The following is a 288358-nucleotide window of genomic DNA, read 5'->3' on the forward strand; positions in this document are numbered from 1 at the left end:
AAAATACCACACGGTCGAATTTGACCGGTATCATCCATCCTCCCAAGTCAGGGTTCTGAGTCCACCCTAGCTCCCTCAAACCCATGACATCACTCATTCATATTTAGCGGGTTCTTTAACGTGCGAGGAACGTGGCATCTTTCCCAACACGGTGCACCACTATGGTTTGCGGTCAGGTTTTCCGTATTATAGCCCGACAACCCCAGCATGTAACACGCCAGGGATACCCCATTCCACAACCTGGGGCACACATCCCAGTTGCTCTGAGGGCAGAGCGCCCTAACCCCCGGCTAGGGTTCTGAGCACTATTTAGTCGCCTTTTACGACAAGCTTAGCGCTGCTGCAGGCCTATTCTTTTATCACCCGGACCTGCACGGGGGCGAATGGATCAGAATGTGATGTATTGTGTGCATGCATAGAACTGATTTCACAGTGACTAATTTAGCCCCATTTGAAAAATCAAAGTACTCATGAACTGAATCAATTTATATCGATCATTTGATTTTTTACGCCTCAAATAATCGTCAAATAGTCCGTTTATATATTCCCGACTTTGGTTTCGCTTTTTTTTTTTTTTTTAAGATTTCAAGCTAAGGGAGTAACTCTCTACAAATCTGTCATCCAACAGACTGGTTTAGTGTAAAATTGGAGCCATGGACAGCAGTAGATTTCAAATTCAAATATTCAATTTATTAGAGCCGCAGTAAGTACCTTGATACTTTTAAATATTTTATTTCAAACCATTAAGGTACTTACCGAAGTTAAAATAATTCAGTTTCCAAGAAAAATGTTTATTGTTGCCCCTTTCCCCAATGAGACCGGCAACCAGGTTGTCGGGTGTTTGTTGGTGATGTCCCTTTGAAAAAAAACTTGCTACAATGGCTTGCATTCCGTGTATAAATATAAAAAGAGACTATTGCAAAAATGGGAATAAAAGGAAAATACAGGAACTGAATTCAAGTGTATCTAGACATAAGCTTATTGATGTAAAGGGTCGGTATTGAACTTTTCCATTTATTTTTAAATTCACCATTCTGATTACGAAGGTCTTTACAAAAACACACCAAAGTCATGATGCATCGTAGCAGTACACCAGTTTGCGTAATAATTAGGTTCGATGTCGGTTTACGTGGGACACCTAGATGAATGAACAAAAAACTCACCGACATACTGCGTAATTGAACAACAAAATACTAGTTCATTCATTAATTCATATCTTTATTTCCTCTTTACAGAGATTCAGTGAACAATATTATTATAACGGAATAACTGACATTATATTACATGCACAATGAACAATATTTGTATGCATAGCATGGTATAAACCATATATATACACACATATATATACAAGTCACATCATGATTTCAAAGACATGTATACCTTCTATACTATCTTAGTGTGTATTAGATCATCTTGTCGCTCTAGAATATTGGAGAGTACAATGAACAACGTGCGCATGGCACAGTTTGGTAAAGTTTACCAACTCGTCACTATCCAGGATTGTATTTGGTACCCTTCACAGCAAAATTTGATATTTCGTCTCATCATTATAATTGTCAAGTTCTATGAACAACTGCAGAGGATAATTGTCAATTACAATATCCCACCAAACATCTTGTAGAATCCAAGTCGACGAACAATTCAAGCATGCATGGATATAAATATCTTGGAACGGTATGTTGCAGTAAGTACATACACCCCAAGATGAATATGGAATTTCTGCCCAAAGTTTTGTAATAAAATAAGATCACTTAATTTCCGAAAACGTTTTTGAATTCTTCCAGAAAAGGACTAATTGAATACTATAGTGATGTTTGCTTCTCATCAATTGCATTATTAACTACAGATTTCCATACAGATTTAGGAGAAAAGTCACCATCTAGGATGTAGTCTAATAGGTACCCAAGTAGACCATATTTACCAAGAATATCAACAATACTTGGAATGAATCCATAATGTTCATGCCTGTTGTCTATCATAAACGAAAAAAGTCTTATCATAAATATCTTCTTCGACAGATAGCACTCGTTCATTTCACACAGTTTATGCAGAAATAACAGATTCTTCTTATTGAAACAAGTGTGGACACAGATTGGTATTGCCCGAGGGGCAAGTATGGACGCAGAATGGTATTGCTCAAAGAGCAAATTTGAACATACATACGTTTTGTCTGAAAGGGGTAACCAATGGAACAAAGATTCTATATTATAAACTATATCAAGAGGCGCTGTCAGTACCATTTGGTTTCAGAACCAACATAACGTGTATGCATGTACATTCAGCACTTCACAACACTGTCATTAACTTTTCTTTAGAATCGTTATTTATATGTATAAAAAGGTCTGAAAAATTCCGAGCGATGTTAGAACTGTCAAATTTGCGATGCAAATTTTTGGTCGTTCCCTCCGTGGGACTCCCAACTCGTACCGCTGTGACATCTAAGGCAACACCGCCTGCACAAACTTCAGCGCCCTAGACCACTCGGCCATATAAAAATATAGCTTTCGCTGGCCGGGTCATTCCTATTCGTAGGATTAATCTAGGGCTATAACTTAGTACACGATGTATGGTAGTACGGGACAGTTCACTTTAGATGTTATTATGTAGGATAGAGGATCAAATTAATGATGCATGTCACAATAAATCAATATTATACAAACGTCATCTATGGCAACACCTCTTGCACAAAGTGTACTAAGTACAGCCCTAGATTAATCCTACGATTATATAGCCTAGCTGGCCGAGTGGTCTAGGACGCCGGATTTTGTGCAGGCGGTGTTGCCATAGATGTCACAGCAGTTCGAGTCCCGCGGAGGGAACGACCAAAAATTTGCATCGCAAAATTTGACAGTTCTAACATCGTTGGGAATTTTTCAGACCCTTCTTTACGTTTATATATCTTCCCTGTATCAATTTGATCCGATGGAGCAGTGTAGCGAATGGAGTCGTCACATTCTGAGACGTTTATATATATTGTAACGGTTTAGACGCCTTTCAGTCCGCCCCTGTTCAGGTCCGGGTGTGAAAAGAATAGGCCTGCAGCAGCGCTAAGGTTGTCGTAAAAGGCGACTAAATAGTGCTCAGAACCCTAGCCGGGGGTTAGGGCGCTCTGCCCTCAGAGCAACTGGGATGTGTGCCCCAGGTGGTAGAATGGGGTATCCCTGGCGTGTTACATGCTGGGGTTGTCGGGCTATAATACGGAAAACCTGACCGCAAACCATAGTGGTGCACCGTGTTGGGAAAGATGCCACGTTCCTCGCACGTTAAAGAACCCTACTGTGGTATTCTCCCGGAGTAGGAACCATTTGGCTCCGCCACAGGAGGCTAAATTGCCCGACCCTACCCATCTCTTCCTATTTCCAGTGACAATAAAAATTTGTCGACCCCATTGTCCTTGTGTCCCATCCCTTATAATGATCTCAACATCTGGTAAGGATACTTTCCTAAGGAACCATAATCATAAATAGCGTCAACTAACCGTATCATTTCAACAGGACGTAAAATTAAGCGTTACGACTTGTAAATCTCAATGTAAACAGACCGAAATAGATCGATAAATATTACTAATCAAGTCAAAATTAAGGTAATATCACTTTCCATGACTAATACGACAATCGTAATCGAAATAAATGCATGAGGGGGTTACCAATTTGTAACAATATATAGACAATTGATGTAAGAAGTTGGAATTCCGTTCTTTCATACCACAAGCCAAGTCAGAAAAAAAGCTTGCCAGACAATCTCTAGCACTACTTTAGTAATAAATAGACCTAGGCCTAAAAAATAATGATTCCGGTCACCCTACCGACCCTCCTTCAGACCCCCTACTCATAAGTTTTTATTTGAAATGTTGAAGAAGAAAAAAATAACGTAAAAATGTCTTTCAGAAAAAAAAGAAGAAACTTGAAAACACACATGCCATGAGTATGCTCTTGGTCGTGGATAATCCCTTTTTGGAATTCGGCACTTAAACTTTTTTTTTGTTGGTTTTTGTTTTTACCACCTCCGCCAAAACAAAAAAACTACACATGCGCCGAATCCCAAAAGGGATTAGGTTGTGGACTAAGTCTATTTCATGTTTAGTCTTTGAATATATGGTTTTCACTGTATCTTTATGACTAATTTCATTTAAAAAATATCAAATGAAAATTAAAAAAAAACCATACCTACCGACCCTACAATATTTTAGAATAAGCGCCAAAGTATTAGGATATAATTTCAACAATTATTCCTGGTGCAGACAATGGTAGCAATGCACTTTTAACGTCCTAGAGCACCTGCAGCTCTATTATCTTAGCACATAACCAAAAATGGACCAACAGTATAATTATTACAAAAAGCAATATCAATAGACCACTGACTGATACCGCTGTAACCGGTAACCGTACTAAAAATACACGATACATTGAGTGATACATCGGGAGGGTTTCAGGGGTTATGTACCCTTATGTACAACGTTTGCCCCAAAAATGTGTGGTAAATGATAGCTTAGAACCCCTTTCTCTATGTAAGTTTCTTGATCGGATCCAGTGTCCCCTTTTTTGTACATATTTGGATCCGCTAGAACCTACATGAAATATCTGAAGACAGCTTCAGCATTCCTCTTTATACAAATGTATTTCATTTTCTATGATCAATGAATATTTATAGCCTCGCTGGGTTTTCACTTCTAGCTAAACATTAAATGGTTTATTATGCGTCTAAAAATAAATAAACAACTTCAACATATCGACAGTGAACGACTAAACAGGTATTGATAAGAGTTTAGAGGTCAACTATTTTTCCGACGCAGTCGGTATAGTTTCGCTTTTTATCAATTTAGATCGAAGATCAGAATTGATATAGCAGTCACCAGAGCTTTTAGAATTTTAAATCCTGATAGCATCAGCAATTAACTAACACTACCGCAGGAAAATAGTCCCGTTGGCATTCCCCATTAAGGTTCAAATGCAGATTGTTAGGTCCACTTCGTAGGTATTTCTTATATATCAAATTTAATTCTATGTTATATACTCCAATAAACAAACCAAATATCAACTTTTACTGCGAACTAAATCTGCTGATTAATTAGATTTGTATTAACAACGATCCAATTAAAAGTAGTTGACCTCTAACCTCTTATCAGTACTGCATCTGTTTATTTTTATACGTTTACCCGATTAAGCCAGTTGCCCATCTATGTTCAGACGCATAATAAACCATTTGATGTTTAGCTAGAAATGAAAACCCTGCAAGATTATAAATAGCTATCAATCATAGAATTGAAATATGAAGAGGAATGCTGAGTACCAATTGAAATACCAGATATTCTATGCACACTCTGGCGGATAAAAGGGGAAGTGGTTCCGATCAAGAAACTTGTATAAAGAAAGGGGTTTCAGGCTATTACTTGCCCTCATCGTTTGGTCATTTTTTAAGAATCCATCCTGACGTATCACCTACTGTATCGTGTAGTTTTATTACAGTTATCGCCTCGTGACATCTGAAGCCCGTAGATGACAAATTCATGAAACTTTGCGTAGACGATGACATAGGAATTTCGATAATGCATTTCTCTGAAATTGTGTCATTTTTGGGGTCATGTGTTATTGCTTTTTCTTGGCTACTATATTATAAATGTAGGTGGTCCATGTCTTAAAAGTGCATGGCTAATGTTTCCTGCACCAGACATGAATGATGAAATTATATTATAAGACATTATCGTTAATGTTTATTTTCGTGTCTGTGGAGCTATAGCTAGGCGCGCAGAAACTAAGCGCTTTTACATGACACATAGACGTCTATGGAATAACTTGTAGCACTTGAGCTATTAAGCTTATCAACTGAGAAATGTATCTTGTTGATAGAAACATTTAAGGATATGATTTATTTCAATTTTTGCGGATTAAGTGTAAATGATTTAACAGACAGTTTCGGCCTGGAGGTCGATAAATTGAATTTCGACCTGAAAATTAAAAAGAAAACTGGGAATGGCCAACTAGTAGTTTGAAGTTCAGTTATGCACTATGTCCGAGGCATTTGTATTCATTCATCTAAGTGTTCTATGTAAACCGATATCGAACCTGAATACATGTATTACCTAAACTGGCGCACTGGTACGATGCATTTTGGTGTGTTTCGTAATCAGAATAATGAATTTAAAAAATAAAACAAATAGATTGATATTACACATGTATAGTAATATCAAGCTTGTGTTAAGTTACGTTTGATTTCGATCCCCGTGCTTTTCTTTTATCCCAAATTTTTGCAATTTACGATTATTTGAGGCATAAAAATTCAAGCGAGCGATATAAATTGATTCAGTACATGAGTACTTTGATTACCATTTGACCTTAAAGATGCTCTTCTATGGAAACGGAAGAAGTCACCTGGTCGCAATTCCCGATTGGCCAAATGCTGGTAACTTAGTGGCATTCGAAAAAAACAGTATCGAAAATTGAAATTGCGTGCCATGTGTTATTTTCTAGAATGAATTTTAGAAATTTTTAAGTAAAAAGAACAAAATTTTACCGCGTCAACTATCTTTTTTAAAGATAGTACTTGTTAAAGACTGGATCGTTGTTAATACAAATGTATTGTCACTTGTGTGTGCAGTCCTGTCTGTATTTTAAACTAAATAGAGTACGCCAATTGGACTATTTTACTGCGGTAGTGTAAGATAATTGCCGAGATGCTATTAGGCTTTACAAATCTCAAGGCTCTGGCGACTGCGTTCTAAATTGATAAGAAATCTTGTTAGTAAAAAGCATTCAAACTGTTCATTCAGATATCCCATGTCGCACAGCTCTATGGTGCAAGTACTATTTCATTGCTCATATCTTTGATAAAGTACAGAGATCGGAAGAGCAAGTCCTCTGGCGCCGGTTTGCCCGGTGGCGTTTGTCATCTCGCTTGATTCCCTATTGTGCTCAGGCATTTTTATTTCTGTTTTTCTTCTAAAAACATCAAATTATCCCACTACTGGTGCTTCTGCATTTTTGCCGATATTTAACTTGTTTTGCATTGTGTCTTAACGGAAGTGGTTTTCTGTTCATGATAGTCCCTGATCTATATTTCATTGGGTCCGAAATGATTTAGGGACGAGTTGAACACTCATCAAACGTTTTACAGGTGCCCGGTTATCACACAACTATACTGGTTCCTAAAAAATATTACATGATAATATTTTTTTTCTAAATTGAGTTTGACGATTTCAAGAGTCCCCAGTCATATCATATGTACAGTTGTCTAATTTCTTTGGCTATGTATGTGATTGCAGTGTGTATTCTTACACAATACACAACTAACGGCATTATTATCAGATTGTACTTGTATACTTACAATTTGTCTTCTGTTCTGTGTAGCTGTATCAGGAAGAAACATTTCTGCAGTTTATTTTATATTTTAGGGTTTATTAGTATTAAGAGATTGAGATTGTCCATTTAGACAGATCCTATGATGTGTAGGTGGCACAATGTAGTTTTTATCCCACCACATTTTGTTTGTTTCTTTTTAACATGTTGAGAACAACATTCAAAATATGAATTTAGGGTTAACACCCCATTTGCCTTTTGGGTACTGCCACTCATGTGATGGCTTTTTTTATTGATTATAAAATTTGAAAGTTAGAAATTGTCATAAGTCATTTAAAAATGGAAATGTTTATTGTATTCGAAGTATATTTTCTGAAGAATTTTTTTTTCATCATATAGTTGCGCTTGTGGGCCTCAAAATATTGCATTTTACTTGGGTCTGTAACTTTTGAAATAATAAAAATAAAAATATATTTCCTTTGCAAAAGTTACTTAAATTACACAAATATTCCCACCTTTTAATAATATTTCATATTTAGAATACTCTAATTTTTGGATAAAAAAAAACCCCACCCTATGATGGATAGTACCCCAAACTGATATAATCCAAATTTCATGTGTTGTTCCCTACCTGTTATCAAATTGGGAACTAGCCCTTAAATGGTGTATTATGCTAGAGACCTATAATTAGAGATAAGGAACTTGTTAGTTAGCCAGTTAATCAATAAAATTATCACCCATCGGAGAATGAGATTCTCTGACCTTTCCACTTATTTATTTTACTTCTTTTTCCCCTTTTGATTAAGTGGTCTGAAATAAATTGTAGCAGACGCCTAGAAGACATAAAAATGTGGAACTGAAGATTTTATTCAATCATCTTTAAAAACAAAAAAAGTGATAGGTTAATGTGAAAATATTGAATTTAATTTTGAATTATTTTCAATTTCATAAAAATCAGGGGTAAGTAACCTTTCTGCAATACTTTTTTTTGTTTGTTTTGGTAGAAAAAAATGTGGTACGAACATGAAGATAAGGTATGTAGAATGGGAAACTTAAGGTTTTATTTTGATATTTCCAATACTTTTTTAGTTGTGATCATTTAAAGTCAAGTTGTCATTGTCGATTAAGTAAGTATGAGATCTTGCTCCCTGCCGTGTGATATTGTGAGATTTCAGTTAGTTGCAAATCTCTTTAATTTTGGTATTTTGGTACATTATTGTGGGCTATCGAAGGCTTTAGTTGAAGATAAAGTGCACAGTTTTCAATAAAATTCCTTATATTTACAAGGATTTTTTTACTACTTTCTAAGGCCGCACTTATATTTTAGTGCCACCATATTGACAAACCACAGACATTTAATTCTTTTACACAAATAATGATAAAACCAATTAAGAAATTATTTTTTCTTGTACACATTTCTCGCACCCTCATATATGTTTTTGAACAGAGAATTAAATTAGTTAGATATAGGAAATAGAAAAATTACATACTGAGGTTTGCAAATATGCTCTAGGAGTCGAAATGATGCATGAGAACTAAGTAGTTATCCTATATTTTGTTTTTATATGATAAGATACTGATGTCACATTGTAAATTTAAGTGAATATGAATATAATAAATACAAAAAAAAAGAGAAGTATATTATACTGTTAATAAAGTCAAATCTTTTTGAAGGAAAAGTTAAAAAAAATCTGGTAAGACAGTGTTAATAATGATAACAGAAATAATCCCTTAAGTAAAAATAAATATTTTCAAATTTTAACCATACATATGTATTTACTTCTTAGTTATACACAAGGAAGACAACTTCTCACAAAATTTCAAACAAGCTCTTATGCATTAATTATTGAAAGAAGCAGGTATTTAGTTTTGAAATTAGAAGACAGATTGTGTAATTTATGTAACAGTGAAATTTAAGAAAGAAAACATTTTAACAAGTTGTTTACTTTTAAATATTCGTAGAATTTGGAAATAATTGTAGAAAAATTTCATTTGAAGGTACACTGATTAATATAAACCTATCATTACAAAAATAATGTTAATATGTACCCAATCTATTAAATCATCGGTGTTTTATGTAAGTTTAATAAAATATCTTGTGTCTATGAACATCAGAATCTGATCTTTCATTGCGTGTTACAAAAGTAACCATTGATGTCCAGTGATTTCTATGATACTTCTGTCCAGGCATGTCCCATCTCAATACAAGTTAGTATACGATTTTTAAAAAATAAAAATTAAGCTTATGGTTTTCAATAAAATTTCTTTCCAATACTACATTAGGGGGAAATTCCCACAAAACCAATACAAAATTTAGAAACTTCAATTTAAAGATGTAAGATTTGTGGGAGTTTTTAGGTTGAAATTTCTTTATTTTCTGTGAAAAATACTAAATAATTGAATTTTTAAATATAAATTTGTTTTAACATAAAAATCTCCTACATGTCACAGCCATAATGGGGAAGAATGAACTGTTCCCAACATTGAACTGTTGCACCTGGTCCATGCTCCCAGTTTTTAGTGGAGTCTGAGTTGCGCATTTGCTTTTGTTACTTTGTATGTATGATTTTAAGTTACTTTATGTTCTTTGTTGTGTATGGTGTTTTCCATGTCTGGTCTTTGTCCCTGGATTACATTCTTTTGATTACCGCTATAACCTTGGTTCCCTTGATTACTCTCTCATTAACAGGTGTGATACTTTGTCAATAACAGTGTAACACTGGTATATTTTAAAAAAGATTCACAATTCACCCTTAATTACCTATTATATATTTATTAATGTTGAAACAGTGAAAGATTCTAATTGTTGTTATTACCTTTAATTTTGTATGAACTTTCTTTAAATAAGTGTTACATCATTTATATTACAGATCATGGATGATGTCAAAAGATCCAACACAGGTGAGATTTGTTTTCTCTGCCATCAAAATCTGTATATTATATATCATGCCAGGCGATACTTTGGACTGGTGTGAATCACGACGGAAACATGGGTTGGAAATAAGTGTTTCCTTGTGCATATAATTAATTATACACATTATAATTGGTGAGGAAGTTGAATGTTAGTTATTTTTTCACGAGGTTTAAAAAAAACAATTACTTCTGTCTTTTCTTTTTGGAAACTTTGTTTGTGTTCCATGTAGACTGTACTGTAACAGAAATCTCTCATATTTACAAGTAATGATGTTTTGTAATTATTAAGAAAACATAAGATTTATGGCCCAAGGTTGCAAAAAATTTTACACTACAGAATGCATTGCAATGCTCCATGGTTTTTACATTGATGAAAAACACTTAAAATATGGACCTGTGGCTATATTTTATTGTCTCAGATTATATAGATTTTTAAGATATGTTTTTATTGGAACAGAGTCAGAAAATGTCACGTACACATAGAAACAAAGAAAAAACACATAAATAAGAAAGGGATCAACTAAGATTACTAAAAAACTTCAAATGAAAAGCATGTGTTCTGAAGTTGCATCTCTAAGCCCCTTTGAACAGCACAAAATATCTAAGAGTAAACAAGGGAACCAAGATTCTTGTGGAAATCAAAAGAGTGTAATCTAGGGACACCACATAGGGAAAACAGACACATAACAAAGGACATAAATTAACCTAAATTATGCATGTATGTACAAAGCAACATAAGTAAATAAGCAACTCAGACTCCACTAAAAACTGGGAGCATGGACCAGGTGCACCGGTAGGGTAAGCATCCTCTGCTTTTCTAGAAACACCTGCCAAGTTATTCATAAAAAGTCTGGGCTAGACGAAAGAGGAAAGAAAAACTAAACTCATGGTGCAGATGGATACACCATAACGATCCACCAGTTTATGATGATCCTGTTCCAGAAGCCTAACTGTAAGAAGTCTAGCACGATACAAAAAGTCTGCATAGTCATGGCAAGTTCTGGCATAACATATGAATTGCAGTATTTGAACTCCATATATGCAGGTGCTGAAGGGATGTTACCACAGATGAAAGGAAAGTTGACAATTCAGAATGAAAAGTCATCACGTTTGTCATATGGTTTGGTCAGTGGTTTTTCTTTATTGTCAATCTAAAAGTGTAGGTCTAGATATGAGGCTGACTTCACAGTGTCTGTAGTATTCTTTTTCTCAAGTTCTTTTGGGTAGATGCGCTGAATAAAATCCACAAATCTAGAATTGTTTTATGATAAAACATCATCTACCATATATAGGGGAAAATGAGATCATATGATTCTTATATTGACCATTTGATTATAAGTGTGTGTTAGTGACTACTGTTTTTTCTTTATATGTTTAGCTTGCAAAAAGCTAGCTGGTGTTAAAAAGAAAAATTTTGTCATTCCTGATAAAAGGTCTAGTTTTTATACACTGGCGTGCAAAGTGGTGAGGTATTATGTGATACCCTTCGAAAAGTGGTGTATCTGTCCATCAGTCTGTCCGTCTCCTGACAGTTTCCAGATGATTACTTGAGAATGGATAAATGAAAACTCAGTACAGTTAAGAACCATAAAATATAGGACAAGTTTAATTTTCTGCAAAATCTAAAATGTAGTTTCCAAGTTTGTCATTTTGAAGATTTTACCATCCCCCTTTTTTCACCATTACATGGCGGGGTATCACTATATATTCCATTAATGCCCTATTTTTGTCAAAGGTAGCATTTTTACAATCTTGAAAAATGTGCAATCATTAAAATATGAAAATGGCATAGTAAGTGTTTTATTCAATGACAAAGATATTGGCAACATAGGACATTGTTAGGACAGATTTTCAAATGATGTCTATTATATATATTTTTGTGATGTAAAATTGCCATGATTGGAACAAAGTGTACCTTATCTGATCATGTATACAATGTATATATTTTACAGATGTCAGGCATGCCCAAGCATTGTTATTTGAGCACATTATAATGTATAGGAGAAATGCTGATACAGAAATGTTATTTGAAAAGTACAAGGACATACTAGACTTGGAAATATTTATTGGTTAGTAGTCATAATTTTTATACAATTGTATGTGCTGTGTTGTATTTTTCACCCGAACTACATGTATAATTATTTTGTTATAGGAATTCGTCAACTAAATAGTCAAGCTCCTGTACATTGTTCTTTTGAAGTTACAGTCAAGCTCAAATAAGTTATCTTGTTTTTTTAAATAGTAAACATGTAAATAATATGATGTTTATGATAGAAGTTGTAACTAAACAGGAACTGCTTAATAATTTTCATTTAAAATTCTTGCAGAGACCGATAAAACATGCAACTGTGCAAAATTATTTGAATGTGTACCTTACACTCCACTACCTGAAGATACAGAAGAGGTGGAAAACATGTTTTCTACAGTGTTTGAGGACATACGAACTGGAGTCTGTCATTGTCATGTCAATGAAAGTGATAGACTGTTGGATTGTAAACCTTCCTTAAATCTTATACATGTTGCATGTGGTCTTGGAAATCTGGAGACCGTCAAACTTCTGTTGAAGTATGGGTGTAACTTAAATGTAAGAACTGAGTTGTTCAGAAGGACAGCTTTACATGTAGCAGTAAAGAAACATCAACTAGATATTGTGGATTTCTTAATCTCTCATGATGTGGATGTGAATGCCCAGAGTAACCCAGACAAGATCACTCCATTAACACTAGCCATGGTCAGTCGATACAAAGACATAGTTGAGCGTTTATTACAAGTAAAAACAATTGACTTGGAAAAAAGTAATGTTAACAATGAAAGCCCTTTGATATTGGCAATGCACTTAGTGGATGAAGAAATATTTGGAATGCTTCTGGATGCAGGTGCTAATCCTAACTCTGTAGATGACAGAGGAAACACTGCTTTAATGTTAGGTACTGTTCGTGGGTCTTATTATGTTAAGAAATTGATAGCCAAAGGTGTCAATCTGAATGCTAGGAACAGAAGACAAGAAACTGCATTATTCTTTGCAACTTATATTGGTATGTACCGGTACTTGTTAATTAGTTATAAATGTAAAATATGGTTGCCTATACATGCCTTTTTTTAGCTTATCTTATAGATTTTTTTGTAGATATCTTACTCATAAAATTTGGGACTCAGACTTAAATATTTATTTATATTTTGCTTTGTATTGTATTACAGAAGATAAAATCAGGTTTCGCTAATACATTAACAATATCATGTACATGTGATACTTGAGTAAAATTTTTTGAAGGGAGTTCACTTCTTAACTACAATAACAAGTAAATTATTTTCCTATTCAGAAAATGAAGAAATAGTTGACATGTTAGCTAAGGCAGGAGCAGATCTGAATTTGACCTCCAATGATGGCACCACAGCTCTATTGACTGCATGTTATCAAGGTTCCACAAAGATTGTCAAAATACTGGTGGATTATAAGGTAGACATCCAAGCCAGCAACCCACAGAGGTATTCCTCAATCCACATAGCTGCATGGAATGGCTACTTCCAAATAGTTAATATTTTGCTAAATGCTGGTATGCATCATGACACTCCAACAAGGGATGGTAATACACCCCTTGCATTAGCTGCCCATGGTGGCCATCAAAGTGTTGTTAATATATTGCTACCATTAGGGTGTAATGTTAACAATGCTGATAAAGATAAGGATACTGCATTGCATTATGCTGCATATAATAACATGGTGGAAGGGGTTAAGAAACTTTTAGAATGTGGAGCTGATCCAAATTGTAAGAATAGCTATAAAGCTACACCTCTCTGGAATGCTGTTTACATGAAGCATAAGGATGTTGTCAGAGTGCTTCTTAATGCCAATGTTGAAATGGAGGTTTCAAGTGTTGGTATCAATCAACATTCCCAGAGTGACACAGCTATTCAGATATATCATGAACCTAAGTCACCTTTATATGTTGCAGTGGATCGAGGGTGTTTTGAAATTCTATTGTTATTAATAGCATCTGGTTACAATCTTCACAGAGAGGCATGGGTATTTAACAATGACCTGTATCCGAAGGAAAATTATGATATGAATACACATGCTTTATTAAAGAAGTTTTCAGCTGAGCCACCAAGACTGATAGCTGTTTGTAGAAACTTTTTCCGTAGAGGCTTGGGCCAGGAGATCCAAAAGAAAGTGCCAGATCTTGAACTTCCCATTACACTTCAGAACTATTTACTGTTAGGTGATGTGTTAAGTTAAGTATTGTATATTTGGTTTGATCTTTGTCCGTATACATTTCTTAATTAATGGTCGTTTTATACTTGACTTATTAGAGTGATATGGTGATTTTTTATTGGTTTTTACCATTAACACTTTTTTTCATATTTGTTCTATTAATGAAACTTCATTTACTACATGATCTGTGTTATTGCACACAAAGGCTAAGTCATTTGTTTAATTTATTTCCGTATATAGATACATTTGTTGCAGAATTATTCAAAACTTTTTCAAAACACCAAAACTTCACAGTGCTTTTCTTTTGTGACATTACTTTATTTTATGAACTAATTGTGATTTGAAATGTCATTTGCTGATTGTAAAATTTCAAATTTATTTGAAAATAGCAAAAAATTGTAAAAAAAATCCACAATAAATAGGATAATCTATTGTTAATTGTGTATAACAACAATATTATATAATTATGGCAACTCGGTGCATGCAGTATAATGTTTTATGGAACATTTAAAGATATATTGACCCATGGTCGAAATTGATATTGCTTAAGTGTTCCATACAGCATGATATTGCCTGCACTGGGATGTCATAATTGTTTTATCACATTTCTCTAGAAATTTCAAGAATTTCATACTCAGTTATTTTTCATCTTGATTTTTTAAACAAAATTTTGGTGTACATTTAATGTGGTATAGTCATCAGTTGTTTTATTAATACATGTATTTGTTTTTGGGTGTATTTTAAAAAGTGAACAAATGTATGCAAATACCTAATAGATATTTTACCATTAATATTGGCCTGATTCTAATGGTATTGCGATAGATAACAATTTTATAGTGAATATAAACAGCGGACGTCATCTGTGCATTATCATTTGAAATCAACATGCCAAGTGAGCAATATCACAAAATATGGGTGTGTTGGAAAAACATTGTTTATATAGAAACTATAAAATATTAAATGTAATGAAATTACTTGTGCTGAGATCAATTTGAGAATTAACTTGTAAAAGGTTGTTGTGGATGGTATTTTTAGCTCAACTGGCCAAAGGCCATGTGAGCTATTGCCATCACTTGGCGTCTGTTGTCGTCCGTTAAGAATTTTTCAAAAATCTTCTCCTCTGAAACTACTGAGCGGAATTATATGAAACTTTGCACATATGTTCCTTAGGGTATCTTGCACAAAAACTGTGTCTAGATTTTTGGTCCGTCAAAAAACATGACTGCCGTTATTAAAAATAGAAGACAGGGGTCAGACAGTATTTTTTCGCATTTATCTCCAAAACCATTAGGTTTTGCCATTTTGATGCAGGGTAAAAATGTTGAGCATGATGAGATCTATATGTGGTCAAATTTGTATTGTAATCTGTCGAGCCATATAGGAGTTATTGCCCTTTTTCGATGTCTTTTTGCTATTTTTAATATTATTTCTTTCAAAAATCTTCTTCTCTGACCCTACTTGACCAATTGGAACCAAACTTGGTATGAATGTTCCTTGGGGCATCTTGCACAAAAGTTATGTTTATTTTTTGATCCATCAAAAAACAATGCTGTCATTGCTAAAAATAGAACATAGGGGTCAGACAGTAGTTTATCGCACATATCTTCAAAACCATTACGTTTAGCCAAATTCTGACATAGGGTAAAAGTGTTGAGCATGATGAGATCTATCTGTGGTCAAATTTTCATTTTAATCTGTTAAGCCATGTAATGGTCCTTATGATAAGTCCTACCAAAGTTTTCATGTGTCAGAATTGTTAGACAACTACTTCTTAAATTGATTGCTATTGAAAGACAAACTTTTCACAAGGTGAGCGATTCAGGCATCTGGGAGCCTCTTGTTTTTACTGGTATGTCCATCAGTTCAACACTATTATACTGTTGTTGAATACTGGTATATCCTTCATTTTTTCTTCGATTTTTTATCAGACTTGGATGAATTGTTGATAACCATAAATATTTGGATGGGAGTTATTTTTTATTATTGTCCTCTCATGTGTAATCACTCTCAGGGACTGAGTGTTCAATATGAAAACAGGTGGGGTACATCAGCATGCTCATCAAGGTTCTTTTATTATTTACCCCCCCCCCCCATTTTGTAGGGCAATATAATGATACTTATCAGAAGGGTACCCATCTCTTATCCATTATTTCTCCTACACCACTAAATGGAATTTAATGAAATTTTCAGTCTTTATTATATATTCCCATTGTGCACCTTCTTTTTTTTTTATTTTGATCTGAATCAGTTTGGGTGTTTCACATAGCAAAATTTTAACTTAGTCATTTACGAATATGGGTATCCATCTCTTATCTGTTACTCCTCCTACACCACTGAAAGGAATTAAATAAAACTTTCACAGAATCTATATTACATGATCTTTATCACCATTGTGCACCCTGTAATGTACATTTTGATCCTGATCTGATTGGATGTCAAAAGGTGCATGTTTTCAAATTAGGAGTGAGGGTATCAATTTAGTGACCATTACTTGCAGTTTTCTAGTTTATAATACTCTCCTCTCAAGACATAAACTTATCCCCAGCTCTTTATTGGTTGGTGTAATAAATTGTTAAGGAAATTTTGAAGGAAACTAATAGTTAAAAGATAGAAAATCTGTCATCTGTTTTTCAACTGTCCTCTTGAATAACGTAATATTATTTGTATTTACAGTATATAGATTTTACTTACCGCTATTTGATTTTGAGATATTTGCACTTTAATGTATGTAATTTTTATAGCATTTTATAAAGATTCACTATTTCACTGATGCTTAACAAAATGAAAGAAAATATCCTCCTGGTGCCCCCTTAGATGATTCTCTCGAGATGCTGCTGTTTGTAATTTTACCATACATAGTTTTATGTAATAAAATCTTGTAAAATAATTTAAAAAATATTGCTTACATTTTTTCAAATACTATGTTCTCATTGAAAATGTATACTTTTGTATGATTTTGCAAGTTGACTAGAAAGGAGACTCCATCTACTTTTACCAATGTCAGGTCTGTTTTAGGCATATCTATATATATATATATGTCATCTGTGATTTTACCATTTTTATGTCATTCTGTGATAATAAAAAAATACTTCTGATAGTACACAAATGGAGTTTGTCACTTACAGAACAATCATTAAATGTATGATAGTGTGATGTTGAGGGGTTGGATTGGCCAGTATTTGTGGGCATTTGGTTTTTGTCTATTAATGAAAATACTTCATAGACTAGATAAGATTCTCAGATTTTCATGGTTAGACAAAAAAAAAAATCCAAACAAACAAAAATTATCAGAAAGACAAAGACCCTTCCAAAAAATAGCATTTTTATACGCCCCTCTAAGACAGGACGTATTGTAACGTTTACCGGGCTTGATTATTTGGTGTACGGTTAATGTGCTGCCACCACCTGTGTTTAAAAGATACACAGGGACCTCATAGTAAGCTAGTACTCACAGAAGAAACGATCACGATTTCTCAGATTTGTAACAGAGTGAATCTGTTCGGTTTTTAATGTGTAATTTAATAGGGAAATGATTGTATTATTGATAAGTGATACCCTGTTTAACTACAAAAGAGCGTAAAGGCGATTTGCTTGCAGTTTGGATCTCTTTACTAGTAAGACTCTCGTGTAAGTGTCAATTCACCGGTATATATGTGTGTTTTGTGATGTGCTACATTCACGAAGAAGGTAAATATGTATTAGGATCCATCTCACCAGCAAATGAATATTATTGTCAGACGATTAAATGGATTTTTGTGTTCGGTTAGGGCTGCTATTCTCTCATGTGACAATTCCTAGGATTAACTACCATGGAACCACAAAGTCAGACCAACCAGACAACTATATAGGGAAATATAAAATCTACACAAATATGGAGCAGAATATATCTATTAATTTGAGATCAATATTCAATAACAGGACAATACATTTTTCTATGTCATCAATATATAAATAACAACACAATTTATGGTCAAAATACATGTATCATAGTGCCAAGTGTTCAACCAGCTAACTTAACTGTAAAACCTACTTAATATGATTATCTAGTCATTTAACATTGTGTTACTCTTAATTAATTATAATAAAGAATAAAGAGTGATGAAATCAGTACTTCCTAGATTATCTTAGGAAATACAAGTTTTCCTTATGTAGTATATGATTAATTTATCCCTACTATACCAGAGTTTGAATTCTTTATTTAAATGCACCTTTAATACTGTCAAAAGACAAATATCATCCAAAGTCACACAGTTGAACAACCCTTACTAGGACTAGATGGGGTAAGGTCAGGCATAATTGTAATTTATTTCAGGAGAATGGGTATTAGCAATTTAAACATTCTACAACATGGAAACCCAATGTAATAGCATTAGCTAAACAAAGTTTGAGTCAACATGTCTCAGAATCACCAGAAACATTTTATTTATTTTCTTTACTACAAGTATAGTCAAGAAACATCACAGTTGTAAACTTTGCAAGTAATTTGGAAAATATCTAGTAGACAACTGTGTCTACTGAATAGAAAACACTGCAAAAGCAAGCGTAATTAAGTAAATCTGAATATAAATTAATAGCCAAAATATCTAACTATAGTTTCCATAAAGTATGGAAAATCATTTCAAAAGGCAAGTTTAAACTAACCGAAAATATTAACTTCAGCGCATCTAACCAGGAATTTCCACACTCAAAAGAAAATAGAACCCGGAATTCAGTCTGCGTTCAGGTTACAGACCACCAATTCAACCAATGAGCATTTAGAACGTAGGCAAAAATAGTCCTACACAGAAATTACCCCTGTTCCTCATAGTGCTTTGAAAAAAGTTCTCATCTTATTTAAAAAAATTTTAACAGTTTCTGAAAGGAAAAACATTTCTGTACATTTTATAGGTGCATTTTGCTTCTTGTGATGTGAAGCCTAATCTCCATAATGGTTCCTAAATATACCCCTATCTTGTGAAAATACTGGGCTTTCCCATGCTATTTAGGCTAAAAACCACTAATTCCACTTCCCATAGGCTTCTATGCTAATTTCACAACATTCAATGGCTTCTCTGGGCTTTACCTTAACTTTAACCTGCAGAGGACTATATATCAGCATGATTCTACATATGTCAGCTCACAATCCTCAGAATGGCATGTGGGGTTAGCAGACTTGCAGTGCAGTACTGGTCACCAGAAGTGAAGGGTCTATAAATAGCATGGGAAATCCCAGTGTTTTCACAAGATAGGGGTATATTTAAAAATCATTATGGAGATTAGGCCTCACATCACAAGAAGCAAAATGCACCTATAAAATGTACAGAAATGTTTTTCCTTTCAGAAACTGTTTAATTTTTTTAAATAAGATGAGAACTTTTTTCACAGCACTATGAGGAACGGGTAATTTCTGCGTAGGACTATTTTTGCGTACGTTCCAAATGCTCATTGGTTGAATTGGTGGTCTGTAACCTAAATTTATAGACACTTCACTTCCGGTGACCAGTACTGCACTGCAAGTCTGCTAACCCCACATGCCATTCTGAGGATTGTGAGCTGACATATGTAGAATCATGCTGATATATAGTCCTCTGCAGGTTAAAGTTAAGGTAAAGTCCAGAGAAGCCATTGAATATTGTGAAATTAGCATAGAAGCCTATGGAAGTGGAATTAGTGGTTTCTAGCCTTCAGTTATATACTATGATATCGGGACAACTACCGATTTCCGATAGGCCTATCGGGGAAACCCTTTAAAGTGGAAAAATAATCCCCGATAGTCATAAATTATCAGTAAAAGTTTTACAAAAATATGTTCACGGAACTCTAAAATGTCTTGGAAGTGCAGTGAAATAATAGTATCTGATATTTTAATACAATAATAAAGAGAAAATCTATCTGTAAAATTAGTATGTCATTCATACGCGCGTTCTCTATTTTTATCGTTATGGTGTATCCATCAGCACCATGAAAACTATTTGACTACAACAAAGTCAAGGTCACTCACTATCATAAATAGTCATAATGTTTACGCTGTCAAAACAAAAGACGGCGCCACAATAGCTAAATTACACACAGACAAAAATGAAAGTAAACATGTGGTTTAACAACACGAGAAAACTACGGCTGGTTGAACCATACTACGTTGATTTTAGTATTCGGGAGACACTGGACACAGTACCATGACTTTAAATAAACTGAAAAGATAATTCCAAGCGAGAAAACAACTCTATTTCCCCTATTTCCGAACCGAGAGGTGGCAGTAAAAATTCTAAAATTAAAAGAGATATTTTGTCTGGGGTGACTGTTACAGTATTATGGTATACTGTCCGTTCGTCGTCAACACTTCGGACAATAACTCAAAAATGCTTACATCAACTTTTATGAAACTTTGGTTGTTTATATCTATTGACATAAGCTCCCTTTCCATTTTCATAAATTTCAGATTTTTCATTTCCGTGTATAAAAAAATAATGAATTTATATAATTAAAAAGAGATTTTCAAGTTTTCGGACAATAACTCGAAAATACTTTCACCAACTGTTATGAAACTTTGGTGAATTGTTCATATCTATTGAAGTAAGCTCCCTTCTGATTTATATAAATGTCAGATTTTACACTTCCGTGTTATGAAGTTTTACTCTTTAATAAAAGCAGAAACGGCCAAGGAAATTTATTAGTTGAAAAATTGTTGAAAACGGACCATTTCTTAAAAAAAAGACACTACCGGAACAATTGAAAGCAAATTTGGTATGAATGTTCTTTAGGGTATGCTGCATAGAACTGATGTGGGAATTTTTGATCTGTTTAAAAACATGGCGGCCGTTACTAAAATAGAATATAGGGGTCAGACAGCATATATCTCTAATATCATTAGATGTAGCTAAATCTGGCATTGATGTAGTGTTCAGCATGATGAGATCTACCTGCGGTCGTATTTTCATATTATTCATTAAGCCATGTTGGAGTTATTGCCCTTTTTCAACATTTTTTTGCTATTTTTAATACTTCTTTAAAAAATCTTCTCCTCTGACACTACTTGTTTAGCCAAATTCTTTCAATAGCTTAAATGATCCTTATTATTTTGGACTACAAAAGTCTTAAGGCATAAAAGTTGTCAGAGGACTCCTTGTAAGAGTTATTGCCCTTAACTGGGCCAATATCTTAAAAACTATAATAAATAGAAAGAAACTTTCAACTCCTACCAAAGTCTTCTCGAGTCAAAATTGTTGGATAATTTTTTGTTAAATTTATTGCCTTTGAAAGGCAAAATTAACCAGGGTGAGTGATTCAGGCTCTTGTTATCCTCTTGTTATGATTAGTGATATATAAAAAAGGGTAGGTATTTTAGTTGCAGTATATGTGTTAGGGGTTACTATTAACAAACAGGCAAAATACACAATGTATTTACACATGGTTATTGATTTGACATCAGTTGATTAAATCATCCTTAAAATTATCAGAGTACTTGACTTATTCACAGGAAGTGATCCAATTAACCCCAACATGATGATGTCCAAAGATACAATGTCATATGTTGTGACCAGCATCCTGCTATGATATGTAGATACAGATAAATGCCATGCATATTATGCATATTATATATTATATATGAATGGGTTACATAAATACCCTTATACCTGTTAACTTACCCACTCCACCCCCCTGTGTAATATTATAATGTAAATTATATGAAATGGAGAACGACAGCAAACAAGAAATGAACCATGATGTAATGACTGCATAGTAGACCCTCTGTTTCAACGCGGCGGCGTGTTTCACTTTCATGTGAGCGTAATTTATCCTGCAAAGCCAAAGGACGCATTTTTGCCAACATTGCCTGTCCAATATTGTACATCGATATTGGGCAGTTATTTTAGAATAACGTGGAAACTACTTTTTGCCTTGGAAACTGTAAACAATATGGCGGCCTCCGTGTCGTTGTCGCTTAGAAAATCAGTCATACATTTTGTACGTTTTCTGCATGCAATATTTCTCATCATCGGAAATAAAAAGTTTGAATATTGAAATAGTGACTTGTTTTTATGTGATGTATAAATAAATGATGTCTGAGTATTTTACATGTACATGAAGAGTACTATTTAATCGTCGAAAATACCCGTTTTAATTCATTTATTAAAACTAACCAATTATTATTAGGAATTTATACTGAAGATTGGACCTTAAGTTCTCAATGATGTTTTAAATCAATCAAAGTTAAAATTTGTTGGAAACATATATGATGTTTTCAAATTCAGCCGATCTCATGTTCTCAAAAGTCCTGAAATGTGTGACTGGAAGTTATACCGTACCAAACTAATAATTGACTATTTCTTAGTTTCCAGTTCAAATTTATGTTTTCCTGAAAACAATCAGAGGTTAAACTTCACTTTAAGACTTTGGATAACGTTAACGTTAACGTTGAAAGATTTGATATTGATTTAAAAAAGAAATGTCGGAGTTTGAATTCCATAACGTACTGTAGCACGAATCCCCGTAACAACACAGAATGAAAAAGAAAGTCTCAGTGATAGAATCTAAACGATTTAAATTCATCGCCCTTGAATGATTAAATAATATAATTGTGTTCTAATGTGAAATATATAATAAAAATGTACAAATAACAAAAATACCGGAGTTTGATTTTGGGTACGGAAATCTTGGGTTACACATTTCGGTACTTTTAAAAACTGAAAATCGAATAAAAATCAAATCTTCGGGAAAAAAATTAAAATCATTTATTGAATCCTAGCTATCATATCATTCTGTGAATTTGTAAATCACATAATGAAGAAATCGGCAAGAGAGTATATTCGGGTACGGGGGGAAGTTGGTACGGGTACAGTTACGCATTTCGGGGTGTACCACAATTTCACACTAAGCTGTACCGTACGCGAACAGCGGGTCACTGCATATAATTTAAGATGGGGTGAGCAACTGCCGAATCAAAAAACCCACCATTGTAGTATATTGAGAATCATCAAAATCGTTCTTGATATAGGCTAGTTGTTTTAAATGGGAGATGTGTGTTGTACAGGTCTGTATTCAGAAAAGGACTATAGTTCGAAAAGATGTCATTTGTTTTGTGGTTTATTCTGCACCATAAATCACCTTTACCATTTGCACTGCCGTAGTGTGTGAATTTTATATAGATTGGTACATGTTATGTACCTTATTACGATGTAGACATACTATAGCAAAATATTTGAAGTCGACTAGACAGTCATACCAAGAGAGGTATTTAGTTCGAATTAAAAAAAATGTGAAGTGACTTAGATGGACATTAAATAATAATATTGAATAAGTGAACAGTATCCACGTTTAAAATGTAAAAAGGAACTACATACAGATAAAATACAAATAAAACGTAAAAATATGAAGAATATGGGCCCAAATTTTCGACCTTACTATCTTCGTCAGGGCAAAAAGCATTGAAAATAAGACTGACAACTGTCGACCCACACCAAAGAGACAAGATGCCCTTAAAATTGATCTTGATCATGGTGAAGATGCATCAAGTTCAAGAAGAAAAGTTATAAAATTGTAGGAGTAGTTGACGAAAAGCAATTGAAATAGTGTTATAGTGACTAAATAATGCGGGTTTTGACATTCGTTCTACATGGATGGACAGTGGCAAGAAAGCTGATTATACGTTGTTCTATGAACTTTCAACAAAACGAAATATTTTGATGTTAAATGTTTTTGGTGAAAAAAACATTATTAATATTATAGTACTTCATGAACCCGGGTCCTTTGTTTTTTATTTTGTACATGGGGGTGTAATATTGAGTTTCTGTGTAGAGGTACATTATGGTATTTTGAAGAAAAAAAAAACGATTGCGCGACTTTAATAACAATACGTACATTTTATTTTTTGTTTTAGCAAATTTGCATTTTAATCCGTTCAGTCAGGTTGGAGTTATTGCCTTTTTCGATGTTTTTTGCTGTTTTTAATGTTATTTCTTTCAAAAACCTTCTCCTCTGACACTACTGGACCAATTGGAACCAAACTTGGTATGAATATTCCTTGGGGTATCCTGCATAGAACTGATATGGAGATTTTTGATCAGTCGAAAAACATGTCCGCCGTTACTAAAAATATAACATAGGGGTCAGACAGTAGTTTTCCGCATATATCTCCAAAACCGTTAGGTTTAGCCAAATGCTTCCAACAGCTGAAATGATCCTCATTATTAAGACTACAAAGGGCTTGAGGGATAAAAGTTGTCAGACGACCCTTGTATGAGTTATTCCCCTTGAAAGGGGAAAAATGACGGTTTTTTAACAGTTTTCAGCAATATCTGGAAAACTATGATAGATAGAAACTTCAAATTGCTGAAATGATCCTTATGACAAATCCTATCAAAGTCTTCTAAAGTCAAAGCAATTCAACCAAGTGAGGGATTCCGGCTCCTGGGAGCCTCTTGTTACAATTTCTTTTTTATTTGTTTCTTGTTTAATTTTGTTTTGAGGATATTTTACAAATTGTAAATAGTATTTAGCTTTTTCAGTTTATAGGGGACAAAAGTGGGACAACACCCAAAAATCAATTTTTTTTAATTTCTGCAATGTCTCACATTGCAAGCGGTTCAAGAAAGCCACCAAAACGGTGATACTTCTGTAAAAAACCTTTTAGTGGTCTCGGAGGGTATTTGCTGTTTTGTATTTAGGTCACGCGCTAGTGCATTGTTGCGTTTTATCATATCCGTATTATTATTTTCTACTGGAAGCAGAACTTTGTACTTAAAAAATTGAATTTCAAGATATTTTTGTGCAATATTGTATCCAATCTGTAATCTGCTCTATTTGAAATCCGATTTTCTGAGATGCACATATGTGCACTGTGAGTTAGACAATATTAGTAACAGAACAAACATCACCCAGCAAAACTGCTAACTGTGAACAACTTTTTTTAAAGGCTCATACGGTTTATTCCCCGAACGCCTACTGGATTAAAACAACATGTCATTAATTTTATGGATTAAGGGGCCATCTAAAGGGGCATACAATTAAAGTTACCTGTATTTTTTTGTGAATTTATGTCAAATTCTACACATCTATATCTAATAGATGACAACAATAAAATATAAAATATAAAAATATAAAATATACAAATATAAAATATACAAATATAAAATATAAAAATATAAAATATACTCATATTATCATCAAAGATTAAAAATTAATTTATTGATGATAATATGGCTATATTTTTTAAATTTTACATTTGTTGTTTTCACCTATGAAATATATTTTTATTATAATTATAAAAGACTAAATGTAAGATTTCAATTTTATTTCATTAAATGTCACATGAAATATAAATAAGCATACAACATAAAGTTATAACAATAAATGACATACAGACATACATTATCAGTACAGCACGATTCCACTGTTTTCAATTTCATGTTATCCAAATGTTATATGTAATTTAATATAAATAACAAACCAAAACCAAACATCCTCAATGGCGTCCATGGGTATAAGAGGAAGAATAGCAGCACGTCTCACTAACGTTTTCACATCATTGTTGTCTCGGTACGGTATTTGTAGTCCACTGGCTTGTGTCTTTTTCCAGATGGCCTGTGCGTAATGAAAGAAACATCCCTTAGTATGTACGCCTGGAAACACATCTTTGATCGCATTGTGAGCAGCTGTCTCGAAGTCTAGATATGCATTGGTTGCAGTGAATTGAAGTCCATGTTCTGCCATCTATAATAAAAAGTATACATTATAATTGATGTAATTGTTACTTGTTATCAATTTACAAAAAACTCTTATAGAAAACATGTCAATATAGTAAATTCTAAGTATTTATCTGCAAGCCTAAAGTCATAACAGTTACAAAAATGTGTAATTCACTTGCACTTTTTACACAATTTTTAATGGGATTTGTCTCAATCACACTTACTCCATATCTCATCATTTTTTATTTTAAATAAAAAATGTGTATATGTTTTCTAAATACATTTAGTGCTTACCTTGTCATGTAGTAGAGTGAAAAAACGGGTGTAAGTAGCTTGACTTTTTCCTGGTAGGAAAGCGTATACAACTGGTGTCATTTTGTCGTCGATAAGTATGTGTATGGTGTAGATTTGGTAAAAGAGACTAGGGCATGTGTAGAAGGTACCATCACAAAAGAATTTGTCAGTAGTGGCTAAGTCTTGAAGATTTTCTGTTGTTGCGAATGCAATCATTCTGCTGGTTTGGTGTGTGTTATCAAATAGTAAGAATCGGTCTCCTGTTGCTGTTTGTGTCCATTTACCCTCGAGTCTGATGTCTGTTTGAGTCTTTGGTAGTGGTGGTGTCTGCTTACGTCGAGCTCTGTAAAGTGATGACTTAGCGGAGTTGAAAGTGGGCAGATGTTCAACGACTTCTCTAGTAGTATTATCCCACTCATCGTCTCGAAGTTTGTTGAGTTCTTCTGTGAATATAGTAGGGATTGGTCTGACCTCCTCTAAGCAACGTTTGGTAATTTGGTTCATAATCTGTTTTCAAACAACTTCTGCATGATCTGCTACATGACTACGTGGTTGCCTTTCAAAACCAGTAGGTATGTTGTTAGCTGTTGATAATGAGGCTGAACAACCTGGACTTATGCACCTCCAAAACACCTTGTCAGGTGTCCTGCGGTTAACTCTGTACTACACATTATTAAATTATGAATGTCTACTTTTCAATTACAGGTAATTTTACAGGTAAATTAATAATTACACACCCCTTGAGAGGCCTCTTAATCCCTATACCTAATGAGATGATGTTCTAATCCAGTAGGCGTTCGGGGAACACACCGCTCATACTTGTTACAAATGAATGTTTAGACATTTGTCAAAGAACACGCGAAATGTAATAAGGATCCCACAAATAATGTATTACTGAATTCTTTTTTTTTTTGGTCATTTTATGCTGTGATCGGTACCTTCTTTGTGTAATCCGTAATCTAAAAAGTATTGAATCTATATAATGTATATAGGTATGTCATAGACGATACCTCTAACCCAAAAGTATTGAATATGTACGATCAAAAGTTTTGCGCATTTATTTAAATTTCCCTCTACTTGCTGACCTATTCCTTCACTCGTATGAGGCTGACTCTATAGCTGATCTGATCAGAAAGAAAGAAGATCGTTTGGCTAGATTCTTTAATCTCAGTTTCCGCTATATAGATGATGTATTATCGTTAAACAATCCTATTTTCGGGGATTTGATACATCGCATCTACCCCAAAGAACTTGAGATAAAGGATACTACATACACTGTGAAATTAGCCTCATATCTGGTCCTACACTTCGATGGTAAAGGAAAACTATTGACCAAAGTTTACAACAAACGTGATGACTTTTTATTCAGAATTGTCAACTTTCCTTTTCATCTCTGGCAACATCCCTTCAGGGCCTGCGTATGGAGTTTTCATATCACAACTCATACGTTATGCCAGAGTTTGCCGTAACTACGCAGGCAGACTTTTTGTATCGCGCTAGACTCCTTACTATTAGACTTCTGAAGCAGGATTATCTAGTTACTAGATTGAAGTCATCACTACAGAAGTCTTATGGTCGTCATCATGAACTCGTGGATCGTTATGGTGTATTCATCTGCACAATGAAAAGTGATTTGTTCAACGTGTCAGTTTTCCTTTCCTCTTTCGTTACCCCGGACTTGACTTTTTATGAGCAAATCGGCGGCTATTTCCAGAAAAGCAGATGACGCTTACCCTACCGGTACATCTGGTCCATGCTCCCAGTTTTTTGTGGATTCCGAGTTGCTCATTTATTTTTGTTACTTTGTATGTATGATTTTAGTTACTTTATGTTCTTTGTTGTGTATGTCTGTTTTCCATGTCTGGTCTTTGTCCCTGGATAACATTCTTTTGATTTCCGCTATAGTGTTGATCCCTTGATTACTCTTGAAGATGCACACCTCATATTATTGAGAATTTGCCAAAATTTTTGCAATTTATGTCACTTTTTGTCATGAATGATACATACTTTATGTAATCTGTAAGAACTAATATAAAACTTTTCACATTGTTTATATACATACCATATTTTGTAAGGGGACTTAACAGATTACTATCAAAGGTTTTTAGCAAAAAGAGTTTTTCTTAAATCAGTCAATTAGACCACTTTTAGAGAGAGGAATTTAGTTCTGGACTGGTTCATTCAAACCTCCATTGATTTTTCTGCTGTTTCGGGATGAGGTAAGTGGTCCCTGTAAGGAGAAAAGAGGATGATTATATGAGGGCAATGGTTTTAGACAGTATTTTTAAAACAAAAATTTCAAATTAAAATCTTTGATGAAGACCATGACATTTTTCATTGTATCGCAGTACACGGTGTGACCTTTTCATTGTATCGCAGTACACGGTGTGACTTTTTCATTGTGTCACAGTACACGGTGTGACCTTTTCATTGTGTCACAGTACACGGTGTGACCTTTTCATAACAAATTTGATACAGTAGTTTATCATGTAAAAATCTTGTGGCAATGTTTCAAGTCACAACTATAAATTTCACTGCTGAAATTTCGGAAATTTGAAGCATATTTCTCTTTGGGAATGGGGCTTTACAACCCTAATTTTGGGCCCCATTCCCAGAGACTAAGGTAAAAACAATACTTAAGATACAAGAATCGAGTATGCCAAGGAGGAAACCTGTTTCAAGTTTACGATTTTATTTACACAACAGGTGAGTTCAGTCTAAATATTTCACATTTTTTCTGGCATACTGTTTGATCAATTTGAAGAGAGTGGTGTCCAACTTGAAGTGTCCTCACTGCAAATATCGACATCTCATTGATGGTCTTCGATAGGTTCTTAATCCATCCTTGGCCAAATTGAATTTCCTATTTTCCATTTTCTTGTCAGGGAACCTGCAACACGAAGCATTGGTTACAAGGCTAGGCATCTGTCCTTCCGTGCACTTGTTCGTCACACCTTGTGAAGCGCTCTTAAGCCTATAAATCTCAAGGGACTTAGATAAAATTAATGCCAAAGGTATAATTATGATATAAGTATCAGTTGAAATACATGTGTATTGTCTTTCAGTGTATTGTTTGCTTCTACTGTTGAGGATTTTATCAAAAGTACAAGACTGATGGTAAAATACCAGGTTGCTCACCTTACTTAAAATAACCGCAGATATCCGTTACCTGAAGATATGTTTGTTGACATTTTCAAAGGTTTTGTAAAAGTGTGTCGCCTTCTTCCTATGTAAGTAGAAGATACCTGGTGAACATTAAAGAAAAAAGAAAAAAACATGATATGTCCAAAATAATACGTGCAAATATAATACGCAACACAAGTAAATGAACAACTCGGACTCCACTAAAAACTTGGACCAGATGCACCGGTAGGGTAAGCGTCCTCTGCTTTTCTAGAAACACCCGCCGCGTTGCTCATAAAATGTCAAGTCCGTTGGTAGACGAAAGAGGAAAGTAAAACTATGACACGTTGAAAAAATCAGTTCTCATGGTGTGGATGGATACACCGTAATATAATCCCGTCCATGAAGACTAATTGTAAGAAGTCTAGCGCGGTACAAAAAGTCCGCGTAGTTACGGCAAGTTCTAGCATAACGTAGGAGTGTGATATGAAAACCATACGCAGGTGCTAAAGGGATGTCGCCACAGATGAAAGGAAAGTTGATAATACGGAGTGAAAAGTCGTCGCGTTTGTCGTGTAGTTTGGTCAATAGTTTTCCTTTATCTCAAGTTCTTTGGGGTAGATGCGATGAATATAATCCCGAAAATAGGATTGTTCAACGATGATACGTCATCTAGGTTACAGACCACCAATTCAACCAATGAGCATTTGGAACGTAGGCAAAAATAGTCCTACGCAAAAATTACCCCTGTTTCTCATAGTGCTGTGAAAAAAGTTCTCATCTTATTTTAAAAATTTAAACAGTTTCTGTACATTTTATGGGTGCATTTTGCTTCTTGTGATGTGAAGCCTAATCTCCACAATGATTTCTAAATATACCCCTATCTTGTGAAAACACTGGGATTTCCCATGCTATTTATAGACACTTCACTTCCGGTGACCAGTACTGTACTGCAAGTCTGCTAACCCCACATGCCATTCTGAGGATTGTGAGCTGATATATAGTCCTCTGAAGGTTAAAGTTAAGGTAAAGTCCAGAGAAGCCATCGAATATTGTGAAATTTGCATAGAAGCCTATGGGAAGTGGAATTAGTGGTTTCTAGCCTCTATACAGCGGAAACTAATATTGTTTTTGTGTCGGGATTTAAATTGAACACGGGAAACATAAGTATAAAGAGTTGAAAAATCCTAGATTTAATGCTATTGTATTTTGATAATATTCTTGAATTGTAGGTTTCGAGAAGATTTTTCGATTTTTTTCAGGATCCACATCGAATTAATATCACTACAGGAGTGATAATTGTGATAGGACTGGATATCCTCTTTGACAGCTGTAAGTATATAGAAGTTAAGAGTAATGAAAGAGGTTTGGTGGTACATTTAGCAGATCCAGCTATGCAGCGTTGTTGTATGGATTCTTGTGGAGTTCCAGTACATAGACGTTACGACACAACCATCTTTGAAATACCGAAAGAGTATAGTGCAGATTTATGGTTTTCCACTATCTCTTCTTTTGATAGTGTGGTAGCAATATAGGTATTATTACTGCTATTATTTTCTACATCTACCTCTGATAATAAACGTTGAATGTAATGCGTTTTGCAGACAAAATCAATGTTGTTTTGAGCTTTGCCAGGTGGTGCGTCAACATATTTGTCATGTTTAGTACACAATGTTTTTGAAAACTGATTTAGCATTGACACTCTTTGACCTACTTAATACATTCATACGTTTCAAAATTAGACTTCACAAACTTTACCCAATCTACAGTGAGTTAATGTCTTTTTGTTTTCGCTTTAACCATTTTCTTGCATAGTCCTTCACAAGAATTTTTAAGTTATAATTCCTATTTATGGAGCGTGGTTCATGGTACATTGGATCTATTGAAAGGACCGCACGGAGAGATTTGTTTTCTATAATGTTTAAATCTCCCGTAATGACGTGACAGGAAGGACCATATTTGAATGGGGAGTTTTTGCAAGAACAGTCAGGATGTTTAGTCTTGAAGTCCTCAATCTAGGTGAATTAAAGGAATATGAAACAATCGGTATTTATTTGTCTTTGAAATACGGGGGAATTTTGTTCATGACGTTTTTGTGATGGAGGATGTTAGCCAAATTAATTTAGAAAATTGGGTGCTTATAAAATGTTGGCATCCGTCGTCGTCGTCGTTAAATATCTTTCAAAACTCTTCTTCTCTGACACTATTTGACCAGTTGAAACCAAACTTAGTGTGAATGTTCTTTGGGGTATTCTGCATAGAAATTATATGGAAATTTTTGATCCGTCGAAAAAATTGGCCACAGTTACTAAAAATAGAACATAGGGGTCAGACAGTATTTGTTTCGCATATATATCCAAACCCGTTAGGTAATTCTGATATGCAATTAAAGTGTTCAGCATAATGAGATCTATCTGCGGTCAAATTTTCGTTTTAAACTGTTAAGCCATGTTGGATTTATTGCACTTTTTCAACATTTTTTTTGTGTGTGTAGGCGTGGGGGGCTATTTTTAATATTATTTCTTTCAAAAATCTTCTCCTCTGACACTACCGGGCCAATTGGAATCAAATTTAGGTTGAATGTACCTTAGGGGATTTTTCATGGAACTGATGTAGGGATTTTTTATCCATGGAAAACATGGCCGCTGTTACTAAAAATAGGGGTCAGTCAGTTGGTTTTTTTTTTGGCGAGGGGGGTTTGTTTTGTTTTGTTTTGTTTTTTGTTTTTTTGTTTTGTTTATTTTGTTTTTTGCTGTACTGATTTTCATTTAGTTATCTTTAGCCACGGGGAAAAGGATGGTTTGGATTAAATAAAACTGTTTTAACCCTGCTTCATGTTCATGGCGCTTGTCCCTTGTCAGGACATGTCACTTTTGAAAGGTCTAACGCTGCGATTGATAAAAAGTTCATATTTAGCTTATATTTCACGTTTGTTGAATACCTTGTAATTATTAGAATAATATAATGTTTCCTGTCAGCCAAAATACTTTAGTGTGTTTTCCCATCGTACTGTAACACTCTAACCCGTCGTATATTTTCTGAGATAAAAATCCACTGATTGAATTACGTATTTACGTCTGTAATGCAAATAATTTAGCAAATATTCGCAGTCTTTCAAACTTGACAGAAAAATCGCTGTAGAACCTGTAGTATCCTTTGCGTACAAGATGGTCGTTATGTCATTATTTTATAGTTTATAAATGAAATGAAATTATTGTACTTCTAAATACAATAGACTACGGCTACTGGTCAGAAAATAATGAACTCGTCCGAAATTGTTTTTGCGCATGAAAACCGTCTTTATAGTACATATCAGCGATCCTCGGAGGAATTCGTTAGTAAAAACCAAATCCAATGTTTGTGATCCAGTTAAAGAATAAATTTTAATGTATATATCAAAATACAATATATTTTTGTTACCCTAAACTCGTTTCATATGACAAAATTTTTGTTTCTTGAATCAAACACATTTAAAAAAAAAATGACAAATAAGGTTCAGGAGTGAAATTTGTATTTTAATAATGTAGCCCTGGATCAGCTTGGAAATCATTTATGTCTATACATGGAAGAGCTGTACAGTCTGAGTCAGATGTAGTTATTATGACTGAAAATCATCTAGATGACGATAGTGAAGATGTGAAAGCTATAGTGTCAATAGAAGGGTAATTTTATAGACTTAAAAATACGTATGGAAAGCTTGATACTCACCCAATAAGTTAACTAACCTGTCGAATAATCTCATTCGTAAGGGATATAGTTATATTTAAATCGTTAAGGATAGCATTTTTGGTATTAACATTGATTCGCTAATAAGGTCTTTACATAGAAATTAAAACGCCTATTTTTATATCCGTTTTTGCATGATATTGGTGGTCATTATTGTGATTCTTCTCAACCCCGCATGGGAAGAATTGGGATTGATACGATGGGAAAATAACTTTTTGTAGGTTAAAACTGGTCTGGAGCTGGCATGTCAGTTAACTGTTAGTCTTTAGTTTGTACATTTGTGTACTTTGTGTTTAAATTCGGTTTGTTTGACAAGTAACTCAGACCGTTTTGAACTGATTGTTAGGTGTGTTTAATCGTGTAATATTTTTCCACAGTAGCCAGATTTTAAAGGGGGCGGGTTGTGAGCACGCCAAAGTATTTTCCCCTCCCCCCCCCCGCATTTTTTGTGCCTGTCCCAAGGCAGGAATTTCTGGCCTCTGTATGTCTAATTTCGTTTTCATTTTTAGTTTATTTTTTTTATGTTACTTGAATATATAGGGGTAACTATTTCGCTGTATCTTTGTATTATGATATTTTAGGGCCAGCTACAGCCTGCCCTGTGATATGAGGTTTTTGAAGACCAATGGGTGGCCTTGGGCTGACATTTTCATCCCAATGGGATCGTTGTCTCTTTGACATATACACCATACATATTTTCGTTATACTCTTCTTGTGATACATAATTACATACGTCAGGTTAAGTATGAAACAAAAACATGAAAAAGGAAAGAGGAAATTCACATTAATTTAAAACTTAAACTTTTATTTTCAAGTCTCATAAATCAGAGACCTTGAGTTTGTTTTAAATATAAATGGTCCTTCAATTATAAACGGCAAGGTACAATTTAGGACCATTGTAGTATTAGTTGTAAACGGTATCTGTTGTGATCATCGTCATTGGAGAAAATCACCCTTTAAAAAAACGATTTTTACCAGTTTACTGTTAAGGGGGATTGGTCCATTTTGATCCGTCGAAAAGAATGACCTCCGTTTCTAAAAATAGAAGATAGGGGTCTGGCAGCAGTTTTTCGCATACATCTCATAATCCATTAGGTTTAGCCAAATTCCGACATGGGATATAAGTGTTCAGCATGCTGAGATATATCTGTAGCCATTTTTTTCGGTCATATATTGGTATCACCCTGTTTTCGTCGTCGTTTTCATCGTTGGCGTCCGTAAATTACGATAACTTGAGTAAAACTTATCCGATCATTTTGAAATTTTAACACATTGTTCATAGAAACATGGCAGAGGGCTCTATAGTTTTGGAGGCTTTTTACTCCGCTACTCAAAAATTCACAACACTCTAACCGAACATAGACTACTTGGGATGTATTATCCGAAACTAAACCAACAATTTATGCTTCTCGGAAAGCTAGGTTCAGTATCTACTAAAGCCGGAAACTAATCATTGTGTAAATTTTATTAAAATAACATTATTCAGCATCATACTCCAGGCTGTCCGAATATTCTCCAAATTCGAAACGATGTGTTCTGTAAAAAAAGTAGACACATTACCTTAAAGGGTAGAGAGAGTAATCAAGATTCTTGCGGAAATCAAAAGAATGTGATCCAGGGGCAAAGACCAGACATGGAAAACAAACACAACAAAGAGCATAAAGTAACTAAAATAATACATACAAAGTAACATAAGTAAATGAGCAACTCGGACTCCACTAAAAACTGGGAGCATGTACCAGGTGCACCGGTATGGTATGCGTCCTCTGGTTTTCTAGAAACACCCACCGAGTTGCTCATAATAAGTCAAGTCCGGGGTAGACGAAAGAGGAAAGGAAAACTATGACACGTTGAACAAATCAGTTTTCATGGCGCAGATGGATACACCGTAACGAACCACGAGTTCATGATGACGACCATAAATTTTCTGTAGTGATGACTTCCATCTTGTAGCAACATGACCCTGTTCCAGGAGTTTAATTGTAAGAAGTCAAGCGCGATACAAAAAGTCTGCGTAGTTACGGTAAGCTCTGACAACGTATGAGTTGTGATATGAAAACTCCACACGCAGGTGCTGAAGGGATGTTGCCACAAATGAAAGGAAAGTTGACATTTCTGAATGAAAAGTCATCACGTTTGTCGTAAAGTTTGGTCAGTAGTTTTCCTTTACCACCGATCTCTAATAGTAGTCGATCTCTTTCTGGAGGACAGTGAACTCATGATAGCGATGCTTGGTGGTATGATCAAATAGGGATCAAGGGGGGGGGGGTCCATGGGCCATAGGCCCTTAAAATGCTAATAGACTACCCGAAAAGATGGGAAGGCCTGGGTGAATGGCCTATTTTTGATGTCCGTCGTCGTCGTCCTCGTTAACAATTTTTCAAACATCTACTTTTCTGAAACTACTGAATGGATTTGGATGAAACTTAATACGATTTCTTCTTAGGGTATCCTGCACAAAATGACCGTTTGGATTTGAGATCTGTTGAAAAAAATGGCCGCCGTTACTAAAATAGAACATGGGGGTCTGACAGCAGTTTTTTGAAAATAACTCAAGAACCGTTGAATTTAACCAAATTCTGACTGGAGTAAAAGTGTTCACCATGATGAGATCTATCTGTGATGCAATTTTGGTGAAGATCTGTTGACCCATGTTGGAGTTATTGCCCTTTTTTGACGTTCTTTTGCTGTTTTTGATGTTATTACAAAAATCTTCTACTCAGAATCTACTTTACACAATTTAATGGAAGTTGGTATTGCTGTTTTTTAGGGATATCCTGCACAAAAATGATTTTTGATTGATGAAAAGAAACATGGCTGCTGTTACTAAAAATAGAACAAAGGGGTCGAAATACATTTTTTGCAAAAAACTCAAAAACCGTTGAATTTAGCCAAATTCTGATGGAGAGTAATATTGTTCAGTAGACGAACTTTTTTCCAAAATTTTCAAAATTATTTGTTGCCTGTTGTAGGATTTATGACCCCTGAAACAGATGTGTAGAACTCTCTGAATCCAATCGCAATAAAATTTAATAAAAGTTTGCATAATATTTTTTGAGTTTCCTCCACAAACTGATCATCTAAAATTTTTCATCAGTCCAAAAAACATGGTCGTCATTACTAAAAATAAAACATAGGGGTCAAAATGTTTTGGTTTTTTTTTTGGTTTTTTCCCCTCAACTATACAAGAATAATGAAAATGAAAGCTACCCATAAGATAAACATGATTTTCTGACTTGAGAGGCAGTATTGAATTTATTTTTTAGGTGGCCAGTTTCAAAATGGCTGCCATTTACACCATTTTCACCAGTTGCTCAGATTCTATCTGTAGCAAACTAGGTGTTTCAAGTTCAGTAGTGATTACGAAGGATTGTTCTTGGCGGTCGTTTTCCCACTAAGCCTCCTGATATGAATGGTTATGATGAAAATTCTTGATTGTCGTAGTTTAACTTCACTTTATGTTCTTTTTCAGAAAATCTATACTGGGCTAATGCCTCCTCAGACCTGGTGCATTTTCAACATTTTATAGTGTCTTAGATACTTTTTTGAACTTACAGCATTCTTCAATATGTACTCTTTTTCAGCAATTTTTTGTTAAACATAGTAACAAAGCACGATACCATTACTTACTTAGTTAATAGGGTATGGTTAATCAGGTGAGCGATCCATGCTTTTCGAGAGCCTCTTGTTTGTATAAAAATAATGCATTATTCATATAGTAATATTTCATGTCACAATCCAATGTGAAAAATTCAAGCGGTATCTCTGCGACACTATACAGTCTCGTCAAATTTATGGGCTCGGCTTATGTGTCACATAGCAGACTACATGCACAAACTGCACGATGTTTTTAAATATGATTTATACTGTCACATATATAATTTTTCGGAATATAATGAATCTTGTTATGATGTGTAATCAGTCATGATTTATTTTTGTTTGAAGTTAACTAGTATTTTTTCTTCCAACTTTGTCAATTTATACATTTTGTGTGTGTGTGTGTGTGTGTTTGTGTATGTGCTTGTATGATTCTCATACATAGAACTCTCCATTTATTGGGGGGTGAGAGAATCAATCAGTCTTTTCATATTTGATAATAAAATCTTAATTTTTCATCATATTTTATTTCTATTTGTTCACATTTCATGAAATTTTGCATTGATGGTTTGGCGACGGATTTGACATTTTAACCGCTTCCGTACAGTTTGGCGCTTAAATGTGACAAAAAAGATTTTTTTTTCTCATGATTCCTCATAATCTGGAATGATTCAACAGGTTTCAAGTATAAAATTTGTGAAGGCACATATATGTTTTGTGGGAGTGTCGTCTCTTTGACACATCCTTGTTTCCAATTTCACTGCCGGTTTTCCTGAAATGTAATTCTGAACTAACAACTCCTTTAGTTCAATGTAAGGTTTCTAAACAAAGAGATTAAACACGATCACGAAGTGATGAATTCAGTCCTAAGTGTAAGTCAAGAAGAAATCTCTATCCAGAGAAAAAAAACGTCAGATTTATTTTGCAGTGGCTTAATGTAGATTTGCTGTCTGGAATGAGACACCCCCCAATGTTCCTTGATGAATAACATTAACAAAGGAGGTTCACTATCCATGAACGCAAAGTTTACTTATGATGGTAAAATTGTCTGTAAACCTGTTTACTATTCGAAAGGGCATTGGGTAATACATGGTGAATAAAATCAATAATAATTGATAATTATTTCAGATCAAGAACGTGACTATATACAAAGATGGTAAGCAAGTATATGCAAGACCAAACAGAATTAACACCATCTGTCTTCCTGGTGACAGTGAGCCAGCTTCACATCATAATACAGCTATTTATCAAAGAATTTGTCCTAGAATACTTGGACAACATGGTGGTGAACTGTTAATACATCATTGAGTATTTAGAAGAAAGCTAAGTAAAGGAAGAGCTTTTAAATACCTTCCTGGAATGATTGTTGTTGGAACAGGGGTAAAAAATGTTAACTTTAGAAATCAGATACCCTTGAAAAGTGGTGTATGGTTGATGTAAATGTAAACTTCTGAGAAATAATCAACCCAAGTTATATGTATAAAGATTGGACTTTTCATTACCATTTTGAAATAAACTGTTATAGGTCAGAAAAATGATCATAATATTTTTTTACTTACAGAGTGTAACACAGTCATAAAATAAATAATCACATAGATAGTCGATCTCAGTAATTTTTTTTTAATTTGGTCTGCTATAAAATGATTTATACACATTACTCTATTGAATGCACAACTATATTTTTATCATGGTAAAGTTGACTGATCAGGATAATCTTAATTTTTTTATACGACGCCAAAATATAATACATTCGTTTAACGGCTTGGACTTTCGGTATCTTGGCTTGGGCTGTCGGTATCTTCGTCGTTGTCCGTTGACGACACTTGGTTTTCATGCTAAAACTTGAAAATATTAATTTGAGGTTCTTGATAAAATAGATTACTGCATCCCGCAAAAAATGCATGTTTTTTTTTGTTTTTTTTTGGGGGGGGATTTTGTGGTCCCGCCCATTTTTGATTAAATTTTTGAATAAGCAAAAATTATCAGCGTGACAAGATGTACTTTTGTTAATTGAACTGGTCATAGTACAGGAGTTATTGGCTTTACATGATATTTATTTTTTTCTGTTACTATCTTTTTGTAAGTATCTTTCTTTAGTAGACAGACAAAACACTTTTCATCTACCCCGGACTTGAGTTTCGGCGGGTGTTTCTAGAAAAGCAGAGGACGCTTACACTACCGGTGCACCTGGTCCATGCTCTTAGTTTTTAGTGGAGTCCGAGTTGCTCATTTGCTTTTGTTACTTTGTATGTATGATTGTAGTTACTTTATGTTCTTTGTTGTGTATGTCTGTTTTCCATGTCTGGTCTTTACTGATGAAGTGATCTTCAATGGAAGGTATACTTCATATGTATTAGATAGAAATTGTTAGTCATCATGTTATACAAGTTGTGTTATTATTAGATTATTTAATATTTTTTCAACGAGAGGGAGTTTCTCATGCTCATCTCGTCTCGCGGCAAAGCTCATGCTCATCCGGTCGAGCGGCTTTGCCGTGAGACGAGATGAGCATGAGAAACTCCCGCGAGTTGAAAAAAATATTTAATAATCTGGTAATCTCTGTATTGTTGAATTGTAAGTTATTAGTTTTCTTTCATTTTCAGTAGTCTTGACCTAAATATGTAAGTTTTGTATGCGCTGCAAAATTTCCTTTTCGGGACTATTTTTCGGCGACGTGCTACGTGATACACATCATTTGAAAAAAAATCGGTTAATCATGACAGTCGCGTTTAAAATTTGTGGAATAATTTTGGGATTTATTCATTCTAATCGGGTAAGTTACTGTATTTAATCATTTTCCATTGTAGACTAGAAATATTACCACAAATTAGCCTTTATTTCATACGCAGTAAACAAAGAGACGGTTATTTGAATCGTCAAATATTCCTACGCTGTTGCTTATATGTCACGCGAGGACATAGAAACTAGCGATAATTTCGGTCGACTGGCGTGTGATTGAAAACGTACAGCAAGATCAAAGGGATTTTAAACAAAATAGTGATAATCTTTAATGTTGATAAACCAAGGCAGCACTGCTTACAACTCTGTCATTGTCTATTTGTAGATTACGTTTACTTTGCTTGTTTTGAATGGTGACCATATGATATTTGAGAATTGGAGAACAAATATGTCAGTGGAAATAACAAGGCATATATCTACTATTCTGAATCAAAGGATTTGGTGAAGAAAGAAGACGGAGATTTCACAGTTGAGTTCAATGTTGATCTGAGGTTATCTTGCATTCCTTCTAAGGAGAACCCTACAGATTTACTTTCTAGAAGTCTATCTGCCTAGGATTGTATGTTCAGTAGAGAAATATTTCTTTAATAGAGGAAATTTTTGGTCCTCACCAAATTGATCTTATGTCTTTAGACTCTAATGTGATGAGGAATGCGGTTGACATAACTTAGCGTGATTTTACTCCGTTTCCAACTCCAGGTTCTGCAGGTGTTAATGTGTTTTCTCAGACTTTGTGCCCGTCTGATAATTTGTACGTCCTTCCCCCTCTTGCGTTGATCCTTCCAGTTTTGAGTTTTTTGAGAGACCAAAGAGTTAGATTTTGCACCATGGTTATCCCCAATGAAGATGTTGCACCCATATGGTGGCCTTTGATTTGTAATTCCCTGGAAGACCATGTTGTTCTTGGTAGAAGAGGGGAGTTAGCTGTTTTACTCATGCCGTCTAAAAAAAGGTTTTGTTCCAGATAAAAGGGGACTTAAGTTTGATCTTTGGGCAGTTAGGTTGAAGTTTCAGTAAAGTTTTGACAGATTTTTTGTCTAGTAGTTTAGCTTCTGACACAGTATCTTCTTTAGTGAGTCAGTTGAAAGTTACTTTTGATTCTTTTGGTAGGAAGGGTGAATGGACATACTCTGGTAATACAAAATTTGGTAACCCTGTTTCAGCCCTGTATAGTTTCAAGCACTATAGTGAGGCGCTATTTAGAGGCAATAAAACTGGAGCAAGCAGTAGCCCATGTACTTATCGTGCAAGCAAAACCTATATTTCTAGATAAGTTGAAGAAAATTAGTGTTTACATAACAGAAAAGTTGAATGATCAAACCTTGAAACCTGGTAAACGTTTTGTATTTTTGAAAGACAGGGCATTTTTCACTTTGCAGTTTTTTGCTGGATATAGGGCTAGTGATTTAGGGAGGTGTTTAGCGCCACAGGTAAAAAAAGTTGTTTGATTCTGAAGGTCTTGTATTTCGTCATACAGTAGGAAAAACTTGGGAATGGCAAAATTAATGAGTTTGTAATTACACCGGTTTCTGACATTTTGATCTGCCCCATTGAAAATTTGAATCTGTATGTTTCTGGTGCAAAAGAAATGGATATTGATTTATCAACAGGCTATCTTTTCAGGACTTTGGACCCTTCTCACTCTCGTGTCATAGAATCTCCTGTTACATCTTCGGGAATGGGCATCCGTATGCAGTTGTATCTTAAAAGAGTTAAATATTTTTGAGGGTGAAACTATACATGGCATAAGAGGAGGATGTGCAATTACTATAATGTCTTCTGGTATAGCTACAATTAAGGAGGTTATGGACCATGTTGGTCAAACGTTCCTTAGGTAGGTATTCTAGAATGAGCAGATTGGTTGATACAGGGTCAGTGAGTTCTAAAGTTGCAGATTTTAGCCTATCTGATGTTGGGAACATTTTTCATAAATTAAGGGACTCTTCAGATTTGCCTCAAGCTTTTTTTAAAGTAGTAGGCTAGTATGTTTGGTAATCTTGTAATATAAGCACAAGTATTAAAGTTTTTGTAATTTTTTATGTATTGCTGTTTATTGTGTAGTAAATGTATGTAAAGTCTTTTGCAAATAGCTTAGTCTCTCACTTTTTACAATTTATCGAAATAGAATATTGAAGTTGTGCCAAAAAAAAACTTTCAAAATGTGTTTCAAATACATTTGTCGGTATTTAGTTTAGGTCATTAAAGTATGTTATCATTTAACATTACATCTGCGCACTGGTGAAATTTTGTGTATTTTGCAGAAAGTAAGTTCTATGTATAAAAAGTAATTAATTCTGGTCGATAATTTAAAAAATGTTTGAAGTATAATGTATTTATACTGTATTCTTGGGATCAAAAGCAGAAGTTAGTATCCCAATTCGCCAAATTTGAAAATATTTGGAGAGGTCAAAAATAAATAATGCAATTTTTCACATGTGCACAGAAAACCCCCAAAACTGTTATGGAAAATCCGAAATACGCATAACTTACTGAAAAAGTTTTCCGATAGAGTCTTCATAGTTAGTTTTCGAAATAAACCCCTCTTCTTTTCAAACCGGTGAAAAGTGAGAGACTGAGCTATTTGCACTAAATGGACTTAAAACATAATATGAGGGTTTTGGATACCCCATAACATTTGTTTAATGGGTTTTGGATACCCCATAACATTTGTTTAGTGGGTTTTGGATACCCCATAACATTTGTTTAATGGGTTTTGGATACCCCATAACATTTGTTTAAAGGGTTTTGGTCTTGTATGTAAATATTTATAAGACTCAATGCCTGTATTAACCTTTTCAACTTTGTACGATTAGCTTTGTAATTTGTGCATTGATCATGTTTAATGTTATGCAAGGAAACTTAACATTATATTGTTAATAAATGTGTTTTTTAAAGTGTTATTTTATGTAATCCAATAGGATTTAATTGAAATTTACAATAGGGTGTTGCTGTGAAATGGAAGAAAAAGGTTGGGGTTTGGGAATGTTAATAGTTTTGGGTAGGTAATGGGAGGGAGGTTTTTAGGTTTAAGGGCTCAATTTTGGAGGGTATTATTGGTTTAGGTTAAAGATTTTTAGACTTATTGGGAGTTGCTCTTTTATCCCAATACTTAATAAATCCTGAGTGTATTTGAGCGAGTCTGATTTAGGATTCGGTAATATCCTAAGTGAGATCTCGCGAGAATTACGAGGTGTTTAAATCATTCTTAGTTGAACAGCTGGGGAGGTTTTCCCTGCATGTGACTGGTGGCGTCTATTTTTAACCAATTTATAGAGTGAAATAGGCAAAGCCTAAAAACGGTAAGGAGCTTTGTATAGTTTTAAAATGATGGAAAAAAAACAACGAAAAAAACAAAACAAATAAAACTAAGTGAAAAAAAACAAATAAAGAAAAAAAAGAAAACGAGTTGTCATAACTATTATTAGTCACCAGTAGATGTCTAACAGATTCAAACAAACAACTAAAAGAGAAGGACAATTTGAATAAAAGGAATAAAATATTATAAACAACAACAAAATATAGAACATATATCAAGCGACAAACAAAAACTAAAACCTTTACTGGAAAATAACAATAGAAACAGTTATAACATTGGACCAGCACAAAATGTATGAAGATTGAAAAGACTTAGTTTTGGATGATATATGAAACCCCCTACTGAATAGAGAAAATATTAGAGTAGAGAACTCGTTTATAATGATACAAAGGTGAAATATTTGAGTTTGCAAATATCCGTACGTTTCTTTAAGTAAGCATTAATTTTGTAAAATGATGATTATTGTCTAAACTAGTTCCAGAAACATACGATGTTGGAGCCCTGACATGGAATGAATAATCTCGGGTAATGTAAGGCCTAAAGTAAACAAAAATATATGTATGTAGTTGCAACCATTGGATAAAGCGGCACTCGCTCTTTTAGATCCTGGGAGTTACTCTTTTATCCCAATACTTAATAAATTCCAAGTGTATTTGAGCGAGTCTGATTTAGGATACGGTAACAGAGCGAAGACCACCCCTCCCACCACCACACACGCACAAAAAAAAAAAAAAAAAAAAAAAAAGAAAAAACACGCCGAATCAAACGAACTAAAACCTGGCGTTTGGGTTGAAAACACCACGAATACTGATCTTAATAAGTAAGGGTATCAACTCGTGACCGCGGAAAGAGATTACAAATGAAAATAGAACTTTGCTAAGAAGGTGGCAGGCTAATTTTGACAATGCAATTTTCCCAGAAATGGTGTCAGTCTTGGGTCTGGTGTTATTCATATCTGTAATTATCATTTTATTTGGCTATTTATTTGGCTACGTGTTAAGAAACCATATATGTTATTTCAAAAAAGGATCTAGGATTATATGTGATAGTAGAGCTGTAGCTGTTCAAAGGACTTGAAATTTCATGGCTAGGGTTTCCATCACCTTAAAGTCAGTGAAATCATATTCTAAGACGTCGGCTTTTATGTTGATAAAAATGTATATGTATCCAGAACTACGTGCAGAGATACTAAGCGTTTTTATAGGACTGATAGAAAGGTGTCTATGCCACACTTTCAAGAGCGATAGCTTATCAACTGAGAAATAGTTGTAGCTAGATGAGAGGTATATAAGGACAGGGTTGATTTCAACGATTGCGGCTCAAATTTGAATGGTTTGACAGTTTTGACGTGGAGTTCGCTAAATTGAATTTGAATTGAAAATTTAGAAACTAGAAAAGACCAACTAGTGGTTTGTAGTTCAATTATGTAGAAATTGTCGGGGAGTTCTGCGTTAATTCATTTAGGTGTTCCATGTAAACTTGACAAAGAACCTGAATATAACACAATCTGGAGCACTGCACAACAAGCTTATGTTTTATACTTTTCAAGTCGATTCCAATTCTTTCTTTTCATCTAATCCATTATTTTTTGCAATTTGACGATTATTTTAGGCGTAAAATTCAAACAATCGATTTAAGTTGGTTCAGTACATAAGTACTTTGAATAAATTCATATATCTGTGGGATAAAAATGGAGCAACTATAGTTCTCAGACCGTTATTCCAAAATGCTTCAACCATATGCTATGACGTTACGCACGCTATTCTTACCTACAACGGTAACACAATGGTACAACGTTTCGGGGGTAAAATCAGAAGAAATGTGGACGTTAATTTTCTTTGACAACAAGTTGTCTGATAAATAATCACGAAAAATTCACAACTATCCGTAAATAATAATCAACTGCAAAATGCAATCTAGAATAGCTTTGAAGAACTCAGTCTGATGTTTGTAATGTATTATTATACAATTGCTTTTATGGATAAATAAGCAAGAGAGCAATAGTATTATTTGTAATCCTCTTGAAGTAAATAAAAGTTTAAACACTATTGTTATTGGAAGCGCGTTTTTGTGACATATTCCCACATCCGTTCATTTCTACAGTCATGCTTAGAATATTCATGATTGATTGATGTTTTAATGCCGTTTCGGCGACTAGGGCCATATCACGACAAGAACATTTAATGAAATGAAAATATTAAAAGCCAGATCAAAGTCTCTTCATAAAATAATGAAATTAAAACAAACAGTATTTACATATAATAAGGTACATAAAAGGTGAACCTAAGACATAAAATACATACAGAAACATAACTTCGATAATACATTTAAAATACTGAAAAATCAAGGAAGGTATCCAATTCAGATTTTATTACATAAACCGATGTCCCGCAAGAAATCGATAATGTTTTTAGATGAAACGGTCTTGAACAAATCAAACATATTGGCGCAGTCAAAATAATTTTGCCTGGTGTTGGCAAAATCCACACAATCTAGAAGAACATGTTTGATAGAGAAAGGGCAATCACATGGGATTCACTCAGGTCAAGGATCACCAACAAGCAAATGGCCATGTGTAAATCTAGAATGTCCAATGCGGTATCTAGTCATGACCACTTGCTCTTTGCAATTGCCCAAACCGGATTGATGAACGCCTAGATCGGGTTTTATGGAATTGAGTTTGTTGTGTTTAAGACCGTCCCATCGGTCCTGCCACATCTTTAAAATACATTTCCTTATTAAAGGTTTAAAATCGGTGTATGGCAAACTAACGTCCTTTATTATTTTATTTAATGCCTTCTTGGCAACCCTGTCTGCAACTGAATTCCCCTGAATAACAACATGACTGGGTATCCAGAGAAAAACAATCTCTATATCAAATTCCCGAAGTCGTTGAATAAAATATAAAATTTGTAAGATAAGAGTGTTTTTCAGTTTGTGATTCTTAATTGCCAAAAGGCAGCTCAAAGACTCAGAACAAATAATAAAAGGTGACAGATTAGATTGAGTAATCAATTTAAGTGCTAACAAGATGGCTCGAGCTTCAGCTGTGAGTATGGAAGCGCTCGATGGCAACCGTTCAGTTACAGTTCTGTCACCATAGACAGCAGCACATGCAACGCTATCGCCATCTTTTGAGCCATCTGTATACACCGTCGAAAAATCTGGATAATTTGCTTTAATTTCAGAAAATTTTTGTTGTAAAAATAAAGGATAGGTATTGGACTTTTTATATTCACTCAGATCAAAAATGAAAGAAGGGTGTGGAAGCTCCCATCGAGGGCATTTCAAAGTAACAACAGGTGTCACTGCATTGGTCTCCAGATGAATTGCTTCCAAATGAGGTTTTATTCACATTCCAAAAGGAGGGGTTTTGCTTTCATGTTTTCGATAAATGTCGACATAAATAGGATTAATGACAGTCATAGGCAGGGCTATCTGGGTAGGCCATAAGTTTACTTACATATTGAAGACCTAATTTCAAACGTCTGTCTCCAAGGGATGATTCATTTGCCTCGGCATAAAGGCTCTCAATAGGAGAGGTTCTGAAGGCACAAAGGCAAAGTCGCAACCCCTGGTGGTGAACAGCGTCTAAAATTTTAAGGTAAGATTTTTTGGCGGAACCATAAACAATAGATCCATAATCAAGTTTAGACCTAACCAAAGATCTATATAAATTTAATAAAATTGAGGTATCAGCTCCCCAATCGGTACTGGACACCATTTTTAAAATATCTAGTGCCTTAAGACAACTATCAAAAAGTAATCCAAGGAATTTTTTTTCTTCTATTATTTTGATTTTATTACCATAAAAAAAGAGATCTGGGTCCGGATGCAGCTTTCGCTTTCGACAGAAGTGCATACCAACAGTTTTAGATGTAGAAAACTTAAACCCATTCTTCAAAGCCCATTTCTCAATTCTTTTGAGGCAAAGTTGTAACTGCCTTTCAATATTACTCATATTTTGTCCCCTGTAGCAGATCAAAAAGTCGTCTACATACAAGGAACCGTAAATATTGTCCTTCAAAACTTGGGCTAAACTATTAATTTTAATACTGAAGAATACTTCCCTGAGGAACTCCCATTTCCTGTTCCGAATTTACCCTTACATTAAAATGACGATCTGACAAAAAATTAGACAAGAACAGAGGAAGTCTTCCTTTCAACCCCATATCAAATATATCTTTTAAAATACCATATTTCCACGTCGTGTCATAGGCTTTTTCTAAATCGAAAAAGACCGACACAACATGTTCATTTTTAGCAAATGCATTTCTGATGAGCGTTTCAAAACGACTAAATGGTCAAGAGTACTTCTGCCTTGCCTAAAACCACATTGAATATTAGTGAGTAAGTTGTGCTTCTCAAGGAACCACACAAGGCGATCATTGACCATTCGTTCCATTGTCTTGCAGACGCAGCTTGTCAATGCAATCGGGCGATAATTTGAAGGATCCGTATGATCCTTTCCTGGTTTTGGGATAGGGACAACTGAAGCCGTTTTCCAGATGGACGGAACTTTACCAGAAGTCCATATCTCGTTCATTAACGCAAGAAGTGTATGTAGAGATGGATCAGGAAGATGTTTCAAAAGTTGATAGCGAATATTATCTAGCCCACTAGCTGTATCGCGGGCTTTAGCCAGTGACGATTTTAGTTCCTCTATAGAAAATTGAGAGTTGTAGGATTCAGCATTATTTGACTTGAAGTTTAATTTTGTCTTTTCTGCAGAAGATTTAATTTTTTTAAAATCCGGTTTGTAGTTAGTTGATGATGAATGTTTAGTGAAAGTTTCGGCTAGCTTATTGGCGATATCTTTTTCTGTGGTTAGAGTGGTATTACCAACTGTTTCACTGAAGAATTCGAATTTTTTCCTTTTACTTTTCTAATAAAATTCCATACTTTATTGAGGGGAGTGTGAGATTTAATACTAGAAACAAAATTTTTCCAAGATATTCGTCTGGCTTGTTTACATGTACGTCGAGCTTTTGCTCGAAATATTCGGAAGTTTGACAGATTTGCTGGTGTAGGATTTTTGTCAAACCGGCAATGGGCCTTGTTGCGTTCTTCGATCGCTTTGTCGCACTCGTCAGTAAACCATGGTTTACTAGACCTTTTTGGATTTGTCGAGGTTTTAGGTATTGTTTTATTAGCAATTGATGTCAGTCTTTCATTAAATAATAAAACGGGATCTTCAACATCCTTCATCGTTTCTAATCGTAATTCTTCAAGACAGTGGGCTTCAAATGAAGCCCAATCTGCTTTCTCAAGTTTAAAACGAGGTTGACATTCCTCTATTTTGGAGGATAAATGCTCCAAAATAATTGGAAAATGATCACTCCCGCACAAGTCATCATGAAATCGCCATGTAAACTCTGAAAGTACGAGAGGATCACAAATGCTTAAATCAATAGAAGAATACGATCCATTGCCTGAATGAAGGAATGTTGAAGATCCGTCATTAAATATGCACAAATCTTTTTGCTAATGGAGCTCCTCAACTTTTTTACCTTTATCATTCGTATGATTACTTCCCCATAAAGGATTATGAGCATTAAAGTCACCCAAAATAATAAACGGTTTGGGCAACTGTTTAACCAAATCAACTAATTTATTTCTGCACAAAATTGAATTTGGGGGAATGTAAATGGAACAAACGGTTATGGTTTTATCAAGGGATAACCGAACTGTGTATTACTCTGTCCCTAATAAAAATGGTAGATCCACCAGCAGCTCGTTCATTTGCCACAGCAAATGTACTATATATTGTATATCCCTTTACGGAAATTTGATCCGTTTCTTTTAAATGAGTCTCCTGGAGACATAATGCAACTGGTAAAATAGACTGAACAAGAAGAGTTAATTCCAAAATATTAGCCTTTAAACCTCGACAATTCCATTGAAGTAATTTGGCCATTTTTTATGGATGACGAATGGGGGATATTTTCTCTGACTTGGATCCGCGACCACGACTCGATGACCTTCTAGTACGAGTGCCACCATTAAGGTCAATTCGAATTGACTGAGCACGCTGCTCCTTGTATTTTTTCATGGCAACAGGATCTGTTTGGTCAATCTGATCAAGGTCGGGACCCAGCCAGTTTTCACCTGGACAAAGTCCATGATCTGTTGTTTCCATGTCAGACTCGGAATCCGAGTCCGACACCACAGGCGACACAATCTGTCGCCTAGACTTAGATTTCTCCAAGTCCTCCACACGGAACTTTTTTTGGGGTTGGACATTCTTCTGTTTAGAAGATTTGGAAGACGAGGATGATGACTGTTGTGATGATGGAGATGATTTTGAAGATGATCCGGAATTTTGGAATGACTGAGTCTGGGAACATTGGTGAGATTTTTTAGCTCTGGCCTTTTTAATTTCCTCTAAACATTTTTTGGATGGTTTCATTATTTTGGTGGATACCTCAGTGGGCAGTTTGGCAAGACTGTTGTTATCCTCTTTCCAACTCATGATCGTCTGCACCCCAACAGTCGAGGACAGACAAGCACGCTTTGCAACACTAGCATATGATGTTTTGCCAGATGCAAGAACATTGTTGGAAAGGGACCACTTCTGGCGAGCTTCACTATATGAAATTTTCTTTTCAGTTTTAGCTTTAAAATATGTTTTTCTTTTTTATAAAGAGGGCAATCTTTAGATGATGACATGTGAGCTTCCTCAGATCTTTTTTGCAGTCGATTCCCTCGTGTCCTTCTTCAGAGCATCGGAAACAAAACAGTTTTCCTCTACACTGGGTTGTCTGAATATAGCTGAAATATTGCTGCTCGGACGTTAAACCCCAACAAACAAACAAACAAACTCTACACTGGCCTTTTCCATGCCCAAACTTCTGGCATTTAAAACACCGAAGTGGGTTAGGAATATACAGACTGACAGCTGTCCTATATGGACCAATGTAGACATGAGATGGCACTGAAGTGGAACTAAATGTTAACAGGATTGTTCTCATTGGTGTGGTTGCATCTGCACGTCGAGAAGTAAACCTTTTCACTGACTTAACGCCTTGTGATTTCAGTTCCTCACATATCTCTTCATCAGTCAAGGTGTCGAGGTCTCGACCTCGGTATTTAAGGACACTCTGTGACTGATTTAGTGACTTGTGTGCAGATGAAACCACATCAAGGTCACCAATCCTGGTTAATTTTAACAAATTTGATGATTGGCCAGGTCTGAGGCATGCAATTAAAATTCCTGATCTTATTTTCTTTGTATTTTCACCAGCTACACCCTTGATAGTTTTCTGTATTCAAAAAGGAAAAAGGTCATTAACATTTTTGTCTTTATCTTTCGCAGAAATTACAATAAATCTTGGCCACTTATTATCACTTTCGTCAGAAGAATTGCAGACATCACTTTTTCGTTTTTTTTAATAAGAAACATTGGACTCCCCGTTGTTTTTTGTCGCCATGTTAAGTTTTTATAAGTTTCATCGTCTCTGTTCCCCACCCGCCACCGAGTGCCAACACGAGCGATGCTAGGACTGTACGGATTTCTAGCAGATAGCATCAGGGATTCCAGAGACGACATACTCGAACAGAGCGTATCTATCAATGGCGCATAGACAGTGTACTACTCGATTGATCCATGAGCCACCGCCTTCTTCATTTGCCATTTGTAAGCTTTTGAAAATCTTAGAAACATTGGATTAAACAAAATGCCATTAGTAAAGCAGGTGGACAAATGAAGGGCATGGCGTGACCAGCCGATTGATCGAACCGGGTCCATCCGATCTCCCGTTTAGGTGACCTAAGAGCCGAGTGGCATATACAGCCGTATCCTCGATCATCCACCCATCGATGACACGGGGGTTACGTCACGACTGGAGTCTAGATACGCCCTTCATCCACTAGGAGCTCCTCGCCCACCGATAACTCATGGGTTGCAACTCACGGCAAACAAGTAGGTGAACCCACTTTTTATTTTAAACACCGGGCCCACGGTCGATGTTCTGATCGCTTTAGTCTGGCCTCTAACCTTTGACCTTTTCAGCATGGGTAACCCTACCAGGAGAAAGAACTCCAGCTGGCATAGCTCTTAGAATCACTGAGGCACGCAAGCCCCCCTACCACGACAATGATAGCGATCCACAGGGGGGGGGGGTTAGAATAAAAAAAAATCAAACAACATATTCAAATACACACCAGTTACTGACTTGTTAAAATCCAACCGATTTCTAAGCAGATCCCTCCATTTCATTCAGAACAGAGAGTATATCAAGATGGATGTTTTCAGAAAGTTTAAGGATTCCTCGGGGAAGCTTGAGCTGCGGGGAGATATATATCACTGACGCAGAAGGAACAATAGCACGTTTGTCTTTCAAAAGTTTATAAGACAGCCCAGATTTCGTGTTAAGGGGTTCGAAGTATAGTCCTCAGATTACATTTGAATTTTTATCAAAAGATGTATCCCAATCATCGATTTCACTCTTAGCTAAACTTTCCGGGCAGGAAGACGCGTGAAAAAGATAGTAGTCAGAATTTTCGTCGTCTGTATATAAAGCTAACAAAGTACCATCATGAATTAAGTCGGTCATTGAATATTCTTCATCTTCTGGTTCGACATCATCCGAGCTGTTCCAACACGTTTTATCGAGATCGATTCTTTGTCACCGATTGCATTATTTGAACAAGAAGCGTAATTACCTACCGCACAACTGTTACATGAATAACAAGAAAGATATCTCACTTCAAGTTATTTTTAAGGGTTTCGATGCGGATGCACAAACCTGGCGTAAGGATCTTATTCCCGGGGATATGTTGATAGTTTTCGTCAGAATCGCGGTTTATTGTTTCTGCATATTTAAAAATATGTCTTTTACAAACGTTAGATTTCGTGTCCTTCAATTTTTTTTTCGCAGTGATTACAGAAGTCAAGTGCGTTCTTAACAATCGTAGTTCCCCGCAAATCAACTTGATTTTTCAGGACACCCCCGGTGGCATCTTGTGGCCCTTTAGCGTGACTTGTTTCAAAGAAGTTGCGGATGAAAATATCATAATGATGATCAGCACATAGCCATATATTATACCGAAACAATTACGGCTCTTGTACTGTACGGGACAACCGTCGGTGTATTCGTGTATTACTTCAACATTATAACTAATTGAATCAAGATAGTCTTTGATCATAGTTTGGACTGTACTTGTGAAGTATTGATCATGATTTTGATCCGGACTTATCACGAAAAAGTGTTCTGTAACAATAAAAGGATCTTCAGGTAAGCTTTAAACCCCATCCAACTCTAAAATTGCATGCCTATGAGTGACCGAAACGTGAATTGTGACTTCCGTGCGTTGGAAGTACGTTTGCTGTAGTTCTACTTTTTCTTTACACCCGTAATTCTCAGAGTAGTCATGAATAACAATGCAATGATTCGGAAAAATTCTCCTTCAAATTCTTAAGTTGCGAGTTTTTCCAAAGCGCATGGAACTGATGGCCTGCAAAAATTTCAAGGCATTTTCTGAAGTAGTTGAACATTTCAAAAGGTTTTGTGCTTTTTTCTAACTGGAGTAAGTTTCATTTTATTTTTACTTGTAATATATTCGTAGCACTCCCATTGCACGGTAGGGCTATCGGGATAATCATTATAAATATTTATAATTATTTATAAATATTTATAATTAAATTATAAATATTCATAAATCATTTATTAATATTTATAATTGAATTATAAATATCTATAAATCATTTATAAATTTTATAAATCATTTATAAATATTTATAAATCATTTATTAATATTTATATAATTAAATTTAAAATATTTATAAATATCGCAATTATAAATGTTTATAAATAATTATAAATATTTATCATTGTCTTATATTTATAAATATTTTTAAATCATTTATAAATATTTTTAAATCATTTATAAATATTTATAATTATTTTTTTTTTTAATATTTATAAATCATTTATAAATATTTATAATTGAATTATAAATATTTATAATTGAATTATAAATATTTATAAATATTTATAAATAGGCATTTTTGTCCACTTTGGCTTGCCATATGACTATGCTTTTTTCTCACATTTGTCCAGCTATATATATATTGCCACACCCGTATTCTTTAAGATTAATTTCATAATTCAATAGAGTACTACAGGTTAATTCGTTTTATCGCATTTTTACTGGTCGATTACGCCGGTATTTTAAAACAAGTGCGATTAGCGCGCGTTAAGTCTATGAAATTGTGAATTGTTTATTTCTTTTGATTTAAGCTTCATTTAAATTTATGATACCCCCCAGAAGCAAAGTTTTAAGGAACCAGTATATAGAAAGCACATTGTCCGTCCGTCTGTTTGCCATTGCAAATCATGGACAACGAGGGTGATTTTCCACGCTTTGGAATAATGGTCAACTCATTGGGAGGCGTGTCGCTAAATTGAACAATGCCTATTTTTTTGCAGAATCAGTAACGTATGTACCAAAACAAGAGGGTTGATAACGATTTTTTTCAGTAATGGTCCTAGCCGTTTAAAAATTAAGGTGATACAAGCATTTTAGAAAATACTTATGTTATAACATAAGCATAAATGAATTGTTCTCTCTAAAGGATCAATACATCGAAGACCAGGTTGGTGTTGATTTTGAAGGTTTACCACTTAACCGTGTAGAAGTATAATATCAAGGGAACAATATTAGAAAGTAATAAAAAATATATTCTTTTTTTTAGAATAACGACTAGACATAAACAAAATACACACACAACAAAGAACATAAAATAACAAGTATAAAAAAATAACCCGGACTCCACTAAAAGCTGGGAGCATGGATCAGGTGTACTGGTAGGGTAAACGTCCTTTGCTTTTCTGGAAACATCTACCGAGTTGTTTATAAGTGCCACATTAACGATCCACGAGTTCATGATGACGACCATAAAACTTTTGTAGTGATGTCTTTAATCTTATAGTAAAATAACACTGGTTCAGATATTAAAAGAAGTCTAGCGCGGTACACAATATAGTTACGGCAAGCTATGGTATAACGAATGTGTTGTGATGTTAAAACTCCATACGCTGCCAGGTGCATGTGTGGGATGTTTCCACAGATAAAAGGAAAGTTGACGATACGTAATGGGAAGTCATGGCGTTTGTCGTATAGTTCGGTTTTCCCTTTTCTTCGATCTCTAAAGAGTATGTTAAGATATGAAGTTGACTTCATAGTGTCTGTAGTGTCCTTTATCTTAAGTTCTTTGGGGTAGATGTGATGTATAAATTCCCCGGATGTAGGATTTGTCCGAAGACAAGACATCATCTATAAATTGGAAACTGAGATGTTTTTGATGAGACAAGCTCATAAGAGAGAGTGAATAGGTCTGCAAGTAGCGGAAGAATTTATTTCCATTGGAATGCCGACCGTTTGTTGAAAATAACACTTGACAAAAATATTAAATTTTCGATAAAAAAAATTCCAGTATTTGACATCTTCGGTATATTTGTAAATGACTAGGAATCTACAAAAAAAATAACGAATACGGTGAAACGTAACAAATGCACCAGCATAATCTAAATACAAAATAGTAAATACTTTCAGAGACAACCAAAAGGCCTTAAATAAGTGTAAATACACCTTCAAGTAAACCAGTGAACCACGCTCCATAAATTAGAATTATAACTTTAAAGTTCTTATGGATGCCGTCGAAGACTATGCAAGAAAATGGATAAAACGAGAACAAGAAGACATTGATTCTCTGTCAGAGTGGTTGAAGGCCGTGAGGTCTTTAATTTTGAAACGAATGAAAGTTTTAAGTAGGTCAATGAGTGCCAAGGCTACATCAGTTTTCAAAGACCCCGATGTAGCAAAAACATTGTCTACTATACATGACAAATATGTTGTCGTATCAGCAGACAAAGCCCAAAACAACATTGTTTTTGTCTGCAAAACGTTTTATATCTAATGTTTATTATCAGAGGTAGAGGTAGAAAATAATAGCAGTGGTAAGACCTACACTGTTACCACTCTTTCCAAAGAAGAGATTGTGGAAAACCATAAATCTGTGCTATCCTCTTTTGGTCTCTCTACCAAGGACGATGATTGTGATTTACCGTCTATGTACTGGATTCCTAAACTTCACAAGAATCCATACAAACAACGTTTTATAGCTGGATCTGCAAAATGTACCACCAAACCTCTTTCAAAACTTTTAACTTCTATACTCACAACTGTCAAAGAGGGTCTACAGTCCTACCACAACACTTGTTACTCCCGTAGTGGAATTAATTCAATGTGGATCCTGAAAAATTCAAAAGATCTTTTGGAGACAATCAGTTCAAGACTATTATCTGAATATAATAGCATTAAAACCTATGATTTTTCAACACTGTATACTTCTATTCCCCATACTCAGTTAAAATCCCAACTTAAAAACATTATACATCGTTGTTTTTCCAAAAAAGATGGTACACCTAGATACAAATATATAGTTCTTGGTAGAGATTCCTCATACTTTGTAAGAAATAATTCCAAATCCTCTTCCAAAAATACAGAGGAAGATGTTTACAAAATGCTGGAATTTTTAATCGACAACATATTTGTCCAGTGTGGTGGACGTGTTTTTCAACAAACGGTCAGCATTCCAATGGGAACAAATTGTGCTCCTTTACTTGCTGACCTATTCCTTCACTCTTATGAGGCTGACTTTATAGCTGATCTGATCCGAAAGAAAGAATATTGTTTGGCTAGATCCTTCAATCTCAGTTTCCGCTATATAGATGACGTGTTATCTTGAAACAATCCTAATTTCGGGGATTTGATACATCGCATCTACCCAAAAGAACTTGTGATAAAAGATACTACAGACGCTGTGAAGTCAGCCTCATATCTTGACCTACACTTAGAAATCGATGGTAAAGGAAAACTATTGACCAAACTTTACGACAAACGTGATGACTTTTCATTCATAATTGTCAACTTTCCTTTCATCTGTGGCAACATCCCTTCGGCTCCTGCGTATGGAGTGTTCATATCACAACTCGTACGTTATGCCAGAGCTTGCCGAAACTACGCAGACTTTTTGTATTGCGCTAGAACTCTAACAAATAGGCTTCTGGAACAGGGTTATGTTGCTACAAAATTGAAGTCATCACTACAGAAGTTTTATGGTCGTCATCATGAACTCGTGGATCGTTATGGTGTATCCATCTGCACCATGAAAACTGATTTATTCAACGGGTCATAGTTTTCCTTTCCTCGTTTGTCTACCCCGGACTTGACTTTTTATGAGCAACTCGGCGGGTGTTTCTAGAAAAGCAGAGGACGCCTACCCTACCGGTGCACCTGGTCCATGCTCCCAGTTTTTAGTGGAGTCCGAGTTGCTCATTTACTTTTGTTACTTTGTATGTATGATCTCAGTTACTTTATGTTCTTTGTTGTGTATGTCTGTTTTCCATGTCTGGTCTTTGTCCCTGGATTACATTCTTTTGATTACCGCTATAACCTTGGTTCCCTTGATTACTCTCTGACAACAAATAGTTACTCCAGTATTTGTGTCTAGGTGTTTCATCTTTTTTAGAGGTAACAACAATGCATAACGGTTTTGAATCGGGATTTCCACTGAGGGAATAATAGTATAAAGAGTATATAGGAATTACTTCCTGAACAAATCAAAATCTTTTGAAAAAACTTTAGGTTTCACACTTTGCTTACATGTACATTAAGCAAGATAATTATTGTAGGATGCTTATTGAGATAATTCCACATCTGTTGCAAGGAGGAATTGTTCAGTCTACATTTGTACATGTATTTCAATTCGGAGTTGGTCCAGTGAAACCCAAATCTAAACTTCTTTAAACTTAAACAAAAATAATCTCTTGACATTCTTTGACATGTTAAATTTCTGCAGTTATTAAATTGTGGATTAGAAAAACTTTAAAGTCTTTGGAACTATGTCATTAAGTGTCCAAAACTTATGTTGTGTCTTGTATTTAATCACAATTCAAAATTTGAGCTGTGTCAAGTCAGACTTGCCCAAACAGTTCAGGGTTCGACCACTGGGGTAGTATCAAAGCTAATATATTTTCTGCATGTCAATGTACGAATAAAGGTGGCGTAACATTAAGTGCTATACCAGGACTTTCTATTCTGAGTTGTAAATTAAGTCAACCGAGGAGGGAGAAATTTAGGATTTCATTAAAAGTATACACATTTTCCAACTTTAGGTGTTTTTTTTTGTTTTTTTTTGTTTTGTTTTGTTTTGTTTTTTTTTTTTATTTGTTTTTGTTTTTTTGTTATTGTTTTTTTTTTCTTTGGTGGTTGGCTCGATGTCCGCTTCTTCAATTCTTAGCATGCAAGAAAAACTAAATCAATATTATTTACTTCTAGTTGAATATCGGTTTTATTAACAAAATTATATTTAAAACTAACAACCTGAATTTGTTTCACTATTAAATGCGTAACGTCTTTATTCTTTTTGTTCTTGAGTATAGTTTTCTTATACGGGGTGAACTTGGAGGCAGGACTAACAATCTAACTCTTTGCGTATAGCAAAAATTTCATCTCCAACATGAATGGTATCCTCCACGTCATTAGCGAGGTGAATTCCGAAAGCAGGTTTAAAAGCAGGGTAAGGGTCTTTGGTCCTATATCTACAAAAAAAATACATGTTGATTAGAGAAAAAGACAAGTGTGACAGGTTTTAAAACTAACTTTACTGTCGATTTGTTAGTGGTTCTTAGCTAGGTTCTAGAATTTGTTTCTTGGTGATACTACCAATCAATAGGTAAAGAATTAAAGAGCAAATACGATTTTTAATGGAATGGATGAATCGAAAAAAATTAATATTTATTGAGAAAGAAGATGATCAAGGCAAAAAAAGTACCTTAAAAGATTCACATAAAACTAAAGAAATACATTATACACAGCGCGAGAATAGATGTATACATAATCTTGGCAGAGTGACGACCGGTCACTTGCCGGACTCTTCTTCCTTGAAATGCTAAATCAATTTCCTTCTTGATTTTAGTGATTTTTTTCAATGTTTGTAATTGTTTTATTTACATTCTAAGTTTTGGACGTTTCAATCATTCACGCTTTGAAATATTCCGTAAATGAAAGATTCAGATTTTACATGCGTTTCGAAAATGAAAACTACATTTCAGAGACAGTAGTTTGCTTTCTAATGACAAATATTGCAGAAACATTTCGCTCTCACGACAGGTAATAAAGGGAAGTCAGTGGAATCAGGATTCGAATAGTAATAACAAAAGAGTAATAAAGGGAACCAAGATCATAGCGGTAATCAAAAAAATGTAATCCAGAGACCAGCCATGGAAAACAGACATACACAACAAAGAACAAAACGTAACTAAAATCATACAATCCAATGAGCAACTCGGACTCCACTTAAAACTGGGAGCATGAACCAGGTGTACCGGTAGGGCAAGCGTCCGCTGCTTTTCTAGAAACACCCGCCGAGTTGCTCATAGAAAGTCAAGTCTGGGTTAGACGAAAGGAACCCTATGACACGTTAAACAAATCAGTTGTCATGGTGCAGATGGATACACCGTAACGATCCATGAGTTCATGATGACGACCATAAAACTTCTGTAGTGATGACTTCAATCTTGTAGCAACATAACCCTGCTCCAGAAGCCTATTTGTTAGAATTCTAGCGCTATACAAAACGTCTGCGTAGTTTCGGAAAGCTCTGGCATAACGTATGAGTTGTGATATGAACACTCCATACGCTGGTGCTGAAGGGATGTTGCCACAGATGAAAGGAAAGTTGACAATTATGAATGAAAAGTAATCACGTTTGTCGTAATGTTTGGTCAATAGTTTTCCTCCACCATCGATTTCTAAGTATATGTCAATATATGAGGCTGACTTAACGGTGTCTGTTGTAACCTTTATCTCAAGTTCTTTTGGGTAGATGCGATGTATCAAATCTCTAAAATTAGGATTGTTCAAAGATAATACGTCATCTATATAGCGGAAACTGAGATTAAAAGATCTAACTAAACGATATTCTTTCTTTCGGATCGGATCAGCTATAAAGTCAGCCTCATAAGAGTGAAGGAAAAGGTCAGCAAGTAGAGGAGCACAATTTGTTCCCATTGGAATGCTGACCGTTTGTTGAAAAACGCGTCCACCATGCTGGATAAATATGTTGTCGATTAAAAATTCCAGCATTTTGTAAACATCATCTTCTGTTTATTTGGAAGATGATGTGGAATTATTTTTTACAATGTATGAGGAATCTCTACCAAGAACGATATATTTGAATCTAGGTGTACTATCTTTAGTCGAAAAACAACGATGTATAATGCTTTTAAGTCGGGATTTTAACCGAGTATGGGGAATAGAAGTATACAGTGTTGAAAAATCATAGGTTTTTTTGCCAAGAACATAATCCAGGAATGACGACTACACAAAGGAAAATAGACACACACAACCATTAATACCATGCATCAAATATACATATAAATATTGATATAGATATTTTTCTCAGAATGTTCAGTCATTTGCTACAGTAGTATCAAGTTCTTTGCGCACTTTTACTTTTGCATAGTTCTAAAGACTAAAATACAATAGACATATTTTATTACATTCCTCTGCGTATATTAATGATTATCTATTAATCAATAATCCTTTCCTTTGCATTAATACTCCAGCGGTTCAAGTTATGCTCTTTTCTAGAAGTTACGACAATTATTTCGATCACATAAGCAGAACTCAGCGACTTACACACAAAAAAATACTTGGACAAGGATACGCTGTTTACAAATTAGAGTCGTCATTTCAAAAGTTGCATGGTCGTCTCTTTGACCTGATTGACTGATATGAGTGTCCGTTTCTAGTAAGGTGAGCGACCTCCATCTTCCTTTTTCAACAACCAGCACGGCGAGTGTCTTACAAGGAACAGGAAATGCTAACAGTCCCGGAGCACTAGGTGTACGTTCTTATTTTGTGTTGTAGACTTTGTTCTCCGTGCGTTGTCCTTTTGGTGTACTAGGTGTTAGTAGTGCAAATGTATTTCATTGCTATAACTTGTTCCGATGTCATTTTCAGTATCTCCAGAAATATTCATAGTCCGGGAATTTGTCCGTGCAACTGACATCTTTCATGAGCGTTTCTTGTTATGCCCAAGGATCTCGCTTGTTGGCAATGTTTATTTCTATCAAGATAACGTATTTTGGGCTGTATATCATTCTTTGATAACCCCTAAGTATGCCCTAATCTGCGCTTTGGGCAATATTCGTCTGCAACCATCATATTTATTGTTGTTCGTATGCCGGGAACGGAACCATGTTAACGCGGAAAGATAACTTGTTTTTACCGTAAATGTTGCAGTAATTAGAAATCGGACGATCAGCGAGCCTACAGTAATTTTTCATAGTCCAGGTATTTTCACACTTTACTTGTCCTAGTAATTTCATTACATTGTAATTGAATTATAACATAACTTTATATATTCTAATCATATTTAAAGCTGATAATAAAAGCTTTATTTACATTTTATAACAGTTTTCATGTGGTTATTTTCGAGTCAAAGAATCACAGCCAGAAAACACCACAGTGTTTTATTGGCCAATCATTTCCCCTCGTTTGTGTCATCTGTATTTCTAATTCTCAGACAGGATCAAATGTAGTAATATATATATATTTTTTTACTATATTTGATCTTGTCTCTCGTAACACATTTTAGAGTGACTGTTGTGTGTTTTATGAAAACAAATAATCTATATTTGTTATTCAATATTAAGAGGTGAGATTTAAAGTATTTGTCCTGTCTTGTCTTGATAAATATTAAAAAAAAACAAGCCGATCTCTTTGTGTGTCGTTTAACATAGAGAGTGCAGGTTACAAAAACCAGCACACACACACACACACAATATCTGAAGCGGCAGACCATTTCAGACTAATACAGAAACCTACATAATTTAGTGTAGAATAGTATCATTGTGTTACAATGCGTTAGACTATAGTACCTTAGTATTTTATCCAAAGACAAGTACTCTAAGAGGTGTAACTACACGAAATTTTGAGAAGAAACGAAATGAATTTAAAATAAATATGAATATGAAGTTAATTAGGCTACATTTATTTAAACTGTCAAAAAAAAAGTTGTAATTTTACCTAAAGACACTTTAACAACCTTTATGTACATCTAGAGAAGATGTGTTTTTTTTTTATAAATCTTTGAACGTGAAAAACTATAAAAATTCAAGTTGAATTCCCCTACTGAAATAGTTAAATTTAGAGAAGAAAAAGTTAAAAAATAACTAGACTTTCAACGACTTCAGTTCATTTTTTTTTTGTACTTTTATTTTCATTCTTTTATTAAGATTGTTTGTTCAATGGTGTAGTCATGAAACGACGAGAAAGACACTGGACATACCTGTGGCAACTTCCCATCAGCGCCGGCATATGAAGTTTTCATATCACAACGCATACTTTATCCAAGATCTTGCCTAAACTAGTGTTAGTCAGAGATTTTATACATGGCATTTACCCCTAGAACTTGATATAAAAGTCACTACAGACACTATGATGTCAGCCTCATATCTTGACTTACTCTTGACATCGATTGAAAATAAAAACGCATGACCAAACTAAACGATAAAAGAGACGACTTCTCATTGCGTATTGTAAACTTTCTTTCCTTATGTGGTAACATCCCTTCAACACTTGTGTGTGGAGTTTTATATCACAACTCATACATTATGCTAGAGCTTGTCAGAACTACACGGAGTTTGTGTACACTGAAAGACTTCTTACAATAGGGCTTCTGAAACAGGATTATGTTGCTACAAGACTAAAAGTTTTATGGTCGTCATCATGAACGCGAGGATCGTTATGGTGTATCAATCTGTATCATAAGAATTGATATGGGTTTTCCGTTTTCTTTTGTCTACCCTGGACGTGACAAGCAACTTGGTGGTTGTTTCTCCAAAACCTGAGGACACTTCTCTTTCCGGTGCACCTGGTCCATGTACCTAGTTTTTAGTTGAGTCCGAGTTGGTCATTTACTTTCCTTCTTTGTACGTGTTATTTTGATGACTTGATATTCTTTGTTGTGTGCGTCTGTTTTCCCTGTCTAAACTTTGTCCTTAGAAATATTAGTTTGATAATCGTTCGACTATTTCCTCCTTGTAATTGTCAAATGTATATATCACTTAAATCAAAACAGTCCACAAAGGATCATAAGTAATTGCAAATAATTATTAAGGTTAGATATCAGGATATTAAAGAGGAATTACTTTTATATTGTATCGGTCTACGAGGAAATAACCTAAATCACGTGGTGCACACTAAATAATCTGCGTAGCAAGTTATTTTCAAGTGAGCACCGCGTGAGTGTGTGTGTGTGTGGGGGGGGGGGATTGAGGTTATTCCTTATGATTTAATTTTAGCGTCAAAATCATATAACATCATATGATCCAAACCACAAAATTTCTTTACTACTTCCTTCCCCATCATTGATTTACTATTTCTAATGTTGATATTTTAATGGATTTTTGGACATTTTCATTCTGTAATAGGAGGTACGGGTGCGGAATGGGACTCTTGTGGTTTTGTACTTAAAATTCAATTTTGTTCAACAAAAATGAATTCTGATTAACAAAATTTATAACATACTACAAATTGTTAATTTTGTGAAACAAAAGTAAATTTTGTGTCACAAAATTCAATTCTGTGTGACAAAATTGAATTTTTAACAAAAGACAATTTTGTGAGACAAAATTGAATTTTGTCACAAAAGACTATTTTGTGACAAAATTAGTTTACAGAATCATTTTACTATGCAAATGAATTCTCTAATCACGATTTTGTAAGAAGGTGTCTCATTGGATATATAGTAACCGCGGGTCTCCCAGACGCAGGTTTCCGATTACTTCGAGCAACGCAGGACGGTTAAGGCCGTTTTAAGTGAAATTTTAAAAAATCTTTTAAGTTGCATTCTACAGTAAAACTGTTTTGAAATTACTAAAATTTCTATTATACGTTTTTTATGAGATTTGTTTGATAAAACAGATTTTTCAACTTTCGATTTATTGGGATTTTCCCTGGTGAACACGTGATTATTTCCTGACATCTTTAAACTCAACTATAAAATGCTTTTGCCCGACCTGTTAATCGCAACCAAATTTGTTAAAATTTGACAAGATAATTTGTATTAATGTATTTGTCCCAAATTTTGCTGGAAAAAGAAATGAATCGTCAGATTAGCCAAGAAAATCATATAAGAAATATGTTGTGCGGTGAAATTTGTTAATCTGTCTTAGTCGGCGAAAGATTATTTCGATCCACTATCCCTCGCCATTTTTTGCCAGATACAGATAGATTCCTTATTTCATTCCGATTCTACTGATATATGACACAAGAAATTCGGTTGAGTGGAATGGGTCGTGCGAGATGAAAAACCGACATAGTACGTGTCTAACTGTTTACAAATGCTCAAATGATCTATCCTTTAGATTCAAGATTAAGTCACACAGTGTGTTATACGATGACGATATCCGATAATTCTATCACTTACGTGCTTTATTTTAACCGTACACATTCGTACCTTATATACTGCAGTGAATGCTTTAAGTTTGTAATACACGTGTACACGATGCTGCTCATTTCGAATTCATTTGCATTTCCAAAGGATTCTGTAAACTAATTTGGATACAAAATTGACTTTTGTGACACAGAATTGAATTTTGTCTCACAAAATTGAACTTTGCGACACAGAATTGAATTTTGTGACACAAAATAGACTTTTGTCTCACAAAACTGATTTTCGTGACAAGAATTGATTTTTGATTCGTATTTTGATAAAGCCAACTTTTTTTGACAGAGCAGTTTGTGCTGTAGGCGATGTCATATTTTTTCAGGACGCAATGATAGTTCAAAGCGCATTACAATATCACAAATGTCTCTCCTTTGATGTGGACATTGTAAAAATGGAAAGAAACCGATTTGAAGACAAAATTTTTGACATTTTTTTTTAAAGTTAAGCGGACAGCTTTTTTTAATCGGGACTTTTATTAACTATATTGACAATTTGTTACATAACCCCAATGAAAATATATATAAAATGTTCAATCAGTCTTTTTGTTAAGAGCCTTTCTGTCCGTATTTCGATAATGTCACAAATCTTAATTTTTTCGACGTTGGCCATTGACGTTGCATAATATTGATTTGTTGTGACATACATCATTAATTTAATCCTCTATCCTACATAATAACATCTAAATGAACTGTCCCGTACTACCATACATCGTGTACTAAGTTACAGCCCTAGATTAATCCTACGAGGAGGAATGACCCGGCCAGCGAAAGCTATATTTTTATATAGCCTAGCTGGCCGAGTGGTCTAGGGCGCTGGACTTCGTGCAGGCGGTGTTGCCATAGATGTCACAGCGGTAAGAGTTCGAGTCCCGCGGAGGGAACGACCAAATATTTGCATCGCAAATTTGACAGTTCTAACATCGTTGGGAATTTTTCAGACCCTTCTATACGTTTACATATCTTCCCTGTATCAATTTGATCCGATGGAGCAGTGTAGCGAATAGAGTCGTCACATTCTGAGACGATATATATATATATATGTAAAAGCGTGTCTAACAAATATGTCACAAAGCGCATTTTTGACGTTTCCAAAGCAACGTTGTTTTACGACGTAAAAACTCTTTTAATGTCAATTTTAAAAACAATAAAAAGTATTCAAAAGTTACGATACTACATTAAATTATTAAGACTGTGGACGTAATGAATAAAAAATTACGATTTTAGCGAATCTGATAATATAATGAAAGAAATGTTGAAAAGAAAACAGGAAAAAAAGACCCCCCCCTTTCGCGCGCACTCCTGTCTGTTCATATGCAATGAATCCTGGTGAAATCGGAGTCAGCGTGCCTGCACCAAAGTATATTGAAATATGTAGACACGCGCTTTCACATTCGCTAGTGAAATATTGTAAAACCAACGTTTTCATGATCGTCTAATTACCTCTTGACAATTATTTTAGCTAGAAGGTATAATAAGCTGTACAAATATTACAAAAATATATTTTTTTAATTTGTTTTAAAATCGGACGAAAAAAACAAAACAAAAAATGATTTATTCTGGTGTGGCCTTTTTGACCCCTTATAACTCGAAAACCATAAGAGATATCCGAAATCTGATTGAAAAATGGGGGCATGGTTATTAATGAGGAATCCAATTAAGAATACCAAAAAAATTTTTATAAAAATGTTTTTAGGTGTTGTCCAACTTTGACCCCCTATAACTCGAAAAGGTCAAAAACATAAAATCTGCTGTACATTTATTTAGCCCAATTAAGTAAAGAACACATTAAAAATAGAATATTTAAAATCGAAAAAAACAACAACAATCTAGATGGGTTTTAATAAAATACGTATTTTTACCCTTTTTGGCCCATTTTTCTAAAGCGGCAGGGGCAGTAAAGTCCAAATTAAATAGTTGTTGGTAAAATCATATCAACATTTCAGAACAATTCGTCAACCACAAGGACGACGATTGCGCCATAACATTATACGACTGCAAGTTTTTTTTTCGTCGTATAATAAAAACGGGAGATTTAGCACTCAAATTTTCTCTCAGTGGGAGATTTGTCAAGGTTTTTGTTTTCTCGAAATGTTTAGCAACAGACCTTATAAAATTACGAAACGAGTACATGTATTCGGAAATATCAACATACATCTACATTAGAGATTTAAAACCAAATAGGAAAGATTCACTTTATACGCTTTCACAATATGATTTCCTGGGGGGTGGGTTGCTACTGACTTTTGTGCTTGTAGGTTTGTAAGCTTTCTTTTTTAGTGAGGGTGTTTTACGTTTTTTTAGCGCATCACGAAATTTGTTTTCATAATTCCTAACATTTTTCTCATGGGATCAAATTTCCTTCAAATCAATCCTTGTAATCTGATCATTTCAATTGACCAAAACGTACCAAAAAAATCATTATCGAATCGGATAATTAAATAATAAAACATGTCGTGTTTGTTATTTTATGTAAAAAATTAAATAAGCACACTTCTTTTTACATATAACAATGATAGAACGATGTACGTCGCAATACAAAAAAGACGTCAAATTTTGCCGCTTTCGACGTTACCAAAACACGCTACGTTTACGCATACTTTTCTTTTTCTACCACCCGTTATATTCTTGTTTCTTTTCTTTTTAATTTAAGGAAGATGATGATGTATAAACGTTGGCACATACATATAACGAAACTTACGATTTTAAGGTCTTTAAAGGTTCCTCATCTTTGGATTTCTCTCCTGTAAACGGGTCAACTGTCGTCAAAATACACCTAAACAAAACATACATATACGGTAACATAGGAAATGCTACAACTTGAATAAATTCAAGTTAAAAAATATCTGAAGACCCCTACAAATCTTGCAATCTGAAGAGGAAAAGTGCCAAATTAAAAAAACTTCATATTTCAAAAAAAAAAAAAAAAAAAAAAATACAAGGTAAATAAAAAAACACACGAAATAGGGAATAAATTCCAATCATTTAAATGGTACTTAAAAAATTAACATATTAAAGAGCTATTCTCTGTATGAATCCAAATCACGTGAAAACCTCCAACTTCCAAATATCTTTTTAAAAAAAACTAAATTAAGTGTATATGACATATTAACATCGAAATTTGCAGATTTTTTTTTATTTTTGCAAACACAGTGAGATGAAAACCAACATTTAGTATTTACCATAACTACCAAAAGAGAAAATTTTCTGTTTTCAGTGGATTTGTTACCATGGCAACCATTAATGCAGACAATTTAAATTTATGCGTTAAATAATAATACAACCAGTTTTTGTAGGTAGTCACATCCATGTCTTCACATACTAGAGTAATAAAAGCGGCTGCAATGGTTTCCAAAAATAGTCACGGTTTTCATTTTCATTCAAACACTGAATCATTAATTTTAAGAAAGCAGGTTTAAAACTGTTATGGGTTTGGCATTTATATTCTCATTTAACACCTCGCAGTCGCTTGGTGTTAAAGGAGAATATAAATGCCGTACCCATATTAAAATGTGTAAAAATCTACCCTTCCACGAAATATATCTTAATTGAATGCAAATTACGTGTGAACGCAGCATTAGAATGGGTATTAAAGCCAAAACGTAACGAGCACCAACGCTTTGTAAACGTAAATTGCTATGAACTGAACGCCTTGGTAATGGTAAGGGATTTGATATCAAAGATTTGTGCCATGAGCGCATGATACGCCCGTCGGCTGATATACCAAACATTAAGCGTTTCTAAGTCACTTTATTGTTCAATTTAGGACAATATTTGCTAGACCTACATAGCAAGTAATACTTGGTGCTTCACAACCTTTTTCAATACTTTTATGATTTATAGATGATTGATACATAGTAATTACAAATATCTCACACTGGCTATTTTTTATGTTTTAGTCTTATGTATTTTTTTTATGGAAAAATGAAAAAAAAAATCGTAAACGTGAAATCGAAATTTTATAGAACACGAAAGGGAGTCTGTGACCATGGACACGAAGAAAATCTCAGTTTCGTGTCATCTACTGAAAGCGTATTCATTTAAAGCGCGAATATGGAAAATCTCCCTGCTTTTTATGAAAAAAGTGCCATAAATCGAAATTGTGATTTCGAAATTTTAAAGAAATCGAAAGGAAGCTTATGTTTATAAATACAAAGAAAATCTAAAGGTTTCAATGCATTTTCTGAAAGCGTTTTCAGTTTGAACGCGAAAACAGAAAACCACCCCTTTTTGAATAGAAAAAAGTCTTATAACACAAAAACTAAATGTTCAAAATGAATTTTAATTTAAAGTGAGATTTCTTCCATCAATATGAACAACTGAAAGTATTATATAAATGTCTCGAAGCATTTTTGAGTTATTATATGAAAGGACAGCGGTATACCATAATACGTCCCATCAAAATTCACGGGCTTATAAAAATTTACATATAATTAAAGAGAAACTAAAAATACATACTTAAAAGAGATTTTCAAACGTGTGAAGAATCTTTTAAGAGAAAATTGTATTTACTTCAAAGAAATATTGCAAAAAGTCTGAATTTGTATGTACATGTTATATAGTAGACATGATCTACTTCTGGTTTTTGATGTGGTACATTTTTCGGGGTCAATAAGAGCAATGTCTTATAGTGATAACCCTACTTCATATTATAGCGATATACTCCCTGATACAAACGAGTAGGGAACGTTTTGGTATTAACGCGCAAAACAATCGAACTTCTCAACAGTTCGTTGATGTTCATTGAACAATTTTACGCTTGCAAAAAAATTTTCAACGTCCTTTACTAATGCAATGATCTGAAAACAAATAATAACAACTAACGAACTATGAATGAAGTCCGAATGAATGTGTGCGGTAACTAGGCTGTTAAATCCCAATTCGTTAACTCGTTATAGTATTTAATAAGAAGAACATACATGTATTTAAAAAAAATAAATGATAACACATCGATTCAAGAAAAATATCCACACAAAACTTAAATTAACAAGTGATTTTTCTGTGGGTATTCATGATACATTCCAGCAAATAAGCTGTTGCAGTAAGTTTGAGGTCAAAAAATATTTTACTATAGTATCCACGTAATTAAGGTGTAAAACAGGACCTTTCTTTATTGTAAGTTATGACTTTACCTTGTACATGCATCAATATTCCTGAAAGTTGCCTTGTTTATCTTTATTATATCCCAGTTGTCCTGAAAATAGACATCAATGTCCTACAGCATGGCTTTAAATGGAAGAAGTAGTAATACACAAGATGAAAACGAGGAGATAAGACAACAACGGAAGCGAAGCACTGAAAATACACACACACAAAAACAGAACCGTGCACCACAAAAAAAAAAGAACCAAAAAGTACATACTGAAAAAAAAAACAACTTGTAATCTGGTGTCACTTTCTTCCAGCAAGTAACTAGATGGGCAAATGATAGGACTGCTAAAAGAGTAATCAAGGTAACCAAGGTTATAGCGGTAATCAAACGAATGTAATCCAGGGACAAAGACCCGACATGGAAAACAGACATACACAACAAAGAACATAAAGTAACTAAAATCATACATACAAAGTAACAAAAGTAAATGAGCAACTCGGACTCCACTAAAAACTGGGAGCATGGACCAGTTGCACCGGTAGGGTAAGCGTCCTCTGCTTTTCTAGAAACACCGAGTTGCTTATAAAAAGTCAAGTTCGGGATAGACAAACGAGGAAAGGAAAACTATGACCCATTGAATAAATCAGTTTTCATGATGCAGATGGATACACCATAATGATCCACGAGTTCATGATGACGACCATAAAACTTCTGTAGTGATGACTTCAATCTTGTAGCAACATAACCCTGTTCCAGAAGCCTATTTGTTAGAGTTCTAGTGCGATACAAAAAGTCTGGCATAACGTATGAGTTGTGATATGAACACTCCATACGCAGGTGCTGAAGGGATGTTGCCACAAATGAAAGGAAAGTTTGACAATTCTGAATAAAAAGTCATCACGTTTGTCGTAAAGTTTGGTCAATAGTTTTCCTTTACCATCGATTTCTAAGTATAGGTCAAGATATGAGGCCGACTTCACAGTGTCTGTAGTGTCCTTTATCTCAAGTGCCCACAAGGGGCTATAAAACTAAAATCTAAAGGCAGGTAAAACAGTAAAACAATACTTCGATATCTTGTTTACATAAAATAAGTAAAGGATACGTGAAATCTTCGTAAACACTGATCCCCACATTTTGCCAATTTCAAAGCCTCTTGAGGATTTGTCTTTTCGAAAACATATCATGTAGTGTTTCCTTGTATACTTATTGATCTAAATTAAACAATTAAAGACACCCTGAATTGTAAAGAAGTTTTTTTTGGTAATCCTTTAGGTTCATAATTATGTAGATTAAATGCATCACAACAACTTATTTACTTTGTTTCAGATGACCGAAGTCGGAACTCAGAGTTCGTCAAAATCATTAACATCGAAGCAACGTCTCCGCAAAAGGGATTAAATCACATTCTTTGATTTTTAAATAGGGATCATATACTCACAAAAGGGTCTAGTTTACCCATGAAGCGGTACGAAAAAAAATTCTTCAATGCATATCCGGAAATCCCAAAGACGAGATGAAAAAAAAATACAGGAAAAAGTATGAAATCTACAGTAATAGAATAGACTTACCTCATCATATGGTGGACAGTCTTTAATGATGATATTAGCTCTAAAATTGAGACAAGTGACAGACTTATTCAAACGGTTGTTCAGTTCATCCAAGCCAGATTGAGACAACACCATGTAAGAACAATAGTCAGAAAAAGCCAGCTGAAAATTATAAATGCTTCAATTAGAAAAGAATAGAAAATATCATACACTTTTGAAATACTGTTGAAAGAATGAACCCATGACGTTCCAGCTTTAATATCATTTACTTTTACTAGTACATTGCGAATCTCCAACGGGTTGAAAAAGGAGTGATGGAACCGCCATGGGTTTCTAAGCGCTGCAGAGCCTGTAATTTTTCTTGTAGCAAGACATTTAGACTAAACAAAAAAACTACATGTAATTTTTAGTGTAAAAAAGTATTCTCAAATAATTCGATACTGTAATAAATAAAATGGTTAAAACAAACTGAATAGGGAAAGAAATATTTCTGTTCGTTATTTAAGTTGGGCATCGAAAATATGAAGTAGTTTATGAGATTATATATAGTTTGTATTCATAGTGTACTTAATCGCCAGGATATATGCATTGAAATTGCTGACTGTGCAAAGCTCGTTCACGAATCACATCGCTGTTTAGTTTTTAGTATCATGAAGCAATGTTTATATGGGATAAATGGCAAGTACGGGGATCAAATTCAAACGTGACACAAGCCTATTGTTATAAATGGTTAATATTAATCTCTTTGTTTTAATTTTAATTTCACCTTTCTGATTACGAAGGACATTTCAAAACCACACACACATCAAAATTCATAATGCACCGTAGCAGTGCGCCAGTTTGCGTAATATTCAAGTTCGATATCGGTTTCCATGGAACACCTAGATGAATAAACAAAAAACTCTCCGACATAGTGCTACAAACTACTAGTTGGCCATTCCCAGTTTTTAAATTTTCAGGTCGATATTCAATTTATCTGCCCCTCACCTTTGATTTTTAGCTCAGATATTATTTATGGGACTAGGTATGTACTTTCGGTATTTTTACAATTCAGGTTATTCTAGACTTATTGTAAATCGCTGTATATATAGTTCTGTTTGCTGATGTCCTTTTGATATTTAGTTTTCGTCATATTACAATAAATGGCTTTTTCAATTCATATATTGTGTTTTGTCTTTTTTATGAAAATCAAAACAGAAGTTATTCACGGAGGGAAGGTGACAAGAATTCAGTTTATCAACCTCCAGGTCGAAACTGTCTGTTAAATCATTCAAAATTAAGCCACAATCATTGAAATAAATAATATCCTTAAATACATGTTCCTGTAAACTAGCTACATTTCTCAGTTGATAAGCTATATAGTTCAAGTGCTACAAGTTATTATATAGACGCCTATGTGTCATGTAAAAGCGCTGGGCATCTAGTTCCAGAGACACATACATTAAAATTAACGATAAAGTCCTAGAATACATTTTCACCAATCGTGTCTGGCGCAGGAAATACTTGCCATGCACTTTTAAGGTCCGGGAGCACATACAGCTATATTATGATTAACCCGTGGCTAAAATAGCCAGATAGAATGATTATTGCAAAAACCAATAACACCAGACCAAAAATAAAATGACACAATTCCCGAGAAATGCACAATGTCGTGAAGACAGCTCTCCCAATCGGTACTCAGCTCAGCATTCCTCTTTATATTTCAATTATATGATTGATAACTATTTATAATCTCGCAGGGTTTTCATTTCTAGCTAAGCATAATATGCATTTATTCCTCTGAAAATAAATAAGCAACTTGAATATATCGACCATGAACGACAGGTTTATTCTGGTAACTGCATAGAAATAAACAGGTACTGATAATTAAGAGGGTACAGGTCAACTATTTTTAATTGAATCGTAGTTAATACAAACCAAAGTACTCAGTATATTTAGCAGATACTTTTTGTTTATTGGGTTTGTTTATTGGCGTAAATAATATAGAATTAAATTTTGTATATTAGAAATACCTATAAAGTGGACATAACTACCTGTATTTGAACTTTTGTGGGGTATGCCAGTGAGACTATTTACCTCCGGTAGTGCACGATAACTGCAGATGCTAACAGGCTTTACAAATCTAAAGGCTCTGGAGACTGCTATATCAATTCTGATCTTGATCTAAATTGATAATAATACGTACCTTGTATCTGTTTTCGGTATCGTAGATCTGTATTAATAAATGTACGTACCAAACTGCATGGTTGGTTTCGTGGATCTATATTAATAAATGTACGTACCAAACTGCATGGTTGGTATAGTGGATCTATATTAATAAATGTACGTACCAAACTGCATGGTTGGTATAGTGGATCTATATTAATAAATGTACGTACCAAACTGCATGGTTGGTAATAAGACCATGGTTTTTGAGCTTTGACTGCACCTCAGATTAGTATCATTGAACCAAAGTTTTGTACAGAATGTAATCATACGTACCTTATATCTGTTCGGTATCGTGGATCTGTATTAATAAAATACGTTACCAAACTGTAATGGTTGGTATCGTGAATCTGTGCTTATAATCGTACATACCAAATCACCAGGTTTGGCATCATGAAACCACAGTTTTTGAGCTTTGACTGCATCTCTTTTTTCCATGCTTTGTGGTGAGTAATGAAGAACAATCTTTTTGTTTAGATATTTGCTGATCCATGCTGATGCTTCTGGCCCACAGTCCAAAGAGTCAATAATGTCTTGTTTTACCCTGCACCATAATTGATATGGTTTATAAAGATAATATCAATTAATACAACGATTCGTATAAGTTTTACACTGTGTCATTATATGTTGTATTACAAATCATCATCACTCCTGTCTAATGAATTTTAAATGCTCAGACAAAACTTGCATCTGATCCTGGTGGTACTATCAGATAGGCTACTGAGTCGTTGAAGGAGATAAACTTACATTGTTGGCATGTCATTGATATCAATTTCAATTCGAGCGAGGTATGAATTTAACTATCAATCGCTCGGACGTGCATGCACATAAATAAAATTCATACTTACTGTACTTTTTTAATCGTGTATTGTTCTTTCTTCGGATTTTTCGACAGTTTAAGAGTTGTCATGCCCGGGGCATCAAAATGCACCCAATCTCCGTGAATTGAGATGGTGATAAGAGCCATTCGAGGTTCTTCTCTCTGAGTCACCCATGTTCCATCCTCTGTGGCGAAAACCCAGTGTCTGCAAAACAAAATAATATCTAGTACCCCGTCATCATTTAACCTTTCATTAGATGTATACGGAGAGTCAGAACCATTAGATAATTTAGGTTGTCCATATACCGGTATGTGTATGGTCTGCTGTCGGTTCCAACGAGCTGGAGCTAGATCAATGCGAATATTTAAGCTGACCATGTGTGCTAATTTGGTCAAAATTTGCGATTTTTACATAAATAACGTACATTATATTACTTTTAATTAAAATAATAAATAACAAAAAATATAAATATTTTGTTGAATTCGACGGAAATGATTTGTGCATATGTTATTCCCATTATCAAATATGCGGCCAGGCTAGCATACAAACACGGCTAGGTCTAGCCACTTGATCGACCTACCTGTCCCACATGCCTCCATATTCTACTCCTAATTTGGTACACCGTAAATTGTCAACTCTCAGACCCTTGCATGATTTCACTGGATAAATATACAATTCAGACACTGTACCCACTCGCTGAAACTTACGTCGTCTCGTCATGTAGTACAAAGCACTGTATTTTACAAGGGAACACCCTACCACAAGTAAAAACGAGTTGTCCATGGCAAGTACACGGTTCTTTATTTGTTTACCTGTAGAATTTAATCAGAGTTATAAATTGCATTCAACCAATCACATATAATTTTTCATGTGAAAGGACAGTGAATTCAACTGATTTAATTAGCCACTGGTGTGTAACTGATGTTAGTAACGGAATAGATGGCTATATTGTAACCCCAGGAAAATGACTGATATGAATATGTCATTTATCATATTAATATTTAGTTTTATTGCTGTTTCGTGGTTTAATAGTATCAGTATAATGTGTATTTCCTGGTCAGCCATTCATAGGAGTTGTTTTAAATTTAGCATGTACAACTAAGCATGACCTATTGTCCACACTTCAGGGAAATGCTTTTTTGTTTGTTTTTGGTTCTTCACTCCTATACGGTTCAAATCTAAACCACCGAAATCAATCCCTGTATGACCTTAGAGATGGAACATCATAACTATAGGTGTGTTTATACTGGAGTTGTATTGTTTACTTCTATGAAATGCATGTTTTGGATCCTTTTGGGGACCAAATTTCAAATTGATTGGTACCATAATCAATCCAAACATTCCCTTGGAACTTTGTTGTAAAACATCATAAAGATCAACCATCTAACACGTAAACCAAGTATCTACAGACTACGTATACGTATAAGAGCCATATAAACACTTCCCTTTTTTTATTTTTTACACTTTTTTCTGTAAATTTTACACTTTTTTCTGTATATTTTACATTTGTTTATGTAAAATTTGCTTTTTTCTGTAAAATTTACATTTTTTTCCTGTAAAATTTACGCTTTTTAAAGTAAATTTTTCACGTTTTGAAGTAAAATTTACACCTTTTCTGGAAACTTTACACTTTTTCTGTTATATTTACATTTTTTGTACATTTTACACAATTACCGCAAGACTTATGTAATTTCAAAATCATTCATGGTTAGACTATGCACATAGACAATTTAATCAGAGGGTATTTCAAAATCGTTCTCAGATTTAGTGAAATAATCAAATGTTTGGATGAATTACATGGATATAGTATTGGAATTCGTACACTTAAAAGAATTACGAAAAATCTCGGACTTTTTACCGTCGGAAAAAAAATGAAAACAATAAAATGTATATATTTGTAATTATTTATACTCAATAAATAGTGAAGGAAATATGTATAATTTCTTGCAATTCGACAGAAAAGAAAGAAATCAGTATATAAACGGTTCCATATGAATGAGTTGCAATACAGGCATTAATATTTGTCACGTGACTATGTGTACATGTAGTTTGCGGGAAGTATTTCTTGGTTGTTTCACTTTCTAGCCCACTACCGACAGGGCAACAAAATTCATTTTCAATATAGATTATCATATTGAAACTATTGATTTTTTATTGTTTTTTTTTATGTCAATAAACAGGTCCGGGTATATCTTTGAAGCGATTTGTCGCATTGGCTTCGGACACACGTTTCCATTTCCTGGACGGCGGAGTCGCTGATGATGGGGGAAATATTTATAAGATGTGATATATATATATTTATTTATACGTATCATCTATATTGCCATTGTTCACTATATTCATATTAATATATTAAAAGTTTAAAATAAACTCCAGTGTCCACGATGTTTGCTGGGCTATAGCCCTTTGATCCCTGAGAGCTTTCAAAGTCAATTCTTCTATGCCTCTTCTACGTATGAATGACTCCATGCCATATTAGAAGTTTAAATCATGTGCGTAAAAAGGGTAAAATTTACAGAAAAAAAAGTATAAATTTTAGCAATAAAGAGTGCAAAATTTACGGGGAAAACTATAAATTTTACAGAAACAAGTATGAAACAAACAGTAAAAATCATAAATTTTACAGAACAAATCTTTTGCGCCAGTTTACTTTTGGATTTTCGTAGTTAAATTGCGCCAATGAATCGATGAGCCTTTTGCACCAGAATAAAAGTTAAATTAATATTTGATATTGTTTTTGTGTTGCATTAGATGCGTGGTGTGTTTGTTGTATGTTATTAACCATTTAAAAAAATCTCTTTACAATTGGTTGTTCATCTCTTTGGCAAATATAATTATAAAAACATAAGAAATGTAAGACTTTTATTGCAAATAGAGACACTTCCCCTTTTTCTGGGCTTGGGACCAACTAGTCCGAATTTCCTCTGACCCTACAATTGTGGACACAATCTTAGTTTTGATACACTTAAGCATAGGATGTACAGTTCATTATGGGCACAACTGGTTTGGACACAATATACATGTAGCAAACAATTAAAAATTCAAGTGAAAAATTTTGAAATCGGACCAAAAATAAAAAAAAAATATTTCACAGGGAGCAGGGGGCTGCTTAATACGACTGGAGTGGTCGAACCCAGAACAATTGGTGAAAATATGGACACGACATTCAAGCTTAATACAACTCAGAGTTTGGATTGTGATTAAATGTTTGACACAGAATAAGAATCCGACACAGAATGAAACTCTTCACAGACCTTTAAAATTTTCATTTAAGCATTTCCTTAATTTGATCCGATATACCCGTTGTTTCACTTATGTAAGACCATATGGGACAAAACTTTGATATTATGATCATATCATGATCATAACACCTAAGAGCGTTAACACAATTAAACAAATAAAAGGCTTCGCCGAAGGCATCATGATACGACCGCAGTTAGTTGAACTCTGATCTCTTTAAGCAAGTGTGGACACAATATTAGTTTTTGACACACTACACATAGGGATTTATAGTTCATTATGGGCACAAGAACTGGTTTGGACACAATATTGCACAATATTTTGACATTCAATTGAAGAATAAAGGTCTGCATCATGGTGCATGGTGGATCACTTTGTACCTCATTATCTAAAAAAAAAAAAAAACAACAATAAATGTTAGGGTTAAGTAAGCATTTTTCTTAAAGCTCTAGTATTTAGGTTGGAATTTTCATTTTGACCCCCCCCCCCCTAAAAAAAATCAAAATCGGTCCAAAAATTTTTAAAAAGTCCATTTTTGGGGCGTGGTCCCCTTTACTCGAAAACCGTAAGAGATCTGAAATCTGATTGAAAAATGCACGCTGGGATTTTTTTTCATGAGGAATCTAATAAATCAAAATCAGACCAGAAATAAACAAGCTATCATCAAGAAAACAGGAAAAAGATACTTGTTTCTGGCCCCTTGTTCTTACTTGGCTCGAGTCACAACCCTAAAAATCAATTTTGTGGTATGGCACCTTGTATTACAATTTCAAAGAAGATTCATTCACTATTAGTTAAGTTATTGTCTGGACATCGAAAAAATGCATGTTTCTGGTCCCTACTTTGGAGCCATTACCCCTCAAAAATACCAACCTTTCTTTTGTGCTTTGGAACATTGTAATAAAATGAATAAAGATCAACCAATTAATACTCAAGTTATCACAAAAAAACCCAAGAGTCTACGGAGGACGACGATGACTGCTCCATACTAAAATACGTAGGAAAAATCTATTGAACTACATATATACATTTCCACACTGAGTATTTTTTTCAGGTTTTGACATAAAATATATAACACTTGGAAACATTTTCAATTTCATAGAGGCTTTAAATTAGTGAAGCCTGATAGACTGCAATTATCTTACACTACCGCAGGAAAGTAATCCCATATTGGCATACCCCATTAAAGTTCAAATGCAGAAATTTATGTCACCTTTATTGGTACTTATTATATATCAAATTCAATTCTATGTTATTTACGCTAATACTTTTACTGCGAACTAGATATGCTTATTAATTTAATTTGTATTAACAACGTTCCAATTTAAAATAGTTGACATCTAACTTCATCAGTACCTGTTAATTTCTATGCATTTACCCGAATATTCCAGTCGTTCAGTGTCGATGTATTAACGTTGCCTCTTTATTTTCAGACGCATTTGATCCATTTGATGCTTAGCGAGAGATGAAAGCCTGCGAGATTGTAAATAGTCATCAGTCATAGAATTGAAATATAAAGAGGAATGCTGAGTACCAATTGAAATAGCTAGCTGTCCTCAGACATTTCATGCAGGCCCTGGCAGATGAAAGGGGTGCATACGGTTCCGATCAAGGACAAAATAAAACAGAAAGTTCAATATCAACTATTCATAACAATAAGCTTGCGTTAAGATACATTTTAATTCGATCCCCGGACTTTCCTTTTATTCCAAATTTTTGTACTTCGACGATAAAAAATTCAAACGATCGATATAAATTGATTCAGTACATGAGTACTTTGATTACCTTACCTCATGGCCAAATATTATAATATATATTGATACAGATTTTAACAGTTCCGACAAGTGTGGACACACCATTCAAGCTTTATTGATACAGCTTTGAATTAGGATTGAGGGTAAATTTTTAATACAGATAATCCCTTTTAGCCTCTCATTTCTAATCAGTATAAGTCACATACCCCAAAATCAATCGTCTTTTTCTTACTGCATGACACCTTGACAGGGCAGGATCCAGACACTTTTAAAAGGAGGGGTGCCAGCCGAGGTTCCTCATAAAGGGGGTGGTAGAACATTATTAGCCAGCCAGCTTTAGTCAATTTTACACATGAAAATGACAAATTTTCCAATAGAAAGGGGTGCCAACCCCCTGTACCCCTCTGGATCCAACTCTGCCCTGAGGTATAATTGCATGCAGGTCTCATATTATTGTCCGGACATCAGGTAAATGCTTGTTTCTGGCCCTTCATTCTTAACATTTCAAGTCTTTATTGGTGTGGCCCTTTATGGTAGAGTTTCAATAAGATCCTATCAATTTTACTTAAGTCATTGGCCAGACTTCAATAAATACTTGGTTTCTGACTCCTTTTAGGCCCTCGTCCTTTAACAGTTAGAGTCCCCAAGTCAATCCCAACTTTAATTTTGTGGGACGAAACGTGCTGAAATCTAAAAGAGGTTCATTCACATGTACTCAAGTTATTGTCCAAACAGCAAGAGATTACGTTTCTCGCCCCTCATTCCTAAATAGTTTATGTCACAATCCCCAAAATCAAACCCAGGTATCTTGTGGTATAATTTTAGATTTTAAAGATCTATGCACGTATACTAAGTTACTGAACAGAATTGAAGTGTCTAGGGACGACGACGACAGTAATACAGTTGTATAACCTCACATATTTTGCCGTCATATAAAAAAATAGATTTTGTTTGGGTGTGACTTCTCATAACGCGAAAACCATAAGAGATACATGAAATCTGATTGAAAAAGGCAGGCAGGAATTTTCTTAAGAACTCCAAACTCGAAATCATTGAGTTGGAAGCCATCTCTGTGATCCTCGCCTTAGCAATTCAGCATATGTACGAAATGGATTTGGGAAAAGCTTACCAACTCAAAATTTTCAGTTTTTAACGCGGCACTCATATTCAATAGAAATATTAACCAGTTGAGAAAGGCGTATGAAATCAAAAATATTCCAGACACGAGTTTGTCACCAAAATAAAAAAACAAAAAAAACAGGAACTTGACTTTGAGGTCAAAGTTTGAGTTAATAGGTCAGTATCCATGGTACGCTGCACATCGTCTTTAAGTAATCTACTCACATGCCAAATATCAAAAGCCCATATCAAAAGACAAAAAAGTAACAGATTGGATACAAGTTTGTCACGGGAATTTGACCTTGAGATCAAAGTTCAAGATCACAGGGCACTCTCCATGGTACATAAAACATCGTCTTCAGGTGATCTACCCCCATGGAAATATCAAATACCTACATCTAAAGATCAACACTTTACAGCCCCCACTTTTCTTGGCGGGGCCCTAATAATTTTATTTTCAAAATCTGTCCACAAATATAAAAACTGATTTTTTTTTGCATAGTCAGTATAGTCTTTTTTAAAAGCTTTTTAAAGCTGGACTTTTGACCTTACTGTACTACTGTCACACGAATCATTTAATCAATAGAGAGAATCTTATCTGCCCCGTTTTCATATTACAAAATAAATGTCTCCGTCATTGTTTACCCATCACGGGCAATAACTCCAATATCCAACAAAAGATCTTTATGAAAATTTTGGCATAGGGCCGTCTCACCATGCTGATCAATTTTACCCATGCAAATATGGTAAGAACCATTGGTTTTTGAGTTATTTCCACAAATCCTCAATTTTTATTAATGGTGGCCATGTTTCGACATATAAAAAATCTCCACACACAGCTTGTTAAGGATATCCTAACAAACATGCCATGTTTAGTTACAATCCATCCTACTAGTAGTTTCAGAGAAGATTTTCAAAGTTCGAAATGTAAAATTCCGCAAGGGGGGGAATCATTTCAGGACCCATAACTCATTCATTGGTCTACTGATCTTTCTGAAAATTTTGGTATAGGTCCAACTCATTATACTGATCAATTTTACGCCCGCCAGATTTTAGCTTAATTCAGATTTTAGCTTGACCCAACTGTTTTTGAGTTATGCAAAAATCTGCAGTTTGACCAAGTGGTTTATTTTAGTAACGCGGTCATGTTTATTGCAAGATCACAACTCCACACGCAGATTGTTAAGGAACATTCGTGCTTAGTTTCATTTCAATCCATCCAGTAGTTTCAGACGAGAAGATTTTCAAAATTGGAAATTGGGGGAAAATCCATTTCAGGACCCGCAGCTCATTCATTCGTCAACAGCACGATCTTTCTGATAATTTCGGCATAGGCCCATTCCATCACGTTGATCAATTTTATCCACTGCCAGAGTTTAGCTAAACCAAACTGTTTTTTTTTTTTTTTTTAGATATTTGCAATATTTAAGAAATAAATCACGGAAACTTCATATGAACAGTTTTACTACGGGCTTGCAATTTATGCCACATTGTTTCACCCCGAGCGATAGAGAGGGATTAAATAACGACAAACATGGCCAGCCCGTGGTAAAACAATGATAAAATGGAGTTTCCGTGATTTTTTTTCGATTCAAGTACGACTAGTTTCTTCATATTTTTTAATCGAAGCAGACTATTTATTCGTTGCACGAAAAGTTGGTCGTGTGTTTATCACATTTTTACCATGGCTGTGGCGACGGACACAGTGACGACAATAGCTCATACGGCCTACAGCCAGGTGAGCTAAAAAGATAAACTAAGCCCGTTAAAGATTTTTAAAACGGAATTTCAAAGGGAACAGATTGACATATGAATCATAACCAAAGTGCTGTAAGCACGAAAGTTTTTGATTTTAGTGAGAATTGTAGCATGAACAATTTAAAAAATTACGCGATGTAAAATAAAACTGTAATCATACATTTCCCATATCGTTTAGAACTATTTATTCCTAATATGTAGAAACTGAATGTCAATCATTACTACTGATTTCTGAAATATAAATTGTAATCAAGTTAAACAGTATCCAACTTCACACACATTAAACATTTTGATCCATTTCATCTTTTCCCCAAATCTTTAAACCTGTGCATTTACATTCAAACACTAATTTCACTGAGTATTCATCATACACTGAAATCTAACTTAATGGAACCAATTCCAGTTGAGAAAATAATTTCAATGATGAACAAAAGATTTTCCATAACTAGACTTTTATCAATTTGAATTTTAACGCCTATTTTACTTGATTTAAAATCACTCCTCTTCACTTTCTGTTTATTAATCATGAAACATTAATGATAGGATGGAGATTTTTACTGGTAACTAGGTTACAAGGAACATGCTTACACATTGCTGCAAGAACTAAATTCTCTTAATGATTTTTGTCAATGAAGCCACGACAGTGGCTGAAAATGACCTAGGCATCACATGAAAATCGTGCTAAATATCATAATTTGCGGTAGCACTCACATGCATCCGCGATCAATACCATTGAGAATGGAAAAGAGTGAAACGTGAAATGGAAAGGAGTAAAAATAACCATGAAATTGATAGTAAATCAGACAACATGCAAGGGAAATTTCGCATATTCCATTTTATTTATAGGAATCCGTGTAATATTAACGCACTATTGACTTGTTTCTTCGGACTGTTGATCACGTGGTAAAAAAAAGTTACAGTCACCGGCCATCTTATGCGTATGAATATCTCACTAGACCTTAGAAGAAAAGTTTCTGAAACTGAAAGGGACGCCAAACGGGAAATAGTTTGATTAAATTAGGTAGGTTACTGCACGAAATCACCCCCTAATGAAGACACAATTCTTTCAGTACAGATATTATTTGCGAGCAAGTTTTGATTATCTTGAGGGAAACAATGGATATTTTTTTTCTGTATCTGTAGCCCCGCTAGTACCCTCGCGTCATCCCGCCGTCTTGGATTTCTCCAGTTGAGCATCATGACAAATCTAAATATATTCTTTAATTTGCCTGACAATTTTTAGATGTAGACTTAAAATAGCTGAAAATAGTATTTGAGAGACAAAGTTTTATAATTTTAATATTGAAGGGAGAATGAACCCTTTTTTCTGCCAGTCAACCCGTTCGTACAGTACTTTCGCGTCACCCCGCATGCATCTCAACAGACGAGCATCATGTCAAATATTCTGTATTAATCCTGTTTAATTTTTTTTATATCATTGATGTACAATATTTGTAAAATGTTCTTTGTACTCTGTTAGTCCGGGTGTTAAACGAATAGGCCTGCAGCAGCGCTAAGCTTGTCGTCAAAGGCGACTAAATAGTGCTCAGAAACCTAGCCGGGGCTAGGCCCTTTGCCCACAGAGCAACTGGGATGTGTGCTCCAGGTGGTGGAATGGGGTTCCCCTGGCATGTTACATGCTGGGGTTGTCAGGCTATAATACGGAAAACCTGACCGTAAACCATAGTGGTGCACCGTGTTGGGAAAGATGCCACGTTCCTCGCACGTTAAAGAACCCTGCTGTGGTATTCGATGGGAGTCTAAACCCCAACAATCAATCAATCAATCAATAAATCAATCAATCAGTCAATCTGTTAGTTTATGATAAATAAGTATGAAACTATCGTGAGCTCAGTCCTGATAATTTACCCCTTTTTGTTGTGTAATGTATGATTATATTCATGTTACTAACTTAAGGTTTGAACTTTTTGAATCAGTTTATAGTTATGCAACTACAGGTAAAGTATAGGTATTGCATGTTATACATACATTGTATGTACCAACAAGTACTTGTAACATGTATTCTTTTTCCGACATAGTCATTTCCAGAATGAAATGTAGAAAATTACAAGTAAAAAGAACAAATTTTACTGCGTTAGCAATCTTTTTTGGAAAGATAAGACTTGTTTACAATGTGTTACTTGTAAACAGTACAAAAACCTAGTTTCAATTGATGTATTCATATCATTGTTTGTCATCTTAATACATATACACATTTACAATTAACAACACGTTGAAAAACTGTGTAACGTACTTGTTTTTGTCTAAGCTTAGATAGTAAAAATGTTATTTATCAAAAATTCAGTTTCTGTTTATTTAGAATATTTTGACAGCATTGCATTTAATAGGGATGGGACTTGCTAGTTACCTGATTTAGCCATTAAACACATATATGGGGTCCATTAGTACTGAAAGATACAAGTAGTTTGAATGACATGAAAATACAGATGGTTTCTATCAGTCTTGAATACCCTTTTTGCGTCTTTCAGGACTGCTCCATTTTATGACTCAGTAACTCTATTTAGTAGAGGTGAAAGAACCTTTGTTTTGGGTGAACTACTATGTTGATGCTTTGGTCTGATTGTATCGTCATAATTCATTTTGAAAGTAATTAGACAGCAAAAATGGCAAATTTACATGCTTTGACACAGGAACACAGGATTCAACAGTGGTTTAACTAAAGAGTCTTTGTCCATGTATGCCTAAGGGAGAACTTGGAGCTGTATAAATATTTGCTTCAATTCCATAAGAACAAAAGCTATTTTGTGAAGCGATATAAAAAGGAAAAAAAAACATGGAAGAGTGAATTCACATGTATATTTTTAGATGTGTATTGTCAAATCAACTCTAAGCCATGGCTGCTCAGCTAGTAAACGGTCTGAAAAAAAATTCTAAGAGAAAGAATGGTTAAAAAATATTGTTTTCCCTAGTTTAAAATATTATAATCCTTTTTTATGATTAGGAATGTGATTGTGCAGTAAGAAACAGAACAAACTATGAAGGCTTCAATGACTCAGTGCTTAAGTACTTTGATACTTAACAGCTCGCGAGACCAAAATGATCTGGCAAGTTTTACTCCAGTTATCATAGATATGCGAGATTTCACAAATGCCAACGACAGGGGACACATGTACCATTGTGCAACCGAAAAATGTGGTCGTATAAAAACTGCTATAACAATATTTTTGCCTCTTAAGGGTAATAAATCTAACAGGGAGTAGCCCAACATATACCACTTCATACACACATTTAAAGAATACTTTAAGCAGTAGGTAAGTCTCTAATCGAAATACATCTCAAAATAACGGGGGTTATCTCTATGTTCTTTAAACAGACGGACCAGCAAGAACAACACGACACCCTAATAATGCTGATATCAGATGATCGAACTTGGTTAAAATCAACTCAGTCGGAGTGATTCACGAGATGAATTTTTTTTTTTATAGAAATGTTAATGATAGCGACAGACACAAAGTGATGACAGATATACGGTACACATGGACCTTTGGTTCAAGCAAGCTAATAAAAGACAAAAACTTTAATTTACCTTGCATTTATTTTTTTTTCTTTTATAGTCATTATGTCTCACATTATGATAAAAATTTCATTTGATAAAATGCTGACAAAATGGAGAGATGTATGGTATTTACAATTAAAAGAACATGCACCATTCCATGCCATGGTTTTCCTTCCTTGCTGCCCTCGCTCAATACTACACACATACACATTACAGATTAGACCAGCTGCTCTCAGATTCTGGAGTTAAATTGATGAACTGCTTATCAAAACATTCAAATGCTCTAACATAATAAGTGTTCTATAAGATCTATTTTCTCACTTCACTTTGTATCTTATCCAACCTTCACCAGTTATGTTATAGTTAACATCGTTTACCATAAATTAAGAAATTACTATAAATTTATTTGTTACTGTAGTTTCACCATTTTGATTAAAATATAACTTTTTTTACATCAAAAAAATTCCTGTCATGGAACAAGTTCAAATGATTAAAATTTACAACCAGAGTTTACAATACCTAGTATAAAGTATGAGCAACCTATTACATCTTACAATTGTATAATCATCTCACAGTATTCTCTTATTCATGTTTTCCTACCTGTCTGAAAAGTAGTTGGTCATTTTGTGGAGTAACGGGGATTAGAAAGTTATAACATGATTTCATTTCATAATCAGTTTGATTAATTTATAAAAAAAGATATGATGACTCCAAAAATATTATAAAAATCCTTCTTATCTCATATTCTCAATTTAATAGATGCATACAAACCTAAGCTAAAAAAAGTAGTTGAATGGTATTGTATGAAAGGGGCACATTACTCACTCACACATTCAATGAACACCTTATTCTAAAAAAAAAAAATATTTCTTATTTATCAATAATCAAGGATTCATATGGTGATAGTGTATCTGCTAGGACAATACAATAGCTTGCTAGGACAATACAATAGCTTGCTATGACCCCTAAACAATGTCAACAACTTTGGACATTCAAATTTTATATAGTTGTGATTAAATGTCTGACACGGCAAACAATATTAATCAGAATGAAAGTGGTCAACTTCAAAATTAGCATATAGACATTGAGACAGAAAAAAATATCTAGACAAAGTTGCAGAAAATACTTATTTCTGACAACTTCTGGCCTCAAATTTTTTAATGGCAAGGGTAATTGCCTGGAGAAAAACAATTTTGTTTGGAGACCCTGAATTCCTGCATGGAAATGATCATCATCCCCGTGGTCAATACCAGTTTGATTTAAATGGTATGAAACCTTGTGGTACAACTTCATAAGAGACCCATATACATATACTCATGTTGTACAGTAGTTTCATAATGTTGGTTTTGGTCCTTTTAGCCCAAATTCCAAAACAAGATACAGGTCACAGGCCTTAAAATTAGTCTCAGCCTGATCTCAGTAGAATAATTTCAGCCATTAATTCCTGGGTTATACAAATATTTAAAAAAAAAAAAAAAAAAAAATCTCTTTTTTGCACTTAAATCCTGAAAGGTTGACGCAATCCCTAAAAATCAACGCACCTTCCTTTTGTGTTGTGGAGACTTGTCAAGATCAACATACTACTACTAAAATTATTGCATGAAAATGCAATTGCAACTCCACAGCCTTTCTAGTTATACAAAAAAAACCATGGAGGCACTAGGCGGAAGAATCAGTCCGGAATTTGACTGGTCAAAATTTTTACCTTTACTTTTTTCCCTAGCACCAAAATTTTTGACATGGGTTTTTATTCTTTATTTCTAGTGATATTTAACAAAATTTTTTAGCGCCACCTGGTGGATGTAACTACTTTGAGTTGCGTATGACTACAAATCTGGCTAATTTTTCAAGAAATTCTCCTTTCTGTTCCCAAGGTTATTTTTTAATATAGCGGAAATGGCTGTGTAGTTCCAATTGCAAGAAAACATAGTGTCTTTGGATGATGACAAGGCCATAATATTAGTTTCAGACAACTATAAAATACCATTATTGTCAGTTTGATAAGATACAATTATAAACTAACCAAAAACGTAAATTCAAACTGGATTAGTATTCATTTAGTGAAATTTGATTTGTTTAAATATACAAAATGTTTATAGCTAGTTGAAAAGGACCAGTTCCAATTCCAATACAAATTGTGTGACTAAAAGATCACACAGGTGTTCTGAAGTAGTTAGGTAGGACACTGGTATAATGTAAGGCAGATTTCTACCTAGGGAGCTATTTAAATTACCCACTAGCCTACATAAAATAGTATTGAAATTGGAACTGGTCTATTTCAATTAGCTGTAATTATTAATACAGTTAAAACATGTTTGGATAAACTGGAAGTTTAACTCACTATCACTATTGCACAATCTCCACTTACTAAAGGAAATAAAAAATATAAATTTGATAACCTTATTGCTTAAAAAAATTTTCTATATATAAATAGATGCAGAGCATATCATTGTCTTAGGTGGTTCAATCAGAAAAAACAGAACATTTTCAAATTGTAAAACACATTGAAAATCAGATATGGGAATGTTAAATGGATTTTAATGAAACCACCAACTTTAATGTGTCAAACATTACAGGCTATTGTTCTCACTATTACATTTTGAACTGTGGTTTGACATCTTTATGTCACACTATGTTTAGTACTTAATTTATCATTTTCTGTTTAAAAGAGAAAAAAAAACAAAACAAAAAACAAGTTAACTTATACACTTTTAGCAATACAATACCACTAGATTTTCCAAATGACATTCTATTAATATGCACCTAACTTAATTCACCAAAGACAAATATTTTGACATTAAACAACATATCAGATACCAAAATGCAATCTTTAAACCATCCAGAACAAGTTAAATGCTCCACTGAGAACAACCTGATATGACCGCAAAGGGTGAAATCTGAACAGTTGGAACATGTATGACTTAGAGATCTCTCAATTTGGATTGTGATTAAATGAGTTACTAACCAGGATGAAAGTGGTCCAAGAATTTAATTCTAGTAATTATTGATAAGAAATTAAATAAAAAAGTATGCAAAGTTTTACGAAAAGGCATATTTTGGCAACTAATTAACAAATTTAGATTCTTCAACAGTCATATATTAAAATGGCACATTCTAATAGATTCTTTGTAATTAAAAAATTATCAGAATAGATTTTTTATAACGATTTTCTTGTTATCAATGTTTTACACATGGCTGGTTTGAATCAAAGGTAATAGGCATTTCATGCTGAATACAATAAAAAAGAAGAAGATAGTACTGCATTTTACAAAAGCCTACTTTAGCCTTATTAAGTGGAAATGATTCACAATTAGGGCAGTAGTAATTTCTTGTGTAACCTGCCATGAAATAAAGAAAATAGAAGATTCTCTAGAGGACGGATACATTGATAAATAAATATAACATTTGACTGTCACACTCATCAGATTTTGATTTCATCCAGATTCTGTAAAAACATTCCTACTCGAGGAATCCTTGTAATATTGAGATCACGAAGGCAACATCATAACAACATGAAATGATGATCCCAGCCGCATTCACCCATCAAGGGTCCATTAAGACACAGTCTATAGCCAACTGTAGGCTCTTCCTCTTGACCCTTTCAATCATCACAGGTAATCTAGCACCATTCTCAGAGACAAAGTCTCGGCTAGCTAAGACGTAGAAGTTTCTATCACTATAGTATATCACTACGTTGCTAATCGTGGTCGTTTAGCTGTTGGTGTGTCTTCTTCCTCCTCATCTGAGTCTTCATCTGGGTAGTCTACCAAACCAATCAATCCTGCCTATAAACATAACAATTTACTATATGGAAAAATGAATAAGAATCTTCTTTCATCAACAAATCATGGCTAAACTTCTTATCAATTTCATTAAAATCTAATCAGTAGTTTAGTTGTGCTCAAAAGATAACTGGACAGACAGAAAGACTGACTTCTGTACTTATTTTTGCAGTTAATCAATTTTCTAGTTTCAAAATCAGTAATTCAAGGCAAAAATAAGTACTTGATATAACATGCATATGCAGCATTTAGAATATGGTATGTTGACTTAAACAATAGAAAATTGAACGAAAATCATCAATAGCGAAAATATTCAAAGTACAATTACAGTATACCCCAAACTATGGAAGGTAAAATGAAACTATCACAAGATATACTGTTTACGCTATATACAATTGTAAAACTGAATGTTTTTTTACCTAGGAATAAATCAATGAAAACTAAATTGAAAACATACCCTTTTGCCAGCTAAAGCTTTTTCCGAAGTATTTGGTGAAGAGTTGGGTGTTGGACAAGGTAAAGTTGGACTACCAGTAGGAGAAGACACTGGACTATTGGTTGGACTATTTACAGGACTATTGGTTCTAAGGTTTATATTGATGCATGTTGATCTGTTGAATAATCGAGGAGGTGATTCCCTAGATTGGTCTTTCACTACAAAATACCAGAACATTAAATACAGAACCATTTAAATATACATAAAATATGGTTAATTTCACTCCTTTTAATGTCTACATGACACACCTAATAAACCCATATTATATCAGGACTCAATTGCACTTCTCAGTTATAACTTTAGTGTCTATTATGCAAATATTTACCTGAAAATCTGTTCCACAAGTCAAGAGTATATGAGGACATTGTGCACCTGTTCCCTGATAGTCAACATTTGACAAATTCCAAATCGCAAAAAGAAAAAAAAAATGCATTGCAGGGTACAGTTTGATCCAACTGTAGAGGTTGAACCTTGATCAACTGGGGCAAGTATAGACACACCATTCAAGCTCTGAATGTTGTTTGCATTGAAGTAGCAGTCTTTATAAAAATCAGACAGAAGGTGATTCATGCATGTCAAAACCCAACGAATTTACTTTTATTTCTTATTCAGAATTAGTTAAAGACCACATAACCAGTCATAGTTTTTCATTTAGGCATTGCACCTTTGAGATAAAATCTATATAGATTGTACATGAAATTAGCACTTTACAAGAGTTGTTGTTCTTGATTTTGTTTAATTTGGTGGATAAATGTATGATTTTACAGATCTGAATATGGAAAGGACAACTGTTATGTAAAAATATAGCATATGCAGATTGAAAGAACATTGTTTGTTCGATGGGTTTTCTTTACCATGAATCACTTTAATATGGACAGTGTCTTAATTTTATATGGACTGGTACTCAAGTATTTGACACAGGAAAGAAACTGACCAGAATCGCAGTCCCCACCCCCACCACCACCAAAAGCACAAACCCCAAAATCAATCCTAACCATCCGAAGATTTAACATAGTAAGGAATCTCAAAATAAATTGACATACACCACATATAGCATAACAAAGAATCCAAAGAGTTAAATTTTTGTTTGAAGCAAACAAAGTTTAATTTTGGACTTAACTTTTGTTTGCAAGGAGTAAAAATAAAATAATTAGTTACCTTTTCTACTTCCAATGAATCGATTGATTTGTTCAAAGTCTGAGTCTAGGCTTGAGCGAAGTACATCAGACACCGGATCAAGATCTTCCGGTTCATCTTCTTCAAACCACATTTCTTCTTCCTCCTCTAATGTTCTGGCATCTCGTCTGTATCGGTGGTTTCTTAAAAGCGATGTAGTACTAAAATATAAATTTATACATGAAGCAATATTATGTGACATCTTCCAAATCCTATAAATAAAATTTGTAAATAATTCTAATTCCAGGATAGGATAAATATTCTATCAATGCCAATCAAACATTGTATAATGATGTAAACAGTATGAATGTTTACATGTTTACATTAGCAACAGATTCCAATAAAGAAACATTTTTTAACCAATACATTGAATTTTATTGCCTAATGTGACTGCAACCAGACTGAATTATATTACTTACCTATCAAATACTTTGTCCTTGAGGCTGTTTTGTTGTTGTTCATAACTATTTCGTAGAGACTTAAAAGTGTTGACATAAGTTATATTTTCTAAATCCTTTATATGCGTTTCAACTATATGGGCACAGAGAGACTTGATATCCTCCTACAACACAAGACCATATTTTCATTAAATAGAAGAAATGAACAAGACCAATTAAATGTCGGTACCTCATTAACCTTGCATGCTTAAATACACTTATCTTCAAAATATGCATTCATTTACCAAAATGCTTCGCAGGGCACAGCTTGACATAACTCCACAGGTCAAACCTAGTACAAGCAAGAACTAGATATCATTGAGATGGAATCCATCTCTGGGGGCCCCTTTGAGGTAAAAGTCAGCATTGCTTAACAAATTCAATTAATCCTGCAAAACTCATTACAGTCAAGACACAAACAGTTGTGCAAAAATCAAGTTAAGGTCCAGTCCCCAACTATGGTACACAACACATCGTCTTCATGTGATCAACCAACATGCCAAATATCAAAAGCCTACATCGTAACACAAAAAAGTTACAGCCTGGACATGGAGTCTGTCACTGAAAAAAAACAGAAATTTGACCTTGAGGTCAATTTCAATGTCATAGGCCACTTTCCATGGTACACAACACATTATCTTTATGTGATCTACCCACATGCCAAATATCAAATGCCTACATCAAAAGACAAAATAGTTACAGCCTGTACACGATTTTGTCACCCAAAAACAGGAATTTGACCTTAGGTCAAAGTTCAAGGCCATAGGCCACTATCCATGGTACGTGACACATCATCTTTAGGTGATCTACCCGCATGAAAAATATCAAAAGCCTACATTGAAAGACAAAAAAGTCACAGCAAGGACAGATGGACGGACGGACTGATGCACAGACAGAGCAATCACATAGGGCGACAATTTATACAACAGCATAGGTATTTCTGACCTATTCTTAGGCCTTAATTCCTAAATGGTTAGCACTGCAACACCTAGAAATAATTAATGAAGAGCTTTGACCAGAGCAGCATGTTATGATCACATCATACTGAAAATGGTTCATTTAGGGCAAATTTGGACACAATATTAGTTTTGACACACTAAAATAGGGACTAACACTTCATTATGGACACAAAGCTGTTTTGGACACAATATTGCACCCAACTGAAATTCAATTAGTTGAAAGAAGCTCTGCTTTAAGGAAGCTTAACAAACACATTTGAATTATATACCTGTATCTTGGAAAACACTACAGATACCTGAAATCTGATTGAACATGACCCATGCATTTCTGGACCTGCCCGAGGTTCACCTTCATATATTTGTCAGAACATAAATATCTTCAATATCTGCCTAAGACAGAAGATGCACATCTTCAATATGTGTATAAATCACTAACTTGATACTTTTTGAGTTAAAGATTACATAAACACACAGCAAGTACCAAATAAACAGCTGCACCAAAAGTCCATCATACACTTTACACCATGATTGTGTTACAGAGTGTCACATGAAAAAAAATATCCCATAAAAATAGTCCCATGACTAAATCAATAGGAAATTTTTTTTAATGTATAAAAACTGTTAGACAAACACAACAAAAAGATTTTAGTGGTCATATAAATTCTAGTAAAACAGCTTGATCCCACCAGAGGCCAATACCTGAACAGTATGGATACACCATTCAAGTAAAATACAGCTTTGAATTTTGACTGAGGTTAGACATTTGACAGAAGACAAGAATTTGATCAGAATTGCATTGGCCCATTTTTGCTCAATAAGCATAACTCCCCAAATCAATCGCAGCCTTCTGTCAAGGGTATGGCACCTTTGGCACAATTTCATTCATAATTTCTATTCATAATCTATACATCAAGTAAAGGCTTGTTTCTTTGTGGTATGGCACCTTGTACCACAATTTTAAAACTTCCACTAATTTATAGTCAAGTTATTGTCCTAACATCCTGAAAATGCTTGTTTCTAGCCCCTCATTGTTTAATGGTCCAAGCAAATACCCCCAAAATCAATACTAGTCTTGCTTTGGTGGTATGGCCATCTATGACACAATTTAAAAGAGATTATTTCCCTTAACCCTTAAGCTGCTATGCTATTTTCTATTGTTTTATTGTGTAATGCTGAATAAAAAATTGAAAAATGACTAATTGTGCTTACTGTTTGAATAAGCATATCTTTATAATTGATCTTAGACAAATAAAAGTTATAAGAAAAAGTACTGTTGGATTCTAGAGTGTCATATTTTCACATTAGTTTGTTGCCATCTGCAATATTTACCTGTCCAGGTGCAATTAAATGTGAGACAATATAAGTTTTGATGATTTAATATTTAGAACAATTCCATCAACATAGAGCTTCATAATAATTAAACACTTCTAAACATAAAACTTTGGTAAACATGCTTCACATATTAAAAAGTTTAAAGTCCCAGGTAAATATCAAGGTTTGCCACAGGTAAGTCAAAAACTTGTTTATTATGAAAATGTAAAAAAAAAAAAAAAAAAAAAAAAAAAAAATCATCTGCCCTCTTTTCTGCTTATCATTTTGTTTCTCGTATAATGATAGTTATATGTCCTCATCAATAAACAGTTTTAGAGAATCCAAAGGAATTCCATGCGGCACACAGTCTTAGTTCGATTTTGTTTACTGGTAAATGTCACTGTCATTTTGCACTCATCCACTGCGGAGATTGTAGGGGAAATATCAGAATTCGGAGAAAAATAACAAAGGTATAAATTACAAAGTATATTTCGATTAAGATTAAACTTTTCTGGTCCCAAATGTTCAAAGTTGGCATCACTGTCTTCGCTATCATTGAAAGAATTGCGACTTCATAATCTTTACTCAAATCGCGGCTGCCATTTTGAGACATTTTTCATCTAACATAGATATATTCGATTTTATCCTTGTACTTCATAAAAACATCCGAGAATCTTGAAAATACCCCAGATCAGACCAATCAAAACGTCTATTATAATTTATTTCCTTTATTACCATTTCTGGAATTCCCTCCTTGTCTAGGAACGAACATAAACAATTGATTTCCAAAAATGACAATAGCATAGCAATCGTCAATAAAAATATCAGAATGACAGTAGTTGCATGTAGCAGCTTAAGGGTTAAAGTAAAATTATTGTACAGACACCATGAACAAAATTGTTTCTGTCCCCTAACTCATAAATAGTTTAAGTCACATGAAACAGAAAGTCGATATCTGAAAGCACCCAAAATTGCTTATAACATATTTTTTTTTTTTAATCTATATAAGGGTACTCCCAAAATTGAAATCAGTTCAACATTAGGGAGCAAATATAACTGTGACAAAAGTTGGACAGACAGAACAATGGATCGACATGGTAATTCCAATATACCATCCGTTTGTTGAGTTTGGGTATGATAATGTCTTATTGCAGACAAGAGGCTCCCAGGAGACAGAATCGCTCACCTTGTAAAGTTTGTCTTTCAAGGGCAACAAATTTAACAAGGAGATGTCCAACAATTTTGACTCAAGAAGACTCTGGTAGGACTATCATAAGGATCATTTCAGCCATTGAAAGTTTCTTTATATCTATTATAGTTTTCAACAACTGACAACTTTGATCCCTGAAGACTTTTGTAGGCCTTATAATAAAGGTCATTTCAGCAATTGAAATAATTTTGCTAAATCTAACGGTTTTGGAGATATAAGCGAAAAATTACTGTCTGACCCCTATGTTCTATTTTTAGGAATGGTGGCCATGTTTTTTGACAGATCAAAAATCCCCACAACAGGTCTATGCAGAATACCCCAAGGAACATTCATACTAAGTTTGGTTCCAATTTGTCAAGTAGTGTTAAAAGAGAAGAGTTTTGAAAAATTGTTAACGGCGACGACGACGGACACCAAGTAATGGCAATAGCTTGCATGGCCAGGTGAGCTAAAAACTGATATTGAATGGAACAATATAATACATATTACTGTTAGGATATGGATGGTCAATTATTTTGAAAGATAAGCAGCTATCAAGTTTTGACCTACCATTTTTACAAATTCAAACAACTCGATGATGGCTGAATTAAAAAGGTTGTATCTACTGCCATTAGCTAAGAATGCATCAATAACTGGTTTGAATAAACTGCCCTTTATGATGTATCTGTAGTAAAAGTCATCCTTCATTCCAACAATCTTTCTCATAAACCTCAAAGCACCTAAAGTTAATTAAGAAAGTAAAAATTTATCATACAATCTAAAAAAAAGCCTAGAGCATAAGGCATCCCTTTCATTTTGTCATTTTATGACTGGCTTAGGTAAAATCCTAAACATTTAGATCAATTAAGTGTAAAAACATTTTAACTTGATACACCTTTGAATTTAAACTTTTAAATGTACAAAATTCAGACCAGAAGGATAGTGGTAAGAACTTTGCATTTGCACGTAATTCATTTTGGACACAATTTTTATGGTGGATAGACTACGCACACAATTAGCTGTCATTACAAAAACACCCAACTGCAAACAGCAATCAGTACTATTTTTATTGACAAACACAATAACAGAATATGACTAATTCCTGACAATATGCACAACTCCATATAGTAATCTAACACTCATAACAATCCTACAAGTTGTTAAGGAGTTGTGGACAGTTTGGCTGAAAAATGTGTAAGTTCCGACAATCATCATTTTTTTCAATTTTTGTTGGAACATAAATTTCTGACAATATCCACATCCCAATATGGTAATTAAACATCCCATATAGTTTCATAATTATCCTGCAAGTTGTTGATGAGAAGCTGCAGACAATGCATTTGACCTGGGTATGCTGAAAAAGGCTCAAGTTCCAACAGCCACCATTTCTAGCCATCAATACAAATTTTGTCCAAACATAAATTATGGAAAGCATGCACATATCCATGTGGTTAAATTATATCCCACAAAGTTTCATACAATGCTGCAAGCTGTTCATAAAATAGTTTGGTCACAGACAGACAGATTGCAGGGGTATAATAGGCATCACAAATTTATACAAGGTTTATCCTGACCCTTAATTTGGCCCACTTACACCTTGGTGCATTAACCTTAAAATCTATCTAAATCTTCCTTGTTCAGCTATTTAACTTGTACAGGTATAATTGCTATAGAACAAGTGAATTACAATTTCTTACCATATTAAAAACCTCTTTTTTTAATTAACAAAATCTATACTTACATAGTGCCAGGAATCTGTGGCGAGATTTAAGAAGTAACAACACTCGTCTCAACAAATCTTTACTTATGATATAGTTCTTGATATGGAATGTATGATGCTCAATGCAAAATGTCAACAACTCAAGGATTAATGATTGTAACTGGGCTGATTGAAAATCATCTGGAAAAAAATTGGCAAAAATGATTACCAGCAAACAATTTGTGTCAATTTATTTTACAATAAGCTATTTCTCACAGCACTTACAAGATATTTATGAAATACCGGGAAAGTGATTTTGTTTAACTTGCACAATTAGTTCTCCATAGTAAAGAAGCAATATTTAGCAAAATATACCATCCCTTTCTTAAGATACTATGTCTTTTTTTTTTTTTTAATTCTACAAAAAAAAAACAATGTCAATAAAATGTTAAAAAAATAAACCTTGAGATGAGATGATTTATTTTAAATATTTTTATGTGTTATGTCATGTATATGACAGGTAACAGGTACACGTAATCAAGAAGCAAAGCATGATATTTTTCAAAGAATACTATTGGAATCTTACAACATTAAACTGTCAGGTTTCTTGCATATAAAATAGAAAAGCAAGTAAACAATTTGCAAAAATAGAAGCAGCACTTTTCAATGTCTAACTTTGTTTCCATGTCATAAAAAAATAATGATTTCAGTTACTTTACATCCTGTTTAAATATTCTCATCAATAATGTTTTAATTCCAAAACTTTAAACACATCCTTTTTATCAATTTACATGGTTTTCAAGATTAAAATCCCAATGGCTGCCACTGTTGACAGCCAAACATCCAATCAAGTGGATATTTTTCTCTAATAAACAATTCATCATCCAAAGTGCAATCAAGCCTAGGGCATTCCTATACTGTATAGGGGAAAATATTGTTTTAACGTAATCAGAATGGCTGGGCTTTCTAAATCAACTGTAGTGACACACAATGATGCCTAAACACACATAAACAATACAACTAATACTCAAGACCAAGTGTCTACGGACGACTAAACCGACAATGACAGCACAATACAAATATACAACCGAAAAATATGTGGACAAAGCATCTGACCAACGTCTTAAAACCAGCAGCCATCATTTGTACCATTTTTGTGCTAAAAATAAATTCCGAACAGTATGTTGCATGCACATCCAAATGATAATCCACTAAATTTCATTACAATCCTACAAGTCAAGAAGTTGTGTTCAATGCATTAGACCATTTTTAGCTGCTGAAAAAGGCTCAAGTTCAACAGCTGTCATTTCTATAAGTTTTGTCCACATCAAGGGCCCAGAAATTTTGACAGGCCATGTGGGTCGGCTATTTCATTGGACTTCAGGCTTGAAGTTGGATGTTTCTGACAGTCTTTAACATGCTCAGATTGAGAATAAACTTTATTAAAAAAAACTCATTTTTTGTAGTCATTAAAAGATAAAAATTGGAATTTTTGTGTTATTTCATCACAAACAAGTCTAACAAAACATCATATCTCTCTGACTTTTTCTTCATATCGAATAAAAGAGCAGCGTTCCCATGTCCCCCGCGAAAAAAAAAAAAAAAAGTGAGGAAAACTGTAAATTCACTGAAATTTTCAAAGTCCAAGGGCCAAAACTTCCATAAAAATCATACCACCCTAACCAAAGTCGAACTTTAACTTAGTGTAACTTTTCAGTGTATGACTACATACAAAATATAAAATCAATTGGTAAAAGCATAACATAAAAAAGTGTGGGAAACTGTAAATTCACTGAAATTTTCTGCGTCCAATGGCCATAACTTCTGTATAAATCATTCAACCGTAACCGAAGTCGAACTTAATCTGTAACTCTTCATAATAAGGCCACATAACAAAAAACAAACTTATTTGGTAAAAGCACAACAAAAAAAATGAGGAAAACGTGGACGGACACCCAGCTTTTCCATGTCCCCTTGCAATGCATCGCGGGGGATAAAAACAGTCAAGAAGTTCTGAGTGATGAACATGTCGGTAAATAACAGAAAATCATAAATATATTGTTTCAAATGGCTTTTAACTTCTGTATTAAAAGCATTTAATCGAAAATTAAACAAGAGGCTCCCAGGAGCCTGAATCGCACACCTGGTAAAATTTTGCCTTTCAAAAGCAATAAATTTAACATGAAGTTGTCCAACAATTTCGACTCGAAAAGTCTTTGGTAGGACTTGTCCTAAGGATCATTTCAACAATTGAAAGTCTTAAAATCTATCATAGTTTTCAAGATATTGACTGGAAATAGTAAAAAAAAAAGTATTTTTTCACCTTTCTAGGGCAATAACTCTTACAAGGAGTTGTCTGACAACTTTTATCCATGTTTTTTTTTTTTTTTTTGGATCAAAAATCCCCACATCAGTTCAATACCAAGTTTGGTTCCAATTGATCAAATAATGTCTGAGGAGAAGATTTTTGGAAGAAATAACATTAAAAATAACAAAAAAATGTCAAAAAAGGGCCAGAACTCCAACATGTCTACACTGATGAAAAAAAATATTTGACCATAGATAGATCTTATCATGCTGAACACTTTTACCATATGTCAGGAAGTAGCAAAACCTAATGTTTTTGGAGATATATGCAAAAAATTAATGTCTGACGCCTATGTTCTATTTTTAGTAACAACAGCAATGTTTTTCAACAGATCAAAAATCCCCACACCAGTTCTATGCAGGGTATCCCAAGGAACATTCATACCATGTTTGGTTCTGACTAGTCAAGTAGTTTCAGAGAAGAGCTGTGAATAATTGTTAATGAAGACAACGGATGCCGGACGCCAAGTGATGGAAATAGCTCACATGGCCTTTGGCAAGGTGAGCTAATAATTACAAACCCCAACTTATTCATAATACTTGATAGTTTCAGCACCGTGTGCTTTTATTACCACAGAAAGATCGGTGGGAAGAAGAAGACAGAGTTTGTAGAATTTTCAAAATTTTTTCAAAATCGGGTAATCAACGTATGAAAATTCTCTGAGTCACTCCAATTCATTTATAAATGCAATGGGGCTTAGCGAAGACATGTGTACCTTAATACACTACTCAGAGTGGAATGGTTTAGTTTGACCTGAGTGAATCTCAGTGTTACACCCACATATTCAGTGTTTAACACCCAGATTCCACCTAGCTAACACAGACCGTTTGTTTATTGTAATAGTTCTTAAATTCAATGAGGCATAACAAGGTTCATTGCAAGATACGATGTATATTCTGTTTCTGTTTCTTGGGTAATTTGGAGCACTCCAGTTAGGATATAAATTCAGTAAAAATTCAGTCACATCATTAAAAATTCAGTACAATTTTGTACATGTTAATCATTTGTTGATGTGTTATTTTTTATTTATAGCTACAGTCAAGGAGTGGTAGATATCATGTAGCAATATGACTAAATATTTTAATCAGGTTACAATGCAGTCTTTCGATATTTTAATTTTGCACTTTTAATAATTAATAATTACTATAATAATTAAAAAATAAAACACTCTTAACGTATTGATTGTTGTTCCAACAAGCGGACTTGTGAAAACAGTCTGGTGACTCTTTTTGTTAATATCAATTAATATCAATATTGTTGTATCAATAATTGAACGGCTTTTCCAGAAATAAAAGAAACTACTCACAGGTCCAAAACCATCTAGATAATGTGTGCAAAAGAATTGCAATGTACAAGTCTTTAATCAGGACTGCAAATATGTCAGTAATAAATTACAATATGTTGTTTACTCACATATAAAAATAATTCCTTGACTAACCTTGCACATAGTTGTCTATTTTTAGACTGCAATTAATTATAAGTCAATACAGGACAATTATTAGTATTTATAAACAATAAATATCTATTTTACGACTTTCACATTATATTTGTCAATTGTTAATACCACATGCTGAACCACTGTTTTATTGTGCCGACAGCTTGGACAAATCAACAACTGACTCATATTACTAGTGTTGATTTCAGAAATTGGATTAAGAATTTTCACAAGTCCCCTCGACTCCCCTGATAAGATCTTCAGGGGTCCCAAAAGAATATTGGAGGTCAGTGACTTGAGAGCTCTGGTACCAACGTCTATATTGTCGGCAGAGATCAATGAGATTAAGTTCACCGTGCTATATGAATTTAACATCTAGGTCAGTGATTCTCTGTACACAGTTAACAACCAGAATATACCACATCCTAGTTGGGTGGGTATAACATTCGTATTTCACCAAGAAAAAAAATTAACACTAATTTAAAACTCTGACTTGAGTTTTAGAGAAACAAACGTCCCTAAGTGTACTCTATAATTATACAACAACTAATCAGTTACAGGTAAATCTTTATCACAGGTAACTGCAATAAATTTCCAATAAACAATTAGGAGACAGGTAGACAGGATGTTAAGACACTACTAAAACCACCAAGACAGTAATTTGTAAGGGTTGACAATTTTTGTCCAATACTGGAAAATGGTCATTGGTTGTTTGCAAAATTTATTGGTCAATGACTGACATTTTTTCATCGTTTCTGGAGCCTTGGTCCAAACATATGTAAATCTTTATGTAGTTATATAACATACCACTAAGTTTCAGAACAATGCTGCAAGCTGCTTAGAAAATAGTACTGGCAGACAGACGGACAAAAATGGTGAAACTTTGTTTATATTAAAGGATTCACTATGTCATGGCATTTGGTGGAAGTATTTTCAAGTGCAAATACTGGAAATTACCCCATAATTGTATGAATTATGTCCTATCTATCAAAAATGTAAAATCCAAAATATATAAAAATAAAAAAATAAAGCTTTCACTAACAGAAATAAATGATTTCAAGATTCAAGAAAAAATGTTAGGTTCAGAGGGTTGAATTTCAGAAACGTTTCCACTAGCAAAAATTAATTTTCTTGGGTTATTTCTAGAATTTACATATAGAATTTCACTAGCAAATTTTCGCCAGTGGAAATAATTTCAATTTCCTTTTGGAAACTATTTCCCCTTAAATGTGAAAACTGAGGTTATTGCACAAATAGAGAAATCTTTTTTATGAATAACATCCCATGGCTCAAAAGTGGAAAATCTATTAAAATAAAATTAAAGGCAGCTCTCTTCAATTAAAAGAAAAAATTCACTTAAGTTTCATGAAAAAAGGTGCAACCACTACTGAGTTGTGTTCGGACATCTAAAAATTCCTCCTTTTTATGAATAAAATCCCATAAATCTAAATCGTCAAATCACAAAATTTTCAAAAATTAAAATGGAAATTTCAGTAAGAAGAAACAATTCATCAAGGTTTCATTGAATTTGCCACACAGATTTTTGAGTAACAGAAAATGGATGGACAAATTATACATTTTGTCTGATTGGACTTGGCTCTTTTCTTGGGATAACAAAATGACATACCTTTACACAAACGACCTTCAGATGTGTTGGCATACAAAGGAGCTGTCAGCACATGCATACTGTGTTTGTAGAAGAACACTAAAAATTCTGACTTCTCAGTTTTCTGAAATAAAGTATGTTTTAAATCTGAAGCTCTTTTAGAACAAGAAAAAACCACTACATACAATTTATTTGTACCCAAGACCATTCACTAAGACCTTTTTTGATGACTAATGACCAATATGAATCTAAAACTGCAGGCTCCTAGTTAACTTCTGGAATCTGGAATTTAAAAGGAACAGAAGAAAACTATTTTTTTTAGACAGCAACACAAGAGATATTTGCTTTGCTAGTATTTAATGGCAACTTTCGGCAATGACAGTCATCAAAGGTGTCATCAGTTCATTGAAATAAGATGTCATTGCTACTATGGCAATTTGAATGTAACTGATGCAACTCAGGTAGGATTCTAAGTAACTTAACTGGTTGAGAATCCTAGAATTCTGACTTACAAAAGAATATTCACCTTTGTGATCAAATAAGGATTAAAACAAATGACCAAATACTACAGTTAACTGCTGCACAGTTGGTTAAGGTGTAAAATGTAATAAAATTCTTTTATTTTTTCAGGTTATGTATCAGTTCCGTTTCACTTAAAAAAAAAATTTATATCGTGTTCTATCAATTCCATGCACACAAAAAATATGGAAATTTGATTCCACAGAAAAGCTATTTGAATATCTGATGTAAATATTAACAAAAATCAACTGTGACCAGGCTTAATAACATTGATAGATAACCTCAAGTAATCAGACTATCTTTAGTTGTCAATACAGGAGTATAAAGCATGTTTTTTATTGTCATTTGACACCTATAATTTTTAGATGAATTGATGTGACAGTTGATTCAGTTATGTATTAAAGCTAGTTGAAACAGACCAGTTCCAATTCCATTATAAATTTAGGTAGGCTAGAGAGTAATTTAAATAGCTCTTTATGTAGAAATCTACCTAAAATTATACCAATGTGTCCTACTTTACTACCACAGAACACCTGTGTGATCTTGGATAATGTTCTTTGAATTTGAATAGCTATCATTATGATGGTGGATAGCAAATTTAAAGGTTAAGGTCATCATAATTGACAGCTATTCAAAATTACAACACAGTGCCCAAAAGATCACACAGGTGTTCTATGGTAGTTAAGTAGGGCAGATTTTTACCTAGAGCTATTTAAATTACTAACTAGCCTAGCAAGACTTGCATTGAAATTGGAACTGGTCTATTTCAAATAGCTGTAATGATAGGATGAAGATTTTGACTGATAAGTTTGTTAAATGGAACATGATTAACACATTTAATGTTTCTAGACACATCACTGCAAGAACTAAATTCCCTACATGCTTTTTTATTACTAAACATCTTTCAAGGCCAAAAAGGAGTCCCTCAAATCTTCTGTTGATTTGAAAACTAGATCTTAATTTTATTTGCAGAAATAATAGAATACTACTGAGTTGAATAATTGCCAGAAACAGATGACAAAAGATGTACTGAATGATACAAAAGGAACTACATTTGGACTACATTTTGTGTCAAGTTCAGAAATAGTAGGGAAGTTTCAAACAAGGATAAAAAACCCAAAAACTGTGGACACATACAAGGTTTGGAACCTTGTTATAAAATTTAATGAAGATCAAACAACTGATAATACAAATTACCCCTATGGAATATTGAAATTTATTAATTAAACTTTCTCTATATTTTGACAATGTTCTACCAGTGTATAAACATTCTGCAACATTTGAAATCTGCACATCAATAATGTGCTTTGCAGAACGCAGCTTGATTGAGCAGTTTGGGCAAGTGTGGACACACCATTCGAACTTGATACAGCTGTTTCTGTCCCCCTAATTCCTTAACAGCTAGGGTCATAACCCCTAAAGTCAATACCAACCTTCCTTATGTGAATTGGACATTGTTATCATATAGATTCATGCTATCATATGAAAACCAAGTATCTACAGACGACAAAATCGCTATACCATTATATGACCACAATTTTTTGTTCAGTTGTATAACGATAAATGGCCCCTGATGAGATCATCAGTAATATACCCCCAAATGATTAATTAAGTCAATGACCTACATTGAAGCAGTAAGCATTGTGGCTTACATTTGATGTGGCTATCATATTCTCTGGGTCTATCAGAAGTTTGAGAACACCCATCAGCTGTAAAGCTCCACCAAGTTCTGCAAGAAATAATATACAGCGATCTTAATGTTTCTGAATGATAATGGTACATTAAGTTGTCTTCACAATCGAAATCCTATACACATTGATCTCAAGATTCTGACATGGCTTTTAATTAGTGCACGTCAAAAGACTAAATAATCCTGATAATAATGTAAAGTAAACAAAATGCCACATATTAACGGAGCAAGGTTGGGACTGTGGTCAATACGGGTCGATTGGATTTTAAACAAGGCAACATGTGAACAATAGTTCCCAAGATGGGTGATTTAATGTTAAATGTACTGTTTATTGCATAGCGTTTTATTATTCAATTATTTTTGCCAATAATAGATAATTATATCTACAATACAATTATTTCATATGATACATGTTTATCTGAGTCTTTGTACTTTTTCACTCACAACAACACTGCAGTCTTTGCATGTGATGCAGGTTTTACTTGTGTCTTTATCAATATATTGTAGAAGTTCCAAAAAGGGTCTTTAGGTTCCTTCTTCATTGAGATTTGTAGTGACAATGACTGAGTAGTCCTTTTAAAAATGATAGTATAAAACTGATCATGAAAGTGCTGACTTTTGAAATAGTCATAAATCATCAGGTAGGAAACCATACATTGATGAAGCCATGAACAGTATTCCCATAAAACTTCTTATTTTCTGTATTCAGAAGATTTTTGTTTGGTACAAGTACATGTTTATATGAAACCATTTATTGTTTTTAATTAATTTCAATCAATTAGTATTGACCACGATAAAAACCTCCCAACTTTGTTATGGAGGTACATAAACTTATGTGCATAGTGACAGGAAAGCAAACATATTTAAAACATGGACATCCACACTTTTTATATTCAGTAAATTATCCTGAAGCCTGAAATAAAGATATTCGGCTGTATCAATTAAGTAAAGGTAATCACAAACATTGACTCACCAAATCAGGGATTGACACTAACAGTCGCCCAGGGCGACTTAAATTTTTGCTGGGCGACGATAATAACCATTGTTTGTCGTCCGAGTGGCGACCGTAATTTTGGTACGTGGTCGGGTTTGTTTTCCGGTTTTTAGGCATACCGGAAATCGCAACTGGTTGAATTTTGCGTACAAATACAAATAATACCATTTCATGAAATGTTTATTTGTGAGTACTCACTACAGTACTAGATGAGAACCAATTAGGTAATAAACTGAAGACCGGGAAATAAATAGTTTATTCCATAATACTTTTAAAATCTCTTGAAAAGAAATGTATTTTCAAACAATTACACATTAAACTAATATTCTGAAAAATTTTCTGGACGCCTAACTTTTTTAACTTAGGAGCCCGGGTGGCAACCAAGATAAAAAAGTTAGTGTCAATCCCTGCAAATACATCCCAAGAGTTATGTAAACATCTAGAGTGTGATATATTTTTATGGTTTTTAAGTTGTGTATTCAGATTAGAATAAAGCATTGTGGGATGATGTAAACATTAACATATTGACAATGACCAATTATCTTTGACCTGACACCATATGTATGGAAGTATGTTCTAAAACCCACAACACTGAAAAGATAGAACACAACAATGTTACATATATAATAGGCAATGGGAAATTCACAGAACATAAGAGTTCTTGTATAAGCAATTACATCAAAGACAAGAAAAGCTTCAGAATATAATACCTGGATCAGGATCATTAATCATTTGGTCTATCACAAGATTTACCAACAAGTCATCCTGAAAATAGAACATTAAAAAAAATGTTACTAGTAGATGGAGAAAGCATTGTTTGTTACAAGAAATTACCTTGAAGTTCATTTGTATTGTGAAGACTTCCAAGAGCCTGAATTGCTCAATTGGTTTAACATTTGCCTTTCAAGGACAAGAACTCTAACAAGGAGTTGTCTGACAATTTTGACTAAAAGACTTTGGTAGGACTCGTCCATAAGGATCATTCACCAATTGAAAGTTTCTATCTATCATAGTTTTCAAGATGTTGGCTGAAATTCGTAAAAAAATGTCTTTCTTCACCTTTCCAGCATGGTAACTCTTACAAGAAGTCGTCCAACAACTTTGATCCAAATCAGACTTTTGTAGGCCTTAAAATAAGGACCATTTCAGCAATTCAAAGATCATGATAACACAGATCTATGACACTAGTCAAATGGTCATATAAGATGTGCATATAGGCATAAAGTGTGTAACTTTTGGGGGGAAGTAAGTGATTTTGCATATTTTCAGTAGTACAATACTTACATCATCCTGTTTCTGGCCCTTCATTATGAACTCCCGAACAGTGGAGGGACTGAACTCAACAATGTATGAAAATATGTCAATGGCTGCTGTCTTTATTTGAGGATCATCCAGTCCCTAAAAAAGTTATTGTTTCAAAAATTAAGTTACAAATAATACCAGACTCAAATTTCTCTTAACAAGATTGCTGCACGTAAACACACCCCCTGTTGCCAATTATAAAGATGAATTGCAAAAGTCCAATAACTTTAAGCTAATCAAAATGGAGGCGCAATATTATCAACTACATACACCATATTTTCCACACAGTCGATGTGGAGTATAAGTCGAACTGCCTAATTTTGACCAAAATCGACAAAAAAAACATAGATAAATCGAATTTGCCAGATAAGTCAAGGGTCAGACGTGTGCATTTATATTGTATATGTAGGTGTCAGCGGAGATACGAGTTGAGCAGGTTGTTTTTAACAGCATATTACATGTATTCCAGCAATGTTACTTTGAATAATATTTCAGAATTAAATTAATATTTGTATATTTGTTGAAGTGTACTTTGTCTGTGAGTTCAATTATTTTAATTGAATTGCGTGTCAATTGCTCTGAAGCCTTAGATCACCAGGTGTACAAAATCGTAAACATGTCAAGCGTGTGAAATTTGCGGGAAATTAGTTTGATGAATAGGTCATAATTACAATTAGTAATTAATAAAACAATATTACCTGGTATTTCAAAATACAATTAAAAAAAATTGTTATCTGTAAATATGGTTGCAATTAGCCACCTAAACTGATTTTAATTTGAGCCAAGTGTGACGGTGTTACGACATACCGTAAATGGGTATAAATTTGCATATTAAACGAACGCTAACCCTGGAACACTTGATAATGTCTTTCCAGTTAAAAAAAGAGTTTTGTTAATTATCTTCTAGAGTTTGTTTATATACATGTATTATATCGGTTTCATAGTTTCAAGATTTCATTAACATCATCATATTCATTCATCAAGTATAGCAGCAATGATCAATAATCTTCTAATTCAATTGCCGATTTGACTGTTTGAGTGATAGATTTCCTCGATTGCAGTTTACCAAATATTTTGAATTAAAGCAATAAAAAGTGATTTAAACAAATCTTATGAAATACATTGTAGATGAACAATTTTTCTTGAAAAATCCTCATATAAGTCGAAGTGTAATATGAGTCGAGGCTGACACTTTGCTGAAAATAAAAATCAACTTGTAGTCCTGAAAATATGGTATTGAGCTGATAAATTGCAAGAAACATTTTTACTTGTTATAAAAGAGGTATTTCATGATATAAAAGGAATTACATTTGGACTATATTTTGTGTAGTGTTCAGAAATAGTAGGGAAGTTCCAGTGACATAAGGTATTTTGATTCTGATCAAAAAACCTGTTCTAGGGGCCAAAAGTCTTACATTATGTGATGGATCATTCTGATAATTTTGGTATAGGTCCGTCCTCTGATGTTGAACAATATTACTCTCGATAAGAATTTTTCAAAATTCAACAGTTTTTGAAAACTGTACTTTGACCCCTATGTTCTATTTCTAACAAAAGCAGCCATTTTTTTCAACTGATCAAAAGTTTTAAATGATCAAGTTCCATTCCAATTGGTCAAGTAGTTTCAGAGATGTTTGAAGAAACTACGAAGACGACAGACTACAACGGATGGAAAGTGATGACAATAAGGCCAAGTGAGCTAAAAAATTAACTATTTCATCATTGCTCTAAAATTTGCTTTCAAGCCAAACTAATTTGGAGAAAGGCAAGGGTGAACTGACCAGTAATGAAACAAACCAGGATTAACAAACTTGTTGCCAAATCACAATTGGGAATTCAGCAGCTGAAATTTGAGATTTTTTTAGTGTATTTTCTCTTTGGAATGGGGCCAAAATTCTGACACAAAATAAGGATTTGAAAATCACTGATGTGGAACATATAAAATAACTTTCCAACTCCACAATTTCTCTCGCCATTGGTGACTGGAAAGTGAAATCCTGGAAAACTATGTACCATTCTTTTAAGAATATACATATAATACTAATACATGTTAACTTACAAGAATAACTTCTATAGCTGACAGAACACCATAAGATGATAATGTCTGAAATAAATAAAAAATAATGGTTACAGGAATTTATATCCAGTCTGCTAAAAAACACTATCTGAAATATAAGCACTAAGATTCTTTCTTTGATCCCCTTTCTTTCATAGAGTTTAATATGTCTAAAACATATGAAATCAATAATAGCTCCTGTATGTCTGGTCATTTTGACTTAACATAAAGTATGGTTATCAGTTAATTAAAGCTGTTCATCAGATATAATTACTTATGTTTTCATGTTAGAGGAGATGAAGCAAATGATCAACTAAGACAGTAAATAATAGCATAGAATAGAACTCAGAGGTTGACAGTAACTTTTACAAAGTAATTTAGATTCAAGTGGACCTCCTCTGCCATCTGATTTTTTTTCAGGGGTGGGCTGTCTGGGAGTTCTCCCCTCAGAAACTTTTTGAAAAATTAGATGAATGATACTACTTTTTGGTGTTTCTGGTACCAAATCTTTCACCCTAAAATGTTCCTTCTTGTAGCTATTTGTTTAGAACACTAATATTAAATATGGTCTATACAAAATGATGTCCTTTTTAAAGCTATCAGCTAAAAAATTACAAGATAAGTTTAACATAATAATTTGATCATAATCGTAAAAGTGATGATTATATGCCAACAAACCATATAAGATCAGCAGAACCAGTTCCAAGAAAGTGCTCATTGTAGTGAGGATTGACCCTGAGTTACAGGACTCACAGATAAACTTCCACAGGATTTTAACTACCCCTCAGCAGCCTGCTATATCCAGTACATTTAGGGACCAATAAGAACATACCATTCCTAATGGACAGACTACATACTTTTGACACACAATTTGCTGCCATTTCTTAAACACCCAACTCCAAACAGAAACCAGTATTATTTTTGTTGACAACATATTTTGGTGTTATAAAAATACTCTGACTATGTAGAAGCTGCAGTGTTTTCCATTCAGCATTTAAGCCAGGTTTGCTGACCACCTTTCCTACTTACTGGCAAGCTGGTCGGCATTTTTTCATAAAATCCTTTTTTTTTCAGTTCCGCACCATCATATTTCCTATATAATAATCAAGCCCGGCTAAGTTGTTTTCATAAGCAAACATTGCAGATTTGCAATCGTTGATCTTTACATTTATGAGAAGAGGGAAAAGAAAGGCTGAAGATGACCATGATGAAGAAAACAAAGATAACAGTGATCCTACAGAAACACCAGCATATGTTGGATTATCACCAAAGCCTTCAAAGCGACGTAAAAGATGTGCAAGTAAATAAAAGTATGAAAAAGACTTTAGTTATCACTGAGGAGGGGGTACTTTTGTTCCATTTTCAAAAGTACAGCACAAAAGCAAGGAACCAATCAGAAATTTGGAATTGAAAAAAAAAAAGACCTATCAATTGACAATGTGAAAAAGTGTTGTAGGAGGAATAAGGACCTGAAATCAGTTGTGGTGAAAGCTATGATGACAAGGAAAATTAAGAAACTGAAGATGAAAAGATGAAAATTTGTACAAGTCAGAAATAACTGCATGTGATTGTATTGTGTTGTAATATCTGTATATTTATCATTAATAACATGAATTTCTACTCACACAATTCATTTTGATACCTCACAAGAAATACCCAGTTGAAAATGTTGACTTTATAATTAAACCCAGTTCAATAGAGGATAAAAAAAAAAATAATAAAAAACACACCTTAGGCCATTTTTTTTTAATTTTTGTTTTACAAATCTGCTGACCCTAATTTTTAGCAATTTGAAAAAAAATAAATAAAAGGACTTTCGTTTCATTTTTTTTCGACCGACTCATGCTTGCTTTTTCAAAAAAATTAACGGTTAAAGGTTATTGGCTATATCTTTAAAATTCTTAATCTTTATTGTGCTTGAAAGACATAGCAGTTTTTACGGTTTTTTGTCCTCCTACTCAAGACTTTGGTGAAATAATTTCATAAAACTAAAACTTAAAAAACAATGGCCTTACCCCTTGCAAAAAAGAACAACATGCAATCAATAAATTTTCTCCAAAAACTGCACCAAGCCTTTTTTCTACAATTTTTAATCACTTTTCAAATGGATCAGAAATAACTGCAGATAGGAGACAATAAAAATTTATGATTATATCTATTCATTCTTACTGGAATAAGTAATGAAAAATCCATGCAGACAAACATGAGGACAGAATTTGCAGTACAACCCCGTAATTATTCAGTCCTCCTGATAAATCTGACAGCATTGACCAGTTCAACTTGGGGCTAGTGAAAATTACACTATATTTTAAAAAAAGAAAAATGTCATGAATTTAAAATTCTAAAAAGTTAACCATGAAGACTGCTCAATAGTAAGAAATATCATCACAAATTGATTACACACATGAAACTGTTTAATCCAAATCCTGGGTATTCATGAGTTCCAATAAAATAAATTATTTGTCATGCGTGAAATCAATAAATTTTCAAAGAATTATTCCTACTACCCATCTTTTATTACATAATGTTGAGGTTTTGTGTGTAATGGACATGAAATGTCCTCTTTTTACCTGTCTTTCTACTGAACACACCTTGCTACCTCATTAGCAATCAAAGAATCTGTTTGATCTGTGACTTAATTCAATTTTACAGGTATCAAATTCAGTGGTTAGAGGAAAAGACACTTTTTTGGATGCTTGAATTCATGGCACATGGTTTAATAAAATATAATTTGCATTTCTAGTTAAAGTATCACTATAACAAAGCTATTTTTGCTAAAGATTTTAAATGAAAATTATGTAGGCATTTACAGTATTTTCCGGACTACAAGTGGATGTGGCGTATAAGTTGAATTGCTTAATTTGACGAAACCGACAAAAAAAAATATAGATAAGTTAATGGGTCAGACGTGTGCATTTATATTGTATGTGTCGGGGGAGATCAGAGTTGAGCGGTTGGTTTTTAACAGCATATTATTCCAGCCATGTTACTAAGTATAAGATTTCTGAATTAAATAAATTTGTGTTTTCGTTAAAGTGTACTTTGTCCGTGAGTTCAATTACTTTCATTGAATGGCGTGTCAATGGCTCTAAAGCCATAGATCATCAGGAGAACGAAATCGTAAACATGTCAAATGTGGGCAGCCATGTGTGAAATAAGCGGGAAATTTGTTTGATAAATTGGTCATAATTACAAGCGGTAATTAGTAAACAATATTACCTGGTATTACGAAATACAATAAAAAATAATTGTTACCTGCAAATTTGACTGCAATTAGCAATTTCGATAACACCTTAATTGAATTATAATTTGAGCCACGTGTGAATGTGTTACAACATACTGTAAATGAGTATAAATTTGCATATTAAAGGACCGATAACTCCAAAACATCGGATAATGTTTTCCAAATTAAAAAAGAGTTTTGTTAATGTGTCTTCTAGAGTTTATTAATATATTTTAACGGTTTCAAAGTCCCCAAGTTTTTATCAACATCATTGTATTCATTCATAAAAGAATAGCGGCAATGATCAATAATGTTCGAATTCAATCACTGTTTTCACTGTTTGAGTGAAGGCTTTCGTTGATTGCAGTTTACCGAAAATTTTGAATTAAAGCAATCGAAAGTGAACTAAACATATCTAATGAAAAGCATTGTCGATGAACATTTTCCTTGAAAAATACTCAGATAAGTCGAGGCTGACACTTTGCTGAAAAAAAAATATCGACTTATAGTCTGGAAAATATGGTAGTTAATTTGTGGATACACATTTCACTAGTATAGTGACATTACAATGGCATTCCTTGATACACAAATGGATATACAGTCGAACCTCATTAAGTCGAATTCAAAGGGACCATGCAGAAATGTTGGAGTTATCCGAGGTTCGAGTAATCCGAGGTCAAGGTTTGGTCAATGATTGTTTCTGTATTAACATCATTTGTTGTGCTTGTACATGTACATGTACTTCACTTTACACGGTACTTCATAATGTCTTGTGTTTCAAATCGGAAGATATATGTTGTATATCATGTTTGAAATACTGAATGGCACCAAGTATTTTAGTGAAATTTCCTTTTTTGTTTTTTCTACATCAAAAACGTCATAGTTCATAACATGTTGATTGTTTGATTCACAATCAGGAGTATTGTCAAACCATGTGTTCTACATTATTACGATAAAATTTCAAATTCACTAGCGAAACGAATTAAGTTGTTGAAATACCCTTACTATCATCTGTTTGATGTTTCATTAAATAGTCAGATACCATTGCAGTTCATCTGTATTTTTTAAAATTTTTTTATCAAAATATCCGATATCACTGTTAGTGTAAATTCCGACATGTTCTTAATACAAGTTGTTTCTTTTAACAACACGGGCGATTTTAAATTGATAAAATAAACAAATCAAACCATAAAGAGTGTCAACAAATTAATTTTAAAAGCCATGCTAATCGTTGTTAAAACACACTTTGATCATGGTTTGTAATAAATCAATCAGTTTTCCGACTAATTAGTTGACTTCAAGACATCAGGGTTAATTAACCTCTAAGACCTATCGAGGGGACTGATTGATTACCTCGAGTTATCCGAGGTTTCGTTCATCCGAGTTCGAGTCATGAGAGGTAAAATTGTATTTGAGTAAGGGGAGTTTTGCTGGGACTTTGTAATTAGTTCGAGTTATCCGAGATTTCGACTAATCCGCGTTTGACACATCGAGGTTGGACTGTATATCTGTCAGAAAATTAAGAATCCTGTTTTCATTTCCCATGGCTCGCTGCCAAGTCTATAGGAACAATGTGCTAAAATTTCCAATAAAAGATTGGAAAATTTTTACTCAATTTTTCATATATAAACTTAATGGACGCACAGACAACAGGGGGATACCACTAAATGACCACAACATTTTTTAGCTGGTCGTACAATCCTGACAGGACAATGACTGCTCCATATAGCTTCTTCCTTCATCACACTTAAACAGGACTGAGATTTGAACTGCCAAGAATGCCTGCGGAATTAACTCGTGCATGGAACAAGTTCCGCACACTTGTTAAATCTAGGTGTTCTTTGGCACTCATGATAATATTTTGGTTATTCACTCTTTCCAATTAATTATCCAATTTTTCATCCATTGAGATAATTGATTGTTAGAATCTTGATTTTGTGGTTTCCACACTACCCACTAAAATCATGAAAAAATGGTACCCCATGGTTAATACAACATCACTGTTTACCTTGAAGAAAGATTCCCGACTTTCTTGATGTAAAGTCTGCGAAAATGTACAAAACTCTTTTAAAAATAGCACTAAATCTCTCCGCACAGTTTCATCTGTGTCTTCATGCCTAAGCTGAATAAACAGTAATGATAAAAATTTATCATCATCCTGAAACAGAAAAAAAAAAACAAAGATACAAATAATTACACACAGATATGACTTTACGAGGTCAACAAACAAAGCAGAAATTGGTAAAATTGTAAGTAAATATACAGTAAATAAAGAATCATAACGGTAAAATCTGGATTTGAAATAGCGGAATTCCTCTAAAAAGCGGGAAAAAAATCTGTACACTAAAGCTGTTCAGGCAGGACACAAACTGGATATACAGCGACAAGAATATCCTCGCTTTAAATGGAGTTATATCTTGTTTAAATATGAATGACTGTAAAATTTTCATATAGAAAACAAATGTCATCGAACTCGATTCCCATGTTATCAAGTCTTAATATAGGTGACATTTTATATAGAATCTGTAGTGTCAAGCAAATTTTGACTGATTTTGCAAGCTATTTGAAAAAGTTTAGTGCATACTTACTAAAAAAGAAATTCAAAACTGAAATAGTAGAGTGTATTTCTGGTTCTGGTTTTATTTTAAAAATTTTTTTTCTGACTAACCAAACTAATTTTATATACTGAATACAGTCAATAATCTGTAAACCAATAAATTAAAAAACTGTGGCCTTACTAAGTTGAAATTTTGTATAATAATTTCTAAGGAGTTGCACTTGCAAAAGTGTAAAAGACAGAAAGTCAGCACAAAAACAGTATTTCTCCCTAGCATGGTGGGGGCGGGAGAGATTAAACAGGATTGTCAGTCTTCATGCAGAGCAATTGAACCTACATAACATTTACTGTTAATTTGTCAAGATAACTTCTCAAAAAGGTCAAATCAAATATAAGAAAAATTCTGTTGTTCAACAACCTCAACAAAAATTTCTCTACAGTTGATTTTAAGTATCTAGAATAAGATGAATTTAAAAACAATCAACTTTTACTGACCTGTATCATACTAACTATTTCAACTTTGTTGAAGAAAATAAATGATGTCAATGATGAAAGATGATTTTCTTCGAACACAGATGGAGTGGGCAAAATAACATCTTGTATATACTGCACTCTGTATGTCTGATGAATTTTTTGAAGCAATTCAGTTTTTGTTATTGGTACAACTTGCTTAAATCTTGCTGTGTCTTTAAGATACTGTCTGTGCTTAGTTGGTTGCGAAGAAAGAGGATTATACTCTAACACACCTATTACATCAAAGATTGTTTCTTCTGCAAACATGATCTCAAATAAATTGTTTCTGTTTAATAAAAATATACTTTTGAATATTTCATACAGATGGTGGAGACCTTCAATATTCTCAAGGTCTTCACACATATGAAACAAATCCAGCAATTTAGTAATGTAACCGCTGTTTTCTATTGCCTGTGACAACTTGTCTTTGCGTATTGGTGTAGACTGAATTGTTGAATCTGTAAAAAGCGTCCAAATTTCATCTAATTTGCTAAGTTCACATGGGGGCAGTTCAATATCTGCAGCAATATCTGGAGCTGATTCATCCATTAATCTATCATCTTCCTGGAACTCTTCATCAATCATGTCCTGTGTTATATTAGCAGATGGATCCTTTCCTTGAACCTTAAGAAATAAGTGAATAAACTGTACAATATTCCTTTATTTTCTTTGCTCAACTCTTCAAAATATAATTTTTTTTTATCTGTTATCATCTACAGAACAGTTCCACAGAACAAATTTTTGACAGTAAAAAAAATTGCCATCACAAAAATATATGTTTTTGGCCCTTTTCATACACTTCTACTCAGGTTATTGTTTGGAAACCATACTGTCTACGGTAGATGATGACAACAAGTTACCATTATACTACTGCAAAAAATTTGGGGTTGTACAAAAATTGTAATTTGTAAAATATGTTGCAAAATTGTCCATTCACATGTCATCTTGCCTGAAAATCCCCATCGCTATTTTTAAAAAGTTGTCGGGTATGTATAGTTTAGAGACAAAAAGGATGTTTGTTTTTGGCCCTTTTCATCCCTGAATTACAAAATGGTACATTTAAGAACCAACTATAAATTCTAGTCTGACCATTACGTATACAACATTGTGGTACAAGATCAACAGATTCATATTCTTATACTGGAGTTGTATGGTTAAATTTTATCAACTGTGCTTGATCCAAAATAGCTGTAATATGTTTAGGGTAGGCACCAAAAACTAGGGTAAAAAAGACATATTAATTTCTTACGATGGCAAAATCAGATGGAAAATTGTTACCAAACAAAAATCCCTAACAACATACATACTTGATCTTGTCACGGTTAAGCAACATACCCAACTAATTGGGGTGTAACGATACATTTTTTTTTAAAACAATACATATCATGACATTGGAGATCTTTGACAGTACATATCACAATACATTTTATGAAATATGTGTTTCATGGGCACCACCATGTTTTACAAAACAAAGCCTCTTATGCATGACAGGACATAACAAGAGGCTTCCAGGAGCCTGAATCGCCAACCTGGTTGAATTTTGCCTTTCTAAGGCAATAAATTTAACAAGAAGTTGTCCACAAAAAAAAAAGTCTTTTTTCCCTTTTCAAGGGCAATAACTCTTACAAGGAGTCATCTGACAACTTTTATCCCTGAATACTTTTGAGGGCCTTATAATAAGGATCATATCAGCTATTGAAAGAATTTGCCTAAACCTAACGGTTTTGGAGATATATGCGAAAAACTACTGTCTGACCCCTACACTGTATGTTCGATTTTTAGTAATGACTGCCATGTTTTTGACGGATGAAAAATCCCCACATCAGCTCTATGCAGGATACCCCAAGGAACATTCATACCATGTTTGGTTTCAGTTGGTCAAGTAGTGTCAGAGGAGAAGATTTTTGAAAGAAATAACATTAAAAATAGCAAAAATTGTGGAAAAAGGGCAACAACTCCAACATGGTTTAACAAATAAACACAATAATTTGACCACATATAGATCTCATGCTGAACACTTTTAACGTCATGTCAGAATCTGGTTAAACCTAACAGTTTTTGAATAATATGCGAAAAAATTCAGTATGACCCCTATGTTCTATTTTTAGTAACGGCAGCCATGTTTTTTGAAGGATTAAAAATTCTCACATCAGTTCTATGCAGGATACCCCAAGGAATATTTATGCCAAGTTTGGTTCTAATCAGTCAAGTAGTTTCAGAGCAGAACAGTTTTGTATAATTGTTAAGGTCGATGACAACGATGACGGACGCCAAGTGATGGCAATAGCTCACCTGGCCTTTGGCCAGGTCAGCTTAAAAGTAAGGATTTGATCAATCATTCCATTTGAAATAAAGCATTTAAGCAATACTTTATTTTTTTCTCTGGGTCATTAAAATATGCTAGCTATAACAATAATACCAATAAATTTATTTAAGAACAGCATCATTATTATCAAAGGCGGCCACTATGTACCGTGAACCGAATCACCCCAAAAACACCACAATTTGGGTACATACTGCTAATTGTTTCCCCCTTACCAACTACCAAAAGAATATGAAAAACAAGAGGCTCTCAGGAGCCTGAATCGCTCACCTAGTAAATTTTTTGCCTTTCAAGGGCAATACCTCTAACAAGAAGTTGTCCAACAATTTTGACTCCATGAAGACTTCGGTAAGACTTATCATGAGGACCATTTCATCAATTGAAAGTTTCATCCTCCTATTTTAGTTTTCAAGATATAGACTGAAAACTGCAAAAAACGTATTTTTTTGCCTTTCAAGGTCAATAACTTTTATATGGAGTCGTCTGATACCTTTGATCTCTGGAGACTTTTGTAGGCCTTATAATAATGATCATTTCAGCAATTGAAAGATATTTGCCAAACCTAACAGTTTTAGAGATAAATGCAAAAATCTGCTGTCTGACCCCTATGTTCTATTTTTAGTATCGGTGGCCATGTTTTTTAACCGAACAAAAATCCAAACGATTGTTTTGTTGATGATATCCTAAAAGTTAAAAATACCAGCAATATTATTGAATTCTGTATGGTAGTTTTTGAGAAGATTTTTGTAAGTAATAACATCAAAAACAGCAAAAAACGTCCAAAAAGGGCAATAATTCCAACATGGCTCAGGTCTCACTAACCACTTCCAGGTCAAATGGCCGGCCCCTATGTAGTACCAAAAACACACTGAACCTAGACAAATGCATTGTAAGTGCATTATTTGCGTGTATTATGATTAAAAGTAGACAAAATAAAGCTGAGAATGTGTACTTTAAAAATGATATATGTAACTAACTACAAAAGTGTATGAATATTGTTTACATGTGTGAGTAATTTGCCTCCATGCTGTCAGTTAGCAAAACAGGTAAAAATGTGGATTTTCAGTATTATATCTTCAAGTAAATTTTGTAAAGAATTTCTACAATCATCGTACCATTAGCATAATGATTTTGGAAGCCTTATTTTCCAAGCTTTGCAACGGTATGCAGCTTTAAGATGTCATTTGTCCTGGAATTCACAGTGAAACTTTGAAAATTACTTTTTTAACATGTAAAGTAATGGAAACTTTAGAAGTAGTTAGTGAGACCTTAACAGATTATCACCAAAATTTGACCACAGATAGATCTCATCATGCTGAATACTTTTACCCAAGAATTTGGCTAAACCTAATGGTTTTGGAGATATATGCAAAAATCTGCCGTCTGACCCTTATGTCCTATTTTCAATAACAGCAGCCATGTTTTTCAACCGATCAAAAATCTAAACAGTCATTTTGTCAAGGATACCTTAAAAAACAATAATATCAACTTTCATTGTATTCTGTAAAGTAGTTTTTGAGATGAAGGTTTTTTAAAGGAATAATATCAAAAACAGCAAAAAACGTCCAAAAAGGGCAATAATTCCAACATGGGTCAACAGATTTTCACCAAAATTTGACCACAGATAGATCCCATCATGCTGAATACTTTTTACCCCATGTCAGAATTTGGTTAAACCTAACAGTCAGGCGAGCTAAAAATGGGTCAGACAGAAATGGCCATAAAATACTATTAGTAGAGTAGAAGTTGCCAGAGGACAACCAAATTTTATCCATTTTTCAACATTCATTTACTAAAGGACAACCTAGATTTCAATTTAGACAAGTAACATATTCATCAACTTATATATCAACAGATATGACAACGTTTATACTGTTAAGAAAATGTTATGGTCATACAATACCCTGGTTGTGTACCAAATATCTAGTGGCTGTGGTTTATAGTTGCAGATAAAAATGTTACCTTAGTATTTTCTCCACACACAATTCACCATTCTATAAGCCTATTTGCACAAGTGAAACCCAGCCAAAATATTGTGGAAAATTGATAAGCCTGACTGATGGATGGAATGCAATTCTTAAGACCCCCTATGAAATTCACTGGCACTGAAATTCTCTTATTTCTTGACAATTACAGGTATCAAGTTACCTTGCAGATTTTCTCCCAAATCTCTAAGCAGCCTGTTCGTTCTTGAAAACTTAGAGCAAGATCATAATTTGCAGCTTCAGACCATACTATCAGTGTTTCCTAACAATAAAAAAATATATATATATACACACACACACACACATATACATAGTTTTAAATATCATACAGTAATAATTATTTGTTTATTTTGATAGAAAATCTGGAAAAAAACAACAATGTAATCTTCATATTAGTATGGAAGGCTATATAATCATTATTGAAAAAGAACCAAAGCATTCAAAAAATTGACAAGGACAATATTGCATTTTCAAGTGTCAACACAAAATAGTGGATGCTTATAATTTCAAAATGGATTTATTTATTGTTGAGACTGCAAAATGGATGTAAGCTAAATAAACAAAAAGTGTGTTCCCTATTACCCTACCCACCATATTTTTGTCAGATAAAATAGTTTACCCTATAGTTTTTGTGTCATTTCTTAAGAAGCACTATTAATAGTCAGAATGTTCTCTCGTAGCTGGGAATAAAAAAATTCTCCCTACCTAAATTTATCTACCTGTTTCTTTAAGGTGTAAAAAGAAACACAATGACACATTCTCTTTTTTAGCACTAAAAACTGAGATAAATGACATTCAAGTTTGAATCTTCGAAATCTGTTACAAGCAGAATCAGTTTTTCGTAAAAAATCAGAATGAACATTGTTCACTTCAGTTTACACTAATTCATGAAATTTATGTCCTATTGTTCACACTTTGTAACAAACCTACAAATTTGCTGTACTTTTTGGGGTTAATTTATTTCAAATGATAATTTGGTAGAAAACACAAAGCATTAAATCTGGTTTTCTTGTTGCATATTTAAACAGTAAATTCTCTGTTTCAATGGAACATGTCTTCAGCTTGAGCAACTTGCTCAGAACAACCACTCCAAAGAGAGCCAATAAAATCTTACATCTTGAATTGTCAGTCATAAATTTTCAAAATGATATTGATACTCTACATCAACTTTTTCCCAGAGACAATATTTCACTAAAAACATTTTGTATAAAATGGGACCCAGAACAAAAAATACAAGAACAAATGAAAATTCCAACAGAATTGTCTTCCTGAAAAACAGTGCTGCCAAAAAAAGGAAAAAAATCAAAAGACCCTACACAATTCTTTGCAAGAAGCTTTGCTTCTCTCAAACATATAATAATTTTGCTGTAATAAAAAAGGAAAACATGCTTTTTGGAGGAAGAGGTATAATAACTAAACAGCATGTACTACATTTATGTAATACAGTCCATCATTCAGTTAGCATGCAGATTTGATTTTTTCAAAAGTACCCCAAAAAAGAAGAAAAACATCTACATACATGTAACATCATATCACATAAAAAAAAAAAAAAAAAAAATGTCAGATCCCTATACACATAAATTTATTAATTAACTTTTCATCACTGCAACTTAGGGTCTCTGAAAGATAAGCCACTTCTCCATGTTTTTCTGAAGTAGCTTTAGCTCTGTATACAAGCACACAATAATGTCTGAAATATTACTTGCTATAACCATAAAACGTTTAATTTTGCATATCACAAAACAAAAAATGTCTGTACATATTCATCGACTTCAATTTTTTTAAATATTAATACCTGTTGTTTCTGATAAAGAGTTTGAGGCTGTATCTTGGATTCCAAAAGAACAGATCCTGCAAAATAAACTATACAGTTGTATCATCATTTTAGCAGTTTAATCAAATGCTCCATAGGGGCACAGCACAACAGTTCTTTCCTTAAAAATTCTTAGTCCGAATTTCCTCTGACCCTGCAACCCTCCTCTTTTTTATTTAGATATTGATATGTCGGGTTGGGGTCAGAACGATGTGCCATACAGAAAGTTGGAGATTTAGCAGTACCGCAGAGTATCGCCCTTCAACCGCTTGTAACGATTTTCAAGTTGAAATTGTGCACGTCAAACCAATCTAGTTCAATTCCGGAATCATTTCCCTGTATGCTGATACCAAATTTGCTACAAAAATTACATTTATTATTGAAATTGCGATAATTTTCCACGAGAGACTCTGTTTTACTGACATTTTGAACTGCAATAGAGTAGGCGGAGCTTGTTACTTTTGGAACTGAAGGGTAGCGGGCACGTAATTTTTCAGCGGAATTTTGAAATATTCCGTTAGATTCCGGTTTAAAAAATCGTTTCTGTTCCTTTCCAACATTTGACACAGGATATCATTTTAGATCAACCAAAATTATAGTCTAATTATTCAGTCAACTGTTTTGAATAGAAATAAGAGTCAAGTCCTTGTATTAATAGCAAGGGTCCAGAAATTTTGACAGCCCATGCTGGACATTTTATCAAAGTTCAGCAGACGTTTTTGTCAGTCTTTTACATGCTCAGATCAAAAATTAAAAAAACGTTTGTATGTACTTATTTTCAGATAAATATTGGAAAGTGTGTTATTTCATCACATACTCTGTCTTTTACAAAATATCAGAGCGAGTGAACAAGTTTGGTTTCAACTACATGTGGACATTCTAACATATAAACAAAACATCGTATCTCTCAGACTTTTTCATCACATAGGCAAACTGCCGAAAACTTCCGTGTGATGAAAAAAATGTTGATTATTTATAAAACGAACTCGCAAACACATTTTGTATATTGATTTAAATGGTCTGTTGACTTCTGTGTTAAAACAATTCAATCGACGAATGAATAACTACAAACTACGACTGATTCGTAGTTTCAGTTCCATGTGCTTCCGTTGCCTCTGAAAGATCAGTGGGAAAATGGTAGACTTGTCAACCTTTTTTCTTAATTAATCAACTAATAAATGTATGAAAATTCTCCAAGTTAATTCAATTAATTCGTACATGCAATGGGGCTGCACATGTACCATTAATTCAATTATGCAATCAACTAATCAGTTACAGGTAAATCACAGTCACAGGTGACTGCACATCGGCTAATATTGACACACACCTGTCAATTAATTTCCAATAAACAATTAGGAGACTGGCAGACAGGATGTTTATACACTAATAAAACCACACCTACTGTAATTTATAAGGGTTGACAATTTTTTATGTCCGATATTGGAAAATGGTCATCTGTCATTTGCAAAATTTGTCAGTCAATGACTGGCATTTTTACCGTTTCCAGATCCATGATTAAGAAATGAAGTAAACCACAGTTTTGATGCATAATATTATCTTTTTCTTTCATTTTTTTTTTAAATTAATAATAATAGCATGCTTAAAGCAAATTTAAAAGTGGTCAAGCTAAGATTTAATAATATATCGAGCTATGTATCCTAAAAAGTACTTTCCACATGTAAAAGGAAATGGTAATCCTAGAACTCCGTGGTATAGAATTTTTTGTAGCAATATTATAAACATCCCCATGCACATAGTTTAATTCTATAAAATGCTCGAGTGCTGTGCAGTGGCTGAGTATAATTTTGTAAGTGAAATCATGCTTTCTTGTTAATTTGGCACCTAAATAAACAAACTCACTGGATTTGTTTAGCTAATGAGCTAGATGTTATGTCGTTCGTGGTACAAAGACTCTTGAGGTGTAGAGGTGTGGCAGGACAGTCTACCTGTGTTGTAGTAGGTAGTGAGATTTAAATAGGCAATTAATTGACTTGGCTTAAGGATTAATTCTTAATTGAAATTAGTTTGTTGCTGGCTTGTTACCATGCCATCCATGGTTTGATCCTTGGAATCTCTCCCTTTACAATGACATAGTTTGTATATTGGGGAATCGTCAGGGAAATTAAAATAATTTTGTAACAGTATAGTTCACCAACTGATATTCACAGATTAACATAAAAACCAAATGTCGACAACTGGTGCCATATCATTATACTTACAAGTGTATACCATAGATTTTTCAACAGCCCCCTGAGCTTTATTTCTCAGTAGGCTGTTGTTACTTCCCTAAGGTTTGAACATTTTCAACCATATTTTTACAAGAAAGTGCTGCATCTACCTTCCTTAAGAACCAACTGAGCCTATTCAGGAAAAACTAATAGGAAATGTCTATTGCTATTCCTCCTCAAGCAACGCCAAAACTACCATGTATTCATTTAAGCTTAACAAGTTTTAAAAATAATTATGGTCTATTGTATTTATTTACATGTCGGGCCAACAGACCAGAAACCTCAGACTACAACCGTACAGGATGGAGAATTTATAAATTCTGAATTAAACAGAATACCCAATTATGGAGTCCATATCGACATATGGCACCAAGGTGATGATAGCACTTTAAATACGAGAAAAGCTGTATAACTAACCATCAGTTTCAGATCTAACTTGTAGCGATTCCCCCTTCAATCTCTCCAAGAAGATAGTGGTAACATGACCGGTTCCTTGGTCGTCCCATGTACGTTCTTCGTTTAACATGTACAACTTAACACGTCTGTTAGGATTTGTTTCTGTCATTTTCAGTATCTAGTAATTGTAATGAGCGCCTTCTCGACTAAAGGAGAAACACTTCTTCTGACCAAATTGATCCCGACTCTTTTCGGTGACTAAGTAAGGATGCTAGGCCGCGCATTTATACATTATCTATAACAGAAGTTAAAATAAATCGATTATAATGTTTTGTGACATTAGCAAAAAAAGAAATATATTAGAAAATATCGTTTGTAATCTTTTTATATAACCGTTCCGGTTCAAGATCGTAAAAAATTACAGGGGTAAACATCAGTTCTAGTCTTCAAAAACTCCGCCATCTTGAATGTGTTTAAGTAACTTTGGGGTTCCCAAGATTCCCAGCACGGCGTGTATTTTAAAACCCGAAGCCAAAAACGGCACAAGTACCGTTAAGCACATTTTTTGTTGTTATTAAGTTCGTGTGATTTTTTTCTCTGCCGGAGGTACAAAGACACGGTACTCACAATAGACCCCAGATTTTTAATATATAAACAGTATGTTTTATTCATCTTGTTTTTAACAACTAAGTGTAACAAGGATTTATATATATTTAACTCCTTGGTATAAATAAAGTTATTATTTTAGTAAGTTAGTAAGCAAGTAAGTTAATTTTGTTTCGAGTCAAACTGAACATGTACAAAATAATAGAGATACATGTAACATGATGTCTGTAGAGAAGTTGGAAGACCCTGAAAGTCCAACTGAAAACCTGCAGATTTTAAGAGAGCAACTTGATAAGATGGTAAACCTATCACCCAGAAATAAAACTGCAAATCTTCATCTAATGGGTGACTAATTTTCCGAATATTGACTGGAACACAAGACTGAGAAGTGACGACAAAACATTAAAACAAACCGACGGTCAGAATTTCATTGACATACTAAATGATCACCACATGGAGCAAATGATAGACTTTCCAACTAGAGGAGATCACGTTTTATACCTACTCTTAACAACATTACTTGGTCAAATCTGCGATGTAAACTGAACTGACAAACACAGTGATCACGAAGTTATATCATGCTCATTATGCATTTATATGAAGCCAACAAAAACTCCGAAAAGAAAATACTACATATACAACAAAGGTGAAAGAAAATGAAAGAAGCAACAAAGACTTTTATAAGTGAGCGGTATTTCAATGGTATGCAAAAGACTAGAAATGTAGAAGAGAACTGGAATCTCATGAAAACTTTTATTCAAGGAAGTGTTGACAAAAATATACCGTCTAAGATATCCAGATCTAGAAAACAATTACCTTGGATAAACCCAACAATTAGATCTATGATCAGAAAAAAGAATAATCTTCATAAGAGAGCTAAGGAGACTGGGAGTTCTAAATTAAAATCTAAATGGCGCCAAGTCAGAAGTGAAATTAAGAGCGAAATCAGAGAAGCCCATAGATATGTGGAAAATGTGACTGGAGATATAAAACAGCATAATAAGCTGTTTTGGAAATACATTACAGCGCAAAAGAAGGACACTCAAAGCATTCCCCACAGAAGACACAATCTGGAAACACAGCAGAGAATGACCAACCAAGAAAAGGCCTAGGGATCGGCATTAAATGAACAATTCAACAGTGTGTTCATCAAGTATAACAAAACTTACGCAGTATCTCTTATTAAAAGATCTTACCCGAGAATGGAAGAAATCAAAGTAAATGAAGAAGGAGTAAAGAAGTTACTTCAAGGACTATACACACCCAATGCATATGGGCCCGATGCAATCAACCCAAAAGTACTGAAAGAACTTGCAACTAAATTCGCTCCTATAATATCACATTTATTTCAACAAACAATTGACACTAGTTCAATTCCAGATGAATGGACAACAGCGAACATCTGCCCTCTAGATAGAAAGCTGATCGATCAACGCCTGCAAGCTACCGACCAGTTTCATTAACTTCATCATGTATTTTATGTAAATTGTGCGAGCAAATAGTATGTTCAAATATTATGAGTCACTTAGATAATCACAATATCATAACAAGTAGATAACATACTTTTCGCAAATTCCATAGCTGCGAGACATAACTTTGTAATGTCACACATGACTGGGCCAAGAACAGTGATGGTGGGAAACAAACCAACATTTTTATATTGGAGAAAGCTTTTGATACAGTTTACCCTTAACAATTGAAATCAAAGCTTCATGGGTACGGTATATCGGGTAAAACGCAGTGCTGGATCGACGCATTTCTTTGTCACCGAAAACAATGTGTGGTGGTAAACGAAAACATCATATTGATTACAACTATAAATTAGAAGGATCATCCTTGAAATTTTTGGACGTTATTAAGTACCTGGGTGCCAACATATCTTCCGACCTACGATGGGAAAATATGTGTCAGAGGTTACCAATAAGGCCAACCGTGTTCTATGTATGCTTTAAAGAAATCTGTACATTTGTAATAGAGGTGTGAAGGAAACCGCTAACTTAAGTTGTGTTAGGCGGATACTTGAGTATGAGTATAAAAAAAGTCATCACCATTCAACTTAAAACACCTAGTTTCCTAAAGATGGAATCTGAGCAACTGGTGAAAATGGCGCCTAAAAAATAATTTCAATACTGCCAGTCAACTCAGAATATCATGTTTATCTTGCAGATAGCTATCATTTTCATTATTTTTCTGTAGTTGAGGAAAAAATAGCAAAAAAGCATTTTGAGCCCCTGTGTTCTATTTTTAGTAACGACAGCCATGTTTTTCGACTGATGAAATTTTAAATGACCAGTTTGTGGAGGAAATCCTTTAAAAATATGCCAACTTTTATCAAATTTTGTTGCAATTGATTCCAGCGTGTTGTACACATTAAAACGACAATAAAATCTGTTTTAGGGGTCATAAATCCTACAACAGGCAACAAATCATTTTCAAAATTTCGGCAAAGGTCCGTCTTTCGATGGTTTACAATAATACTCGCATCAGAATTTGGCTAAATTCAACGGTTTTGAGTTATTAAAAAAAAAAAACTGTATTTCGACCCCTTCGTTCTATTTTTAGTAACAGCGGCCATGCTTTTTCATCAATAAAAAATCAATTTTGTGCAGAATACCCTAAAAACAGTAATACCAACAATCATTAAATTGTGTACAGTAGTTTCTGAGGAGAAGAGTTTTGAAAGTAATAACATAAAAAAACAACAAATACATAAAAAAGGACAATAACTCCAACATAGGTCAACAGATTTTCACCAAAATTACATCACAGATAGATCTCATAGTGGTGAAAATTTTTATCCCTTGTCAGAATTTGGTCAAACCTAACAGGTTGGAGATATATGTAAAAATTGCTGTATGACTCCTATGTCCTATTTTAAGTAACGGCGGCCATATTATTTTCACCGATCAAAAATTCAAACGGTTGTTTTGTGCAGGATGCTCTAAGGAACAATCAAGTAAAGTTTCATCCAAGTCCATTCATAGTAGTTTCAGAGGAGATGTTTGAAGAATTGTTAACGACGACGACGACAACGATGTCGACAAAAACGACGACGGACGTCAAGTGGTGGCAATAGCTCACCTGGCCAATGGCCAGGTGAGCTGAAAATGCTAGCTTTAAAGATTTGACAATATCATAACTATATCCCTTACGAATTAGCCTATTCAACGGTTTGTAGTTAACTTATTGGGTGAGTATTGAACTTTTCGTGCTTTGTGAAGAATATTCTTATAATAATAAAGGATGAGGATACCCGCAAGTATTAACCGTTTACAAGAACATATGGCAAGCCAAAGTGGACAAAAATTAATAATTTGTAATATTAGAAAATAATTTTTTAATATTACAAAATCATTTTTTTTTAATATTAGAAAATATTTTTAATATTAGAAATTCATTTTGTAATATTAAAAATTCATTTTCTAACATTACAAGTTCCTGATTTAGTAATATTACAAAATATCACACATTTAGTTGAATTTGTAATATTAGAAAATGAATTTGTAAAAAAAACACACTTTGCAATAATGCAAAATCAGTCACATTTTGTGATATTACAAAATGATTTTCTAATATTAAAAAATCGTCATTGAATACAACAAATCCATTTTGTAATATTAGAAAATCAATTTCTAATATTAAAAAATTATTTTTTAATATTAGAAATTTAATTGAATTTGTAATATTAAAAATGGTTTTGTGATATTAGAAAACAAATTTGTAATATTAAATTTTTTTTTTAATATAAGAAAACAATTATTTTGTAATATTAGAAAACATATTTTTTTATATTAGAAAATCTATTGAATTTTAAATATCAAAAAATGATTTTTTTAATATGAAAACGGGTTTTGTAATATTAGAAATCAAATTTGTTATATTAAAAAATGGATTTGTAATATTAAAAAATCATTTTTTAATATTAGAAAACACCTATTTTTGTCCAGCTTGGCTTGCAACAAGTACATTTGCATTTGAGAATGAGTTCCTTGTATCGGTTCGAAAAAAATTGTGAATGTTTTTAGGAGCTTAATAGTGATATCGAAAACCTTGACGTAGAAACTTCTCGGTTATACAACAAATGTATGCTACTATTATGAAATAAGCCTCAACAAAAAAAAATCAGCTAAAAGCACTTTTTACTATAGCTGACAGAGAAGCAAAAACACTAATAAATAATAAGATATAAATAACTAAAATAAAGTAAACAGCAAATACAACACCGAGGGCTAGAAGACTTCAGCAGTGGTGCAGCAAAATTATCTGCATGACCTACAGGAGCATTGATCTGAAGAAGATAAACACCGCGTAGTAATGAAATGTTTGAAGTGTTCAAAGGTTGTTAAGCTACGTACATGATTAGGCAGGAATTTCCACAATTTTACTGCCTCAAAACTAAATGTGGAATATCAATTGTGAATTTATATCTAAAATTATGTGAGTTTTTTCCAGTTAAATATAAGATGTAAAAATTCAGGGCTGGATTTTGTTTTTTTAGGTTTCAAATGCCATGGTTCTCATTCGTCTGATTTTAAGTTTGGAAGTTTTGATCGTTCAAGTTAATGCTCGTATGTATTCTACTTTTAAAAGTCATTGTAGATGAATCTCAGCGATCTTTCTTAAGGTTTTTTCAATTCTGTTTGTGCTGCCCTTGCTACAGAAATGTCATGTGAGTGGGCAATAGCTTAGATTTAACATTATGAATGATCGATAGATGGTCATTTTTACTACTGATTTTATTTTTATACAATTCTTTTCAAAACTTTAAGTTGTCTGGCTGCTTTTATACAGACGGTTAAAGTCCAGCTTAAAAGCAATGGTTACTCCAAGTAATTGAACTTCGTCATCGCATTTAAAGGTACATTCGTTTATCGGTTAAATTATGCGTTTTTTTAATAATCGAAATTCTTTATTTCTTTAAAGTCATATTTAAGTATAGGTCACATAATTATATTACAATTTAACACACTATTACAGGTAGCATAAACTTTTCAAGGATAAAGCAGAAGATGTCGTGAAATTATGTCTGATATTAACGTCATAGCGCGATAGAAGTCCTCTCATAAATATGCACTAGAGTCAAAGTTATCGTGTACACGTGTGCATCTATGCACAGGGGCTTGTTCTCACTATCAAATATGCAGCCCCAACAGTATAATAGTGGGCTGCATATTTAATAGTGGGAGCAAGCCCCTGTGAGTGAAGTTGAACACATTGATCTACGTCGTACTTGTATCTTCTTTAGATCGGCGGAAGGATAACAAGGGTTGTTAGTTTTCGCAATCGTTTCGATTCATATGATAAATTCGGAAGTCCCAGTACTTGTTTCGTGGCTCTTCGCTGTATATGTATCAATGCCTGTATGTTTTTTCTTCAAATGCGGACACAATATTTGATTCGCATACTCAAGGTGTGATCTTATTGTGACCATAGTGTTACAGGAGTGGGACAGGGAGTGTATATAAAGTCCCTGGGTGGGAGTGTGGTATCTATGGCATAGACCTGTAACTAAAATCAGGTCTATGCCTTTATTGAGCGTTGCGAACTATGTTTTTTCTTGTTTTACATTGGTCATAATACAGTTCTTTAGGGTTTTTATTTATATTTTCGACTGTAAAATTTAATTAAAAAAAACATCTGGTAAAAACGGTGCAGCGACCTTTGCACCAGTCATCATAATTTCTGTGTCTCACCAAACTAAAAACCGTCCATTTTCAAGCATAGGGCTTGTCCCACTATCAAATATGAACTAGTATATAACACGAACAGAAAACTGTTCAGTTTACTAAAAGTGAACATAGTTCGCGATGACATTAATAGTAGTACATTTGCGGATAATTTCGACATTTCCCATCCCGTATGTTTTTTTACCTGAACCGGAATGTGTGGACGATTAGCCTGAAGAGGCTCTTCATCCACGAATGCGTGGACGAGGAGCCACTGCCTTTTTATATTGGTCTGAGTACATGTCTACACTAGCCACTATCTTAGAACATGTACAAGCCGTTTAATATCTCGACATCAGGGGTCTGTTGTTCAACTTGTCGTTAAAATTATCGTGTAATTAATTTTAATGAGTCATTAAAAATTAATTGAGTGATTAGTAAATCAAATGATTAAATTTTGTTGTTCAACTTAATATAATCACTGCATTCGTTCAACTAAATATTCCTAGTCCAAAATGTCTTTGGACCGAGTTGTCAAGCATTCTTACGAGCTAGTTCCCTGTACTAATTCTGGTCGAAATTCGTTAAATCAAGAAATAAAGGACCTGATAGGCCGGAAATCGAAAAATTGCAGCTGATTTTCTTACGTGTACATAGCTATTGTAATCAAATGGAGAAAAAGAAATGGTTCATTTGCGAATTTTATGTCATTTCGATTATTGCATTTATTACGAATAATTGGACTCTATGTGATGGTTCTAAAATATCAGATTTAAGACTGTGTGCTGACGACGATTGCAAAAGTAAGACACGGTTTACACAAACTTTCGCCGTTTCGGTGACAAACTGTGACGAAGTGTTAAAAACATAATGCAGTCTTCACGGTTAACTTTTTTTTTAGTTCAAGTCACTCGGACGAACACATGTAGCAAGTCCTAATTATATTTCACTGACCCAAAAAGAAAATGGAAAGGTTGCTATTAATAATCCTTTACTGGCCTTACTAAATTATACTGGGCAACCCCCAGAGTTTTGGCTAGGATTTTGAGGGCTTTAATCACTTTCGTGTAGAGCACAAACGACATATTATGGGCAGCAGAATTTTGTAAATAGTCAATAGTATCATAAAGTAAAGACATAAACACTCTTAATATATTCATTTTAAGTTTACAGTCAGATACGGGCATAACAATAAATACAATAAATGTTACAACAAAATAACTGTTATTTTCTATAAGAAAACGTGTGTTATTTAATAATTTTTTTTTTTACATCATGACGCATTGATGCATTCAGTCTAAAAATAGCTATTTGACATAAGCTATTAATATGGTATGACCTGACACTCAACTAATAAGAGAAAATCCTCCAGTCCTTTGCCAAACACCACACCTCAAAAGTCCTCTTCAACCTAAAACTCCTCAAATCAGAAGGATGGAGACAGATCTTTAGAACAGAATTGATTGATGAAACCTTGAGCCTGTTCCTTAGATAGGTCTTGATCAGATTGTACCTACTAAATCCCCTCTCAGTCGCCAGAAGATAACGCAGAAACTAGACAGATAGAAAGGAGGTTGGCCACATTTGCATAGTCAACTGTAGAATGTTGCACTTTGTAAGCGGTTGCTGCGTGGTATCTTACTGCTGGGTGGTAATTTTTAGTGACCTTTCACCCCAGGTCATTGTGATTTCGTTTCAAGAAGAAAAGAGAATCGTAAAATAAATATTTATCTTTGATTAATATTTCCTAACTATGCGCTATTGCGTTCAAATCAATTGAAATCCATGAGATGACCAGTCACACATCGGAGACATTGTTTTTGTGTGATTTAAATTTCTAAAAATAGATAGCTATATATATGTTTCGAGGTTCGTGAAGGGTTTGTTTTTATATGGGAGTAAAATTGGTCAGTATCCATTAAAGATCAAAACCGTTTAACATGACTAATCCTTAAAATTAGGATATATATAAGTTACATTTTAAACGCACTTAAAAGCAGAAATGTCTCGAGTCAACTCCAGGCTTTTTCCGGTGGTCGAAAACGACCAGCTGAAGTTGAGTGAGAACCCTGGGATTATCTTTTGTGGTCCTAATGATCAAACGATTGATAAATTGTTGTTATTTTAAAGGATTATTAACGATGCACATATCAGGGATGCCAGGTTAACAACAGTAGAATGTATTTTACACCTGGTTGACAAAAACGATCTGAAACATTTTCGTCATGTATGAAATCCTTTTGTAAATGGCGAAAATGATGAGTGCTAGCTAAATCACTGGGTACCCCCATTCCTTTGGTCAAAATGATATTCTTCGCTTGAGTTACCGATCTCACCAGACGACACTAATGTTATTTATAAAAATAAAATTTGGACATTCTACTTTCCACTTCAGTAAATTATGTCATGTGCATGTCTTTATTTAATTATTACACCAGTGAATGAAAATCATATGTCAACTAGCCGCCATTATTATTGTCGTACCCCAATTTCGTGCATATCCGATGCAGAGATAGGGAGCCATATGGGATACAATACAATTCCACTTAATAAATAGAAATATGCTAGTATTGGATTTATTGAAAAAAATATGGTACTGGACAAACATAACTATATACATGTAGGGTCTATTTTTTAGTCTAAAAGAGAAATATTTATATGTGGGAATTTAAACACTTTTTTTAAGGCAAATTATTCAAAATGATGTTTATCTTATTAAAATTCCTATTCATATAATTATTTGATTAAGAATTGAAATCATTTAGAATTTTTTAGATCACTTAAAATTGATATACTGTAGGGTGATCTAAATCATTAGATTCAAATATTCTTATATAAGTATTTTATATACCATTTTTTGTGCAGTTATTTTTCATTTGAATCAATTCTAACTTAGAGAATTAAATCATTTATACATTGGTCCATGCTTCCAGTTTTTAGTGGAGTCCGAGTTGCTCATTTGCTTTCATTATTTTGTATGTATTATTTTAGTTACTTTATCTTCTTTGTTGTGCATGTCTGGTCTTTGTCCTTGGATTACATTCTTTTGATTACCGCTAGAATCTCGGTTCCCTTGATTACTCTTGAACAACTTTAATAAAATCAACAACAAAAAAACTGTCAAACAAAAATATCCATTCTATACTGCATTAAAGGCAGATTTCGAACCATCAGGGTGATACTATTTTTTCTTCATTTTTTTAGATATCTGTAAATAAGAAAATATCCCAAATTAGCTTAAATTTGTTCATTGTGAACTTTTTCCATTGTTAAATACTGTATATCCATTAATTTCCATTGAATTTTTCTTGGGTAAATGTTTTTAAGATGAGGGAAAATTTGTTTGATATTTTAATTTGTCAAATCCTCAGAAAATGTTCATTTTTTGTTAATCTGGCTTTCCATAGTTTTCTCGTATGACACATGACATATTTTGGTCATGTGATTCGTGTCTGGGAAGCTTTGCAAATGGCAGACGATGAATCAATATCGATTTATTGGTTTCATGTGTATTTTCTACATTTCTAAAAGGGATTAAATAATATGGCATATAGAGATTTTGGAACAATTGGAAATATTCTGTGTTGAGCTTAAAACTTCAAAATTACCTGGAATACTGGCAATCTGATCTTTGTTGTTGTTTTCATGAAACAGGTCAGGTTCGGTGTTGGTAAAACAAACTGACAGTCTACTTAAATGCACTTATTTTTCACTAATAATCAAAGACAAAAGAGTGCATCAACAACAAATCTTCAAGCTTGTTGGGCTTCTTGATAACAAAAGTCTGAAGCTGATTTTACTGGCCAGGACAGTCACAGCGTTTGAAATTAGTGTCACATTTGTAGACCGATAGACCATGTAAAAACATGCAGGTCTAAACTTAACTCTAGTAATTCTATAAATATTCAACTTAAAATTTGCTTTAGGTCTATGATGAAACACTGCTGATTGAGTGCTGAGTCAGACTTGTAGCTTAATTTAAAGACTGATAATGAACTGATTTGTCAATTTATTGTTGCCATTTTTTGCTTAACAACTCTTCTGCAGTTTAAAATGAATGAGTCATGATGTAAAATATTTTTTTAGATTGTTTTCTGTTATTTTGCATTCTATCAGCCATTTAGCAATTGGGAACAGTAAATTTTTGTTAATTTCACTCTGCACCAGCTTACTTGTACAGACCTGCAGCTTTGTGACAGCCTGGATAAAAATGGCAATATTCAATTCTGTTTCCCCTCATACTTGTACCTTAAACAATCTACATAGATAGTAGGGAAAAATCTCATGCATATACTTGTACAGCTGTAAATTTTTGTACATTTCCCTGATATTGTTTTTGTATTTCGACGTTAATATGAGATAGATGAAACCTGATGTTCATACTCCTAATCAGTCTCTGAGTTGCTTGGCCTGTTCAAATCTAATTCTATTGACGTTTCCTTATGACATAATGCAATCGCAAGAGCTTCTGCCCTTTCTTGATGGCGGGAGTGTCCATGTACATGTATGTCAGAGGACTATTAGAAGTTACTTTTTTATGTAGTGTAAGTTCTTAATTTTTTCAAAATTTGACTATGAATAGAGCTAGTTTTTGTAATACTAATCTGTTCCTGCAAAAATACCTAATTTTGACAAAAAATACATTTTTTCAATCTTCACAGCGACCATAGTTCTTTTGAGCTCTTCTAATATTTTCAGTACTGACAAAATGGAATGATTCTTTTATGCCGTCGTAGATTGGTATTGCACTTTCATTGATGCAGTCTGTAGACACTTGGTTTTTATGTGATAACTTCAGTTTTAGTTGCTTTATCTTTCAAAAATTTTATAACAAGGTTTTAAGCTACAAAATGATTGTTTGTATTTATTTTGTTTTAGAATTAGGGGCCAAAAAGTGGCCTAAAACTCCAGTAAAAACATAGGAATGTGAATGATATTGTTTCACAGTATTCTATTCCACAATGGTCAGACTTGATTTGATTTTGGGGATGAAGACTTGAACTTTTCAGAAATTAGGGACCAAAAAGGGGGTCCATAAACTTGCATTTTCCTGATGTCAATAGTACTCAATACAATAACTTGTTCATTTTTAGTCAGATTTAAGAATTTATTACAGTGTATTGGATTCCATATGAAAATCCCTGCCTGCTGTTTAATTTATTAGATTTCATATTTCTTTTACAGTTTTTGAGTTTCAGTGGGTCAAAGTGGTCACACCTAAAAAAATTGACATTTTAATTATGGTCTGATTCGAAAGTTTTTAATTGAATTTCAAATTTTGTTCTATATTATGTCCAAACCACTTTTTGTGACCATAATGAATTGTAGATCATACCTAATATTTCTAGTACAATTCCTAGTTTTTCTCAAATATGACCTTCATTGAACATACTTCAGAATTTTAATGTAAAAACATATGTCATCCAACTTGATTTTGAGTTAATTTAGGCAAAATGAAGGCGATTTTTTTACATCTTATAAGATTCAGTAGGGAATATTTGCTATTTTGCATACTATTAAAAATGGAAGATAAAATTTCTTATAAATTTATAAAAAGAACAATTAAATGACATTCTCTCATATTTCTAAAGAAAATTGGGGGTCACTGAACTCTTTTTCTTGTAATACAAGTATTAAAAAAACTGAAACTCCCATTACATTTTCCTGCCAATTATCTGCCTTTGAAACGGGCTTTTCTCAGTTCATAATTGTAATTTTACCCTACAAATTTTTCTGTAAAAAAATTTGTTTAAAATAATTTAAACATATAATTTTTACATCATTTAAAACTCTAGTAGTTGATTAAAAACATGTATGTCTGTAAGATTTTGCAAGAAGACAGAAAAGAATGCTCTGTGTAATAGGTATTATTTATTTTAAGTGTCCCAACTGTTCAGGGTTTGACCACTGCAGACATATCATGCTGTGCTCGGGAAAGCTCTTTATTTATAAAATTAAAAGTTTTTAAGGTAAACAAATAGGATGATAAGAGGCCTGGATGGGGGCTAGGGTGCTCTACTCACAGAGCAACTGGGTTGTGTGCCCCAGGTGGTTGAATGGGGTACCCCTGGCATGCTACATGCTGGGGTCGTCAGGCCATAATACGGAAAATCTGACCACAAACCATAGTGGTGCAAAGTTTTAGGAAAAATGCCGCATTCCTCGCACTTCAATGAACCCTGCTGTGGTATTCTATTGGAGTAGGAACCTTTGTGCTCTACCACAGGAGGCTAAATTGTCTGATTCTACCCACCTCTCCCTATTTCCAGTGCCAATCTAAATTCTTAGACCTTATTATTCGTGTGTCCAATCCCATTTTTAATTTCATCATCATTTCATGTTCATTTTATCATCCATTTCATGCTCATCATCTGGATATAGCTGAAATATTGCTGCTCGGGCGTTAAACCCCAACAATCAATTAATCAATCATATCTTTTGGCAAAATATTAGTTTGTAGAGAGACAAAGAGAAAACACACTATATTGTTATACCCTCCATGTTTTGACGTACACCCGCTCAGGGATATGCAGTGCATGACTGGTACCTTTAAAGTGGTCATGTAGAGTGTATGTGAGCATGTTCACTAAGTTCGTTGTATTTAGAGTTCAATTCAGAAACATATTGAAGTCCCTGCAGACAAAATTTAATTAGTATATAGGTCTGCTAAATGCTGTCAATACTCTATTAACATTTCATGGGCATGGTTTGAAATTTGGAATGAAGCCTATTTTTATTGGGTTGTAGTATGTTTATGTAAGCTTTTCAATGTGCTCACAACTAAATTTTTAGCTCATCTGGTCAAAGGCCATGTGAGCTATTGCCACCACTTGGCGACCGTTGTCGTCGTCGTTCGTCATCGTCATTAACAATTATACAAAACTCTTCTCCTCTGAAACTATTTGACTAATTAGAACAAACTTAGTATGAATGTTCCTTGGGGTATCCTGCATAGAACCGATATGGGGATTTTTGATTCGTCAAAAAACATGGCCGCCATTACTAAAAATAGAACATAGGGGTCAGACAGTAGTTTATATCTCCTAAACCATTAGGTTTAGAAAAATTTTGACTGGGTAAAAGTGTTCAGCATGATGAGATCTATCTCTGGTCAAATTGTGGTTTTAATCCGTTAATCAATGTTGGATATATTGTCCTTTTTCAACGATTTTTGCTATTTTTAATGTAATTTCTTTCAAAAATCTTCTACTCTGACACTACTCGACCAATTAAAACCAAACATGGTACGAATGTTCCATGGGGTATACTGCATAGAAGTGATTTGGGGATTTTTGATTTGTCGATAAACATGGCTGCCATTACTAAAAATAGAACATAGGGGTCAGAGAGTAGTTTTTCACATATATTTCCTAAACCGTTAGGTTTATCCATATTCTTTCAATTGCTGAAATGATCCATATTATTAGGAGTACAAAAGTCTTCAGACTCCTTGTAAGAGTTATTGCCCTTGAAATGGGAAAAATGACTTCTTTTTTTTTTTTTAATAGTTTTCAGTCAATATCTTGAAAACTATGATAGATTAAAAGAAACTTTCAATTGTTGAAAAGATCCTACCAAAGACTTCTTTAGTGGACAATTTCCTGCTTTTTTTGCCTTTGAAAGGCAAAATTCAACAAGATAAGCGATTCAGGCTCCTGGGAGCCTCTACTTTGTTTCCCAGAACAATTTTTCATAAATGATATAATGCATTATTTGCAAGTTTAAATGATATTTAGACATCTAGATTTTAAAGCTTTCACCTCTGAAAAGACAGAAGCAGTTTACTGTTTGCTATTATGTTTTAATTGTGTGATAAAAACATGCTTTATGAAATTATGCAATGAAGTTTGCCATAGGTGTGAAAATGTTGTTATAGCTTTAAAGAAGCCTTTTGTACAACCTTGAAAGTTAATTTTTTAATACATTCTAAACAGAACTTTGATATTTTTAAGTTACTAGTCATGATTGTATCATGATAAACAGCTTACTGAGTAAGGTTCTATAACTACTATATGTCTGCAGCATTTTACTAAAAAAGTTAGGTTGTCCAATTCATGCACATAACATTAAATTTGAATCCACTATGATCCTTCCACATGATATGTTTTTACTCCTAGAACTAGCATTATTGTTCATGATTTATTTTCAGCTGTGCTGTCTCTGGCAAAAACATTGGCACGCCACCAGAATAATGATCCTATTTTCTTGACATTCAGTCGTGGAGAAATAGTGCAGGTGTTGAGTAAATCTGCAGGAAATAGACCTGATTTGTGGGGAGGCCAGGTAAGAAAATAGACTTGCTCTGTGGGAAGGCCAGGTAAGGAAATAGTCCTGATTTGTGGGGTGTCAATTTAAGTAATAGACCTGATTTGTGGGGTGTCCATTTCAAAGAATAGACCTTATTTGTGGGGTGTTCATTTAAGAATATAGACCTGATATGTTGAGCCAGGTAAGGAAATAGATCTGATTTGTGGGGCCAGGTAAGGAAATAGACCTAATTTGTGGGCTGGCCATGTTTACCTTCAATAACATCCCGCATCTTAGTAGATACGGTTTCATGCATGTGTCAATCTCACTACTATTTTCATTGCAGTATGTTATAACTGTTTATTAGTTGTAAAACAAACAAATTTCCCTGTGCAGATCAGGCCATTCTCCTTTTGAGACATCAATATAATGTAAAATTATTATACCCCATGCAAACAAAGTTTTTTAGGGGTAAATAGGAATCACCCTGTCTGTCTGTCCATCTGTCCACATTTCTTGTATGTGCAACTCCTCCTAAACCACGTAAGGGATTTCGATGAAATTTTATAGGAATGTTTTGTATCATATGTAGATGTGCATGAAGGAATATAATTACTGACAGAGGACTGCAAAGGGAAATAACCCATATTAAGAGTTTTATATGTTAAAACCTTGTAAGACCAATTCCTCTCAAACTGCTCAAGGGATTTCAATGAAATTTTGCAGGAAGGTTAGGTATTATATGTAGATAGGCATGAAGGCATACAATTACTGTCAGAGGACAGCAAAGGGGGATAATCCAAATTAAGGGTTTTATATGTCAACATTTCGTAAGTGCAACTTCTCCCAAACCTCTCAAGGGATTTCAATGAAATTTTATATGAAGGTAAAGTACATATGTAGATATGAATGAAGGAATACAATTACTGTCAGATAACTGGAAAGGGAAATAATCCAAATTAACGATTTTATATGTTAAAACCTTGTAAGTGCAACTCCTACTAAACTGCTCAAGGGATTTTAATGTAGTTTTATAGGAAGGTTGGGCATCACATGTATCACAATATTATTACTGTTGGATGATTCCAAAGGGGGATATTCCAATAAAGTTGTCTATTTGAAGCAGGGATATGGGGGTATTCTCTTTGTGAGTTTGCTCACAGTATTTTTAGTTTAATTTTGGTAATAAATTATATAAAATGAGTGATTAATTACAAATTTGTATCATTTTATATTTTCTGTAAAAACTCCACATATATATAAACTGTGACTTTATTTCCTGTTACTTCTTTTCATACATTTGTTTCTTTCATGCTGTCTATTCACATGCTAAGATGAAAAACACCTGAAATCTAAGTATTTATACAACTGCAAACTAAATGTATGGGCAGGCCTGTTTATGTATGCTATGGGATGAAATAAACTAGATATGTAGTGTGGACTCATGTCTGTTTATGTTTGTTGTTATGAATTAAATTAACATTGAATGATATATTGGAAAGTCTGATTATGTTTGTGTGAGAAGAAATATACTTGATATGATGTATGGCTAGGTCTGTTCATGTATGATGTGGGTTGGATTAAATAAACTTTATATATCTTATATGGGCTGGTCTATTTATGTATGGTGTGGGATGCTATGTAGTGTTGACTCATGTGTTGGATGATATGTAGTGTTGGCTCATGTTTGTTAATGTTTGTGTAGGATTATATGTAGTGTTGACTTGTGTGTGGGATGATATGCAGTATGGACTCTAGTGTGGGATGATATGTACATGTAGTGTGGACTCTTCTTGTTGGTTTATGTTTGGTATGGGATGATATGTAGTTTGGACTCATGTCTGTTGATGTTTGTGTGGGATGACATGTGGTGTTGACTCATTTGTGGGATGATATGTAGTGTTGACTCATTTGTGGGATGATATGTAGTGTTGACTCATACCTATTTATGTTAAGTGTATTTTATCACACTTACAGCATTTTTAAATGGTGGAAGTTTAGACATCTTTACTGAATAGCTATTTGAGTGGACAATATTTTGTATATTAATTGGATTTGTTTTGTGGTAGGGACACGTATAGCTATGTTAGCACTCTTGTTATTTGTGACATCAAAACCACATTTCACTTTTTTTTATTTTAGATTGGAGATAGGAAGGGATACTTTCCAAGATCATTTGTGAGGGAATACAAAGTGGAAATTCCAAACCCTGGAAAAGTTGTACCAACAGAGGTATTTTTGTGTTTACTTATGTCAGAATGGATTTTAATTATTTGTCCTAATATTTGTACTATGAAGCAGTTATTTTTTCCAGGTCTTTCAGTGTGGAAGCATTACAATTTAAAAAAGGTGATACACGAAAGCAACTTTGAACATTATATACTGACTTGTAACATTGAATATGTTGACTAATAGAAATTAAATTTATTGTCCTCGTCTGTCTAATGTTGAAAGTGTAGATAATATGAAATAGATAAAATAGTCAGATGTATACCATAAGTTTGTTTACAGGAGAAGAAACCAGAACAAATTTTGACTGGATCTCAAGACACTGATGATACAGAATTAGATGATGACACAGATGTTACTGAAGATGAAGAGTTTCAGTCAGGTATTTACAAAAATTGCTTATTATGTTCCCCAAAAAAAGTTTTGGATAAACATTGTTTTCATTTCATTGTCAACCCTGAACACACAGTGCAGAGAATTTACTGTTTTTGCATTTTCTTCTGTTATAGTGTTATTATATTTATGTTGAACTGTTAGCTTGTTTTCTTTGAGATGTATGAAGGGAGCAGAGTCAAGGTATAGAAGGGTATAGAAACCCTTTTCTTAGAGGTGTGCTCAGCACTTAAAGAATGATGTAGGGGCAGGTTAAAGTTAATACTGTAGTGCTCAAACTGATTTCCAGACAGTAATTGTATGGATCTTATGAAATTATACCACAAGTTGCAATACCACAAAAGGAAGGCTTGGATTGATTTCAGTAGTTATGACTTGAAGGGGAAGGAATTAGGGGCCAAAAAGGGATCAGAAATTGAACTTCACTGGGATAGGTTTTAGGGGTTTAGATGACCAGGAATAAGGACCCAATTAGGTTCAATACACAAGCATTTACCTGCTGTTGATAATGATTTGAATGAAAGTGAATGGATTTATTTGAATTTATACCACAGTGCCATTCTACAAAAGAAGGTTTGGATTGTTTTTGGGGTTGTTACTGGAACTATATAGGAACAAATCACCTAAAATGGGAAAATTTAGTTCTGGACAAATTCTTATCCTGTGTCAAATACTTAAATGAAATCAAACTTCACAGCTGTCATTAGCATGAAAGGTGTGTCCTTACTTGTCCCATTTGTTCAGGGTTTGACCTTTGTGGTTACATCCAGCCGCATTCTGCAAAGCATTTAATTGCCTTAAGTTTTGAGAACTTCAGCAGATAATAGATGTCAATTGCTGGAATATCTTTTATTCATAAGGCTAGGAAATTAGCACCATGTGAGTAATTCAGGCCCTTTAGGGCTTCAGAATCACTACATCCTAATGATAATGTTTTTGGTATGCAAACTCATAGTGATAGGTTACATCTTAACTTGATTAGAAGTCTTACTAACCACTTCTAATGTTTCCATTACTTTACATGTTAAAGAAGTAATTTTCAAAGTTTCACTGTGAATTCCCAGGACAATTGGCATCTTAAAGTTGCATACCATAGCGAAGCTTGGAAAATAAGTTTTCAGAATCATTATGCTAATGGTACAATGGTTGTAGAAATTATTCATAAAATTTTCTTGAATAAATAATATTGAAGATCCACATGTTTACCTTTTCTGCTAACTGACAGCATGGAGGCAAATTACTCTCACATGCAAACAGTATTCATACACTTTTGTAGCAAATTACAAATATGGTTTTAAAGTAGACATTGTCAGCTCAACTTTGACTACTTATGATCTGAATACACACAAATAATGCACTTACAATGCATAGATCTAGGTTCATGTTTTTGGTACTACATAGTGGGTGGCCATTTGACCTGGTAGTTGTTAGTGAAGCTTGAGGACTTTTGGAAGTTAATGTCCTTAGAATTGAGAAACTGTGTCTATATATAAGTTTAATGTTACATGACCTTGAAAGTACAGATATATCTGTTTTTCCACTTTATTTAATTCACAGCTAGAATGAGAGACTATATAGACTTAGGTAACTACATGGAGTACATTATATACAACTCTTATAGCTTTCTTCATTTGTTTGATGTTTAAATTTGATTTTGCAGGTAAAGAAATTGGAACTAAACCTGCTGAAAGTGTAAGTGTTGAATTCAAATGACATTCTCTAGTAGTAATGAAATAGATGGAATTAAAAAAAGGGAAGCTCTTTTAAAGAATATTGTGTGCTTACTCAAATGAATTTTATGGAGGTTCAGATGATTAAATGTATATTCTGCTGAATTTATTAATACCCAACAGAAATAAGTCATACGCTTATGGATATCTTTTTCCTTGGAAAGTTACCTTTCAATATAATTAATTTTTTTATGAAATTATTTTTTTTCAAATTCTTTATTTGTATTGGTGTTTTATCTAGGATCAAAGTGATAATATGAAGTATGCTGAGAAGCAAACCAGAGATGAAAGTAAAGTTACAAATAATGAAGAACAAAAAGATGAGGAAGAGCTACATAATAAACCTGGTAATACATGTATGGCTTTCATATAATACTTTGTAATATTATTCATTATTTATTTATTATGGACATTTGATTGAGGTCAATATGCTTCGTACAGATATTGTAGATTGTTATTAATAGATAAAGACTGAAGTCAATATCATTTTAGAGGTCCATATGAAGTGCATTTATAGAGTAAAAGTTATTTGATATGTCAACAAAATACATCAAAAACAAGTAAAGAGTGCCCTGCTTTGGAATGGAAGAATTCTGCTTTCAACTTCATTCTGTAAACAGTGACAAATAGATCGTCATTGACATCTTCAAATATCCACATGTTAACATGTCTTACTGGATCATATCTGGATGCAAATTCTGTTTAGTTACTATTATACAGTAGGAAAAATGCATGAGATGTTTCTATAATTAATGTTTTGACGGTTTAAATTTACAAATAGTCTGTTGATGCAAAACCATCTGATTTTTTTTAATGATACATGCTTTTTTACATATACATATAATTAAAGGAGTTAATTTGACTAAGAACCATAGTTAAGTTCTTTAGTTATTCTGTTCAAAATCTATTTCAGAAACTTCTTTATTCCAGATTGTGATATGTTCAATATGCCATCAAATGACAAAGTTTCTGAAATTTTTATTGTCTTACTTTTTTGAGTGATAACCTTTTGTGTTTTTAAGGTACCCATTGTAAACTGGGCCTTTTGAAATTTAAATATTTTGAAAATAAGGTCAGTATTAACACACATGTGTGCTTACAGGTAATTAAATTGTCCAATCTTCCAAATATGAATGAAGTTTATCAACAAAAACAAAATTTTGCTAAGATGATGGAAGATGTTCCCTATTAAAATATAGGAACAGGTTTAATATATTTTTTAAAACAAAAACATATGGACAGAAAAGACACTGAGTAAATGAGATTTCACCATACTATCATTGTTACTTAGTCACCATTCCCATTGTGTATATCATTGACACATACAAGCAGGATTTGGAGCATGTCAATTTACCAGGAATTTCACTAAATATTCATAGGTATGACAACCCCAACTTTCATAGCAGCACCACAATTACTTAACATAAAAGAAGTTATTTAATATCACAAACATGTCATCTAATGGAAAAACATATCATCTAAAGGAAACTGATATCCCACTACTTTGTGGAGAAATAAACTATACACGTCAGAACCATGAAGTGGGATGTAGCAAAAGTTTAACTTTTTTAACTTGAGAACTGACTTAATCTGTATTTGATAGTATAAAAAATAGTGCAAAATTTGAATTAATTCTTCCACATGTTCTCGTGTTATCATATTCAAAGCTAAATCTCCAAAGCAGTGTCAACTGAAAACTATCAATGTGGTTGTAATGAAATTCTTACTGTAAATTATAAAAAAATATCCTTCAATAGGTTCTCAAGTTATTGACTAGAAACAACAGTGGGACAGACAGACAAATGGATGCATAACTGTTTATGTAAAGAGAGACTACATTTTGTGGGTATAAAATGGATTGAAATGATAAAGATTTCTAAAAATAATAAATTCAGAAACACCTATCACATGCATCATGATACTGCTTGCTGGGGCTTCCGTTTCAACATTCTTGACAAGACTGGAATTTAAATAAAACATAAGCTAAAATAGAGTATGTGGTCACTGCTATTTTGCCATAGGTCTGGAAGGCAAAAAAAATACCTAGACCTGCAAACAAGCCACTAGACCTGATCGAAACCTGAACTGAATAACACAAGGTGGTTTTTTTTTTTAATAAAAGTGGCATTTCATTCATTTTTGTAGTTTTTTTTATTGATTTGAAGTCTGGATCTTTTACCCTCACCATCCCAACTATCATAACAATATTTACAATACATCTATTCCTTTTCCAATTTGTATTGAAGCCATGTAGACATTTACTCTATGATTCTAATACATTCGGTGCCTCTTTGTCGAGTCATACATTTTATTTTGTTCCCTTTTTTTTATCGGAGGATTGTTTTTGAGGGGTAGGTTTCCATACCCCTTCAAAATGTCGCCACTTGTTTACTTTCTTTCTGAACTACTCGGTTAATTCATTAAGTGTTTAAAGACTGGAATTATGAAATTACTATTGCTACTAATTCTAGGTACATTTCCAGTAAATTCTTCTAGACCATCAGACCGGTACAATAAAGCATTTTGCTGGACGATGACTAATTTTACTAGACATGGGCTAGCGGACCAATAGTAATTTCGAACACTGATACATTAGAATTTCAATCTGAAAAACATAGGTCACCAAACCTGATCTTGAGATAATTGAGCCTTATTAAAGCCAATAATTTACTACATTTTATATGGATTATGTAGAGAATTTTCATTTTTTCACGAACTTCTTAAAAAATTTGGTAGATAAAATTTCTTATATAAAGAACACTGGACTCAAGTTAACTGACATTCTTTCATATTTCAGAACAAAAGTTGGGGGTCACCGAACTATGTTTTCTTGCAATATTAAAAAAAGCTGAAATTCCCTATTCATTTCCTGCCAATTATCTCCCCTTTGAAGGAATTTTCATACCAGTTATCTCCTCTTTTTTTTTCTTTTATTCATTTTTTGGTAGTCAGGATTTTACAATCCTCCCACAACCACCACCTGACTGAGGTGTTGAGAGGTGACATGTCACATACACTTATAATCCAAGTCTACACAATACATAACATAATAAATTAATTTGAGATAAATACTGTAATCTGATTGGTTGAAATAATTTTGTTATATCTCAATGGATTGATTGATTGTTGGGGTTTAACGCCCAAGCAGCAATATTTCAGCTATATTCAGGCTCAGTGGATAAAAAAATATTGACATACCCCTATTCAATTAAATTCAGAGCTACTTTTCTCATGTTTAAAGATAAAAATATGTTTTAAAACTAATTTATAAGAATTTATATGAATAAATTGAAAAGAAAAGAAAAAAAATACAACAAAATTAATTCAGAAATATGTTTTGCAAAGGGCCCAAATTTTATCATAAGTTCTGGTAGTATTCTGTTTACCTGCAGTAAATAGTTCATAGGATTGGTACTGTTTAATCCTTGATTTTAATCCAATCAATGCTGGAATAGTGCCTTTCAATTTGCATCGATATAAAAAAATTTTGCTATTATAAAAATGAGATTAATAAACAAATTTTTCTCAATAAATCCTAATAGAATCTGTTTTTTGCTGAAGGTAAAATCAGCATCATAATTTCTTATATTTTGTTGAAAAAACAGCCAAATGTTACATGTGATGTGGCAATCATAAAAAAATATGTTCTAAAGTTTTTTCTTCCATGCCACAGAAAGAACATAAATTTTGCTTTAAGTTTGATCTTGTATAGAAAAGAATTTATTGGCAATATTCTAAGTAACAACTTATACTGAAAGTTTTTTTTATATTAGTATCTATACAACATTTTTTCATAATTACAAAATATCTTGACAAATCAATGAGTTCAGTTTCAAGAAAATTTTCCCATCTCAGTAATTTCTCTTGAGGTTTTACAAATACCTGATTCACAAGATCATTATGTATAAATTTCAGGTTTACATTTACTGAATTTTTTTTCAATGAGTGGATCCAATGGTACAAAAATATTTAAATTTATCTCTTGACAATGTTCCTTAGCATAATCCTTAATAAATTTAAGAATATTTGACAAAAGTTTATAATACAATAAAAAGTTATTTGTATTTGTCTTCTGTTTAATTTGCTAAAATGTGAGAAATGTCTTACTATAACAGTCTACAATATCTTTGTAAAACTGTATGCCATTGTTTTTCCAATTAACATAATTTAAAAAGTCATTCACTGGTACAAAGTTTAAGATGTCTAATGACATAATTTCTTTTATACAAGATTTAACTATTGGCTTTGCCAAAGACAGACTGTACAGGTTCCTTTTTATTTTGTCTGTCATCCCTTTCCATATAAAATTATGGAACAAAACATTTAGTTCATTTTATTGCGACAGTTATCTCCTCTTGATAGGGGCTTTTTAAAAAATTTTATGTCAAAAAATCATTTGAAATAATTTAAACATATTTTTTTACATCATTTCAAAAACTATTAGTGTGTAGAATATGATTTTGAAAAATGACAGAAAAGAATGCTTCATGTAATAGGTATAATCTACTTTAAGTGTAAAATTTCCCATTTAATTGTAAATTAAAGGGTGCCAGATTAGTTAAACTTCAATTGTCACAATATTTTCTGAAACAGTAGAATGCATTTGAATTTTCTTGTTTGAATTTACAATAGTAACATGAATAGATTAAAGGCCATATCAATTTTCAGATAAACAAATTGATGTAAAGGAAGATAATGATGAAACTGAGGTGGGAGATGACACTGAGATACCAGAGGATGATGAAGATGTAACAGTTGAGGATGAGGAAGGTAATCAGGAAGCACCCAGTCACAAGGAGAATGTGTTGGAGATCATACCTGAAATTGGAAATAAACAGGTGCAAAATGTAAAACAGATGGAAATCCCAGGGAAAGAAGAAGAGAAAACAGAAATGAACAACAAACAAGAGGATCATAATCTGAGAATAAAGGAGGACCAAAACACTATAAAAATTATAGAATCAGAGGATGGACTACAGATCAGTGATGAGGTTACACAAGGGGATGTAGAAAATACTGGGGAAACTGGAAAACAGGAAGTACAAAAAGAGACTAGAGCTGAAGAAGAAAGTCATAATATGGATCAAAAGAAACCTGATACTTTTGAAAAGGTCATTGAAGATAATGGAAAAGAAAAAGACAGAAAAGAACCAGAAATTGTAGATAGTTCCATTTCAAACAAAGAAAAAGAAACAGTTCAAAAGGAGATGGATATGGAGACTAGTATAGATAAAGAAAAACAAGTAGATGAACACAAGAATGGTGATGGGTCCAATAGAGATCAACAAAAACTAATAAATGAGATAAAGAATAGTGACAAGGGAGGAACCAGTAGAGATCAAGAAAAACAGAGGATTGAACAAGCTGGTATACTGGAAGTAGTTGAGGAGAACATGACATCATCAGATTCCAGTGAATTGAATGATAATGATCATCAGATACAACATCCAGGAGTAGGGGATAATACCCAGGATGAAAAGAAGGTTGATGGTAGTCCAGATGATATCAGACCAACTCCTGCTTCAGAAGGCTCTGCTACAATGGCAGAATCTTTGTCATCTGAGGTAAAACCAAGCCCAGATACACCTCATGAATCTTTACCAGTACATGCTACACCAAGCTTGGAATCCCTGGATGGATTTACTATAATTGATGGCACTCCCTTTCCTCTAGACATGTTTGATGATTCCGAGAAAACAGTTGGCTCAGTCAGAAGTTCCACACCTGATATCAAAGCTACATCAACACAAGAGGTTGTCCATGATCCATCAACTGAAAATAGTCCGACCAACAAATTACAAAATACAGATGATGTAGGCAAAGTACCAACTCAATCTATTGACTTCAATCAACAGAAGGTCATTCAAGTTCAGGAAGGACAACAATCTGATATGACTACTAAAAGTTCAGGTGATTCCAATCCAAATATTTCTGTACACCACAAACCTGATGAGCCTGAAGTAAAGGCAGATATGGATAAGCAAGAGACTGTTGGACACCAGAATACAAATTTAAAGGGGAATGGACAATCTAATGAGCCAGTTGTACAACAACAGGACAAAAAGGAATCTCTTTTGGATAAATCTGTAAAGGACAAAAAACTAGATGATTCACAGTCTAAAACAGATTCATTGATTAGTGATCAAAATTCCCAAAAACCACAAGTTCCAAGCCATAAAGAAGATAGTCTGCAGCAACTAACAAGCACACCATCTGGACATCCTGATGTTGTAGATGTTACTGAGGAATTTTTAAAAGATCAAATTAAAGACAGTGGTACAAAAATGAAAGACCAAGAAAGCAATATACCACTGCATGGGAGTTCCGTCAATGATAAACCTGGACAACCAGATTCTAATGTTAATGATATTCCAACACATCAGAAAATCCTTCCTTTTGGTGATAAACTAGATTATAAACTTGAGCATCAGGCAATATCAACAGGTGGTGATGCTCAACAAACTGGTTCCCCTATTGATGATAATAAACTTGGACAAGCAACTAGTAAAGAAAGGGAGTTAACACATTCTTTACAATCTAGTTCTGTGGAGTTTTCATCAACTGAGGATGCTAAATCTAGGCTTGAGGACATCAAAGGCTCTTTATCAGTTTCTGAACAGTTGATGTCCTCTATGGAAATGCCAGCTCAACCAGATATAAACCAAGCTACCATGATCTTAAAAGACAATTCTGATGTGAAGTTTGGTATTGCTAATGACACCAGACCCCCAACTAAAGATGCTGAACCACAAGTCCATGATATCTACACTACTGGGGACTTTGTGTCCAGAAAACCATTGTCTCATGATTCTAATGTAGCCAGTATACCAGGAGACAATTTAAAAAGCAATGTCAAGACTGAAGAAAAGATGTCAGTTACTCCACCTCCTGTCCAAAGTGAGATTCCTTCCCCTCCTAGTGGTTTAGATGTTACCCCTGACTCCTCATCACAGAAACCTGATGAAGCACCTCAAGATACAGTACTAACTCGGAGAATTACTGATGACAATTTAGAAGAGATGGAGAATAAGGAATACCGTGATCAGTATGGCCTAGACTCATACCTTAAAGTTGTTGTAGAAAAGGTTGGTCTTCTTAATGTATTTGTCAGTTTAATTATATCTTATATCCCTTTATATGATAATATAGAAATAGATGAGTTACATGATTGCTTATCCTGTCCAAAATTTTACTTTTCTGATATTAAATCAGGCCAGAATTTACTTGTAAAATACATGTATTGATGTTGTGTCAATTCAACCAATATTGACCTTTTACCTCTCATCCTCTTAAATGACTTCAGTGAGGCTGACCATTTTTTGTCAATTAAGATCTGAAATGACATAGCAGTCACTACAAGATTGAAATCATGTGCAACTGTATTGGAAATACCTTTTGGCAGAAAAAATGGGCAAAAAATGTTCATTGACCATTTGAATGGTACCATTTTCCAAGTTTCTGTTCTTAAGATATAAATCAATTGAAACCATTTAGGGTATCCAGTTTTGTAAGGGATTGTATTTTAGTATACTACAGATAAATATTATAAGAAAAGTGTAGAAGATTGTGATACTTATTACATTTCAAACTCATTCCTCACCAAGTTACACTATGTTACTTCATTTCTAGATGGATTGAAGTTCATGAGTGTAGTGAATTCACTCAGTAGTTCTGTACTTTGATTATTGTTTTTTGGCTTCTTAACAGCAAAACTTTTTACTGTTGCAATAATAGTATAGGGTCTACATCTGTGGTCCTATATTTACACTATACCCACAGTTTTGTCCCATGTTTTTATACAACCGCAATAAAATTGTGGACATATAATGTCTTGGCATTGTTGTCATCATCATCAATGGCTGGGGACACTTTGTTTCCTTCCGATAACATTAGTTGTATTTGACCTATCATTTTGAAATTTTGATAGGGTACTATTTAATTTGGACTTGGTAGCTCCTACTGTTTTATTAAAAGGGACCTAAAAGGGTAAAAATAGGTGTTATTAAAACCCATGTAGATTGTTTGTTTCTGGTTTTGATTATTCCATTTTTTATGTTTCTTATTTAATTCTGGTAAGCAAATGCATCAAGCAGATTTTATGTGTTTTTGACTGTTTTCAAGTTATAGGGGATCCAAGTTGGGCAATGCCTTTTTTATTTTTGTTCTTTGGAAAGAAATTTTGGAAATTGGATTTCTCATAAAAATACCTGCATTTTTCAATCAAATTTCAGATGCCTCTTACAGTTTTCAAGTTATAAGGGGTCAAAGGTACCACACCCAAAGAAGAACTTTTTTATTTTTGGTCTGATTTTGAAAATTTTTAGTTGAATTTAAAATTTTGTGCAGTATAGTGTCCAAACCATTTGTTGTATTCATAATGAATTGTAAGTCCTTATGCTTACGTGTGTCAAAAGCTAATATTGTGTCCACACTTGGTCCAACTGTTCAGGATTTGACCATTGTGTTCAGCTTTTTATTAAAGAACTTACCTTAAATAAAGTTGAGATTATGTATAACCCTCAATCTGTTAACAATTTGCTTTGAACTAAACATAGATTTTTTTACAAAAAATGGGGATTCAGTTTTATCAGTTTTTCTTTGAATAATTTATTTTTCGTGATATAGGATGTCAGCTGCTATTTAATTTCGCGATTAACACTCTCTCAAAGATGCATTTTATTACAAGGGGACTTGTTCGGGGCAATTTATTTCCATGATTTTTTAGTGAAACTTGTGAAAATAATGTGGTTTACAGTATATTAAAAGTTTATCCTATTTACATGGGATTGATTATATTGGATTGTTCTGTTCATAAATGCTCATGTGATTCACTTGGTAGTAGTTTAAATTATGAAATAATCTGTTTTTTGTTTCAGTTACCACCATCAATACAGACAGTTCTGGAGCAAGAACCACTTGGACTTACACCACAGATGACTGTTCTTGTTACTATAGTAACCATTGTGATGGCAACTTTAATATCATGCATAACATTTGCTTTTGGAGTAAGTAGAAAAAATAAGTCTTATATGTTGACTACAATTTTGAGACATATAAGTGAGGCATATGCATTACAAATATTCACTGTCATCAATAAGACTGCTCATTATACTTATATATTACAGTACATGAACCGATCTGTTTAGTTTCCTATCATTCATTGATCTGTTAAACATCTGTGTAACCAATGAGCGGTAAATATATTTTCAGGATTTCATTGTTTTGTGGTACAATTTTTGGGGTTTTTGATCCTTCAGGATCAAAATACCTGATGTCGCTGGTCTATCCCTGGAACTTCCCTACTATTTCTAAACACTACACAAAAATATAGTCCAAATGTAATTCCTTTTATATAATTCAATACCTCTTTTATAACAAGTAAATATGTTTCTTACAATTTATCAGCTCAATAATATTCTGTTTTTTTTATGTAAATAAAATTAAGATCTAGTCTTCATATCGAGTCAAGATTTGAGGGACTTGAAAGATATTTAGTAACAAATTTACATTTAGGAAATTTATTTCTTGCAGTAATGTGTATGGAAGGATAAAATGTGTTTCATATATATTTTCATTTTAACACACTTATAAGTCTAATTATCCATCCTATCATTAATATTTTACCATATATAAACAAAAAGTGAAGAGCAGCAATTTCAACCAAGTAAAATTGGTGGGAAAATTCAAATTGATAAAAGTGTGTAGTTTTTGAAAATCTTGTGGGTAAGAAATTATTTTCTTAAGCTGATAATGGTTTTATTTAAGTATAAATGATGTGTAGGATAAATACTCTGTTAATATAGCTTTGGAATGTAAATGCACATTAACTTTTGGATAGATTTAAAATTGGGGAAAAAGGTGAAATTGAACAAAATTAGTAAATGTGTGTGAAATTGGATCAGTAGTATAGATTAACTTTCAGTTTATACATATTAAAAAAGGACAGTTCTTAATACATGTAGTATTTAAAGTGCAATGTATGATCACAATTTAATTTAACATCATATAATCTTTGAAATTTTGTTGATGCTACAATTTTCACAAGAATCAAAAATCTCCAGTGCTATCTGCACTTTGATTACATATATTTACTTAATGCAGTAGATTTTACTTAAAATTATTACTTTTATTTTACATTTGTTTAATTTTTAACAAAGTACAATATGTGGATTTAATATGGTTCCTAAGGGAGTGTTAATTGCTGCATACATATGGGCAGAAAAAGCATCAATATCCGGTTTGTGCATGTTAAATCGGGAGTTAAAAAACAGTATAACGGCAGCTTCATTTTCATGTACTTGGTAAATACGATTGAGAACCACACCAGTCTGGGAAACATAAACTAGCTACAATGATTAAATACAAATAGAATCTGAGCTTTGTCTAATATAGGGATGATCAAAATATGGCATTCAAATGTTTACGAAAATGATGTAATCAATACCGGACAGTTCGACAAAAAGATATTTCTGACCATGACAAGCCACCGTTCCTTACCAAAGCTAGACATTTCGGTCCATATTTCAGACCATGACAATAGGAGAATGCATAAGGACAATAAAAGCTGTATCTCATGACACATTTTACCAATTTGGTAGTTTATAATAACAGGGCTAACAAAAATCATGAAAGGACTTGGGTGTTCATTCAGGAGGTTTCACCTTCCTCATATTATCTTAATTTTCTGGTAAATTAAATTTGGTATTATGTTAAATTTTTTCCTATGGAAATTCCCAAATTTACATGAACCGCTCATCCGTCATTTTACATAACAAATATGTGATCAGATCAATCACCGGTAATCAGTTATTGATTCATCAGCGATCAATCAGTCATCGGTCATTAATCTATCAAATAGTTTCACAGATCGGTTCAGGGACTGTACATCCTTTCAAAGCTTGAAACAATTTACTTTTGAAATGAAAAAAGTAGCTTTTTTTATGTATCATTTTGAATGTTTTCTTTGTGAATAAAATGCCAAACATATCTAGAACTTTACTCCTTCCTGTATTCAGTAGCGGTTGTATGATGTAGTTATCTGGTTTCTTGCAAAATTGGATTTTGTTCAGTTTAACTGATTTTTTTGCAAAGTTATGGTTATTAAACATATTCAAGGAAAATACCAGTTTTCTGCACTTTTCCTGTGTATGTCTTTACAATTTTAACTTATTTGGGTTTACTATTGTCCGTCTTTCTATCGTATAGTTTATCTTTGGATTATAGCATTGTAAATTTGTACTTAGGTGAATTGTTAATTTCAGTTGATCTTAGCTCCTTTTCAATTTCTATATGATTGCAAAAAAATTGTGGTCATAAAATGGTATGGTGCTGGATCAAATTTCTTAAATTAAGTATTTTACTTACTTATAATATTGTTTGTATCTTCAAGATGTTGTATTTATATTGCATTGTGGAGCATTGTAAAGAAGATTTAGAAACTAAGGTTTTTTATATATATTTGCACAGAATGTTATTTTTTATGTGGTTCACTCACAGTCTTTAGAATTCTGATATAAAACAGACAATCTTTCATTTAACCTGAGATTAATGAAGGAGTAAAAACTGTTTTGAGGGAGCTCATTGGTTTTTGCAAACTAAATGCAGACCTCAGGGGTTCATGTCAAGTTTGTGATTGTGAGAGTTCATACTCTAACTCCTTCTAAACAGCTTTTATTTCTTATAATTCCACACTTTGTATGACATTTTCAACTTAGAAGCAGTTTATCGAATTTGAACAGAGAGAGAAAAAAATAAATTAAAGCAGACAGCCAATCAAAATCAACATAAGAATCAATGATCAAAAGGAATATTGTCCTGACGTGTATTTTATATTGCTCACTAATGCAATGAAGAATGTGAGGAATAATATTCCATGCAATAACCTTCTCAACAAGGGGAGGATTTGGGCTTAAATACATTTTTGTAACCAATGACGCTTTTAATTTGTAGCTATATTTGCAAGAGTGCAGTTTGAATAAGTAATATGCAGGCTTACTTTTGGTTGCTCTCTGAGATCCATATTGTTGTGCTATACAATTAATGATGATTTTACTTCTTTAGGGTAAACAGAAAGCTAGGAAATCGGACCCACTAGGTTTGTATTTCTTATCATGTACACCACTTACATCATTTAACAAAAATTATAAAATTTATAAATGGATGTTTGATGTGCTTTTGCTGTCACTTTAGTATAAATGGGTGCTTGATCTTTTTTTTTTTTTTTTTGTGTCATTTTGGATTCATTTGTATCAACATAAACTTAAAAATCAAAATGTACCTGGGTGCACAAGCTGAGTTGCATTCCCATTCTATAGAAAGATATATTTTTTCTTAGCATGAAGAAAATTCTATAAAAATTAATACTAAGGCATCAGCAATTATCATCCTTTATGCACTTGTTGACATTATTTGATGGAAAACATTTAAACAAAGTTTCATTGAAATGCATTGAATAGTTAAGAGTAGTTCCATTTATGAGAAATGTGAACAGAAAGATGGAAGGTATTTACAGACAGGCAGACAGAGTGATTCTTATGTGCTCCTCCAAAATTTCAAAACTGACTACATGATAAATAGCCTTACACAGCTAAAACGGAACTTATTTTCAACCAAAATTGGTGGAATGTAATGACATTGAAAGTTCATGCACATTTCACTATTTGCACCAGTATACTTTGATTTTATCCAAAATTGTAAAAAAAAAAATGGCATACTCGACCTTGACCTTGACCATAACTTTTCCCAAATTAATAGGTATCTAACCTATCTGGCATGTAACAAAATTCTAATATTTGGTTTGAATCAGAGGTAAACTTTTGCAGTTATTGTCCGAAAACCTCATTTTCTCTGAAAAAAATCAGGTTTTTTTTTATGACTATGACCTTGACCTTGAATGAAATTTCCCCAAAATCAGTAGGATTTGGTTTTATAGTCTGTTTGAGTTTTAAAAATCTTTGAAAAAAATTCTTATAGAATCATTTCTCAAAATAATTTAATTTTCAACTACATTTGGTTTTCTATAGTGCATACAAACTCTGAGAAATATTTTCAGAATTTTATCTCAAGAGACCTAAGAAATTCCCATATGACTTAATGCAATTTTAATTTTAAATAAATTTAATGTTGTCTGTCTGAATGTTGGAACAGCTTTTTGAATATTTGATGTGAAAATAAATAGAAAGCCATTTGCTCAGGCTACATAATTAAGCTAGGTCATTTCAAGTATTTTATATTTTAGATGTCAGTATAGGATTAGGAAGGATATTTAGTGATGTTCAATTGACATCTCAAGATATTCAAATGAGTTGGTGTCACATGACTTAGTTATTTACCTGAATAATCAACTAGCTCTTACAATACTAAAACATACAAAAAAGAAATAGAAATATATAATGGAAATTAAGCCTAATAAGAGTTTGTATGTACTATAGAAAAGGATATGCAGTAGAAAAGTTAAAATATTTTGAAAAATGAAGTTTAAGATTTTTTTTCTCGAAGATTTATAAAATTCAAAGAGACTATACCTGGTAAGTAACAAAATCCCAAAGTTTGGTGCAAATCAGATGTTAACTTTTTTAGTTGCCATCCTGAAACCTCATTTTTTGGCCATTGTGACCTTGACCATGAACGAAATTTCCCGAAATCAATAGGGATCTCACTTACCTGGTACGTAACAATATTCCAAATTTTGTTTTGAATCAGATGTAAACTTTTTGAGTTATTGTCCTGAAACCCCAAATTTATGGAAAAAGTAAGTTTTTTTGATTGCTGTGACTTTAACCTTAAGTGAAATTTCCCTTGCTGCAACTCAGCTAAAAATCTTTCTGTAAAATGTTTTTATCGTTTAAATCAAATTTGGCCACAAACATCCATTTTGGATTTGCTCTTCAAAATTGCTAAAATAACTCTGATTACACATTAATGCTATGTTTACAATATGGGGTTACATTGATCAATTTTGCCATATGACACTAAAACTATCATATCGTCATGGAGATTTACAGAAGTCTTTATTGGATCAAGATTGTATGATAGCTCTCTAATGCCATGGCCCATTAAAGCCAAAAATATAGCTTCTGTTTGAGTAATAAGTGGTTTAAATCTTTTACCTTGGAGAGTTTTGGAAAAGTTAAAATCTACAGTAGGTTGAAAAAGATTTGATTTCTCTCATAAAATCTGTGGAAAATGAAAAATGCTGGGAAACGTCCTGAAGGTTATCAAATTACTGTATAGCTTAAAATAGCAGTAAATCATTTCTGTTGTTTGTTAAGGGGGTAGGATAGTTTATCCCCACCTAGAAGTCGATACATTAGAAGAAATGATGAATTATGTTTGAGTTATGGCTCTTGAACCTTTTTTGGCTTGTAGGTGACATTATGTAGATCTATTTACTTAGAAAATCCTGTCATAGGATCAAAATTTAATGAGGATATCATCAAAAAATGGATGATGACATCAATGTCAAAGATGATAGATGATTTTTTAATCTTGTCAGAATACAAGTTGTTTCTGAAAACATTGAAACATAAATGAATTGTTTCTTCTACAATATGTACATTTACACAGTGAATATCATTATGATGAATATTAGTAGTTCATTTCAAATGATTTTATATAGTTACTTAAACACAAATTATGTTTTTCATGCAGTTGTTGTGCGAGGTTTAGAAGAAAAGTTATTTATTGCCACAAAAGAGAGGGAAAACCTTGAAGATGAATTAGAAAGTTCTCTGAAAAAGGTAAAAATAAAATCATGTAAAAACCTATTTATTGATATATTACCAATTTTAAATAAGAACAGGTTTTGATGAAAATTATTTGGAACCACCTTAGAATAAATCTAAATTAATGCTTATTTTTTGTACAAAGCCTTTTATAGCTGAAATATTTCATGAATAAGCATTAATTTTTAACAATAGAATAAGTTTTCTTAAAAAAACACAAGAACATTTCTCTTCAAAATATTTACTTTTGCTCTTGTACTAAATACTTAGGGAAACTAGCATTGCAAGAATAGTTTAAAGGGATTGTATTTAATATATATCTTTGTGTACATTGTAATCATGGTGTTTGATCATTTGTTTGTATGTCTATTTCATTTTTGTTACAGTTTTCACTGCAGCTACTTATCACAGTCACTTGATATTTTGACTGAAGCTTTATATGTTCGCCATATCATTCTATTGGATTTAAGACTGAAGTAACATCAATGTCTTGTTTGACAACTTTTTTGTTTATAATTTGACTAGGATGGGGAGTAGGGATGTCTTTTAGTGACTTTTTCTATTTATTTATCTAGTTTAAGTTGTAATGTGAAAAAAGATGTATCACATATTTTTGGACAAAACTATACAAAATCAATTTTCTTAATCAAGAAATATTTGTTGTATCAAGAGATGTAGAATAATCTTGACTTGATATTCTTGTGTGACCAGATAATAATACTGAGTCACATAAGCTTGTGTGACCAGATAATAACACAGAGTCACATAAGCTTGTGTGGCTTACCAGATAACAACACAGAGTCACATAAGCTTGTGTGGCCAGATAATAACACAGAGTCATATAAGCTTGTGTGGCTTACCAGATAATAACAAAGAGTCATATAAGCTTGTGTGGCCTTATATTACCACCTAGTCACATAAGCTTGTGTGACCAGATAATAACACCTAGTCACATAAGCTTGTGTGACCAGATAATAACACACAGTCACATAAGCTTGTGTGGCCAGATAATAACACGGAGTCACATAAGCTTGTGTGACCAGATAATAACACACAGTCACATAAGCTTGTGTGACCAGATAATAACACAGAGTCACATAAGCTTGTGTGGCCAGATAATAACATGGAGTCACATAAGCTTGTGTGGCCAGATAATAACACAGAGTCACATAAGCTTGTGTGGCTAACCAGATAATAACAAAGAGTCACATAAGCTTGTGTGGCTTACCAGATAATAACACAGAGTCACATAAGCTTTGTTTTTATAAGTTCATAAAGATTTGTTAAAAATCAATTTGTATTTTAAGATAAGCCTATGTATTCAGGTACATTTTATTTTTTTTTTGTTTTTGTTACATGTTATTATTTTACACTTTTTATAGATAAGAAAATTAGAAGATGAGGTTAAAGTGCAGACATCATCATCTGGTACAATAGCAACAGAGGTTGGAACGTACAAGGTATAGATATGCTGTTATCCTACACTCTACCAATAATGTCATTTCTATAGATCACACTTTACAAATGACATCATTACTGTAGATTACACTTTACAAATGACATCATTTCTGTAGATCACACTTTACTTATGACATCATTTCTGTAGATCACACTTTACAAATGACATCATTTCTGTAGGTTACACTTTACAAATGACTTCATTTCTGTAGATCACACTTTACAAATGACATTATTTCTATAGATTACACTATACCAATGATGTCATTTCTATGGGTCACATTATACCAGGGAGAACATTTCTATAGTTCACACTCTACCAAGGAAACATTCCTATACAGATAAGATCAGTTCTAACCTCTCAGGGCAACTGTCAGAAATGCCAGTTCTGGCTCTACTAAAATAGTTCTACTTGTAAAGCCAACTCTACTGCTAGAACTGTCAGAAGAGGTGGCCCTAGAATTGTTCTAAACCTGTCATAGAACTGTTCTTCTGTCAGTTCTAGGACAATTTAGTGAGAGGTTAGAAATGATCTCATCTGTAGTTCACACACTACCAAGGAGATTATTCTTCTAGATCACACTCTGCCAAGGAGATTATTCGTATAGATCACACTCTACCAAGTAGATCATTCTGTAGATCACACACTATCAAGTAGATCATTTTATAGGTAACACTTGATCAAAGATATTTACCTATCTTCTGAAACTATAATGCATACCTGAAGAATTGTGTCAATGAAGGGATTACTGTTGTTGTAGTGCTTTGCTTGAATTTCTAATTTGTCACTGATTCTGCTGCAGTAAGAACCTTTATTTCTAATTTTGACTCTAATTGATAAATTATAAAATTTTGGTGGTTTTGTTGAGGAGACAAATTATAAAAATAAATTGACTAATTTTAATTTACAGGCTTTAGTTAAAGACCATGAGAAAACTGTGTCATCACAACAGAATGAGATAGATAAACTCAATAATGAATTGACCCAAAAAAAGAAAGAACTCCAATCAAAGACCAGTAAGGTATGATGTAGATCATTCAGTACTTAAGCTGGCAGTTGATGTGTTATCTCTGATGTAGATCATTCAGTACTTAAGCTGACTGTTGATGTGGTATCTCTGATGTAGATCATTCAGTACTTAAGCTGACTGTTGATGTGTTATCTCTTATGAAAATCATTCAGTACTTAAGCTGGCAGTTGATGTGTTATCTCTGATGTAGATCATTCAGTACTTAAGTTGACTGTTGATGTGTTATATCTTATGAAAATCATTCAGTACTTAAGCTGGCAGTTGATGTGTTATCTCTGATGTAGATCATTCAGTACTTAAGTTGACTGTTGATGTGTTATCTCTTATGAAAATCATTCAGTACTTAAGCTGGCAGTTGATGTGTTATCTCTGATGTAGATCATTCAGTACTTAAGCTGACTGTTGATGTGTTATCTCTTATGAAAATCATTCAGTACTTAAGCTGGCAGTTGATGTGTTATCTCTGATGTAGATCATTCAGTACTTAAGCTGACTGTTGATGTGTTATCTCTGATGTAGATCATTCAGTACTTAAGCTGGCAGTTGATGTGTTATCTCTGATGTAGATCATTCAGTACTTAAGCTGGCTGGATGTGTTATCTCTGAAGTCCTCAGGTTTGTTTTAATTGAAACAAAAATCAAAATGGCATTCCTTACAAGAAAATACAAACTTTGTTCTCACTGAAAATAGGGTTAGGTTAGTATAAGGACAGACATACATCTGTAGCAATCCAAAGGGCCAGACCAATGTAATTGACTTACATACAATGTATATGATATATCTTTCACACCAGGATTTTTGCTAAAAGTCTTGCAAAGCATTTTATTCTTGTTACTGTGAGACAAAATGATGTTTACAACTCCTCCACTATAACTCGATGAATTTTGAAGAATTTTTATGAAATGTTGGATTATTACTGTATGTGGAGATTCATATATTTTCAGGAATATTCGCTTTATCAAGTTTTGTGACTAACAAAATTATTCTGTTCAACACTCCTCTTTGTACTCTATGGATTGTCATGACGCTTTGTTATGAATTAGGTCACTATTCAGAGATGTCTGTTTTGTCAGGAGTTAGTGTCTTGACCAGTTTTGTGAAAGATATGGTTATGGCCATAAAAAGGGGATAGTCCTTTTTATGTGGAATGTTCAATATTATGTTGTTACATCCCAAGTTCTTGGGCATAGGAAAGGGATGTAATATTACCAAGTTTCCGATTCAAACACAGGGGCTTGTTACAAATGACTTTTTAGGTCACTTTTTCTGTTTCATCCTAATGTCTGTTTCCATCTCTGTTAAACATAAGTTTTTACTTGACAAAGGGAACATGGAGTATAATTTAGAACTTTCCTTCAACACAATTTGACTTGTCCAGAGTGATGTGAAATTAAAATCCTTCAACACAGAAAGTGCTGTACAGGGAGATAATACAATTTCAGGGTTTTATATGTAAGAGTAAAGGGGGAAGTTTGTATCTTTTAAGGATTTTACATGTCATATTGAAGGGGCAAGGTTTGTATCTTTTAGGGTTTTACATGTTACAGTGAAGGGGGAGGTTTGTATCTTTTAAGGGTTTTACATGTCAACGTTTGTATCTTTTAAGGGTTTTACATATTACAGTGAAGGGGGGAGGTATGTATCTTTTAAGGATTTTACATGTCACAGTGAAAATGGGAGGTTTGTATCTTTTAAGGGTTTTACATGTCACCGTGAAGGGGGAGGTTTGTATCTTTTAAGGCTTTAACATGTCACAGTGAAGGGGGGAGGTTTGTATCTTTTAAGGATTTTACATGTCTTATTGAAGGGGGAAGGTTTGTATTTATTTTTTATGAACATGCTCACAGTATTTCTAGGGTAAGATTAATCATTCAGAATCAGTATTGATCATTGAAACTATCAGTTGTAACTGTCTTTTTAGCTTGAAGAAAGCCAAAAACAGCTTAAAAAGAAAGAGCAATCTGTTGAATCTGTATCAGAGAAACTTAAATCTGTAAGTAGCTTCTTTATTTTATTGAATATTTTCTTAGTAAGTAAAGCAGTAGTGAATTGACAATGAGAAAATGAAAGTTAATTTGATAAATACCCTTTGATACATTTAATTGGTGAGATGCTTTTTAGCCCACCTGGCCAGAGGCCATGTGAGCTATTGCCATCACTTGGCGTCCATCATTATCTGTCGTTGTCGTCGTCGTTAACAATTATACGAAACTCTTCTCCTCTGAAACAACTTGACTGATTAGATCCAAACTTGGTATAAATGTTTCTTGGGGTATCCTGCATAGAACTGTTGTGGGGATTTTTGATTCGTCGAAAAACATGGCCGCCGTTACTAAGAATAGAACATAGGGGTCAGACAGTAGTTGTTCACATATATCTCCAAAACCGTTGGGTTAAGCTAAATTTTGACTGGGTAAAAGTGTTCAGCATGATGAGATCTATCTCTGGTCAAGTTTTGGTTTTAATCCGTTAAGCCATGTTGGAGTTGTTGCCCTCTTTCAATGTTTTGAAACTTGGTATGAATGTTCCTTGGGGTATCGTGCATTAAAGTGTTGAGGGGATTTTTGATCCGTCAAAAAACATGGCCACTGTTACTGAAAATGGAACATAGGGGTCAGACAATAGTTTTTCGCATATATATCCAAAACCGTTAGGTTTAGCTAAATTCGGAAAGGATGAAAGTGTTCAGCATGATGAGATCTATCTATGGTCAAATTTTCATTTTGATATGTTAAGCCATGTTGGAGTTATTGCCCTTTTTCAACGTTTTTTTGCTATTTTGAATGTTATTTGTTATCTGTAGGCAGTGCATGGTGTAAATGATCCTTATTATGAGGACTACAAAAGTCTTCAGGGATCAAAGTTGTCAGACGACTCCTTGTAAGAGTTATTGCTCTTGAAAGACTTCTTGAGTCAAAATTGTTGGACAACTTAATGTTAAATTTATTACCTTTGAAGGCAAAATTTGAACAGGTGAGCGATTCAGGCTCCTGGGAGCCTCTTGTTGCTATTTTTAATGTTATTTCTTTCAAAAATCTTCTCCTCTGACACTACTTGACCAGTTAAAACCAAACTTGGTATGAATGTTCCTTGGGATATCCTGCATAGAACTGATGTGGGGATCTTTGATTCGTCGAAAAATATGGCCGCTATTACTAAGAATAGAACATAATGGTCAGACAGTAGATGTTTGAATTTATCTCCAAAACCATTAGGTTTAGCTAAATTCTGAGATGAGTAAAAGTGTTCAGCATAATGAGATCTATCTCTGGTCAAATTTTGGTTTTAATCTGTTAAGCCATGTTGGAGTGATTGCCCTTTTTCAACGATTTTTGCTATTTTTAATGTTCAAACTTGGTGTGAATGTTCCTTGGGATATCCTGCATAGAACTGATGTGAGGAGTTTTGATCCATCAAAAACATGGCTGCCATTACTAAAAATAGAACATATGGGTCAGACAGTAGTTTTTCGCATATATCTCAAAACTCTTTCAATTTTTGAAATGATCCTTATTATAAGGCCTTCAAAAGTCTTCAGGGAACAAAGTTGTCAGGCGACTTCTTGCAAGAGTTATTGTCCTTGAAAGATGAAATTTTTTTGTGTTTTTTTTTACAGTTTTCAGCCAATATCTTGAAAACTATGATAGATAGAAAGAAACTTTCAGTTGCTGAACTGATTCTTATGATAAGTCCTATCAAAGTCTTCTGAGTCACAATTGTTGGACATCTCGTTAAATTTATTACCCTTGTAAGACAAACTTTAACCAGGTGAGCAATTCAGGCTCCTGGCAGCCTCTTGTTTACAAATTTCAGAAATATGTTTATCAAATTTCAATCCATAACCAATTCATACATGCAATAATTTATCATTATCTGTTTTAAGTTTATTTTAACAAAACAATCCAACTCTCAAAATTTGCTACTTCCATTTTTTTGCAAAGAATCAGAATACACTTGGTTTTGTTCAAATAACTTGAGTATTAGTGTAGAGATTTAAAAAAAAATATTGTAACATTCCATTCTGAAAAAGAAAGCTTGGAATTGATTTTGGTGTTTGGGAATAAGGTGTCATTAAACTTTGTATAAATAATCTACACCCAATTCACACTACTTTTTAATCTGGGTTCATCCTGCATTTAATAGATCCTGATTGAATTTGTGAGGTACATTAAATAGGGCAAACCCAGATAACTATTTCCCCTCTATTGAGGTTGAGTTAAAGTGGGGCAAATCTGTTTTAGCTATCTCTTGCAAATTTCTTCTTTTTATGATGAAAGTCATTCGAAATGTTTTGTTGATAGAACAATAGAATTTTGTCAACATTTTACGTTTTGGTACATACTTGTCTCTTCTGAAATTCTTTTTATAGCCACCAGTGGCATTTTCTTTTTTGACAAAGTGAAAATCGTAAAATAACAAGTATGAACAGGAAAAAAATTCTTACTAGGGTTAGCCCTAAGGCAAATGTTGTGAATAGGGTAAAATAGTACTAGTTCTTTATAGTTAACATTGAGGTAACTGTCAGATATATCTCAACTAATCCTCCTTTTACCATTTACTGTCGTACAACATCATTTTTTTTTTACTTTAATGTATAATGGCTTACCTCTCTCAACTATTTTTTTTCCTGTGACTTGTCTAGAATTATATGATGTCATTTTAAACCATTAAACACTAAAAACATACATTGAGTGATCTTCTTTCATACATATTGATATTAAATAATATGTTTTATGGTCACATACCTTCCTGTTTTCTCCGTATTTAGACATACAACAACACAAAGTGTAGTAAACGTCGTTTTTAAGTCGCTTATATCGTTAGCGACTTCTTGCAATTGTAATTTCAGTACTTCATGTTTGTATATGATTTACATAATTATTAATACTCCACGTTATGCTACAGATCTGTGCCTCGTTTACCGCCACAGTGTTATAGTTCTAGCTTCATACAAATGTACCTTGTGTTCCTACCTGTGTTTCTTGATTTTATGAGAACGGGAAGTTTACATGAAATGATTGGTTAGCTTTGAGCATTACCCAGATTTTTTTTATTTAGGCACAGGGGCTTGTTACAAGACTATATAGGTCATATACATTAGCAGGGTCCTGATATCTATAAATATTCATTACCAGTTCTTTAATCTGGCCCCTAATCTGGTCCCCTGGTCAGTATCATAAGCAACCCGAAGATTGCTAAATGTATCTTTTTAAAAAAATATCATACACATGTCTATGTATGTTTTTTGCTTGTATGAGAACGGGAAGTTCACATTAGAGGATAAAATGATCGGTCAGCATTAAATTTATGTAATATTACCAAGTTTGTTATAAATGACTAAATGACTATATAGGTCATAAATATTATCTATATATAGCCATTGCCAGTTGTTTAATCTGGTTGTTGGTAACCAGTTATTTTGATTGAAAACATTTGAGTCATCACGGTTGCGAAAGAGTAATTATTTGAAGGGAACCGAAATTCTGGTGGAAATTACCAGATTCATAGACCTGTAATTTAATTATATGTCTGCCAAATTTTAGAGCATATCACAATTGTGCTATTTCGGATGTTGAAAGTAAGCCAAAATCAGTGGCAGGGAATATATGATGATTAGTGACGTTGAAGACTTCAGTCTTTGATTGTTACAAGGAAGTGTAATAAACACTCTAAAACCTGTATCGAACCAGAAGCAGACAAGTTAAAAATCAGGAAATCGTAATTTTTAAAAAATAACAAAAATCGGGCATAAGTATTTTCAAAGGGTGGGTTGGGGATGATAATCTATCAATTAATTTTAATTGGCCTTATGAGTAAAATTATTTGTTAACACTGTAATGCTGTCCATGTATACAACCACTGTATTGCTGTCTATGTATACAGCCACCTTATTGCTGTCTATGTATATAGCCACAGTATTGCTGTCTATGTATACAGCCACAGTATTGCTGTCTATGTATACAGCCACAGTATTGCTGTCTATGTATACAGCCACTGTATTGCTGTCTATGTATACAGCCACAGTATTGCTGTTTATGTATATAGCCATGGTATTGCTGTCTATGTAAACAGCCAAGTTATTGTTGTTTATGTATATAGCCATGGTATTGCTGTTTATGTATACAGCCACTGTATTGCTGTCTTTGTATACAGCCACAGTCTTGTTGTCTATGTATACAGCCACTGTATTGCTGTCTTTGTATATAGCCATAGTATTGCTGTCTATGTATACAGTTACTGTATATCTGTCTATGTATACAACCACAGTATTTCAGCTTTATATTTATTTTAACAGGCTAACAAGGAACTTGATGATACAAAGACTGAGTTGAAATCTGCCAAAAACCAGAATATTGATTTGACAAAACAGATTGAACAATTGGAAGTCAGTAAACAGCAGGTAATGATTTTGGCTTTTTATGATTGTACTACAATGTTTTCTATAATGAAATGGGCATAAATCTAAAGTTTATTTTGAAATTGATATTTTTCATTAATAATACCTAATAGAAATTCTAGAAGACTAGGTGAAACGGACAATAACAAGCTCTGACTTGTATAGATCTCTATTACAAACTCTATTGTTGGTACATCATGCTAATGTGACATTACATAGATAGTAGCTGCGGGAATGTCATGTACAGGTACATACATTGCTTCCAACAGGTATATTTGCTGGTATTAATTATCTGTATTCTTATGGTGTAATTTTTTTTTCTTTTGATTTACAGCTATTACAAGAGGCAGAAGGCTGGAATGAAAAGTAAGAAGTTGTTTTATAATATAGATTACAGTGATTTATCAACTGTTTTAAAAAAAAGAGTGAATAGCACTTGATATTTAGAAAACTTGCTATGTCTCTGCCCACCTAATTTAAAAAACAACATAGTTCTTATAATGAATCTATATATTGAATAAAATATTAGAGAACATCATTATCACTTGTGATCAGGCTGCATGCAATTTTACTCATACTGCAAGCTTTCAACTTAAGTAACAGTCTTTATAAAAATCAGACAGGAGTTGATTCTTGCATCTCAAAAACCCACCCAACTCACTATTATTTCTTATTCAGAAACACATAATCAGTCAGTATTTTCATTTGTTGTTGCGCTTTTGGGGAAAGAGTAATCAAGGGAACCAAGATTATTGAGGTTAATCAAAAGAATGCAATCCAGGGACAAAGACCCGACATGGAAAACAGACATACACAACAAAGAACATAAAGTAACTAAAATCATACATACAAAGTAACAAAAGCAAATGATCATCTTGGACTCCACTAAAAACTGGGAGCATGGACCAGGTGCACCAGTAGGGTAAGCATCCTCTGTTTTTCTAGAAACACCCGCCGAGTTGCTCATAAAAAGTTAAGTCTGGGGTAGACGAAAGAGGAAAGGAAAACTATGACACGTTAAACAAATCAGTTTTCATGGCGCAGATGGATACACCATAACGATCCATGGGTTCATGATGACGACCATAAAACTTCTGTAGTGATGACTTCAATCTTGTAGCAACATAACCCTGTTCCAGAAGCCTATTTGTTAGAATTTTAGTGCGATACAAAAAGTCTGCATAGTTTCGGCAAGCTGTGGCATAACATATGAGTTGTGGTATGAACACTCCATATGCAGGTGCTGAAGAGATGTTGCCGCAGATGAAAAGAAAGTTAACAATTCTGAATGAAAAGTCATCACGTTTGTTGTAAAGTTTGGTCAATAGTTTTCCTTTACCATCGATTTCTAAGTGTAGGTCAAGATATGAGGCTGACCACAGTGTCTGTAGTATCCTTAATCTCAAGTTCTTTGGGGTAGATGTGATGTATCAAATCCCCAAAATTAGGATTGTTTAAAGATAATAGGTCATCTATATAGCAAAAACTGAGATTAAAGGGGAACAAATTATATAGATTGTGTATGAACTTCGCACGTCGTAAAAGTTATCGTTCTTGATTTGGTTTGATTTGATTGACTATAGTAGGAGATGAATGTAATCTTGTACAGTGTCCTTAATAGTTTTTCAAAACTCTTCTCTGACATTACCAGACCAATTAGAACCAAACTTGGTGTGAATGTATCCTGTTTTCTGCATAGAACTGATTTGGGGATTTTTGATCTGCCAAAAAAACATAACCGTCTTTACTAAAAATAGAACATAGAGGTCAGAAGTTTTTCACACCAGATAGATCTTATCATGCTGAACATTTTACTCCATGTCAGAATTTGGCTAAATTTGGAGATTTGCATGTAAATCTGTAAAGCCATTTTGGAGTTATTGCCCTTTTTCAACATTTTTGATATTTTAATGCTATTATTTTAAAAAGAGTTCTTCAGGTATGAGCATTAGGAACTTTTATCCAAGAAAAACAATGGCTGGTTTTACAAAAATAGACTTATATATCTTGAGACAGTTGAGCAATTCAGGCTCTTTAGAGCCTAATGGTCCAATTTTAGGACTTTTTGGGGTAAAAATTGTAGAAACTCATGGACTACATGTAAAAAGTATGTCGCTAAGTTCATGGAAAGAAGCATACTGGTAATGGTATATCCTAGCTGATAAGCATAAAAATCTAAATTATCTGTTACAGAGTACAGGAAATTACAGAGAGGTATGAAGCTCTTCAAAAGGGACAGACTCAAACACAGGAGGACCTGGCATTGAAAGATAATGAAATTGAGGTAAAATTTATTTCAAATTTTGGTGTTATATGAACTTCTGCCATACTTCTTTTTCAAGAGAGATTCTTTTCCTACTGTAACTCCTGTAACTCCTCCTACACTGCTGTATGCAGCTTAATGAAAATATTTGGGGAGGATAATTAGGTATTTTCATTGTGTACTCCTTTTGGTTTTAAACCTGAATTATTTTTGCATTTCTTGTAGTTTTACTTTCACTTTGCAGATGTGTACCTTTAGGACTTATGTTAAAAATAACAAAACTAAGGATTTAAGAGACAATTTTCATATGAAAGACCTTAAATATGGAATGTCTTAAAGTAGCATTAACATACAAACTACATCATCTGTTGTACTAATTTTGGAAACATATACATTACATTTGTCTTGTCATGTTTAAGAAAAAGGAAACATCTGTATTTAAAATCCATGTTTTGAAAGTATTGTTACTCAATTGGTTTTACTTGTAATAATTTATTGCAGGTTTTGCGAGATTGTTTCCTTCAGCTTAAGGCATTTGAGGATACTGATTCAGAGGATGATGGGAAGTCTATTGAAGACAAATTAAAGTCAATGATGGATGTTTCAGGGGTATGTTGCTAGATACACATTGTATGGTTGACATTGTTATGTGATGTATGTTTTAGGGGTATGTTGCTATAGATACACATGGTATGGTTGACATTGTTATGTGATGTATGTTTCAGTGGTATGTTGCTATAGATATACATTGTATGGTTGACATTGTTATGTGATGTATGTTACAGTGGTATGTTGCTATAGATACACATTGTATGGTTGACATTGTTATGTGATTTATGTAACAGTGGTATGTTGCTATAGATACACATTGTATGGTTGACATTGTTTTGTGATGTATGTTTCAGTGGTATGTTGCTATAGATATACATTGTATGGTTGACATTGTTATGTGATGTATGTTTCACTATTGTTGTGTTGTCTTAGACACAAGATTTAGGTTAACATGGTTTACAATCATCTTTTTATCATGGAACATAATTGACTTATAATAGAGTTTTGATAAATCATTGTGTATGTAGATCGTCTGTGTTTCGTGTGTTCATGTTTAGGCCATGTTTTTGGATTTTAACATATTTGAATCATCCAACTGCTGATGCTTGGGTACTTTTTTGCCAATATTGTGTACATTTTCTGTCTATGTGCAGGTAACTTATTCCTCCTTAACAGTGTAATGAGTTTCAGTGTTACCCTATATGATATGTAGCTGTGCATAATAATTTTGTGATGGTATTAGCTTTACTTGACATGGACGTATAAGTAGATAGAGTAAGGACAGTCATTTACTACTGGCAAGTAGGTAACAGTCTGATTACCTTCTAATGATGTAAGTAGGTAGCAGTCTGATTACATTCTAGTGATGTAAGTAGGTAGCAGTCTAATAACCTTCTAATGATGTAAGTGGGTAGCAGTCTGATTCCCTATTAATGATGTACTGTATGTAGGTAGCAGTCTGATTACCTTTTAATGATGTAAGTAGGTAGCAGTCTGATTACTTCCATATGATGTAAGTAGGTAGCAGTCTGTTTATTCTCTTATGATGTAAGTAGGAAGCAGTCTGATTACCTTCTAATAATGTAAGTAGATAGCAGTCTGATTACCTTCTAATGATGTAAGTGGGTAGCAGTCTGATTACCTTCTAATGATGTAAGTAGATAGCAGTCTGATTACCTTCTAATGATGTACTGCAAGACATATTTTTAATAATCCTTTCGATTTTTTTGATATTTAGGTTAATGCTCAGTTGAAGATGGTGGATGAAGACAGAAATCTTTTACAGAATAGAGTAGATATAGAAGTACAGAGTAGAATGGACATGGAAGGTGCGTCATATTAACATTTTCAATGTTTATAGAGGTCTGTTAACCGACAGTAATGTGAGTTTAGGCTGTATCTATGTGAGACAGAGTTATTTGTGTTCAAGTGACATTTGATCTTGTTGATTTTTGTTGAGACTGATGTCTTGACCAATGGGAATATGTAAGACATCCAATAACACAAGCTGTGCATCAACATTAAAAGTTCAAACAATAAAGTCCTACCTGCATACATTATTTCTGAAATGTGTAATGCGTTTCTGGAATTCCAACAGAACAATTTTATACCATTTGTGCAAAACAATTAAAAATTACAAAGAATCCTATCAAAACAGATAGTTTTTAACATAAAATAGTTCTAAAGGTCACACTTATGTGAAGTCATGTTGCATTCATTTTGGAAGATGTGACATTCTTGTATTTTGTTTATTCTGATGTCATGAATGACTGACTATAATAAATCTTTTATCACATATAGATGATTGTACAGTTGCCTCACGTAGGCTTTATCACATATAGATGATTGTACAGTTGCATCACGTAGGCTTTATCACATATGGATGATTGTACATTTGTATCACCTAGGTTCTATCACATATAGATGATTGTACATTTGCATCACCTCGGCTTTATCACATATAGATGGTTGTACATTTGTATCCTCTAGGTTCTATCACATATAGATGGTTGTACATTTGTATCACCTAGGTTCTATCACCTATAGATGATTGTACATTTGCATCACCTCAGCTTTATCACATATAGATGGTTGTACATTTGTATCATGTAGGCTCTATCACATATAGATGGTTATACATTTGTATCACCTAGGTTCTATCACATATAGATAATTGTACATTTGTATCACCTAGGTTCTATCACATATAGATGATTGTACATTTGTTACACCTAGGTTCTGTCAAACACTACATTAATTCCTAACAGGAGTTATTGCCTTTTTAATTGTCAAAGATGATGATTGGTTACTTTAAATTGACCTTGTAGGTCTGATAAAGTTTTATTGATTGGAATGTATGGCAACTGCGTTAACCTCGAATGTCAAATATGATAGTTTGGCTGTTTTACACTATTCTTTTGAAAACCATTACAGACGGAAAGAAAGGGTATGACTAGGCTTACAAATGTCCCTATTAGGTTGATGTGTAAAATATTTTTATTTGACTCACAAATTTTTGGTGCAAAGTTAATAGTTACCAGAAAAATTGAGGTTTTCCTAAGGCAGTATAAGAATTTAATTTACAAGCAGAAATACCAATATAGAACCATTTTCACAAATAATGAGATTTTTTTTTGCCTATCTGCACAAATGCATTGGCACTATATTGTTAATGTACATCAAAACAACTATTATTATGTGCATGTACAAGTAATAGATCTGTAATTTGTAAAATGAAAATAGAAAAAGGCTGAAATCATAGGCAAATTATTTTTTTACTTTTACAAGGTGAGCAATTTAAATTTTCTTAAGCCTCTGGTGTAGTTTTAGAGTTAAATGAAAAAGAAAACTTTAGTCATATTCTAACTTCTAGGTTTTGAGGGACAAGGTATTAAATATTAATGATATCTGTAATGATATCTGTATTCTAGAACAAATAGCAGAATTGGAGAGTAAACTTGAAGCATTGAAGACAGATAAAATGAAAGCAGAGAGACAAAGTAATGATGCTACTACAAAGTTGAATGTTTTATCAAATTATTTCAAAGAAAAAGAAGCACAACTTCAGAAGTAAGTTACTGCTTAGACTAAACTTATTGTTAGTTATGCTTTCAATCTTTGGAACATGAAAAGCAGATGTACAATTTAAACATTTGTTTCCTTAGTTTTGGTTTAGTAAAGATTTGAAAAAATTATAATAGGTAACTGAAAAAAACATTGAAAGTCTTGATTCCAGTACTTGATATACCATCCAATTTCATGCTCAACACTCCTGATATGTTGAATCTAGATCTAACTGTTGGAATACTGATTTATATCAAATTGCCTATTTTCTGTACATGTGCCAAAGGCATTCTGCTTTTTAGCTCACCAGGCCAAAGGCCAAAGGCCATGTGAGCTATTGCCATCACTTGGCATCTGTCTTGGTCGTTGTCCGTCGTCGTTGTTAACAATTATACAAAACTCTTCTCCTCTGAAACAACATGACTGATTAGATCCGAACTTGGTATGAATGTTTCTTGGGGTATCCTGCATAGAACTGATGTGGGGATTTTTGATTCGTCGAAAAACATGGCCGCCATTACTTAAAATAGAACATAGGGGTCAGACAGTAGTTTTTCACATATATCTCCTAAACCGTTAGGTTTATCCAAATTCTTTCAATAGCTGAAATGATCCATATTATTAGGACTACAAAAGTCTTCAGACTCCTTGCAAGAGTTTTTGCCCTTGACTTTTTTTTTAATAGTTTTCAGTCAATATCTTGAAAACTATGATAGATTAAAAGAAACTTTCAATTGTTGAAAAGATCTTGTGATAGTCCTACCAAAGACTTCTTTAGTCAAAATTGTTGGACAACTTCTTGTTTAATTTATTGCCTTTGAAAGGCAAAATTGAAGAAGGTGAACAATTCAGGCTCCTGGGACCTCTTGTTTGGGACTCATTAAATGAGTTAGAGAGAGTTCTATGATCAGATAAAGCTTGCCTTCTGCAATTAAAACAACCCTTTATTGTAAAAATGATAATTCTAATTTATTTTATATGAATGTCAAAGGAAGGGAAGTATGATACTTTGGAACCAAGGACTAGCTATATTCTCTGCTATTTTATGAAGAACTTCTTTTGTCCGACAGTCTCATGGCATGTCTGTTTATTTTTTTTTATGGTTGAATGTATCTTTACTTTCAGAGAGTTGGGAGAACAAGAGGCTTTAAAAAAACAGAATATTAATAAACTAGAAAGTGCTGATGAAGTAACTAAGATGGTTCAGGAAGAATTAGAAAATTACAGGTAGGTCACGTCACCATGCTGGCTGAATGTAAGTCACATCATTATGCTAACTGAATGTAAGTCACATCACTATACTGGCTGAATGTAAGTCACATCACCATACTGACTGAGTACAGGTCACATCACATACTGACTGAAAGTGTCACATTACTATACTGACTGATGGTAGGACACATCACCATACTGACTGAAGGTAAATCACGTCACCATACTGACTGAAGGTAAATTACATCACCGTACTGACTGAAGGTAAGTCACATCACCATAGTGACTGAAGGTAGGTGACATCACCATATTGAGTAATTGCTGAAGACAATTATACGTATAGGGCTGTTCTATTAAAAAATATGAGGTACCCGGGGAAGGCACTTTTTCACCAGGGGAGTCACCCATAGAAGTTCCATTGAACACCCACCCATATACAAAAAATAAAAGTGCCTCCCCGTATCCCTCGTTTGTTTTACTTGAACAGTCTGTAGTACATGTTGAATTACCATTCTTCACCTTCAAAGCTCCCTTTTTTTTAATGGATTTCTGATTTATAATTCTTTCATAGTTTCAGGTGTTACAAACCTAGAAAATAGAAAGAAATGGCATATAACATGTAATAGTGGGATTGTTTATGTCATGCATGAATAAAAAGGAAGAATAATAGTATTCTAATTATGAAAATTTTGTATCAGTCATATTAATTTTTGTAAAGGTTTGAGTCACGGGATGACACCAGGTATAATTAATTTGATGTGTACTTTTGGTCTTAGTGAGCTAAAAAAAAAATGTCTGCTTAATACATGTACTACTAATTCAGAATAAAATAACAATTCTATACTGGTAATTTACTGTCTTTGTCTGCCTTGGTGTCAGCATTGTTCTTGTTGTCAGACATTTTGTGCGATACCACAAATGGAAGGCTGATATTGATGTTGGGGATTGTGACTTGAACAATTGACCTTGTTGGGATAATAAATGCATGGAATAACTAATTGTGAAATTGCATGACCCATATTTGTTTTCAACTCTATATAACTTGGTTATACACTTCACACCATTCCATATTCCTACAGATTACAAAGTGAAGACTTAAAGAAAGAAATTCTATCAGCTGAAAGAGATTTTAGATCCCAGGTATATATCTATTTTATTTTAAAGACATCTAAAACATTAAAATATAATTTTCTGTCTACTAATATATTTTTGTGGTTTTCAATTTATGAAATTGTTTAAAACATGATTATAAGGAATAGTTCTGATTTTATTTGTAATTTTTTTTTATAGAAAAAAGTATATGATTTTTTTAGATTTTTTTCAATGATGGTTTCCAGACAGTACTGCAAATTACATGCATTGATCTCCATTTTTGATTCATTCAGAAATACTTTTGTGCATGTACATTGTCATTTTTAATTAAGAAAATGTAATTTAGTGATCCTCAATGAATTCACTAGTCACACAGGAATCACTGAGATTACAAATGATTGTTTAGTTAAAATTCAACTTTGGGATGGCTAAACAGAAAGTTAACCCATTTCTATTTTAAACTTGATTTTAATGCAGTGTATATGCTGCAGCAGTGAAACATTCTTTTATGAACATGAACAATTTAGTTTTAATGTACAGGTGTATTTGCAAAGAATTGATTAAAAAACAACAAAAATTGTTTACTTCAAACTCATTTCATTTATTTACTTTTATGAGAGAAGTATTTTCAGGGCTAAATCCAATGTCAATTTTAAGGGTATCCTTTCTGTAACTATATTTTCCATTTGAGATGCATAGAAGCCATTTGTATTTTTTTTATTTCTTTATGAAAGAAAGATAAGTCGATGGTTCACTTTGTATGACCGGTTTACAGACATATACATATAAAAGAAAGACAACTCCATTTTATTCTCTAATAAATTGAACTTTAATATAATCTATGTTATCTCAATGAGAAAAGTGATGAATAAATGTATGAATCAGTCACTGAACGAAGCATTGCTTGATTATTGTGCTAAACTGTAGCACATAGAACTAGAAATATATGACACAAAATCGTACATAGGAATGAATGAAACTGAACATAATGAAATAGATTAGACACAAGGGAAAAACAAACCCAAAATTATAAACTTAGACACATACAAAATGATTCTTACCTCAGAAAAGGATGTCTTAAATGTCTTGTCTTGGTCATATAATCTGAGTATAAAACAAAGACTTACCGTATTAAACTAATATGGAAACAAATGATTCTTCCATCTTATAAATCCAATATACCTTCTTTTTTCCGTACTTTCTCTAACAGTCCAATCAGATGGCAGATAAAGAACATAGGAGTATAAGGATAGATAATCAAAAATCAAAAGTACTGAAGTCCAGATACCATGGAGAAGAATGTTGTACAGTCCAGGTCACAATCAAAGAAATCATTGCAGATTGTCATAAAAACAACAAATACTACAACCCCTCCTGTGAATGATGTCTCTGTTCTATATATTTCAGTGCATCTGTCATATCTTAAACATTTGTAAGATAACATGCACATGTCTTTTGCAGATCAGATCAATCTTTTTTGCTCATAAGAATTTATACATATTTTTTTCAGATAGCAGCTAATGAGAAGAAAGCACATGACAATTGGGTATGATTGTTGATTTGTCCATTTTTTGAGACATTTTATTTTAAATGTCACATCATGTTGAGTATATTAAGGAAAAGTCAGGAAGATTCATAGGTTCTTATACACATGTGTAGTGAAAAACTGGAGTATCTTTCATAATTGTGAGAAATTTAATCCTTTCCTATTTATAGCACAGTTTAATGAGGGAAAGATGTAGAATTTTACACGCAAGTAGGAAATATGTCAGATCATTACTGCTTTTGTATAAGAACCTTTTTCTTTAGTTTTACATGTACCACTAAACAGTTTTTGGAAAACTATGTCATTATTGACTACCATGGTCTTTGAACAACATCACTGCTAAAACAGTTTATGACATCAGTAATACAGCCAGTGAAATTTCATTTAAATACATACTTGTGACCCAATCTGCTGGAAATGCAGGCAAGAAAAGAAAAAGTTTAAGGACATCAGTCATGGATTTGATATACTGAAATTAACAACATTACCCAATGCTATAGTGCCTGGTCTGTAATTCAAATGAAATGAGTAATTTCTTCTTGTTTTATAGTTGTCAGCGAGAGCTGCAGAGAGAGAACTTAAAGAATCACGACATGAATGCTCTGTTTTACGCCAGAAGTGAGTAGATTCTACTTTCTGAACACATTTCTTACTATTTTGGTTGAATTGATTGGGGATAATCATTAAGATATAATTTTGTTCGTTGGTTTGAGCTTAAATTGCAATAATTAGGGCCCCGCCACTTTGGTTGTTCTATATTGATCATTCTGTTTGTCTGTCCATCTGTTACAGGTTGTGTGGTCTTTAACTGTTTTGTCTTTTGATGTAGGCTTTTGATATTTTGCATGTTGGTAGATCATCTAAAGACGATGTGTTGCATACCATGGAGATTGGCTTATGACCTTGAACTTTGACCTGAAGGTCAAATTCTGATTTTTCACTGATAAATTCGTGTCTGGGCTGTGACTTTTTTGTCTTTCAATGGAGGGCTTTTGATATTTGGCATTTGGGTAGATCACCTAAAGATGATGTGTCGTGTACCATGGATTTGGGCCCATAACCCTGAACTTTGACCTCAGGGTCAAATTGTGGGTTGTTTTTTTTCAGTGACAAATTTGTGTCCAGACTAACGTTTTAGCTCACCTGGCCATCACTTGGGATCTGTCGTCGTCTTTAACAATGTCTTCAAACATCTTCTCCTCTGAAACTACTGAATATATGTTCATGAAATTTATAATGATTGTTCGTTAGAGTATCCTGCACAAAATGAATGTTTGAAATTTTGATCGGTTAAAAAACATGGCTGCTTTTACTAAAAATAGAACATAGTGGTCAGACAGCAAATTTTTACATATATCCCCAAAATTGTTAGATTTAGCCAAATTCTGACAGGGTAATAGTATTCAGCATGATGAGATCTATATGTGGTCAAATTTTGGTGAAAATCTGTTGACCCATGTTGGAGTTATTGCCCTCTTTGGACGTTTTTTTGCTGTTTTTGATGTTATTACTTTCAAAAATCTTCTTCTCAAAAACATCTTTACAGAATTCAATGAAAGTTGGTAGTCTTGTTTTTTAGGGTATCCTAAGCAAAATGATTTTTGATCGGTTAAAAAACATGGCCATCGTTACTAAAAATAGAACATAGGGGTTGGACAGTAGTTTTGTGCATATATCTCCAAAACCTTTTTGTTTAGCTAATATCTTTCAATTGCTAAAATGATCATTATTATAAGGCCTACAAAAGTCTCTAGAGATCAAAGTTGGTAGATGACTCCATGTAAGAGTTATTGCCCTTGAGAGGAGAAAAATGACAGGGTTTATTTTTTACAGTTTTCAGCTACTATCTTGAAAACTATGATAGATAGAATGAGACTTTCAATTGCTGAAACAATTCTTATTATAAGCCTACGAAAGTCTTCAAGAATCAAAGTTGTCAGACGATTCCATGTAAGAGTTATTACCCTTGAAAGGCAAAAAATTATGTTTTTTTGCAGTTTTATGCAATATCTTGAAAACTATTATAGACAGAAAGAAACTTTCAGTTGATGAAACAATCCTTATGATAAGTTCTACCAAAGTCTTCATGGAGTCAGAATTGTCAGACAACTCCTTGTTAGAGTTATTGCCCATGAAAGGCAAAAATGTTACCAGGTGAGCAATTCAGGCTCCTGGGGGCCTCTTGTTTATCCTTTGATGTGGGCTTTTGATATATGCTGTGTAGGTAGATCATGCAAAGATGATGTGTTGTGTACCTTGGATAGTGGCCTATGACCTTGTACTTCGACCTCAAGGTCAAATTCCTTTTTTTTTTTTTTTTTGACAAACTCTTGTCTAGGCTGTAACTGTTTTGTCTTTTGATGTTGGCTTTTGATATTTGGCATGTGGGTTGGTTGCCTAAATCAAATTCGCATATATGGCTTAATTGCCACGGCAGGGCCCACAGAGATTGATTTCATCTCGATGATTTCTAGTTTGATTTGTAACAAGCTTTTTGTTTCGTTGGTTCTTTTGAGCAAACCAGGTTAGTTTATATAACCTGGCTTGGTAATATGACATCATTAACATTGATTGGTCAGCACTCTGTGATTATAAAAATCTTAAACAAAATAATGTTCTGAATAGGAATCAATTATCAATATTTGGGACTATCACCCTATAGGAATTTAATGATAAGGAATATTTCTTATTTTTGATCATGGAAATAACCTGGTTTGCTGCAGTTTACACTTATGAACAGTGAAGCAGTTCATAAACTTAAAAACTGACCAAAACGAGGTTAATTTGTGTAACATGTTAAAAAAATATTCTTTAAATAGAAATATATGGCAGCATGTCATGATTTAAAAAAAAAAAGACATATAATGGATTGGTATAGACCTTGTTTAGGTTGAACTTGAAAGGTAACTGCATTTAATAATATCTTTTTTCCCTGTTGGTCATACGTTATAAGTGAAGAATTTACTGAGAATACTCTAAAATGCTTTCAGTACTTTTCATGAAACCTGTTATTTGTTTATTTCTATTGATGTAAGCTCCTTCTAATTTAGGTTTTTCATTTTATATTTGGAGTTTTAGGTGCTTATCCATATGAAAACTGGGCAATTTTCTCTTACCAGACCATAGCTCAAAAACGCTTCCAGCAATTTCCGTGGAACTTTGTTGCGTTTTTTTATGAAAGCTCTTTTTTGATATTTATAAATTTTGAATTATGCATTTCAAGTTCAGCTTTTTTTCTTATTAAAAAATTAGGTTATTTTCTAATTAATTATAATAATAATAATAATAGTAATAAAATCTTTATTTCAAGAGGGTAACACAGTTAGTTTACAAGCTAATCTTCCCTGAGACTCTCACACACAAAAACTATATCTACTAGAAATTAAAAATAAACAACACAACACAAAAACAAAAGCTGATTTGACAATACCAAATCACTTTAAGATAATACAATATAGAACATTTAAAAAAAGTGTAAGCAGCAACAATTTTCTCTTTTAAGATACTCTATTCAAAAGTGTTAAGGTACTTCTTTAGATTGATTTTGAATGAGTTGTCAGTGGCTCGATTACATAAATGTTTGGGTAACTTATTCCACAAGACAGACCCAGAATGTATGAATGAATGTCTGAAAAGTTCAGTTTTAATTTTTGGGATCATCAAATTTCCTTGTTCAGAATTTCTTAGTGAATAAGGTTTGTTTCTTGAAACATAGTTAAACTTTTCTGATATGTAGCTTGGTGCTTCCCCATGCAGAGATTTATAGATTAATAGGTATTTGTGATATTTAATCCTTGTTTCTACTTTCATGATTCCTAATTTTTTGAACAAGGGTTCTGATGGAGAAAAGGGTATCTAGAATGAGGTGGACAGCCTGTTTTTGGAGTTTAGGTTACAGACCACCAATTCAACCAATGAGCATTTGGAACGTACGCAAAAATAGTCCTACGCAGAAATTACCCTTGTTCCTCATAGTGCTGTGAAAAAAGTTCTCATCTTATTTAAAAAATTTAAACAGTTTCTGAAAGGAAAAACATTTCTGTACATTTTATAGGTGCATTTTGCTTCTTGTGATGTGAAGCCTAATCTCCATAATGATTTTTAAATATACCCCTATCTTGTGAAAACACTGGGATTTCCCATGCTATTTATAGACCCTTCACTTCCGGTGACCAGTACTGCACTGCAAGTCTGCTAACCCCACATGCCATTCTGAGGATTGTGAGCTGACATATGTAGAATCATGCTGATATATAGTCCTCTGCAGGTTAAAGTTAAGGTAAAGTCCAGAGAAGCCATTGAATATTGTGAAATTAGCATAGAAGCCTATGGAAAGTGGAATTAGTGGTTTTTAGCCTTTAAGAATTTTGTCTAATCCTTCAGAGCCACAGCCACTCCATACAATACAACAGTAGTAATTGATTTATGTCTGATCCATACATTCCATAGCATGTATTTTGTTTGATGGGTATTGTTTAGTCATGATTTGATTTTTTTTAGGGCACAGTCTAAATGCTCTTAATTACCATTGTTTAATCAAATATATTGACTTTAAGTATAAAGACAAGCTTTAAGGACAGGCCTTTCACAAGTTATGATGATTAGGAAAAATTAAATAAATTGTAGCACAATGGAAAAAAGGTGATTATGTGACACAGATTTGTTAATTTAGTATTTTATTTTTTATTTTTTTTCACTTATTTTAGTAAGAATGCTTAACTGATTTTATAGCATCATAATTAGGCAGTAACTGAAGATATGACAACATTTGTCACTCACTATCATCTGTATGATAATCCTCACACCAAATACTTTCTCTAGTTCTCTAGTAGTTCAGAATATTCTTCCTTTATGGGAAAGTTAGGCAGGAAATATAACTGTTCCACAATAGAATTAACAAAAGTAACTGACCATATGCTAAATTGACTAAATTGTCCTTGTTGATTAGAGATGTGAATTCTAGTATCTTTTTCTGAGGTTTTACTACAATGTTTATTACCAAATTCAATCAAAATATTTAGTATAACCTGTTCAAAAATTAGAAACATACCTTAAACAAATTCCAAATCATCTGCAATTACTGCTTAAGCAAGACAGCAAGTATAATCTTTTTCAATATAGATTAACAGATTTAGAGAGAAGATTGATGCATGGTCCAAGTGGATTGATCAGACCTTTACCCACTAGAGGAATGCCCCCTCCTGGTAAGTGACTTCTGTCTTGTGTAAATGATAGTTCATCACTATTTGTTATTGTTGATGATCAAAACTACATAGATGCTGCAGACAGGTTATCGACAGACTTATCACATAACTGGTCTTGCCCCAGAGTATTTATCAAACATTATACAGCCTTATATCTTAAATATACATGATTATAATCTCAGGCAACAAGTCAACAGTAATAACATATGTTTGCCTGTTTGTAATACTATGGCATATTCTAAGAGCTTTATACCCTCGACTATTTGACTCTGGAATCAACTTCCTACATCAACAAAAAATAGTCCATCTGTTGATGTTTTCAGAAAGAGACTGAATTCAGCCACCCCTGGAGCTCCTGAATATTTCAACACAGGCAACAGAAAAGAGAATATATGGCATTGTCAGTTGAGGTGTAAGGCTAGCAATCTGAATCATCATTTGCAGCTTCATCACCTGACTGACAATCCAAACTGTCCACACTGTGGAGACATGATCGAAGATAATTTTTACTGTTTTATGTTTTGTCCACGTAATCAAATTCAGAGGTTGTCGCTGCAGAACATTTGTGCTGAACTACAGATCTATTTTAACTTACATAACATACTTCATGGTAATTTTCTATTATGTTTAATTAAAATTATTTTTTGTTTCATAATAACAAGAAGAAATTTTGATACACTTTTTCCAAATTATTTCCTTCCTGCTTTTTACATGTATTTAGATGACAAAGTGTATAATTTAAAGTTTCAAAGATAAATTAATTTGGCATACATTTTTCCACTAAATTCTTATTCTTTTAATTTATGCAATACACAATTTTAAATTGTAACTGAAAGTAATTAATTATTTATTTTAGAAGAATACTAATAGTACTTACCATAACAGATGATAAAATTATTAGCCAACTTCCAAGAGAAACAGAGTTATCTTTCTTTCTATGTATTCTTTTCTAAATGTCTAATATGTTCTACATAATGCCACCATGTAAATGCCTTGTATGGAGAGGATATATATAGACCTAGCCTGCTGTCCAATCCTATGGAGTAGATATATATAGACCTAGCCTGCTATCCAATCCTATGGAGAGGATATATATAGACCTAGCCTGCTATCCAATCCTATGGAGAGGATATATATAGGCTTAGCCTGCTATCCAATCCAATGGAGAGGATATATGTAGGCTTAGCCTGCTATCCAATCCAATGGAGAGGATATATGTAGGCCTAGCCTGTTATCCAATCCAATGGAGAGGATATATATAGGCCTAGCCAACTTCCAAGAGAAACAGAGTTATCTTTCTTTCTATGTATTCTTTTCTAAATGTCTAATATGTTCTACATAATGCCACCATGTAAATGCCTTGTATGGAGAGGATATATATAGACCTAGCCTGCTATCCAATCCTATGGAGTAGATATATATAGACCTAGCCTGCTATCCAATCCTATGGAGAGGATATATATAGGCCTAGCCTGCTATCCAATCCTATGGAGAGGATATATATAGGCTTAGCCTGCTATCCAATCCAATGGAGAGGATATATATAGGCCTAGCCTGCCATCCAATCCTATTCATAATTTATTAATAAAATATTTTTAAAACAAATAGATCATCAGAAGTAATTCCCCTTTGTGGTAAGTGACCTATATCCTCAGAAACAATACCCCCTCCTAGAAAGTGGTTTGGTAAGTAAGTGATCACATTCTACTTATTTAACTGCTGTTCATTCATTCTTCTGTTCAAAAGGTACAACTGGGAAATTATTCATAGGAATAATCTGTAATTTGGTAAGCATTTTCATTAATTGAATCAAAACTTAAGCATGTTAGTGTTCCTCTGCCTTTGTGACTTTTGTCTTACAGTTAACTGATTGTTTTAATTTTCAGGATGGGAGCATTTCTGTCTGCAGACTGTGTGTGGTCAAGCAGAGTTTGACCAGAATCTTTATACTGTTTCTGATGTCTTATTCAGAAGTGCATGTAAATAAGCTATATCGTTTTGTTTTTATTAACAATTTAAAAGTTGGATATTCTGTTTATTGAAGGTATGATGAATGGTCCACCAGATCGACCAGGTTCAAGAAGTGGGCCTTTTCCACCCCCTCCAGGCATGAGGTAGGTATTTCTGTACCTTAAGAAGCAAGTATTCAGTTTCAGACCTGGTATGTAAATGCCCACAGTGGTTTATCGTATGTCTGCAGAAAAATAGTGAACATTTCCAACTATTTAGACTTGACTGTGAAAAACTAGAACAAATTGCTAAAATACCATTTAGTCTATTAATCAGTCCTTTGTAATTTATCATTATACTCCAGTACAAATCTACTGATACTAGAGAAGGAAAAAAGATGAGTATGCTGACGGATTTCATTAAAAAGAAGAAAAAAAAACAAAACTTTTTTTTACATTTATCATATGTCTGCAGACATATTTTTCATATTACAATTACACAGAAAGTTTACATAAACCTGTTCAAAAACTTTTTAAAAAATGTACTGACTAATAGTTTTAAAATCTAAAAATACATTAAAAACTAATAATTTGTCATTAATTGGAAGTCTTATTTTCACAATGATTTCCTTTAAAGTTATCCTGTGATTTAAAAAATGTATGTGAAATTTCAATAATTATGGAAAGTGAAAAAAAGAAGACAACAAATTATGTTTTAACTGAATTTTTTCAATTGTTTTATGAGCTCTTGCATATTTACACACAAAACTTCATAGCATTGATTTTCCCACCAATTATCTCCCCTTTGTTTATCTACTTCCTTTTGAAAATAAAAACTAGTCCATGAGGATTTTGAATTCTTTTAAGTCATTTACAGAAACTGTTCACATTCTTTTTAAGTAAAAGTATTTTGATTTTATCATCTCTAGCTAGTGTTAAATTGTTTCCTAAACTATTAAAACCCTTAAATATGATTTAATTGAAGTGGTAAAATTTATGCGGCCATTTTTGTTCGAATTACCTCACTGACTTTGCTTAATCAAGTTGCCAAATGAACAAAACTAGAAGCAGGCATTGTCAGTAATATTATTTTTAAAAATAAATATTACAATTTTGCACTTGACATTTTCTTGTAGTCGGTGGCAGTTAAAATAATAATTTAAAAAACTGAAAACTGCTGCAATTTTACAGTGATTTGAGGTGTACAAATTCAAATAATCTATATAAATTGATGCAGTACATGCATACTTTGGTCTTTATATGTCTTGAATGACGAATAGTACAAAATGTATCATTTGTTGCTTCTAGTGATGTATCAAACATGAGCAATAATGATATGAAAACGTACCATTAATGACTGAAATGGTATTTAGGGCCATATTTGTTAATATCTTACCATATCAAGTTGCTCATTTGCTATTTACATTGAACCCCTTGGAAATTATAGTTTAAATTTCCCTCCTTATCGATGTTTTAACTTACAGGAAAATCTTGTATGCTACATGTATTAGATAATATTTACCAATGGGCTTAATATTTCAAATAGTTCAATAGATTAAACTTCTGTTGTAGAGATGATGATATGAGAGGATCACCAGTAAGGTTACCTCCCCCTGACAGAAGATCAAGAATGCCACCTTCAGATCCTCGTTCACCACCACCACTAGATAGACATGGAGGGCCAAGATTGCCTCCACCAGACCCTAGATCTCCTCCTCCACTGAGTCGAGGACCTCCTCCTCCAATGGATGGGCGAGGACTGCCAATTGATAGAAGGTCACCACCTCCATTTGACAGACATAGAGGCCTCCCTGGTTATCGGATGCCTCCTCCACCTGATATGCTTCCTCCTCATTTACGAGGACCACCTCCTCCTCATACATCTCCTCCCCCAGGTAGTATTTTTGGTTTAGGGCTTTAGTTAACTTGATGAAAATAGTCTGGCTCTTAGTTTTTTTGGGGGTTTTTGATCCTTCAGGATCAAAATACCTTATGTCACCGGTCTATCAATGGAACTTCCCTACTTTTTCTGAACACTACACAAAAATATAGTCCAAATTTTGTGGATATTTATGCTCCATTTAAAAACGTCTTCTGAAATGCACTACTGAAACTTCTTTTGAGAGAAACTCCTTCCATCATACAGTCGAATGGGCCAAACTATTTTATATGCATCATCTATTTTGAAAATCTCCAACCTTTAACTTGTTCCTCCTTCAATGTAGGGGGTGTGGAGAGTGGCTAGTGGGGTTTGTGAAACAATGAGTCATTCAGTCCAGCACACTTTCAGAATCTTTCATACACAATTTTTATAAAGTTCTAGACTCACTAGCATCATCTAGAATTATGAGGTTAACTAAAAATCATACATTACTTCATGCATGCATTAATGAAATTAATTGATTATTTCTCAAAGCCTTCCAGAACATTTTAAAAACATACTACAAGTAATCAATTAAATAAGTCATTATTTCTGTTTAAGTTGCAATGTCATAATTATGTTATTTTTAACTAGGCAGAACAAACAAAATTACGAGGCCAAGCAAAAAAAAATCTTTTAACAATATCTAAAAAATACAAGACCTAATAGCAATGTTTTGAAAATTTAATGCATTGTTAAGTGAATGACTCCTACGAACAATCTACCCTTTATACCACTTTGGTGGCTCATTATGTTACCCTGGTCACTGTCAAATATAGCTACAAACAGTCCTTATGTTCTGCATGCTTGATCATGATGGCTTCCATAGCCTATCTCAGATTTTAATTAACTAAGTTCAACTCCTTTAAAACCATCTTTCTACAACAACTTGCAGTACTGCCGGTGCTGCTCAAGTGATTACCCGGTACTAATGTGACAGTATAAACATTTAGGTTACAGACCACTAATTGCATCATCAAGTTGGAATGTATGCAAAAAAAGTCCTACACCTAGGTACAAAGTAGTCCCTTTAGCATGCCATAATTAAAAAAGTTGACAATATTTTTAAATGAATGAACTTTTTTCATAAAGGGAATTTTATTCAGATAATTTTGAGCCCAAAGTATGCTGCCTCAAACTTAAATAAACTAATTTGGTGGTGCTATAAATAAAGATGGTCTAAATAAAGAATTTTTAGGATTCCCCAGGCTGAGTGTCAGTGCTGCACTGCAAGGTAGTAAACCCCTTGTGAAATTTTGAGTGACATAGCAGTACATGTGTATGTTTCAGGTGATATATGGTTTTGGTTAAGTTAAACTTAAGGTAAACTACTGAGGATCCCCTGAAAATGAGCAAATTAACATAGAGAGTAATGGGAATCTGAATTAGTGGTTTGTAGCCTTAAATTATCTTTTGAACTTCATCAACATTATTGATCAGTAAATGATCCTGCCATTCTATTTGATTGTTTCATTAATCAAATTAAAACCAGATACTATTTCAGTCTTGTAGATTTTAAAAGTTTTGTACATTATAGAAACACGGTATTCATCTTTTAAAACAGTTCATAGTTACTAAAAATATATATTTATACCTTACTTGTGCATTTAGCAATGTACATTTTTTTCATTTTGAGCCTTTTGACTATTTTCTACTGTCTTTTCCCTGGTGATTGGGCCTGGTTTCTTTTTCCCTGTTAATGGGCCTGGTTTTTTTCTCCCTGGTGATGGGCCTGGTTTTGTTCTCTCCTTGTTTCATTATTTTTTCTTCATAATTTTATCATGAAAGTGTACAGTTTTATTTATTGTTTAGCTTGTCTAGGTAAGTATCAAAGATACACCTTACCAGTGTTTTATTTACAAAAAAAAAGAAATCTTTGTACTATGGTGGAATTGACTTAAATTTGATCTCTTACTAGTTACTGTTTATATTCAGATTCCCCTTCAGTAATGAATAGTTTAAATCATTTCTCCAAACTCTATGATTAAATTTAAATTTTCAACATGTGAGCATGATAAATTTTAATTTTACTGTAGAGAGTGGAGAAATAATTTTGATCAAAAGTAGTCCGAAGGAGATTTGGTTTCTCCCATGAAATTTTTAGAAAACTCAAATGTAAATGGTGGGAAAACTCTCACAGATATATGCACTTTTTAAACACCTACTTATATCAGAATTTTTTAATTAGTTTTGTTCAATAATTTGAATAGGTAAAAGAGCTTATACACCAAGTATTTATTGATAATTACATTATATATATATGACTATTATCAGCAATAAAATTTGTAAGAAGTAATTTTTCATAATTTTGTAAATAGACACTCTCTTCACAACTCCGGTTTACTGCTTTACATCAAGCTATGTATGGTGATGAGATATTACTCTGGGACATTTTTTATCTCTAGTTTACCTGGAATCATGAAATAAAAAAAAAATTCAGACTCTCTGATACATGTACTTGTAATTACAGGGAACCCCCGTCTCAGAGCTCAAGATCCAGAAGTAGACCCCATCCCAAGACAGTCAAGTCAAGTTTGATGTAGACAAGTGTGGTAGACTGATGAGTTGTGTGATCTAGTCATCAACTTTATATAGTACTCTGTCCTTACCATCGATGATTAAATTCTAAATGATAAAAGGAAGGACTCACAGTGTAGATTTCATGTTATATCAACTGGTGAAATGATAGAACATTGGAATGTGTCATGAAGATCAGTGTTAGGTATTCAATGAAAAGTTAAATCATTGCTCAACAATATATGATTACTGAACTGTGTGGAAGGGGTGTAAATGTAGAATTTGTGAGAATCAGTATAAAATAGGATGAGATTGATTGTGGTGATGTTTCTTTGTCTGTCTCAAGCTGATCACATGTTGTCTGTTGTCTTATTATTCCAAGCAACAAAGTTGCGAAGGGTATAATGTTTTTGACCTGTCCGTCCGTCAGTCCATCATCAGTTGTCCTTATTTTTTTTCTAAATGCTTGCAGATATTGACATGATTTTTGGTATATAAGTTCACCATGATAAGTTACAGGTCAAGTTTAACTTTCGTTTAGCTCCAATGATTTTTGCTGAAATTATGGGCCTTCAACATAGCAAAATTCACAAAAATAACAGTTTTCCTGACTTTTTTTCTGAACACTTGCTAATATTGACTTGATTATTGATATATAAATTCACCATGATAAGTTACAGGTCCAGTATGCGTTTTGTTATGCTCTAATGATTTTTACCGAAATTACGGGCCTTGAACTTAGCAAAATTTACAGAAATAACAGTTTTCCAAACTTTTTTTCTAAACGTTTGCAGATATTGACATGATTTTTAGTACAGAAATTCAAAATGATAAGTTACAGGACAAATTTGTAGTTAATTTTGCTCCAATAATTTTTACCAAAATTACGGGCCTTGAACTTAGCTATATTCACAGAAATAACCAGACTTTTTTTTCTAAATGCTTGCAGATTATCACATGATTTTTTGGTATATAAGTTCACCGTGATAAGTTATAGGTCAAGTGTACGTTTTGTTCCACTACGATGATATTTACTTTGGATTAACTAAAACTCAAAGAAATCACAGTCTGGAGTTTAAAACTACCACTCAGAGTAACAGAATTTAGTAAGAAGATAAAGGTCTAAAGCCTAAAAAAACACTCTTATTCCTTTTTTTATTGGGGTCCTTCTACATGTATTTCTCTTACAAACAAATTTACTTGAGTATCCAACATTGGGATGTGTGGGGTATGTGAGCGCTCTCACTAAGGTTCTTTAATAATGAGACATTCTATTTAGAATGGTATTTTGATATTGAGGATGTTAGAATGAAATAAATAAACCTAACCAGGTCATTAGTTACAACAAGAGAAATATAATTTCAAACACATCATGTTACTTTATTTCAAAGTATTAACAAACTTTGGTCCTTTTTTAACCATTATAAATGGTTATATAGGTTCATTTAGATATGAAGTAGACTTGATAAGAAGATGTGTTGTGTATGGGACCTGTGAACAGGTCTGATAATACCTATATTATCTCTGACATTAAATGTCTTTAAATAAAATACACATAATATATACAGTGGAGCTAACATAGGACTTCCAATATACTATCGTTATAAAACTCTTTAGAATGTCTCACACATTATATTCCAGTTTATTAACAGTACTTAAAATACATCTACCCATGAAAATGAAGCAAATAGTATGGAGAAGGCATTGCCAGTGAGCAAGCATGGCATTTCTATTTTACCAGTATATGTATAGATATTTTTAGGTCTCAGTGTTAGTGACAAAAAATTGTAGGTGCATGAACTGTAGTCAGCAGAGATTGTTGAGTATTTATGTCTTTCAAATAAAAATCATTATTGAAATAAATAAATTATTAACAATTTTTGTTTTGAGTGGCAATGCACTTATTTATGAATGTTTTTATCTATTACAAACTCATTTTAATATTGTTTGTCTACTGAACTGAGTAAAAGTAAATTGATCCTGATATGCTATAAAATAAACATTGTATGTATATTTAATCCCCTTTTGTTATTTCAGTTAGATTTTAAGACGTTCATGGCAACATTTAGGTTTAAAAAGAAACATTTTGCAGTATTTAATAGTGTGTTGTAAAGTACCAGACATTCCATTAATTTTTATCTGTACAAATTTTGTCAAGGATATGTATTTTTTGGCAAAAATTTCATAACATTACAAATAAATACAATTCTATTCATTCATTTTTATTAATAGTTCCAATGATTTGATGTTATATTTTTGTTGTTCAATGCTTATGGTTGAAGTCCACCCTTTTTCGGTGAAGGGAAATTTATGCATAGTAGATTTTTCTAATTTCATTATGCTAGGTAGAATCCTGTAATTTATTCATAAAGGTGTGAAGACATATAGAAGATTTCTTTGAAAGTTATTGATTTTCTCACCTATGGCAAGAAATTTTAATTCATCTTTCAATGCTGTAAAAGAAGAACAAAAGACTGTTGTATCTAATATTTTGTTAAGACAATCAGATCTACTTCCTGTTTACCTATAATACAAATGTATAACAGTTAATCCTATGTTATTATCAGAATGGATCAGGTAGAATTATTATGACACATTTTCATGGTTTGGAAAGAGTCTTACAACTAATTTTATAATCTGTAGACAGCTCTGACTTTGTTCTGGTGTCAGGGGTGGACTCAAAATTTTTTTTTTGGAAAAAGGGGAGATCCAGAGGCATTCCAGAAAAAAACTCCAGAACCCTCTGGATCTACCACTGAGTGTGATCTTCAATAAGGTTCAGGTATGTCCAATATTTTTTTTTAATTGTGATCAGATACAAAACTTTGATATAATTGTTTACTATTTAAAATCATGTATTTATCTGATTACATGTACTATGTAACATTTCCAAATTTTGTTAAAATCTAGAAAGTATTGAAGAAGGGATTAACTATTTTAGAAAATAATTCTTCAACTTTGTACTTATTCCCTTATGCTGCACTTAAAAATATCTCACTATGAAAGAAGTCTAAGATCTTCATAGGGACCTGTTAATGCCACAGTCTGGTTATCTTAAGCATTCAATTGCTATTCCAAAATTAGTTGGTATTACTTGAGAAGTGTACATTCCCTACCTATTCCAGAATAAATTGTCCTATGTTTAGAAGACCATGACCTGGTTTTATTTCATTTTTTCTATGTACTATTTCGTTTCTTTTCTTCATGTTTTGAAATAGTACATTTATCAATCTGAAATATCAAAGTAACTATTGTTGAAAATTTGGCAAACTAAGTAAAATGTCATAAAATTTTCTGATTTATTACAGAACTTCAAACAGTGCCCTAGTATAAATACAGGGTAGTTATGGAAGGACAAGGTGGCTGACACTTGGACTTTTTACTATGTATGGTATATAGATTTTTTGGTGTCTAAGTGGTTGTGATTTATGTTGGCTTTTTTCTTAAACCAAAGGATGCCTTTGTTTTACTAGTATTACAGAAGAAAAAGTTTGTGTATCAAGAATTTTTGACAGTCCAGTAAGTGAATATTTCCCTGTTTTGATCAAATGAAGGTATGAAAATGTTATTATTTCCGAAAGTCAGGAGACTTGGACTATCTCATATGATATAGTGTATACAGACTTATGACATCGTAACAGACTGCACTCCTGATAATTGGAGCAAGTGTGGGTTTATATTCGATAGAATTAGGCATTTAAGTTGTCAAAAAATTGGAGGGAAATTGTATGAACTTCAAAAAATGTCAGTCATTAAAAACATGGATAATATGTGTTATATATACTAAGCAAGAAAGCCTATAAACCCCATATTTGCCCTCCTGCGTGGCTAGAAATAAGAAATTAGATATTGAGAAGTTTTTTTTGTTGGTTAAATGGATGATTTAGTAAGTTCAATCACATATACAAGTATATCATCTTTCAATGATTGTTAAGATATCCTTTGGTCTCTTTGCTGGAGACCTTTGAAAAAAAAAACAAAATTAGCATTAAATATTGGCATTTTCCAATTTTGTTGTTTTTGGCGGATTTTTAGCTTCCTTAAAACTGAAAATTTGATGAAATGGTGAGATTTAAAACCATATTTAAACAGTTTAATCATCCATTTAACAGTCTGTCCGTGCGAGACCCGCCAGGGTAGTCAAGGATGTTAAAAACTCTCATAGTAGCATTTAACTGTTTGTGTTACTTTTTTTTTCATTCAATACAAACATAATTTTTTTTGTTAAATAGGGAAAGAATGTGGCTTGTATTGTACTTTGTCCTTTATTGATTAAAATAGGATTAATTGACAGATTAGGTTTAAAAATTTATATGAAGCATTTTTCAGGTTTTTTAAATTTTGGTAATTGTAAATTTTAATTGTGCATTATGTACAATTACTTTTCCTTTTACATAAAATGACATATTAAAGCATGTTATTTGTATAATACTTTAATTTGATTTGCAGTAAGCCTTCACTACAAGTTATTTTGGACAAATTAAGTTGCCACTGGTGATGTCATTTATTTAACTTTGATAAGTTTGCAATCTGTGATTTAAAAATAATATCTAAGAAAGAATAAAATCTAAATTTGGACTGGAATTGTTTTGAAATTAAATTATATGTATTGTTTTTAATTTTTGACTGAATTATGCTTGCATTACCAACTATGGTTCAAGTAATGCTTGATCATAAACAACTTTTGTGATTAATGAAGCATCAGTTGCTTTTTCCAGTATATTTGTGTATATTTAAAGAAATATTGTCTTCCATTATGCTATATGGATTTATGGTATTGCATTATAAGGCACCAACCATTTTATTAGCAAGGGGTGGGGATATCTAAACAACATTTTTTTACTCATTAATTGAAAATTACTTTAAAGGGCAGATTTTGTAATGAAGATATTGATTTTGGTTGCTGCTGAAATATGAATAAAAATTAGTGTGCTTATGTGAGAAAAAAAATTCTTATCAAACCTGTCCCCCTCCAGATAAATGTGGTTGGTGCCTAAATTAACAATGATGCTAAACTATTACTTATTTTCATTTTGTGTGTGCTTTGCTTATCACACACATTTTGTTGTGATATTATTATTTAATTTATAATAATAATAATATTAAGAATAACTCTTCTGTTTGGTTAAACATTTAAACTTGAGTATACATGTAGTTATATTTTCATTAATTGAACTGCTATAGAAATGTCATGCACCCAAAGAAATAACATATTACTGAGATTATGGTCCTTTCTTTCTTTACTGTTATTTTAATTTGTTTATCAAATACCTTACTGATTTACAGTACTTGTTTGCAAACCTTTTCATTGGTTAGAATGTGTATATGAAGAAAACAATTATTTATTAGAGCTGTTTGATGCTATCTGATGAGTATAAATGATTGTATGTGGCACAAAGTCATTTCAGTATAAATTGATCAAATATGATCTTGTATTGTTTTGTCAGTGTAATAATGCAGGAGTACTAGGGAAAGTTGTCTGTCAAAAATGTAATAATGCAGGAGTACTAGGGAAAGTCAAGTCTGTCGAAAATGTAAAAATGTAGGAGAAAGTTAAGTCTGTCTAAAATGTAATAATGCAGGAGAACTAGGGAAAGTCGTCTGTCGGAAATGTAATAATGTAGGAGTACTAGGGAAAGTCAAGTCTGTCGAAAATGCCTGGTAAAGCAAATAGGGGACGCATTGCTCTTTGGGAAATAATCTTTTGTTGTGCATTAAATATGAATCTGATGATCTGTCAAAACCAGACACTTTTAAAAGTCCTTTTAGATCAAATTTAAATGCATTTAGATGTTGGTAAACTGGACTATTATCTAAACCGAACCAAAGTCCAAATGGGATATCCACTGCATATAATAACAACCCATGAATTGCTAATAAACAGAAAAACAAACAATTATCATAAAGATAATGTAAGTAAGGGATATTGGTGTTGCCTTTGTCACTAAACAAAGTAAAATGTCAGTTAAAAAATCCACATGAAACTAAACACACATCTTTAAGAGCTTAAAACTCCAACAAATAGTAAGAAATCTTAAAATCACACCTTTTATTAGCTCACCTGGCCATGTGAGTTATTGCCATCACTTGCTGTCCGTCGTTGTCGTCGTCTTCAACAATTTCTTCAAACATCTTCTGCTCTGAAACTACTGCATAGATTTGCATGAAACTTATATATCCTTAGGGTATCCTGCACAATCCGTTTGGATTTTTGATCAGTTAAAAAGTATGGCCGCTGTTAGTAAAAATAGAACATAAGGGTGAGACAACAGATTTTTGCATATATCTCCAAAGTTTAGCCACATTCTGATTGGGTAAAAGTATTTAGCATGATGAGATCTATCTGTGGTCAAATTTTGGTTATAATATGTTGATCCATGTTGGAGTTACTGCCCTTTTTGGACGTTTATTGCTGTTTTTTTTTTTATGTTATTACTTTAAAAAATCTCCTGAAAAACTATCATACAGAACTCAATGAAAGTTGGTATTTTTGTTTTTTAGGGTATCCTTAACAAAATGACCGTTTGGATTTTTGATCGGTTAAAAAACATGACCGCCGTTACTAAAAATAAAACATAGTAGTCAGACAGCAGAGTTTTGCATATTTATCTCCAAAACCGTTAGGTTTGGCCAATATCTTTCAATTGCTGAAATATTCTTATAAGGCCTACAAAAGTCTCCAAGGAATCAAAGTTGTCAGACGACTCCATGTAAGGGTTATTGCCCTTGAGAGGTGAAAAATTACTTTTTTTTTGTTTTCAGCCTACATCTTGAAAACATTGATAGGTAGAATGAAACTTTCAGTTGCTGAAATGATTCTTATTATAAGGCCTACAAAAGTCTCCTGGGATCAAAGTTGTCAGACGACTCCATATTAGAGTTATTGCCCTTAAAAGGCAAAAAATTACGGGGTTATTTTGCAGATTTCAGTCAATATCTTGAAAACTATAATAGATAGAATGAAACTTTCGGTTGATGAAATGATCCTCATGATTAGTCTTACCAAAGTCTTCATGGAGTCAAAATTGTCGGACAGTTTTTTGTTAGAGATATTTGAAAGGCAAAAGTTTAACCAGGTGAGCGATTCGGGCTCCTGGAATCCTCTTGTTAGTCCTCTATGTGATATGGTTAAAGCTGTATTATTATGAAAAGGTTTGACCAATTGACGACATAAATTGATGGTAAACTTGACCTTGATTGCTTGTCTGGAGATTTTTTCTGATATGACTAAAAGTCATATGGAATTAGGAAATTTGACAAACCGTAGTTTAACATCTTCAATCGTGTGTTTCCTTCAGAGAACTATTTCTTTTTTTATTCTTGCTATATTTTCAGCTGAACCCGGCGCATCTAAAACTTGTTCCAGGATATTATTTGTCCAATTATGCCAAAATTTTGCATCAAATTGATCGAATGGTACATGTATGGTCGATCATATGGTATCTGGTATAAGGACTGTTGTTATCGATAAAAAAAAGTGTGCCTTGAGCATTTCTTACATAAACTTTTCTTTGTCATATACATCGAAATCATCTGTGCAAAATAGGTAACTCTTCGTATACCAATCTGTGCAGTGTGTACACACCCTTCATTGACGGTGATGAACGGTGAGCAATAATTTACCATGAAATAATGCATTTATTATTATTTAAAGTTTATTATTTAGTTCTACTCTGGATATAGTAAAAATGTTATCTTTCTGAAAGTCAATCAAATCTTACCTGCTTTTATTAGTGATCAACCCCGTTTAGAGGAAAATGTACGCACCTTTTCACACTGGAAATTACCAAATTTTGTAAAAAGGCTATACACATTTTTAGTTTGTTCTTAAGTTGCTCTATATGATGATGTGTGTAATTATTTATTCCAATCTGTCTGCTCTTATGAGATAATACACATTGGAAATCCAATAGATTCTATTGTATTTTAGTGTCATTTACAGAATTAAATTGTTCTCTTTAATTTTAATTTCTGTAGTGCATTCTATATAATTTTTATCTCTTGTGAGCATGGGTTCTATGAGAATCCACACTTTAATTTCTGTTTACTATATTTTTTTAACAAAACGTCAAAAATTAAAATATGTAAGCTTTCCAACCATGTATCACATTTTGCATGATTCTTAGCTGTAGAGCTACTTGAATACTTTTACAAATCATAAAAATAAGTGTAAACACACCTTTAGGCAAGCTCTGAAAGGCCCCGACAACAAAAGTAACAATTCATTTATTTTGATGCCTTTTACAGCTTGGTTTATGATATACTTTGCCTATCATTGAGGACATGTCGTGATTTGTAACTTATTACCTGTATACATCTTGCATGGTGAAATTATTCGTGGCTCCATCTTTAGGTGGATCCTCCTTCCTCGGCTGTTTTGGCGCTGTCCACTACAACCTCCAGAGGAGCGCCGACTGGGGTGATCAAGTCCCAGCCCGGAACCACATGGCTCTTCATCTCAGTTATTGGTCTTCCATATGTCTGCCCTCCTTCTTCACAACCGCATAGATGCTGTCTCTGCCTTTCTACACAGACATCCTATCAATCTCCTTCTGGCTGCTCTAGTAATCCCCATGGCTCTCAGTGCTCTCCACATGGACTGTCCAACAAAACCTCTGCATCTCACTTCTACAGCAAAGAAACAGATCTTCCATCCATTCTGTTGACAGTCCTTCACCAGCTCTTGGTACTTCAGAATCTTCCTCTCATATGCATCTTCAATTCTGTCTTCCCATGGCACAGTAAGTTCTAGAAACATTGCCTGCTTTGATGTCGCCGACCAGATGACAATACCGGGTCTCTTGTTTGTAACTGCTATTTCTACTGGAAACTCCATTCTCTGTCTCAGGTCTATCCTCATCTGTAAATCTGCTGCTGTCCCCACTAATAGACCACTTCCTTCAACGCCAGCTCTGTGTCTTGTCTCCCCTTCCTTCACAAAGTTGACAAATTTCAAGCTTTCTTTCGTTTTCCACGGCTTCTTTACGTGTCTCTCTAAGGTGTCAGTCAATACTGCTAGTCCTTTATCATGTCTCCAAATGTACCTTTCATCTTTCAACGACTCTGAGCAAGTTTAATTGTTCGTTGCTTTGCTTTTGGTGGACGGCTGTCTCATCGGCAATTATAACACATCTCCTTTTTTATATAAAGTCTGCAGTAACAGAACGATGACATTCTTCAAAATCAAACTAAAAAGTAATGAATATAACGACACAAAGACACATTAATGACGGACTTGTACTTGTAGGTCCGTATCTTCCTCCAATGTATTGGAGAACGGAACAAATCCTGGTTTAGTTCTTTTGTAAGGTTCTCATTCCAATGAAACGAGATATGTATTTGGGTACTAAAAGGATACTGTTCAGATATTAAAAGCTGCATAGTGACCTAAGACATGTCATTGCTACGAGTTCATGATCAGAAGGGACCTCTCTGGGTGTAGAGAATTGCACATTCCATGGCTGATTGTCTCTAGTTTTTAGGGAAGTTATTTTTATGTTTGAACTCGAGAAAGTTTGTGCAGTGCAGCACCATTCTAATAGAGTAATGTGTCGAATTAAGAAATAAGAAAACTATCGTATCGCTAATTCCATGTAATGTGACTGTTGATTTACACGCTGATATTTAATGTTTCCTATGAGGTTTGAGAATTTTACATTTAGAGATGATATGTCCAACATCTTCCTCCTCGTCATAACAGTCTACATATCCCAATAACATTTATTGTAGGTCTAGTTAAGTTTTGCAGACACCCACTAAGAGCTCTGCGTTGAGCTCTTATCACACCCATACTATCTGATTCTACACTCACCCAGACCAGAAACGTGAATGTGATTTAAATGTCTCTGCCCTAACGTTCTCCATTCAGACTTATTGAGGTGGGCAAGTGACGATCTTTACGGTGTATCCATCTGCACCATGAAAACTGATTTGTTTATCATGCCATGGTTTTCCTTTCCTCTTTCGTCTACCCCGGACTTGACTTTTAATGCGAACTCGGCGGGTATTTTTTAGAAAAGCAGAGGACGCTTACCCTACCGGTGCACCTGGTCCGTGCTCCCAGTTTTTAGTGGAGTCCGAGTTGCTCATTTACTGTTGTTACTTTGTATGTATTATTTTAGTTACTTTATGTTCTTTGTTGTGTTTGTCTGTTTTCCATGTCTGGTCTTTATCCCAGGATTACATTCTTTTGATTACCGCTATAAACATTGGTTCCCTTGATTACTCTTACATGTCTGGTCTTCGTCCATGGATTATATTCTTTTGAATTTCGCGAGAATTTTAGTTCCATTGATTACTCCTTCATCTTCCTCTTTGATTTTATTTTCACCAAAAAATTGACAGCGTATTTAATGATTGCTTTCCAACGAGACTTGTTTGGAGCCATTGCTAGGATTTCGTGATAAAATGGCAACTCACACTGTTCCAGCACTTCTTGGACATGCATAAACCCAGATTTATAAAACCTAATAGCATCTGCAACTATTTTGGCGTACCCCGTTTAGCTCCAAATGCTAATTAATAGACAATTACTATAATACTATGATATTTAGATCCCTTTACGATCAAAATTAACTCAGTGTTATTTACTTTAACAAACAAACCAGTTTTATGTGGATGAATTTAATTCGAGTTAACGAAGAAATAGTTTACCCTAACATCTTGTAAGCTCACGTTGTTTAATTATGAATTATGCATTTACCGGCGAGTAAAAGTTCGTTCATTGCCGAGCACTGGCAGATAGACTGAGTTATACATGTTGACTGAAAATGCTTAGACGCTTAATAAACCATAAAAGCTGGGAATAAAAAAAAACCTATCAGATTATAAAAAGTCATGAATCCCAGATAAGAAATATGAAGAAGGATGCTGAAGAACAATCGGAACAGCTTCTTACAGGGGTGAATCCAAAACTTTATTAAAAAGGGGGATTGTTCGGTTCCAGGCTGTTATTTTCTTATTTTTTTGTCCGAATTTTACACAAATCAAAAGCATAATAATTTCGCCGAACAAGGCAATTTTCTTAAGATGGTGTCAAAATTAATTTTTGTTTAAGTAACCTAAGCATTTTTGCTCGAACTAAAGATTGATGAGAAGAGCTATAATCGAAATAAGCATTCTTGTATTTTTTGTTTATTTTCTTTGTAATTGGCCTTGAACAATAGTGCCATGAAAGAGGACAAAAATTAATAATTGGCAATATGAATGGACGAACATTAGTTAATCTACTTAATATACACAATTTCTATCAATTCTTTTTCAAAATATTCAGTTGTTACAGCTTTCTTGCTTATAGATTTTGTATGATTATCAAAATTTAACATAAAATCAACGTCTATACCTAAAGGTTTGACTGTTTCTTTACAAGTTATATTAATATCACTAATTTTAAAACAAGTTTTGCCGTATATGCATACTTATAAAGATTATCTATATCAGTAAAATAAAATTGTCATTAATAAATACGTTAAAAAATAAAGAAGCCAATATTAAGCCTTTTTATAATTTTTTACACCAGTACATATGCATCAACAGTCAACATTTCACATGCATGTTAAATCTATAAGGAGCGGATCCCGACACTTTGGAAAGGATGGGTGCCAGCCTGGTTCCACCGAAAAAGGGGTTGCTAAGACATAATTGGACATTGTTTTGTCAATTTTACACATGAATTGCATGACAATTTTTTCAATAAAATGGGGGTGCCAACCCCTGTACCCCTCTGAACCCGCCACTGGAATTTCAGTGCATTCGAACATCACAACAATATGAATATTGTGTATAATATTCTTAACTTTTGTAATATTACAAATGCAGCGCTAGGCCACCGTGTATACTCCTGGCAACAATGATTGACCAAAGAATAAGTAGTAACGTCGAATGCAAACGATGGAACAATCCTTTAAAGAGACAACACTGGGGATGCCAAAATCAATACACGGAGAACAAAACGTACAATGCCATTGAACAACAACAACAAAAAACGCACAGAAAACCCACTTAAACTAGGGGTGATTTCAAGTGCTTCGAATGGATTCATAAGAAATTCCTGCTTCTTGCAAGACACCAGTCGTGCTTTTCGTTGAATGTCAAGTTCTGTGAAAATAAAAGACATTTATGACAGTTGGCAATCCCTAATCAAAATAGAAAAGGACACTATATTGGACTGTCATATCATGATGAAAGCCTTTAAATCCGTTTCTAGTAGTCCAGACGTCTATCACAATTTCTTGAGAAGCATATAATGTTCTTTGACTATCTTTATCAATAATGTTCTTTGACTATCTTTATCAATGATCTTGAGCTCATACATGTTTTTTTTCTTTAATTTTGATTTGATTTCATTGCATTCATCTCATGTAGCTGATAATATTGGATACTGAAATTAAAAATCTGCCAGTCAGGTCAGGATTATGGCCGTTGAAATTACGATCTATTGGGCAACACATATCACTGTCCTGAGGAAATCGGTGTATTGTATTGTCACAATTTCTAGAGAAGGATATGAGTTGAGATACAAATTTAGACTGTAAACTCGAACAACTGGGATGTTATTGCAAAGGAAAGGATTGTTAATAATTCATGGCAATATTGGGAAATTGAAATCAAAGTTGTCGCGTTTGTCATGGAGTTTAGTTGGAAGCTTTTCTTTTTTGTTAATTTCGAAATTATTTAAGGTAAAGATGAGAGGCAAACTCTAATGTGTCTGTAGTGTCTTTTATCTTTTTGTAGGAAAGATCGGCAAGTAGAGGTGCACAATATTAATTGTTTTCACAAATCGTAAGACTGCATTACACCTATGGGCTTATACATGTAGAACTGGAACTATGGCAAGGAACCTAGCTGTTCCCGCGATTCTCATAGTTTGTAAAGAAATTAAGCAGTGTGGATTCAGAGTGTCCAGTATTTCTTTTAATTATGAGTATGGGATGGTGGATGAAAGTGGATAAAAGTGTTAATCGTTCATGTTACTGAGAGGAGAGATAAACAATACACTGAGATATGAAACTTGTTAATTAACCAGTTCATCGGCGGAGAACGAGATTCCCAGACCTTTCCACTTATTTATTAAACTACTTTTTCTTCTTTAGATGAAATGGTATGATATGAATTGTGGCTGACAACCAGAAGACGTAAAAATTGGAATCTGATGATTTCATTTAATTATCTTTTGAAAGAAAAAAGTTGAGTATTATGAATTATTTTTTAATTACTTCCATTTTCTTAATAATCATTATCAGGGGTAGGTAACTTGTTTTCAATACTTCTTTTTTTGTTTGTTTGTTTGTTTTGGTAGAAAAAAAAAGTGGTATGAACATGAAGCTAAGGATATCGTAGAATGGGAACCTGAAGGTTTTATTTCAATATTCACAATACTATTTTTAGTTATGATCATTCAAAGTCAAGTTGTTATTGTAGATTAAGTAAGTACAAGATCTAATTTCCTGCCACGTGTTAATATGAGAGTAAAGTTAGTTGCAAATTTCTAGTATATTTAGATCCATGCTCAGGCATTTCATCAAAGGAGGAAAAAGTAGTTAAATAAATAAATGGAAAGGTCATGGAATCTCGTTCTCCGCCGCGTGATAATTTTGTCAACAAGTATCATAACCTATTAGTTAGTTAGTTGCAAATCTCTTGCATATTTAGGTCCATGCTGATAGTTTATTATTTTTTTTTTCAAGGGAACTCATCCAGGGACTTTATTACAGAGGCTGGTCACTCCTAACTAAGTCTATATAATGTGTAAAAATAACTGCGCCTCCCGGTTTTTATACCGTTCAGGGGCGGATCCAGGATTGTAGATTGGGCGGGGGGTGCGCATAGTTAAAGTTTTTTAGATTAAATTTTTGAAATAGTCTTCTAGAGTGGGTGCAGTGAAGATACTTTTTGCGGTAATATCGAGAAATTAAAGTTTCAACCTAAAACCGCCTAAATCTACCCCTGACAACCCATGCTTTCAATGGTGGGGTGCACGCCCGCCATGCCCCCGCCTGAATCCTCCCTTGCTTTTTAAGCCTATAAGATTTACATTTGACTTATGCATACAGGGGGGAAGAGAAATTATTCAGATTTAAGTAATATATATAAGTTATAAAATTGACAAACTGGTAATGACAAAGTTATGATGAAAATACTGAGGAATGTATTCTCAAAACACTAAAGTATAATATTTGCCAAAATTTATTGTCAAAATGTTAAAAATTACCTGTAAAATTAATAATTACTTAATATTTATCAGTCATTTTCCCATGGAAAATTAATGAAATTGGTCAACTGCTAACTGTTAATGAAGTATTTCAAACTAACTCATTATTATGTAATAAAAATTATATCATTTAAAAGAAATTTCTTTAATCTTTCATTTGGTAGTAATTTCATATGTTGTTCATTTACGTTTGTTACTTTGTATGTATTATTTCAGTTACTTTATGTTTTTTTGTTGTGTTTGTCCGTTTTCCATGTCTGGTTTTTGTTTCTGGATTACATTCTTTTGATTTCCGCTATAATCTTGGTTTCCTTGATTACTCTTTATACAAGCAGAAAGACACAATGATTAACAGTTTACTGGGGTATTGTTTATGAAAATGAAAATTTTGATCTTTCTTTCTCAAAACATAGGTACATTCATTTAGTCATCATTCCACTGTTATCCAAAGCACATTTATTAAAATAGCCATTGCAATCCAGTAGATTTTTCTCTCTTATTTGAAGTGAATTTCATTTTAATAAATGCAATAGTTTTCACAAACACTCATTGACAAATCATCCTCTATGAACCTTTAAAAAAGTGGATGTTTTTGTGTAAAAAGAAATTTTTTTTTATATTAAAAATATTTACATTCCTTTTATTTTAGATAAATAAAAAAAAATACATGTTGCTATTCTACAATCTTTTATCTTTAATTTGGTACATCACTCATCAAAATCAATCCAGTGTTTTTTGTTTTTTTGTTTTTTCGAATACCCTTAGCTGAGTAACCCTATTTTGAACAGAGAAATTTGAGACACCAAATAGCAACGACAGTGTTTAAAGTAGAGAATTACAAGTGCCTTCTCCCTCTAATATACACTCCCTGTCTGCTCAATAAATACTTAGTAATTAATTTTTTGCATAGTCTCCCTTTAATCATAGATACGAGCATTACAATATTTTGAAGGCTATCAGGAAGTGTGAGGCCTATTAAGATAAATGATTACAGGTTAAACATTCATTTTGTTCATGTTGATTTAAATCATGATAGGAAATTATCCGGAAACCAAGGAGAAACCGTTCGTACCTTTCTTTTATACACTACTTATACTGACCCTGTTTGAAGACGTACACTACTGAGAGCAAGCACGTTATACATTGATATTCAACCAGTTTTGGTGCTTTGATGGCGGAAAACCTCGAATTGCAAAACTTCAAAATACTGGTTGAAAAATGTAGTTTGACTGGAAGACAAATACCCGAATGCACATTTAATGTACGAATAGTAAAATATACCATAGTGACCGTAATGATTCCAAGAAATTATTTCTTATTCTATGACTATGTACATTTAAAATCAAGAATTTTGCCTTTGCCTTTGGGGGTTTTGATTTATCAAAATACCTTATGTCGCCGGTTCATACCTGGAACTTCCTTACTGTTTCTGAACACTACACAAAATATAGTCCAAATGTTATTCCTTTCATATCATTTAATACATCTTTTATAACCTGTAAACATGTTTCTGGCAATTTTGTCCGAATTTCCTCTTTTCCTGCATCCCTCCTCTTTTTCATTTGGATATCAATATGTTGGGTTGGTGTCAAAAAGATGTGTCATACAAAAAGCTTGAGATTGAGCGGTACCATGGAGTACCGCCCTTCAACCCCTTGGCCTTGTAACGACTTTCAAGTTGAGATTGTGCATGTCACACCTACCTACAAAATGTAGTTCGATTCTGGAGTAATTTTCCTGTGTGCAGTGTGGGAAACCATTTTATTCCCAACTTGCCATTCTGTCTAGTTTAATATTGATCTTGCCAGCCAAATAGAAATTCAACTTGTCAATTTTTGTTTTTTTTTCTGTACTGTCACCTATTTTCTCTTGGATTTGACTATCTTCAGCCTTTCTTTTTCTTTCTTCATCTATCTTTTCATTTGTATTTAAATTTATCAAAAATTTTCCATTTTCAAATATTCCTTCCCATTGGAGTTTTTCATGTATTTTACAGCAACAAAATTAGAACTCCATTTCTGAACTCATATTTTAAAAACAAAAATTATATTTCAACAGATTCATCATTTGCTTATTTTTCATTTTTATTTTGACAATAAACACCTAATTTGCAAGGTAACATATTTTAAATTCCTAAGATGATTTCGTTTGAATACTAATACGAGATCGCGACCATCACATAGGTTTTGGCACAACCCGTTTACCGGAAATTAAAAGGGCAGATTGTAAACAATGCTTTACTAGTCAATAAAATTGTGCATATCATGCCAAAATTCACGTGACATATTCAAGCTAAACTTCTTAAAATGTAGGGAACATATTTTTAATGTATGATAAGGGATGTTTTACTAAATAACCTGTTGGCTGGTTAACTTTCCTTGGAACTCGCCAATCAAATGACGGTCGCTAAATTGATAAGTGTAAGCTAACGAGAACTCGCCAAATTACATATCTACTCGTATTTGGCGAGTTGGCGAGCACTGGTTTCCCACACTGTGTGTGCTGATACCATAATTACTACAAAAATTACATTGCTTATTGAAGTTCTGATTATTTTCCAAATATTAAAGTCTTTACTTCAGAAATCAGTAATTGATTGACATTTGGTTTATACGTGTTAGGAAAAACAGTTCTAAATAATACGGGAAATGCAAACGTATGATTATAGTTTTATTTTACATCATGTTTATGCCATAACCATTTACTGTAAATGTGTTTGTGCAAATAAAATTGTCTATTGTAATCTTTGAAATTTTGTTCATGCTACAATTTTCACCAGAATAAAAGACCCCAGTGCTACCAGCACTTAGATTAAATACTATAGTAGACTTGATATGCACTGATAAAAAAAAATCCTGATGGTTGGGGCAGATATTTGATGTCGGATAAGATTTTTTTCTGTTCAAGCAGAAAATTGGCATATCTAATGTCTTTACTAGAGGAAATTACAATTTGTGCATAGATCCTCTCAAACATGTCAAACAATATGCAGGTTCCCATGTCACTGGAAAAACAGGAAAAAGTTAGGAATTTAAAAAATTCTTGAAATGCTCTAAAATTGGAAAATTCTGGGAAAGTAGTCTTGTATTTCGCAGGGGTCCGGACTGTAATCACAAGTGTGTCTGGTTCCCACATCAATAATGTAATAGTATTTGTTTCGCTTGTAGAACCGTAAACCAGTCAGAACAATCGAGGTCTTCATTGCGTTTTAAGTAAAAGCATTTCTGATTGATATTAATTTTTTTATATTTATTGTTTTTAGAAGCTTAATTGTGCAAATCAAGACTTCAATTTCTTGATGTAGATCGAGACCAAGACTTCACTTGATTTGAACATACTTATATTTCAAGTGTGGCTGATTTCATTTTCTAGAAAAATTTTCTGTTAGCTCAGTGTTAGCCTTGTAGTTAAACATTGAACTGGCTTATTTTTAGGTCATAAAGATACAAAGATATAAAGCAGATCCAATACACTGTACACAGCTGGGTTTAAAGGAATGGAATAATTCAGATGTTTATCAACTTACCTTGACAGATGGATTATCAAAACGAAAAGCTATATTAGACCCCAGTCTTGTCTGTCATGTGCAGCATGGTCAGGTATAATGATCATATGTTTCACCATACTTTTGAATAAAATAGTTTAATTCAATAATTATTGGGCTATTAAGATCTCACCACTTTCTGCTGGACAAATTTATTAATTGTATTTTTTTTTAGAAATATCAGTGTTTCAGCTCACGGCTAACATTATCACAGATTTCCATCAACAACTCCAACATCATTCTGACTGTGGTGTCACTCAGAAATAGAACAAAAACTGTTTAGACAGAAACTGTTACCATTATCATATCTCACTTTATTGGAATTTGTGTGAAGCAGTTGATAATTTCTCCCACAACCTGACATTGTTCTCTAATTATCTATCCCTTGCCAGTTGTCGTCAGAAATAGTTTAACCGTAAAGAGATATCAGTCATATTGGTTTTCATTTGTAATGTTTTAATGTTTTATTTGTTAAGTTATTTGAGGGCAGCAGAGTAACGTTGAAGAGGTGCCAACTTAGATATGATGAAACCAGCTTGCTTAAAAGATCTTTTCTGATAATTCAGGGTATAACTGTTGGATCTGTGGAAAATGTGGCTCAGAGTAAGTACAAGAATCGTCCAAATAGTTACTTCTTGAGAATACATTGTATTAAAAGCAAAGTGTGTTTCCCAGAAATCCAACTGTATATGGGACTTGGCATATCAATTGTGTTTAAAACATCATTTCATCACAGCTTCTTATAAGGATTGATTGATTGATTGTTGGGGTTTAACGTCCAAGCAGCAATATTTCAGCTATATTCAGACGATGAACATGAAATGGATGATAAAATGAACATGAAATGATGATGAAATGAAAAAAGGGATGGGACACAAGGACAGTAGGGTCCACAAATTTTGATTGCCACTAGAAAAAGGGAGGGATGGGTAAGGTCGAGCAATTTAGCCTCCTGTGGTGAAGCGCAGTGGTTTTTACTCCTACCGAATACCACAGCAGGGTTCTTTAACGTGCGAGGAACGTGGCGTCTTTCCCAACACGGTGCACCACTATGGTTTGCGGTCAGGTTTTCCGTATTATAGCCTGACAACCCCAGCATGTAACATGCCAGGGGTACCCCATTCCACCACCTGGGGCACACATCCCAGTTGCTTTGTGGGCAGAGCGCCTAGCCCCCGGCTAGGTTTCTGAGCACTATTTAGTCGCCTTTTATTACAAGCTTAGCGCTACTGCAGGCCTATTCTTTTGACACCCGGACCTGCACGGGGCTCTTATAAGGAAGAGCACATAATAGTTTAAAAACTTTAAAAAAAGCACATAACTTTAAAAACAAGTAGGTCTCATTAATGGCTTCAGTGGTTGATTAATTTGTTTATTTAGGGACATAGTAGGGCAAAAATTTAAAATAGTACTAAAAGACAGCTCCCCTGAGCTTTCTGCCCCATCTTCTAAATAATAGAGGTTTTTACAAAAATCTGTCAATTACCTACTGAAAGAAGTTGGACAGCTTTGCAAGTAAAATCCATTGCATTTTAACATTTTAATGTGGTTGCATATATTCCCTGCACATTACAATGTGTTCTTTGAAATATATTTTTTAGTACACATACAAATGGATACACTCACTCTATTACACTTGTGTATCCTATATTACTTATCTATTACCAAATATAAATTGGTTGTGGACAGGATAATATTCTTGGTTAAGTTATATATTTTGGCCTAACCAAAAGGTGATCAGAGATTGTAAACATGTCAACTGATATTTGAAATATGGTGAAGCACACAGTAAACAGTTTTATAAAAAAGACAATTTTACAATAGTCACACCTGTATTTACAAAACAAACTAGTGAAAACATATTTACATAAACCTGTATACAGACACATTGACAATTGACACACATACCAGTAAGTACATCACAATTCAAATTTGATAATTTTTTGTCAATTTTGAAAATTCATGTATAGGTGATTTTGAGTTGCAAAATATTACTCAATTGTTGCAAGTTAAAAAATTAGCTCGTAATAAAGGATATTAATAGTGATAACCATAACAGTGCACCTGCTTGACATAAAACTGATATACAGATGAGGCTTAGAACTCTTGGAAAATGTGAGGCTATATCTAGCATTTTCACTAGTTTGAGCCAAATTTGTACATCAAAGTTTTTGTCAAGAATTACGTTTTTTTGTGTATGTTTTAAGCAAGAAAAACAATGTTTTTTTATTCAAAACGGGGCAACATCCTGGCGATTTAAAAACAATATAATGTTTGTAAAATCACAACAATATTATATCCAGTCAGTGACCATACATGTATATCTCTTGTAAATATAGGGTCGATGCATTTTGACTGCTCGAATAGAATTATCGCAGTATAAAGTAAATTATAGTGTCGCATACCTGTCTACATAGATTAAACATCATCAATAAAACACATTGTGTTCAATCAAAAACAAATTCCCACCTGCTTGGCTTAAGAAACATGGTTAATTTTATAAAAATAATACTTGTAATATACATTTATAAAATCTGAATAAAAATGCATTTTGTAAAATAAAGATAGATATTGACAAGGCTTAAGTATTACATGTTGGTATGGAATTTTAAAAGAGCAGTTAAGTATGTCTTATAAAAAAAGATGTATACAAGTAAAAATATAGTACCTTAATAGGTAAAAAGATACATTTTGATTAAGCCAACATTCTGAAAAATTAAAATAAATAAAATGAATAAAAAAGGTAGACAAAATATAATTTATTTTTATGATAACATGAATGTTATTTTGGTTGCAAAGACAATTTTAATAAAAGTTCATTACACCAGAATTTTTGAATTATTCTTTGAGACCATTTTTTATTGTTTTCTTTCATTGATTTGATTAAACATTTTGAAAATTCATAAAGCACCCCATCTGAAGGGTGATAAATACCTTTCATTGTCTTCATTTCATACATATTTAGGATGTCATAATTTACTGCCTTTTGAAATTTATTCAAAGACTTGGGAAGGAAGAATACTACTAACACCTATTACAGCTCAGGTTTCATGATATATCTTTTGAAAAAAATTGAAAACCATTATGATTTACATGGTCATACATTAAAGTAAGAGTCACTGGTTGATTTTTTCTTCCTAGGTTTTGCATTTCCTTTTACACAGTGGCAAGGTATTATTTGGTATCCTTCAAAAAGTTGTGTGTCCTTCTGTCCGTCTTTCCCTGGACAGTTTCCAGATGATGACTTGAGAATGGATTGATGAATTTTATAGAAACTTTGCACAGTTGTTTAGTACCATAAAATACAGATAGGTTAAGTTTGATTTTCAGCAAAATTCAAAATGTAGTTTTCGAGTGAAGCCATTTTGAACATTTTGCCATTCCCTTTTTTTCACCATTATTTGGCGGGTAGCACTTAATGTTCCATTAATGCACTGTTTTTGTAAGTGTTTCACAATCAGAGAATTTATTTTTTTTTCCCTTAATTGTTTCACTCTTTGATTTTATATTAGAGGCTGAACTTTCATGGTGTAAAGATTGTGATGATGTAGAAAAATCTGATGTCCCCTTAACATCATCACGTGGATATTTTCTCAACATTTGGTCAAGTGCAGAGTTAGAGGGTGAAGTATGGAGAAAAGGTAAGGAGAGATGAAACTGACTAATCAGAACTATAAGTGTGCTGTGAAAATACTATTATTCATGGGCTACCAATTTAGTGGTTTTTGTGGTTAAGCCAAACCACAAAATTTGGTTTCCAGCAAAATGCAGAATCCCATTGATGTGTATACTGAAAGCCTCAAAACCACAAATTTAATGAACTTGTGTTTCTTCCCTAATCCGTGAAAATTGGTATCTACCAATTAATGTACTTTCACAGTACCTGAAAGCAAAAACAAAATGGCCTGAGTTTCATATAAATTAGAAGCAGCTGCACAGTGTTGCTAGTCTAATACTTATATTTTTTGTAAGACACGTAAGTGGGAAGGTCATTATTAAAGAAGACATCATTGATTACTTCAGGTCACCATCCCTCTGGTCTCTGGTTAGTTCTTCATGGCACCATCCCTGTGGTCTCTGGTTAGTTCTTCAGTGCACCATCCCTGTGGCCTCAGGTTAGTTCTTCATGGCACCATCCCTGTGGTCTCTGGTTAGTTCTTCAGTGCACCATCCCTGTGGCCTCTGGTTTGTTCTTCATGGTACCATCCCTGTGGTCTCTGGTTAGTACTTCAGGTCACCATCCCTGTGGTTCCTGGTTAGTTCTTCAGGTCACCATTCCTGTTGTCTCTGGTTAGTTCTTCAGGTCAACATCCCTGTGGCCTCCGGTTAGTTCTTAATGGCACCATCCCTGTGGTCTCTGGTTAGTACTTCAGGTCACCTTCCCTGTGGTCTCTGGTTAGTTCTTCAGGTCACAATTCCTGTGGCCTCTGTTTAGTTCTTCAGGTCACCATCCCTGTGGTCTCTAGTTAGTTCCTTGTGCAAGTCATGCCAAAGACTTTAAATTAAGTAGTCACTGCTTCTCCCAGAATCATACAACATATAAGATACAGAGTAATGTTTTGTTAACTTCTTAGTGAATAATATTTCAAAGTGGGGTGATAAGTCTTCCTTGAAGCTGTTGCATCTGTGAGCTAGCTCATCAAGCACTTCATATAGTGTCCATCTAGTTCAAAGCCAGATCTGATTGATTGATCAAATACAAAAATGCCAATCATATAAATTGCAAATTTTGATATGCTGTACACATGTTTCAAACATTTTAAATTATGAAATGTATAAATTATCCTCCAATGGAGGTCAAGCTACAGTCATTGAATAAATTAACGTCCATCTTAGTTATGATCATTTTCAGTCTAAAGCTAATTAAAACATAGGGCAAGGACAGGCTTCCTCTTCTCTTATGTCAGCTTTTCTTTCATTTGTACCACTTTTAATTGTTCCTTTCTCAATAATTTTTCACCATGTCAATTTAGGTCTTCCTTTTTTCTTCTTTCTTTCAGTTGTTCAACTAAGACAAACCTGGATGGTGTTTTTAGGCTACAGTTTTTGAATTTATTGGTTAACAGATTTTTGACTGGAAGAAATCTGGTCAGTTGGCTGGAAAAAATAAAAATTAAAATGGGAACAAGAAATGCATATCTACTTTTTATATTTTAAATAAAAACATTTTTTTTATATTTTCAAAGATTCCATTATCCATTACCTGACAAGTGGGATTCTCATCTACTGTATTTACCTACACATCATTTATAAACACAAACTCTCATTCCAGTTTTTAAAGTGTCCAATAAATTCAATGTGCAATACTTAAACATTTTAATTTCCACTGGTTTTTTTATCTTTAGGCTTCCTCACAGTATGACATAGTTAATAGCTCAAAATAAAGGTGGTAAAAAGTAACTAAAAAGTTAAGTTAAAATTTTAAGTGGAAATTAGAGTTTTAAAACAGGGTAGGTCAAAAACATGTACTGTTTAATTTATTATTGAGCATTGTTTTGTGTAAACAAGTTGTGTAATTGAAGGGCTTAATGAAAAGTCAATATCAAAAGAGAACCTACAAAGTACAGGAAGAATTTCAATGACAGAAACTGAGACAGATTTCATGGAAATGAAAAAAAAATAAATTTTTTTTTTATACATTTGTCTTCTTTTTTCATTTACCTGAGAGTCTACATAACTTTTTAAAAAAACTTTTAAGCAATTTAAATTGACTTAAGGTTTTTAAATCTAAAAAAATACATTAAACGATAGCAATCTGTCATTAATTGGAAGACAATGAAACTTGTCTTTTTTACTCTATTATTTCCCTATAAAATTATCCTGTGATTTAAAAATATTTAAATTGTTTAGAAAATTTCAATAATAATGGAGGGTGAAATGGTCTTCAGAAAAATAGGAGACAAGAAATTAGGTTTTAACTGAATTTTCTCAATTGTTGTATAAGTTCTCTTGCATATTTCTTCAGGAAAGATCATAGCTTTTTTCTCCCCTTTATTTATCTACTTCCTGTTGAGAATATAAACAAACCCATCAGGTTTTTAAACTCTTAAATCATCTATAGAAACTGTTTACAATCTTTTCACTTGATCTTTAGTTAAATCATTCTCTTTAAACTTTTTTGTTTTCTCTTGCATGTGATATGAGTGATCAACAGCTAAGTTCATGTCTTCCAGTGTAATACATAATGCCAATCTCATTCTGGTGGTTTTTTTTTAATGCAAGCTATCAAAACCTTTCTTTTTGTAGACTGTTCCCATGCAAGCTATCAAAATTTGTCTATCTTTTCATAGGCTGTTCCCATGCAAGCTGTCAAAATCATCTTTTTTGCATAGACTGTTCCCATGCAGACTATCAAAATCTATTTATCTTTTCATAGACTGTTCCAATTTAAGCTATCGAAATCTGTCTGCTTTTCCATAGACTATTCCCAGGCAAACTATCAAAATCTATCTATCTTTCCATAGACTGTGCCCATGCAAGCTGTCGAAATCTATCTTTTCATAGACTGTTCCCATGCAAGCTGTCAAAATCTATCTTTTCCATAGACTGTTCCCATGCAAGCTGTCAAATCATCTTTCTTTGCATGGACTGTTCCCATGCTAGTTAAAAAAAATCTATCTATTTTTTCATAGACTATTCCCATGCTTACTGTCAAAATCTATCAATCTTTCCATAGACTATTCCCATGCATACTATCAAAATCTATCAGTCATTCCATAGACTGTTTCTATGCAAACTATCAAAATCCATTTATCTTTTCATAGACTGTGCCCAAGCAAGCTGTCAAAATGTATCTTTCCATAGGCTGTTCCCATGCAAGCTATCAAAATTTATCTATCTTTCCATAGGCTGTTCTTGTGCAAAATCATCTTGCTTTGCTTGGACTCATCCAAAGCAAGCTGTCAAAATCTATCTTTCTGTCATTAAACTGTTCTCAAGCAAGCTATTGAAATCTATCTATCTTTCCATAGACTGTTCCAATGCAAGCTGTCAAAATCTATCTGTTTTTCCATAGACTGTGCCCATTCAAGCTATTGTAACCTACCTTTCCATAGACTGTTCCCATGCAAGCTGTCAAAATCACCTTTCTTTGCATAGGCTGTTCCCATGCAATTTATAAAAAATCTATCTTTCTTTCCATAGACTTCCCATGCAAGCCATCAAAATTTATCAATCTTTATCATTCATTGTACTAGGATGTATCCATGAATGGTATAAATGAACTAATTGGAAGTCAATACAGCTATAGACTATAAAAATACACTTTTTATCATTGTTATAAATGACTATCCATATATAATATTAAATTCCTGTATTGGTGTCTCTATATTTGGAATATTTGCAGAGAGATCAGAAGAAGAACCATGTGATGTATGTCCAGTTGATTTGTACACCTTAAGAGAACTTTCCAATAACTGGCGAGGTTTAAAGAATCCACCCATTCTGGTTAGGATTGTGTCCAGAAAAAGGATACTACATTATGCCAAAATGACCAAGAATGATAAATGGCCTTTACAGGTATGGTTCTAGGAATTCTTGTAAAACTGGATTGAGTTATAGATATATGAAGGAAACTGTTGCTGGGAAATTCATTTTTTCAGTTTAAATGTACATTTCACTATCTGTTTTTTTTTTGTGAAAACCATTAATCAGAGATGTTAAAGACTAATGCACATTATTCTAATTCAAAAATAGACCTATCAATTGTTCCATTCAGTCACTGAATGTAGGATCTAACAGCACTTTATTCTGCTTCTGTTCTCATGACCTTTCTGATCAGCCACTGTTGTAATGTTACAGAACTATTGTTTGGAGATATCAACCACAAAAAAAGTATTTACAAAAAATTAAAGGTGTATTTTTAGGCTCTCTTACTTTGAAGTGTATTAGCATATTTTAATTGAACCCATCTTTGACATTTAGGATTTATTTTTTGGGTGGGGTTAAAATCATGCAGGAGGCCAAATTGATCAGCAAGTTGAGATGGACCTTTGCTGAAAGAAAGATGCTTCCTCTACTGCTGGAGTTGGTTTATATATTTTGTGTGTTATTAGCTCCCCTAGCCAAAAATGACTGATTTATAATTGAAAACCGGATGAAAAACTATAATGCTCTCTGTGGATTAAATGATTCTTATGACAATAGTTACTAAGTATAGTAGGGTCAAGATTCCAGTTTTAAGATATTACTTCAGAAGGCTTAAAGTTTATACCTGACATCTCTAAGGTAGATCATACCTGACATCTCTAGCAGATAGATTTTCCTAGTTTTTCTCAAAGATGACCTTTAATGAACATACTTAAGAATTTGTTTAAGTACTAATCCATATAAAATTCAGACGCTGCCTATGGTAAGGTGATTCATGGTGTAGAAAACCCCACTGAACAAGTCTACATATGCTATATTTTTGCAAAACTAATCCTATCGGTATTCAGATCTGCATTTTTGAGAAAATCATACTTTCATCTCCCACTAAAATCAACCAAATGGAACCAAATCAAGAACAATAAATTTTGCAAAGTGCCAGTTTCATGTACAATCCATATAATGTTTATTTCAAAAGCACAACAACCAAATGAAAAACTAATTATTATGTGATCAGTAACTGTTTCTGAAAAAGAAAGAAAACTGAATTTAGTGGGTTTTTGACATGCATGAATCATCTGATTTCTAGAAAGACTGCTACTTAATGTAAAAAACCAAAGGTCACCAAACTTGACCTCGAAGTAATTGAGCTTTAAAAAAGGCAATTTTTTCAAACATTTTATATGGATTCTGTGGGGAATTTTCAAAATTTCCCAGGCTACTGAAAAACTGGTAGATGGAATTCCTTATAAATTTATCTTAAGAAGACTAAACTGACATTCTTTCATATTTCAAAAAGAAAATTTGGGTCAACAATTTTCTGTAATATTTGAAAAAACAAAAATTCCCATTACAGTTCTATAGAACATTTTCCCCCTATTATTTCCCCTTTGAAAGAATTTTCCTGCCAATTATCTCCCTTTGAAAGAGGCTTTTTTACGAATAATATTTGTAATTTAAGCATATTATTTTTACATCATTCAAACACTACTTGTTGATAGAAATCATATGTAATAGGTATGATCTACCTTAAAAGACTTTTTTGACCAGGTAAGAGATACAGGTCCTCTAGAGCATTTTGTTTTATTTTTGGTCTGATATCGAAATTGTTTTCAATAAGATTCCTTCTGAAAGTCACTGCTAATCAGATTTCAGATATCTGTTATGGTTTTTGATTTAATGGGTTAAGGCAAAGGTGTTTGATAAGCACCTTTAAAGCAGAGCTTCTTTAACTGAATTTCAAATTTTGAGCAATATTGTGTATACAACATACATAATGAACTGTAAGTCCTTCCTTTTTGCTCCAAATGAACTGAGTTCAACATGTCATGGTTGTATCATGCTGCACTTAGCGAAGCCTTTTATTTTTTTCTCTGCTAAAAGAAGGTTGTAAATCTTGATAGTTACAGACATAGGTTCTTGAATTAAAATTGCCAAAAATGCCAAAAAATTGCACTGAAATGCTGTTTCAATGATTTTTTACAATTTACTGTCCATTGTCATGCACTTAAATGTGACTATTTAGTGTATGGCTATGGAAAATGGGTAAAACAGCAATTTAGTACAAAGTTTGACTGTTTTTTCAGTGTATGGCCATGGATAGTAAAATATAAACAAATTGTTAAAACATCATTTTAGTACAATTTTTTGTGATTTTATGGATCTTACTTATGAAGTGAAACCCCTGTGGTTACAGAAACAATGTGCAGTATAATAAGCAGTGTCCCTCCTTGATTTATTGCAACATTAAACCATATTGATAATATTCTTGGTGCTTGAGTGTCATACATTGACAATGAATTGTGTATATTTCAGGCCCATTTTACAGTATGTGACAGGTCAGGCTGTGCCACTGTAGTCCTTTGGAATTCTCTTTGTACAGAATTATATTATAGGTGATTTATAGATATAAAGGCTGTATGATTTAGTTAGTATTATAGAGCAGTCATATTTTTTAGTGAGCAGTACAATGTTACAGCTGTTCAGTTTATAAGTTTATCTGGAGGGAACATACATGTAAGCTTCTGCCTTCCACTAACTTTTCACAATTTGATCAACTACATGAAAACCCCTTGACAAATTTTAACCAGCAGTTTTATGGTAGGAATGCAGGGGTTCACTTCCATACTGCGACAAACCACATTCTGGGATCCCCTGATGCTATTGGGAGTACCTCCGCAAATCAGGAGTGAAGCCAATTGAAGTTAAAGGGTCTCACATGACTGTCCATTGGAAAACAACATTTACCATCAATGGCAATAAAAGAAAAGAACATGTTACTCATCTGGAGAAATGATAGCTCTGTCACTATACCATGTTAAACATAAACAATCACCTTCTAGTCAAGAGACCTGCAAAGACCACCAGCATTTCATCATTCTAACAACATTTTCACACATGCCATTGTTTAAAGAAATAACATTTTTTATCATTTTATTAATCATGTTTTATTTATAGTCACTTCCATGTTTACATCAGTTATTTCTATTAATAAACACTAAGTACTTTCATTTTCAATATCACTATGGAACTCAAAAGTGATGTCACAATAACTATGCAATGGTATGTACCAGAATCTGTACATAGGCACAGTGTTTTTCTCAGTGTGTACCCTGATGATCGTGCCCTGAAACTGGTCTGTCAAATAAAGATAGAGATGCAAGTTCAAAAGGTGTTGTTCATTAGATTAGTACATTTAAAAAAAAAATCTGAAACAACCACAGCATACCTGCAGGTTTCCACCCCTGGATTTCTGATGAAACTATATATATATATCAGGCCTTGGTTCACTTTTTAGCTTTAACTCTATTATTTAGTATTTTCCTCAGAAATGCAGTAATCTTAACCAGAAAAATCCCACAAATCATCCACGGATTTTCGCCCCTGGATTTTTGAAGAAAGTATATTTTATATCAGACCTTGGTTCACCTTTTAGCTTTAACTCTGAAATATTTTTCACAGAAAATGCAGTAATCTTAACCAAAAACATCCCACAGGTCTTACATAATAATGTGGGACATTCAAAATTTTTCATTGATTTAGTGGGAATCTTCCCTGTAATGCAGGAGGGATAACAGGAATGCTCTCTGACCTTGAAAAAAAATATATACAGATTTTGAAAGACTCACTGCTTCAACAGTTTTGGATAAAATATGGTAAAGTTAAGTGACTTTGTCAGACAAAGCACTTTTTGAAAATGATATTTTAGAAGAGCAGTTCTTTTATGCTTAAAGTGTGAAATTTCAACAAAACTTGTTATTGGTTCTGGGGTGTGGACACTATACATTGTAGTAGATTTTAAAAATGTGTGAGAAAGTATTAGAAATTAAAGTTCCCTTAACATTTCCTTTGTTAAAAAAGGAAAAAGTATGTATCTTTAAGAGCCTTACAAGAATAAAAACATTGTTATGTAAGAGATACCCTATTGTCTTTATTCTTGCAAAGCTCAAGAACATTGTTATGTAAGAGATATCCCATTGTCTTTATTCTTGCAAGGGTTAAGGACATTGTCATGTAAGAGATACCCTATTGCATTTATTCTTGTGAGGCTCTAGAAAATGGTTATGTAAGAGATTCCCCATTGTGTTTATTCTTTAGAGGCTCTAGAACATTATTATGTAAAAGGTATCCCATTGCGTTTATTCTTGCAAGGCTTAAGGTCATTGTCATGTAAGAAATACCTTATTGCATTTATTCTTGTAATGCTCTAGAAAATTGTTATGTTAGAAATACCTTATTGTGTATATTCTTGGGAGGCTCTAGAACATCATGTTTATTCATGCGAGGCTCTTGAACATTGTTATGTAAGAAATATCCTGTAGTGTTTTTTCTTGTGATGCTCTAGAACATTGTTATGTAAGAGATGCCCTGTTCTGATTATTATTACGTTGACTTATATTGTTATTTTTTAAAGTTTTAGAACTTCACTTTTTTTTTTAGATTGAAGGAAGGTGATGTTCTACTGATTCAAAGATTTACAGTAAAAAAAAGTTTCCATGCTATTGAAAGTTATCCATCCATCCTCCCAGAAGGCTTACCCATGTATAACATAGATATCAACCTCAATAGTCACCATCCTGTTGGGCATATCAAAGTTATCTCCCTTCCAACATGTATTGATATACCAGTAATTGGTTTCAACTACATAACAAGAACAAATTTATGGTATGAAAATCCCTTGTTATTAATGATGTGACTAATAATTAAGTAAGAAAGGTTTTTTTTGTGTGTCAGAACAACCCAGAAAGAACCTTGGAACAAAGTAAATACAGTTTGTTCCTAAATCACCTTTGTTATTCTCGATATATATCATAGATTTTTCTGTTGAAACATTACTGTAAATGTGTTAATTTTCATCAGTAAACTACCTGTAATTTTTGCAATAGACAAATAAGTGGGAAATAGGTAACAGTGAAATTATTTTATTCAATCTGTGATACACTAAATTGTTTTTCAGAATCCACAAAAATAAGCAAACAAGAAAATTGATACATTTACAGCATTTCTGGGTAAGAACAACATTAGTACTGTTACTACTTGTCATTTACATTTATGAGTGTGTATGAAAAAGTGATTCTGTCACAGACTCATTATTTCCTTTATTTAGTAGTTGTCACAGACTCATTATTTCCTTTGTTTAGTAGTTCTATATTGTTCATCCTTTTGTTGCTATAGTATCCTACCTTTTTTTATCATTTTGTTGAAAATGTATAGATTCACACATGACTTCTGTAGTTTTATTTCAAGTTTTACTTTCATTCAGACAGTATACTAATATATTAGTTCAAAAAGGCTTCATATGAAATTTCATTTCTTTTTTTATGTACTTTAAACATATTCTTTTCAACTACATTGTAGGAACTTACCAAATGGTTATGTGTGTGACATTGTAGGGTTAGTGACTTATATTGGGAGATATTTTAGAGAGAAAATGACAGGTAAGTCAAAACTGTGTTTTACTTTTTATACAGCATTTAAAAAAATTGTTGTTGTCGTCCATAAACATTTGGTGCAATAACTTGAACATTAGTTGGTTGAACATTATAATTTTTAATAACAAGGTTTAAAAAATAAAAGGAAGGTTGTTGTTACTTTGGTGGTTATGACCCCAACTGTTTTAGAATTGAGGGCCAAAAACAAGCAATTCTTTGAATTTAAGTATATAACTCCAGTAAAAGCATAGAAATGTCTTTGATATTGTTCCACAATATTCTATACCAAAAAAGGTAAGATAAGTTTTTGAATTAGGGAGTTAACACCTGAACATTTTAGAAATTAAGAGCCAAAAAGGGGTACCAGAAACAAGCATTTTCCTTACAATAATATATGTCTAGACAATAACTAGACTACTAGTGAATGGATTTCACTGGGTGGCATACCACAAAAGAAAAGCTGGAATTAATTATGGGGGTTAGGGCTCGAACTTTTTTTGGAATTAGGGGCTTAAAATGGGCCTGAAACAAGCATTTTTCTGTATATCCAGACAATAACTTGAGTAATAGCCAGTGGAACTCCTTGAAATTGTGTTACAAGGTGCCACATCACAAAAAGAAGGACTGGGATTAATTTTAGGGTTTGTAACTTGAGGGTTATTCCAGAAATAAATGTAATGAATGGGGGGGTGGGATGGGTCAGGTGGACATTTTTTATTTGACCCTCCATGCATACAATTTTAATTTATTGTTGTCTTTCATTGTTATGTTATCTATCTCAAATAACAACCACCCATCAAATTTTTATAGAGGTGCCTCCCGACCTCCCTCACCATTATTTCTGGAATAGCCCTGAGCCAAGTAAGAACAAGGGGCCAGAAAAAAGTATTTTTTTCTGATTTCTTGTAAATAACTTAAGTGAAAGGGAATGAATTGCTTTGAAATTGCACTACAAGGTGCCATACTCCAAAGGAAGTTTGGGATTGACTGGAACCATTTTGGAATAAGAGGCCAAGAAATGACCACTGCGATCCTGGTCTATTTTTTATCCTGTGTCCAATATCTAATCATAATAAAAATTCAAAGCTGTATCAGTTCGAATGGTATGTCCATACTTGCCCCAACTGTTCAGGGATTGACATCTGATGTCATATGATTCTTATCATGCTGCCCCATGATGCATTTTATTTTGCTGATGAGATGATGGTAATGCTTAATGCACGTTTTAACGTTCTTTGACCACTTCCATTCTGGTCAAAAGGTTATACAGTGTCAAACATTTTGTCATAATCCATATTCAGTGTTGTATCAAGCTTGAATATTGTGTCCTTATTTGCATTTTACTGCTCAGGTTTTGACAACTGCATTAGTTTTAAGTTTGACAACATATTCATTTTGTAGTTTTGATACATTTATGATGTTTTGTATTATACAATTTACTAATAGTAGCGATATAATTGTATCTGAATTTTTATTGTAGGAAAAGGTGACCCTACTGACTCAGGTGGATTTTGGATTTGTAGATGGGTAGAATTGATAGATGACACGAGCCAGAAACCTTTCAAAGTACTTTTGTACAGGCCATCTGAGGTATTAAAGCTGATGATAAAACAAAAAAAGGTGCAGATGAAAATCGACTATTATTATAACTCCCTCACTTCCTTAGCTGCAAACCAAGTTTGGGGAGTAAATATTACAGGTATCACCCTCTCTGTTCATCTGTTTGTCTGTCCACATATCTTGAAAACTCGGTTCTCTTAAACTGCTCAAGGGAACTTTTTGAAATTTTATATGAAGGTTGGGTATTACATGTAGATATGCATGAAGGAATAAAATTGTGCATATTGTGTAATGCCTGCAAAAGAAGCTGTCCTACTTAAGGGATTTAACATGCTATGTATGACTTGGTACTCACTGCTCTTCAAAGCCGATCAAGGGATTTTGATGGGTATTTATAGGGAGGATAGACATCATATGTTGATGTGCATGAAGGAATATAATTATTCATATTGTCAAAACCTGTAAAGGTTTGAAAACATAACATATACATACCATAAAAGATAGGTTTTGGTTGATTTTTGGGGTTAGAACCTTTACTGGTTAGGAGTTGGGGTTAAAACAAGAGGCTTCCTGGAGCCGGAATTGCTCATCTGGTCATTTTTAACCATTCAAGAGCAACAACTCTTATAAGGAGTTGATGAGTGGGAGATGCATAGGGGTTATCTCAGTCCACATACTAATCATGAAGTAAGCAGGGTTACAGGGTATTTCGAAAAGTAATTGATTAAATTAAATTATGTGTAATCAGATTTTTTGGGTGGTTAATTATAACAATAATAATTTTAAAAAATATAATTGATTACAGCTGGTTAATGATTACCATTTAAAGTACCCCATCTCTGATAATAGTATCATACTGTCATGGTTATTGTCCTTGACCTTTGGTGTTAGGAAAATAACTAAGTATAAGAAATCAACTGTATAGATCTCTATGATTCACATCTTGTGTCAAATGTCACCAATTAAATTCATTGCTGTTTCAAGTTTGAATGGTGTGTCCATACTTGCCCGAACTGTTCCAGGTTTGACTTTTGTGATAGTATCAAGCTGTGCCCTGCAAAAACATTTTTTTACCAAACACATTGAAAACTTTAAAAAAAAAAATGAATATTGGAAATATGGTCTTAATGTTAAAATCCAAATCCTTCTTTAGACAGACATTATTTCTTAGTTAATTTTGTGGTAATTTATATCATAATACAGTAGATCAGGAACACAATAAAATAAGCATTTAGTCTCATTCTATTTTTCTTTGGATTTGGTATCAGCAGGGTTTGGGTAAACTAATCAGTAAGTGTAATCAGCTGTGGTCAATTGCATTTGTTACAGTAACAATTTGGAATCTGTAATCATGCTTTTTATGATCACTTGTAATCATGATGCTGTCAAAAAGTGAGTAATCATGATTACATGATACAGTTTGTTTTCCTTGATGTACATTTTGTATTATACAAATGATATCCTGACATAGTTTGGTTTTATATTGCAAAATAGAAAAAAAAGAATGATAATGTTGAATATGTCTTAGAAAGAACAACCAAAACATTGAGTAAAACATAACCGAAAGGTCTTCAAAAATCCTGCATAATCATATGTAATCATGATTACACCTGATTAAAAGTATAGTAATCATTACAATGAAAATGTGTTGTAATTGTAATGTTTTCGATTACATTTCAGCCAGTTGAATGATTTAGGTTCTGAGCTTCTAGTGTTCTTAATTTAATTTCTTAAGTTATATAAACAAACACCCATGTTTTAATATGTTCATGCTTGCCTCCTTACAGAAGCAATATCTTTTGATTGTATACATGTTGTCAACAGCTGTAATTTAAACTGAAGTAAATTTCATCTGGATATTGTACATACTGATTTTATCTTAGTTTGCAACACACATATCTGTAAGATGTTCCACTTCTCTGCTGATATACCTAAGTAGGTTTCTTGCAATTATATTGGTGAAGACTATTATATTGCAGAAGTTTGTGGTTTTTTTTTTCTCAACAGATAAATGTCTGTGATGAAATTCTACCTGGTACTTATATTAGATGTCGTCACATGAGAGTGGTTAGTGATTTTGGTAAAACTTCATGGTCTGACAGATATTTATATCTCACCTCAACCTCTTCTAGTGTAGTAAGTTGTAATTATTTATTCTACAGAATTCATATGTATCTCACTTCATATTTTTGTGAGCTGAAACATAATAAATCACAGCTCTACTGTTCAAAGGAAAAGTAGGCTCAGACAGACTACTCCCTTAATGGATAGAGAATAGATAGCTTGTGACATGCTTGTTATTGCACTCTGAGAGGTTAGGGTAGGTTGGGTCAGGCTGTTTGCTGCACCCTTAGAGAATAGATAGCCTGTGACAGGCTTGTTATTGCACTCTGAGAGAATAGATAGCCTGTGACAGGCTTGTTATTGCACTCTGAGAGGTTAGGGTAGGTTGGGACAGGCAATCTGCTACACCCTTAGAGAAAAGGGTAGACTCTGACAGGCTGTGTGCTGGACACTTAGAAAATAGGGGAGGCTGTGACAGGCTGCTGCTGCACCCTTAGAAAAAAGGTAGTCTGGGACAGGCTGGTTATTAAACGCCTAGAGAATAGGGTTGGCTGGGCAAGTTATCTGTTACACCTGAGCTAGGACAGGCTGTTTGTTACACTCTTAGAGAATAAGTTTGGCTTGGAAATGCTGTTTGCTGTATCCTTAGGGGATAGGGTAAGCCTGGACATGCTATTTGCTACATCCTTAGAGAAAAGAGAAGGCTATGACAGGCTGTTTGCTGCACCCTGAGAAGATAAGGTAAGCTGGGACATGCTATTGGCACCATCAGATAAAAGAGTAGACTGGGACAGGCTTTTTGCTGCACCCTACAAGTGCACATAAACAGAGAGATGGAAAGACCAACAGAAAAACATGGTAATTCCGTATTCTTTAAGGATGCAGCACACAGCCTGTCTCAGCCTACCATATTTTTTAAGGATGCAGGCCTCAGCCTGTCCAAGCCTACCATATTCTTGTAAAGTGTAGTAACCATCCTGTCCAAGGCTACCCAATTCTCTAAGGGCAGTCTACCAATTTAGCCACAAGTCTGATAGTCTTGGCCAGTTGTTTGCTGCCTCTCCCATTAAATATTAGGGGTGTAATAATAGTACCATGTTTGTCTGTCTATCCACGCCTCTATTTATGTGCCTTGTGAGCAAAGTTCCTTAACAATTCAATTGTTGTTGACAAGACCTGATGTGGAGGTTTTGGTATTATATGTAAATGTGCTTGAATTGAAGCAAGTTGCTTGTTAGGTGAGATAACCTAAAGGTTTTACATGCTAAGAGTCCTAGTGATATCCTTATGTGTCTAGAAAAGCAGAGGACGTTTACCCTACTGGTGCACCTGGTCCATGATCCCAGTTTTTAGTGGAGTCCGAGTTGCTCATTTACTTTTGTTGCTTTGTATGTATGATTTTAGTTACTTTATGTTCTTTGTTGTGTATGTCTGTTTTCCATGTCTGGTCTTTGTCCCTGGATTACATTCTTTTGATTACCGCTATAACCTTGATTCCCTTGATTACTCTTTCTTCACAATTTTTGTTTTTTCATTTTATATTTTTGTCTGTCAAACCAAACAAATCTAAAGGTTTTATTACCTGTGTCACTGAAGTTGGAGGCCAGTGTAAGGACGACATGATAGTTTATATAGTGTGCTGTATCACATGATAAGTCTTACTTGGGTAGATAGATGAAAGCAATTTAAAAACTGTTATTGACTAACATTCAAATATTAGCCTGAATATGATCAAAACTGCCAATACAATGCAGAATACAAAAGTGCGTCAATAAAGGATTTAGCAGTCCAATACGGCTTTTACCCATCCAATACGTCATATTGGCGTGGTTAAAATCTGTATTGGCCTTGGCCAATATAAGGTATTGGAGTAGTTAAAATATCAAAGGTATAATTGCATAAGGTTTTCCATATTGGCAGAGTTATTGGTCCTTGGCTAGCAATATTGGACTTTGGCTATGCCTCAGTCCAATATGGTTAGCTTTGGACCAATCATTTAACCAATATAGAAAACCTTACGCATAATACTATAATATTGTTGAAAATACCATACATTGAATTTACCGGTACATGTCTTACAGATCCAGGCATTTTGGTTTTTTAGGTTGATATTGTATCTGGAGAATGGGACCACTTGAGCCAGTCTGTGAAATATACTGTGGGAGGTTATTATAACTATCCTCCTTCACAATTGTCCATAGAAGACATACAAAATGGAGATTTCAAGGTAATTTGAAATCTACTTAACTTTTCATTCATAAATTGTATATATTTTTACAAAAGTGGGCAATACTGTTTGAGTCTGTTAATTGTCTTGTAATCTCAGTTGCTATTGTATTGAATTATTTGATCGTTGCTATGAAGTTTTGACTCAGTTATTTATTTACATGTGCATGTATATTATTTGGATTTGCTGTTCAAATTTTTGTTCAAAGACAATAGTATGGGTTTATTGTATTTTAATGTTTGTTCATGAGAGAACTAGAAGGTAAAAAAATTCTGTATTTTTCCTGTTTGAGAAGTGTGGGGTCCATCCATCATTCCATCTGTAACAAATGTGTGGTATTTGGATATTTTCTGTTGCAGATTACTCAATACCCTTGGAATGAATGATTAGATATATGGTTTATGCATGATGACTTATACTGTGTCTAACCTTTCCAGCATTATAGGTCTTCTACTTCTTATTTTCCAAACGACTTAGAATTTTTACATGGGCTGTATTGGGAAATTTTCCACAGATTTCTCATTACCCATTAGAAGGAATGATTAGATGCTTGGTGATATAGGGATAAGATAAATTTTGATAATATATCAAAGAGACAATGACCCAACTAGAGTAAAAAATATCAGAATTTCAATGACACTTTTAGTTACCCAGTTTTTTTCTCTCAGTTCTGTAGCCTACAATTGAGATTTCTGTGTGTATGGTCATTTTTTGGGGGAGTGGGTGTTATAGATTTAGTGAGCTTTGCTCACAATTTTTCTAGTGAGATCATATTATACCCCCTGCTTTGAAAAGTGGGATATATATAGTGTTCATGCTGTTCATCCAATGGTTCAATTGTCCTGATGTCCATCCACAACTGCTCTTAAACCCCTGAATGGAATTTAATGAAACCTGTATATACATATGGCCATCATCAATGAATTCCTAGATTCTCATCCAATATTTTTCAAAAATTAGAGGTAGGCTAGTTTATTTTTTACTGTAGTGATCAGTCTGTCCATCCGTAACAAATTAGTGTCCGCTCCATATCGTGAGAACCATTATGATTTCAAAGTTTATTCTTGACACATATATTAACCAGCACCAGAGGGTGTGTCATAATGTATGTACAACTTCCTAGGTCAATGGTCAAAAAGTTCTGTTCTAAACATATTTTACTCATTCTGCAGTATCAATTAATTTTGTAAATAGGTTTTGACAATTATTTAGCTCAGTAATATTCTATTATTTCTCCAAAAAAAATTAAGATATAGTCTTCAAATCAACTGAAAATTTGAGGGACTCCTTTTTTAGCCTTGAAAGATATTTAGTAATAAATTGCATTTAGGGAATTTAGTTCTTCAAACTTGCAGTAATGTGTCAGGAACCATTAAATGTGCTAAGCATGTTCCGTTTAACACACTTATCAGTCCAATTCTCCATCCTATCATTAATATCTTACAATTAATTAACAGGAAGATGTGAACAGCAGTGATTTTAACCAAGTAAAATTGGTAGAAAAATTCAAATTGATAAAAAGTTTTTGAAAATCTAATGCTTATCAAGGAAATTATTTTCTAAAACTGCAATTGGTTTTATTTCAATATAATTACAGGATAAATACTCTATTGATAGTTAATTTGTATTTACATTCAAAAACTGTAAATGTAAATGCAAATTAATTTTTGGACAGGTTTAAAAATATGGGAAAAGGTGAAGTGGAATAAAATTTGTAAATGTAAGTGAAGTTTGATACTGTTTAACTATTGAAAACAATTAATACTTCAGAAATCAGTAGTATTGATTGACATTCAGTTTATACATATTTGGAATAAAGGCAGTTCTAAATGATATGAAAAATGTAAATGTATTATCACTGTTTCATTTAACATAAGTAATTTTTAAATTTTTTTCATGTACAATTTTCATTAGAATCAAAAACCTCCAGTGCTAGCAGTACTTTGAATATATAATTTTATTTTGATGAGGATAAAACTGTTCTGTTTTGAACATTAAACCAACATTTTTTCCCTATCTTTGCTTCCATTGGAGTGAACATTTGTTCTTTTGTTGATGTGAATGTAAAAGTAATATTTCGTATTGTAAAGAAACAAATTTACCTTTGTAATATACAGTTAAATTTCAACGATTTAGTAACATGGTCTTTTGTTAGGGAAGTTCTTATCTCTTGTGATAGAAGATGATAGATGTTTATCATGCTCCTTAATGGCTGTTCATTAAAAGTCACAACCCCCTCCCCCTTGGAAAGCAATTTATATAGTTTTTGTGGGTGGTTGTATTTCAAAATAATTGAAACATGGATGTGGTGCTCTATGTGTGTGGAATCAAATCACTTTGCTTGTCAGTATGTTAAAAAAAATATGTAGGGGATGGGTAACAGCCAGTTTGATAAAAAAAAATGTGGTACTTTCTTTGATTATGAATCAGCAGAAACAAATAAAACAAATAAAACTTCATGAATTGCCAGGCAGCGACCAAATTTGCAACCTCACATCGATTTCACGTGTGTAGCCTAAACTTCATTATATAGATGTGCATCCTTTAACATTCTATATTGATCCATCTGAAAATTAAGTCTTATTTTGTTGAAATAAAGCTGTTTTGAGGCAGTCCACATGGAAATTTCAAGTGTTTTGTCATAAAAAGATGCATTTTTTTTAATCCTTGGTGTGTGGAAGTTCAAGTCATTTATAAGTAATTTAGTGATTATTGTTATAAAGTCCAGTAGTCATGGTAATATACTGAAAAAATATTACTGAGTTTAAGTACAAATCAGGGGTGCCTTTCTAAAACTAACAGCCAAATCTATGTTTTATGAAATATCATGCATTTTGACACTACCACAGGATGAATTCTATATTGGTCAGTTTCTGTATAACAAGAACCAAGTGATACAACCACATCTTTACAAACAGCAAAAAAAACAATATTATTGTTAAATCATGAATAACCAATAAATCATTACAATTCATATACAACCAGAAGATCAACCAACGTTTTGACAGTAACTGAATCTTTTTTTCTGCATCTTTGGTCTAGCAACTCGCTTTGCCATTTTCTGTAGAGATGTTAAATAAGAATTGTCTATAGGATCTGGATAATTAAACATGTCGTGAACCCATTTTAAGCTATATATAACAGAATTAATCATGTTGCATGTAGCACCAGAATTCCAACAAATGAGCTACATACAGTGCAATATGTACTGGTTGTACATGCAGTGCAGAAAATCCATTCTTTCAGATTCTTTATAAACACCTCCCTAGGCTTAAAAGAATAATGATATGATTTTGCTGTATTGTCACTTCTAGAACTCACAATATAATTAGACATTTGTTCAGCCAAACGGTCTAAATTTGATCTGTCAGAAACACCGGTCTGCCAAATGTCCTCACGGATCCAGTCCCTTAGGTTGATCCCTATAAACAAAAATACAAACATTCAGATACATTTCAGTATTCTATGCATAAAGCGATAAAATTAAAAGTCTGTGTTGGTCTTCCGAAAATACCATTCTGTCGCTTTCCCTTGTGTGTAACATTGTAATCTGTGAAACTTTTAAAATGTTTCACAAAACTTTTAAAGTAAAATCCATCCCAAACTTCAGGCCAAAAGGGAGCAGATTTCCACTCCGGTGTAACCAATGTACCCTTAGCTCTATTTTGTTCTAACTTATGTAACACTAAAATTATCATACTAGGAGGTGGAATCAACCAATTATGGTCTCACTAACCACTTGTAACGTTTCAGTTACTTTACATGTTAAAAAATGTAATATTCAAAGTTTCACTGTGAATTCCCAGGACAAATGACATCTTAAAGTTGCGTACCATTGCAAAGCTGGGAAAATAAGGCTTTCAAATTCATTATGCTAATGGTACGATGATTGTAGAAATTCTTCACAAAATTTACTTGAATAAATAATACTGAAAATCCACATTTTTACCTTTTCTGCTAACTGACAGCATGGAGGCAAATTACTCACACATGTAAACAATATTCATACACTTTTGTAGTAAATTACATATATAGTTTTAAAGTACACATTCTCAGCTTTATTTTGACTTCTTTTAATCGGAATACACACAAATAATGCACTTACAATGCATAGGTCTAGGTTCAGGGTGTTTTTGTACTACATAGGGGTGTGGCCATTTAACCTGGAAGTGGTTAGTGAGACCTATTCTCACTCTTCCAATCTTGTTTCAAGGCATCGATTCCACTAGTACCATCACACCAAACCTTGAAATGAACTTCTCATACATTCTGTTATAAGAAGTAGCAAAGCAATCAACTGTGCGTGGCCCCCCATTGTTTATCCAACAGGACAAATAACCATGTTTGTATATCCCAGTCTTCACAATCATTAATTATACTTAGTTTGTCGGTTTCTATGTTGTTCCCTGTCATTTTCCATTTTACTGAGAGCATGAATTTTTTGAAACTAAAAATAGGCTTTGTCTATGAATATTTAGATAAAATGAACAGTGTTATCTAATCAGAAACAAGTTAATCACTTGTATATAGAGTCCAAGCTACCCAAACACACTGGTGGATGGTAAATATAGAGGTTAAGGTCATCATAATTGACAGCTATTCAAACTTAAAAGGCAGTGTACAAAAGATCACATAGGTGTTCTGAAGTAGTTAAGTAGGACACATAGGTATAATGTAGGGCAGATTTCTACCTAGAGAGGAGCTATTTAAATTACTCACTAGTCTACATACATTAGTATTGAAATTGGAACTGGTCTATTTCAGTTAGCTGTAATGCACTAGCAAGTAAGATGGTAGAGTTCCCACATCCCATTAGACTTCTTATGTATATTATTTACTTGGTGTGGCTGTATACTATTGCAGATCCCCTACTGTCTTTATACCTGATACCATCAGAGGTTGTCCTATTCATTTACATCATGTGCTTTTGTTTACTGTCTATATTTACTTATGAGATGTATCACTTGGTTAACAAAAGCTGTATTTTTAGATAGCATAGTTGGCCAAGTGGAAAAAATTCATTAGTTAAGGTGGACTTTGATTTTTATTACTCACCCCCCCCCCCCAACTTGCAAAGTAGGGGGTATATAGTGATAGGGATGTCCTTTCATCCTTTCTTCCTTCCGTCTGTAAGACCTTCCATTGCACAGGGGGGACCCATGTCTTATTGGTTATTCGTTATACACCACTGAATGGAATTGAAAAAGTATGGGAGTTAAAAGGTGCATGTTATCAAATGGTGGAGTGGAGGTATCAAGTTATTGAGCATTGCACAGTTTTTCTAGTTTTTCAATTATATGGGTGATGGGGTCTTTCAAAAAAAAAGCTGTCCTAGTGACTGGGGACATAGTATTTTTTGGGATAGCCTTAAGTTGCTTGGCATTTGCCTAATGACTCTAGACCTCTAATGCTTGTCTCAGTTGTGTCATAAAATGTGAGAAGACTGTTCCATGACATTGTTGGGTTTAGTAAGTCTAGTAGATTTCACCTGTGTGCATAATTGTATCATACTTCGTACACCAAAGTGTTCTTTTAATAGAGTAATTACTTGTTCATAATTAGTATTTATTTATACAATACGGTGCATGGTTATAGAGAAAAATTACAATAAACATATGCTGTAATATTTACAGTATATTTTTGTTAAATTGAATGACTTTGCTATTGAAGACTTATGTCTCTAGTTTTAAAACAATTAAATACAAATGTGGAGGACATTTTCAGAATAGTTGTTGATTTGCTATTTAAAAGAACATTTATTTTAGATAAAGAGCTTAGTTTCTTACAGCCAGGGATTGATTTATTTATTATGTCTTTCTTGTTCATACTGAGTTCAATGAAGCAAGAAATGTTCTTCATTTTCAATTTGCCCAGAGTTACAAATTGTACATAGACATTCTGACACAGGGATATTTCTATGCCATCCTTTTTCTATCAGTAAAGAATGGGAACTTGTCCCAATTTTGACAATAGCGACATGTTGAGATATGTTCTCTATATTGTCTACATATGATTATCTTTGTCCCATCTCAGATGTCTTTCTAAAAAAAATCTAGTTTTAAAGATAGACAAATTTTTGAGTTTTGACTCTGTAAGTTTTGTTGAATTATTCTTTGTTTTGAATTCCTTACTTCTGCTTGGCACACACCATTAGATGCCTTACAGTTTACCCCAAAATATCTTTAATGCATTTCACATACAAATATTCAAATGGGTCGCTTTTAATTGACAAAATACTCCCCAAACTTCACTACAAATGGATTTGTGATATCAAACAGTTTTCCCACTAATTTGCATGGATTGTTTAAAGTGATAATTTCTTTTTTTAATTTGAAGAAGGCTTTTCTAGCTTTTTCCATTAAAGTGTTTATTGCTGAATTGAATTTGCCATTATATCTAAGTACTATTATTAAGTAGCAATATAGTTTTACTGTTTCAATTCTGTCATTAAATTTGTTTAATGACAGACTGGGAACTCTTGGCTTCTTTGTTGGGAAACATTCATCAGAGATGTGTTGAAGGTAGCCATGTAAGATCCCCAGAAAGTTTGTCACAACAAATATTTCTCATGAGAACATAGGTACATCTAGTTCTGGATAAAATCTATGGGTTTACAGTGCTTCAGCTTCTGGCTGTCTATGTGTGTCTTTTATTAGCTGACCAAAGGTCCAAGTAAGTTTATCCCATCACTTTATTTCCATCATCTGTAATCTTTTCATATTTTGCTCAACTAGATGAAAACCCCATGACCAATTTTAACCAAACTTGGGAAGAAATGATGTATGCAATAGCCTCTACAAAAGATCCTCTTTAGTTCTGCTTGATTAAACAAGATGACCACCAGAGGCCATTTAATTTTCTGATTGGTCAATTTTCAAGTGTCAACTTCTCTAAGACCACTGAAAGCCAATGTTTTGAAACTTGATAGGATAAATGACCTCAGTACCCTCAACAAATAATCCCCTTTTTGTGTGGCTCAGGTAGCTGTGTGGTTGCGGCCACTCAAAGTTTCCATTGAAACACTAAGGGAAAACACATTTTGGCCAATATCTTTGCTTTTACCTAGCCAATAGTGACTAAACTTGGCATATATAAGAAAAGGGACAACTTTATTTAGTTCTGCTTGATTAAACAAGATGGCCGTCAGAGGCCATTTAAGCATCTGATTGACCAATTTTCAAAGATCAACTCCTCTGAAACAACAGGTGCAAATGTATTGAATCTTGATAGGGTAAATGACCTCAATGCCCTCTCTTTTCAACTCTTTATACTTCTATTCCCCATACTCAGTTAAAATCCAGACTCAAAAACATTATACATCGTTGTTACTCCAAAAAAGGACCGCATGCCTAGATACAAATATGTAGTTCTTGGTAGAGATTCCTCATACTTTGTAAAAAAATAACAATTCCAAATCATCTGCCAACAACATATTTGTCCTGTATGGTGGACATGTTTTTCAACAAACAGTCAGCATTCAAATGGGAACAAATTGTGCTGCTCTACTGGCTTACCTATTCCTTCACTCTTATGAGGCTAACTATAGTTGATCTGATCCAAAAGAAGGAACATTGTTTAGCTAGATCCATAGTATCAGTTTCCACTATAAAGATGACGTATTATTGTTAAACAAACATAGTTTTTGGGATTTTATTCATTGAATCTACCCCCAAAGAATTTGAGATAAAGGATACTACAGACACTGTGAAGTTAGCCTCATATCTTGACCTACACTTAGAGATCTATGGTAAAGGAAAAATATTGACCAAGCTTCTGGAACAGGGTTATGTTGCTACACAATTCAAGTCACCACTACAGAATTTTTATTGCCATCATCATGAACTTGTGGATTGTTACAGTGTATCCATCTTCACTATGAAAACTGATTTGTTCATCTTGTCATAGTTTTTCTTATCTCTTGTCTACTCTGGACTTGAGTTTTTATGAGCAACTCAGCGGGTGTTTCTAGGAAAACACCGAATGCTTACCCTACCGGTGCACCTGGTCCATGCTACCAGTTTTTAGTGGAGTCCCAGTTGCTCATTTACTTTTGTTACTTTGTATGTATTATTTAAGTTATTTTATGTTCTTTGTTGTGTTTGTCTGTTTTCCATGTCTGGTCTTTGTCCCTTGATTACATTCTTTTGATTTCTGCCAGAATCTTGGTTCCCTTGATTACTCTTTTATCATGTAAACAACATTTGGTGTGAGTAACAGAGTAATAATAGCTTTTATCATGTAAATAACATGTGATGTGAGTAAGTTAGTAATGATAGCTTTTCAGTATAGTGTAAACAACTTTTGGTGCCAGTAATCATGTAATGATAGCTTTTTTTTATGTAAATAAGATTTGGTGTCAGTAACAGTGTAACGATAGCTTTGTTCATGAAGATAATGTTGGTAGTAAGTTACTGTGTTATAACAGCTTTTGTCATGTTAGATACTAAATATGGGTAGATTTAATGATATAGGTATCTGAATAATGATTGTGGTCTTATAGATAACATCAAGTGAAGAGTTTACAACAGAAGTTGATCAGATTGTGTATAGGGAAAGTAGAAGATTTTATATGATGGGCCACATGGTTGCTGTGACATACTTAAGAAGGTAATTGACAAATTAATTGAGTTATAAAAAATAATAACCAGCATGTTTATGCACTTTGAACCTATGGTGTGATTACTCTTGCATTTGGTGAACCATATTTTATGGCATATAACGGCATAATCCCATGATCCAAAGTTAATGGAGTTATATGGTATTGTACCACAGGGTTCCATACCACCTAAGAACAGCTGGGATTAATTAAAAGGATATTGACCTAAACCTTTTAAGAATTTAGGAATAAGGGAAATAAGGGGCCAGAAACAAGCTTTTATCTGATGTCCAGACAATTGCGTTATTGAAAGTGATTTGAGTTTAGTTTTGTACCACAAGATGCTATACCACCAAAAGACTGCGGTCAACTGTGGGGACTGTGACTTGAATGTTGTGGGACTAAGAGGCCCAAAAAATGGGCCAACTATTCACGGTTGGAGTTCTGTGGTTGTATCAAACTGCCCCCTGCAACACATTTTGTTGGGTTTAGATCAAAGGATGCAAACAGTATGGATCATGAATTGACCAGTATTTGTCCTATTCCATCCTGGAAGGAAAACCTTACCTATGATATCACCACGAAAACTGATACCATATGAATCTTAATATTTACATTTTAGACTCATTAACAATTCCTGCAATATATCAAAATTTTCTTATAGCTGAATAAGGGGTTCCCTGTTTTTATACCTCTCATATCCAGGGAATATATGAGAGTCAAAATCACTCCTGGTTTTTGTCAGATAAAACAGGCTTCTATCCTACTTTAATACTATATCACTACATCAGCATATAACATAAGCAATAGATCAGAAAGTATCAATAATTGACCTGTTATCTGAGGCACACAGGCTTAAAATTTGGTGCATCATTTAATTTGGAAGGGTAGATGAAAGTATATGGCTGATGCTTTGAAAAGTCTATTGTTATGATTGTGTGGATATACTATTCCAAATATGTAAGTAAATTTCATAATGATATATATTTATACAAATATGTCAAGAAATGTGCAATAGTAAAAACTACCATTTCAGTAGAAACAGTCATTCTAATATTTACATTTTAGACTCACTTCCACTTCAGGGCTTTTCCAGAAAATACTATGTCACCCCTCCCACAGAACGACACTGTTTGGTCTCAGTATCGTATTAAATTTTCCCATAGACGTCTATAGTGAAGTGCATATTTTTAGGATTTAAAAAAGAATATATGTAAATTGATTCAATAAAACTTTCACTTCTGTAGCATTTCTAAGGACATGTGAAAAAAAAATTCCCGCAAAAAAAGTAGGTTGAGTCCATGAAGATTGGAAAGAAAAGTAGTCTTGAACTGTAAATAGCTATTTTTTCTACTTTCACTTTCATTTTGCACTCATCAAACCAACTTTTTCAGTGGAACATTTCTATGTTATTATGTTAGATTTTCTTTTAAAAAAATTTGTCACTTGTGATGTTTGCTCTATTCTATTGTTCATATCTTTTGACAAAACATTAGTTTGTAGAGAGGCTAAAAGAAAATGCTCTATATTTTATAGCCTCCATGTTTTGATGTACACCCGCTGAGGGATATTCGATACTGGTACCGTTTAAAGACCCCACCACATATATAATTGAAAAAAAATAAATTTCCACCATGATATTGAACTTAACTGAATTACCACTATCAGTGTGTAATTCAATAAAAGTTAAAGACCCCCTCTTCCCCCATAATAAATATGCATGTTACTTAAAAATTGTTGCATTTCACAAAATTTTTTTCGACAAATATTCTGGTAAATTGATTTCTGAAGTGGAGACTACTGAAGATCTGTTTTATTTGATTTACGATCAGAGTAAAACTTTTTTTTTTTTTTTTTTTATCAAACATTGGCTGTTACCCACCCCTTAATATTTTCTTTTTTTTCAACATATTCAACATACTGACAACCAACATGATTTAATTCCACATCTAGGGCACTACCTCCATTATTCATTGTTTTTTAAAAAATATGACGCCCCACAAGAAAATATATTAATTGCCTGTTACATAGTATTTTCTGACCCTAAGTAAAAGCAGTCATTCTAAATATTTACATTTTAGACTCACTACTACTTCTGTAGAAGCAGTCATTCTTATGTTTACATTTTAGACTCACTACCACTCCAGTAGAATCAGTCATCCTTATATTTACATTTAAGACACTTTTACTTCAGTAGAATCAGTCATTCTAATAATTACATTGTAGACTCACTACCACTTCAGTAGAAGCAGTCATTATACATTTAAGTAAAAAAAAATATCTGGAGCCTGGGTGTAAACTGCATGCATCAAACCACAAGATAGTTGGTATTGATTTTGACCCCAATAGTTTTAGAATTAGAGGTCAAAATAGGGGCAGTAAGTGAGCATTTCATTAAATTTAACTATTTAAATCAAGTATAGGCATATGGATATCTATAATGTCTCTACAATTTTCTAATCACAGAGGACAGACACAAAACAGTTTCCAAACATTGGTAAATGTACTGGGTATATGGCTCTCTCCATGAAATTATGATGATTCATATCACAAAAGAAATGTTTTCATTTATTTTTTGGCTTGTTACCTTTACTTTTTAGAAAAAAAAAACAATCAAAAAAGACCAAAAGAAAGCATATATGTATGTATCTATACAGAATTGCATCTCAAGGTTAGATTTATTTTTTAAGTGTTTGATGGATTTAAAAAGGGTGTGGTCTTTAGCTTTTAGGAATTTAATGTCAAAAAGAGATCAGAAATATGTACATATTGGGTTTGCCACCTGCAGTTGTATAAAGCTGTGCCATGTTAAGCATTTTATTTTTATAAAGGTATAGAAAATAAAAAAAAAAATTATTATTTTTTTTTATTTCAGTTCTAAACATGCTGAGGTAAGATTGAAATGTTTCCATCCAAACTATGTATTATACAAGTTCTGCCTAATGAATAGAGATATATGTTCCTTTTATTCACACCTTTCCTTGACAGACATTAAGTGGTATAGTCTATATCATCCACTCCTTGTATTATTAATCCTCTGATAGATGTATAATAATATAATCCATTCCTTCCATCCACATCTTGTATCATTAACCCTTCTGAAAGATGTATAATAATATAATATAATCCATTCCTTCAATCCACATCTTGTATTATTAACCCCTCTGACAGATGTATAATATAATCCATTTCTTCCTCCCACATCTTATATTATACATCTTTCTTATAGAGATATAATCCATTCTTTCCATCCACACCTTGTATTATACACCTTTCTGATGGAGATATAATCCATTCTTTCCATCCACACCTTGTATTATACACCTTTCTGACGGAGATATAATCCATTCTTTCCATCCACACCTTGTATTATACACCTTTCTGACGGAGATATAATCCATTTCTTCCATCCACACCTTGTATTATACACCTTTCTGACGGAGATATAATCCATTCTTTCCATCCACACCTTGTATTATACACCTTTCTGACGGAGATATAATCCATTTCTTCCATCCACATCTTGTATTATACATCTTTCTGATGGAGATATAGTCCATTCTTTCCATCCACACCATGTTGCCATCATTTTGGATATTGTTTTCCACAGACTCTTTAAACCAGTTTTTGTAAAAAGTCAAGGTGTTTGTCAACAAAGGCATAGATGCAGTTAATTTGGCTAACATCCTCCATCACAAAAACGTAACCAACATAATCACCCTATATTTCAAGGAGAGGTCAATAATAATACAATAATTATTTCATATTCCTATACTTCACCCATTGCATCAAAAATTTTCAATTATAAAAGGTTAGTGCAGAACCTCAAGATTGAGGACTTCAAGGCTAAACCTCCTGACTGTTCTTGCAAAAAATGTTTATTACCAGAGGTAGATGTAGAAAATAATAGCAGTGATAAGACTTGTACTGCCACTACACTCTCAAAAGAACAGATAGTGGATAACCATAAATCTGTGCTGCCCTCTTTTGGTCTGTATACCAAAGATGATGATTGTGATTTACTGTCTATGTACTGGATTCCAGAACTCCACAAGAATCCATACAAACAATGTTACATAGCTGGATCTGCAAAATGTCCCACCAAACCTCTTTCAAAACTTCCAACTTCTATACTCTGACACAGCTGTCAAGGAGGGTCTCCAGTCTGACCACAACACTTGTTACTCCTATAGTGGTATTAATTCAAAGTGGATTCCAAAAAATTTGAAAGATCTTTTGGAGACCCTCGATTCAAGATTTTTATCAGAATATAATAGTATTAAAACCTATGATATTTCAACACTGTATATTCTATTCCTCATACTCAGTTAAAATACCCGACTCAAAAACATTATACATTGTTGTTTTTTCAAAAAAAAGATGGTACACCTATATATAATTATATAGTTCTTGGTAGAGATTCCTCATATTTTGTAAAAAAAACAATTCCAAATCATCTTCCAAATATACAGAAGATGTTTTCAAAATGTTGGAATTTTTTATCGATAACATGTTTGTCCAGTGTGGTGGACATGTTTTCAACAAACAGTCTGCATTCCAGTGGGAACTAATTGTGCTCCTCCACTTGCTGACATATTCCTACACTCTTATGAGGCTGACTTTGTAGCTGATCTGATCAGAAAAAAAAGAACATCATTTAGCTAGATCCTTTAATCTCAGTTTCTGTTATGTAGATGACATACTATCACTAAACAATACTAGATTTGAGGACTTGATACATCGCATCTACCCTAAAGAATTTGAGACAAAGGATCCATAGTCTCAGTTTCCACTATAAAGATGACGTATTATTGTTTAACAAACATAGTTTGTGGGATTTTATTCATTGAATCTACCCCCAAAGAATTTGAGATAAAGGTAACTACAGACACTGTGAAGACAGCATCATATCTTGACCTACACTTAGAGATTGATGGTAAAGGAAAAATATTGACAAACTTGATGATTTTTCATTCAGAATTGTCAACTTTTCTTTCATCTGTGGCAACATCCCTTCAGCACTGATGTATGGAGTTATCATATCACAACTCATACATTATGCCAGAGCTTGCCGTAAGTACACAGACTTTTTGTATCTTGATAGACTTCTTACAGTTAGGGCTCTACAACAGGGCTATGTTGCTACAAGGTTAAAGTCATCATTACAGAAGTTTTATGGTCACCATGAACTCGTGGATCGTTACAATTTATCCATCTGCACCATGAAAACTGTTTGTTCATTGTCTCATAATTTCCCTTTCCTCTTTCATCTACCCCGGACTTTACTTTTTACTTTTTATGAGCAACTCCCAGTGATTTCCGCTATAACCTTGGTTCCCTTGATTACTCTTGTATTCCTGGTTGAATTGTATTCTTTCTGATGGACATCCTTTCATTATAACCTATACAATGTAATGGCTATATGTTTTGTTTTTAATTGTAATATGCACTTTTGTTTTTGATTTTTATGCATCATTTGCTTTTGCTGTTCAGGAATCATTGCCTTTGACAATGAGTTGGGATACAGAGATTGCATTTGTATTTGGCTAAAATTTAATAACATTGATTTTGGGTATTTTATATTCAAACCTTTGATTGAAATAAGTTTTAAGATTATATTTGTTTGGGTGACATATATCAGTCCTCTCTTTTTATGCGAGTTATAAGGGCAAATTTTAAGGTGTGGAAATGGATCTTAGTTACTTTCATATAAAAAAAGATAATAATTAATAAGTCAAATACAATAAGGTTTGATACAATAAGGATGTGTTTGATACTTTACTTTCTAATACTCTGATTTTTTTAAAGCTCATTTGAAATTATTAAGCACATCTAAATGAAAATGACTTTTTTTTTTATTTAGAACTTAAATCTGACTCAGGATAAAAAAGAAGAGGTAATTGTACACCAGTCATTGTATGATCAGTTAATACAGCAGGTACAGTCAGATGTAGCTGTACCATTCAAACAGTTATACCATGGCAATAGTTCAGATCTACACTTCATACCATCATCTCATCAACAGTCAGGTAAGTACATCATCACTCATTCAGTGGTGATTATACATAGTTGCAGTATATGTATCACCATTAGTCATTATACAAATTGGTGATTCACCACTCCAACACAGTGATCATACACAGTTACAATATACTGGTATGTGTCACCATTAGTCATTTTACATGTTGTTACTTTTCCACTCCATACGAGTGATCATACACAGCTAAAATATACTGGTATGTGTCACCATTAGTCATTATATGGATTGGTCTTTCACATTTCCAAAAAAATTCTCTGACACAGCTACAGTACGTTTGTATGTGTCACCATTGGTCATTATACAGGTTGGTACAGGTATGTGTCACCATTAGTCATTACACAGGTTTGTATTTTACATTTCTAACACAGTAATCAACCAGGACAGATGTGACCCCTTGTTAGAATAAGATATATTTATCCTATATTTATCCTATTTATTCATTTCTATACAGATTGGTATTTCACCACTATTATCATTTTGAAAAAAACACCCTATAAGTCTGTCCACATTACTTTTAAGTGCAACACCTCCTGTATTGATTAAGGGATTTTGATGAAATTTTGTAGAAATGTAGATGTGCAGGGAAAAATGTAATTGTTGTTGGAGAACCCCAAAGGGAGAGAATCTTAACTTGAGAGATTGATTTTGTTCCAAGCATTTCTAGTTTCACAAAATCACCAAGGAGGAAACTTAGTAAATATATATTATACAACTAGTGTTTCCTTGCATTTTATTTATCCCTCTTAATCTTGATTATATGTCTTTTTGGTGGCTATGGCTTAAAGTTACCATTAACTTGTCTTTAACAATACCACTTCAAGACTTGAGGAATTTTGTACTAGTGCTTGAATGTATACTTGTTTATGTGATAAAGCAAGACTTGAGCAATCAGCAGTTTTAAGGTACAAACTTTCAGGAACTACTTTTTCATATGTTTTGGTAGAAACATGTACAAAATAATCCAATATTAGTGACTGGTCTGTCTCTTTTTGTTAACTAGTTTTTGTCCTTTTTTCTGACAATGGTAATCAAAATGATGCCAAAAACTCTGAAGGTAAATAATTTAATTTTTGTATTTTTTCCAAAAATATTCATTAAAGATTTATAATCGAGGCTTGTAGGGGCCTCTAGTTTTCACATAGTGCAATTAATTTGGCAGATGAGTGATTCAGGCTTGTGAGTTTCATAATTTTAGCTTAATTATTAACATTTTATTTGATTGTAGTGATGGAGGAAGGAGAATATTTTGTGATATACTGGTCAGGTCTGAACCATAAAGTATTGCTTCCTACTGTGTGGTGGTGCCCTCTCAACCAGGACAGGTCTGATCCCCTGTTAGAAAAAGACAATGCAAAACATAAACCAGTTGAAACTTTAACTGGTTCTCAGATACCCACAATTACTACCAGTATGTTTACAAGACCAGAAGAAAGTGACATTGTCAAACTTTTCAGAAGAAGTGTAGAGTCATTATCTGCTGATTATAAGATATCTAAAAACCAAGTTAACAAAGTGTTAAAATCAGCAATGAATTGTCATCATCAGTTTTTGTTAGTGTTAGATGTGTATAAAATGCACTGGACAAAGACAGAGATTGTACTTAACATGGCTTATAAACTTTAATGACTCACTACATGTTAGAGTAGAAATTACATTGTTCTGGTTCTCTTCAAATATTAAAGTTGATTCATTTGATTATATGTCTGGACTGTTTATACATTATTTCTAGGAATCAGTCATAATTAAACTTAATGGTATCACACTTGTTACTGCAAAGTTCATTTCTACAACTGGATAAGAAAGGCTAAAAGTTACTACAAAAGCATTATGATTCAAAACTAGTTATACATTTTGACTAACAAATCTCCTTTGGTTTTCATGGGGTAAACAGATGATTTATCATTTTATAAATTAATTTTAAAACATATTTTTATCTTTAAACATGAGAAAAGTAGCTCTGAATTTAATTGAATGGGGGCATGTCAATATTTTTTATCCATTGAGATATAACAAAATCATTTTAAACAATCAGATTACAGTATTTATCTCAAAGTAATTTATTCACATATATCTCAAAAACCATTTGGTTTAGCAAAATTCTGTTTGGGTAAAAAGTGTTCACCATGATGAGATCTATCTGTGGTCAAGTTTTTGTTCTAATCTGTTTTGGAGTTACTGCCTATTTTAGATATTTTTTGGCTATTTTTAACATTATTACTTTCAAAAATCTTCTCCCCTGAAACTACTTGACCATTTGAAAAGAAAACTTGTTATGAATGTTCCTTAGAGTATGTTGCATAGAAGTGTTGTGGGGATTTTTGATCCGTCAAACAACATGCCCCCTGTTAATAAAAATAGAACGAAGGGGTCAGTCAGAAGTTTTTCTCTTGTATCTCCAAAACCGTTTGGTTTAGTCAAATTCTTTTTACTGCTTAAATGATCCTTATTATAAGGCCGACAAAAGTATGCATTGGACCAAAGTTGTTGAACTACACCTTGTAAGAATTATTATTGCCCTTAAAAAGGTGAAAATGATGTTTTTTTTAAACAGTTTTCAGCCAATATCTTGAAAACTATGCTAGATAAAAGAAACATTTAATTGCTGAAATGATCCTTATGATAAGGCTTACAAAGGCTGCGGGATCAAAGATGTTGGACAACTTTTTGATAGAGTAATTGCCATTGAAAGGCGCAAATTTATGTTATAGCAGTTTTCTGCCAACATCTTCAAAACTATGATAGATAGAAAAAATTCAATTGCTGAAATGATCCTTATGATAAGTCTTACCGAAGTCGTCTTTGAGTCAAAATTGTCAGACAACTCCTTGTTAGAGTTATTGCCCTTTAAAGACAAAAATTTAACCAGATGGGCAATTCAGGCTCATGTGAGCCTCTTGTTATACAATCACAAACTATTTGTGGTAGTATAATGGTTTTGAACTGTCGTTGGTTTCGTCCGGACATTTTGACTCGAGGCTAAAAACCACTAATTCCACTTTCCATAGGCTTCTATGCTAATTTCACAATATTCAATGTCTTCTCTGGACTTTACCTTAACTTTAACCTGCAGAGGACTATATATCAGCATGATTCTACATATGTCAGCTCACAATCCTCAGAATGGCATCTAGGGTTAGCAGACTTGCAGTGCAGTACTGGTCACCGGAAGTGAAGGGTCTATAAATAGCATGGGAAATCCCAGTGTTTTCACAAGATAGGGGTATATTTAAAAATCATTATGGAGATTAGGCTTCACATCACAAGAAGCAAAATGCACCTATAAAATGTACAGAAATGTTTTTCCTTTCAGAAACTGTTTAAATTTTTTAAATATGATGAGACCTTTTTTCACAGCACTATGAGGAACAGGGGTAATTTCTGCGTAGGACTATTTTTGCGTACGTTCCAAATGCACATTGGTTAATTGGTGGTCTGTAACCTAAAGTGTAAGTATATTTATCTCTTTACAGTCGTACCATGGATTGGATTAGGAGGTTGTTACTTGGGAATCGGGGAATAGAAAAAAGCATATGTCCTGACTTGAGTGATAGGGGACGAACATTTGATATTGAGGGGGAGTGCTTGAACTTGTTTTCACCACATTAACGATAAAAATGTTTATTTTTCTCTCATGTACATCAAATTAAATTAATTTCAAATATGCAAAATTATAATATTAGGATCAGAGTTATTTCGAAGGAATCAAAATATTTTATCTCCCTTTTATCCTAAAATGTCAAAATATTTATTTTAAATTCGTTCAAGCCCCCACCCCTGAATTAAATGGTCGCCCCTAAAGTATATGGGCCTATACAATTGAATAACAAGGTGCAAAACCATGTAGCCAGGTTTGATTTTTTTGGGAGCTTGGCCTGATCCGTTAAGGAAAATGAGACCAAAAAAGTTTCACAGCTGTTCAGATATTGTTCTACAAGGTGCTATACTATAAAGATGCGACTGTCTTGGATATATCCCAAACTGTTGGGGAATAAGGGACAAAAGAAGGATTAAAATGCACGGAACTCTATTAAATTGAGCAAGCTGCCATATCCGGGGGTATGAACTTGTGACCATGAACTTTGGAAAATAAAAGGCTGAAAGGGGTCCATATATGTATTGTCCATTGTATGTCTACCTTATTTCTAGGGATACTTGTACTTGATTAGGCAAAATTTGTCCATTGTATGGCTACCTTATTTTTAGGGATACTTGTACTTGATTAGGCAAAATTTGATTGTGTTGTTGACTAACTTTGGTTCCTTTAAAAAAGTAAATGTTTTTTGATTTCGATTGAAATTGAGTGCTGAATCTTGAAACGTTTTGAAATGCTAAGTCTGTCTTCTTTGTGTGTGTGTGTGTGGTGAAAGTAGGCATTCATTCGGACCCGTTTTTAATTGGACTGAATAGAGAGCCTGGGAGACTATTTTGCCGGACCTCGTTGAAATATTGATTAATGACGATATGCTGTTATATATTGTATATTGTTTAAAATCGTATATACAAACTTCATACAGACTATATATATATTTAAACTACACCCAACTCTTACATTACACACACACACACATATATATAAATGTAATACAGGCACAAAGATCATTTATGGAAAACCGACACATGTACACAACAAAGAACATAAAATAACTTAAAATAATACATACAAAGTAACAAAAGTAAATGAGTAACTCGGACTCAACTAAAAACTGGGAGCATGGACCAGGTGCACCGGTAGGGGAAGTCCTCTGCTTTTCTAGAAACACCCGCCGAGTTGCTCACAAAATGTTATGAAAAGTCCGGGTTAGACGAAAGAGGAAATGAAAACTATGACACGATGAACAAATCTGTTGTTATGTTGTAGGTGGATCGTAATGTTCCACGAGTTAGTGATGAGGACCATAAAACCTTTTTTTCAATCCTATTTGTAAGAAGTCAAACACGGTGCTAAAAGTCTGCGTAGTTACGACAAGCTCTGGCATAACGTATGAGTTGTGATATGAAAACTCCATCCTTTTCCTTTACCGTCGACCTCTAAGTCAAGATATGCGGCTGACTTCATAGTGTCTGTAGTGTCCTTTTATCTCAAGACATTGAAGTTCTTTGGGAGTAGATATGATATAATACAAAATCCGAACTAAGATCTAGGACAGTTTAAAGATAATACAAAATGTACGTCATCTATAAAACTAACTGAGATTTTGCTAAATGATGTTCCTTTTTTTGGATCAGATCAGCTATATAGTCTCATGGGAGGGGAGGAATAGTTCTGCGAATAGCAGAGCACAATTTGTTCCCATTGGAGTACCGTTTGTTGAAAAACACGCATCCACTACACTGGACAAATATGTTATCGATAAAAAATTCCAGCATTTTGATGGCATCTTCTTCTGTATATTTTGAAGATGGTTTGGAGTTGTGTTTTTACAAAGTATGAGGAATCTCGACCAAATACTACGTGTCTGTATGTAGGTGTACCATATTTTATTGAGTAACAACGCTGTATAATGGTTTTGAGTCAGGATTTTAACTGAGCATTCGGAATAAAGTACAAGGGGTTGAAAAATCATAGGTCTTGATGATATTCTGATAAAAATTTCTAGAAGATCTAGAAGAATTTTTCAGAATCCACACTGAATTGATGCCACTACGTATACGGGAGTAAAAAGTGTCGTGGTAAGATTAAGACCCTCTTAATGGAATAAGCTTAAAAAGGTTTGGTAGTTTGAAGCTATGAAGTGTCGTTGGTGTGGAGTTATGGAATCCAGTACATGGACGATAGATCACAATCATCGTCTTTAGTAGAGAGACCAAAAGAGGATAGCACGGATTTATAGTTTTCAACTATCTCTTCTTTGGAGAGTGTGGTAGCTGTATACTCCTAAAACGTAAGAGGTTGGAATTCCGTTCCTCCATACCCCAACCTCTTACTTCCGAGCGCCATATTGCATACCGCTCGCTCCGCCCTTCTTTGAAATCGGCAGAATCATTGTAAAATATTTACCATTTAAAACATTTTATACAGTTTCTTTACCATAACACGGGTAAAGTGAATAAACTGAAGAAAAACAAATAATCTAACTGATTAGAAAATCCAGCAATCCTGGAAATCCCTTGTAAAAGCAGTTAAATGAACTTTGGTTTTTAGCTTTTTCAGTGTGTAATTCTGGTTGATAAAATTACGGATTTTAAAATTTGCGAAACGAACATATCAAATGGACCAACGAATTGCCTTTACCGACTTTAAGTTCGTTTTGTCAAAAATATATTGTATACCGTAAAATTAGTTATCTTATTCAGAATGGCTGGTCACTTTGATAACTGTCTTTCATTACAAATGCTTTCTAGGTATTTAACAAAAATTTAGGATTTTTATCACTTGATTTCCGGTAGGTTAAACTTCTTTTATAAAAATAAAAGACTTTCAATATTTTAAAACGCATGTTTGGCTAATTCACATGTGCTGCGGCTTTCAACATGCAGATGCTAGAGATAAGGATGGCACCAAGTCAGAAGAAAGCTTACCAGACAACCTCTAGCACGGCTAAAGTAGTAGCTGTATAGGTTTATTTACTGCTATCATTTTCTACATATACCTCCGATAATTAGCATTGGATGTAATGTGTCATGCAGACACAAACAATGTTTTTTCGGCTTTGTCTGCTGGTACGACAACATCCATGTCTATACTATACAGTAGAGTAGAGACACGGAATACAATTATCATGTTTATGGTTCAGAAATATATCAATCCAATTAAAGGAAAAGACCATGTTATTGTGCAAGTAAGTCATAAATATCGAAACTAATCTGTTAAATGTTCATGAAAATTACATTGAAACAAAATAATTTCATTTTCTTAATAAATTAATCGCGATTTATAATTAAGAAATTTTAATTTCCCGCGACTATGGGCGCCACCATGATCGGTTCGTCTGTCCTCTGAGTGAGAAACAGTTTTATACTGTATCCAAACTAAAAATTGTATCAAAAAGACATCACAAATGAGTGCACAAACAGTCCAAGATATTTAATGTAGCTTTATAATGTAAATACTCATATACACATGTATATACAATTTACTGGTATACACATTGAGCTAGTGCAAATATCCATACAAAATGTCCTGGGCAAGTGGATGGTCTTGTAGGGCTAGTGATATTCCACATCTAAAAAGCCCTTGGCTAATTGGTCTATAGATTTTATATATGCCCCTGTGGTGTACACTCTCTGAGGTTGATGATGAAAAAAAATGTTCTATTCCTATGTACAACTGCTCCTACTTAAAGAGTATCCATGCAAAACATAATTAGGAATACGTTTAAAACTTAAAGATTAAACCAGGATAAAAAAATTAACATGTGAAAATTTCAGCCTCTTTATATAATTTGATCATGGAGAGTGAAATATAAAAAAAATTGCCAAAAATTCAATAAAACATTATAAAATAAACATTGAAATTATGCCTCGAGCATCGTCCCTTGGTACCACTTTTACTTAGTAGCATTGAAATTATAATAATTGTATTCTGAGTTTGGGACAAATTCTGTGCATGAGGTTCAAATCTTTTCCAGGAAATAGTCCTTGTTTTAAAGCAAATCTATCTCTGTCATCATTACAAATTTTAGTGGCTTGTATTTTGTGTGTTGCATAAAGTTGTAAGTCAAGATTGTACTGTCAACCATGCCTCATATGGTGGAAATAAAATCTATATAAGAAAAACAGTTCTTCTATATAAAATTAATCCCTGAATAGATACATGGTACAACTGTGAAATCGTTATCAGCTACATATAACGATATATCATTTATTTGTTATTTTCTTGCAAACAAAGGTATTTCCGCCTAAACTCGTCTTATTGGCCTTCTTGCGTTTCTAGATGTTTTTTCGCAGATCACAGGATATGAAAAACATATATGAATATATACTGTTTTGATTTAAAAGGTGCTACTTAGGACATTCCTAAATGAAAATGTTGTGGATGTCTTTCCAACTCGTCCTCGTCCTAATTCTTCACCAGTGTCCAATATTGTATAAAAAGGGATTTTCTACACGTTTTAATGAAAGTATCGGACATGTGTTAAGTTTTTATACGCCAACAAAACCCCCCAAAAAACAAGCACTATCGAGACATTGAAGAGGGTCCTACAGATTTTGATTCCATCGCCTTTATCTCCCTAGAAAATAAGTGGCTAAAGGTGAAAATAGATATGATACCAATTATAGTTTATTATTAATCTGATTTTGATAATGCGTTTGTCAATATACATTGTATTCCTTTTCAAATTTTTTCACAGGTGTTTTACTTAGGGGTACGAAATTTAGCCACTCCCCAACTTTATTTTTGGTCCGATTTTGAATTTATTTTGTTAGATTTCGTAATTGAAAATCCTTGTCTGCGTTATGCAATCAGATTTCAGAAAGCTCTTTCGGTTTTTGAGTAATAAGGGACCGAAATCATAAAGGGCAAAAGTGGGCCATGCTCTAAAAATTAAGTTTTTTTTTCCGAATCTCTCGTTCAAGTAATCACTAATACTGTATTTTATCAGAGTTGAGCTACCTCTTAAGTTGTCTTCAGAAAATAAAAAAAAAAAAAAAACAAGACTAACGGTCCATGTCCTTCAATTATGCATTAGCGGGACCCTATGCGATGGTTACATCGTTGTCTAGACTCGAGTCATGGTTGTATTGCCGACCTTCTGTATTTTACTGTTCGTTTATTTGGCTTTTGACATACAATATCTAAGCCCGGTATATTATTGTACGATTTTGCTATGTGTTGACCGCTCGTGATGGGATAAATCATTCGTCCAACTAACCGAAGCAACAATATGCAAATTGAGAAAACTCCATTGATGAAAATAGTTGAATGAAATGTACAAATGACCATAAAAGGAAAATCCAATCCACCAATGATAAAATAGTTGCAGAATGACGTCGAGACTGATATAGCTCTATCAATGAAACGAGTACGCTAAGTTTGCAGTTTTAAACAATATGACTTGAATAGTTTTTAAACCGAACGAATGAATAAAACTAAAGCAAAGCATTCCAAAACAATACTGTAGAAGCAGACATTATCATGCTTCATCGCACGGTTTGTTGGCAAAGACGTAGCAACCGAGGCAGTGAACACACTTATTAAAGAGGAACAAGTTGAAATGAGATCAGAGCATGATTAATTAAATAACGCTATAACAAAAAAGTTGACAATGATAGCACTTTCCGTATATCCGTTACACCCTTCATTTCGTGCATTATAAAGCTAAAATCCCCCAAAATCATTCGTAACATAGTTTTAGCCAATCATTTGCATGATATGAGAGACGCTGACCATCAGCTGACTATTCCTATATTTGGTTTAATTTTTGTTTTCGTGCTAACATATACAATCAATACAGTTAGACCCGGTTTGCACTCATGTGTGGTGTTAGTAATTCATGCCGGACTGAGGGGTTTCTTAACGCCCTTTGCTATCACTTGGGGTAAATAAATGGCTACTCATTTTCTTTTCTTACATTTGCAGATAGATAAATATTGATGAATCGCTTTTCTGTTAAAAGGGTGAAGGTTCAAGACATTAATACTACACACGTAAAAATAACTAAGTTTTATTAAATTGCGAAGATTCACAGGATTTAATGAAATAGAGATTCTAAAGAAAAGTCAATGACAGTGTTATGAAATGCTGAATGTACATACATGTTACGTTGGTTCTGAAACCAAACGATACTGGCGCTGCCTCTGGATATATTTTATACAGCTGCAAAAACAAGTACTATAGTATACAGTTTTTGGTCCAAGGAAACATTTTTCAGGCTATAAATGTATATAACTATTTAGAAATTGATTAAAATTGTTCGATACAAGATTTAGTTGGATTGATTGATTGTTGGGATTTAACGCCGGACCTCAATATTTCATCTATATTCAGGCGATGAACATGAAATGGATGATGATGAAGTGAAAAAAGGGACAAGACACAAGGACAACATGGTCGACAAATTTTGATTGCCACAAGCAAAATTGTGGGATGAGTAGGGTCGGGCAATTTAGCCTCCTGTGGCGAAGAACAAAGGTTCCTACTCCTATCGAATACCGCAGCAGGGTTCTTTAACGTGCGAGGAATGTGGCATCTTTCCCAACACGATGCACCACTATGGTTTGCGGTCAGGTTTTCCGTATTATAGCCTGACAACCCTAGCATGTAACACGCCAGGGGCACCCCATTCCACCACCTGGGGCACACAACTCGGTTGCTGTGTGGGCAGAGCGCCCAGCCCCCGGCTAGGTTTCTGAGCACTATTTAGCACTATTTTTACGACAAGCTTAATGCTGCTGCAGGTTTATTCTTTTGACACCCGAACCTACAGGAGGCGATTTAGTTATTGATTTAGTTATTGTTTTTAAAGTGTTAACTGTGAGCCAGTATCGATGAATTTAGTCCTTCATATACCGGTATTGTAATTTTGTTTCATAAGAATTTCGAATCTTATCTGTTGAGTTCATGTTTGTAAGTGGGAATTTTTTCCATTATGCAGTTTTATTCTCTTTTGCTAGAGAACTGTTTAGCAAGGACTAATGTAAAAACAAAGACCTTATAGACGTAAATTCTTAGCAAATCACACACTACCAAGTTGGTCCTAAGGAAGAGTAATTGACAGGCTTTTTATGGAATTGAAAATGGAGCATTCCCAAACCCCGAATTAGCCTATATATCTGTATATATTTAATATAATAGTGTCACCACAAAACATTGTATATTGGTATGGTGCTGACAGCGGCGTCACCGTCGGCGGCGTCCGTGTCGTCGTCCATTTTCACTTGGTTTTCTTGCGAGGACTTTATAGTTATGGTTAATCAATTTTATGAAATTTTGATATCATTTTACTAACTACTAAAGAAATCGTCTTATTTGATTTTGAGTTTATGGCCCCTGCCATTTGAAAATAAAGGTCATCCATGTAACTGACAGATACCACACTGTAGGTTTCTGTTAATCTAAAAAAAAAAAAACCGAGAGTCCAGAATTTTATCAAGCTAACCTGTATAAAGTGATATGGCAAATCCTTAACATGACATAGCAAGTTCAACACATCCATGCAAGTACACCTTCAAGGCGGAAAGCGTTATGATATATATATATATATGACTTGTCTTATGGCAATTCATAGTGGAATTTGTTCCCCATTTAGATGTTTAGTAATAAATCTTAATGGACATTTATCAACATGTGCATAATTCAATTATTGATATCACTGATAAATGGAGAAGTTTTCTAGACAATGCAAACACGTTCAAGACAAATCTTATGTATGTTCAAATTTGCTCTTCGGGCAATACCACTCTGCGTCCATTCTTGCCCCATGGGCAATGCCAGTCTGTGTCCACACTTGTTTAGAATAAATAAAGAAGTATTGTTACCGAGGAACAGAATTTCCAGCGTTACATCACAGAAGTTGAAAAATCCTGTTCGTAAGTATTTTATCAGATTGTTGTTTATTCTGTTATTAGAGTGTCATTTTTAATTCAATCTAAACCGTTTTTGCTCTTTAGAAATGGAAATAAGAATCTAAAAAAAAATTGACATTGACACATTAGCATTTTCTATTGTGTTTTAACCTAGCTATGTCTCTGTAGGGTGAACGGATATGTTACACAGGAGTCGGGAAGGTACTGGATAATACGTTTCTGCTATTCTAATGCTTCTTAATCAAATCAATTAGTTGAGTTGCCTTTACAGTACAAAGGCCATTGTAAAAAATGATTTTCAGGGTCAAGAACTTTAACATATTTATTAAAGCTGCATTATCTTTCATTTTCGTAAAAAAAATCTGTTGAGATATGCCTTAACTCTACTAAATTGCACTTTTCCTATATAATTTCATTCGATATCCACAAATAAAATGTGTTAAATACATGAAATATGTGTCTACATATTTATTGTCTTGCAAGACAAAAAATGGACCTAGATAAATTCGTATGCATGTGACTTCTGGTGACCTTAATACATGCATGTAAGAGTGCTGTTAGGGTCGCTTTTTAAAAAAAAACAAATCTGATTGCAAAGCGAAAGTGGTTAATCAATGGCAAGGAAGACTGTCGGACTCAAGCCGTAAAAGAAAAAAGTTCGAATATAATGCAAGGATCCTTTTGAAATTTACGTATTGCGATATAATGTGGCTCTTAAATGGTCAGTAACTGTCATTATTTATTTGAAAACTAATAATGAAATAGATGAAATGAACTGTAAACAAGACACGTGCTTACGCCGGACAATTGTCATTTGCTATGTGGTTGTATGGGACATTTATTGCAAAAGCAAAAAATTAACAATAATATGATGATGTGCTAAAAACTCTAATATTTCAGAATATCTAAATCCAAGGTCAAAATAGAAGCGGCATATCCTTTCTCGGTTCATTTTTAATGCAATTGTTTTGGGATGTAGCCGTTTAAATCGTTTATATACATGTATTAAGTTGATATAACAAGTTAGTAAGTTGATATAACAAGTTAGTTAAGTTGTTATAACAAGATAAAAAAAGGAGCTTCACATGGTACTAACGGGCTTCCCTACTTACTTGTGTATCCGCTCTTGTAATTTTTTTTTACCAAGGTTAAAGTATTTTTAACCCGGGTTATCCTGTCGGCAATCTTCAGAAGTAATGGCGAAAAATAATTAGATCTGAGGTATCGATCTTCTTTGATTGAAAAAAAAACGTTGTTTTTACAATATTATGTAGGTATTATCGACATGTATTGCTTCAATTGCATTACAACAAACTAATTTCGTTTTATCAGCGAAGTTCAGTAGAATCAAAACTAAACAAATTTGGCAGCTAATGCAGCTTTAAATCGTCTGTATGTATAATATATAACACTTATCGCTTGAAATATGATGATTTCAAGTAAAGCTACTTTTAAAATGACACGATGACTGAATTTGTTTAAAGTGCACGATGTCCGCCCCTCATTCCGGGAAACACTTGTGATAAGTTTTATAAGAAAAAGAGTTAGATATCTTGTAGGATAGTCCACGTCAGCTACAGATCTGTAAGTACAGAAATTTATTCATTTTATATTCACTAGGTTTAAATCAGTTCAGTATTCATGATTTTTAGTATTCTCAAAGTGTTTGTGCCTCCAGAGGTTTCGGAGTCGAATCATAGGATTTAGGGAACGGTTTAGATTATTGTAACACGAGTACTTCCACTAAAAATCTGTCAAAAGTCCGGGCAGAAATTTGGTTTGGTTTTTCTTATGCATACCCATTTGTCTGGAAAGCAAATGTTAAGCGCTGACACATGGTAAGGGTAATCGTGTCCAGGTCCAGTAATTTCTGGAATTAAAAGACAGAGACTTGTACATCATGCAGATTTATTAATCCCTTTTGGGATTCAGTGTCCGCAGCTGTTTTCTGATTTGGCCGCCCACTGATCTACTTTCAATACAAACAAAAAATGGCAACGCCCGATTGAAACGAAGCCGATATCGCTGCAAATTTTGGCTGTATCTGCTGAAATATGACAGTAAACATTATAAACCAAGATGATTCAAAGAGAAAAAATGTATATAGAATCGAGCCCCTACTTTGTTTGAGTGTGTCCAACGAAGCATGTGATGTAAAACGTTCCGTTCCGAGGTGAGGTAAAAGTTTCCGATTTTTCTAAATGAAATTTGCAGCGTTGATAAGGGATTCAGTGGGTGGCCAAATCAGAAAACAGCTCCAGGCACTGAATCCCAAAAGGGATTAGCAGAGTTGTATAAAATACGATTATTGTATTATAATAGTTGTATATCTTTTCATTATACGAAATATTGATAATTTTGTATCCAAATTGACGATAGCTTTTGGATTGTGTATTTGGTGCGTGTCACTTTTAGAATTTTGTACATTAGTAAAACAATGATACAGAGGTACGAGACAACAACCAAAACAAACAAACAAACAAAACAAAACAAAACAAAAAGAAACACACATGTAGTTAGTGTCGCTTTTGCAATTTTATTCATTAGTAAAAATGGTAAAGAGGTACGAGACAACGATCCAGCAGGAAAATAATAATAAAAAAACAAAACAAAAAACAAAACAGAATACAGTAAAATGGTGCGTGCCGCTTTTACAATTTCATACATTAGTAAAACAGTGATGAAGAAGTACGAGACAACGAACCAGCAAAACAAAAACAAAAGCAAAGACAAAAACAAAACAAAACAGAAAACAAACAAACAAGATTGTCGTGCGTGTCACTTTTTAATTCTAAACATTAGTAAAACAATGATAAAGAGGTTCGAGACAACGACCCAGCAGAAAAAAAACAACAAAGCAAACAAAAACAAACAAACAAGCAAAAACATACAAAAAAAAAAACATCATAAGAAAAACAAATACACTTCATCAAAGGTGTGTTTTCACTTGTTGATCTCTGACAGTATACACTGTTTTGTGTTAAGGTTATACGCTGGTGCATTTGTTGCGTTTCACCACATCCATTCTTTTTTCTACTAAACATATCTAGTCTTCATAACTATCGACGTGCTATGGTCGGCTGCTTATTGAAATTAAGCATAAAACAAACTATATTAGGACTTTTTTAAGTCGCTAATATTTTTGCACTCGTAATTTCAGTACTGTACATCTTGTATGATTTGCATAATTCTATATTACTACACCATCTCATGCTGCTGATCGGTACCGTAGAACCGCCAATTCTAGCTTTATACCAGATCAAAATGTACCATTTAAATACAATACGTGTACATGTGTACGTGTGTTTTTACCCGGAAGTCATGTGACTTCTCAGTCTTAAAACCATCTGATATCAATCAAAACGACTTCCGGTTGATAACCGCTTTAAAGAGATCTGGTGGATGAATATTAAAATGTATCAAATTGATTATTTTGTATAAATACATTGCACGTTTTTACAGCATACGATTGAAATTATATTTTACATAATTGTTTGTCAAAGAAAAATTCAAATGCACACATAGAAGTTTGAACTATATTTTATTAATACCTTTGATATCCATATATGGGTTTCACGTGATTGGCTACGTTTCAAACTAAGTATAGGTTGTCAAGATAACACATTGAGAAAAGAAATATAAAACGAAATGAAAAGAAAAAAAAGAAAACGAAATTGAAATTGAAATTTTGAATAATCAGTATTGTGTGGTTGTGTAGTTCTGGTAGTTATGAAAACGCTGATCCCATTGTAAATAATAAATCTTTTTTGGAAATACAGAAAGAACAAATTATCATCAGCGGATTATTAAGTTTTTAAAATACCTAATATGGGGTAGGCATTGCCTAAATCAGTACAATGAGCTTTACCATACATGTACATGTACTGTCTGTGCGAGACTCATAAAAATAATAAAGGACATTACAAAGGGGGGGGATCGACCCGGATTAAAATTTTTGCTTCGCAAGTGCAATATTTTTATTTATATTTAAGCAGCAAGCAAAATCAATATTTCTATTTAAAAATTTGTCTTGTTAATTAAGTGGGGATTTTTAAAAATAAACAATAACTTGAACAATTCCCCCCCCCCAAAACAAAAAAAAATTCAAACCCCATACCCCTCTTTCCCCTCCCTCTTAAAATGGTCAATAACTTTATAGCACTTCGCAATCCATACGGCAGCTGGAAATTCCAAACAAGAAAATGGTTGCCTGTCCTATCTTAGAAAAGCTATGCTTCGATTTTGATAATATAATCGGAGTTATTATTTTTTTTTCAAGGCGGGTTAGGTTTGAGAGAAACTTGTGGAACGAAAATATTATCCGGGCTTCCAGGTTAATACACGTACGTAATGTTTCCCGAAGTTTTGTAAACATAACTAATCTGGTTCCTAATCTGGTTCCCTGGTCAATATCGTAAGCGACCCTAGGACCGCTAAAATATTTTGAGAGAAACTTGTGGAACGAAAATATTACTCGGGCTTTCAGGTTAATACACGTACTTACTGTTTCCCGAAGTTTTTATAAACATAACTAATCTGGTTCCTAATCTGGTTCCCTGGTCAATATCGTTAGCGACCCTAGGATCGCAAAAATATTTGAGAGAAACTTGTAGAACGAAAATATTACCCTGTCAGGTTAAACATTCACTTCTTTAAATAAGTAAAACAAATTAGAAAAGACTTGAAAACTATCAGAAAAGATGAATTTAATATTACTGAAGCGTAATCTTAACCTATATTTTTTTATTTGTTTGATTGAAGGAATTAATGAATTTTCTCCGTAAGGACAGTCACTTTTGTTACTCCCGGGACAAGACTTATTTTATTGTTAGTATATTGAAGAACCTTAAGGGGAATTTAGAAAGTACACATAATAACCGTGTAACTCACACCGCTTCGCGGCGCTCGCTATAAATATCTCATTACTTCCACGCCATCGGCGCTTTGATTTACTTGCATGAGAGCCGGTAGTTAACATTAAAAGATGAAATGATCGGTAAGCATTGAAATTTTGAAATATAGCTGAGAAACACATAGTTTCCGAGTTGTTTATTTGGGTCATTACGGTTACGAAGTCACCCGATTTTAAATAGAGCATATCACAACTTTGCTTGAAGTTTGCCGATCTTTAGCCGATTGACGAACTGTTGCGTTACACTCATAAACTTATGACAAAAATGAATAAAGGAATTAGATAACATCAAACAGCCATTACAATTCATCTTAGATACGGGTAGGACACTGAATGCCTTCGCTTGTATTGTATTTTTGTCAGGGGTCGCGGTAGCGTGTCCCTTTTCCGTTTTAAAAAAATGAATAAAGGTGTATCAATATTTACATTACTAACAAATTTTCTTCCTTTTTTGGTCTTTTTAAGGGAATGGAATTGATCAACTTTTACATACAGGTTTGGTAAGTAAATTTTGTATCAGTCCGTACACACTAGACAGCGACCAGGATACACCGGAACGTACTGAGGTGAAAGTTGTAAACATAAAGTATCTGACCTTTTTAAAACCTTTTTAGATGTTAAAGTAGTGTAGCCAACTGATTATAACAATATAAGTAACGAGAAAATAACTATATTAATCTTCAGAAATTCGGTTCTCAGTTCGTATTTGTACCGGCAGACAAAGCAGTCAATGATGTGGTAATGGTACGATGTAAATACTATATAAATGTACTTTAGAATGTACTTTGGAATTCTTCTACACACACTCAAATAGTAAATACTTACATTGCTGACACAGTCCCCGCTGAACAAGTCCGTATCATGTAATGGTTAAGGATCCCTTCAAATTCCATCTCTGCATCCAGTAAGTGTACTGCAACTACAATTTCTGTACTTTAAACCAGTACCCTCCCTAATCTGAAGGAATTAATTATAAGTTATTGTAATAAAGCCTATGAATATGATGGTGTTACTTCCTGGCTATTTTTGGAGTGTGACAAACTCGCTGGAAGGTTTGGTTAAATGAAATGCCTCGAATAAACCCGTAGAAAATGTGTACAGTTCTGATTTCTTCACACTTTACACCACTCTTCCACATGACCTTATCATACGGACATTTTTTATTTCATCAAATGGTGTTTTGACAAAACAGGTCAAAAATATAATTGCTGTAATAAAGGACAGAACGAGACAAAAATTATACTTACTGGCCTGTGAAGACATAATTTATACGGTTTCCTTCTTGACAACATTTCGGCGATAAAATTTACCGGTTTGTAGGAATTCCGATGGACACAAAGTCTTCTCTTTAATAGCAGATCTACACCTGTATTGTTATGAATTTCAGTTTATGGCCAAATTTCATTAAGATCGTTCCAAATCTGATGAAACAGACAAATTTCATAATACTTATCGCTACCTTAATGACATTTTTTTGCGCTGACTTTTTCAAATACATTGCTGAAATGTACCATAAGGAATTGAATGTAAATATAACTATTAAGAACATTTTGAATTGTCCTTTCCTGGATTTGGATGTTTCAATTGCAAAAGGTTAATCCAAACCTAAAATTTAGGACAACTGGGACGATTTTTTGTGTCCAATTGTTAATTTTCCCTTCCCTTTCCTTTGGTGATGTGTTCACGTTTCTCCAACATTTAATAATTAAACTAAAAGGTTAGTAGTAGGATAGCAGAGATCTAAGAAGCCTTCAAATAACGAAATTTAATGCATCGAAATATAATACGGCTATATTTGGTATCATTTTTTTGGAAAATCATTCTACTTTCAAAATAGAGTATTGTGGTCGAAATTAGTTAAATTTTGCGTTTTGTGAGGACACCCGGTTTTCCTCCACAAATACAGATTATTCATAAAGTCAATTTTGATTATGAAAACATGAAAAACTTATGTCAATGATCTAGATGTCTTTCAAAGTAAGCATTAAAGATTACATGAAGCTGTAATTTTGAATTTAATATTGTCATGCAGAAAATATTGATGTAGTTTTGCAGACTGTAGTTTTTGTACTAATTTTAAGCCAATTTTCACCAATTATATGAAACTCGTGCATGTTTCTTGACTACGGTGGGTTTTTAAGTGCAGAATTTGTAACCAGGTACCTTCTGAATGAATTTTCAATTTTGTATAATGATAAGTATTTGTAATTGGTAAACAAAATTAAAGGTCAATATCGGTGGTATAAGCTACTACTTAAATACGGAATTTTGTACGTGCTCCGTGTATAATCTGCCATATATTTTGGTCAGCCTGTTATATCTAGTACGCGTAGTTAAAAATGTACTCTTGTACTGCGTTTTCCTAATGATGATTATGTTGTATGTACTATCCATTCTTCGGTAGAACTTTGTATTTGTGGCATTATTACTCGTACTGAGTATAATATGTTTTAATTCCGGATTACATATAGTTCATCATATGTGTTTCAAAACTTTCTACATCTAATACTAGTAAATTTAAGAATTGATTTTAATGGGGGTTATAAAGAATCTGAGTCAACAAAACATTTGGGCATACAAAAAGAGAGGATTGGTTTTAGCTAAAGAAGAAATTATAAGTGTGCCAAGACATTTTAAAAGGTGTACATATGCTTAACAAATGGGATTTTTTGTTTCTTATGTATTAGAGGTCACACTGAAAGTTTGCGAATTACATTACTTCTATATTTCGACTTTGACCCTCAACATTTTATTTTTATCCATAAAATGAGGAATTCATAAATGGTGTTCCAAGTTCTATGCGGGACTCCAACTAATTCGGAATGTCCTGCTCCAAAGGTTGATTCATTACGGTGCTATGTTAGTGGTCTAGGAAAAAAAATTATGTTATTCTTAATAATTCTCTGTTTATCCGTTTCTCTGGAGATCACCCTCTTTCGCTAATACATTTCTTAACCATGATGAACAGGAACTCCATATATATCAACTAATGGCTATGGTTATATCATGTACTGCATTTTTTTTTATTTGCCATTATAACTGTATGATATAGCATTATTCAAAATCGTATATCATCATAAAATCTCAAGACTCAGAAGTTGTAGTTCTTTTTCATGTGAACGTTAGTTTCAAATGAGACCAATAGCCAATAAAAGTTGTTCATCGCATCCATCCAGAGCAAGACATGTGTAAAACAAGGATTCCTAACTGGCAATTGAAAGTTTCTGTCGCTGTAACCGATCGTGATACTACTTTAGCGTTTTGGCATAAAAACGAACGCTTTACAAAGCAATCAAGAACCATACTAAAGATTCCTAGACCTTTGTCGGGCTGAAATCGTTATATTGTTATTTCACATGATGCTACATGTAGCAAACGGCATTTTGCTTTATTACCATTAGACTCAAAGGGAACATAAACTGAACTCACAGATCCATACTAACTAGGAGTGAGATTGACAACATTTACTCGAAGTCCCATACTTTGTTTTAGTTCATGTGAAACAGAAAGCTATAAAACCTGCAAGGTTACAAAAAGTATTCCAATATGGAATAGGACAGGTTGGTATACGAAGTGGTAGAACAAGTTGCTATCTTCAACGCTATCCCGTCAAGAGGCCGGAACAATGAAATTGATATATTCCCTCTTTTCCGCCGAGATTTTCTCATGATCTGACAGGCTACAAAGCAAAAGCTATCCCAGCATCCAGTCACAAACTGTATATGCATAACAGGTCTATGTGAAGGACACAGCTTTGCTTGCCAGAATGTTCAATACTTTTGCTTGCTTTTAATTTACGGCACTTTTACTCTGTTAAGAACCTATCCGTTCATGGCTACTGTCAGTAACAGCTAGTTATGTTGTTTTTTTCTTCAAGAAAATGTTCCAAGTCAATCTCAAGTTGGAAAAAAAATCTTTTACCTGACACGAATAATTAAACTGGCCACAAAGAGTGTCTTGGTAGAGTAGTTTTTTTTCGAATTGCAGAACCTTTCCAAAACCTGGTAGCACTACACAATAAAAGGAAAGAATTTTTTTTGTTTTGGCTTGCACTGGCATATTTAAGACGAATGTCCGCGATATGGAGTAACAAAAAATCAGGATAACAAGTTGTTGTGTGCAATAAAATCGGCTTTTGCTAAGAAGGAAGTGTTGTCTGCTATTTCCTATGAATTTCATTCTTGCATTATTGGTATTGTCTTTTTCAAAATTAAAACCTGCTCTTCGTCTCTCAACAAACTTATACTTTTGGTCATAGCTAGGCCAACAAGAAATTATGGACAGGCTCAGTGGTGTTCTTTTGATTTAACAAGACGACTAATATTCCATGTTTATTACCTATTTTGTCAATAACTGAGATGGCTATAAAACATTAGGGGTATTAAACAGTTTTGTTTGGTATTATTTAATTGTTTTTGAAAATATAGGAAATATATTAACACAATGGACTAAATGGGAATTTGTCATTGAACTAATAGAGAAATGACACGTTCAATGCTGCTACTTAAATTGAAAAGTCGATATTTTACTGCAAAGTTAGTGTAAGATATTAGAAAAATAATTTGACCACAATCTATGCGTACGACATCGATATTCCGATAGAGCTTGAAATAAGTTTTCCGTCGATATATAATTTAGCTGTATTATATTCCGATGCATAAATTCTCAAAAAACGATAGTCTGCTATGCTACTATATGCGTACGACATCGATATTTCGATAGAGCTTGAAATAAGTTTTCCGTCGATATATAATTTAGCTGTATTATATTCCGGTGCATTAAATTCTCAAAAACGATAGTCTGCTATGCTACTATAGGGGTTGTGAGGCCCACGAAAGGGATTGATATTCAAAACTTACCTGTACTTGACCTTTTCCAATATAAAAAGTTGGAATATTTTTAATAATATCATTTACAAGGGTAACTTCTTTTTGTAATATTTTTTTTGATTAAATATTATTTGTTTTTTTGTTTTTGCAAAAAATATTTTATAACCAATAAAATAGAATATTTCACTCTTTGTTAAGGTAAATATTAAAAAGAAAGTTGAAAAATATCTTTTTTTATAGTAATTTTGTTTTTACATTTTTAAAATAATTATAAATATATGTATACAGTGTCTGAAGACCTCTATATGACAATGGTCTCTTTGCGTCTAGTACTTTTTTTACCCTTGCCGAATGCCTTAAGGCCGAACATTTTGGCCTTATTTTCTGTTTTATTTTTAACGTTTTATTTGCATTTTTTTTTATATTTACTTTTTCATTCAAAGTTACTCAAAATAATTTCAATACGTGAGCTTTTGTATTTTTGGTATTTAGTTCCATTTTACCTTTTGAATGTGGCTATAGTTCACTTACGTATTATTCATATATAAATTATACCAGTATTGCCCTAACCTCATCCTTTTGGTAACCAGGCAGATCCCATAACAACAGTGATTCAGTGAACCACAGACTTTTAATCTGTTAATTTGCTCTTATTATGGTTCTGTTAAAAATGTGAAGACATTTTAACATGATGCTGGTGTGTTCGTCTAGATAAAGAAAACGTGATTGTGGGAAGTTGTGGGTTCGATCTCCGGTTGAGTCATATCAAAAGACTTTGAAATTTGTATTCACTACTTGTCCCACTCTAGAGGCGCTGCATATCGACGTTAGGGTGACGACGGGTTAGCTCAAAGTCAGAATAAATGTATCCAAAAGGGTTGACATACCGGTGCTTTCTTGCGGCTGTCGCGTCTCAATATAATTTTATAGTCTGTTCGATTGATTCAAATTGAATGTTCTCCTCCTGAACCCAAGTTACATGACGTTAACCAAAATCAATCAATCAATCAATCAATTAATCAATATATCTATCAATATATCAACCCATCAATCAATTTCCAATTTTCTTCTTTGTGGTTCCATATTGGTTAGACAAATTTCCTTAAATTCACTTAAATTGATTAATGTTTTCTGGTTGGTTGGTGTCTTCAGCAAACCCGATTATTTTGGTAGTGTGACTAATCCCAAACTTAATAACATTTAGATTACGAACCGAATCAAAATATTATAGCCAATTGTATTATCCTTGCTATGGTATGTTACTATTTGTTTCATTGTACGTTTACTTTCAGGGTAGCTGTATGTCAATTTATGGTATGTATTCGAATAACATTAGTGCTATATTGTATATTCGTGTCATTTATAAAAGGACCTCTCTATCTTTTTCTGTTTGTTGTAAGTTATATGCAATCATTACGGTCGCTGCTTTCAATAATAATACCTTGCTACTTCAATATCTTATATGTGCAGTACTCAAACTTGTATTGTTAATGTAAATATTTTAAAGATATATTATCACTTAATTTTTATCACTTAATTTGCAGTTTTTTGAGTGTCAAAATTGTCCAGGCATCATTACTGATCCAAAGTGGAACCAACAATGGTATTTAGTAAGTAGTCGTTAACACATTTATATTGCTAATGGTTTTCGAAAATTGGCGAACAAAAATAAAATATCATAAAAACATATATATAATGATAATAATAAATTAAATGCCGCATTTTCAATAAATGGACGACATTTCAAACAACCTGACACGCTCACAAAAAATGCTTGATAATTTCAGTATCATTACTTAAACACATTTTAACTCCTAATTTACATTATGTATTTTCACAACTCGCTGGATTTCACGTTGAATGAACAAAATCATTCGAAACAAAACAAATCAACCTTATTCCTCAGTAGTTATGTATAATGACAGCTTTCGAATTTAATTTGAAATAATAAGCATGAAAACTATACTTCATCGTCATTCACACATAGCCGATTTCAAAAATGTTTAAACTGAATTTGTTAATGAATTTTTTGCCCTTACTGTGGGTGATAAGATATGGTAAACCAGTCATTAGTCTAAAAAGCATTAATGAGGGTGATATATTATCGTAATTAAACTCTTTAGCACACCCCAAGACACGATAAACATGATCTGAATGTGATGCCAGCGTGGAGGATGTGTATAAATGGTTCAGGAATTACAGTGGGTGTAGTCGACCTTGGGGTCGATGATCACTATGATTTGCATGTTGTGAGTACACAGTTATACCAATATAATAAATACCCGGGTGTCACAAACATGTTGTAAATTGTTTGTTTTTAACAAGCCATATGATAGAATAACAATGGCATAACAAGACAAAGTTTTCCCGCCAATAACCTTCTTTTGAAAGGGACTTTTAATTCCCCTTCTTTTAGACGTCAGGACATTTAACTTTACTGGTGTTGGTCCGTGTGTATGTCCATCTCGTAATTATTGGTTGCTAAATCTTAGCGGATTGCTAGCCACTGACAGTATTTTACAACTGTCTAATTTTGGTGATAAAGTGTGATGCCTTATGACATTTATCTCAATATCTGTATAATGTTAAAAAAACAATGCCCGGTATTTTTTTTCAGATGAAAATTGTGCATTTTACCAGATAAAATGAAATGCTCATTTGTTTTCTAGAATTTTTACTGGTTTATTTTAGCCTAATCATTTGATTTGTGTCTCTGCCACATAAGTTTGTGGTGACTATGTTAAAGTATATGTTACCTATTCGCTAGTTTTTTTTCACGAAATCAATTGTCAAACAAACGCGTAAGCAAACAAGCTTTAAAGCTTTAAGCTTGAATTCGATCTGAAAACGTTAAATAACGGATCCCAATAAACTGGCTATACTTATGATCGCCGAGTGAAATCCTACATTCCGATATCTTAGTTTATATTTCTGTATGGATTTAAATTCAATTGATAGATGTGTAAAACAAACTTATCCTTGTGAAACGATGCGATGTAATAATATCTGGAGAGTGAAAAAAAAAAAAAAAAAAAAAAAAAAAAAACGACAGGAACCATACATTAAAAAAACCCTCAAAACATCGTGAACCTGTTTAATGAAGGTGTCCTTGGACTCAGAATATCTTAGGATGGTCCAAGGATCTGTCTGTGTCTAAAGTATGTTTACCGAAGATGTCGTAAGTTAAAAATCTCTTTATTTCGGACCGAATTTTAGGACATAAAACAAGTATCATTTTAAGATAAAACACGAGGTTAAGTAAACAAGCTGACGTATTTCACATGGAACTTCGCAGGCAATGTATATCAGAAGAAACAAAATGTTGAGTTTAATGAAAGTTTCTTCCGAAATTTGAATTTTGGTGGGATTTTTAGTAACGTTTGATAGCTTGCTGAACAAGATGGCTTTATTTTTCTCGTCCCCATCTAAATAACCTGAAGTTCTGTTTCGGTGATATTAGGATTCCTTTTTCTACTCGTCCAAAATGCAATGAATTATACATGTACGATAAGGTATTTAAGGGAAAAAAAGCCATAGACAAAAAAAAAGACAAAACAGAAAAAAAGGAATACAAAACAAAACAAAACCAGAACCAAAAAAAAACAAAAAAACAAAAAAAAAACAAAAAACAAAAAGCCAAAAAAAAAAAAAAGAGTTTTTTCTACATGTAAGAAGTAAACTTCGGTTAGATTGATGTGTAGTTAACCTTTTGTTTTGCATTTTGTAGACACGTATTTGTCAATAAATGTGTATACGCAGATTATTTCGAGCAGGTTATTCACTTTGGGAATAAACATTCTAACTGGAATACCATACAAACATACTAAATTACGCAGTTCTTGTGTAATTAATTTAAAGATAATTGCTTTGATGTAGTTACATATATACTCTTCATTATAGGACAGACATATCAGTGTTCGCTACCAACTTGCTAGAATTCCTGAAAGGCGGTTTTATAACAATTATAACAACGAAATAGATATTAAAAAAGTACTCCGGTAAGTAAATCGAAAGTAACTATCTTAAAACATAGCATATGTTATGTTTTAATATATAAACTAAATGAGTTTACATGTATTTGAAATCATCATAATTTAAAAAAAAACGACCAACATGAATATCAAAATCAAGTCAACACTTCCTGTAAAATTCAACCTCGCTGGTCGCTGAAATCATGTCCAGATGATTTTGAGAGGGTAACACAGTTTGTTTAAAAGAACTAATCTTTCCTGAGGCTGTGAGCTACTGTGACCTATATGTCATCGTTCTGTTACCGTAGATTTTATTACTTTTCGTTGTCGGGGCCTTTCTTACTTGAAGGTGTGTTTACTCTGACTGAAGACATTTGGTGATCTATGTAAGTATTTACTATTTTTATAGGGGTTATACGATGGTGCATTTGTTGTGTCTCACCATATCTGTTCTTTTTTTCAACTATCTAAGAAGTCGGCTTTGTACCTGCATTTTCTAGCCAACGTGATATGAAACACAGGAGCTGCTGAATTATTACTACATAACAATGGATGGTGGAAAATAGGAAAATAAAAAATCTTTGACAATTGTCGTGGAGTTTAGTTAGAAATACCCGAAATGAAGGTCAGATGAGGAAGATTTCTGTGTTTCTAGTGTGTTCTTCATTGTTAGCTTATTTTTGGATTGATTAAATGAAGTTAGTCCGCAAAATGTGGTTTATTCAGTGATAAAATATCAATTAGCGAAAACTGTAACTAAAGGCATGACACCCGCTATGTAGAAAAATGATGGAGATTTAGTGTCGATCGGTATGCCTATTATCTGTTGAAACAAGTGTCCACCAAACTAGACAAAACAAGTCTGTTGTGCGGACTGCGTAAATATATTAGTGGGTTTCAATTAAAAAAAATCACCCTCTGAAGCCATACTATATGCTTGCATGTGAATGGGAGATCAGTTAAGTGTTTTAAGTAATTCAAGAAATCATTTTTAGACGACTGCAAACAATATTTCGGTCGTATAATAGTGTCACCCTGTCGTCGTCGTTTCTGACGTCCATTAACTTGACTTTATTTTCGAAAACGTGTGTGAAACTTATCCAATCTTTTTAAAATTTTCATACATTATGGATGTTTGCCCCACCACTTTCGGAAATAAGGGGCTAAAAGCGGGAAAATAGGTGTTATCATAAGAATTGACCGAACGAGCTTATTGCTGATCCGATTTTTTTTAATATTCAGATGTCAATCTGTTCTTAATCTTTTAAAGAGTAGGCTTATCTTTAACTGTTTCGGAGATCAAGGGGTACGAAATGGAGGTTTGCCCCAAAAATGTATTTTTTTAAAATTTTTAGTCGGATTTCGAATTTTTATGAAAATCCCTGTTTGCGTTTTTCAATCATATTTCAAATATTTCTTACCGTTTTCGATTTAAAAGGGGTCCAAGAGGGCTGCACCCCCTAATTCAAACCTTTTTATTTTTAAAAATGCGTTTAAATGGTGAGTATTTCTGTTAGCTGCATGTGTGTAATTGCATTAAATAGAGTAGAATGAGTGGAAAAATTGAAAATTTATGCAGTGTAATAATGAAATTAAAAAAGATTAATAGTTCATTTTCATCTGTTATCTCAAACTTGCATTCTGTTTTCATATAGTAAAGTGCTCATAATTCTGAACCGTTTGAAATTGAATGCTGTATCCGTACTTGCCCAACTGTCCAGTGTTCAACCTCTGCGGTCGTATCAAGCTGCGATTTGTGAAGCATTCTATTCGTAGATACTGTTTTTTTTTTTAAAATTCTATGGCTAATATTTTGGCCAAAAGAAGCAACTACGACGAACGATTGACACATCTACACCCCACACCGTTCCAAAAATGCTTCCCTAACACATAAGAACTATGGGTTTACAATGAAAATATAATAATTTTACCATTCAGTCAATCAAAACAAAAAACACGTGTTCCGGTTGATAGAGAACTTTTAGTTGTATTGAATTCAATTATTTTAATAACCAAAAGATAAGTCTTTTAATTTAAATAATTGAATAGTATTTTCTATTCGGGTTTTTAGGAATTTCAGAGTTACTGAACTTTTCATAGCGTTCTATCTTATTAACAAATTTAAGAAGTTCTAAAACGTATTTCTACTGATGTTTTAAATAACAGCATTGAGATTTTAACCATTTTAAGAATTATTCCCTTTATATTTTCTTCTTTGATAGTCTGAATAAACAAAATATACTTTTCCATGACAAATCATAGTTCTAATGCGGTAGCCGTTTCTTAATCTATGTGACATATAGGTATGTCAGTTATTCATCATATGTGAATACTTAAACCACAAAGACTATCAATATAATTGTTAGCACATACAACCGTAAAAAAATCATAGATCACTGACAAAATGGCTAAATATTGAAATCCTGAAAATTCCTTTATTATTTTACAATGACTGTGACCAGAAAGGTTTCTTCGTCATAAATGCAAAAGGGATACATTTGAATTTTGTACAGTTTGTGTATGCTATGGCATTACGCGCGATGTTCTTACATTAAAGCGTAACAGAACGCCAGGATTACCAGATATGCATTTTTTACTATTAGAGGAAAACGTCGTTGTTCTCTAATGAGACATTCCTGTAAGACTGCGAAAAAGTGACGATAATATAATCTTATACAACGGAAAATGATAAGACATGGATTTTATTAAAATTGAGAAAAATAACATTCTTCATAAAATTCATGAAATTAAACCCGTGAAAGAGCATTACTAAACAAACCAAAGCTACTAACTTCAGTCAGTCTCGTAATTCGGGCCAAAATTTGAAGTTCAACTATTCGGTAAGCCTTAGTAAAATAGCTCATATTTCAAAACTTTACGTCTTGACGGTAATTTTGCTTAGCAATTATTTATTTTAGCAAAATAACATTTATTTACATATAAAATTATTATCCTTTCTTTATTTTAAATATTCGTTCTTTGCTTCTACAATCAGTTTGCTGTTTTCATTTTTCATACAGTACATATTTCTTCTCTCAATATTTGGACGAATTAGTCTTACGAGACATCAAACATAATACAATATTACCAATACGACGACCGGAACCTCCTATTTTTAAGACAATGATATGTTTTACAGTCATTTGGTATCAACTTGCAAAATAGTAGTTTAGTATATATGATTAATGAAAAATGTTACCTGTGACAAGCTAAAAATATCGAATTTAAAAAGTTATAACTCTTAAACTGTGAAACTGTTGAACACGAAATTGCTGCCTAATATTTTGTTATTTTTATCCTTTTTATGCCCTTATATTTCAAAATAGATAAGGAGAAAGTGTTTTTTTTTGTCGCACGAAGATGAGGATTATTGGGCATTATTCTAACCATATCTGATTATTCATTGGAGTTCTCTGTCTTAAGTGTGAATTGAAGGTGTGTTAGTAATTATTTGTTATTATTGATAACTTGGATGTTTTATTCTTTTCAGTCACGGAACTAGAGTAGCTGGTATTATTGCTGGAAAAAAGAATGATATTGGTATCATTGGCATTGCATTTGAAGCTACAATAGCAGGTAATTTAATTCATTATTGTTCTACCGCGGTTCGAGTTGGGTAATAAGGGCCCTTCGTTTTGTTCGTGCGTGTGTCCGTCCATCATGTTTTTTTTTAGTTTACTCATATTATTGAAGTATTAAAATAATGTCTAACGGTTTTTTTTTTCAATCCTCAATGCTTTACTGTGAACCATGAAATGCAGGACAAGATTGATTTCAAGCTTCCAGGTTTTTTTCCCATATACTTGAAGACAATTTTGGGGTTAAATTTTTGAAATATTCTTTTAGAGTAGGTGCAATGTAGATATCATTTGTGGTAAAATTAGCGAGAAATTGAAGTTTCAACCTAAAACCGCCTTAATCTACCCCTGACAACCCATGCTTTACAAATTTTAGGGGGGCACGCCTGCCACGCCCCCGCCTGAATCCGCTCCTGTGTCAATATATTCAAAGGGGTCGTTATATAACGTATTCTGTAGTTAATATTTTACATAAGTAAAACTGCATTTTTGAAGTGATATTGCATTTTGCGTATTCAAAGTTGGGACTGTGTATGTTATTTTTCCTTTCTGTAGACATAAGAGTTGGTTCATCGACTGTCTTTGAAACCTTGAACATTGAATACCTGCATCACCATTCTAATATCATTGACGTATACAGCTGTAGTTTCTCTAATTTCCACACCGGGGCAAAAACTTACCCACTGAAACCGGACCAACAGCGGGCTTTTACACTTGGAACATCACAGGTGTTGTACACTTTATGATTTAGAGACTGACAATGTTTGTTGAAAAAAAATCTATTTTTTTTTTACATATTTCATATGGAAACTTATTTTTTTTATTATGTTTAAAGTTGTTTTTGTTGATTATGTTTAAATATTTATTTTTGTATACGAAGTCATAATTCATTCCAGTGCTAAATATTTTTTGTCTTCATATCATGCTTTAAAGCGGGTGGTAGATGTCCATGATTATTGCGAGGATGTCCTGTTTATTCGGTATTACACATTTACTTTTGTAGCCTATCATCATAGCTAATCTCCAACCTGTTTCTTTACAGTTTTGTCTTTATTAAAAAAACCTACTCGACTTTAAACAGGATTAATATGAAAATACCAGTTTAACAATATTATAAAAAAATATATCACATGTACTGACCGAGTCATTCCTTAAATGCATGCCTTTTTTATGGTTCTCATTTTTTACGAGTGATTGTTGTACGTATATCTCGTGATCGCTTCCGAACTTAATTTGATTAATCTTGGACCATCTCACAGATTCAAGACAAAACAAGACAAGTTTATTTTGCTAACTCTAGCACGATTAAGTGCTACAAGAACAATATATAAACAAGTATTTAACAATGTGGCAAACAGTGAGAAAGAAAACATGGATATCAACAACTTAAATGAAAATCAACAAATATGTCAAAAACATGAAATATTTTTCTAGTTTCCATGAAAATATACATAACCTTACAAACAATTCTTTTATTACAAATGGACAATAAAGCCTGCATCTTGATAGAAGACGGGTTTAGAGTGAAAAAAAAAAAAACTTGGAATATATTGAATAATATTTCTCAGTTCCACTAACTCATGGTTGCTACAAATAAAAAGATAATGATATTCATTTCCAACTTCTTGATAATTACACAAAGGGCATTGCTTATCCTGGTATAGTACATTATGCCAGCGACATACTTCAATTGGCAATTTAAAATTTGAACACCTGAATTTGCAAAAAAGTTAAACGATCTGCATTGTTAAATACAGATTGGTATTTTTCTAGTTTGAAATCTGTTTTAAAAGTAAGATACAACCTTCCCCTAGAAGATTGTTCCATTTCAGAAACTAGTCTCTGATAAAATTGGTCTACTAGTCTTTGTTTTAGTATATTTTTATAGCTCCAATATTTGGTGTTATTATAATTGGTTTGACCATAGATAGATACATTCACACTCATCAAATTCATTAAATATCCAGCTTAGAATCATGCAAAATGTGATTCATGGGTTAAAAGCCTACATATTTTTATTTTGATATTTTGTTTGAATTGCCATAGTAAACAGAAATAAACATTCAATTTTTCATATAACTCGTGTTCTAATGAGATAAAAGTTATATAGAATGCACTGTATATTTCAAAATTAAGGGAGATAACTCTGTAAATGACACTCAAATACAATAGAATCTATTGGATTTTCAATGTCGATTATCTCTTAAGAGCAGGCAGATTTCAATGAATAATTACACATTTCATAGTATAGACCCATAAAACAACTTGATTACAAAAATAAAAATATGTAGCCTTTTTTGGGGTAAATCACATTTTTCAGATTTTGCATGATTCTTACAAAGACAGCTACTTAATATATTCATCTCTTATATGGTCAAATCCAGCAGCCTTGCTATACTTTAAATTCGATACGATTTGTTTCAATTCCATCCTCGGTGATTCGGCAATTTAAGATGGCATCAAATTCATTTTGCTGGAAATCCGGAAGGACAAAATTATCATGGTCGTGTTGTTCATCTTTGTGAAGCTTTTTGAAGTGCTCGTATAGTAAGTTCGGTGGTATCTGTGGATTTGTCTATTGCTTGAAGTTGTATCTATTCAAAATGTTCCAAAATTCATTTATATTGGTTTTAGATGTGTTCCGTATAGTTTCTGTTCTAAACGTAGTACTGTTGATGTTTGGCATAACTCCTTGACAGTTCCTTTTTATACACTTTAGGTTACAGACCACTAATTCAACCAATGAGCATTTGGAACGTAGGCAAAAATAGTCCTACGCAGAAATTACCCCTGTTCCTCATAGTGCTGTGAAAAAAGTTCTCATCTTATTTAAAAAATTTAAACAGTTTCTGAAAGGAAAAACATTTCTGTACATTTTATAGGTGCATTTTGCTTCTTGTGATGTGAAGCCTAATCTCCATAATGATTTTTAAATATACCCCTATCTTGTGAAAACACTGGGATTTCCCATGCTATTTATAGACCCTTCACTTCCGGTGACCAGTACTGCACTGCAAGTCTGCTAACCCCACATGCCATTCTGAGGATTGTGAGCTGACATATGTAGAATCATGCGGATATATAGTCCTCTGCAGGTTAAAGTTAAGGTAAAGTCCACAGAAGCCATTGAATATTGTGAAATTAGCATAGAAGCCTATGGGAAGTGGAATTAGTGGTTTTTAGCCTTAACTTCAAAATGGTATCTTTCCACACTTAGATCGTTATTCATTACGCTGCCTTTAGTTTAGTTCTTTTTAGCTCAAAATCACTGAACTACCTCTACTAGCGGGGCCATATCAGATTAGTACATTTGTGATGAAATTGTATGTGCTTGTTTTTGAAACATTGATGAACGGAACAAAAATGTGTATATTCCTCGAGGGAAAATGATGCTCTTTTGTTGATTATATAAAGTGCACAGATGTCTAGATTTATTGAGTGCAAAAATTGATTTCAATTGGTTCTTCCCAAGTCAAAATCTGGGACGCACTTATACACACATAACAATGTCAATGTATTAATAATTTCATACATTTTAAACATGGTTTTATGGGGGAATATATTTCAAATGACACGGATACTTTATATGTGCAGGAAGTGTTTGTCTGCTACCCGGAAATAAATATAAAACAATCAGTATATCTTTTCTATATATGCAATATTTTGTGTATAAAAATATTATTAAGTCAAGAAGAATAAGATAGATATGGCCATATAACCTTATATCATTTTTAGGGATGATATTTTATTATGTCTTCTTGTCACATGTAGGGAAGAAACGGATTAGGTTCGGTGTATGTATTTGCCTCAGGTAATTCTGGAGGTACAGAAGATAACTTGTTTCGTGATAGCTGTGCCTATGATAGACTGATTACCAATAGATTTGTTATAACTGTAGCTGGTAAGATTTAATTGTTTTCTTGCACATCTTTTATTCATTCTAGAGAGCAGTATGCAATAAACACAAAAACAAGAAAACACGACACCCCCGTGTCCACTTCTGAAAAAAAAGACAAAACATATAGGACATCTCAGAAGTCTTTTAAATGGAAAAACAAAATTGGAAGCGCAAAATCTTACCATATACTAAAGTGTGAAAGTTACATCAAGTCCTATTCTGCGGTTTAGAGGAGTACCGGTTAAAAAGATAGTCCTGGTGTCACACGAACGGGCGTACGTACAGCGTGATCACTATATATACACCTTCCGCTTTTCAATAAAAGGACTAAAACAAAATCATTTCATGAAATTTTAACTTCCAATGTTTGGACAGTAACATGTTTAAAGTGTATTGATATCTTTGATTTGTACAATAAAGTTGCCAAACACAGAAGTTTTGAGTTATAGCCCTTACTGATTAGAAACTGGGATCAAAAAGGGACCAGAAGCTTAAAAACCTAAATATATGTGTATGGATCGCTATGAATTTGTATTATACTAAAGATTTTTGGGCTTACCTGATCACACGAATGCACCAGGGCCAAAAAGTGGAGAAAAAAAACTTTTCTAGTTTCAAAAAAAAATAACTTGTATAAAAACGTACATATCTTTATGATATTGTACTATTGGCTTTCACACCACAAAAGGAAAGTTTTGATTGACACAGAGTGTAATGGTCCTTACCTTTTTTGAATGAAGAACAAAAAAGAGTCAGAGATAAGCAATTGCTTCAATCTTGTATAAATTGCTTATTTCCGTCGTCTATATACACATTTAATAAGTTTGGCCTCTTTTATCGTGGTCAGAATTTTTTCCAAATTAAGAGGTGTAGCAAGTTTGATGTTGTGTCCATACTTATTCAAGGTGTTTAGGGTTTAATGTTTACGGTGGTATAAAGCTTGGCGTTGAAAAGCTTTTTATTATATACATATTCTACGAAAGACCGGTAGTGCAATGACTTCTTTCACATTTCCCGATTGACGCGAGACATTTCTTATATCCAAGTATACATTTCCTTCAAAGCATATTCAGCATTGAATAATTTTACTTGAATTAAATAAATTGATTTTATTCTTTGTATCCTAAAAGAAAATCTATTTAAAGCTGAGAGTATTTTTCAGGAGTTCAGCACAATCTGGAAAAGTTACCTTCGGGAGAAGAATGCAGTGCAATGTTGATAGCAGCTTTTACGGCCAAACCCGGATCTAGAGACCATAGAATAGTATATATATTTTATAATTTGAACATGATTCTTGATAATTCATTCTAGACCACGTTAAATCGCTATTATTTCTCAGATTTAAATGTGAACTGGCTTTATCAAGAGGTGGTAAAACATATTATTCGAAATGAAATGTAGTCTCCATTAATGGTGAAAATGTTTTTAATTATCATATATATATATATCTTTTAGTTTTTTTTTTACATACCAGGCAAGAGTTCATAGGGAAGGCGTACACTCCCTAAAATGGGGAAATATAACATTGCATGAAATCTTGATTTTTTTCACACATTCTGCCCCAAATATTCTAGCCTCGTTTTCTCGGCTTACGCCTCTCAAACCTGAAGTCATGGATCCGCCCTTATATATATCTTTTAAATGGTTTGGAATCAGCCATTGCATAGTTATACTTTAGTCACTTTAATATTTACATGACTACCAGCAGACCACCAAAATTTTTTCTTAATGTCACCAGTCAAATTTATTCTATTCATTTAAACACAAATCAACTAATTATAAACCTGTGATGTAGCTAAGCAATTTGGATACAGCTGAAAATGATATATAAGTTCGGGGTAAGTTTTTTTGACTAGATTCTTTTCGTGTACATTAAAAGTTAATGTAAATGAAAAGAAATAATCGGCAAACACAAGTAAAAATCTGACACTGCATATACCATTATTGTCCGTGAAGTACTATCTAAAGGAATTGCAATTACCAAATTTTCCTAAAAATATACACATTGAATGGATCAGTGTGCTCATTTCACACAAGTTTTAATCAATACGATAAACTGAAAACCACAAACATATTTTGGTTGGCAGAAACTACATTACTTTATACATTTTACTTATTTTAGCTATAGACATATTGGAATTAAGTATTATAATGTATTCATTAAAAGAGGGTTCCATACATAACGACGGCAATATTCACCGGCAGTAGCGGATAGTCTTGTGCAAAGTGACGACAATATTTAACGTTAGTAACGGATAGTCTTACGCAAAGTGACGGCAATATTTAACGGTAGTAACGGATAGTCTTATGCAAAGTGACGGAAATATTAAACGGTAGTCTTATGCAAAGTGACGACAACATTTAACGAATGCTATATTTAACGATAGTAAAGGATAGTCTCATGCAAAGGGTAATCAAGGGAGCCAAGTTTATACGGTAATCAACAGAATGTAATCCAGGGACAAAGACCAGACAGAAAAAAAAAACAAAACAAAAAGATAATAAAGATCATCTATATAAAGACATCTATATGCAAAGTGACAACAGTATTTAACGGTACAGCCCTGAACAAATCGGCGCAACTATTTGAAGGATCGCTGATATCTGACTGATTGATCGCTGATGGATCGAAAACCGATGACCGCTGACCGATCTGAACACAGTTTTGTCATGTAAAATGACGGATGATAGGTTCATGTTAATTTAAGAATTTCCATTGGAACGAATCCAATATACTACCATACTGAATTTACCTTAAATTGAATATGTTAAATCTACATATTGTATTTTATTAAAAATAAAACAAATGTAAAATAAAAGTTATTATATGATGTTTAAATATATTGCATTATGTAAATATATGTAAAAATTCACTAACGAAACAATGGAATCCGTAAAATACATTGATCGCTCTGTGCTCACGTAATTCGATCAACGGTTTAATGGATCGGTTTGACGGATCGATGACTGATCGAAAATTGATTGATGACGGATCGCCATTTCAGTTGCGTGGATCAGTCCAGGTACTGTAGTAACGGATAGCCAACTTAAGTAAGACATTTAATGTTAATAAAGAAAACATACACCCAACAAACAAGATAAGACATTTAGTGTAAAATTAAGGGAGGCACATACCTAACTTAAGTAAGACTTTTAGTGTAAAATTAAGGGAGGCAGATATCCAACTTAGATAAGACATATAGTGTAAAATTAAGGTAGACATATACCCAACTTAGGTAAGACATTTAGTATAAAAGTAGGGGAGACATAACTTAAGTAAGCCATTTAGTGTAAAATTAAGGGAAGCAGATATCCAACTTAGGTAAGACATTTAGTTTAAAAGTAAGGGAGACTTATACCTAACTTAGTTAAGACATTTAGTGTAAAATTAAGGGAGACAATTACCCAACTTGGTAATGACATTTAGTGTTAATGAAGGGAGACCTATACCCAAATTAAGTAAAACTTTTAGTGTAAAATTACGGGAGGCAGATATCCAACTTAGATAAGACATTTAGTGTAAAATTAAGGGAGAGGTGTACCTAACTTCGGTAAGACATTTAGTATAAAATTAAGGGAGACATATACCCAACTTAGGTAAGACATTTAGTGTAAAATACCCAATTTAAGTAAGATATTTAGTGTAAAATTAAGGGAAACAGATACCTAACTTAGGTAAGACATTTTGTGTAAAACACCCAACATAGGTAAGATATTTAGTGTAAAATACCCAACTTAAGTAAGACATTTAGTATAAAATTAAGGCAGACATATGCCCAACTTAGGTAAGACATTTAGTATAAAATTAAGGGAGACATATACCCAACTTAGGTAAGACATTTTGTGTAAAACACCCAACATAGGTAAGATATTTAGTGTAAAATACCCAACTTAAGTAACACATTTAGTGTAAAATTAAGGGAGACATATACCCAACTTAGGTAAGACATTTAGTGTACAACACCCAACATAGGTAAGAAATTTAGTGTGAAATACCCAATTTAAGTAAGACATTTAGTGTAAAATTAAGGGAAACAGATACCTAACTTAGGTAAGTCATTTAGTGTAAAATTAAGGGAGACATATACCCAACTTAGGTATGCAATTTAGTGTAAAATTAAGGGAGACAGATACCTAACTTAGGTATGACCTTTAGTGTAAAATTAAGGGAGACATATACCCAACTTTGAGAAGACATTCAGTTCAGGTGCTGTAGTAGCGGATAGCCTGATGCAAAGTGACGCCTATATTTAATGGTAGTAATGGATAGCCTGATGCAAAGTGACAGCAATATTTAGTGGAAAGTCCGCAAACAGAATGAAGGTCTGGAGTAGAACTGGGAGATATATTTAAGACCTCACATGGGTGTAAAATATGGCTCTTGTTATTACATCTTAAAAATATACCATATCATGTCTTAGACTACGCTTATAGTATTTAAATTTGACTCAGTGTTTTCTATTTTGTTTACAGTGGACCACTGATATACACAATGACTATACACCTTTCTTTGACCAGAGTTCTGCAGCTGCCCCAATGGTGTCAGGAGCCGTTGCTCTTGCTCTCCAGGCAAAGTATGTTGTTTTTATTATAAAAATGAAGTATTTGGTTTATCCACCAAGACGGTTATATCTGAAAAAGTTGTAAGTAAGCGATTACTAATGTAGCTTCCTTGAGATTTGTTAAGGTTTGCAATATTGTGGGGTTCGATTTTGGACTGGAGAGACAAACTTCCAGTTCGTCAACTTTGTTTATATTTTGACCATATGGGTATAGGGGGTGGGGACTGGGGCATACTTTAGTGAGCTTTGTTGACAGTTTCCGTGTGATAGGATTTAAAGCAACGACAAATGGGTTTGTCATATAGTCTTAGTTACGGTATTTGACTTCTATTTGACCAGGTGCACCGGTAGGGTAAGCGTCCTCTGCTTTTCTAGAAACAACCGCCGAGTTGCTCATAAAAAGTCAAGTCCGGGGTAGACAAACGAGGAAAGGAAAACTATGACCCGTTGAATAAATCAGTTTTCGTGGTGCTGATGGATACACCATAACGATCCACGAGTTCATGATGACGACCATAAAACTTCTGTAGTGATGACTTCAATCTTGTAGCAACATAACCCTGTTCCAGAAGCCTATTTGTTAGAGTGTTTGATTAAATAGGGTATTTTTTATTGCTGTCCGTAGTCTACTTCCCATTTTGTTTGACTTCGCCGTTTTTCGCTCAATGAAACGATAAAGTTGTCGTCTGAAAAAATTCAGCAGCCACTGGACGGATTGATTTTAAATGTGGTATTTGGATTTTACAACTGGGGCATATCTTGTAAGCAGTTTTGGTCGCTGTCCTATATTATATCCACTTCATGTATCTGTGACTTGTACGAGTAGGGAGTAAAACGTTTCCTACGTCAATGTTTACAATTAAGTGATATTAGTTAATGTTTTGTGAAACATGTTAAAAAAGAGTCGGAACTTTGCTCCAAATATGTTACGTTGTACCATAGGCTACTAGTAAAATATAATTTTGATTTCTTGATTCAGCCCTCGCCTTACATATCGAGACGTTATGCATTTGTTGGTAAATACTGCGAAAAGTGACATTTTCGACCAAAGATACTTCAAAGCAAATGCTGCCAACCTTAAAGGTAAGAAAAAGTAAAGTTTAGAAACGACTTAGATAAGATATCAAGTCTTAATGAGGGGAGACATATACCCAACTTGGGTGAGGCATTTAATGTTAATAAAGGGAGACATATACCCAATTTAGGTAAAACATGTAGTGTTTCCTTTACCGTGGATCTCTAAGTGTTGGTCAGAATATGAGGGTGACTTCACAGTGTCTGTAGTATCTTTATCTCAAGTTCATCGTAGGTAGATGCGATGAATGAAATCCCCGAAACTTTGAATTCTCTTTTGTTTTGTCCTCTGATTCATTTTGATAAAAAATCAAGCCCAAGCATAGTACTAAAAGAGAACATAAAGTCTTACCAAACATTCAGCATCAACTACTGAAAATTATGACAAATGCCGATAAGATTGAGTAGTCATTGAGATCTGACATGCCTTTTCGATACATTTAACATAGGAAGGGTAAAAATCTTTGTCTACCTATCTAACAAATTATTAAATTGATTAACGAAAGATTTTGCTCACTATCTTTGAGACAAAAGCAACAAGGTATGTATTTAGAGACAATGGTCCTAACAACTGTTTCTCTGCATTTTATACAATTTAATTAAATGACTTTAGTTTAAGTGTTACATACCTCAAAAAGAAAGTCTGGATTAATTTTAGGGCTCTGTGACCAAATCAAGCTCCACCCTTCGAAGCATTGTATTCTGTAGAAGTTCTGATCGCATTTTTCTTGTCTATATATTTGGGAGACTGATCAATAACTGTCTATTGTGCAGTCTTATTCAGTTCGAATTCAATTCAATTCAGTGTCACTCCCCTGATGTCTTTCAAAGTGACAAAGAAGATTCACTTAATTAAATTGGTGCAGTTTATAAAATATACAAGTCATGAGTAAAAAAACTAGACAAAACAGTACGAAGCTAACTAAAACTAGGGATGTGGTTTGTACTAAGGTGTTCCGAAAGACTGAAAAAAATATCTGTCATGTTTCCTCTTGAAAATCATTCGGCGAATGAGGAAAATATCTAACACGGGAAGGTCTGTTGTCGTTTGAAATTGACACTCCAAAGCAAGCAATCTCACCATGATGACAACCTTAGAATTTTCAAAGTAATAGTCTATGAGATCATACACAATATGGACAGTCTAGTATCTCTGAGGACTGTCTAGAAAATTAGATGAAAGTGTCACTATTTCTAGTAAGAAATTGAACTATCAGATAAAATTTCATACAATGGAAAAACAAGACGAAAATTACTACACACAACTGGGTATTTTGATAAATCAGATGTGTTTTACGTTTTAGAATGTTATGATGTCAGCGTCTTTTTTGTCATCAAATCGAGGGTTATAGGATAAATGCCAAATATTTATTCGATTTTTTGCTTTCTTTTTATAGTGTCTTCAACTTTCGGCTTTGGCCTGCTCGACATTGGGGTTCTGGTGGAAAAGAGTAAGAATTGGACAACTGTGCCGGCAAAACAAACATGTAATAAATTAACACAATTTAACACACCGTAAGTATATTGATACAGAATCTCTATCCTGTTCTCTTCCATCTAAGAAATAGACATGACCAGGGAAAGGGTAAACTTATGATGGTAATAATAACAGACATCTGAATTACATTCCAGGTCTTTCGGACTAATAGAATGATCTTCTATAAGTATCTCTAGATCAAAAAGTTCACATATGCAGTCAAACCGAAAGCGAGTAGAAAATGTAAGTCACTGATCTTATAAGTCAATAAACCACCATGTAAAAATGACAAGGAGAGCCGGTAGGTGAAACGTCTTCTGCTTTACTAGAAACACATTATGAACAAAATCAGTATAATAGAGGAAGATCGGATAGACACATGATATCAGTTAAAAACCGCATAGTGGTAGTTGCTAATTTTTCAAAGTGATGGCTTTGCTTTTGGAGGTAACATGACTCTGCTCAGTTAGCCTGTCAATTAACAAGTTTCGCATGACACAAAAAGTATGTATAGTTTTAGATTCATACACACAGAATCAATAGCACAACCCAAGCTTGAATATTACTACAACGGAAAAGATAGTTGACAGTGGGGAAATCGGAGCTATGGCGGTTGCCATACTTAAGTTAAAAGTTTTCCACATTCGTCAAATTCGACATGATTATAAAGACAAGAAACCGTTTTTTAGTGTTTCTGTAAAGTCCATAATTTAAGGCTCTTTTGGATAGCTCAGGTGAAGAAAAACGAGGATAAGGTAGTGAGAAAGCATCATTTGTATAACGTTTCCCCAAGTGACCTAAGAGTTATATTTTTGCACTATTTTATACCCAATTTTTAGTTGGTTCAATTTTATATACCTTCCTAAATGAAGTTAATCAAAATAGGTATTTTTAGGTAGCACAATGTATTAATTTTCAAATGAGATAAGAAAAGTTCGACCATACTTGACGGTTTTTGAGTTAATGCAAAATATATATTCTGACACAACCGAATATTAATTCGAAGAACACAATTATTGATTTCAATACAACTTGAGTATGTATTAGGAACTACGTTATTTGGTATGTTTGGTTTGTGTTCAGTTTCTGACCGACATATTATAGATGATGGTTTTCAAAATGTCTATTTATAAATTTTCTGTAGTTTTTACGCTTAAATTATTTCATCTTGAATATATTCTTGAACCTATTATATTTGGTTCTTTTTATTTTATTTAATGCATCTTGACTACCGTTTTTACCGATTTTGACTAATGGACACTTTATGTTGCCCATCTGTGTCGAAACATAAAGGAAATAATTAATCGTAATGGAAAGAGATTTTGGCACTACAAAAACCTAGTTAAACCAACCTTTTCTTTTGAAATGCCTGTACAAAGTCAGGACCATACGCTTACTGGATTACTCTCCCTTTGCAATGTGACGGATGGAAGCATGACATGCTTACCCATCAAGAACACCTCGTGTCAGTCCCGTTTTATTTTGTAGGTGTACACAATGCAAGGGCTGTGTTGTCTAGCTTTTCTTCAGTTTTAATGCCACTTCTTGTATAGCAGGTATATCAGTAATTGTGGAGACAATTTATCACAATCTTAGAAATTGATTTAATTATGTGTACTTATTTGTCAATGTTTGTATGATTAGAAGAAAAAATGATTGAAGAGTACACTTGTATATTGCAGGACAAATTTGAATAACTTTGTAATAAAAGTGGATAGATGCAATGCCAATTATATAGAACACGTTGAAGTATCACTGAAGGTGGATCATCCAAATGCGGGCCAAATCCGATGGGTCCTGATATCACCGTATGGAACAAAGTCTATAATTCTACCTGGCAGAGGGTTGGATTCGACGAAAAACATGGATCTCACTGTGTTAACTGTACAGATGTGGGGAGAAAATCCTAATGGTTACTGGAGACTGGAAGCTTCACCTGTCTTTGGTGCCACACTCGGTAAGAAAATCCTAATGTTACTGAAGACTGGATGCGTTATCCGTTTTTGGTGCACGACTAGGGTAACCCTAGAGCCTATAAGAAATGAAATGAAAATAAAGTATAAAAAATAATTACGCTTCACATCACTTTATGAAAGTTACATACCGCTATTTCAAACCTTCGAGCTTTTAGAACGTTCGCTAAATAGCCCTACACACATTTTAATGCACTTGTGATATATGTCACCGTTCAAAAAGTACGCATGAAATTTGCAAAAGTAAACCTGTATTAGAGGAGAATCATATTCTCTTCATTTATACATAGAACGATCATTGTAGCTAACTGATTTTTCTATGAGTTCTTTATGATGCCCCCTTTAATAAAGTGTAGGGGAATTAACACATTGAACTTAGTGAAATCAGCATTGGAGTCTTTGACAAGTGGAATTAGCTTCCCGTAGCCTTAAAATGATATTGGTATACTTTTATGTCTTGCTTTACACTTTTCAGTCAAAGATACCAAAATTATTATCGTAATACATTATGAAGTACATGGTATAACGAGAATAGGTATGGTGTATATGTCTAACAGACAAAAACCCCACCGGGATGAAAATGTCAACCCAAGACTACCCATTGTACTTCAATGACCGACGAGGAAATGTTCATACCACATGGCAGGATACAGCTGCCCCCAAAACATCATTATACACAGGTACAGCGAATGAATTGCCCCTATGTACTCAAATAACATAAAAAATAACTAAAGTTGAAAACGGAACAAGACATACAGAGGCCAGAAATTCCCGACTTGGGACAGGCGCAAAAAATACGGCGGGTTTAAAGTACTTTGGCGTGATCACAACCCTCTCCTTTAAAATCTGGCCACAGTGGAAAACATATTACACATTTATACACACTTAAAAATCTGTTCAAAAAGTCTGAGTCCCTTGTTACAACGGAAATAAAGATATTTAATATAAATTACACAAATGTATAAACTGAGGAATACTGACCGTTAACTAACATGCCAGTTCCAGATAAGTTTAAACGTACAAAATGTTATATCCCAATCGTATGTAAAATCTAACCAAATTCTTCCCAAGCGGGGTTGAGAATCATGGTACATCATAAGTCACCCACTAAGGACTCATCCAATGTCATGCTTTAAAAAAACAGTGTTAATTTTTATATTAAGGCCCTATGAGGAAATCAGTGTTAATACAAAAATGCTATCCTAAACGATTTGACAACAATATCATAATTATATCCCTTACGAGTGAGCCTATTCAACGGTTTACCTAATTCTTTGGGTGAGTATCGAGCTTTCTGTGCTTTATGTGGAGTATTACTGTAAGACAAAGCGTGAGAGATACCCGCACGTATTAATCCTTTACAAATACACATGTATTTAAAAGAAAGTTCCTTGTATCGGTTGAAAAATTTTGGGAATGGTTTTACGTACTTATACTTACGTGATATCGAAAACCTTGATGTAGTAATAAATCATTTATATAAAGATTTCTGTCGTTAAAATCTGAAACCTTGTTACAAATGCGAGCAAATTGAACTAATTGTATTATGTAAACACCATATGACGTTTACAAGGGGACGTCCAAATAGTGAAACGGATAGTTGATAAAAGGGAATGAAAAATTATCCCTTTTATCGTAAATTTTAGTATTAAGTTTACCATTATCGATATGAATACTAAGATTAAGAAAAGGGCATTCTTTATCATTAGTATTTGCTTTATTCAAAGACAGTTCTACAGGATAAATATCTTTAGTATAAATATTGAAGTCATCGTTGATTGAGCCAAAATGTCGTCCAAATACTTAGAGGTGTTTTGATCCTATCTTTAAGGAACAAAAACTAGCCCATGGCTCAAGCAGCTATAACATAAGTATTGGAAGTATAGAATTGCTTATTATGATAAATTCCTATTTTTCTATATTGACGACTTATGTTCTGTATATTATCCTGATTCAACGTTTGAAAAACGAAACTTATGGCAAACCATAGTCGTGGAATACCAAATATCCAATATCATTTGCTGAGAAAGCCATTTGGATTTATAAATCTCCGTGCAGCAATGTTTCGGAGGGTAACATGATTTGATCATGTCCGTCCCTGCGCCTGTGTGTCGGTCGGCAGGTCCCCCAAACTACTGAATAGAATTTCATGAATTTGGTATGTAGTAAGACACAGCTTTTAGTTATGCATTTTACCATGAAACTTTGATACCTCACATTTTGTTTAAGGTATGCCCTTTTAAACTTAATTTACCGAAATGCACTGCTAAAGAAAATTGTCGTCGCAAATCCTCTCAAACTACTGAATTGAATTTCATGACACATAGCATGTTGGAAGCAGTCAATATGTAGTTACACATATCAATTTTGATCCCTCAATTTTGGTGTGAGTTTCTCTGTGAACATTGTTTTCTGAAATGTACTACTGAGAAGGTAATCAAATTGCGTTGTCAATTTATGACAAGTTCACCGTTAATATAGGAATGTGAGTTGTGTGAGCGTGCTCACTAAGCTTTCATTAGTTAAGTTCCGATCTCTCACTTACACACTACGATATTCGGCATTGTTGATGAAATCTTATTAAAAATAAGATAGATATCACATTTTCTAAGAATGCATTTTAGAGTGACGTTTTTTAAAGGAAGCATGAATACAGAAACACATGTAGGTGTGATTGACGGATACATTTTAGAAGAGAAATTGTGTCTGCATGTTTGTGACTTCAATGATTTGATAGATTATAACTGTGTATTACGGTTTCCTGACAAATTTATGTTTTAGGGAATGGACAACTTAAGTCAGCAAAATTAACAATTCATGGATATAGATGTGGAAACAACGTGAATTGTCTTCGAGCTGCACAACAAGGTATCATATGTTAACATAATATACAATTGAAGATATACAAATTTTGTTTATGATCCACTTAAGTTTCTCAGCTGATTTTGAATGATGACCTTTTGAATAAACTTAATATACCATCCCATTATATAAGTCAATTAAATGGAAACTATGAACATATTGGCCTGAAGAAAGCATGTTTAAATCTGAAAATATAAATATTTGGACTAAGACTATTTAAAGATATCGAAACACTTTTTGAAAACTACTATGATTCCTCACTACGAAAATCCCAATTTCATTAGTATATACAATACACCTTATGAGATAAGAATGTTATTCACTTTAAGATGAAGTTAGTTGGCGTAACTGGTCAACGTGGACACAGTGTAATTGCGAAAATAGACTTGTCAGTAGACAAAGGCTATGTAACAGATTGAAAGAGTCAGACTACTGCATCGGAAATAGCATTGATAAACAACATTGTGTTCCACAGAATTGTCAAACAACGATCGGTAAGATGACGTCTTAACATAGCTTAAATTCTAACAATGTATTCGGTATTATCTTTAACCCTCTAATATTTAGCCCGGTTATATCCTTTACCCGAGTTTACATTATATGAAAGTGCCTTCTGCTAGTCGCCCTTAAGAGCAAACTCATACAAAGAGTAATTTAGAATTTTGTGTCAAATAACAATTTCACCAAACGTTCACTACCGTTATTATGGTCTTTTCCAGTTCAAAATGAAGACTTTGTATTTCTTCTGATTAAAATTACTCTTTTTTTTATCAAGAACTATCACAGTGATGTTGTCTGAGTGGGAAGTCCTTTCCATTTTTCGTGAACAATTGACCTTCAAATTATCAAATTTTATTCAAATGTCCGTGTTAGTTTTTTGTCCCGTAACGTACATAAATCTTCTACTTTGAATCCATTAAGTCAATTGTAGTTTAATTCACTCATCAGTATATTAGGATGCCAATTTCATAAAAATTCTGTCGATTATGTGAATCCCTCAACAAACATAGGCGCAATATTTATTTACATAACATAGAGACAAAGCCATTAATTTCAAGGTAAATATAAAAAAAAGTATGAACGATGGAGATGAATTTACTTTTTGGCTTGGAGAGCTTCACAAGTTTCCAAACGTTGTAGGTTGACTCTTCGAGTTGTTGCCTATTAATGACCAAAAAGAGAAAAAAAACAAAAAACAAAAAATAGGCATTTTACAGTTCAAAGCTGTGTTTTTACGAGAACGGATTTTTAACACAAAAAAAAACCCCAATCTTATCTACGAAAACCTTTTATGCGTAATATGATGACACAAATAAGATGCTCGTAAATAAGTTTGGCAATACAATTGAGTAAAACATGATAGGTATGCATCACATTGAAGTACTCGGAACTGTTAACTAAAGACAAACTAGCCTTTAGCTACCCATGATTTCAGCAGTAGAAATTTTGAATTGAAAACTAAATAGGAAACAATACTTACAAGTTCCTCAAGATATAAGATGTTTCAATTGATGGAATGCTCCTTTTGATAAGATCCTCAAAACAAACTCTTCTTTGGGTCAAAGTTATAGAAAGAGTCCTTGTTGGAGTTATTGCTCTAGAAATGCATAAGTGACGAATAGTAGTAACATCAACTATATGGTGTATTAATTGTTTAGTTGAACTGCAATGGTCGGCATGGTCAGAGTGGACAGACTGTCCTGCTTCCTGTGAGCATGAAGACAGGATTAAGTTCAGATCTAGAACTTGTTCTCAACAAGGAAGATGCCGAGGTAATGACATACAGACTAGACCATGTCCTCGTTGTTCCATACCTCCAAATCGTCCTAGTAAGTACTTTGCATGTTTTGTGTCGTGCATGTTTTGTTTAACATATTTTGTCTTCATTTTAGTTCTTCATTATTCATGATCGAAACTTATAATTTGATTTTATACAAAGTTTAATGTTTTAATGATACATAAATGATTTTCTTTCACAGTTTTGCATATTTTTCCTACTCCAAAGTACAATTTTCAAATTATAAGAGAGGCGGTTTATAGGTAACCACAATGAAAAATCACCACACAGTAATGATGAAAGATTAATAATGTAGCGTTGGATGAAACGGATATAAAATATCTATATGGGCCTATAAAATACAACGTGTATTTAGAATATTACTTATCAGAAAAAAAACTCAGATCTGTCAGTGAAAGACGTAATCATCAAAAGAGATTAAAAAAAACATCTACATATATTTAAAAAGAACATGAAATCTTGAACAAATATAAGTCATAAAAACGGAATGCTCTCCTTCGACTTCATCTTGGATAGTTTTAATTTACAAACACCCACAAAAAGCTGAAATAACCGTTATATAAATATTTTACTAAAGTAATTGATACAAACTAATACTGCCACGTATTTATTACAATATCCTCACCCCTTATTATCCTTAATTCCGTGTATAAACAACACCTCCTTTCACCCTGAATAATGTAGTCCGAAGTATTTGTATGTCTACCTGTATTTTTGGGTTTTTGTTATGGTGTATTAAGTTTTAAATTCACTTTGTTCAAACGAACATGAATTTTTCATGGAATAAATGCTTATAATTCTTCTATGTACACACAGAAGACAATGAAAAATACTAAACACAAGTTTGAATACTTTAAGGCGGAGTTTCCATTTTTATATAAAGAATGAACAATCTAGTCTGTCATATGTCCATCGACACCTTTATCTACAAAATACAGCATAAATCGAATTATAAACGTGTTAAGAAATACAAAATCTTTATTTACACGAAAAATTAAACTGCGTGCAAATATGGTCACTGCAAGAACCTCGATAAACGAACCACGTATACTTTCACCTTTCATAGTACCTGCCAAATCGAATTACTTGTTATTTCGTGCAGGAGCAATTACCTAACGGCATAATCAAAATACTACGCATACTCCATATAAATAATTATGTTCTAAATAAACTCTGTTCAAACGAACATAAATTATTTGTATGCTGAATGATTATAATTCTGAATATAACGCACATAACTCAGCATATTCAGTTATGTGCACACATAAGTCATTGAAAAAGAACAAACACTTGTTTGGATACTGTAAGGCGCATTGACCATTTCATTGCACAAAGAAAGCAGTCTCCACAAATTACATTCAATGCCCAAGTTTTGGGACGCGGATAGGAGCTACTCAGTTTTATCTAAGACACATCCATCTTAAGCAGTGTGCTTTTCCAACGTCCGTGTATTTTGAAAAGTCTATCTGGAGTACCGTTATTCGCAGCTACGGTAGCCTCACCGGCCCTTAAATCTTATCAACGAAAACCTTTTATGCGTAATATGATGTTACAAATACGGTGCTCATAAATAAGTTTTGTAATACAGTTAAGTAAGTAATTATGATAGGTATGCGTCACATTGAAGTACTCGGAAACTGTTAAATAAAGACAAACTAGTCTTTGGCTACCCATGATTTCAGCAGAAGAAATTCTGTATATAAAGTAAATAGGAAACAAAACTTACAAGTTCTTTAAATGTAAGATGTTTCAATTAATGGAATGCTCCTTTTGATAAGATCCTCTTAAGTCTTCTTTGGGTCAAAGTTGTAGACTCCTTGTTGGAGTTATTGCTCTAGAAATGCATAAGTGACGAATAGTAGTAACATAACCTATATGGTGTGTTAATTGTTTAGTTGAACTGCAATGGTCGGCATGGTCAGAGTGGACAAACTGTCCTGCATCCTGTGAACATGAAGACAGGTTACAGATCAGATCTAGAACTTGTTCTCAACAAGGAAGATGCCGAGGTAATGGCATACAGACTAGACCATGTCCTCGTTGTTCCATACCTCCAAATCGTCCTAGTAAGTACTTTGCATGTTTTGTGTCGTGCATGTTTTGTTTAACATAATTTTTCTTCATCTTCATTTTAGTTCTTCATTATTCATGATCGAAATTTATAATTTGATTTTAGACAAAGTTTGATGTTTTGATGATACATAAATGATTTTCTTTCACAGTTTTGCATATTTTTTTATACTTCAAAGAACAATTTACAAATTATAAGACACGCGGTTTATAGGTAACTATTTCCACAATGAAAACTCACCACACAGTAGTGATGACAGATTATATAAATCTTTTAGTAAAGTAGTTGAGTCCCGTGCAGGTCCGGATGTCAAAAGAATAAGCCTGCAGCAGCGCTAAGCTTGTCGTAAAAGGCGACTAAACAGTGCTCAGAACCCTAGCCGGGGACTAGGGCGCTCTGCCCACAGAGCAACTAGATTGTGTGCCCCAGGTGGTGGAATGGGGTACCCCTGGCGTGTTACATGCTGGAGTTGTCAGGCTATAATACGGAAAACCTGACCGCAAACGATAGTGGTATACCGTGTTGGGAAAGATGCCACGTTCCTCGCACGTTAAAGAACCCTGCTGTGGTATTCTCCCGGAGTAGGAACCATAGGGCTCCGCCACAGGAGGCTAAATTGCCCGACCCTACCCACCTCTCCCTATTTGCAGTGGCAATCAAAATTTGTCGACCCCATGATCCTTATGTCCCGTCCCATTTTTCATTTCATCATCATTTCATGTTCATTTTATCATCCACTTCATGTTCATCGCCTGAATATAGCTGAAATATTGCTGCTCGGGCGTTAAACCTCGACAATCAATCAATCAATCTAAAGTAGTTGATATTTTACAAACTAACACTGCCACGGATTTATTACAATGTCCTTACCCCTTATTATCCTTACTTCCGTGTATAAACAACACCTTCTTTCACCCCGGATAATATGGTCCAAAGTGTTTGTATGTCTGCCTGTATTTTTGGATTTTTGATATGTTGTATTAAGTTCTAAATTCACTCTAACGAACTTAAATTTTTCATGGGATAAATGCTTATAATTCTTCTATGTACACACAGAAGACAATGAAAAATACTAAACACAAGTTTGAATACTTTAAGGCGGAGTTTCCATTTTTATATAAAGAATGAACAATCTAGTCTGTCATATGTCCATCGACACCTTTATCTACAAAATACAGCATAAATCGAATTATAAACGTGTTAAGAAATACAAAATCTTTATTTACACGAAAAATTAAACTGCGTGCAAATATGGTCACTGCAAGAACCTCGATAAACGAACCACGTATACTTTCACCTTTCATAGTACCTGCCAAATCGAATTACTTGTTATTTCGTGCAGGAGCAATTACCTAACGGCATAATCAAAATACTACGCATACTCCATATAAATAATTATGTTCTAAATAAACTCTGTTCAAACGAACATAAATTATTTGTATGCTGAATGATTATAATTCTGAATATAACGCACATAACTCAGCATATTCAGTTATGTGCACACATAAGTCATTGAAAAAGAACAAACACTTGTTTGGATACTGTAAGGCGCATTGACCATTTCATTGCACAAAGAAAGCAGTCTCCACAAATTACATTCAATGCCCAAGTTTTGGGACGCGGATAGGAGCTACTCAGTTTTATCTAAGACACATCCATCTTAAGCAGTGTGCTTTTCCAACGTCCGTGTATTTTGAAAAGTCTATCTGGAGTACCGTTATTCGCAGCTACGGTAGCCTCACCGGCCCTTAAATCTTATCAACGAAAACCTTTTATGCGTAATATGATGTTACAAATACGGTGCTCATAAATAAGTTTTGTAATACAGTTAAGTAAGTAATTATGATAGGTATGCGTCACATTGAAGTACTCGGAAACTGTTAAATAAAGACAAACTAGTCTTTGGCTACCCATGATTTCAGCAGAAGAAATTCTGTATATAAAGTAAATAGGAAACAAAACTTACAAGTTCTTTAAATGTAAGATGTTTCAATTAATGGAATGCTCCTTTTGATAAGATCCTCTTAAGTCTTCTTTGGGTCAAAGTTGTAGACTCCTTGTTGGAGTTATTGCTCTAGAAATGCATAAGTGACGAATAGTAGTAACATAACCTATATGGTGTGTTAATTGTTTAGTTGAACTGCAATGGTCGGCATGGTCAGAGTGGACAAACTGTCCTGCATCCTGTGAACATGAAGACAGGTTACAGATCAGATCTAGAACTTGTTCTCAACAAGGAAGATGCCGAGGTAATGGCATACAGACTAGACCATGTCCTCGTTGTTCCATACCTCCAAATCGTCCTAGTAAGTACTTTGCATG

General features: G+C 33.5%; 7 protein-coding genes and 1 pseudogene across 12 annotated transcripts in view; 5 read left to right on the forward strand and 3 right to left on the reverse strand.

The window, feature by feature from the left end:
• The first annotated feature begins 7111 nt into the window (after positions 1 to 7111).
• Positions 7112 to 17527, forward strand: LOC148623512 (uncharacterized). 3 transcript variants are annotated; one of them, XM_088565367.1, is made up of 5 exons: positions 7112 to 7247; positions 10166 to 10196; positions 12161 to 12277; positions 12536 to 13243; positions 13529 to 17527. In XM_088565367.1, exons 2-5 carry the CDS (start codon positions 10169 to 10171, stop codon positions 14443 to 14445), a joined length of 1770 nt encoding a protein of 589 aa, XP_088421493.1. In that variant the 5' UTR covers positions 7112 to 7247; positions 10166 to 10168; the 3' UTR covers positions 14446 to 17527. The 3 variants fall into 3 exon arrangements, with proteins under 3 accessions (XP_088421493.1, XP_088421495.1, XP_088421494.1); XM_088565369.1 differs by lacking the exon at positions 7112 to 7247 and adding an exon at positions 7274 to 7444; XM_088565368.1 differs by lacking the exon at positions 7112 to 7247 and adding an exon at positions 7484 to 9154.
• An 8265-nt stretch (positions 17528 to 25792) lies between these two features.
• LOC148623513 (uncharacterized) lies at positions 25793 to 26886 on the reverse strand. The gene is made up of 2 exons (XM_088571139.1): positions 26379 to 26886; positions 25793 to 26109 (listed from the first exon to the last, which is right to left on the reverse strand). Exons 1-2 carry the CDS (start codon positions 26880 to 26882, stop codon positions 25807 to 25809), a joined length of 807 nt encoding a protein of 268 aa, XP_088427265.1. The 5' UTR covers positions 26883 to 26886; the 3' UTR covers positions 25793 to 25806.
• Positions 26887 to 29459: 2573 nt separating this feature from the next.
• On the forward strand, positions 29460 to 40118 carry LOC148623514 (uncharacterized; annotated as a pseudogene).
• A 17090-nt stretch (positions 40119 to 57208) lies between these two features.
• On the reverse strand, positions 57209 to 73891 carry LOC148623515 (mitochondrial amidoxime-reducing component 1-like). Its single transcript, XM_088565370.1, has 7 exons — positions 73645 to 73891; positions 73092 to 73268; positions 72616 to 72787; positions 70060 to 70200; positions 68532 to 68593; positions 66101 to 66175; positions 57209 to 57485 (listed from the first exon to the last, which is right to left on the reverse strand). Exons 1-7 carry the CDS (start codon positions 73845 to 73847, stop codon positions 57359 to 57361), a joined length of 957 nt encoding a protein of 318 aa, XP_088421496.1. The 5' UTR covers positions 73848 to 73891; the 3' UTR covers positions 57209 to 57358.
• A 10581-nt stretch (positions 73892 to 84472) lies between these two features.
• LOC148623516 (serine/threonine-protein phosphatase 4 regulatory subunit 3B-like) lies at positions 84473 to 123003 on the reverse strand. Of its 2 annotated transcripts, none has more exons than XM_088565372.1 (17): positions 122932 to 123003; positions 122531 to 122804; positions 119868 to 119923; positions 118236 to 118334; positions 113747 to 114388; positions 112703 to 112852; positions 107475 to 107519; positions 105398 to 105511; positions 104824 to 104878; positions 103082 to 103158; positions 100932 to 101034; positions 95544 to 95702; positions 94373 to 94542; positions 90326 to 90468; positions 89889 to 90067; positions 88692 to 88888; positions 84473 to 88237 (listed from the first exon to the last, which is right to left on the reverse strand). In XM_088565372.1, exons 2-17 carry the CDS (start codon positions 122676 to 122678, stop codon positions 88142 to 88144), a joined length of 2433 nt encoding a protein of 810 aa, XP_088421498.1. In that variant the 5' UTR covers positions 122679 to 122804; positions 122932 to 123003; the 3' UTR covers positions 84473 to 88141. The 2 variants fall into 2 exon arrangements, with proteins under 2 accessions (XP_088421498.1, XP_088421497.1); XM_088565371.1 differs by having other exon boundaries at positions 103055 to 103158.
• A 6363-nt stretch (positions 123004 to 129366) lies between these two features.
• LOC148623517 (uncharacterized) lies at positions 129367 to 188183 on the forward strand. 3 transcript variants are annotated; one of them, XM_088565373.1, is made up of 27 exons: positions 129367 to 129584; positions 136931 to 137064; positions 139171 to 139260; positions 139540 to 139639; positions 141311 to 141342; positions 141622 to 141736; positions 146049 to 148465; positions 150257 to 150385; positions 153441 to 153474; positions 156030 to 156118; positions 157486 to 157563; positions 158473 to 158583; positions 160515 to 160586; positions 164889 to 164993; positions 165325 to 165356; positions 167184 to 167274; positions 167755 to 167862; positions 169043 to 169133; positions 170736 to 170874; positions 171994 to 172095; positions 173160 to 173220; positions 174683 to 174718; positions 175269 to 175336; positions 179840 to 179922; positions 181967 to 182036; positions 183444 to 183766; positions 186263 to 188183. In XM_088565373.1, the coding sequence occupies exons 1-27, from the start codon at positions 129452 to 129454 to the stop codon at positions 186328 to 186330; spliced, it is 4911 nt and encodes a 1636-aa protein (XP_088421499.1). In that variant the 5' UTR covers positions 129367 to 129451; the 3' UTR covers positions 186331 to 188183. The 3 variants fall into 3 exon arrangements, with proteins under 3 accessions (XP_088421499.1, XP_088421500.1, XP_088421501.1); XM_088565374.1 differs by having other exon boundaries at positions 141622 to 141727; XM_088565375.1 differs by having other exon boundaries at positions 183444 to 183647; positions 186263 to 186481.
• A 13440-nt stretch (positions 188184 to 201623) lies between these two features.
• On the forward strand, positions 201624 to 239265 carry LOC148623518 (RPA-related protein RADX-like). Its single transcript, XM_088565377.1, has 15 exons — positions 201624 to 201779; positions 203953 to 204117; positions 204539 to 204665; positions 207575 to 207703; positions 211408 to 211580; positions 213963 to 214042; positions 216087 to 216311; positions 217005 to 217084; positions 218559 to 218668; positions 220646 to 220774; positions 222807 to 222929; positions 231430 to 231536; positions 234401 to 234416; positions 237389 to 237554; positions 238791 to 239265. Exons 1-15 carry the CDS (start codon positions 201690 to 201692, stop codon positions 239186 to 239188), a joined length of 2118 nt encoding a protein of 705 aa, XP_088421503.1. The 5' UTR covers positions 201624 to 201689; the 3' UTR covers positions 239189 to 239265.
• A 14532-nt stretch (positions 239266 to 253797) lies between these two features.
• LOC148623519 (furin-like) overlaps positions 253798 to 288358 on the forward strand; it is a 61939-nt gene continuing 27378 nt past the window's right edge. The window contains exons 1-19 of the mRNA XM_088564858.1: positions 253798 to 253858; positions 254409 to 254443; positions 260065 to 260086; positions 260317 to 260382; positions 260896 to 261021; positions 262673 to 262770; positions 266234 to 266319; positions 266877 to 267049; positions 270093 to 270222; positions 271382 to 271482; positions 274693 to 274793; positions 275761 to 275864; positions 277253 to 277370; positions 279015 to 279289; positions 282087 to 282173; positions 282497 to 282661; positions 283826 to 283996; positions 285861 to 286031; positions 288172 to 288342. Of these exons, the coding sequence (XP_088420984.1) occupies positions 253799 to 253858; positions 254409 to 254443; positions 260065 to 260086; positions 260317 to 260382; positions 260896 to 261021; positions 262673 to 262770; positions 266234 to 266319; positions 266877 to 267049; positions 270093 to 270222; positions 271382 to 271482; positions 274693 to 274793; positions 275761 to 275864; positions 277253 to 277370; positions 279015 to 279289; positions 282087 to 282173; positions 282497 to 282661; positions 283826 to 283996; positions 285861 to 286031; positions 288172 to 288342 (2260 nt within the window). The 5' untranslated portion in view covers position 253798. The remainder of the gene's footprint in view (positions 253859 to 254408; positions 254444 to 260064; positions 260087 to 260316; positions 260383 to 260895; positions 261022 to 262672; positions 262771 to 266233; positions 266320 to 266876; positions 267050 to 270092; positions 270223 to 271381; positions 271483 to 274692; positions 274794 to 275760; positions 275865 to 277252; positions 277371 to 279014; positions 279290 to 282086; positions 282174 to 282496; positions 282662 to 283825; positions 283997 to 285860; positions 286032 to 288171; positions 288343 to 288358) is intronic.

This window comes from Perna viridis, chromosome 2 (assembly GCF_037379345.1).
Source record: "Perna viridis isolate PV_CMFRI_1.1 ecotype Kerala chromosome 2, ASM3737934v1, whole genome shotgun sequence".
Taxonomy (NCBI): domain Eukaryota; kingdom Metazoa; phylum Mollusca; class Bivalvia; order Mytilida; family Mytilidae; genus Perna; species Perna viridis.

Bases quoted from the DNA above. Each gene is read 5' to 3' on its own strand.
- LOC148623512 (XM_088565367.1), top strand. From the start codon at position 10,169: ATGGATGATGTCAAAAGATCCAACACAG. The intron at 12,278-12,535 runs GTTAGTAGTCAT...AAATTCTTGCAG, and splicing joins AGACTTGGAAATATTTATTG to AGACCGATAAAACATGCAAC. The intron at 13,244-13,528 runs GTATGTACCGGT...TTTCCTATTCAG, and splicing joins ATTCTTTGCAACTTATATTG to AAAATGAAGAAATAGTTGAC.
- LOC148623517 (XM_088565373.1), top strand. From the start codon at position 129,452: ATGGAGAAAAAGAAATGGTTCATTTGCGAATTTTATGTCATTTCGATT. The intron at 157,564-158,472 runs GTATAGATATGC...TTTAATTTACAG, and splicing joins CAGAGGTTGGAACGTACAAG to GCTTTAGTTAAAGACCATGA. The intron at 174,719-175,268 runs GTATGATTGTTG...CTTGTTTTATAG, and splicing joins AGAAAGCACATGACAATTGG to TTGTCAGCGAGAGCTGCAGA.
- LOC148623518 (XM_088565377.1), top strand. From the start codon at position 201,690: ATGGCGGAAAACCTCGAATTGCAAAACTTCAAAATACTGGTTGAAAAA. The intron at 204,666-207,574 runs GTAAGTACAAGA...ATTTTATATTAG, and splicing joins TGTGGAAAATGTGGCTCAGA to AGGCTGAACTTTCATGGTGT. The intron at 214,043-216,086 runs GTGATTTATAGA...TTTTTTTTTTAG, and splicing joins TGTACAGAATTATATTATAG to ATTGAAGGAAGGTGATGTTC.
- LOC148623513 (XM_088571139.1), bottom strand. From the start codon at position 26,882: ATGAACCAAATTACCAAACGTTGCTTAGAGGAGGTCAGACCAATCCCT. The intron at 26,110-26,378 runs GTAAGCACTAAA...TTTTTATTATAG, and splicing joins TCACTCTACTACATGACAAG to ATGGCAGAACATGGACTTCA.
- LOC148623516 (XM_088565371.1), bottom strand. From the start codon at position 122,678: ATGACAGAAACAAATCCTAACAGACGTGTTAAGTTGTACATGTTAAAC. The intron at 107,520-112,702 runs GTAAACAGTGAT...TATTTATTTCAG, and splicing joins GTCGGGAATCTTTCTTCAAG to ACATTATCATCTTATGGTGT. The intron at 95,703-100,931 runs GTATGTCATTTT...ATTTTTTTCCAG, and splicing joins TGAAGGTCGTTTGTGTAAAG to ATGATTTTCAATCAGCCCAG.
- LOC148623515 (XM_088565370.1), bottom strand. From the start codon at position 73,847: ATGGACAACTCGTTTTTACTTGTGGTAGGGTGTTCCCTTGTAAAATAC. The intron at 72,788-73,091 runs GTAAGTATGAAT...ATTATGGTGCAG, and splicing joins TACACGATTAAAAAAGTACA to GGTAAAACAAGACATTATTG. The intron at 66,176-68,531 runs GTAAAGTCATAA...TGTTTTGTTTAG, and splicing joins AATATTGATGCATGTACAAG to GTGTATTTTGACGACAGTTG.